A 288,358-nucleotide genomic window follows, 5' to 3' on the forward strand; every position below is an offset into this window, starting at 1 on the left:
ATCTATACAAACGATTCAGGAGCTGGCGTCTTGGGTTGTTTGCAGATGACACTGTCGTTTCTCATCTAGTAAAGTCACCAAAAGATCAAAACAAATTGCATAACGATTTAGAAAAGATATTTGTATGGTGCGAAAATTGACAGTTCACCCTAAATAATGAAAGGTATGAGGTCATTCACATGAGTATTCGAAGGAATCCGTTAAACTTTGGTTACACGATAAATCAGTCAAATCTAAAGGTCGTACGTAGGACGAGGAATACCACCTTACGGAAGAAACCTTTTCACTTTTCGTGGGTAAAACGAAACTGAGGAGGTGTCTTGTGTTAAGGCGGAATTCGTCGTCCTATTTTCTTAGCAAGCACTGACATAAGAAGAACTGCAACACCACAAGACGATTACTAAAGGCCGTAAGTTCAACAAGTACGTATGAATTACAATTACGAACAACTTAAATTTGAAGGAACACATACAATATGTTGTGGGGAAGGCCAACCAAAGACTGTGTTTTATTGGCAGGACACTTAGAAATTGTAACAGATCTACTAAAGAGACTGCGTACACTAAGCTTGGCCGTCCTCTTACCAGATAGGATTGACAGAGTATGTCCAAAAACTTCGAAGAAGGGTAGCATAACGAAATAGGCGAGAGAGTGTCACTGACATGATACAGAATTTGAAGTGGACATAATTAATTTTCATTGCGGCGGATCTTCTCATGAAATTTCAGTTGCCAACTTTTTCCTCCGAATTCGAAAATATTTTGTGGATGCTGACCTACACAGTGAGGAACGATCATCATAATAAAATCAGGTAAATCAGAGCTTGCAGGGAAAGATAGGTGATCGTTTTTTCCGCGTGCTGTACCAGATTGGAATAACAGAGAATTACGGCGAAGTTGGTTCGATGAACTCTCTGCCAGGCACTTAAATGTGAGTTGCAGAGTATCAATGAAGATGTAGATGTAGACGCTGTCTTCTTACAAAGTATATTCCGTAGGCTTGAAGATTGCTAAGGTGATCCCAATCCCCAAAATGCGGAAGCATCTGACGGTTGCTACCTATTGTCGATCTGATCAGTCTTCTTATCGGCTTTGCCAAATCGTCTGAGAGCATTGTACCCGCCCGCCTTTTGGAGCCCATTTGTCGCAGAAGGAAAAATTCGGGCGGAGCAGTATGGGTTCCAATGTAAGCTCCTCGCTTCTACGCTTGTCGGAAATACTAAAGCCATGTTGCACTCTACTTAGATGCCGCTAACGTCTATGACGAAGTTTGGAGGGACCAACTGATCCGCACACTAAATGAGAATGTCAGTCTGTAACCATAAGATTATGATTATTTCTTTCACGGACAGAAAGATGGTTGACACTACAGAGGATGAATCGTCTGACTCACGGAAGTCTAGCGCGGTGCTGCCTCAGGGTTCTGTGTTGTCCCGGATCCCATTTAACATCTACGTTAATGACGTGCCGAATGCTGAAAGGGTCAAAATAGCAAAGTGTGCGGCATGTGCGAGTACTGGCCAGTACCAGACGCCGTCACATGCAACTGTACGACTAACCAGGTGCAACTTAATCCCGCTAAGACGACAGCTATCTGCTTGATTAGGAAACGGTCTTTACTTCCTGCTAATATAGGATTACACTGGCAAAATATCCTTTAGAGTCCGACAGTAAAGTATCAGGGGGTCACCTTGGATAAAGTCTTTTTTCTCCTAGAAGCACTTAGGAATAAAGTGTACGGCATGGCCGAACGTCTCACTTTTTGCGAGTGCTGAACCGAGCACCACGGCGAATCTCCGGCTCTGCGCAGCACGATCCTAGAGGGCGGCCCGGCCCGGGGCTCAGCCAGCGCAACTCAAATCGGTCACCTTCATGTCCTCCAAGACGAGGTTCTCCGGTGAACACTGGGTGCCAGTCAATACATTCGCATCGACGACCTACATGCAGAGCCCCTTGTGGAAACCATTACGGAAGCAGCACGTAAAGGGTCGACGAAATTACACCACAATATTTGCGTCCTCTAAGATTCCGTACATACCATATGAACTCTAGGCCGGATTCTCCCTCTCCTGTGGCACACGTATAAGGTGCCACCTTATATCCACCGTTCGGAAGTATCTTATGGGGCGACATATAGGCCCTGATAAGTTGACCCAAAACGCTTATCTGCATCTTCTCACTTTACTGTTTGAAGTCAGAATCGTATTCGCAATGGAAGTAGTAATCCATCAACCGCGCCTCTCCCAAAAGAACCGTCATCGGACACTGTGGTGTGATTACCTTCTAATCCGTGCCGAGCTAGCGCAGAGACTTTACTTCCTCAGACTTTCGCCATACACCAACTAAGTGGTACATGTGACCTCCCTACGCTGAGACCACATCTACATGTTACCTATGGGCTTGCACCTTTCTGTTACTCACTTTGGCCTTCAGCCACTTGATTACTATTTGCCTCCCTTGTTGGGACGTTACTTGAAACTCCACGGGGAATACTTGTCTTCTTGAATGTTTGACATACTTTTCCTACACTGTTTATCCGGCCTGTGTTTCACTGCACCTCACCCGGCACAGTCCACACCACACACTGGTAAGTAAGAATCTATTTTTATAATTTTGTAAGCCATGTACTGACTACTAGATTAGTGTTTTTGTAAGTCTTTACTTGTTAACAGAGCTAACTGGTAGATCGATAAACTACTCAAGTAAAAATGAAATGAGCGATGTGAGTAAAGAAAAGTAATTGCTATTGCAATCGACTTAGCGAGTCAAAGGAAGATGAGTAATGACGAGAGTTAACTATTCTAAACTGAACATGGCTTTAAGAACTATTAACTATTTGCAAAGACAGTACGAGGGGAAGATGTGTCATAATAAGGTCCAATAATGTTGGGTGTGAAAGGTTTGTATATCATGAGAGGTAGCAGTTTTGAAACGTTCCCTTAGAAAAATTATATACGACTGTGCTTAAACTGACACACAATATTTTTAGCGCAACGCAATCTGACTTTCAAAAATCCCTACAAAAGAATGGCCCTGACTAACATTAACCTATATCTTTCACAAATCACTTACCTCACCAAAAAACTTCGTTACTCGAACTACTGCAATACAGCGAGCGCCACTACTGCCAACTAAATAAAAGATTCAAACTACGGAAGGCACTAACTACTGATAGGCATAGTTAGCAAATGAAAGATTTTAATAGAGAACAAACAATGTATTTACCTTAATATCATCAAAAGTCATAATATATGTAATTTCAAAACTCCGCCATTTCTCTCCCCACATCCACCACTGCTGGCGGCTCACCTCCAACTGCGCAACGCTACGCGCTGGTCACATCCAGCTGCCCAACACTACAATGGCAGACAACAATGCAAACTTGCCACAGACTGCACACAGCACAGCCAGTGATTTTCATACAGAGAGCGCTACGTAACGTTGCCACTAAGAAAACATAAACAGCCTACTTACAGTTTTGTTTGGAATATTTGCCATTCTGACCTTCTTTGGACTCTGCACATATGAGTGATATGTTGGTCTTTGGGTAGCAGAGATTGCGTTAGTAGCAGAGGATGACAGAGAGAGGGAATCTGCTGCAGGAGACTGTGTCGGGTGATCGGTGAGTGAGGGACTTTGATGGCGGACGTGCTGAACAGAGAATGAATTTGAGACGCTCTCTGTTGTGACTGAGGACTGACCGTGGTGTCGGGTGTACCTTCGTCATTGACACCGACCATTTTCGATATCGGCTTGCGGAACATTGTTCAGTATTTACTGCAGAGCTCTTCCCCTCTTATCGCACCACATAGTACATCCAGCGACACAGGCTTTTCACTTGTGTCATATGGTCTGACGCTCATAGTGCCCTTCAGAGCCTCTGTGTACTGTACACCGTCCACCCCTTAGTGCAACTGGTTCAGGGAAGCTTTCACTCGCTCTCTTTTGAGGTGCTACTGTGATGCTTATGTCGGTTTCTGGTCACGTCGGTGTGACGGGAAACGAGGCCGCTGACGCTGCTGCCACGGCTGCTGTCCTCCTACCTCGGCCTTCATTCCCTTAAATGGTCTCTGTGTTGCTGTCTTTCAGCAGGCGGTGTCACTCTGGCGCCACCACTGGTCTTCCCTTCAAGGGGACAAGCTCCGGGGAATCAAAACTCTCCCAGCGGCTTGGCCGACCCCCTCTCGGCCCTCTCGCCGCGAGGAGATGGTTTTAGCTAGGTTCCGTATTGCGCAGCGTCTCTTAAGGGGTTCCGGAACGCCCTATACTTGAAATGTTAAAATAACGCTTATAAATTACACCTTTCCTCACAAAGTATTTGAGGTAGGAAGTTGAACTTTTTACAGATTATTTATTGGAATATGGGCTACAACTTAACACAGGGATTTTACAAAATTTTAGTTCAGTTATTAAAGATGATTTTTTTTTCAATTGTAATGAAAATTCACAACTTTTTTGCAATTTTTTATTTATATATTCAAAAAATATACAGTTTTTTGGAAAATGGCTGTGTTAAATTATGCAGAAGGTACTGTGTAACATTTACTGAAAGTTTGAAACAAATATGTTTGGAAGATCCTTAGAAAACATGTAATTAGTATGAGAAAATAAAAGTTTTGGGAATCGAGCGACAAAGATTGGATTAACTTTTTAGTGCATTCCAGGTCCATAGGATGGATTATCTTCATCCTCTGCAAACTCCTCCTCCAGCTTCCTCTTGTTCCTCCTCCTGTTTACTCTTGCTTGTATTTCTAGACTCTTTACAGCCCTGTCTGCAGCCCGAAGGCGTTCCTTGTCTAAAGCGAGCATCGCTCGTACCATGTTAGAACCTATCTCCATTCCCATATTTCTAAATACCTTGCACCTTACAATGTTGCCATAATTGAAAGTCGCAACAGCATCATACACACCAAAGTGAAGTGTTTCTATTCCAACAAATACGGTCTTGGGGATTCTCGACCATATAACACTATTTACACTTTCATTGGGGTTTTGAGTTTTTCCGTGAATACACTTTTTCAATAGTTCAGGTGCTGCTAAGTCTCTGAAAATAGGTTAGCCACAACACATACTTTATCTCAGATCACTAAAATGTACCCGATGAACACGGACGTTAATAATAACACCATTTGACAGCAGTTTAACAGCGCCACAGTGGGTCACGCCCATGTAGAACACATTTCAAAAAAAATTTAAAAATAGTTGTAGTCTTCGGAATTGAATAAATTATATATCTATTAAAAGGTAATAGTCTGCAAATTCAGAAAACGCAAAAAAGTGAAAATTGATCTTTTCATGATTTTCAGCCTTTCCGGAGCCTTAACTTAAGCCATTGAGCTGGTGCGCTGTTGGCGCCAGTCTCCACAACCGTGTTGTCCAAAAATCCATCGATTCTCATCACGATCGTCTGAGTCGATTTTCGATGCCTGCTTGGCTTCGCATCTTTGGCGGATGTCCTATTCAGCTGCAGCGCGCGCGCCCTCTGGGTCGGCGACAGTCAGGCTTGGCGTTGCGCCTGTGTGCAGCGTGGCGAGTGGCCGAATCGGTTCGACGAAGGGGCGTGGGCCGCTGCCGCGGCGTGTTCAGCGGTTACAACGCGGATCCGCTGCCGGCGGTGACTGGGGTTTCTGGGATATCTGAAGGACAGGTTTCTTTCGTGTGTCTTGCATGTGATTCAAAGTCAATGAACTGGAGTCGTCGAAATGTTCATTGGTAAGTTCTGTTTATGATAATTGAATACCCCTGTGCACTGGAAACAATCTTGGCTGTTTCAGTTACCTCTGATCTTGCTGCCTGATATGCTGACGGCATTTGCGGGAGTGCTTGTGACGCACAACCAATAGACATGAAGCCGTGTTTAATGCATACCGAGTAGTGCGTAAGTTTGTGCCTGGCGTTCAGAAGTGGGCCGAAATATTTTACCTAATTCCTTTTCTATTTTATTATTTTATTCGTTGTTTTAGAGGTTTTCTAATCAAATCTTAAAGCCACTGTCACGTATGTTAAGTCTGATTAAGGTTCATTTGTGGCGCGTAGAATTAAATGTGTGTTGATAACTGGTTGGATTAATATCCTTGTGTATCTGTTGCGTCCGAATGTTGTCTGCCGTTGATGTGTTTATGTTTCAGATAATTGGCGGTGGTCGACACGGGCAAGCTCCGATCGGGGAATCCGGTGGAAGAGTCAAAATTAAGGACCTGGATCGGTGACTTTGGTTACCAAACTTGCCGGTGGAGCGTTGTGGTTTTCCGCAAGCTGACTTGTAGATCAAAGTTGAGTATATTTTTATTTCACCTTCTGGTCCGTGCATCTCCTGTGTCTGTTAGAACCTTTCGGTTTGCTCGCGCCCATCACCAATTTATCGTAAACTTGAGGCGGTCTCAAGTTAAGACAATTTCATATTTTATTATTATACTGAATGTATTATAATCCTGTTAATTTGTCAGCAATTTTATGACCAATTTTGGAAAGATCTGAGCTTATTGGACTTACGTGGATTAATGTTCTTAGCTGGGTCCTGAGTTACATGAAAACCAGTTTCTACGTTAGTTTCAGCATGTATGAGATTTGATTAATTGTGGTTTTACGAATATTGTTTTAATTAATGAAAGTTGACTAAGAAAATTTTGAAAGGTCTATATTTGTTTGACTTAATGCACCCCCTTAGTTGTGGAAGCAGTTTTAGAGTTTTGATGTGAATTATATTAAAAACAGTTTCAATGTAAGTTATGAAGCTTTTGAGGTTGAGGTATGGCAGTTATATTTCATTAATAATGGTTTTGTGAATATTGTTTTATTTAATAAAACTTGGTTAAGCAAATTTTGAAACTTTTTATAATCGTTGCTACTGTTAATTTGATAAGAGCAATATGTTTGCAATAAAGAAGTGTGTGGCAACTACAAACTGGTTATGTGTTTAATTTCGATATGTCGAAAAATTCCCACACTTGAGCCATTACCATTTGTTGACTGATGCTCCCCCACCACTCTGCACTCACTACCGTCAGTTTTTGACGGCTCACCATTTCTTGATGGAATGCTTTTTTTTTTAACCACTTACGTTCTCATTTATGTTTGGTGTCTGAGTTATCGGTTGCTTTAGCGAACGACGCGCAGGCTGTGGGCCGCGATTTATTTCTATCCATCGTAGCAATATCGCAAAGAACGTTTAATCTTTAGCAGGAGCGACTGACGATAACGGTGGTGGAAATCGCCGAAAGCTCAGGAAGTCTGAGAATGCTCTGTACAATGATTCTGAGCTGTTGTCATACAGGGCGTTTTCGTAGAGAGAAGGCACCTTTATGAAAAGTAACATAAACAGAGTTCCAATTTGCAAGTGCTAGCCGTGTAATTATTGTAGTGTAAAGATTCCATTTTGTTCAACAATATCTTCGTTTTGGTATCCAGGCCGAATTAGGTGTGATGTGTTCAGAATTTTAATTACTTTTCGTCGCGAGAAAAGCAAATTTCGTAATTTAAAGTACTACTTGTCTGAATCAGTTTTCATTGTTCATAATAATGCTAAAGAAACAATACAGCCCTCAAGTTAATGTGATGTATTTCTGTGCTATTAAAGAATCGTAATACCATTTCAGTTCACAGCAAACTATTCATTCATTACGTTTACCCTCACGATTAGAATACAAATCATAAAATTACTGCACTGTCACGTCTTGCAGTACTGTGAGAACAGCTAGTTGCATTTTCGGGAAAGATAGAATAAAATCTCAAATTGTACAGCAGCTTAAAGTAAGCGACGAGGCGGTTAGCCGCGCTGTGGTTTATTTCAGGAAGATGCAGTTCAACGAGTCATTATCACTCTGTTTAGCAGAGAGCAGAGTTGAGTAATCTGTTACAGGTAAGAATTAATGGTAGGATCTAGAGAAACTATCTGAGATATGTCAGGGACTGTATTCACTTGCAGGATCTAGAGAAACTATCTGAGATATGTCAGGGGCTGTATTCACTTGCAAAATTTTCGTATAACTCAGTATTTCCATTTTCCAACAGGGCAGAGTTTCAGTACGCGACGAGTAGCCACAGTATTGTTGATTCTTCGATGAGGAAGAGGTTCCATGAACTGGTGATAGCCATTCTTTGTATTTAATTTCATTTACACATAGACAGATTCAGTTTAGAGTAATTGGCACCACGGTCATCGAAAGTAATTTACACAGTTAATATTACTAATCAAAAGTAGGATAGCAAAGGCTATTCTACATCAGAATACAAGGGTGACGTTGTCATCGGAATTTAGAGCACTCGCTTTCACATTTCTGGCAGTACACTGAGAGACTGTATTCTTGTAGAAACAAAAAAATAAAAATTCATACTACTGCTAGAGTGAACAAGCACTGTAGTAATTGTAAAAAAAAAAAAAAAAAAAAAAAAAAAAAAAAAAAAAAAAAAAAAAACTCTGTTAAGAGGTTTTGTCACACATAGTTTCTAACTTTAATTCGATATGAAAGGAATTGATGAGAAGCAATAATTTTGTAATGTGTTACGTTATTCATAATTGGGAGTCAATTACTCGATGCGAGAGGGAAACACATAATAAGTTTCGAAGCAATAGTCTAGATTAACATAAATGTTTGACATTTGGGAGGCATTCACAATGTGGCTAGTATGCATACTGAAAGAGGGAAATATTATTGAAAAGGGTTAATGAGGGTGCAGGGGCAGAAACCATTGAAGCTTTGGAAACCTTCAAACCAGTTATTATATTCGTGTGGAGGCACTGTGGATGCATAAACAATTATTTTGGGGACCATGTGCGTCCAGGTCGAAGTGGCCACGTGGGGGTACAGTTAACCATTTCTGCACTGAGCGAAGAATCAAGCTACAGAGATTCAGAAAATGAAGTTTATATGACACCTTAGTACATTCGGAGAGTGCTCCATACGTCGTTACCCACCGACCATATACATAATTAGTAGTGAAATAGTGAGCTTTGCCTACTAACAAGGGAATCTGCCCATCGCACCCCCCTCAGATTTAGTTATAAGTTGGCACAGTGGATAGGCCTTGAAAAACTGAACAAAGATCAATCGAGAAAACAGGAAGAAGTTGTGTGGAACTATGAAAAAATAAGCAAAATATACAAACAGAGTAGTCCATGTGCATCAAGGGGAACGTAGGCGCAGTAGCGCCGTAGTCCCGCAGTGTGGATGCTGACGGAACGCTGCGGTCACAGTATTTCTCTAGAATACTTTTGAACTGGCTATTTTCCAACTGCACTGAATGGTATGTTCGCTGCAACAATAGCTCGACACAGATAAAGATAAAACTTGTTTTTGTTTGTTGCATTTGGTTTAGTCACAAACGTTTGTTTCAAGTCTGATTCATTTTTTTAAATTTGCCTGATGCTTAATCCCTGCAACATACTGACTTAAGTGCGACCTCTGTTCAGAACATACCTAAAAACAAAATGAAATGAGAAATACTTTGTGGGAAATTTGTGTACGAGATATACTTAAGAAAATTGGCCTACATTAAAGTTTTGGAAACAATATTTTTACATTCTTATGTGTCTGGCCCAAGTTAGGTCGGGAAAAACAGTGGCATCACTGTTCTCTGAGTGGGCGTAGCAAATTAAAGGTTGACAATTTACTTACGTCTTCGTTGCACACATTGCAGTGAATAACTCTCCCGTCTGTAGAGAAAACCAGGAAATTCTTATAACGACTGACGAATCGGAGGTGATTTGGAGCTGGCTACTTTGGGCATGCTTGACTTTCCACAAACACACTGTCGCTGTGAAACATTACGCTATATTCAAGCAGCTCGCTGACCGAGTGAATGCGGACAGCGCAGGTGTTTCAAGCAGGCCGTTCCGACAGGACAGGGCAGGGGGGCTCCGGAGGCAGACCACGAGGCCCCCACACACACCCCGCGCCCTGCCGGCCCATTTGACGGTCCACAGCGAGCGGCGACTCTCTGCGGAGCGGGGCGGGCTGAAACAGCCTGGCGTCTGCTGACGCCGCCTGACCCACGACTGGCGTCTAGGCGCGCAGTCAAACCAGTTACCAGTCAACTACTGTCTCCTAAGTAGCCGGGAAGACCAGAGGAGTAGTTAGTTTTAGTCATACAAATTTTATTTGACTGGATTTTTAAAAATTAGATACAGTCACGTTGTAACATGAAATTAAGTATTTTTAGGATTTTTAAAAATGAGATAGAATCAGGTTCTAACATGAAATTGGGTATTTTAGGTACTACAAATTTACAATTTTCGATAAAATATTTGCGTAGTTCTTAGCTGGGAGAATGTTAGTAATAAATAATTTTATTTAATTGAATTCTTAAAATGTAGGTACAATCAGGTACTAACCTGAAATTAAGCATTTTTAGATACTATAAAATTAGCGTGTGCGGTCATAAATTTTCGTAATTCGTGTATGTGCAAGTTTTATTGCCTTTATTTAATGAGGAACAAAATAGGTTTTTACCTAAAATCCGAGGTGTACTTCGTCATCGATCAGCCCATACCACTAACGATAGAAACTTGAAATTTGGAGAGCGTCTTTATCTTATACTACAGGAGTCGTTTAAGAAGGGATTTTTCGAAATTTTAACCCTAAGGGGCTGAAATAGGGGATGAACATATGTGGCTTTAAGACAATTTTTGAAGCCGGAACTGTAAAACTGGTATTTGGTTTGTAAGCCAGAAATTTTTAAAAAATGTGCTTCAACATTTTTGGAAATTCAAGGACTAAGGGGGCGAAAATAGTGGGTGAAAGTTGTTTTGAAAGGAAATAATTACTAAAATACTACTAAAGCATTTTAAAGCTACATCTATGACCACTAATACTTGATATCTCCGTTAGAAATTAAAATATAGATGTTTCAGTGTTTTTTGTAAATTCAACCCGTAAGGGGGTGAAACAAGGATTAAAATTTTTGTGTTAGAGGGTTAAAGTTTCTATGGAATTATCATCACAAGAACTGAAACAGCAGGGTTAACAAAGACGTCCGGCTCCAGCTAAAAGATTCGCTTTTTTGTCAGAGGTACGTTCCTAAAAGACCATGATTCTATGCCTTAATTAGCGCGAAAAGGTTTGAGAACACCATAAAAAATCGATTACAGAAAAGAAACGAAAAAGATATCTGTGCAGACCGTACAGTCCACGTAAGCGAAGCAGCGAGTGTCAAGCTAGTGCTTGTGTACACACGCAGGATGATTCAGTGGTGATGTCGCAAACTTTCAGCGATCTGCTGCAAGCTCTTCGCTTTCCATATTTTGGGAGGAGGCTGTACGGATCAAGAAATGAAAATATTGTGTGGTAAACATGGGCTACAAAGTGTATACCTTGAAAGCCATGGGCACGTGCTCATCAGAAGTGATGTGTCTCGCAGTAGCAAGTATGAACACCTGTTCACAGCTCTTAATGTATGTACTTTATAGGTCACATGAAATGTTTATTCAGCAGTAACAGATTATTTCATTTAGCTCACCCTGTCTTGTCACGGTCCGCGGCCCCCCCATCGGAGGTTCGAGTCCTCCCTCGGGCATGGATGTGTGTCTCGTCCTTAGCGTAAGTTAGTTTAAGATAGGTTAAGTAGTGTGTAAGCTTAGGGACCGATGACCTCAGCAGTTTGCTCCCATTGGACCATATCACAAATTTCCAACTTTTTTCACCCTGCCATGATTGCTTACTTCATACTAACACATACGATTCAGTATAAAGAAGAAGAGATATTCAGGAAACAGGTGACATTCTTTCACAGTTAACACAAAGAGTTTGGGTTTTGACCACATTCAAAATAAAATATCCGCACATTTTCGTAATCAATATATCTTATGAAAGCAAGTAGTGGTGATGTCGCAAACTTTCAGCGATCTGCTGCAAGCTCTTCGCTTTCCATATTTTGGGAGGAGGCTGTACGGATCAGGAAATGAAAATATTGTGTGGTAAACATGGGCTACCAAGTGTATACCTTGAAAGCCATGGGCACGTGCTCATCAGAAGTGATGTGTCTCGCAGTAGCAAGTATGAACACCTGTTCACAGCTCTTAATGTATGTACTTTATAGGTCACATGAAATGTTTATTCAGCAGTAACAGATTATTTCATTTAGCTCACCCTGTCTTGTCACGGTCCGCGGCTCCCCCATCGGAGGTTCGAGTCCTCCCTCGGGCATGGATGTGTGTCTCGTCCTTAGCGTAAGTTAGTTTAAGATAGGTTAAGTAGTGTGTAAGCTTAGGGACCGATGACCTCAGCAGTTTGCTCCCATTGGACCATATCACAAATTTCCAACTTTTTTCACCCTGCCATGATTGCTTACTTCATACTAACACATACGATTCAGTATAAAGAAGAAGAGATATTCAGGAAACAGGTGACATTCTTTCACAGTTAACACAAAGAGTTTGGGTTTTGACCACATTCAAAATAAAATATCCGCACATTTTCGTAATCAATATATCTTATGAAAGCAAGTGTACAATGTGCCTGCCACCAAAACTCAGAAACGAGACCCGGCATGATCGAGGGGACTATATGGTTTGATAGCCATCCATCCCCCATCCATGGAGGAGGTTACAGTTTTTATCTGATATTAGAGAGAATTCCACAACATTCCACAATGTTCTGTAACGTTACACAACGATCCGGGATGTTCTGGAATGTTCAGGAATAGCATGGAACATTTGGGAAGGTTACAGAAGGTTCGGCAAGATCCCGGAACATCCTAGATTAGTGTGGAAGATTCCAGAACACAGTCGAATATTGTGGAACGTTCTGGAACACTGCGGACCATTCGAAGCCTTTTTGGTATGTTCTGGGATGCGCACTGGGGGGCTGCTCTTTGGTAGGGGTATACAAAGCAAGATCCGTCGTGAGTTCGAACATTAGTTTCTTATCAGTGACGATGGGAGGAACATAATAAATAGTGCACTGAGTGAACAGAAACAAACAGTGAAGTGTGAGTAGTCGAAATGGTATAGTGACTGAATATAAATGGAAAATAAAGCGTGAAAAGAGTGTAGAGTGTGTTAGCGTATTTTAAATAAAAAGTTGATTGGATTTATATTTTAGACAACGCCCCTGCTTAAAAGAGGAGCAGATCTTGCCAGTTCCGCGGAAAACGGCGAAGAAACGAAAGAAAGAGCGCGAAGCACGTTCCCAACGAACAAGAATGAACACTGTGAGAAGCAAAGAAACGGAAGAACAACGAAATAAACGGATCGAAGAATCAAGAATTACGACACAACCGCATAATAAAAGACTGCGAACACAAGCCACCCCTGAAAATGTCGGCTTGCAAGAAGTAAACGGTACAACCTGACAAATGAAGCGTTCCATTACTACTCGAAAAGAATATAACAAACACAAACACATCGTAATCGGAAAAATGGATAACATCTGCTAATTCTGCAAAGCCAAAAAATTAAGTAGAAAAACACCAAGTTCTGATGCATGAATGTAAAATTTCGATTATCACCACTGGAAGCAACTCGCCAGGAATGTTTACGTTACATGAACGGGGGAACTCCAGAATGAAAACACTTCCTTCAAAATATAAAAGCGTACAAGACCTACTTCCAAATGACTTCTAGCGGTGTCGCTTCGATCAACACTAGTCGAGATGAAATCGATTATGTTTTTCCCATTCAAGGACAAATCCATCACAACAAGAAAGCGATACGGAGATGATAGATAAACACCAGTGAAAGACTCTGCAGGTGAGACGCTCAGTAGCTCGGTACAGGCTTTTGTTGAAGTTTCGAGAACATACCTTTACCGAGGAGCCAAAGAGTATATTTCTCCCTCCTACGTATATCTCGCGATGAGGACAAAATCAGAGAGATTAGAGCCTACATAGAGGAATACCGACAAACTGTCTTTCCACGAACTGTACGAGACTGGAATAGAAGGGAGAAATAATAGAGGTACTGAAAGTACCCTCCGCCACGCACCATCAGGTGGCTTGTGGAGTATGGATGTAGCTGCAGATGTAGATGTAGATGTACATATGGTAAAAACGAGGACTGTCTCACTCGCACTATCTCAGATGATTACATGACAGAATTCATGCGACTGATATCGACATAACCACCCAAGCTCAATTCCAAGACTACAAGAAGAACCGGAACTGTACGATAAAGTAGTGAAAAACATGACTGACGGACCATGCAGGCCATTAAACCCCAATTCACCACCTATCATCTATGAGAGATGTAAAAAAAAAAAGAAAAAAAATCCATACTTGGAGTTGACGGCTACCCAAAATACAGAAGACGACCACCCAGAAACGATGGTTTCACAGAAAAAAATATGAATATGAGGCAGCGGCGATGTGAAAACAGATTATCAGTGGGTAGTGCCACATAAAATATTACTTTCCAAAATGTTTCAGGCACATATAAATGTAGAACACTGCAGTTCAGCGAAATCCTTGGAATATGTCTGAAAGTATACAAACAAAGGCAGTGATATGACAGTATTTCAAGTAGCCAAAGACAGAAACGACGAGACTCTCATATATCAAATGAGAAGTTATATTAACAGTAACGAAGCAGCGTGGCGGATTTTCGGTTTTCGAATACGAAACATCTGTGCAATATCTAGCAGTACATTTGGAGATTGGAGACACAGTTTACTTCAGAAAAGACACCACCAGAAAAATCGGAAGCGAACCGCTTCAGAACACAACTGAGTTGTGGATGGCTCATGCTATGCGTTGGATTAAACCTTGGTTGCTCTTCTGTGTTTAGTCTCCCGCAGTTATTGCGACTATGCTGTTATCCTCTCTTTCCGCGGATGGCAGCAGCGGTGTGTATCGATATTCGCACCTTGGAGTATATTTAGCCTGGCACTTATAGTTTCCGGCCGGGCTGTGTGCGGGCAGTTGGGCGGTTGGCGTGGAGCAGCTAAGAAACCTCTGCAGCGCATGGCTTGGCCGGGCCCGCTTGCCGCCTCTACGCGGTGTCAGAGTGTGCGGTGCTGTTCCGATTGCTACGAGGTTGTGGCCGTTAACGTTCCAGTTACCTGTCCTGTCCGTTGACGTGGCGGTGTATTTTCCTCATCGTGTTGTCGTTGTCCAGCACGGTGTGTAGTTTGAGAGCTCAATCTGTAACTGGTTGTGGGCGCCAGTACCTTCTACGTTGTTCCATTGAACTCCCTGTTGTGTGCTGGTTGGCCGAAGTGGAGGTTATCTTGTCGGTGGGTCCGTTGACTGTTTGTCAGTTTGGTTGTTGTTGGGTCGACAACAGTTGGGCCGACTGCCTGTCTCAACTAAGTGAGCATTGGTGTTTGAATTCCAGGTCGACCCTTGGAACTTTTGAGTGCCTTTGGGTGTACTGACTTTTCTTGTTTGTTCTTGTTGTCAGTACTCGTATGGCTTCTAGCCGATTTTTAGATTAAGATTGTTTTGCCCTAAGGCGTCAGATGGTTTGGGCCTTCAGCCTAATTTAAGAACTGTTTTATGTAAAGGCTTTGGCATTTTTAAAATTAATGTTATTGAGTCTAAAGAGTAGGGCCTTCAGCCGATTTGAATTTAAGTTGTTTGCTCTTCAAGCGTCAGATTCTTTGGGCCTTCAGCGTAATTAAGGAACTGTTTTAGATGCTTTGTCTTTTAAATTTCTGATTTTGGTTGAACTTTAAGTAATTGGCTTTCAGCAGTTTTTTAATTAAAGTGGTCTTGCCCTTAAGGCATGAGATTTTACGGCGCATTCAGCCGCTAATTAAGTTCCAAAACTAAAACTGTGTACTTTTTTTTAAATTTTCTTGGCTTTTATCATGTTTGATCAAATACAAGGTTGTATGCTGAAGTGTAACTGACAACCGCTTATTTTGGCCCCTGTCCACAACTTAAACTACCTGTCCTGCGGGCTTAGTAGGGCGTCTCTCTGGTAGCAGAGCGTGGTTGCGCTTGTGCTTCCCATTATAGTTTCACCCTTGTTTCGTTTGTGTTCTGTGGCACCACACTGTTTTGGCTGTTACCTGTTTCAGGTGCTTACTATCGTGGCAATCAGACAGCGTCCGGAGACCGGCCTGCTGAGAAAGAACCACCTTGTTTACGAATTGGCGCCACCCGCTTGAGGGCAGTGTTCCAGAATTGGTAACCCGTTTGCGCGCTGCCGTTCTTCAGCCGGTTGACGTCACGCCGGCGATGGTGGGTGAGACAGAAGCGGCAACTGAATTTTTGTTTAGGGCTGTTAAAGGCTATGAGGACACTATTTATCTTTTGGACGGAACCCAAACTAGTGACAGTCAACTGGATAGGGTGCGGGAACAGTTAATGCATTTAAGTAATCGGATAGCGGATTTAAGCACGTTAGATTTGGAAGATCATCACAAAAAATTAACCGGGTTGAAGATAGGTACTTGCGCTGTCAGGGAGAGAGTGAGAGCCAGCATGTGGGTGGTACTGTTACATCCTCTGTCAAGTTAGATGCTGTGTTTGCCAAGTTGATTAATCCTCTGGCCTGTTTGGTTCAAATGGCTCTGAGCACTATGGGACTTAACATCTGAGGTCATCAGTCCCCTAGAACTTAGAACTACTTAAACCTAACTAACCTGAGGACATCACACACATCCATGCCCGAGGCAGGATTCGAACCTGCGACCGTAGCGGTCGCGCGGTTCCAGACTATAGCGCCTAGAACTGCTCGGCCACTCAGGCTGGCGTTTATAAGCTGGCTAAGGCCCGCTCTATTGCACACCTAATGTAAAACCGATTTATTCAATTTTCTTGCCGGCCGCGGTGGTCTAGCGGTTCTGGCGCTGCAGTCCGGAACCGCGGGACTGCTACGGTCGCAGGTTCGAATCCTGCCTCGGGCATGGATGTGTGTGATGTCCTTAGGTTAGTTAGGTTTAAGTAGTTCTAAGTTCTAGGGGACTTATGACCTAAGATGTTGAGTCCCATGGTGCTCAGAGCCATTTGAACCATTTGAACCATCAATTTTCTTGGGCTGGAAAAAGTGCGCAATGTTTCAATTTTGACCCCGTACTATATGACCGCTACAGTATTTTCATTGTTTCGATGCCAAAAGCCTCGCAAAACACTTGGTCCCTTATCTCCGTCATTAATACAAACATAGATATGACGCTCAGAGAAATAGTATTTTCGCGTGCTGCTTTTTTCTTGCGTTAACCACTGCGCCACTTTCTTTTCCTCTTCTTTTATGTCGGTTCGGAAACAGTGTACGCCACAGTACTATATGGCAGAATGAAACTGACAAAAAAAAAACGCCTCGATCCAGAATCGAACCCTCGACCTGCAGCTTGCTAACGCAAAACGCTATCCACTGCACCACAGTCAGCTTCAGGACATGGTGGGGGGGGGAGGGGCGGGGGTGGGGGTGGGGAGTGAAAGACGTCGAAACCGGAGCCCTGACCACGATGCATGACCCCCCTGCCCCCGCCAGTCACTTTGCTGTTTCCTCACATGGTACTCGGTTGTTTTTTTTATTTCATGATTTTTTATTTTCTTTCTTTATTTTGACTGTTATTTGTTTCATGAAAAGCAAACTTGATAGACATAATTTTGCAATTTCGGGTCTCAAAGAGAAACAATTTTTTTCTGTGGGAATAACACAACAAGAGAAAGCTCAAAAAAGGGAAAAAAGCAAAACTACCCAATTTCTTGATGATTAAAGACAAGGTGCAATTTAATTTGCAAATAAAACACGATAATGTGGAAGCTTTTACCACTTCCAATGAGCACTGACCACACACAGGCGGAAAACAAGAGAGTCGGGATCGTTGTCACAGCCGACTACACACTGGGCGCAGTCTCCGATCGGATTTGTCTTGGTCCGCGGGAAAGCGGGAAAGTCCGGACACAGAAGAAGTCCAGCCGAGTAAGGAGCTTCTGCTGATCGGGAAGGAAAGCCAGCTGTCGACGAATCCAGTGCCAGCGTTCTCGTCTGCAAGAGACAACGGTGTGCACCCAACTGAGTGCAGCCGTTGTCATCGGGCACGATTCATGGTAATCCCCAACGACTTTTGGTGAGTAACCACCGTTGGTCACGGAATGAGACTGTGTTGAAAACACTTCAATGGTAATACGATACATTTCCGCTTATTAATGCGGTCTCCATAGAGAGAACAAAAGGAATCCAGTATGTCCTTCAGCAAGTGTATGTCATCCATATGACGTAGCAATTCCGTAACATTATCCGCGTACGCTCGTACCGAAAAGATATCTTCTATATAATATCTTCCAGACATTTAACTGATCAGCAATACGGTGAAGCAGAGGTTCTAAGGACAAGAAAAAACCCTATCGGATGGTGATCTGGGGAGTAAGTTGTTCATTCACTACGGCAGATGCGTGAATACCAATAAAAGTATTGGATAATACCTGAGGCGCAGAATGATTGACACCTGTCGCCTTGAGCACTTACATCAAGAATCTGTGCCTGACCCTGTCAAATTCATTATTGAAATCAATAAAAAGCAACGCTCCAGAGACACAAGTCGCTGCAACCACCGAGACAACGTTGCGGAATTCGACTACGAAGGTCAGAATCGTGCACACAGGCACAAAGCCCTAGTCGACAGCAACAATTTTCTGTAGCTATATCGACAAAAGGCTATTAACTGCCCGGACAACACTTCTATAATCGAAGAGTAGTGTCATCGGCTGGAATTTATCAATGTTTACACGTCCGGTTGTCTTCGGAATTAGAACGATTTGAACAACCTTGAAAGGGTCAGGAATCAAACCTCCCGGATCACCTCGTTTACCAGTGACGTATTGCTATTACGTATAAGAGGCCAGAAATGTATCACACGGAATACCGTCGAGCCCAGACGATTTTTGCGATGACTAATCAACAATTAGGAGATATATATCATAGCAATAAATCCACACAGAGAGTCATCATTTAACCACTCAACGCAGGAGAGGGGCAAATGCATCAGGGAAAAAACCATCAGTAGCACATACATCATAAACGTCGGTAAAGTAATGGAAATGTCACATTGGGATGTCAATATGTGACCATCGATATGCGTAGAGGATGCGACACATTCTCGTTTGCGACGCGCCCGCAACTGGATAAGGTGATATGGAGGATGGAGCACACCGTGAGTTCTTTCATTTGTTGCTTCTTCAAATGAAGAAGCCTTAACATTGCGGACATCCGTACTCTGTAAAGGAACTTGCCTGGCACCGTCATAAACTTGACACAAGACGAAATAAAAAAAATTCCTGGGACCGATGGAGATCCCTCGCCCTCCCAGATCTGTAACGCATTAATGGGGGATGTAGTGGATTTAGGTCCAAAAAATCGATTTTTCAAAAATATTATTTAGTTGATCTAAACAGTTTAATCTATGTTGTACGCGGATTTTATCGTGACAGCAGCTTTGGAAACGCCTTTAAATTGTTAAGCTGATTAACTCTGCACCGGCGGCCACTCCCACCTTTTCTGACATTTGGGAAACCGCTTGCTTCAGCGGAATTTTTGTCAGTGTGTACGCTACTTTCTTTCCATATCTTTGCCTGACATCTATATCTCTGGCTGACATCTACGTCTTTGCCTGGAAACTTTCTTGGATGTGGTTTACTTACACTTTGACAATACTAACACATATTAATAGGTGGAAGGATGAATTCGCAAACCTTTACTCGTAAGTCAAGATTCATGCATAATGGGTGGTGGAAAAACTGTGTTTAGGAAAAGGAGGTTTCATGGAAATCGTTTTACCAACAAAAAAGAGGAAGTAGCTCGAAATGAAGAACACAATCTCTCACCTTCACCATCGAAACAACTTGGGACAGGAGAATTGTACAGGTGCGTGAATGATGTTGATATGGATTCTACTGGATTCAGACATTGATTTAGAGCTTCTGTATCAGGCTATATAGATATCGACAGTAGAAAAGTTGGAAGGTGTCGGCCACATCCAAAATAGGCTTGGCGGTAGGCTTCGTCGCTTGCTGAAAAAAAAGAAACGTGTAGTACTTGAGGATGAAAAACCACCAGCAGGAAAAGGCAGGCTTAAACTAAAAGAAATTGATTCTCCTCAGTTATTTTATGGAATTGCTGTCATGGAAAACACACACAATTCAGAGGCAATGAGTCGTGCTGTGTGGGCAACTTTTTTCCACAAACTATCCACTGACCAAACACCAATCCGCAATCTGTGACCGAAAGACGATTGGTTCAACAACAGAAATGAGACGTATTTACATAAATACTCATTACTAGAACCTGTTATGAATGCAATTAAGCCCACATTCAGGTTTCTTGCAAACCCTGATTTACTGAGCAAGTGTCTTTACCGAACGACACAAAATGCAAATGAAAGCCTCAATATTTTAATTTGGATTAGATGCTGAAAAAGGATATTCTGTGGACTTGAAGTACTCAAATTAGGTGTCTAGGATGCAGTTTTATGTTACAGTACCGACAATAATGGCAGAATTGAAGTGTTGAAGAGAGTTGATATAGATCCTGGTGTGTTTACAAGAAAAGCATTTTACACCCTGCACGAAAGCAGGGTCAAGAAAGCTAACTTATCTTAACTGCAAATACAGGCCAGGCAGATTCGAAGAGGAGACAAGGGAAACCTGGAGGATAAGGAATATCAGAATGGAGGATTTTAAAATTGAGGTAAGGTTATTATGTTAGAAGTATAAGAAGAAAATCCTTGAATACAATATTAGAAACCTTTTCTCAAAACGTATATGTGCTAATGCTATGAAATTTTCAGGGTCTGTTCTCAACGTATTGCTGTCTCCCTGGAACTAAAGAATACCAGATTCTGCAATTACATTCTGATTTTTAGATGATGGTATGTAGAAAAAGAAGTTAATTTTTGATGTGCAAAATTAAAAACTCGGTTAATGATACAATTTGTACCATAAATTAATAACTGTAGTTCACTGTAGTTCAGCGGTCTTATAACCTTCTCAGGACACTACAATAATATTTTCAGATCAATTGTGTAACTAGAATTTGAGTTATGGCTTTTTATAGAAAAGACAATTCAAATTTCTGGCAGAATATTAAACCTGCATATTTTATTATACTTTTCCGTTAAAACACAGCTCTTCTGCTTTACACACGCAAAATTTTATAGTTGTACATTAATAAATATGGAATTTTCCGTTACATCCCCACTTAACGCTTTTCGGAGCAAAGGTTTGGCATGCCCTGATGACCGCTGCATTTCAGAAGGATAACAGTCCTGCGCACGCAGGCTAAGGGTCGAAACTTCTCGGACAAAAATTTCGAGGTAAGGTTCTTTAAGAGCACCCAGGAGAAGAGATACAAGTTTTACTGGTTGCTGCACATGATTTAGAGATACTGCTACGGCACGGTGATCAGTGCAACAAGCGGGTACCTCGTGTGCTGGCAGCTGTCCACGTAAAGAGTCAGAAAGATGAAAGCGACCGAGGCGGCTGCCGGACGTAGCTGTGAAAACGCGTATACCGACGAGAGTGGGGCACTGACAGATCAAGGCGTGTCTTATCTGCGAAGAGCGCACGAAATCGTTTAGTTCCTTACTGAAACTAAAATTATGGCTCTGATCCACAGGATGCAAAACACAATTAAAATCTCCGACTAACGGAAGTTTCTGTGGAGTTGTACGAAATAAATAAACTACATCCTCTTTGTAAAAACGTGCTCGATCTGTTGAATACACAGATCCTGAAGGGGCATAAACAAGAACTAAAGTAAGCTCACAAAAAATGCAGCCTATTCCTCGGCCGTCATTAAGAACTTGGAAATCTGTCAGTCTTACTCCCTCTCTGTAAAATAACGCAGTACCGGTAGGTAGTTCAGGTGATACGTTAAAGAAAGTAGGAAAGCCGCGAATAGAAAAATGGTCAAATAACACTTTTTGCGAAAATATCAAGTCTGCACTTTCTAACAACCCTACCACAACAAAGGTCAAAAATTTAATAATGATTGTGGTGTTGCTCACGCTGCTAAATACTGCATTTTCGGGCAACAACAAAGTTATTATGTGGCAGGTGTCATTAGAGCACAGTTAATAAAGTCATTTCATGTAATGATGAATAAACTAGGCACTCATCTTTTCGTGTTTCCCACGCTGGTCTCGTTGTAAAATCATGGCTCAATCGTCGAAAATCTAGGTGGTGATGATTCCAAGCTCGGTTGCAAAGAGGCCTAGGTTTTATTCTTCTATATTCAACAGTTTTGTAGATGCACTTCACAAACCATTCTTGAAGATTACACTTTTGCAGGACAATGGTGATGGAAAAAAGTAATCAGCACTCCGAATTTAAGTTACACTTCTTTTTTATTACTTTTGCTGCGATATCACGTAACGCACAAAACATCACTTCACAATACAAAACATACTTGAAAACTTCTTCCTCACTGTTAAAGTTCACATTTTATAAGCTGACTACGTTATGCGTCTTTCCGACATGACGTCCAAGACTTGACTTTCTCAAGGTCCGGCTCTCTAACTAAGTGATTAATAATCGCTTACGCGCCCAAAAATCACAGTTACAAGTACGACAAAGATCATAGTGACAAAAGAAAGAATACACATAAGAATAATGTCATTGCAACATAAACATATCTATGTATCAAAATACCTCTACATTAATGGAATCAAATCCAAATGTTGTCACAGACATATGTTAACTATTCTACAGAAACACAGTAGAATATTGCTGGTATCGAGAGGTTCAGGTGAGCTGCCGTAATGGTTACGTAATTCAAGTACCATTACAACTTGAAGCGCGAATAAATTTTCACTGCGCCGGAAGTCTAAGCTCGGAACTAATTCCGTTCACATTCGAGGTATTAATTACCAAAACTGTGCAGTTGATTACTTGCAAATGACCGTTAACAGTCCACGTTAGAATCAACGGAGGAATCTGAATCTGAATGTAAAGAGGTGGATCCCTATCTTCGATCCTCTTTCTGTTTTCGCGATGATGCGCGCCCAGGTTGAAAACGCTGTTTGTTGCGGCTGTGCGGGAAGGCGTCTGCAGCATGGGGAAACGTGGACGAGGGGGGGGGGGGGTATTATGCGGAAATTCAGTATCAGGTACAGAGGATACAGTGCACTCTTCCACAGGTGGGCGGTGCGGCTCCTGGGAATCAGTGGAAACGAAAACTGAACGTACGTCTCCTACAGTGACCACATGTGCCGCTGGCGCTGGCACTCTTGTGCCGATCCGGTTCTGATCCGCAGCGGCTTGTGGGATGGCTTGCCTATCCGGGGGCGCAGAAGAAGTGTGGGGATCCGTCACAGGTTCAGGGGTGCCTGGGAAGTCCGGAACAGGTCTGTCCCCGTGTGATTCCGAGAAGGCGGCGTCATTGGCAGAGGGAGTGCTGGACGCTTTCGAATCTTGTGTAGCAACCGACATGTTATCGTCCGGTCTAACCTCAGGGAGGGGAGGGCATAGAGCGAAGTGGAATCGTCTGACTCGTTAGCATCTCGCGTTCGTCTACGCTTGTTTAAGTGGAGGTAGTGGCGGCGTGGAAGCTACGGTGACCAAGTCTGTACTCGAGGTTAATGGCGAAAATGTGCTCGGACCGTCACGCAATGGGTCACGTTCCCCTAAGCAACTTAGTTAGGCACAATGGCTGTCACTTGGGGAACCAGATACGCTGAAGTTAGCCTTTCACGTCACCCGTAAGTGGATGTTAACACCGCGACTAGACGCGGGAAGTTTGTACGGAGTTGTCCTCTCACACTACACTTAAAACAGGGCCGGCCGCGGTGGGCAAGCGGTTCTAGGCGCTTCAGTCCGGAACCGCGCGACTGCTACGGTCGCAGGTTAGAATCCTGCCTCGGGCATGGATGTGTGTGGTGTCCTTAGGTTAGTTAGGTTTAATTAGTTCTAAGTTCTAGGGGACTGATGACCTCAGATGTTAAGTCCCATAGTGCTCAGACCCATTTGAACCATTTGAACTTAAAACAGGTCCTATCTTATCCTCTGTAAATTATAAGCACCCGGTATCCACACACCAGTAAATGAGAGGTGATATTCCGTTTAACCATCATATCCACGGATTAAACTATGCCATAAACTTGTAAACGATGTTAGTGGACCAGCGTTCCCCGCTGAATATTCCGTATATCCCCAAACGGAAGCAGGCTGGTCTCGATGAAAATGCCGGCAACTTCGGGCGGGCGGTTGAACACACTGACGTTCGTACATTCCACTGCCGTGATCACGAGAATAGCCGTACTATTAGAGCTATCGTGTTGACGGACTTGTTGTACGTGCCGCAAAGAAGCCTGTCAACTTGACGCAGGTTTACAAACTTGACATAAAACACATACCATTCATAATCAAAGTAAGCAGTGTCGGCCTGTTCTGAAGTGCCCTTCATCTTGTCTATAAGCGAGTAACGAATTTCTAACGAATTTGGCTGCACACGACGCGTACGCCTGTCAAAACTGAAAGTAACGGTACGTGTGCGTGGAATGTTCCTCGCAGCCACGGACATCACGGCGCAAGACTATGCCGCCTCAAAATTGAATCGCAAACGCTAGATGCTGAGAGACAGATAATGATGTGACGCTCACAACGATTCACACGACACTTAGGACAAACAAGGAAGCTGTCGCAGCGCAACGACAGAGGCGGGAAAAGGCAGAACCGTCTCGCCTGGCGTGCGGAGCGGGAATTTTTGAAACACAGCAGTCCACGGACCGACGTACAGCACGCATGCACTCATCTACGGTCAGATCTGACTCCTTCACTTCATCGTGTTTCAATACGTAGTTGATAATGTCATCGAAGAGCGGTTCAACATACATTCACCATAGACTGAGCCTCTTCTAGTGATCCGTATTGCACTGTACAAGCCATGCAGCTTCGCGACACTCGCACACATTAAATATGCACACTGCGTTGGGTCTTCATATGTTAACTTCATCGTTTCACCTCCAAACATGTCGACAGTTGATAAACAGTTTCTGCCAAAGATATTTACGTCTTAAAGGAACGGTTTGTTCTCGCTTGTCATGCGGTCCTCTATGTATTTCAGCTTACTGTACAGTTGACACACTGCGAATCGTTGAAATCGACCTTTGTATCCTGTCGGACATTCTCAATTTCCACTGTAGCTTCGAAGTTTATGTCACGTGCTAAACCAACAGTTTTTCTAGAAAATAAGTACGATGTTCCAAAGTGCTGAGAACGTTAAAATGTCTCAAAGCAAAGGAATTGGAGTCAGGTGGATGACGCCTGCCACGGCAGCTGGGTCAGGGCTCCATCATCACCGCTCTGCAGTTAGTACTGTTTCTTTATTTTCATTGAGAAAATACTTTATTTTATTAAAAAATTGTTCACTGATATAGTAATCTAAGAGTACTTCACTATAGGAAAGAATGACGGACAAATTACTCAGCTTCCGTCTGGTGCTCACTTCAACTTTGTACACAGTATTTGTGGTGACACTACGTTTCTCGCACACTTTTCGCTGTATTTCACGTACAATATCGTCGATCTTTAATTTTTATCCCTCCCTCACGCATAACAAATTACAGAATTTACTGGCACCTGTGCTGGTATCTGGCCAAGAAGGCGTCAATTCCCTCGTGTACCATTTCTAAGCAATACCTATCGTTTAGAACAGTATCTCGACAACAACAGCACGAGTTTTTCGAGAATGGTTGTCTTCTATTGACATATAAGAGGTGTTGAATTTGAAAAGAATGTTCAATTTTTCCAGCCATATCGACAAGTAAGTACTAACAGCAGTTGCCCATTGCCGCGCTGTCATAAAGTCTTGGCTCACGAGTGTCGAAGAATGCTGAGCAGGAACGTTCAGAAAAAGATAAATAACATTACAGCGACGCGCGCATGGAGGTGAGAGAAGCGACAGAATATACGTGGCTGCAGGTGTCGTCGAGATATCCCAGATCATTTTCCGCCACTTTTCACGCAGATGTTTCCTCAGTACGTACCAGTGGAGTTTAGTCATACTGTAGAACTTCGCAAAACTTTCTTTTGTCGAACCGCAAGCGTAGTAGAGATCAGTCACAAAGCTGTCATAAAAAATCCTAGAAAGTCTTCAAAACGGTAAAAGACTGTTGTCAAGAGGAGCAGGTGAACAGGCTCCACTACATTGTGTTTTTGTATAGTATTTGACCACCATAGTTCATTTTTCGTGAAAGTTATATTGGTGGGTCATCATAATAGGAGTTAAACCAGAAATTAAAATAAAAATGAAAAATATTAAAATGACAATTGTGAAAACTTACAACTTTCTAGTCTTGATTTCTGCTTTGAGAAGTTATTATTAGTAACGTAACCCAAGTGCACGCCGCTCCCCCCTCCCACCCCACGCAGTACGAGCCTGGGTCCTGGACGCTGGACTCCAGCCGTGAAGCCCGCCGCTGGCCTGGAGGGCGTGCTGCGGGAGAGGCCAGATACGGCTGCCACCTAGGAAGCGAGATTTCACAGGAAGGTATCACAATTAGTTCGACCGAGGAAGCTCTCTTCAGTAAAAGGTCGTATTATCAGTCAGATACTGGTGTGGAGATGAGCTACCAATGCCCAAGGTGGACGCACGGGACGCAGGACTGGATAGGAAATGGAACGTGGAGAGTCGCAAACGTGGATGAAAATGGACTAGCAGCATGCCGGGCTATCGAAGCATTCAAAATGTTAATTACGAAGTAAAGGAGTAGAAAAGTAGAAGGGTAGAAATAAATCCACGAAAGAACCTTTAGGAGAAGAAGGGACGGCTTTCCGAGACATCTGCTGCGGCACCCAGGATCGCCCACGCTGGCAGTGGTCGGAGCAGTCAGCAGTGGGGAGCCGCAGCAGTGGCAGACAGAGACGAGAATATGCAAAACAGACTGTGGAGTTTGCTGTTAAATGGGTGTGAGACGAATAGCACGAGGCAGAAATGGATGAAGACAGCATAAAACCATTTGAAATACTAAGAACCTAAAAAGAAGAGAAACAATACGGATTGGATCATATCCAGAATTCAAACATATGTGAGTAATGTGTTGTCCTGATTCCAGAATAACACCAATTTTTCAGCAACAGACATTGCATGTATCTGTGTTTATGTCCAGCATCTGCTCCTAAACCACTGGATCGATTTCATCCAAACCAAACAAGCGTGTAGCTCACAGAGAAGTGGAGATATAGGTGAAAAGGATTTTCATCTACACTTTCTGCAGGTTAGGCACGTTGAGAAGGTAGTACGAGAATGTGTTGCAGGGGCTGCAGGGGGGAGAGTAAAATCGACAAGCAGAGATGGGACACGAGGAGATGGACAGCGAGCGAGGAGGAAGAGGAAATGGACAGATAGTTAGGGATAGAGTGGGGTGAGAGGAGAAGATTGGCAGGTGGAGTGGGGAGGAGTAGATTGACACAGAGAGGGGAGGGGATTAGATGGTCAGAGAGAGGGGGAGGAGGCGATGAACAGAAAGATGGGGTACGAGGGGATGAACACAGATGGGAGACGATGAGACGGGCAGAGGTACGTGATGTGGGCCCATAGGGGTGGGCAGGACTACACAGGAAGAGGGACGGTGGACGGACACGTGTTAAATGGACCGAGAATACATATACCTTGTTGGCAAGTACTCACATGTAGAAACGCTTTGGACAGCTTTCAAATGCGAAGCGAAATCCAAAACAAAATTTAAAAAAATAGCATCGACAGAGCATCAGCAACACTGCAGTTCCATAGGAACGGCCACAAATTCGCCTCACATGGTGACGTGAGCCAGGCACACGAGTACGCGGCGCCGTGCACACTCTGTATCTTGCGTGCTGCTATCGTCGACGTCAGTAATGTAGTTGTAGCTACATAATTCTCTGTGCAAATAGTTGGTAATTTCTACACTGCGGTCTCGGCTTCGTGAGAATGACGAATTTTCGATTGGCACTGCAGAGACAATTTATATGATTTCATTAACAGTTACAGACTGGAATAAATAAACATTCTGCATCCCCGCCATAACTACATGGGGGAGGAAGAGGTGGGCATAGGGAGAAGGTAGGAGGAGATGTGTGCAATACACGTATTAAAAATTTACCCAGGCAAAAGCATGGGGAAAAGGCTAGCATATACTGAAAAAAGGTGGGAAAAGGAGATAGATGGAGAAAGATGGGAGGGTTCGGTGGGCAGAGAAAAGGGGAGGAAATTGTCAGAAAGACCCTTTTAAATCTCGATTGGCCTCCAAACTGCCCGACTTGAAATCCATAGAAAATGTGTGGGACTTGCTGGAACAACGAGTAAAACGCCGATATCTACATCCCTGGAATCTGACAGTATTCCGCCATCAAATCCTCAGCGAGTGGTTTAACCTGGGGACATACCAGCATAACCCTGTTGACTCGCTTCCTAACCGAATCCAGGCGGTTATGAAGTCCACGGGCGGAATTACACGATGTTAACTGATCCTTGTAATGATTTTTCTAGGAGTGACTAATTCTTTGTCCGGTGAGCTTACCTTAGAACATCGGCTAATGAAAGGTAGCGTTTGTTTCCAACATTTGTCGATTCAGAAAAAGCTTGTGACATTGTTGACTGAAATACTCCGTTTGAAATTTTGAAAGTAGCAGGGGCAAAATGCAGAAGGAGGAAAGTCTACCTCAACTTGCACAGAAACCAGACTGCAGTACTAAAAGGTCCATGGGTATCAAATGGAAGCAGCTGGTGAGAAGAGATTGTAGCCTCTCCCCTATGTTATTGAATCTGTACATTCAGCAAGCAATAAAGGAAACCGAGATTGGATTTGAAAACGGAAATTAATTTCATAGCGAAAGAAAACACATAACTGTCAACATTTGCTGACGATATTGTTATACCATCAGAGACGACAGAGATCTTGGAAGAGCAGCCGAATGGAATCAATAGCGTCTTCAAAATCGCCCGAAGGTGAACATCAGGAAGGACACATTCTGAGACATCAAGGGATCAAGAATTTGGTACTGAAGGGAAGTGGGGGGGGGGGGGGAGGGAAGGGGGCAAAAACTGTAGAGGGACCATCAAAAGATGGATACAGTAAGCAGATTCAGAAGGATGTAGGTTGCAGTAGTTTTTCGGAGATGAAAAGGCTTGCGCAGCATAGACTAGCGTGCAGAAGACAACAACACTACGATGTAGCGGAAATATGTTACTGTATCTCAAAAGAATATATTTCATCGTTATTTGGATATAATCTATCGTTTATTAGTCTCTAAGTTGACTGTTACTACATTGTTCATCTATCTATTCTCTGCGATTAAATTAACGGATTTTTGTCCACTGGCACATGTGTTTCGCTTCTTTTATTTTTGATGCCTTCTTCACAGTCAGTATTACGTATTTCGCTTCTCATCAATGTATCTATGATAGATACAGAAGATGTATACACATTTCACAAAAAAACAGTATTAGCTGTTTCCCCCTCCCGTATCCTCCCTTTCCCTGTTAGTGAGTCCCAACACGCAGCCACGCAACAAACAGTGGAAAGATGAATTGCACAACAGAGCACAGACAAAAGACGACAGAAGGAAGTGGCACCACTGTTGACAATTGCAGACATAGTAAACACGCACGTGCGCGCACACACACACACACACACACACACACACACATCCTCAGAGAGAGAGAGAGAGAGAGAGAGAGATGTGAAAACGTGAATCTAGAGGTCCAATAGTACAGACGAGGTAAAAGTTCGATGGTATCATAGATTTGAAGAAAGAACCCTCTCGCAGTGACAACTGGAGCCTAAAGTGGTAACATGTTGAGTAACTGGCACGGTAGAAGATTATTTATAAACTAACTATAACCTACAATATACAAATGTGTTTAGAATTGCATTACAAGCGATTGAGCGGGCTTCAGAAGAAAGCGAAGCGAAACGCTTATTGCAAACAGGCGACTTTTTGTTTAATTTTTCAGCTGCAGCGCCATTCAGTGTACAATATATGGGATGTAGTTCTATTCATTTGGCACAGTCGTTATCCACTGTCCAGTCACACTAACGCGACTGCCTGTCTAAAGTTTGAATATGCACCTTTTCTAGCGCGGACCGCTGCCAGAGGTGTAGGAAGACAGTAAATGAGGTCCAGCAAGATACCGACAGGGATGCGGAGCCATACCGACTCCACTGTCGTGGCCAGCTGCTCCGGGTTTCTCGGTCGAGGCGGATCTACAGAGTCTCGATTGATATTACATCCGGGGAGTCTGGCGGCCGAGGGAGTCCGGCAAACTCAGCTCTTCCAGCCTTGCGCGTACACCGCCGACTGTGTCACACGTTCGCCGGCCTCGGTGGCCGAGCGGTTCTAGGCACTTCAGTCCGAAACCGCGCGACTGCTACGGTCGCAGGTTCGAATCCTGCCTCGGGCACGGATGTGTGTGATGTCCTTATGTTAGTCAGGTTTAAGTAGTTCTAAGTTCTAGGGGACTGATGACCTCAGATGTTAAGTCGCATAGTGCTCAGAGCCATTTAAACCAATTTTTGTCACACGTTCCATTGTCCTGGTCGTAAATGCCATCGTGCCAAGGAAAAACAAACTGCTTATAAGTGTACACCTGATCGATGAGGGTAGATGCATACAGTGAATGTCACGAAAACATTTCCCAGACCATAACGCTTGAAACTTCCCCTTTGTGTGTGAAGAATGACAGTGCCGGAAAAACTCTTACGTTATTTGATTTTCAAACAGTTGAGCAAAACTGAACGTACTCGGACAGTTCTCTCTTTACTTATTCTGATCATCACTAAAGTGACACACATTATTTTTGGCGCAACGCAATCTGACTTTCAATAATTCCTACAAAAGAATGGCCCTGACTAACAATAACATATACCTCACAAACATCTTCGTTACTCGAACTACTGCAATACAGCGAGCGCCAATACTCCCAGCTAAATAAATATTCTAACTACTGAAGGCACTAACTGCTGATAGGAATAGTTAACAAATGAAATATTTTGATAGAGAACAAACAATGTATTTACCTTAATAGTGTTTAAAAGTCATTATATATATATATATATATATATATATATATATATATATATATATGTATGTATGTATATATAAGTTCATGACATCCAGTCTCACAAATTTCTTTTTTTCTGACGGACACACGTCCAGATCGTCCGCTCATAGTAACCTCTCAAAACTCTTGCATCTATCTTCCCACATCCACCACTGCTGGCGGCTCACCTCCAACTGCCCAACGTTACGCGCTGTTCAACTGCCCAGCACTACACACGGGAATATTCCAACAATGAGTCCAACCAGTCACAGACTGTACACACCGCAGTCAGCGATTTCCATACAGATCACTACGTGGCGTTACCAACATAAAAACCTAAACAGCCTACTTACACGCTCCCTCCCCCGGACTGGACCGTCACGATGATTGTTGCAGGGCGTCTGCTTGCAGACGTTCCACGTGGTACACGCCACGGGCCACCTGTCCTGTCGCCGCTCAGCTGCAGTACTGGCGTACAGACTCCAGCTGTCGTCGCCGCCGAACGCCGCCAGCACGGGCATACGAACCAGGCGCCGGCTTCTCAGGCCCTACGCGGCAACGGTCTCTGAACAGTCGTTGAGGGCATACTGTTGGTAGCCGCTCGGTTCATCTGGTCGGTCAGTTCCTCAACATATGCACGCCTGTTCGCCATTACACACGTCCGCAACAGTCGTTCACCGCTGTCGTTCACATCGCGACGTACCACAGTTACCTCGGCACCGGTTATGGGCAGCACCATTTTACCTTTCGCAGTCTACGTTCAGCACGGCGGCACGAGGTTTTTGTAGACGCTTTCGGAAATGCTTCAATCCTTGGCCCGAAAGCCAATGATCGTGCCCCTTTTGGGAGCCAGATAAATCCCTTCGTTTCCGCATAACGACGACGACTCTAGTCTTTTCCTCGACCTGCCTATACGCTTAATATACCCTCCACTGCTATTTCTCCCACCTGCCGCCTGTGAGTGTTTACTGCATCTGACATCGAACAAAATCGGTGGTCACCTTACAGTGTCTGGCTTGTGTGTATTAACAGAGGAAATTGCGGGTCTGCGTCTGTTCTAGCTGTTCTACAACTCATCAAAGTCATTTTTCTGTGAAACTCTGGTCGATGTTAAAAGGCTAACGAATGTGAGCACTACGGTAAGACCAATCGCCGAGGAAACAATCGCGTGGGTCAGACGTTTACCAGCCGCAGACTCACAACGGTCGTAAAAGCGGTACTTTTGCCAAAATGTGAAGGTTGGCTTGAAATTATTACGTTAGCACATGCGGTACACTCATAGTTACCCATCTCGAGAAACATGTCGATGCACCGTGATACATTGTTCCCACAGTTATCATCAAACTGTTATTGTTGAGTTTCAATGAACTGATTAAAACACAACGAAACTGAAAACGTGGCAAACGTCTGGATAATTTGACCACTGGGTGGCTTCTGATACTGGACTACAGCAGGGCAGATACGTTTCAAACGATGATGCGGATCCACACGTTGCACCTGCCAGCTGTGCATAATGTTCCTTTGCGCCGTGCTTTAGCTACGTCGTGGAAACCTAATGTCGTCGTGGAAACTGTTAGCAGCATTTTTCGCGCAAGTCCAGACTAAATTTTTAGATAGGGCAAACCGTTCCCACAACCAAAACTCTGTGGGAGATCTTGACCAGATGACCGTGGATAGTCCTGTAACCTTTAAGGAAAGTCGTCCGGTTGGACCGGTGCTCCAGAAAGAGGAACGCCAGCGCCAGCCGTGTGTTGGCCTCTCGTCTCTGCCAGCGCGCTTTCTGCCTGCCTCCCAGGACTCGTTCTGGCAGCTTCTGACAGCATTCCTCGCCAACCTGAAGGCATTTATACGACAATTTCTGAACGAGTAAACAGCACTGTCGAAAGTATCGAAAAACCAAAGCTGTGACTGCCATGTGGAGATGGCGGGGCGTCCTTTGTATTTCAACTACACTGATTTTATTTTCTGAAAACAATTTCTTTCTCGCTCAAACGCAAGATTGTCATCCTCTATTTATAAGTGTTTACAAGAACATTTAAACAAACGCCGATAACGACATCTATTGCATAAATGTTGAATCGGACAGGTTCTTACAACGGAAGCAGCTGTGTGATTAAAAAGAATCAAAAATTATATTACAATACTGGCCGTAAATGCAAACAAAGTCAAACCACATGTGTCAACAGAAAATCAGCACCCTCTCCACGTGATAGCAATGGTACAGTTACAAACGACAGCACTAATAAAGCAGAATTATTTCCGAAACTATGGCACCAAAGAACACGCAATAAATATCACGGAATGGATCTGGGATAACTGCAAACATGAAAAATTTCGGCGTAGGTACCCTAGGCACAACTAAACAACGTGCGCCACTTAACAACGTAAAGTCACTTGTCCAGACTGTATATGAATTACATTCCTTTCGGACTATACTGACGGAATATCTGCAATTTCAGCTCGGTCAGTGGCATATCGGTGCATAAAGACTGGAAAGCTACAGAATGGAAACAGAAGCGGTCCGCAAAATGACAGACAGACTTCCTGACGCTACAGTCGCCGTCGCCCCCGTGCTGGCCGAACTACCTGCTGTTGCAGGACTGCGGGGTCATGGTTTCAATTACGGCCACCGACATTTCATGAATTTGTTAGCTTGAAACGCAGATTCACAGGAGCATGTGGATCTCTATCTGGATGGGAGATAGCCAGAAAAGAAGCGCCTACTAACTTACGTCACTTCGGCGTTATTTGCTCAAATTAATTGAAATTTATTAGTCTTTTGTTAAATTTCACACAGTTTCGAATAGTTTATAGAGTTAGCTTGAGGCTCCAACATAATAATGCCGCCCAGAAGCAGATGTCGGGAAGGATCGCAGAGGTAAGAGAGACCAGGGGCGCCCGCAGGTTTTTGTCTCAGTAGGGGCAAAAAATTTTCACCACACACACACACACACACACACACACACACACACACACACATATATATATATATATATATATATATATATATATATATATATATTCCCATATTTTATGTTTCTGAACCGTATTCTGTCAATAAATTGTTTTCTTACCACTAATAACTGTTTAAGCGCTTAAAAACACTGCTCATGCAGTGAACGCAGTTGGATTTAAATTAAATTAAAAGTCCGGAAAAAAAACGGTTCACTACACTCAACTGCGTAAACCTGGTCAAATTCACTTACATTACTGTGAAAGCTTCTTTTATGCACTTAATAATAGTGTTCTGCAGCTGTGTAGCGTACTAACTAAGAACGATTCTTTCATGCGATACAGCTCTATTTTGGAATAGGCCTACGCATTCTAATATGCTTACTGAATTACTATTGTTCTCTGAAGAGTATTTGTCGTTTCATGGTAAGCCAGATGTTTTCCCCTTATATGCAATGTAGAAATACTGATGCACTTTTAGTATGAGTTATGAACAGAGTTATGAACATAAAAAAACTAACATTATAACTGCAGTAAAATCTGTTTTTACATTAGCAGACTGTACATTTTCCCGCCATTTTCGTTTGATCCTGTCCTAAGCTTTTTCTCTCTGAACTGCTTCTTTTCCTGCTATTAAAAATCGACATTCGGAAGTAACTGAAGGATATCTTGTCATGCTTCCCTTCAAACAACGTTTAGAAAGCTCCATCCTCCCCTCTTCTTAAATTAATTGGATGATGATCCCAAATTATTCGGTTTTTCCTTCTCCTTTCCACTAGTCGCCACAATAACAGTTCTTAGATTTTACTGTCTGTTCATTTCAAACAAAACTGTACGTTTAAAAACAATGAATAATTAACGTAACACATTAAAATTAAATGAATGGGTTTGATAATGAAAGTACACAGCCTTTAACCTGCTGACTCGTGCGGTGGCGAGGTGATTTTACCGCCGTGTGTGTAAACACTGGACTTCTGACAATGGCGACGGTCAATTGTCCTGGCGGAAAATATCCGCTGTGAGTTCAACCGGCCTTAAAGACCCGGTCAGAGAGAGCGCGGCCTGGCGGTCCGACCTGTGGCCCGGAACAGCAACGGCAACGGCAGCGGCAGCGGCAACGGCCAGGCCGCATCGTCGACTCTGGCCGGCTCGCCGCACCGGCTCACGTCGAGTTTCAACCTTCGACCATAAATATAATAGACTGGCCCAGACGTCATTTTCGTGGCTCCAACATCTCTGGGCTGAAGTCACGTGAATGTTGGCAAAACACGGTTGTTTCGTGTTGCGCTTATGGCTGTACTCAGCGTTTTGTCGGGGAAATGGCATTACATTTCACGTGTAAGTGTGTCTAAGATAGTGCAGATGCGTTTATTGAAATCTGCTGAAGTGACTTTTGTATGTTTTTTACACTTGAAATAGAGAATCACGTAAATTAATGTGTTGAAAGTGATGCCTGTAAAGTCAGACTCATATTACATTTTGGAAAGTATCTGTGATAATTCGGTTACAGAAGTAAGTATAATCGTTTCTCGTTCCTACTCATAGGTTCCGTAAGGATGAAAACCGAAGGCAGCTTTGGATACAGGCCCTGAAACGGAAAAACTTTAAGCCGTTTGCACATACGCGCCTTTGCTCGAAGCACTTCGCGGAGAAGTGTTTTGATAGGTTAGTTATTATTTACAATGTATATCTATAATTTTTATTTACAGTGTCTATCATTTTTAAACCTAGGCTCCAAAATTATTTTCTGAAACTGCAAAGTCTCACCTTTCATCTAAAATATCATTTTTTTAAACTGATAGTTAAAACTTTTGTAAAAATAGTGGGAACTGAACCTTTGAAGTGCACCTAAAATTGATACTCTAAAATGGACCTGGTCCTAAAGTAAACAATTTTGACACCTATAGTTGACATAATTCCCATAGCCCATTTTCTTTTATAAGTGACTAAAGCTCGAAACGTGGCGAATACAATGTTTAAAGTTTTGACACGACCCCACTCTTACTGTTTAAAAGAATTTTAACGACCTTTTACTATAATTGATAGTTTATAGTAATTTCGTCCCGCTGCCCACCAGAGTGGCGTTCGATGTATTTGTTAGATTTTATAAATGGTACTTTGAACAAATCCAGGTCAAATGTAGTTCTCGCATAATTTTTCACAAATAAAAAAGTAGTTTTTGTTGGAAGCGTTTGGCAGTCAATTGAGAAATGTGGGGAAAATCCGATACAAACACAGGATGGCAGACCGCTGATTTGAAATCCCACCACGTTTTGCCAACAGTCACGTGGTTTATGTTGGAGCCACACTAGCCCCATAGCTTCTGCACAGCAAGGCCAGTCTACTAGTATCTATGGTCGAAGGTTTCAACACAGACAGATTCGCAGCAGCCCGGAGCGGCTGTTTGCATCTGCTGGCGCATTTGACAGCAACGGCGCGAGGCAGATCTTTGATAGCACGCTACACGTGCAGGCTGCCATGTGATGACCGACGAGGTTCCGGCCGTTTCCACGGAGTGACAGCTGACGCAGCAGCAGGCGCTTCTGCCTGTGCGGCGTTCCTTGCCCCCGCCTGAGCCGCAGACTGCGGCGTTGTGTCTGACCAGGCCTTCAAGACGCTCAAAACCAGTTTTTATCTTTCCTGTACGTTTGGAAACTGGCACATCCGGGATACATTACAGGAACGAAGCCTGGAAACACAGGTGGCCCTTGTGACTCCTAAGGGATTGAGACAGGGCCAGTCATATAGAGGAAAGCCTGCGCGCCCGCACAGTGACGTCACGCACAGAGTCTGGTGCCGGTGCTCGCAGTCCGTCAACAGCAATAGACTGTAAAGGGAACCGGACGACGAAAATTCGTGAAGAACCCCTCCGATACGCAAAACCATGACGACACCAAACTCACACAGGTGTGGTCCATAGAAGCAACTGTGAAACAAAGTAACAGAATAATTCAAAGTAATTCTCGGACTGTGTATTCTGTTGAACTATGAAATACTTAATGGTAGTGCTTTTTATGAGATAGACAGTGTTTTGCTTTTGCATTTCAGCTGCTATTCCCAAGTCGATATATCAGTTCATAACTTACATAAAAGCTGACAATATAAGGAAGCTAATACAGTGCCCAGTTTTGTGCTACCCATTAGGCTAAACATGAGCACACAATTGTTTTCAAGTACTTTAGTTGTGTATCTATAAGACAGCAGTGTAGGCCACTGGCATTTATCTGAAATTGCAAACGCAGAAAGTAAGAATTTGTACAATATACAAGTATTGTTTTATTTTTTTTCATGTTTTCACAGTTTGTCCCTTTGCTTTTTCTGATAGCCTATTGATCCTTTCATGCACTCATTAATTTCTCCTTTCTATGGTTTTAAAGCAAAATATTTATTCGTGCATTATAAAGTCGGAAGCTTACTACAATCTCTAATACTAACATTCCTTGCATTGAACTTCAAATTCCCATCCATAATTTATTAAAAACAAGCGACTGAGACACTGCTTTTACTTAATTTCTATTTTTGGGTATACCACATTCCTTGTTTTTGAACAGGCATCTTCCTGAAGACGTTTACAGCAGAAAAAAGACAGAACTAAATACTAGAACCAGAATACATCGAAACTCGTCTGTATCTTATGTGCATGTACCAACTTTTATTCCTAACAACAAACAGTAAGTATAAAGATATACTGAGATATTTAACTACTTAAGTATGAATCTGCTTAGGCTATACTGCTTGTACCTGCAGAATACAACATTCATACAACCTAAACCAGCTAAACTGTAGAATTGCCAGGACAAGAAAACGAAACACTGTTTTCTTCGGCACTTATGCAGTTAAGATCTTATACATTGGTCAAAATGTCGCTGACCTTCCACACTGCGTAAGTGGCTACTCTTTGTTAGCACGCTTAACCTCTTTCAGCAAATAAACAAAACAAATACTCACTCTTGAACTTTAAGAGGGAGTAAAGTTATCTCTGCGAATATTTGACAACGAGGGTTTCTTCCTCGTTGCTTCATCCTCCGGAAATTTAAACACAGTTACTTTTGGTCCACCGTCGTAATTTCCTCTACAATTCGGCGCACAGCATCGAAACGGCATTTTGCAGGCAACCAAATTTTCACAGTCAGTTTAGTGCACAGAAAGTAAACAACCAAATCACGTACACTTACGCAGGAACACCATTCACTGTAACAGTGAACTGAAGCGAAACGCGCCGCACGACTGTTCACGAGCACTGTCCCATAATACTGTTGAAGACTAGCCAGACTCCATTTGTAGCCATGTTGTGACGTCACGCACTACGTGGACAGGCTTTCTTTTATGGGGGGTGCTGATTGAGACCACTCATTTCTAAGTCATTATCAAACTATCACAAACAAGCCATCGTTGTCTCGTTAATCATCAGCCACTTATTAGTTACCATTTCTCTACAAAATGCCATATGGATCAAATGCCTGCATGGTTAATGGCGTACCCTCGCTTGCAATACTGAAGTAAATGGCAATTGGCAAATGTTTCAAACTTGGTCCCAGTGTGGCGACTCCGCATGGTCGTAGAGAGGAGACAAATAAAGCTGGAAACGCATTTCCGAATAAAATTTGGCAGCTCTGCAAAGTTTAGATTCGTGTGCTGTGCTGTGTTCTCACAGGCAGACGCCCTAGTGTCAGCCACACCGGTTTTAGATGAATTCGCTGTTTCTCACACATTTGCTGTTAAGGTGTCCCATTTTAAGAGTTAATGTTGTGGCAATATTCTGAATTGCTCTCGTAAATGCACATTTTGAGGCACAACGCCACGTCAGTAAGTGCACCACTGCTGAGAGATGTTAATTTGTGCTTAAAATAAATAATAACAATTTCAGATTGTTAAATAGGTAAAAATAAATTATTTTCTCTTTTTAAGTAAGAATAAATCGTTCCTTTTCGCATGCCTTAATACATCTTCTCGGTATTTACACTTTTCTCTGTTAGTCCTCTGAAAAGTGAAAAAAAGGGCTTTACTTTCTATTTTGTAAAGTAAAAACTAAATACACACAATAATTTCCACAACCCATAACACATTCATGTCTTAACAAATTTTGTGAACTTTGGTTGTAAGGATAATGTGACTGTTTTATTGTTACAAACATATTAATGTATTGTTGTAAATTTAATATTAAGAACAAAAGAAGGCATACGATTGTGGAAATCGGTTCTGTTACTAATAATGTACAAAACTTGACTACTCACATACCTGCATTACTTAAACAGAAAGTGAATTCGTCTCGGGTCCTTCCCATATCTATCTACCACTTTTTCGATAAAGGACTCCTCCTCTGATTTTATCTTATCACGATGAACTGACACCATACACAAACAACTGAGTCGATTATCTACCATGGCAGTTCTTAGCCACGTTTTCACGCGCCTGAGAGTGCTGCAAACAAACATGACGTAGCCCTATACTAATTCATACAGTGTAACCTTCTTCAGTTACTCTATTGTGATAATATTTCAAACAAGATTTAAAAATAATTAGAAGAAACGTTTCATCTGACTTAAGAAATTGTTTCAAAGTCTTTCTAATTAAGAAATTACAATCAGAAAAATGTTACTGTGGTAATTATGTACCTGAACGATCTTTCTGCAGAGCAGGAGGTCGCCGGTAAGCTAAGGGCTATTTTCAAGGCTGAAGCTACGGCGGGCAAGAATTTGGCTTTGTCCAGTAGATCAGTCAGGCTTAATTCGGCAATATCTCCTTGAGTTACTTTATCGCGTTTCCACATAATGACCCATGTCCATGCTTCTTCAGTGAAGTTATCTAAAAGATCGCCATAAAATCTTTTGATATTTTCAATTATCCTTTTCATATCTAGGTCGCTTTTGGATTTCATTACCTTTGGGTTCAAGCAGAAAATCTGAAAAGATGCCTTGTTTTCTTCTGAAAACCGTTCTTGCAGGGACTGGACTAGGGAATCCAAATATGGAATAAAGAGAGATTTTCTGTAATACTCAGTGACAGAAACTGATGGATGATTTGAACGATGCCTTTGTCGTGCAACTACTCGCGGTTGTCGAATGCCAGTGACATCTATTCCAAGTGCACTGTAGTTGCTTTCAGCACTTTTCATTATCATTTCAAATTCGGCTTCCGCATTTTCTCTGTCATCCAATAACATTTTTACAATTCCTTGAATGTGTTCTGAAACTTCTAAAAGTTAATGTTTACTGATTGTAGGATATTGGTGACAGGTTCTAGTTTGGCTGAATATTTTGCTATGACTTTTAATGTAACAATAAATGTTGGAGAAGTAAGTGTGCAGTAAAGTTTCCAGGCTTTCTGCCTAGTGTCACGATCTCCTTCTTTATGTTGTCTTGTGACAGCCAGAGCGAGAGCACCAGCAGCAGCGAGTACTGTTTGTATAAAGCGTTTATTTTGCATTTTGTTTACGACCTTCTACTAAGGAAGGGATTCTATTTGTGTTTATCTGCTCTGCATAGTAACTAACAGTTCTTGATAAAACTTTACGTAGTTTTCGTGTTAGATTTCTTAGTGTTTTCTTGATCGTTTAGAACAGAAAGCGCCCTAAAACCGTCTTTGTTTGTTTCGCGGCCGTTAGCCACTAGTCACTTGAATCAGCAGTTGTCTTGTGACAGCCAGAGCGAGAGCACCAGCAGCAGCGAGTACTGTTTGTATAAAGCGTTTTTGTACTTATTTGCTGCGCTTAGCTTTTAAATAGTTTTTCTGGGAAAACCTAGCGTAGTTTTCGCGTCTCGTATTTCAGTGAGTGTTTCTTGATTATCAGAGTAGCTCATCAGAAGATTATCTTGGGAATTTGTCACCGTATAGGGTAGGGTAAACATAGTCATGTGTAGGGACTGTGGTTGTTGTGAGCGGACGCAAGGAGAATTGGCCACTCTTCGGGGGCAGGTGGAGGCTTTGTCTGTTAGGCTCATCGAGCTCGAGGCGCAGGCGTCGGCTCGTAGTGGCGTTGGGGCAACTGTGGTGAGACCTATGCCTACTTCGGTGGCCTTGGAATCGCATGGAACCCCTGATGTCGCTGCGTCTTCCGGCAGTGAGCATCTTACCGGTCAGCCATCACTCCAGGGTGAATGGCGGACAGTGGTGGGCTCGCGCGTGCCTGGCCGAAAGGCGAAGGTGGGATCTGGCCGCGTGGCAGCTGCCTTACCCCTTTCCAACAGGTACGGGGTGCTTCCTAGTGGTGATGACATCGTTTCCGAGCCACCACAGGATGCCTCGCCTGTTGGGCCAGTGGCCGATTCTCCGGCAAGGTCCCGACAGTCACAGAGGGCGGGCCTATTAGTTATAGGGAGCTCCAACGTTAGGCGGGTTATGGAGCCCCTCAGGAAAATAGCGGGTAGGTCGGGGAAGAATGCCAGTGTGCACTCGGTGTGCTTGCCGGGGGGTCTCGTCCGTAATGTGGAGGAGGCCCTTCCGGCAGCTATTGAACGCACTGGGTGTGACCGGCTGCAGATAGTAGCACATGTCGGAACGAATGACGCCTGCCGCTTGGGTTCTGAGGCCATCCTTGGTTCCTTCCGGCGGCTGGCTGATTTGGTGAAGACAACCAGCATCGCACGCGGAGTGCAAGCTGAGCTTAATATCTGCAGCATAGTGCCCAGAGTCGATCGCGGTCCTCTGGTTTGGAGCCGTGTGGAGGGTCTAAACCAGAGGCTCAGACGACTCTGCGACTATAATGGTTGCAAATTCATCGACCTCCGTTATTGGGTGGAGAACTGTAGGGCCCCCCTAGACAGGTCAGGCGTGCACTACACACCGGAAGCAGCTACTAGGGTAGCAGAGTACGTGTGGCGTGCACACGGGGGTTTTTTAGGTTAGAGGGACCCCCCCCCCCTTGGGCGAAACGATAAAATACCTCCTGACGGCTTACCAGAGAGGACATTATCATCGTTGATAAAGAACGTCCGTCCTCAGAGACCAAAAACAGGAAAAGTTAACGTAATATTGGTAAACTGCAGGAGTATCCAGGGCAAGGTTCCTGAATTAGTATCTCTTATTGAAGGAAATAGTGCGCATATAGTATTAGGAACGGAAAGTTGGTTAAAACCGGAAGTGAACAGTAACGAAATCCTAGACACAGAATGGAATATATACCGCAAGGATAGGATAAACGCCAATGGTGGAGGAGTATTTATAGCAGTAAAGAATTCAATAATATCCAGTGAAGTTATTAGCGAATGCGAATGTGAAATAATCTGGGTTAAGCTAAGTATCAAAGGTGGGTCAGATATGATAGTCGGATGCTTCTATAGACCACCTGCATCAGCAACCGTAGTAGTTGAGCGCCTCAGAGAGAACCTGCAGAACGTCGTGAAGAAGTTTCGTGATCATACTATTGTAATAGGGGGAGACTTCAATCTACCAGGTATAGAATGGGATAGTCACACAATCAGAACTGGAGCCAGGGACAGAGACTCTTGTGACATTATCCTGACTGCCTTGTCCGAGAATTACTTCGAGCAGATAGTTAGAGAACCAACTCGTGAAGCTAACGTTTTAGACCTCATAGCAACAAATAGACCGGAACTTTTCGACTCCGTGAATGTAGAAGAGGGTATCAGTGATCATAAGTCAGTGGTTGCATCAATGACTACAAGTGTAATAAGAAATGCCAAGAAAGGAAGGAAAATATATTTGCTTAACAAGAGTGATAGGGCACAAATCGCAGAATATCTGAGTGACCACCATCAAACGTTCATTTCTGAGGAAGAGGATGTGGAACAAAAATGGAAAAAATTCAGAAACATCGTCCAGTGCGCCTTAGATAAGTTCGTACCGACTAAGGTCCAAAGCGAGGGGAAAGATCCACCGTGGTATAACAATCATGTACGAAAGGTACTACGGAAACAAAGAAAGCTTCATCATAGGTTTAAGAGTAGTCGAATCATAGCTGATAAGGAAAAGCTGAACGAAGCGAAAAAGAGCGTAAAGAGAGCAATGAGAGAAGCATTCAACGAATTCGAACATAAAACATTGGCAAACAATCTAAACAAGAACCCTAAAAAGTTTTGGTCATATGTAAAATCGGTAAGCGGATCTAAATCCCCTATTCAGTCACTCGTTGACCACTATGGCACCGAAACAGAGGACGACCGAAGAAAGGCAGAAATACTGAATTCAGTGTTCCGAAACTGTTTCACTGCGGAAAATCGTAACACGGTCCCTGACTTCACCCGTCGCACGGACGCCAAAATGGAAAATATTGAAATAAACGATATCGGAATTGAAAAACAACTGCTTTCACTTAGTAGCGGAAAAGCATCCGGACCAGACGAGATACCCTTAAGATTCTACAGTGATTATGCTAAAGAACTTGCCCCCTTTCTATCAGCAATTTATCGTAGATCGCTGGAAGAACGTAAAGTACCTAGCGACTGAAAGAAAGCGCAGGTCGTTCCCATTTTCAAGAAGGGTCATAAATCAGATGCGAATAATTATAGGCCTATTTCGCTTACGTCAATCTGTTGTAGAATAATGGAACATGTTTTGTGTTCTCGTATTATGACGTTCTTAGATAATACAAATCTCCTTCATCATAACCAACATGGATTCCGCAAACAGAGATCATGTGAAACTCAGCTCGCCCTATTTGCCCAAGAAATTCACAGTGCCGTAGACACTGGCGAGCAGATTGATGCCGTATTCCTGGACTTCAGGAAGGCATTTGATACGGTTCCGCACTTACGTTTAGTGAAAAAAATACGAGCTTACGGAATATCGGACCAGGTTTGTGATTGGATTCAGGATTTCCCAGAAGAAAGAACACAACATGTCATTCTTAACGGTTCAAAATCTGCAGATGTAGAGGTAATTTCGGGAGTACCGCAAGGAAGCGTGATAGGACCTTTATTGTTTACAATATACATAAATGACTTAGTTGACAACATCGGTAGCTCCGTGAGGCTATTTGCAGATGACACGGTTGTCTACAAGAAAGTAGCAACATCAGAAGACTCGTACGTACTCCAGGAAGACCTGCAGAGGATTAATGCATGGTGCGACAGCTGGCAGCTTTCCCTAAACGTAGATAAATGTAATATAATGCGCATACATAGGGGCAGAAATCCATTCCAGTACGATTATGCCATAGGTGGTAAATCATTGGAAGCGGTAACGACCGTAAAATACTTAGGAGTTACTATCCGGAGCGATCTGAAGTGGAATGATCACATAAAACAAATAGTGGGAAAAGCAGGCGCCAGGTTGAGATTCATAGGAAGAATTCTAAGAAAATGTGACTCATCGACGAAAGAAGTAGCTTACAAAACGCTTGTTCGTCCGATTCTTGAGTATTGCTCATCAGTATGGGACCCTTACCAGGTTGGATTAATAGAAGAGATAGACATGATCCAGCGAAAAGCAGCGCGATTCGTCATGGGGACATTTAGTCAGCGCGAGAGCGTTACGGAGATGCTGAACAAGCTCCAGTGGCGGACACTTCAAGAAAGGCGTTACGCAATACGGAGAGGTTTATTATCGAAATTACGAGAGAGCACATTCCGGGAAGAGATGGGCAACATATTACTACCGCCCACATATATCTCGCGTAATGATCACAACGAAAAGATCCGAGAAATTAGAGCAAATACGGAGACTTACAAGCAGTCGTTCTTCCCACGCACAATTCGTGAATGGAACAGGGAGGGGGGATCAGATAGTGGTACAATAAGTACCCTCCGCCACACACCGTAAGGTGGCTCGCGGAGTATAGATGTAGATGAAGATGTATGTAAAATTGGTAATGCTTCAACAATTTCTAAGAACTTATCATTAAATTTCCTTATAGACTTATGCTTCTCAGACCAGCGTGTCTCACACAGTTTTTGAAGGTTCCCAACTAGGACTTTCCTTTGGGTGTTCCCCCGGAAAAAAGAAATTCCTTCATTGGCAGTACCAATGGCATTTCTAACCTCTGGTAAGGTGTTCAAATCATTCACAACTAAATTAAGTCTACGGCTACCACAATGATAGAAGCGAGCCTTGGGATATTTCTCAGCAATTATCTTCTGTACTGCGCCAATTTTACCGGCCATCGTGCTGCACCTGTCATAGCCTTGTCCTGCCATTTTATCTAGATTTAAACCCCAAGCAGATAAAGCAGATATTATTGTGCTGGAGATATGTTTTGCATCTAACCTTGAAACGTCCCCTTAGAACAATTTATACAAGACTGTGCTTAACCTGACACACAATAATTTTAGCGCAACGCAATCTGACTATCAAAAATCCCTGCAAAAGAATGGCCCTGAGTAACATTAAACTATACCTTTCAGAAATCACTTACCTCACAAAAATCTTCGTTGCTCGAACTACTGCAATACAGCGAGTGCCACTACTGCCAGCTAAATAAAAGATACAAACTACGGAAGGCACTAACTACTGATAGTCTTAGCAAATGAAAGATTCTAATAGAGAACAAACAATGTATTTACCTCAAGATTCAGCAGTTCATGACATTTTTCAAAACTCCGCCATCTCTCTCCCCACATCCACCACTGCTATCAGCTCACCTCCAACTGCGCAACGCTACGCGCTGTTCACATCCAGCTATAGCAGTTCATGACAACAATGGCAGACAACAATGCAAACTAGCCACATACTGCACACAGCACAGCCAGTGATTTTCATATAGAGCGCTACGTGGCATTACACATATAAAAATCTAAACAGCCTACTTACATAGCCCCCATGCTCCCCACAAAAAATTTTACAAATGGTGTTGCGTATTAATTTGATTCAGATTTTGTTTCAGTTTCCTAATTTGTTCGCACTCTTCTGTGTCATTAAAGACTACCGGTTTTGTGTCATTTAGATTATCATCTACCTTCGTAGATAAGTTAGTGACCTGATCCGAAAGTTCGGCTACTTTCTCTGATAATGAACTAATTTCCTCCATGTGTCTTTCTGAACCAATTTTCAGAGTATCTACTGTGTCCTTTAAGTTTTCCTGAGTTTTTGCAAGTTGCGTAACCGAATCGGTAGATGCAACTGAGTCCATTTTAGCTTTCAAGGTCTCATGATTTTCATGAACAATAGTTTGCAGTTCTTTTATGGCTGCTTCGTGATTCTGTAATGCATTTTCATGACGCGAAAAAATAGGTTGGAAATGCTCACAAATTTGTGTTTTTACGTCATTACAGACTTTTTGACATGTCGATTCAATGTTATGTAACTCAGTAGTTAAATCTCCACGTGTTTGTTCAAGTGTGGTGTCTAACTTCCGAAGATTTTGTTCCATTGTGTCCAACTGTTGCAGCTTTTGCTGTGTTTGTCTCTGATTTTGTTCCATTGTGTCTAACTTTTTAAGATTTTGTTCCACTGTGTCTAACTTTTTAAGATTTTGTTCCACTGTGTCTAACTTTTTAAGATTTTGTTCCACTGTGTCTAACTGTTGCTGTGTTTGTCTCTGGTATTGTTCCATTGTGTCTAACTTTTGAAGCTTTTGTCCCATTTGTTGCATTAATTGTAATAACATTGCATTAGTGTCTGGAATCTGTTCCTCTACGCTTTTCGGCAGTGCATTTGCACTAGCAACATTCACATTTTGACAAGCAGAAAATGTATCTTGACTTATTTGAGAAAACGGTGAGGACGCAAAACCTGAATCTACAGTATTTGCAATATTGTGTCCTATCATTTCTGATTCCTGAGGCGAGCTGTTGCCGACCGATCGATCGATAATGCTTCCCTGTTCACTACCTGTTTGACTGTCTACACCATTATTTGACGCCCGCTCCATTTCCCTGTGCACAGTTACCAAATTACTACTTTGAACATTAGTAAATTCATTACTCGGCGGCGCTGATAAGCTACGCTCGTCGTCACTATTATTTCTCAATTTAGTTTGGAGCCTAGTGTTACGTTTTTCACACGCCATTATTGTCACAATATTTCACACGATAACACAGAAAAGCACAATTTGAATAGCAAAAATAAGAGAACACATTAACATAGCGCTAAAAATAATATCTAGTTAATTGCAAGCGTAGCTGCGAAATACACTCCTGGAAATGGAGAAAAGAACACATTGACACCGGTGTATCAGACCCACCATACTTGCTCCGGACACTGCGAGAGGTCTGTACAAGCAATGATCACACGCACGGCACAGCGGACACACCAGGAACCGCGGTGTTGGCCGTCGAATGGCGCTAGCTGCGCAGCATTTGTGCACCGCCGCCGTCAGTGTCAGCCAGTTTGCCGTGGCATACGGAGCTCCATCGCAGTCTTTAACACTGGTAGCATGCCGCGACTGCGTGGACGTGAACCGTATGTGCAGTTGACGGACTTTGAGCGAGGGCGTATAGTGGGCATGCGGGAGGCCGGGTGGACGTACCGCCGAATTGCTCAACACGTGGGGCGTGAGGTCTCCACAGTACATCGATGTTGTCGCCAGTGGTCGGCGGAAGGTGCACGTGCCCGTCGACCTGGGACCGGACCGCAGCGACGCACGGATGCACGCCAAGACCATAGGATCCTACGCAGTGCCGTAGGGGACCGCACCGCCACTTCCCAGCAAATTAGGGACACTGTTGCTCCTGGGGTATCGGCGAGGACCATTCGCAACCGTCTCCATGAAGCTGGGCTACGGTCCCGCACACCGTTAGGCCGTCTTCCGCTCACGCGCCAACATCGTGCAGCCCGCCTCCAGTGGTGTCGCGACAGGCGTGAATGGAGGGACGAATGGAGACGTGTCGTCTTCAGCGATGAGAGTCGCTTCTGTCTTGGTGCCAATGATGGTCGTATGGGTGTTTGGCGCCGTGCAGGTGAGCACCACAATCAGGACTGCATACGACCGAGGCACACAGGGCCAACACCCGGCATCATGGTGTGGGGAGCGATCTCCTACACTGGCCGTACACCACTGGTGATCGTCGAGGGGACACTGAATAGTGCACGGTACATCCAAACCGTCATCGAACCCATCGTTCTACCATTCCTAGACAGGCAAGGGAACTTGCTGTTCCAACAGGACAATGCGCGTCCGCATGTATCCCGTGCCACCCAACGTGCTCTAGAAGGTGAAAGTCAACTACCCTGGCCAGCAAGATCTCCGGATCTGTCCCCCATTGAGCATGTTTGGGACTGGATGAAGCGTCGTCTCACGCGGTCTGCATGCCCAGCACGAACGCTGGTCCAACTGAGGCGCCAGGTGGAAATGGCATAGCAAGCCGTTCCACAGGACTACATCCAGCATCTCTACGATCGTCTCCATGGGAGAGTAGCAGCGTGCATTGCTGCGAAAGGTGGATATACACTGTACTAGTGCCGACATTGTGCATGCTCTGTTGCCTGTGTCTATGTGCCTGTGGTTCTGTCAGTGTGATCATGTGATGTATCTGACCCCAGGAATGTGTCAATAAAGTTTCCCCTTCCTGGGACAATGAATTCACGGTGTTCTTATTTCAATTTCCAGGAGTGTACTTGGTGCAAATCTATATGCATGCCACAACTGTTTTACTGTACAACAATGAAAGACTGCAACTACCAAGGAGATTCTCTCTACAATTACGCGCTAAAGCTACACTAAATACACAAACTACAAGAAAAAATCAGAAGATTCCAGTGAGGTATCCTAGGCTAAGGGTCGACATATGAAACGTCCCCTTAGAACAATTTATACAAGACTGTGCTTACCCTGACACACAATAATTTTAGCGCAACGCAATCTGACTATCAAAAATCCCTGCAAAAGAATGGCCCTGAGTAACATTAAACTATACCTTTCAGAAATCACTTACCTCACAAAAATCTTCGTTGCTCGAACTACTGCAATACAGCGAGTGCCACTACTGCCAGCTAAATAAAAGATACAAACTACGGAAGGCACTAACTACTGATAGACTTAGCAAATGAAAGATTCTAATAGAGAACAAACAATGTATTTACCTCAAGATTCAGCAGTTCATGACATTTTTCAAAACTCCGCCATCTCTCTCCCCACATCCACCACTGCTGGCAGCTCACCTCCAACTGCGCAACGCTACGCGCTGTTCACATCCAGCTATAGCAGTTCATGACAACAATGGCAGACAACAATGCAAACTAGCCACATACTGCACACAGCACAGCCAGTGATTTTCATATAGAGCGCTACGTGGCATTACCCATATAAAAATCTAAACAGCCTACTTACAACCTTGCTAATGGTGTAAATCCAAGGAAGTCTTCTCTGAAACATTAGTTGCAAGGTCAAAATAACGTGCAGAAAGATAAAGTTCTTCTGTGCCTGCAATATCCATTGTTTCGTCCACTGAACATGATCGGCGCATACATCAATTAAATCATTTTGGGTTCTATGAGAAACATAGGTAGCATTTTTAGGCGCACCCTCAAAATGTTTCCGCAATGTTTCGTCACCTGACTGTACTGTAAATTGTAACAAATCATCAAATACAGCATTTGAATTTGTTTTTCCTCTTAAAGGTAAGTCATGTAACGCACAAAACAATACACAAGAAACAATTGATTTTAACTTTGCACGATTAGTTTGTACTAATTTCGCAAGATTCTCGTTGGCGAGTTCTTCCACACTTTTAGTTTTGTTTGTCACAACACTAATGAAATTATTTGACTTTTCTATTGCATCTTTATGCCACTCGGAATTCATATACATTTTTGCACATTCATGGAACTTTTTGAAATTTGTGGATGAGCGGCTTATGAATGCGCCATGACGACTACCATGCGTTATGCGTGGGCGGAAAAGCACACAAAACTTGCACCTTTAACTGCTTTAGAATAGACCAGCCACGGATATAATGACAGTCAGCCTGGTCGAAATGTTCTTTTTGTGCTGTCTATGTCATTCTTAAAATTATAACTTTTTTCAGGTTGCCATGGATTCAATAAAATCTTTTACTTTAGGCAATTGTCAATATCCTTTTTTTTTTCAATGTGATTTCAGACATCGGGAATACTGACCAGTACACTACTATCCTTTTCATCAACGCACTCGAAGCCAGCAGAGGCACGTCTATGCAAATCATAATGATGCACTACTGCCCACTTACAACTCGCAAACCCTTAACGCGATGCGCTGCCGAACCGAGCTGAGCGATGACTAAAGGACAGAAGCTGAAATCGTGTCACAGTGGTGGGAGGGAGGGAGGGAGGGAGGGAGGGAGGGGTTTTGGTTCAACTATGAAACAGCGCGGTGTCCATTAGACCGCATGCCAGCGACTTTGAGTTTCGCGCGATCGTTTGGAGCGGTTTCTTGCGATGGATGTGGAAATATTTATGCGATATATTCCTATTAGAACATAGCAAGACTCATCTAGAACGTTCCGGAAATGAAGGTAGCTCACGCCACACCCTGCTAGATAACGTTCGTTGGCGGTAGTTCCAATGACGAATATTGCCTACTTCTATAGACAAGTAGCGATATTAGTGGTCACACAGTACCCTCGAACACTTCTTCAGCAAACGAAAAGGAACATAATACAATACACTAATTTAAATTAGCGTCTGACAATTGTTAACCATTATTTGAAATTTGAAAGAATAGAATTTTGGCGAGTGTGTTTTGTTGTGCAACTGTATTGTGTTGCCAGTTGAGGTTTATGAAGAGGTTTGTACCTAGTGAGGTGGGAACAGAGAGTGTGGCATTTTAGTACCGTATAAGTCAACATTTTCGAGATCGATCTCTCACCATGGGTACCATTCTTAATGGGACCACGTACACACGTCGATCGGCAGATTCGCTTTATTTTATTATAGCTTATTAGTAATGCCCAGAGTTTGTTAACGTGTAAACGGTCTTTCCTTACCAGATATGCATTGTTTACAGTTACTAAAATCTCGAATATTCCTGGTATAGATATCTATCTTTAATTTTGTATTTTTCGTCATATAGATACTGTATCGTAGATTATTTTTCAAGGATGATGTCATATTTTTACGTTTGTGATTCTTTTAATGTGTAAAGGACGAACAATGGGCGCGCCTTCAGTAAAAACGCTTAAATGTTGCTCAAGAATGCATTTGTAAAAGTTAACAATAAACTACTGGTTCATCTGATTATTCCCATTGTTGCCAGACTTGCTGTTGTTAATTTGTACCACGTGTGGGTGTAGAAATAAAAATAAAGATACTTCGTAGGCAATAGCTATAAGACGGATATACGAGGTGCATTCAAGTTCTAAGGCCTCCGATTTTTTTTCTAATTAACTACTCACCCGAAATCGATGAAACTGGCGTTACTTCTCGACGTAATCGCCCTGCAGACGTACACATTTTTCACAACGCTGACGCCATGATTCCATGGCAGCGGCGAAGGCTTCTTTAGGAGTCTGTTTTGACCACTGGAAAATCGCTGAGGCAATAGCAGCACGGCTGGTGAATGTGCGGCCACGGAGAGTGTCTTTCATCGTTGGAAAAAGCCAAAAGTCACTAGGAGACAGGTCAGGTTAGTAGGGAGCATGAGGAATCACTTCAAAGTTGTTATCACGAAGAAACTGTTGCGTAACGTTAGCTCGATGTGCGGGTGCGTTGTCTTGGTGAAACAGCACTCGCGCAGCCCTTCCCGGACGTTTCTGTTGCACTGCAGGAAGGGATTTGTTCTTCAAAACATTTTCGTAGGATGCACCTTTGGAACGCAATGGGTAAGGATTACGCCCTCGCTGTCCCAGAACATGGACACCATCATCATGTTTTCAGCACTGGCGGTTACTCGAAATTTTTTTGGTGGCGGTGAATCTGTGTGCTTCCATTGAGCTGACTGGCGCTTTGTTTCTGGATTGAAAAATGGCATCCACGTCTCATCCATTGTCACAACCGACGAAAAGAAAGTCCCATTCATGCTGTCGTTGCGTGTCAACATTGCTCGGCAACATGCCACACGGGAAGCCGTGTGGTCGTCCGTCAGCATTCGTGGCAGCCACCTGGATGACACTTTTCGCATTTTCAGGTCGTCACGCAGGATTGTGTGCACACAACCCACAGTAATGCCAACTCTGGAGGCCATCTGTTCAACAGTCATTCGGCGATCCCCCAAAACAATTCTCTCCACTTTCTCGATCGTGTCGTCAGACCGGCTTGTGCGAGCCCGAGGTTGTTTCGGTGTGTTGTCACACGATGTTCTGCCTTCATTAAACTGTCGCACCCACGAACGCACTTTCGACACATCCGTAACTCCATCACCACATGTCTCCTTCAACTGTCAATGAATTTCAATTGGTTTCACACCACGCAAATTCAGAAAACGAATGATTGCACGCTGTTCAAGTAAGGAAAACGTCGCCATTTTAAGTATTTAAAACAGTTCTCATTCTCGCCACTGGCGGTAAAATTCCATCTGCCGTACGGTGCTGCCACCTCTGGGACGTTTTTATCTGTTTCCAGTCCGGAGAAAAAAAATCGGAGGCCTTAGAACTTGAATGTACCTCGTATATCAATTTTGCACATCTTCAACGAGCGAGATTTCTTAAAGAAAAACACACAATTTTTAAATTTATTGTCATTTTTTAATTTTAGTTCGATTCTGCTTTAAAGTTTTTCATTGCCCTAGTTCATCCTGTAATTCTGTTTACATATGTTTTATATCACTTTTACGTCATTTTATCTATATTTTCCGGTTATTTTAGTGGTAATCTTACAGGTATTTTAAATCGTACGTAACTGAGCCCTAAAGTTACAGGCATTTTTTTGTATTCGTAAACTGAATGAATTCTCACTAGTGGCAATTGCCCCGACTGCCCCCCCCCCCCCCCCCCCTCCGAGAGAGACTCGGAGAACCGCCACCGGTTCCGCAGCGTCTGGACACCGGCAGTCGGCCACACGGACACGACACGCTGCTGCCGCTGCCGCTCTGGACCGCACGCAGCATCGCCATCCCCCCCCCCCCCCGCCCTCCCGGTCCAGGGACACAGCTCGCGAACGGTCTACATTTAACAAAAATATCTACAAACCATAGTCACTGACCTACTTTACTCGTCCGTATATCAAAATGGGAGTAATTCTGCGCCATTTATGATTATCCTTTGATCTCCTTTCTACACTAATATTAGACTACTATCAATTAATTACACTAAGCGACCACTTACAACAACAATTAAAAATGAAAGAAAGTTTCTTATGTTCAATGAAATGTCCACATCTCTATCTATTAATTTAACTGCTTTCTATAACTATTTAAGTTCATCAGCTGTGTTTCACATTTGCTGGCTAATTAAATACGTGTACATTATCGACTGTCATTTAAGAGCTAACATAATAAGCTACGGTAAAACATTGTTTGGTCTCTTGTCTATTTAAGTACGCCATTTATTAATTTTCAACATTTACCTTATTTCTGTAACGCCGTCCTGCTGTACGTGCATCCTTCACGCTTACACTCGGCTTCCCCTCGGTCGGCCACCGCGCCAGCCACGTGCGGCTGGGGCTCGCAGCGGCAGCGACGTCGCTTCCTGTGCGGGCAGCTACTTGCCCTCCGACAGGGCTTTCCCACCTGTCACCAGCTGCAGACTTGCACAGTCCGTTTGCTCTTCTACGACCATACTTCTCTACCTGTGCCAGACCAGGCAATTAGCCAAGTCAGTTACTTGCTGTCGACAGATCTCCTCTACTTGTCTACCCAGGCAGTTACACGTCGTCTGTTTTTGTCTATCACTTGCCGGTTACCAATCCAATTACTTACTCGCGTCTTGTCAGCTCTTCTCTCGCGCGTCACCAGCCGCTACCCTCCCTGCCAGTCACAGCTTCCCAGTACCCGCCCAGGCAGTAGCTTGCCCTCTCAACTCGTCACTAGGCAGCTACCCACCTGCTCAAGGCTCTCCTCTCAGGTGTCACGAGGCCCACGAGAAAGACAGGCCGCGGCGCCTACGTCACGCTGCGCTTCGCTCGCTCGCTCAAATCGGCAGGCAACTACGTTTCTACACCTGTTAACTCGTGTCTACGCGTGTCCGTACAATGGAAAACTGAATCTTCTAGTGGAATCCGCTATTATGGAATCTCACTGTTATTAGTCCTATAATGATGGGAAGTCCATGGGCCTACTTATAATTTGTTACGGCGGTACAAGCATACAATAAAATAAAGTCATACTAAAATGATTATCAGTGGCATAAGGCACCGCTTCCAGCATGTAATGAGTACTGTTAAGCAGAAGAGACTAAATGCTATAAACAAGCTGTTATACCACTTATATCGAGTATTAATCTTAAATTAAATTTTGCTGTAGTACTGTACTCAGTAAGACTCCATAATAGCAGATACCAGTGGAAGATGCAATTCTCGTTAGTACTTAGGCGCCCGGCTGCGAGTTAACAGGTTTAGAAACGCGTTTTGCCTGCTGAGCTGAGCGCCGCGGCCTGCCTTTCTCGTGGGCCTCGCACCTGCCAGTGGTGCTCCGCTCTCCTCAGTCCGGCAAGTACACCCAGTATGTGACCGATCAACTCACAACTCATCTCATCGAAACTGATTTCCAGTATTATTTTGGAACATTTCAGGAACGTCGCAATACGTGTTACCATATGGAAACTCAACTTCTACTAAAGACGTTGTTGTATGTTGTGTCCCTGACGAAAGTGTGACAGGCTTTTTACCGTTCTTTGTCTACATTATTTAGGGCACAATCTGAGCAGCCACCTCAGATTTTTTTTCATATTACATTGTGGTTCACCATCTAATGATGTCAACTCGGAGGAACTACACAAATTACAAAATGGTTTACGCAATATATCTGAATGGAAGGAAAAGAGACAGTTGACGCTGAACAAAAAAGTAAGAGGTTCCCCACTTGGGCCCTAAAGATATATCTTGGGACTACAGTCACCAACAACTTAGACTCATACAATAGTATAGATAATAATGCAGTGAAGGCGAACTAAATGCAGCGTTTTTTCTCGTAAACTTTACAAGTTGCAGGAAATTCGCCAGAAAAACAGTTTATGGTGTGGGTGTGGGTTCCTGTAGTCATGTCCTAGTTCATGAACCACGGGCAACGTATGAGTGGCCAAGAAAGTAGTCCCGACAGTCGGGATACCAGTTACTTTGGCATAAGGCTGGGCATCTCGGACATATTCTGAGTCGTGGTCACCTTTGTGCTCATACGGCAAAGACTACCAAATCCACCGGTTAGTCCCTCAGCCGTTAGGGGTAAAACCCAATGGGACTCGGGGCAAGTAAGGCTAGCAACCTGCTTCCCTGGTACTTTAAATATGATGCTGGCAACAATCAGAGCAAAATGCCTCGGACCTTTGGAGGTGACGGAGTCCCACCTCTAACTGACAAACCAGGGACTCCTAAGATACGACTTGGCAAACAAATGGTAATGAGATGGGTAGCTATTAATATCAGTGGTGGCTACTCTGGGAAGAAGGTAGAGCTGGCAGAGGCTGCAAGTAAGATGGGGCTGGACGTTTTAGCTGTTGGTGACATTCGGGTAAGGGGTGAAAAAGAAGAGGAAGTGGGAGAGTACAAGATCTACCTGTCAGGAGTCAAAGCAGGAATAGTACAATGGGGTGTAGGGCTTTACATCAGGAAAGAAATGAAACCCATCGTAGTTGCAATAAGGTATGTAAACGAACGACTGATGTGGATAGATTTGACAGTGCCTAGCAAGAAAATTAGGATTGTGTCAGTATATTCGCATTGTGAAGGGACAGACCAAGATAAGATGGATAGTTTTTATGAGGCACTCAGTGATGTAGTTGTTAAAGGACAAGGACAGTGTTCTGCTCATGGGTGATTTTAACGCCAGGATTGGAAATCAAACAGAAGGGTATGAAAAGGTTATGGGTAAATTTGGAGAGGATATGGAGGCCAACAGGAACGGGAAACAACTCTTGGATTTCTGTGCCAGTATGGGCTTAGAAATCACAAATTCCTTTTTTAAACATAAGAACATTCACCGGTATACATAGGAAGGCAGGGGAACCAGATCTGTCATTGACTATATAATAACAGATCAGGAATTCAGGAAGGCTGCGAGGGACACACGTGTATTCAGGGGATTCTTTGATGACACTGATCATTAATTAATCTGCAGTGAAATTGGGATTGTGAGGCCGAAAGTTCAGGAGGTCAGGTCCATATGTAGGAGGATAAGAGTGGAGAAACTTCAGGATAAGGAAATCAGGCACAAGTTCATAACAGCGATCTCAGAAAGGTACCAGTTAGTTGAATGTAGTCAATTACAGTCATTGGAAAAGGAATGGATAAGGTACAGGGACATTTCTAGAAGTGGCTAAAGAATGTCTTGGAACAGTAGGATGAAGCAAACAGCTTGGTGGAATGATACAGTCAAGGCAGCCTGTAAAAGGAAAAAGAAGGCGTATCAAAAATGGCTACATACCAGAACCCAGAACCCAGGTAGACAGAGAAAGTTATGTTGAAGAAAGAAACAAAGCCAAACAGATAATTGCAGCATCCAAGAAGAAATCGTGGGAAGACTTTAGAAACAGGTTGGAGACTATGGGTCAAGCTGCTGGAAAACCATTCTAGAGTGTAATTAGCAGTCTTCGAAAGGGAGGTAAGAAGGAAATGACAAGTATTTTGGACAGGTCAGGAAAACTGCTGGTGAATCCTGTGGATGCCTTGGGCAGATGGAGGGAATATTTTGAAGAGTTGCTCAATGTAGGTGAAAATGCGATAAGTAATGTTTCAGATTTCGAGGCAGAATGGGATAGGAATGATGATGGAAATAGGGTCACATTTGATGAAGTGGAAAAAATTGTCAATAGATTGCAGTGCAATAAAGCGGCTGGGGTGGATGAAATTAAGTCAGAACTCATCAAATACAGTGGAATGTCAGGTCTTAAATGGCTACACAGGATAATTGAAATGGCCTGGGAGTCGGGACAGGTTCCATCAGACTGGACAAAAGCAGTAACCACACCAATCTTTAAACATGGAAACAGAAAAGATTGTAACAACTACAGAGGTATCTCTTTAATCAGCGTTGTGGGTAAAATCTTCTCAGGTATTGTTGAAAGGAAAGTGCGAGTATTAGTTGAGGACCAATTGGATGAAAATCAGTGTGGGTTTAGGCCTCTTAGAGGTTGTCAGGACCAGATCTTTAGCTTACGGCAAATAATGGAGAAGTGTTATGAGTGGAACAGGGAATTGTATCTATGCTTTATAGATCTAGAAAAGGCATATGACCGGGATCCTAGGAGCAAGTTATTGTCTGTTCTACAAGATTATGGAATAGGAGGCAAACTTTTGCAAGCAATTAAAGGTCTTTACATGGATAGTCAGGCAGCAGTTAGAGTTGACGGTAAATTGAGTTCATGGTTCAGAGTAGTTTCAGGGTTAAGACAAGGCTGCAACCTGTCTCCACTGTTGTTCATATTATTTATGGATCATATGTTGAAAACAATAGACTGGCTAGGTGAGATTAAGATATGTGAAAACAAAATAAGCAGTCTTGCATATGCGGATGACTTAGTTGTGATGGCAGATTCGATTGAAAGTTTGCAAAGTAATATTTCAGAGCTAGATCAGAAATGTAAGGACTATGGTATGAAGATTAGCATCTCCAAAACGAAAGTAATGTCAGTGGGAAAGAAATATAAACGGATTGAGTGCCAAATAGGAGGAACAAAGTTAGAACAGGTGGACGGTTTCAAGTACTTAGGATGCATATTCTCACAGGATGGCAACATAGTGAAAGAACTGGAAGCGAGGTGTAGCAAAGCCAATGCAGTGAGCGCTCAGCTACGATCTACTCTCTTCTGCAAGAAGGAAGTCAGTACCAAGACTAAGTTATCGGTGCACCGTTCAATCTTTCGACCAACTTTGTTGTATGGGAGCGAAAGCTGGGTGGATTCAGGTTACCTTATCAACAAGGTTGAGGTTACGGATATGAAAGTAGCTAGGATGATTGCAGGTACTAGTAGATGGGAACAATGGCAGGAGGGTGTCCACAATGAGGAAATCAAAGAAAAACTGGGAATGAACTCTATAGATGTAGCAGTCAGGGCGAACAGGCTTAGATGGTGGGGTCATGTTAGACGCATGGGAGAAGCAAGGTTAGCCAAGAGACTCATGGGTTCAGCAGTAGAGTGTAGGAGGAGTCGGGGCAGACCAAGGAGAAGGTACTTGGATTCGCTTAAGAATGATTTTGAAGTAATAGGTTTAACATCAGAAGAGGCACCAATGTGAGCACTGAATAGGGGATCATGGAGGAATTTTATAAGGGGGGCTATGCTCCTGACTGAACGCTGAAAGGCATAATCAGTCGTAAATGATGATGATGATCTTTTCCTTCATTTTTATAACAACTTGTAAAAAAAATATTGTATAATTCAAGAGTTATAGAAGCAAAAGTGCAAAATTTTAGAGAAAAAAATAAGCATCTGTTTAAAAAAATGTAAAACAAAAACGAAAAATATTTCTTAACATGGCATTATAACTTTGTAGATAAATATTCACTGAACATGTAGTCCAAATTTCAGAGCAAAATGTTTAATGGTTTTAGAAAAATTGTTCCTTTTATTTTCTAAAATGAACGTGGAGGAGACGGATCGTTCCGGCTCCCCTTAATGAAACTGAGTGGTAGAATGGCTGGGAATTTACTGTGATATGACTGCTCCCTCAAAACTACAGATGAACGGATGATGCCACAGAAAAGATGGTAAGATACGAGTACATCGGGAAGACACTTAAGTGTCCAAAAATGTTCAGATGTGTTTGAATTCCTAAGGGACCAAACTGCTGAGGTCATCGGTCCCTAGACTTACACACTACTTAAACTAACTTACAGTAAGGACAACACACACGCATCCATACCCGAGGGAGGACTCAAACCTCCGGCGGGAGGGGCCCGCAACACTTAACCGTTACACGAAGGTGAAAACTGGGCTATTTGAGTGACTGACTGGGAGGTTAGAAGTTGTAAGTTGACCTCCACTGTCAATAACGCAGCAACAATCCAATATGATCGAGGCTCTGGAAAAAGGTGCAAAGCTACATTGTATTTGTCTCATTTCTTTCATCCCAGGTGGATGGCACTAGAGTGGTACGTCGTTGCAACGTGCGTAACACATGCACAACAAATACCAGGAGTTTATTTGCAGACGTATAACAGATTAAACCCCCCATGAGTCATCGACCTTCCCGTCGGTGGGAAGGCTTGCGTGTCACAGCGATAAAAAAAGGTGCAAACTCAACAGAGGGGTGTCTCTTGAGAGGCCAGACAAAGTGTGGTTCCTGAAGAGGGGCAGCATCCTTTTCAGTAGCTGCAGGGTCAACAGTCTGGATGATTGACTGAACTGGCGTTGTGACATAAACCAAACTGGCCTTTCCGTGATGGTACGGCGAATAGCAACGGGAAAAAACAGCCGTATAAGGGGGGCTATGCTCTAGACTGAACGCTGAAAGGCATAATCAGTCTTAAATGATGATGATGATGATGATGATGATGATGATGATGAACAGTTTATATTATGCTTGTCAGTATAGGATTCACACCAAAAAGACAGTAAACAAGTCTAATGAATGGCGGCTCGTTTCCTGCTGTTACGAAATAGGGAAGATAAAACTACGGCAATCGGAAGTGAGCTAGGAAGATAATTGCGCTCGTTGAGAATAAAATGTTTTCCTGATGCATTTCTGAGTGCTTATTTCGGGCAAAGTAGTTACGTTCAAACATATGCAGTTTTGGCACACACTTAGAATTTCTGTGAGGTATCAGAAATGTAGCTATTTAATCGTTATACGACATAACAGAAACAAGTTTAATTGTATATGATCTATCAAGTTTTCTCGGTGCAGTTGGCTATTAGTGAACTTCCGGGTGTCCTGCCGAGTCGTAGTTTCCATTTTCTGCACAATAGTTTGACGAGCGACCCAGCCGTCGTCTTCAGAGCCTCTAGTTTTACTGCTGTGTGTGTGTGTGTGTGTGTGTGTGTATGTACTCCCTGCTGGGACTGTAAACAGAATGTGAAGCAACAACTCCTCAGAACGACCAGAAGCACCCTATTAACCCAATTTTGCAATTTGTAACACAGCTGTCTAGATATTTAGTTGATATTGTAACGTTCAGAATGACATTAGCGTTTTATGTATCGTTTTACACGAAAAGTTTAGCAACGGTTGATAAATCAACTGTTGCTTCCTTTTGTGATTTTCCCGGCTTGAAGAGGTTATATTAATTTCATGACTACTCTTCATAAATCTGTGGCAAATTTAGAATGAAAACGCACCAGCGGACAATCTTAGACTCTGTCGAAAATGTGGATTTTGCGACTTAGGCGTAAAGATTTCACCCCACATCGAGTGTGTCTAAATTCTGAAGAAGGAGTCCTTCTTCGTACTTGGACGAGACACTCGTGCAAAAGACAAGCTCTGACCTAAAAAATCTGGCCAATATGAATGCCAAAGGTTGGAGTGAAAAATGTAATATTCATTTCAAAGGGAGATTGAAAGAAAAATTTCTGTCTCCACTTCACAAAAAACTTGGCATTATGGAACGATTTCATAAAGTCTTACCAAAAGATGGTGACGCTGTCAAAAATGTGGCGACTAAGTTACCGCAGCTGCCATAAGCTAAAGTGGAAGAAAGGAGTTTTCGTCAGCCATGAAATTCGGAAACTAATAAGAGATTAAACTGATAACTTGAATATAACGTATTAATTATTCCGTAATACTATTTCTTTATTTCGTTATGAACAGGCTTTTGGCTTTTTAGGCCAACGTCAGGTAACTTAATGTTGAACAGTTAGCCCACACTACTTCAGCGAGAATTCATAGCAGTTCAAAGAATTCTGTACAGGGATATGTGACATAAATCTATAGAAAACACAAGCATAATGTAATACCTAAGGAGACACTGAACCAATAAATCTTACAGTACAGTATGTTCAAATAGCAAAAGTACGTGAGTGTATAAAATAGAAATGTTTTACAAGTGAGTAACTTTACAGGTTACTACGTCATATGGACAAACTGATGAATGTAACGACTAACCGAATAAAGGGAGCGGAAGAAAGATGTATACGGAATGTGGGTGTGGAGCAGTTACAGCAAGCTTATTAGCTAATGGTGAGAGGAATAACAACTGGCTGCTACTTTAATAAGGGTGAGTAATGAAACTGTGTTTGGTTATTAAGGACCAGGTCATGATTCTTTGGTTGGTGTTTATTCATGGCCAGAATTTCAAGTAATGTTAGTTTTCTCCCTTTAGTTCCTTTATGGACAACATCACATTTCACATCATATGATGGCATTCTTTCAGAGCATGTTCAGCAAAGGTGGAATCTTTCTTTCTCAGTCTCTAACTCCTTTCATGCTGTCAGTTTAGTGGTTAATAAACACCAATCAAAGAATCCTGAGCTGGTACTTAATAACCAAACACAGTTTCATTACTCGCCCTTATTAAAGTAGCAGCCAGTTACTACTCTTCTCACCATTAGCTAATAAGCTTGTTAAAACTGTTCCGCACCCACATTCCATGGTCGTATTTCTTCCCCTCCCTTTATTCGGTCTGTTTGTCGCATTCACCAGTTTGTCCATATGATGTAGTAACCTGTGTCATTACTCAATTTAGAAAATTTCTGTTTTGTAATTCACACAGTTTTGATATTTGAATTTACTGTAATGTGAGATTTATTATTTTAAAGTCCCTTTAGATATTATATCATGCTTGTGTTCTGTATCGATATAGCCATAAAATGTTACATATCTTTGTACAGCATTCTTTGCACTGCTATGAATTCTTGCTGAAGTTGTGTGGACTATCTGTTAAACAATAAGTTATCTGACGATGGCCTAAGAAGTCAAAAACCGGTTCATGACGAACTAATAAATATTATCGTGGAACATTAATACATTGTATTCAAGTTATTAATATGTCCGTATTTCCCCAAGAGCCGACGGAATACTGCATAAATACTATCAAAAGATGAAATATTTGAAGACAAAATTAATGAAACCCCATTTTATGTTAGTTTCCTTTTAGGTACGTTGTCAACAAGTATCTTGGAGAGGACGAGTACGAGATCATAGTAAGAAACATGCTGGTGACTTCCAAGTACTGGATGTTCAGCGAGCTCGAATCTACACTTCCTGGCCTCCCGTGCCACCTGTTATCCAGAGAATCTAGCTGCTGTGAGTGAGGAACAGGGAGAAAGTGTCCATCAGGACATCAAACAAATGAACAGGGCACGAGGAGCGATGGGATGTCAACTTGATATCTGGCTACTGCTGTACTCTGCGATCCGAATGTCCCCAGCCAGTGCACAGAGGGAAAAACGATAGAGATTTCATGGGATAAGTACTTGTACATCTCCATCTCCATCCACACAGATACTCCGCAAGCCACCGGACTGTGCGTGGTGGCTGGTACCTTGTACCACTACTCGCCATTTCGTTTCCTGTTCCACTACCAGATACAGCGAGGGAAAAACGACGGTCTTTGTGCCTCCGTAAGATCCCTAATTTCGTGAATCTCATCTTCGTGGTCCCTACGCGAAATGTATGTTGGCGGCAGTAGAATAGTTCGGCAGTCAGCTTCTCTCAATTTTCGCAATAATACGAAGGATGGAACTTAAATAGTGGCAACTATTTATTCACAGCCGATACAAAAGAGTTACATGTTTGCACCTGTTACTGTCCTTCAAAGCAGTCACCAGCGTTGGGCAGTACCCTTGCCAGCGATGTGTAGTATACCGTTAGGACACTACTAATACAGTAGCTGAACATTACAGGCATGGCCTTCCTACTCATTCGCATTAAGTTACATTTTTCCGTAGTCATCACAGCAACTAGAAATTTTGTCTAAGTCGTTTTGTATCTTCCGACAGTCACTCAACTTGGACGCCTTACCGTACACCACAGCACCACCACCACACAACCGCAGATTACTGCCCACAAAGTCCGCCAAATCATTTAGCAGTCGCGCCACGCGGCGGTACCCCCGGACGACACACTCGTCTCTGACGAATATCCGCCGTCGAGGAGGACATACTGCGTTGTGCACTTCACAAGTCTTTTTCGAGCCACTGACTATCTCTGATCTTATTCCATATGCTCGTATCTTCGTCAACAACCTGCAATGGCGCACTGCGTCAAATGATTTCCAGAAATATACAAATATGGAATCTGCCTGTTGCTCTTCATCCATATTTCGGAGTATATCGAGTAAGAAAACGTCAAGCCGAGTTTCGCACGAGTGATGGTTTCTGATAGCATTTTGATTCTTCTCAGTCTCAAGAGCGTTTATTATATTCGAACGGCTAATATGTTCGAGGACCCTACAGCAAACCGGACTCAGGAAAAACATAATACTTCATTATAATATTAGGAGTGACTTATTTATAATGTTTTTAATAAAATTTTTTGAATGAGCGTGTTTCGTATCAATTTTGTGGATCTTCATCATTACTTTGTGAAAAAAAACCTTGCGTGATAGAGCGAAACTAAGCATTTTTTATTTTCATATATGAAAAAAAAATTAGAATCACCTAAATAATTAAGAAAAATCTTTAGAAAGTATAAAATTATAGACTTGCGTTATTAAAAGAATGCCATATCGATGTCCTAAAAGTCTTATCACGAAATAACAATAATAGTACGGCCAATAATAAAAATTATCCGAGTCCAAAAGGTGAGTAGCAGATCTTTTTTATCAACCATAATTTCTGAAACTGGTGTAAAAAAACTATGAAATGATAGGATTAACAGGGTATTTTGGTGTGAAGCTGGACGTGTTGGTGATGGAGGAGGCGAATATGGACGTACTGAAATAGACGGAGATGAGTACAGCGCACGTGATGAGGTTGAAGAGGATATGACAGTCGATGGTGCAGCGGAAAGAACGTCAAGCTACATCCTCTAAGAACGGCCTCAGACGAGAATGCTTCTACACTAGGGCGCTGCTATCAAGAACCGACGAAGAGACAACAAATATCTGCAAAAAATTAAACCGATTACTAGCAACACACGTACAGGTAAAGTGTGTTTACGTCTTGACTGCAAGTAAGTTACGATATGAAAAATTTTGACTACTCACTGAATTGTTAACCATAATTTCATTGCAATAAAATATGAATTTCAACAACTGGGTAATGATATTAATTATGTCCGTAAGTGGGCTATACAGCTATAGCGGTGACAGGTGGTGGACGTATCCACTGTGTTGCAGGTTCAATGATAGGTTTCATGCACAAAATCGACAATAATATGAGTCAAAGTATTAGAACTCTAAATAATACAGAAACGTCTTTCGACTCATGAGTGCTGTCTATAAAAAGAACTGTTTGAGGCATTATCGCCGTTTCTAGAAACATTTTTCAGGAATATTTTTAAGGTTGTTTGGGAGAGTGGTCATCTTTTTGTTTACCAAATAACGAATACTACACCGACAGGGTTTCCTCTAAGTTACTGACAACAGAGTACACTACTGGCCATTAAATTTGCTACACGACGAAGATGACGTGCTATAGACGCGAAATTTAACCGACAGGAAGAGGGTGCTGTGATGTGCAAATGATTAGCTTTTCAGAGCATTCACACAAGGTTGGCCCCCGTGGCGACACCTACAACGTTCTGACATGAGGAAAGTTTCCAACCGGTTTCTCATGCACAAACAGCAGTTGACCGGCGTTGCCTGGTGAAACGTTGTTGTGATGCCTCATGTAAGGAGGAGAAATACGTACCATCACGTTTCCGACTTCGGTAAAGGTCGGATTGTAGCCTATCGCGAATTCGGTTTATCGTATCGGGACATTGCTGCTCGCGTTGGTCGAGATCCAATGACTGTTAGCGGAATATCGAATCGGTGGGTTGAGGAGGGTAATACGGAACGCCCTGCTGGATCCCAATGCCACCGTATCACTAGCAGTGGAGATGACAGGCATCTTATCCTATGGCTGTAACGGATCGTGCAGCCACGTCTCGCTCCATGAGTCAACAGATGGGGACAACTACCATCTGCACGAACAGTTGGACGACGTTTGCAGCAGCATGGACTTTCAGCTCGGAGATCATGGCTGCGGTTACCCTCGATGCTGCATCACAGACACGAGCGCCTGCGATGGTATACTGAACGACGAACGTGGGTGCACGAATGACAAAACGTCATTTTTTCGGATGAATCCACGTTCTGTTTACAGCATCATGATGGTCGCATCTGTGTTTGACGACATCGCGTTGAACGCACATTGGAAGCGTGTATTCGTCATCGCCATACGGCGTATCACCTGGCGTGATGGTATGGGGTGCCATTGAGTACACGTCTCGGTCAACTCTTGTTCGCATTGACGGCACTTTGAACAGTGGACGTTAAATTTCAGATGTGTTACGACCCGTGGCTCTACCCTTCATTGGATCCCTGCGAAACCCTACATTTCAGCAGGATAATGCACGACCGAATATTGCAGGTCCTGTACTGGTCTTTCTGGATACAGAAAATGTTCGACTGCTGCCCTCGCCAGCACATTCTCCAGACCTCTCACCAATTGAAAACGTGTGGTCAATGGTGGCCGAGCAAGTGGCTCGTCACAACACGCCAGTCACTACACTTGATGAACAGTGGTATCGTGTTGAAGCTGCATGGGCAGCTGTACCTGTACACGCCATCCAAGCTCTGTCTGACTCAATGCCCAGGCATATCGAGGCCGTTATTACGGCCAGAGGTGGTTGTTCTGGGTACTGATTTCTCAGGATCTATGCACCCAAATTGAGTGAAAATGTAATCACATGTCAGTTCTAGTATAATATATTTGTCCAATGAATACCCGTTTATCGTCTGCATTTCTTCTTGGTGTAGCAATTTTAGTGGCCAGTAGTGTAACTCTACGAACGCCCAACTTGAGTACATTCAGTTGTGGTTAACGCTGGGGGCCGAATGGTAAGTACTCCTAGAAATGTGAATACAGGCGTGGCGGACGTTTGCGAGACGCATTTCGATATAAAACGACATCGGGGCTGGACACTTGCGAGGTGCCGGGGCTAGCAGTGTATTTAACACAAAATTTTTCTAGAATCTACATATGTAAATGATGCTCTAAGCCCCCCCCTATTCTAACTCCGACTTTTGCTGTTGCACAATGATAAAAAAAATACGCGAACTGACTCTAATCAACCCTGCCAGTGGAGTAGAAGAGAGTTTGGCACCTGCAATAATTTAATTTGATAAATAAGTTAAATAAACGAAGGTTTCATTAACATAGTGAGGAATGATGGGGTTGCTCTACCGATTAACAGAATGAAAGTTCTGTCCATAATAACAATATTATTTATTAAGACTAAACACAAAATAATAAACAAAAAGACATGAAACATTTACAATACATCAAATTGGCTCAAATTGGATACTCAAACAAACGCTGTGAATGTGAAGTTGTCCGTAAAGTAGATTGTGAGGATTATGACGAAGTGGTATGTGCAGCCAGTTCCTTGCAACTCAAATCTTAGAGAAAACACATAGCCAACCCAACATTAATTGCTGCTACCCAAGACAGAGCAAAGTTCGAAAAAGACGAACAGGCGCGCTCTGCTGAGCTCTGATTATCACCTAGGAAAATCCCTGTCTGCCGGTGCTGCGGACATACCTTACCAATCTGTCTTCTTAACTGCCAGAACACGATCTGGCGTACCGGAGGCGATGGCTGGTTGCTTCAACGTCCTCGACCGAAAGGCGAGAGCCGACTACCTAGAGCACCCGTACAGGCCGAACACACAACATTCCCGCCCCCACGACAGTGGCCGTGGTTAAACGTTCCAATCAGCAACTCGAAAACCGGCGGAAAATTCCCCTCTATTGCCGGAGCACTACCATTCCACCAATGGAGATTCTTGGCGCCAATTTCTGCGCTGATTTTGCTACGTCACGGAGCTATGCCCTGAGCAAGCCAATCACAGTTACTATTTTGCAGAAAGCCACAACTGCCTGGGTACACAAGTCATTCCCACGCCTCGCTGGTAGCCCGCCAGAAAGTGTTTTCGCTAAGTTTCTGCGAAGTAACGGAACCTCTAGCCCAGCCGCTACTTCAGACCCCTCCGGGCGTGTCTTTTGGCAATGTCGGCGTCTGCAAAGCATTCACTCGACTTCCTCACACCCGTCGGCTTAACGCCTGCCAGATCAGCAGAGCCCGCCTGTCACCGGACCACCCGGGTGACGAGAGACGCTGCGTGGGAAGTCCGCGTGTGAAGGAATAGCAACTTTTCACTGCATGCAATTAGAGAGGAAAATCGTAAGATAGAAATATGAGAGGGGGCTCATGCCACCTCTCGCGCTGACGACTGAAGTGAGGAGGGCGTCGTGGAGGCTGGCGGCCGGTGAGGCTCGGTCCGTGCTGCCTGGCCCTGCGATGCTGCTGTGGCCGGCAGCAGCTTCTCCGCCGGCACTGTTCGCTGCCTGTGTGTGGCTCACCTGTGCTCTGTTCAGCGGAATCCTTCTGGCTTATAGCTCAGCACGAGTGACCCTGGAGGTAGACGGGCTGCGCTTGGGATAGAATTGGTTCTTAAGTGACTCTTCGACTCTGTAATTGGGCTCGTTCTTCACCTTTGTGTTCTGTCCTCCTCTAGTTCCGAGATACCGGCAGCTGGCTACCTACTTTATCACAGGAGTTTAGTACGTAGCATTACGGGTGCAGAGATGAGAAATCTATAATAACTGTGAGTGAGTCCTTCTCTACTGTGTCCTGTTTCGAGGGGAGACATTCGAGAAAGGTTCGTGCTCTGGTGCGTGCCAGTCGGTTAGATTTTTTTCAGTGCACGTTCTCGTGTGACCTGATAGTATAACGGTGTGTGACGTGTTACAAAAATCAATTCGTTCGTTTTCTGAACAACTTTCTCGCTGGGCGTTCCTACCGAGACTATCAGAACACAAATTCACGAACGGCGGTAATACAGGGTGATTCAAAAAGAATACCACAACTTTAAAAATGTGTATTTAATGAAAGAAACATAATATAACCTTCTGTTATACATCATTACAAAGAGTATTTACAAAGGTTTTTTTTTCACTCAAAAACAAGTTAAGAGATGTTCAATATGGCCCCCTCCAGACACTCGAGCAATATCAACCCGATACTCCAACTCGTTCCACACTCTCTGTAGCATATCAGGCGTAACAGTTTGGATAGCTGCTGTTATTTCTCGTTTCAAATCATCAATGGTGGCTGGGAGAGGTGGCCGAAACACCATATCCTTAACATACGCCCATAAGAAAAAATCGCAGGGGGTAAGATCAGGGCTTCTTGGAGGCCAGTGATGAAGTGCTTTGTCACGGGCTGCCTGGCGGTCGATCCATCGCCTCGGGTAGTTGACGTTCAGGTAGTTACGGACAGATAAGTGCCAATGTGGTGGCGCTCCATCCATACTTCGTTCGAAATGCACTCTGAACAACTGTCGTCGATTCACTTCTGCCGTACCCAATAACACAAAAAGCTTTCTGTTGAGCGGTCGCCATCTTAACATGAACTGATGCTGACGCCTAGTCAACAGCGCCTCAAGCGAACAAATGTACAACTAAATGAAACTTTATAGCTCCCTTAATTCACCGACAGATAGTGCTTAGCTCTGCCTTTTGTCGTTGCAGAGTTTTAAATTCCTAAAGTTGTGGTATTCTTTTTGAATCACCCTGTATGTTGAAAGGGCTTTAAGTTTTGACTATGAAAGAGACATTCCGTGCATCTGTAAGCCTCGAAATTGTCCGAGAATTAGACACAATATCTTCGATAGTGCTTCTAGTTATTTCTCCACGCACAAGTAGATTTTTATAAGAAAAATTCTTTGTAAGATCCGTTTTACATTGTCGTAAAGATTGTGTAAGAATTTAAGTTTGCAAACTGGTGCTCTCTACACAAAAACAGACTTGTCATTTTTTTTTTTTTATTTTTGAGTTTACTATGCACCTGGTAGGCTGTGAGCGGGCGCAGAGCTGGGCTGGCGGCGGCGCGCCTACCTGACGTCGTGCGGCATGGGCAGCGTGGCGCCGCGGTCCAGCAGGATCTTGATGATCTCGTAGTTGTCGCGGTGCGCCGACAGGATCAGCGGCGTGATGTCCGGCGTGAAGGTGGCCGTGTCCGGCGGCAGCGCCTCCCAGCTCTGCGGACACACCGGCCGGGCGTACCCTCAGTGCGCGTCCACGTGTGCCGTCTGACTTTGTACTGCAGCGACAGCCAGCAGCGGTGCAGCAGGACGTTACGCTACTTTTTTGTGGACAGACGCAGGCCAAAGACGCTTCTAAGTAGACACGAGCGCCCGTACAGTTGCCGCGCGCCCTCACTTCCGTAAAGCATTCTACACAGTTCCGTACTGCAGCCTAACGAACAAAATACGAAAGTACGGAATACCAGACCAACTACGTGATTCTACTGAAGAACTTCTAGCAGACACGGCAAGTCATTCTCAATAGACACAAGTCTCCGGACGTAAAATAGATCCATTACTTTTCACAGTGTATATAAATAGTATGGAGACAACACTGCAAGTTCCGTGACCCTTTTTGCGGATGAAACCCTTTGCACACAAGTCGCAACGCTAGGATATGGTAGTGGAATACGGGACCGCCTAAATGGGATTGACAACTCACTTTCTACGTAAGAAATGCAACTTATCGCGTGAACATGGACAAAAAGACCCCTTATTGTATGATTACACGATTGCAGAACAATCACTTTAAGCAATTATTTCCATATTAAAACTAAACGCAGATGAGGCCTATGTGACAGCCACTGGAAGAATGCACAGGACGTATAGCCCGTAAACAAAACACTCTTTCGACCAATTCTTGAATACTGTTCCACAGTAAGGGATCCATACCAGATAGGACTGAGAGAGAAGATCCAAACAGGAGCGGCCAGCGCGTTTCGTCACTGACTCATTTAGTAATCGCGAAAGCCTCAGAGACACGATCGACGAACTCCAGTGACAAACGCTGTAAGAGAAACGTTCTGCGTCCCGACGTGGTCTCTTGCTACACTTCCTCACTTCGTAGGGCACGCGTTCGCGGAGTGCTCAACAAGTATGTTGTTTCCTCCTACGTATACCTCGCTGAAAGACCACGAAGACAAAACCAGAGAGATAGAAGGCCACACGGGGGCTTCCCGCGAACTATTCGTGACTGGAACACAAAAGATGGGAAGTGACGGTGCGACACGAAGTACCCTCCACCATACACCGCAAGGTGGCTTGTGGAGCGTAGTTGTAAATGAAGATGTGGAAGGCCCCTGGAGTAGACGACATTCCCTCAGAGTTATTGATGTCCTTGCCAGAATCAATCGTGACAAAACTATTCCACCCACTGTGCAAGATATGTCATACAGGAGAAATACTGACTGATTACAAGAAGAATGTAATAATTCATACTCCAAAGCGGACAAGCTCAAACACATGTAAATATTATACAACCGTCATCTTTATAAGCCTTAGTTGCGAAATACCACCACGAATTATTTACAGAAAAAGGGAAAAAATAATATAAACCGAACCTGGGAAATAACGGTTTCGGTACCGGTGAATCGTACAAAGATAGGGCCCTACGACTTACCTTACGACTCACGCTGAAGGCTGCACGTTTACGCTTATGCATTCATAGACTTGCAGAAGGCTGTTAACAATGTAGCCTGGAATACAGTCTATAAGTAAAATACAGGAGAGAAACACTGGCTACGAGATGTACGGAAACTGGGCAGCTGTTATACGTAAGACCCGAAGGTCGTGAAGCGGAAGCAGTAGTAAAGAAGTGAGTTAGACTAGTTTGTAGACTCTCCTCAGTGTTATTCAGTCTGTACATTCAGCAGGCAGTAAAAAAAGGCAGCGAGATATTAGAAAAAGGCATTAAAGTTTAGGGGGAGCAAATAAAAACTTTGAGGTTTAATGCTGTCAGAGATGTCAAATGACTCAGGCGAGCAGTTGAATGTAATGGATAATATCTAATATGGAGGTACTGAACGAGATTGGCGAAAAAGGGAATTTGTGACACAACTTTACTAAAAAAACGGATCGGTTAATGGGTTACATCCCGAGGCATCAATGAGTCGTCAGTTTGACAATGAAAGAAAGTGTGGAGGCGTACAAACAGAGTACAGTAAGCAGGAGCTACGCAGAACTGAAGAGACTCGTACATTTAAGAGTAGCGTGATGAGCCGTATCAGCCCTGCGTTGGGAATGAAGCCCACAGCAACACAAGGCATTGCGCCTGCTGTGTACGGATGCACGGACACTTGGCCACACTTGCCAGGCTCCAGTCTGCTGCCCTAACATGCGACCGCACTCAGGCACCCAACTCATGGCGAACAATGGATGGTTGCGAACCTCTGGGCGGGAGGCAAAAACGGGTACCCCCTTGTGCTTTGAGGTCTTGCCACTGCTGTAAATATACGTGAGTCAGTACCGGAGACCTCGCCTGTTGGGACTGGGGCCCAGCGTTCTGAATGGTCCCAACAAATGCAGAGAGTGGGCTGTTTGGGCACTGGGAGACCCAATGATCGGCAGGTGATGGAGCCTCTTTGGCAATAGCAAGCAAGTCGCGAAGGAAGGCCGATGCATGTCTGCTGGGGAATCGTGTCCGAGATACGGAAAAACTGTCGACTTAGTGCAGCTGCCTACAGACCACGAATGACGCCTGCCGCCTGCGTTCAGGGGTCGTCCTCGGTCGCTACCGGCGGCCAGCTGCTTCGGTGGAAACAAGGGGTGGTCCCACACGCGACCGCTGTCTTCTGCTTTGTGCCGAGTGGAAGCCTTAAACCAGAGGCGGAGACAATTCTGTCACGAACATAGATGCGGATTTCTCCGACTCTGCTATCTGATAGAAAACTTTACGATCTCTCTTCATAGATTAGGTATGCACTACACGCAGGTAGCGCCTACTACGGTAGCAGAGTATGTGTGTCTTCCACATGTTGATTTTTTAGGAAGTAGAAATCCCGCCGTATGTTCATAAATCAATCTAATTTCAGTAAAAAATAATACCAGCTCTTTTAATTACAGAGAGATTGCACATAAATTTGCTGGTCAAGTTATTGTATTAGAAGGGGATTTCAGTGTAACAGCTGTGGATTGAGAGGCTCAAGCGATTAGTACAGGTGGAAGGAAGAGGGAATGCTTTGAAACTGTTCTCAGTGCATTATTCTACAATAACGTGAGCAGTTAATCGAAGAACCGGCTCGACAGGGTAACATTTTAGATCTTCCTGATATAAACCGGATCGTAATTTTCGACTTAATTAGCACAGAGCAGGAAACGAATAATGAAATGCCACTGTTTCATCACAAACTACAGGTGCAAATAGGAATGTAAAGGGAGGTAGGAAGATATTTCTGCTGCCAAGAAGCAGATTTAAGATTATTTGAGCAGTCAACACAAGACTGGACATGTTGAGCACAAACTGTCAACGTTCAAGAGCATCGGACAATATGCATTAGACACACATGAGCTGAGATAGACTGTGAAGGATGGGAAAGAACCCGCCCTGGTTCGACAACCGTGTCAAAAGCCTACTCCAAAAGAATAGCGAAATTCAGCACAGATTTTAAGATGACAAAACCTCGTAGACAGAGAAACAGAACGACGACAAAATTAGCACAAGGAGAGCAATAAGAACGAATTCGATAGCAAAATTCTCTCTACTGATTTGGCAGAAAATCGCAAAAAGTTACAGACACAGCTAAATCAGTAATGGATCAAAGCCATCATTCGAGACTGTCGGTGACCGCTGTCACGTCGCATCAGAGGATAACAGAGAAAAGCTGAATAAATAAATTCCTTTTTCTAAACCAGTTTGAGAAAGATCCTACTGCAGTTTTTCCTTTCAGCCGTCGGATAGCTGTCAAAATGATCGGCCCAGTGGAAAAAAATTAGTGAAATCACTTAGTTGAAGCACGGTGATTGGACCTTACGGGATACCTATACGATTATGCGTACAGCCATCTCTACTTCTATCTGCAGTTTACCGTCGATCGCTGAAGGATGAAAGCGTTTATAGTGACTGGATAAACACACACGTCATTCCCGTTTGCAAGAAGGGTTCTCAGACGGATGTAGAGAGTTTATAGAGAATTAAAACTCTATTCCGTTACACATCCATCGATTGTTTGTACATGTGCGAAGTTAGATTGGCATCTGACAATATCTTCTGGGTGAAATACTTTTTTTGTCAGGTAGTAACTAGATCAAGATATCTGTAACTACCAAAATGTGTATAAATACTTAAGTTAATGGTCAGCAAGAACATTTTAAACTACAACAGTCTCATAACCAATATGACAGGTGTAATTTATGTAAATGGAGAATCAAGACTAATTTAAACCACCATCAGATACGAGTTACTACAATATTATTATGATTAAGGTAACATTAAAAACAAATTAAAAACAATTAAAAACAAACCTCAACGTAAAATGAGTTTTCGAAAAAATAATAAATGTCATACCGCGACAATACAGCAAACTAACAGCTGTTTCAAATGAAGTAGAGCAGAATTTAATATCCTATGAACAGGGTTAGCAAAATTACAAAGATAACTTTATAAGGAACGTCTCTACAGCCAAACCAGTGTATGAAAGGAGATTAGTCAATGAACTGTAAATGTTGCTTTTGTACCGAATGTTTGCAAATTTCATACATGGGAAGCATGTGTTGTAAGTTATAATGCAATTGAAAAAACGATTTAAAAGAAACTTCATATGTACTGCATAATGAATGTCGACTATTCGTGAGTAAATATTGCTAAAAAATTTGTATGCCAACTAGAAAGCACATACAACTTGATGTGTGTAGATAACAATATTTAATTGCAAAAGATTCGTAAAGCTTTATTTATAATCCTACACATTGAATTATATATTATGATAATAGAATGCATTAGAACCGCTGACAAAACAGAGACACTAATTTACTATCTAACAAATTTTTACATGTCTTCATGTACCACTTCCTGTATATTTGAGTGTCACATTATTCGTCAAATAGAATCATTCACGACATTTCAGAAGCTTATTTGAAGAATATTGCAAAGAACGTGTTTCCTATGCTAATGAGAGTATAAGATTGTCTTTGGGATCAAATTAGTTTGATACATTATGTCAAACCATAGAGGCGAAAAGTTAAATATTTCTTGTTCTGTGGCTGGACAAAGGATATGCACTGTCGAGCTATTTTAACAGGTGAACCTAAATCTTACTGCAGTGTAATTTTTCATAAAATCAATGAAATACAAAATCAAGCCACATCTATATCGTGGTTGTTACTACAACAACATTATTACAAGTGCCACCAATTAATAGAGCAAGTTTACTTTCTAATAAGCAGAAGGAGAAGAAACAGAAATTAAAAAGAGAACAACCAAACACATGAGAAAATGAAAACTACACACAAAAATGTTAAAAATTAATTGTAAAACAATTTTAAAAGTGGGAGAACGTACTAAATACTCTTTATACAGACATCAGATGGCACAGTAGAGGGAAAATTGTTCTAGCATTCCAAAATTTCTCAGGCTGTATATACTGTCAGTAATTACATGTGAGGAATATTAAACTGTTGAACATGTAATGAAAGAAAATATTCTTAGAGATGAGGGATTTCAGGAGGGGAAGTCTGTGATACACATGATATTCACCAAGATTATTACCAACAAACAAACAAAAGAAGGGAATTTTAACCAAGCAAAGTAACAACTGGTTTGAAAATCGTTGTAATGCAACATACCGTTTGCCAGTAGTAACTGAAACTATACGAGGCGATGCATGTGGCTGACACTTCATCGTTGACGTATAAAATTTTTAGAAACCTGCACTTGCCTTCGAAAAAAACGAATTGATTGAACCTGTGTTAATACGCTGAAATATAAACAACAATACGTCCATTGTATAGTCCAGTAGTTGTAATTCTTGTGATTTTCAGTCGAAAGATTGATTTGATATGGGTCTCCCGAGTGGTCTGTCTTCATTTTTGCAACAGACTTCCATTTAAATCTGGTTAGTGTATCTGAGCATTGTATCTTCTTAACATTTTTATTCCCAACAGTATCCTACATTACAGGTTGATAAATCCTCAATGTCTCAGCATGTGTCTTATCGACTGCTCATTTCTGTCACATAGGTTTCTTATTTCTGCATTTCAGTTGAGTACCCCATCATTAGTTATTCATTTTACCCACCTAATCTTCAGCATTTTTGTCAGTTCAAATATTCCTATTATTATTCTGTCTCAGTCATTTAGTGTCTACGCTCCACTTTCAGTCTAGGCTGCATTCAGGCCACATATCTTCAGAAAAAAACAATTAACATATTTATATACATTCGACGTTAAAATGTTTCTTTTTCTCAGAAATGCTTTTCTTGCTATGTCAGCATTTTTTTTCCTCCTTACTTCAGCCTTTATCAGTTTCTTACTGCTCAGACGGTTTGCCACTTTATAAACTAATTGCCTCTGGTTCAGTTCGACAACCCTTTTTTTTAATTTTATTGATGTTCATCATATAATTTCTTTCACAGAGGTCACTGCTTCTCTAGGGCCGTTGCCATCTATCACAGAGATACAACGACATCGCCAAACCACAGAGTTTGTATTTCTTCTTCCCTATCTTTAACTTCGTATCCTAATTTCACCTTTGTTTAAAATACAGCTTGCCCATTAAACACACAGGGTAATATCGGGGATAGGATACAATCCTGCCTCACTCCTTTCTCTACCACTGCTTCCCTTTTTCATGTCCTTTGATTTTCATAGCTGTAGTCTGGTTTCTGTACGAGTTGTAGATAACCTTTCACGTTCTGTATTTTCCCCTACCACGATCAGAATTTTAATGGAGCCGGTGCCTACTGAGTGCTGACTCCAGCCAGCCAGCCGGTGGCTACTGAGTGCTGACTCCAGCCAGCCGGTGCCTCCTGAGTGCTGACTCCAGCCAGCCGCTGCCTACTGAGTGCTGACTCCAGCCAGCCGGTGCATACTGACTGCTGACTCCAGCCAGGCGGTGCCTGCCAACGGCGGCGCCTGCGGCTGCTGCCTACCTGCGCAGCCACTGGATCGTAGGGGCTGACGTTGAAGCCGCGTGTGTGCGGCCTCCTGGCTCACCTGTGAGCGTCTGCTCCTGCTCTCCTTTGCAAAGTCTGCTCGACCAATAAATGTCATTACAGTCGAAGCTCGACCTCATGATCACAACGTGGTCCCTGCCCCAGGTAGCTGCTACAGCTGCTTCTATTCTCTCCAAAGGTATCTCTAATTTTCCTATAGATAACACCCACCTAGTCGTGAATGCATAATTTGTTTTGAATTTGTTCTCTATCTGTTTCTACTCAGTTGTTTACAACTTTCTGTCAACCTAACATTTTAGACGTGTTAACTTTTTCCTGTTTCATTTGCTGCATCGTTATATTTCTTCCTTTTTTCAATTAAACTATGATGTAGTGTGTCATCCGAGGATATTAAACTTGGCCACGTCTTTTTATCTACTTGTTCCTCCGCTGCCTTCACCATTCCACCTCTCAACTACTATCCATTTGTCTTTTATTGTATTTCCTTCCCCTATTTTCGTCAATTGTTACCTAATGTTCCCTACGAAACTATGAACAACCTCGAACTGAACCGAGACTAATCTCTCTTCTTTTCTAGTTTCCTCTGCTTCCATATTCAGGTCATAACCAATAAATTCTATCCGGAGTCGACTTATGCCCCTTGAAATGACTAGCAGTTTCAAACCAGATTTCAAAGTGTCTTACCTTTATACATTGAATGCAGCGTCCCGAGTGACTGATTCACTCACTGACTCATCCCGGTCCAGTCCAAACCGCTGACGATACGAACTTGATATTTGGAGAGGGTGTTGATGTTATATTGCAAGAGTCATTTAAGAAGGGATTATTCGAAAATCCACCCTTAAGGGGGTTAACCAGGGGATGACACGTTATTTGGAAAACTTGAACTTTGGACAAGGTGTTGATCTCATATTTTAGGTGTCATTTAAGAAGGGGTTTTCAAAAATGCACGCCTAATGGGGTGAAATAGGAGATGACATGTTTTATGACAATACGCAGCTATTAAGGCTATTTCAAAGCCTCTGCGACGAAGATTGGTATTTGATTTCTCAATCAGAAATAAAAATATAAGAGTTCCAGCATTTGTGGAAATTTAACCCCGATGGGGTGAAATAGTTAGTGAAAATTTGTTTTGAAAACAAATAATTATTAAAGAACTACTAAAGTATTTTTAAGGCCAAAATTATGAAAACTGGTATTTTAATTGTCATTTACAAATAAAAAATACATGTTCGTCTTTTTGGAAATTAAACTAAGAGGGGTGAAATAGGAGATGAGATGTTCTATGAAATGTTACACTATGAACGCATTTTCAGTGCTAAAACTCAGAAAATCTATGCTTGGCTTCACTCTTAAAAATTAAAAATACCTGTTTCACGCACTGAGGATGAACATTATTAAGAAAGTATTTCTTTAAGTTAAAAAGTTTTAAGAGCTAAATCTATGAAAGCTGGTGTTTCACTTCTCGGTTAGATGCACGATTAAAAATAACTTTGGATTTGAGCAACGAGATTCGCTTTTTGTTCCGAAGGAAAACACCATGTTGCTATGCCCTTAATTAGCGTGAAAAGTTTTGAGGGTGTTGCAGCCTGTGAACAACATAATAATTTGATTAAAGAAAAACAAAAAGAAGTCTGTGCAAACCAAAGAGACTACGCGATCGAAGTTCTGGGATCTAAAAAAGTACGTAATATATGTGGATATATGGTTTATGATACAAACATATTTTGTTATGCAGATTAAAATCTGTAACACCTGAACGTTAGGGACACTTTCACAACTTCATAACAGAAAGAAACCATTCGGACAGCTACGTCTACCCAAACATTGAATTTACTTTACCGATTTGTCCATGCAGTCGAGGATATGTGTCTTCGGTTATCATTTTATGCCATTCTTGTAAATCCGTACATCGGACTAGAGGACACTGAGCTGGGTACTACACTGTATGGAGGTAATGAGGGAGTGCATCAGCAGCCACTACCGAGAACTGCGTGACAAATAATCTCTCTTCAACGTGTAAAGTGTTGAAATCAGTTTGAGAACTCACGAGTAAATCTTTAAATTACTGAATAGAAGGTAGTCAAGTCTGGTCGAAAAACGATGGTACTGAGTTACGAGAAATGTTTAATGTCATGAAAACGAAGCTGATTTTTCCATAGGATTAATTCTGTTTTATATCATCAGTTTTGTTAATATAGACTTTCCGGATGTATACAGTTGATGAAAAGCCCTCGAATTTCCAGCCGGGTAGCAGAATTATAAAAGCACGACTATTCAGCGAGTTAAATCCTCGTCATCTTCTGGCGAAGTATCGAGATTCTGCGGATGCGCGCGGTCGGTCCCCTGCCGGGGTGGGTGGAGCAGCGCGCCGCTGTCAGAGCACTGGACAGGGTGGGTGGAGCAGCGCGCCGCTGTCAGAGCACTGGACGGGGTGGGTGGAGCAGCGCGCCGCTGTCAGAGCACTGGACGGGGTGGGTGGAGCAGCGCGCCGCTGTCAGAGCACTGGACGGGGTGGGTGGAGCAGCGCGCCGCTGTCAGAGCACTGGACCGGGTGGGTGGAGCAGCGCGCCGCTGTCAGAGCACTGGACGGGGTGGGTGGAGCAGCGCGCCGCTGTCAGAGCACTGGACGGGGTGGGTGGAGCAGCGCGCCGCTGTCAGAGCACTGGACGGGGTGGGTGGAGCAGCGCGCCGCTGTCAGAGCACTGGACGGGGTGGGTGGAGCAGCGCGCCGCTGTCAGAGCAATGGACGGGGTGGGTGGAGCAGCGCGCCGCTGTCAGAGCACTGGACGGGGTGGGTGGAGCAGCGCGCCGCTGTCAGAGCACTGGACGGGGTGGGTGGAGCAGCGCGCCGCTGTCAGAGCACTGGACGGGGTGGGTGGAGCAGCGCGCCGCTGTCAGAGCACTGGACGGGGTGGGTGGAGCAGCGCGCCGCTGTCAGAGCACTGGACGGGGTGGGTGGAGCAGCGCGCCGCTGTCAGAGCACTGGACGGGGTGGGTGGAGCAGCGCGCCGCTGTCAGAGCACTGGACGGGGTGGGTGGAGCAGCGCGCCGCTGTCAGAGCACTGGACGGGGTGGGTGGAGCAGCGCGCCGCTGTCAGAGCACTGGACCGGGTGGGTGGAGCAGCGCGCCGCTGTCAGAGCACTGGACGGGGTGGGTGGAGCAGCGCGCCGCTCTCAGAGCACTGGACGGGGTGGGTGGAGCAGCGCGCCGCTGTCAGAGCACTGGACGGGGTGAGTGGAGCAGCGCGTCGCTGTCAGAGCACTGGACGGGGTGGGTGGAGCAGCGCGCCGCTGTCAGAGCACTGGACGGGGTGGGTGGAGCAGCGCGCCGCTGTCAGAGCACTGGACGGGGTGGGTGGAGCAGCGCGCCGCTGTCAGAGCACTGGACGGGGTGGGTGGAGCAGCGCGCCGCTGTCAGAGCACTGGACGGGGTGGGTGGAGCAGCGCGCCGCTGTCAGAGCACTGGACGGGGTGTGTGGAGCAGCGCGCCGCTGTCAGAGCACTGGACGGGGTGGGTGGAGCAGCGCGCCGCTGTCAGAGCACTGGACGGGGTGGGTGGAGCAGCGCGCCGCTGTCAGAGCACTGGACGGGGTGGGTGGAGCAGCGCGCCGCTGTCAGAGCACTGGACGGGGTGGGTGGAGCAGCGCGCCACTGTCAGAGCACTGGACGGGGTGGGTGGAGCAGCGCACCGCTGTCAGAGCACTGGACGGGGTGGGTGGAGCAGCGCGCCGCTGTCAGAGCACTGGACGGGGTGGGTGGAGCAGCGCGCCGCTGTCAGAGCACTGGACGGGGTGGGTGGAGCAGCGCGCCGTTGTCAGAGCACTGGACCGGGTGGGTGGAGCAGCGCGCCGCTGTCAGAGCACTGGACCGGGTGGGTGGACCAGCGCGCCGCTGTCAGAGCACTGGACGGGGTGGGTGGAGCAGCGCGCCGCTGTCAGAGCACTGGACGGGGTGGGTGGAGCAGCGCGCCGCTGTCAGAGCACTGGACGGGGTGGGTGGAGCAGCGCGCCGCTGTCAGAGCACTGGACGGGGTGGGTGGAGCAGCGCGCCGCTGTCAGAGCACTGGACGGGGTGGGTGGAGCAGCGCGCCGCTGTCAGAGCACTGGACGGGGTGGGTGGAGAAGTGCGCCGCTGTCAGAGCACTGGACGGGGTGGGTGGAGCAGCGCGCCGCTGTCAGAGCACTGGACGGGGTGGGTGGAGCAGCGCGCCGCTGTCAGAGCACTGGACGGGGTGGGTGGAGCAGCGCGCCGCTGTCAGAGCACTGGACGGGGTGGGTGGAGCAGCGCGCCGCTGTCAGAACACTGGACAGGGTAGGTGGAGCAGCGCGCCGCTGTCAGAGCACTGGACGGGGTGGGTGGAGCAGCGCGCCGCTGTCAGAGCACTGGACGGGGTGGGTGGAGCAGCGCGCCGCTGTCAGAGCACTGGACGGGGTGGGTGGAGCAGCGCGCCGCTGTCAGAGCACTGGACGGGATGGGTGGAGCAGCGCGCCGCTGTCAGAGCACTGGACGGGGTGGGTGGAGCAGCGCGCCGCTGTCAGAGCACTGGACGGGGTGGGTGGAGCAGCGCGCCGCTGTCAGAGCACTGGACGGGGTGGGTGGAGCAGCGCGCCGCTGTCAGAGAACTGGACGGGGTGGGTGGAGCAGCGCGCCGCTGTCAGAGCACTGGACGGGGTGGGTGGAGCAGCGCGCCGCTGTCAGAGCACTGGACGGGGTGGGTGGAGCAGCGCGCCGCTGTCAGAGCACTGGACAGGGTGGGTGGAGCAGCGCGCCGCTGTCAGAGCACTGGACGGGGTGGGTGGAGCAGCGCGCCGCTGTCAGAGCACTGGACGGGGTGGGTGGAGCAGCGCGCCGCTGTCAGAGCACTGGACGGGGTGGGTGGAGCAGCGCGCCGCTGTCAGAGCACTGGACGGGGTGGGTGGAGCAGCGCGCCGCTGTCAGAGCACTGGACGGGGTGGGTGGAGCAGCGCGCCGCTGTCAGAGCACTGGACGGGGTGGGTGGAGCAGCGCGCCGCTGTCAGAGCACTGGACGGGGTGGGTGGAGCAGCGCGCCGCTGTCAGAGCACTGGACGGGGTGGGTGGAGCAGCGCGCCGCTGTCAGAGCACTGGACGGGGTGGGTGGAGCAGCGCGCCACTGTCAGAGCACTGGACAGGGTGGATGGAGCAGCGCGCCGCTGTCAGAGCACTGGACGGGGTGGGTGGAGCAGCGCGCCGCTGTCAGAGCACTGGACGGGGGGGGGCGGCGGCGCTGCCGGCGGGTTGCCGCTGCAGCTGGATTCCGTGCCGCACTCAGCTGCTGCCCTTCGTCTCTGTTTACAAGATTCTCGCGAATTCGAAATTCGATGAACACTTTACTGACTCTGTCCCAACAGCTGGCGGCTCGGCAGAGTAACTCGGTGTTCTTCCTCGATGCCGTGTTCTGCTATCGCCGATTTCTCCGTCTTTCCCAGCCGCACGTGCCTGATATGTTCCTGGCAGCGTTTAGAAATAAATCGCTGCGTTTGTCCAATGTACTGTTGACAGCATTCACAGACGACGATCTGAATTCGTTGTAAGTTGAATGTACAGGGTGTTTCAAAAATGACCGGTATATTTGAAACGGCAATAAAAACTAAACGAGCAGCGATAGAAATACACCGTTTGTTGCAATATGCTTGGGACAACAGTACATTTTCAGGCGGACAAACTTTCGAAATTACAGTAGTTACAATTTTCAACAACAGATGGCGCTGCAAGTGATGTGAAAGATATAGAAGACATCGGAGTCTGTGGGTGCACCATTCTGTACGTCGTCTTTCTGCTGTAAGCGCGTGCTGTTCACAACGTGCAAGTGTGATGTAGACAACATGGTTTATTCCTTAGAACAGAGGATTTTTCTGGTGTTGGAATTCCACCGCCTAGAACACAGTGTTGTTGCAACAAGACGAAGTTTTCAACGGAGGTTTAATGTAACCAAAGGACCGAAAAGCGATACAATAAACGATCTGTTTCAAAAATTTCAACGGACTGGGAACGTGACGGATGAACGTGCTGGAAAGGTAGGGCGACCGCGTACGGCAACCACAGAGGGCAACGCGCAGCTAGTGCAGCAGGTGATCCGACAGCGGCATCGGGTTTCCGTTCGCCGTGTTGCAGCTGCGGTCCAAATGACGCCAACGTCCACGTATCGTCTCGTGCGCCAGAGTTTACACCTCTATCCGTACACAATTCAAACGCGGCAACCCCTCAGCGCCGCTACCATTGCTGCACGAGAGACATTCGCTAACTACACTCCTGGAAATGGAAAAAAGAACACATTGACACCGGTGTGTCAGACCCACCATACTTACTCCGGACACTGCGAGAGGGCTGTACAAGCAATGATCACACGCACGGCACAGCAGACACACCAGGAACCGCGGTGTTGGCCGTCGAATGGCGCTAGCTGCGCAGCATTTGTGCACCGCCGCCGTCAGTGTCAGCCAGTTTGCCGTGGCATACGGAGCTCCATCGCAGTCTTTAACACTGGTAGCATGCCGCGACAGCGTGGACGTGAACCGTATGTGCAGTTGACGGACTTTGAGCGAGGGCGTATAGTGGGCATGCGGGAGGCCGGGTGGACGTACCGCCGAATTGCTCAACGCGTGGGGCGTGAGGTCTCCACAGTACATCGATGTTGTCGCCAGTGGTCGGCGGAAGGTGCACGTGCCCGTCGACCTGGGACCGGACCGCAGCGACGCACGGATGCACGCCAAGACCGTAGGATCCTACGCAGTGCCGTAGGGGACCGCACCGCCACTTCCCAGCAAATTAGGGACACTGTTGCTCCTGGGGTATCGGCGAGGACCATTCGCAACCGTCTCCATGAAGCTGGGCTACGGTCCCGCACACCGTTAGGCCGTCTTCCGCTCACGACCCAACATCGTGCAGCCCGCCTCCAGTGGTGTCGCGACAGGCGTGAATGGAGGGACGAATGGAGACGTGTCGTCTTCAGCGATGAGAGTCGCTTCTGCCTTGGTGCCAATGATGGTCGTATGCGTGTTTGGCGCCGTGCAGGTGAGCGCCACAATCAGGACTGCATACGACCGAGGCACACAGGGCCAACACCCGGCATCATGGTGTGGGGAGCGATCTCCTACACTGGCCGTACACCACTGGTGATCGTCGAGGGGACACTGAATAGTGCACGGTACATCCAAACCGTCATCGAACCCATCGTTCTACCATTCCTAGACCGGCAAGGGAACTTGCTGTTCCAACAGGACAATGCACGTCCGCATGTATCCCGTGCCACCCAACGTGCTCTAGAAGGTGTAAGTCAACTACCCTGGCCAGCAAGATCTCCGGATCTGTCCCCCATTGAGCATGTTTGGGACTGGATGAAGCGTCGTCTCACGCGGTCTGCACGTCCAGCACGAACGCTGGTCCAACTGAGGCGCCAGGTGGAAATGGCATGGCAAGCCGTTCCACAGGACTACATCCAGCATCTCTACGATCGTCTCCATGGGAGAATAGCAGCCTGCATTGCTGCGAAAGGTGGATACACACTGTACTAGTGCCGACATTGTGCATGCTCTGTTGCCTGTGTCTATGTGCCTGTGGTTCTGTCAGTGTGATCATGTGATGTATCTGACCCCAGGAATGTGTCAATAAAGTTTCCCCTTCCTGGGGCAATGAATTCACGGTGTTCTTATTTCAATTTCCAGGAGTGTATATAGTGCACAGGATTGATGACGGCGATATGCATGTGGGCAGCATTTGGTTTACTGACGAAGCTTATTTTTACCTGGACGGCTTCGTCAATAAACAGAACTGGCGCATATGGGGAACCGAAAAGCCCCATGTTGCAGTCCCATCGTCCCTGCATCCTCAAAAAGTACTGGTCTGGGCCGCCATTTCTTCCAAAGGAATCATTGGCCCATTTTTCAGATCCGAAACGATTACTGCATCAGGCTATCTGGACATTCTTCGTGAATTTGTGGCGGTACAAACTGCCTTAGACGACACTGCGAACACCTCGTGGTTTATGCAAGATGGTGCCCGGCCACATCGCACGGCCGACGTCTTTAATTTCTTGAATGAATATTTCGATGATCGTGCGATTGCTTTGGGCTATCCGAAACATACAGGAGGCGGCGTGGATTGGCCTTCCTATTCGCCAGACATGAACCCCTGTGACTTCTTTCTGTGGGGACACTTGAAAGACCAGGTGTACCGCCAGAATCCAGAAACAATTGAACAGCTGAAGCAGTACATCTCATCTGCATGTGAAGCCATTCCGCCAGACACGTTGTCAAAGGTTTCGGGTAATTTCATTCAGAGACTACGCCATATTATTGCTACGCACGGTGGATATGTGGAAAATATCGTACTATAGAGTTTCCCAGACCGCAACGCAATCTGTTCTTGAAAATTGTAACTACTGTAATTTCGAAAGTTTGTCTGCCTGAAAATGTACTGTTGTCCCAAGCATATTGCAACAAACGGTGTATTTCTATCGCTGCTCGTTTAGTTTTTATTGCCGTTTCAAATATAACCGGTCATTTTTGAAACACCCTGTAAGTGAGTTTTTGGCGGTGGTCAGGAGACGGTTTCCTAGTTCGAGACGGACCGGCGTCCGGCGCCGGGGCGCTGGAACCGCACGGCATCCAATGGGACGGGGGGCCTCAGCAGGGCAGAACAGGCTCTAGGTGGAGGGCGGAGGGCGGTGGGCGTGTTGCTGCGACAGGGGCCGTAGCCGCGAACAAGTAGCTCCCGGTGGCGAGTGTCAAAGCGGCGCCCCCCCCCCCCCCCCTCACAGAGAGAGCGTCCCCAGCGAGCAGTATCGACGTGGACCGGCGGCGACCAGGCCCCCGCGCCCACACCGGCCACACCGACGCTGAGTGGCCGGACGAATGCGACCGCGACGAACGTGGCGAAGGCCACACGAGGGGAGGGGCGCGTGTGGCTCCTGGCCGTGAAGCGATTCAGACGAGCTTCGCTCCCCCAAAGGCGTGAAGCAGCGGCTACTCAAAGAGTGGAGAAGCGCGTCGTCCATCGGAGAATGCACAACAAACTTTTTCATTTGCGACCTGAACGTACACATTAGTCATTACGCCTCACCATTTCATCAACCGTGGAACGGCGGAGCCGTATCGTGAAGAATTCCGTGGCGGGAACAAAACAATTGCAAGATGTGAGAAACGAACGGGGCCCATTATCGGAAACTTAGGTACGAGGTAAGGACTCAATAGAAAAAAAAAAATCCCTCAAAATCGTACGAATTGTGATCTCAGCCAATGTCGACACTCATTGGAGAATGTAAGGAAACTATGAAAATCGTCGACAATCGTGAGCCAGTAGGAACTGAACAAGGGACCCGTAAAGACCACACGAATGCGTTCCCACGGCTATCGCTGAACGGGCCACAGGGACAGAGATGCCGTGGGAGGTGCCTGTTCTCGGGCACACCGCTCACAAGCCATACTAAATGGATAATGTAGTCATCAATCCTCGGGCAAAAAACATTTCTCCTAGCTAACACTTTAGTGCGCGAAACTCGCGATGGAGAAGGCGTAGAGGTTCGCGCTTTCGCGTCTCTTGGAGAGAGGTCTTCCTCGGACGAGAGCAAAATACAGACAAAAACAGAGAGGCGGTAGCGTAAGGAAAAGTAGTTGCGCAGGGGGTCCGCGGTGTATCTGGCCAGCCCTGTTCAACAAACCGAACTGTCCGGCAGAGGATCGGGTCGACGACAGTGACAAGTGTATGCGCGAGCTCGTAATTGGAAAATCCTCAACTTGGGCTTGCGTTTCGAGACGGAAGCAAAGCAATTCTTCGTGACCAAAGATCGGATCAGGACCCACAGGAAGGTCAGACAGGGCGTCCGCGTTGGCCTGTTGAGACGTACATTACAAGTTGATTTCGTCTTTGTAGCGAGACAAAAACAGCGCCCAGTGTTGTAGGCGGTGTGCTACCTTGTGAGGGAAGGCAATGTGAAGATTAAACAAGGAAACAGAGGGTTTACAGTGAGTACTAAGGTGAAGCCTGGGCCCATACAAAAAGACGTGTAACGTCTGGAGAGCACAGACTATGGCAGAGCCTCTTTTTCCACCTGTGAGTGACGCCGCCTGTCCAGAGTGAGACATTCAGAGGCGAAAGCAACAGGTCGTTCAGAGTCGTAAGCACGTCGGCGCCGAGGCCGTGCTGTGAGCTGTCATTCGACAAAACTGTGTGCTGGTCCGCAGAGAACGTAGCCGGACGAAGGGCAGAGAGCACGTTCGCAACCCGGACTCGAGCGACTGCTCGGAGCTAGGCCCCCACGTCCAGCGCGACCACAGCCGCCTCCTCGTGCAGGCGATCTGTCGCCCTGGTGGGAACGTCTTCTGACCCTGCTGTCGAGTCGCCCCACCAATTTGGTGACCCGCTACCCTAGAAACTTGGAAAGATCGTGCTATTTGATAAACTTTTGCCAAGGGGGGGGGGGGGTCATGGAGGAAACTCTTCTGTCGCACTTCGTTGTCCGGAACTATACAGAAAACTGCGTGGTGCACGGCGTCATCATGGGCACGCGTAAAGAACTGACACTTACAGCTATGGCCTCGGAGTTTGGCTGCCCAGTCCCAGTATGACTGGTTCGGTTTCTTGTGGTACCTTAAGAATTCAAGTCTCACCGGTATGACTACGTTCGTTTGTTTTGGTAGTAGTTGGACAATAAACTGCACATGTGACCAAAAGTAAGAGCTGGCCGTTCTTGTAAAGGGGCTAGCTGACACAGTAATTGATACACCTTAGGTGGAATCCAACGTTCTCTGCCTCGTGATGACTGGGTGTTGTGTGATGTCCTTAGGTTAGTTAGGTTTAAGTAGTTCTAAGTTCTAGAGGACTGATGACCATTGCTGTTAAGTCCCATAGTGCTCAGAGCCATTTGAACCATTTGGAATCCAACGAAAGCAATAAGGCTTTGTACAAATTCCAGTTTATCACACCGAAGGCCAGAAAATGTTCTCTGAGCCTTGTCTCGCAAGCTTTCCGACTCTCGGCTGGATCGAGATACGGAGTAAAAGTGAGTAGGAAGACCGGTGCAGCGGTACCGTGTCTGTTAATAGAAGCCGCCAAGTGGTTAGTGCCGAGTTAAGCCGTTCAATCAGCGCCGGTAGCACGGCGTCCATAACGACTAAACTTGATGAAACCCCACTTAAAGACTGCACTCGTGGAAACCGTTCCAAACTCGGCGTTAATCATGTAGTAAGCAAGCAATACACGAAACCGCTCCAAGTAACACCAATATGGCTTGTTCGTACATCTCTGAAGAATGACGCAAAAAAGCTTCTCGTGACACTGCAGGTAAGAAGATAAAAGAATCGTACAGAAGCGGTACAGGGAACAACTGACGTGAGCGGTTGTTGTTGTCTCCATGCTACTCTATCCTGTGCAAGCTTCTTCATCTCCCAGTACCTACTGCAACCTACATCCTTCTGAATCTGCTTAGTGTATTCATCTCTTCGTCTCCCTCTACGATTTTTACCCCCAACACTGCCCTCCAGTACTAAATTTGTGATCCCTTGATGCCTCAGAATATGCCCTACCAACCTATCCCTTCTTCTAGTCAAGTTGTGCCACAAATTTCTCTTCTCTCCAATTCTATTCAATACCTCCTCATTAGTTATGTGATCTACCCATCTAATCTTTACCTACTTGATCCTCTGCTTCCTTCTTCCATGTATACAACCTTCTTTCATGATTCTTGAAGCAAGTGTTAGCTATGATTAAGTTATGCTCTGTGCAAAATTCTACCAGGTGGCTTCCTCTTTCATTTCTTAGCCCTGATCCATATTCACCTATTATGTTTCCTTCTCTTCCTACTGTTGAATTTCAGTCACCCATGACTATTAAATTTTCGTCTCCCTTCACTACCTGAATAATTTCTTTTAGCTCATCATACATTTCTTCAATTTCTTCATCATCTGCAAAGCTAGTTGCCATATAAACTTGTACTACTGTAATAGGCGTGGGCTTCGTGTCTATCTTGGCCACAATAATGCGTTCACTATGCTGTTTGTAGTAGCTTACCCGCACTCCTATTTTTTATTCATTATTAAACCTATTCCTGCATTACCCCTATTTGATTTTGTATTTATAACCCTTTATTCACCTGACCAAAAGTCTTGTTCCTCCTGCCACCGAACTTCACTAATTGCCACCTATTCGTTTGCCTTTTTAAAGTTTCTAACCTAGCTGCCCGATTAAGGGATCTGACATTCCACGCTCTGATCCGTAGAATGCCAGTTTTCTTTCTCCTGATAACGACATCCTCTTGAGTAGTCCCCGCCCGGAGATCCGAATGGGGGATTATTTTACCTTCGGAATATTTTACCCAAGAGGACGCCACCATCATTTAACCATACAGTAAAGCTGCATGCCCTTGGGAAAAATTACGGCTATAGTTTGCCCTTGCTTTCAGCCGTTCGCAGTACCAGCACTGCAAGGCCGTTTTGGTAAGTGTTACAAGGCCAGATCAGTCAATCATCCAGACTGTTGCCCCTGCAGCTACTGAAAAGGCTGCTGCCCCTCTTCAGGAACCACACGTTTGTCTGTCCTCTCAACAGATACCCCTCCGTTGTGGTTGCACCTCCGGTACGGCTATCCGTATCGTTGAGGCACGCAAGGCTCCCCACCAACGGGAAGTTCCATGGTTCTCCTAAGGAGAAACACACACACCCGTGCCCGAGGGAGGACTCGAACCTCCGCTGGGACCAGCCGGACAGCCCACGACTGCAGCGTCTCAGACCGCTCGGCTAATCCCGCGCGGCGTTTAAAATTGTACTATAGTCTACCGATTAAGATGTATAATCTAACATTACAGGTTTAACACAACACGTCAAGTATTAAAGATTGGAACTGTAGATGTATCTGTTGAGGCAGCGTAACTTATCGTGTGTAAATTGCACAAACCAGTATCTGCCAGTGAGAGAACTTTACACGATTTCAAAACTACTTCTCGCTCTCGTTCCCCCCAAAATACACGTTCATTTAGTAACACTTCAACGTAAGGCACGAACGTTTTAATGTATTACCTCTTTGCTATAACTGTATTCGCAATATAGGTTCGTTTTCCTGACGACACCCTCGTGACTACCCTCCGCCTGCACATGCGAGTGGCTGGTTACCTCAAGAATACTTTACTCCAGAGGCTACCATCAGCAGGGAGCAGTTTGTCAGCATAGTGGGAAAATTCCAGTTGGAAGAAGAGTAAAGCGTATATTTCAGGTAAACTATCCTCAGAAATCACAAGAAATTTTTCAGATTCCTAAGATTGAAAAATTAAGGACTGGAGTATATGCGAACTACCTTCCTGTCTGTACTACATTTGAAGCGCAGCTATACTGCACCAATGAAATGGAAAACTTAATGCGACAGAATTTTGGAGGTAAGTCTGAAAGCCACTTACAGTAAGGTGAAAATAATATACTAGTATAACAAACTGTACGAACTAACAATGAAGTCTTACTGCAGCTGATGAGTTCGTGGTGACGGCTAAAGAAATAAAAAAAAAAGAATAAAAAGTGCGAGGATTGTACAACAGAGCATTGTTACAACTGACTTTCAAGTGTGTCTGAATCTGAAAGTTTACAGTCTTAGCCGGCCGCTGTGGCCGAGCGGTTCTAGGAGCTTCAGTCTGGAACCGCGTGACCGCTACGGTCGCAGGTTCGAATCCTGCCTCGGACATGGATGTGTATGATGTCCTTAGGTTAGTTAGATTTTAGTACTTCTAAGTTCTAGGGGACTGATGACCTTAGATTTAAGTCCCATAGTGCTCAGAGCCATTTGAACCATTTTTTTTTGTAATCTTCGTGTGCGTTACAGTTTTTGATAATGGTCGTGAGACCATTCAGAAACTAAGACGTAGTCGTCGAGTACTGAGCAATGGAAAGACGTGCGTCGGTGATTTCTGTGAGGGCAGACAGAGCAGCGACAGCCACAGCAGGAAATAGGGGCGCGGGGGCTGGCTGCAGCGAGGCGAGGCAGCAAGGTGGCCGACGGGTCGCTGTGACGTCACGAGCCGTGACACTGTGAGGCACGTGTACACGTGGACACAATCCTGCCGTATTTGCTACGATATACAGACACACAAAAGAATTTTTTAACTGTTCTTATTCTTTCTTCAATTTTTCCAATTTGAACATATTTGTAATATTCTTGTTTCTCTGTACTCTTGCCCTGTCTTTTGTTATGAATCGAGAAATGCAATCTTTAAATTCCTAACCGACACGAAACAGTTTATCTCGAGTAATTGGTGCATCATGTGCGGTCTGACAAGTTGTATATTTAGGGCACACGGAATCCATCACGTGTGTATTCTTTTCGACGTGGAAGCCACATTATTTTTCGAGGCATGCAGTGTCAGTAAATTACTGTCATTTTCAAAGAAACAATTTTATCGAATATCTATGCGTTATCCAGGTATGTGCATAAGGATTTGATTAAAAAGTAGAGACATTTATCACCTTTCCACTCGCTTTGTATAGATCGACGTGCTTTTTCAGAAAAGCCTGTTATTTTATTGAAATTTTAGTTTGCACGGCAGACGATCTGCGGGCTTTCGTCTCTCTCAATTACGAATTTCAAGAACTCGAAAACGTTTTGCATAGACTGGATTTACTACAGACAAAGTTATTTTCTACGGTTACTGACGGCTCATCATTTAACAGCTTAATGTTTGCAACCTTATAATCCCGAACAGTAATGACAGCAAAGTGTTAGGGTTCCCTCGATTCCCTGTTTGTTATGCTTCAAGTCATATTGCGCTATTTGTGCATATGGTATCTTTTTGTACAAGTAAGTGCAGAGCCAATAATCTTTTCTCATTTCTTTTCAGTTTTCTATTATGTTAGTGACTGAGAAAAAAGGACTGATAATATACCTTTTCGACGATGCTGCAGCTTTGTTGTTCGGATTAATATATGAAACGGAAGGTAACCTACGACTTGTACAGTAATTGTACTATATTTCTAACAATAAGAGTCGAACGGCACGACGGGGAGCGTAGACTGAGGAGTGTGTGAGACAGAGTCAGTCTGCTACAGACGGCAGAGCATTTGGAAGATCGCTGGAACAGACTGGATAATGTCTTCTGAAGACATCATCAGTTGATCATTTTTAAAAATAAAAGAATGAATTAAGAGTAGTCGAAATAAATCATGAGGTGATGAGGGAATGGGATTAGAAAATGAAACACTCGCAGTAGTACACTAACTTTACTACTTGAGAAGTAAAATAACTGGCAGCGGTCGAAGGAAGCAGCAGTAGCGAGGAGAGCATTTCTAACAAAGAGAGATTCGTTATTATCGAATATAAGATTAGGTGTGAAAAGTCTTCTCCGAAAGTACATTCCTCTAGTATATGTAGGTGAAACGTCAACGAAAAGTCATGCAGGGAAAAAGAGAATACACTCCTTAAAATACTCCACGATATTGTGCTGTCGTCGAACGAATTCCTTGGAGAAACCCATAGCTCCGCCCGCATCTGCGGAAGGCATACTCGGGAGGGGAAGAGTTTTTATGATTGTCCGGTCCACGGCCCTGTCTCGCTGCTCACTCCAGCGATTGTTCGTTTCCAGGTGCTCCCGCGTCCCGCACAATGGCTCGTCGTAACGCGTTTCCAGCACTGGACAGGTATCCGCCGTCGCCTGCTGCTGCGCTCCGCTGTCACTGTTACTTAACCGCTATCGTGGCAGAGCATTTCTGCACAAGGAGTCACATTCATCCTGAGAACGGCCGTCGTCCGTCCCGCATTGCCGTTCATTGAAAAAGATACGGAGTATCGGAGCAGACCTGCGATTGAATTCAAGACTTCCTTGCAGATAGAACTCAACACGTCGCTCTTAACGGAACAAAATCGACAGATGTAAAGATAATATCCGGAGTACCACAGGGAAGTGTGATAGGACCGTTGCTGTTTACAATGTATACAAATGATCTAGAACAGTGGTTCCCATGCCAGAGGGGTCCGCAAGATGCTATTACAATAAAAAATATATTAAATACCTTTCGTATGGTAACAGATTTTTTGTTTTGGCCGCTTCCTGAATGAGCAGAGCTTTAGCGAACGCTAACTTCTGCGTCTAGCGTCTTCCTAGAGCCAACTGACACTAGCACACTGTAGTGTAAAACTAGAATTAGATAGAGGCAAATAGTTCTGCTGTACGCCGTTAGACTGCGAGCGCTGCCTCTTCGCAGCAGACAACTGACAGTCACTTTACACAGAAACTCGCATTTCACACGACTATCGGCCATTGTTAATTTATTGCCAGTGCTTTCACAGACCGTGTTGTTAAAACTATAGTGTTTGTAATACATTGTTTTTCGTGGAAGCTACAGTTCGCGTAGTTAAAAATGGACAGTTGGTTAAAAAGTGGTTCGTTAAAACGAGAAAGGCCTACAGATGAAGAGGAAGATAATTCATTTGATGTTCAAGCAAGAAAGTCAGTGACTCTCGAACCGAAATTGTCAGTGTCTATTGAACCTAAATCGTCAGCGTCCCTTGAACCTAACCCTTCCGAGACCAGTGTTAAGCTTACTGGAAAAATTAGAAAATATAACTGTGATTACTTGGAAATCGGTTTTACGTTCACTGGACCTGAGCAGCAGCCTAAACCTCAATGTGTAATTTGCTATGAAAGCCTTTCGAATGAATTTATGAAACCGGCAAAACTCCGGCGCCATCTTGAAACAAAGCACCCAGAGGACAAAAGTAAGTCACTAGATTTTTTCAAAAATAAATTAAGAGAGTTGAAAACATCTCGTAAAACAATTACCAAACACTGTGGTGCAAATGTAAATGAAAATGCGACCCTTGCGTCTTACGAGGTGGCTCAGCTTGTTGCTAAATGTGGGAAAAACCACACAATTGCTGAGGAAATTATACCGCCATCAGCAATGATTCTTTACAAGAAAATCTTAGGTGATGCAGCTGTTACGGTGAGAGGAACTGTCCCGCTCTCAAATAATACTGTTCAAAGACCAATTATTGATATGGCAGTTAACATCGAAGAAACATTGCTGGCTAGACTTTGCATGAGTGACATGTATGCTCAACAATTGGACGAAAGCACAGACATATCAAAAAAAGCTATAATGTTGGTTTTTACATTATTATTATGGGAGGACCAAGTGTTCGAACATTTTCTTTTTTCATGCGAACTACTGCATACAACAGGAGACGATATTTTTACTGCATTAAATAATTATCTCAAAGAACACGATGTCACCTGGCTTGTCGACGGATGGAGCAAAGTCAATGGCTGGCAAAAAAACAGGACTTCTAGCTCGTATCAAAGCAGTAGCCTCTGAGGTGAAATGGACTCACTGTCGTATCTATAGTGAAGCCTTAGTAGCCAAAAGGTTGCCTGAACCCTTGCAAAAGATACATAACGAAGTAGTTCAAATCATCAACTACAGGGCTATTACAAATGATTGAAGCGATTTCATAAATTCACTGTAGCTCCATTCATTGACATATGGTCACGACACACTACAGATACGTAGAAAAACTCATGAAGTTTTGTTCGGCTGAAGCCGCACTTCAGGTTTCTGCGCATAGTGATGAGAAAGATTCAGTGTTTAAACCTCCTCTACCAAGAAACGTGCCAGAACTGCGAGCTCGCATCAACAATGCTTTCGAACTCATTGATGGGGACATGCTGCGCTGAGTGTGGGAGGAACTTGATTATCGGCTTGACGTCTGCCGAATCACTAAAGGGGCACATATCGAACATTTGTGAATGCCTAAAAAAACTTTTTGAGTTTTTGTATGTGTGTGCAAAGCATTGTGAAAATATCTCAAATAATAAAGTTATTGTAGAGCTGTGAAATCACTTCAATCATTTGTAATAACCCTGTACATTAAAACTCGACATCTGCAATCCAGATTATTTTCTTTGTTGTGTAAAGAGATCGGCAGTGAGCATGAGCAACTTCTTATTCATACGGAAGTAAGATGGCTTTCTCGAGGTAGGATTTTGTCAAGATCTTTTGAACTTAGAGACGAGATTCGTGTGTTCCTTCTTGACAAAAAGTACGCGGATTTTCTCACTAACTTCTTTTGGCTTTGCTCATTTGCGTACTTAGCTGATGTATTTGATCACTTGAATGTGTTAAACGAGTTTACAAGGAAAAAATGTAAACATGTTCATAAGTTTAGGATAAGATTAGTGCTATGATCAAAAAGTGTCAGATCTGGACGTCAAGGATAGAAAACGAGTCACTAACTTTTCTACCTTAAAACAATTCTTGGAGTCATCAGAGGAGAGTTTGCCTGACCAGATCAAGATCAGTGTAGCCGAGCATCTAAGCAGCCTAGCCACCACTTTCACAGAGTATTTCCCTGAACCTGACCCTGACGATAGATGGATTCGAAATCCTTTCAGCTGTGAAGAAATAGACAAAATCCAAGGCCTCACTGAAGAAGAGCAAGATCAACTTGTGGATCTGTCCAGCTGTGGTACGATGATAAACATTTTCATCAGTGATAAAATTACAGACTTCTGTGCATCAGCACTCAAGGACAACAAAAAGCTTGGAGATAAGGCAATGAAAAAGATCCTTCCATTTGCAACCACATATTGGTATGAGCAAGCATTTTCTTCCATGTGTTTCATGAAAAACCAATATAGGAATCGGCTAGAGATGCGGTCGGATTTCAGAGTGAAAGTTTCAAGTTTTGAACCTAATATTTCAGATTTACTCAAAAGTCAGACTGAACTCATCTCATTAAAAACTGAAAATTAAAACTATACTGATGGAGTACTCTGTTGTAACTGTATTTTTTCAAATAAATAGTACCTTGTATGAAATTAGTGTTTTCTTATTTTTCACACATGTCTACTCAATTCAATCTCAAGTGTAGTACACTTAAAAGACCAATACATTCACTTTTAATTTCTTCCTGTCATTTTCAGTTCATACTCAATTTTTATTTCTTTAAGGAGTTTGTTGTACTAAACACCCAGATATGAAGACAAAGATTTTGAGCAATAATCGAAAATTTAACAATAACAATGATGGCTAAATTGAAAAAGTCTGAAGCTCAATATTTTTTCAATAATGAATATGTCAATGTTTTTTCCAAGTACCAAAAATAGAAAACGTATAAAAAGACTCTTAATGTGGCTTTTTTAGGTACTTGATACTGTGATATAACAAGGTACCAATCATGATCGATGAGTAGTAATCGTCGGATGCTCTTTAAGGCTATTCGCAGATGATGCAGTTGTTTATACCAAAGTAGCAACGCCAGAAGATAGTGAGAATTTGTAGAACGACCTGCAGAGAACTGATGAATGATTTAGACTCTGGCAGTTGACCCTGAACGTCAATAAATGTAACATATTGCGCATATATAGGAAAAGAAATCCGCTACTGCACAGCTATATTGATGACAAACAGCTGGAGACAGCGTCTGCCCTAAAATATCTACGCGTAAATATCGATAGCGACCTGAAGTGGAATGACCATATATAACAGTGGGAAAAGCAGACACCAGACTCAGATTCATCAGAATAATTTTAAGGAAATGTAACTCATCCACGAAAGAAGTGGCTTATAAGGCGCTTGTTCGCCCGATTCTTGAGTATTGTTCATCTATCTGGGATCGCTATCAGGTGGAGGAGACAGAGAGAATCCAACGAAGGGCGGGACCGTTTACCTGGCGAGAGAGAGAGTTACGGAGATGCTAAACAAACTCCACTGGCAGACGTTACAAGAGAGGCGTTGTGCATCACGGAGAGATTTACTATTGAAATTTCTGGACAGCACTTTTCAGAAGGAGTCGGACAACATATTACTTCTCCCCCACATACATCTTGCGCATTGACCACGAGGAGAAAATTCGAGAAATTTGTACAAAGCCAGTAGAGCTTACCGACAATCATTCTTCCCACGCACTATTCATGTAGATGTAGATGTAGAAAGAAGACTGAACAGCGAGTATAAGTTCGTGGCGTCCTCTTGCGCTCGGTACGCGAAACGTCCGCTACAAGCAGACGAATAAGCAATTCCGATCGACACGAGGATGTGGGAGCCAACATAAGCCGCTGCGTTAAACATGTGTAATGTGCGAATACATGTAGCTTGCAGATGTTAAAGTGTCAAAGTGTCACGATGACCTAATAGACAGATGATTCCGTATTAGTCCTCCATTCGGATCTCCGGAAAAGACTGACAAAGGGAGGTCACCGTGAGAATGAGATGAAGATTAACAAACAATCAATGGGTAATACACTACGAGTTGGAGCCTGGACCATCGAAAGTGGCAGAGAATCCAAAAAATAAATAAATAAATACTAAAATGTAGACTTTCACGGCCGGAAATATCATGTCCATTATAATTATCCGGGCTGTTGTGCCGTGGTCGGTTGACGAATTCTGTGTCAATTCCCAACGTTTCGTCTCTGACTGCGGGAGACATCTTCAAGGGGGTCCGTAGCTCGATGGAAGGTCCAACACACCCACCGGCTCGCTACTGACTGCCGCTAAATTCCGTGTCCGCGCGCCCCTGCGCCGCGGCGTGACGTCACGTGTTTTGAAAACGTCAGTGCAATTGGCCGCTGTCCGTCGCCGTCGATCGCCGTTGCCATCACCCAGTAGTGGACGGGTGGTACACATCTTCTTTAACACCGGCATCCATATACTGTTTAATTTGACGCCATCCTCCTTTCGGTTGAAATTATTTGGGTGTTTAGCGATTTCGATTGCCTCCCTGTAGAGCCTTTCGTAATATCCGCTCGTGGCCGCTATACTTGCGTCTCCTCGAAACGAATATTGTGGTTCCATGGCTGGAAAGCATGCTCCGCAACAGCTGATCGTTCCGTTTCTCCTCTTCTACAATTGACCTTGTGCTCTTCCAAACTTTTAGAAACAGTTCTTTTAGTGGTACCCACATAACGTTGGGAATTGACACAGAATTCATCAACCGACCACGGCATAACAGTCCGGATAATTATAATGGACATGATATTTCCGGCCGTGAAAGTCTCTATTTTAGTATCAGACGCCTCTACGGGGAGGAGATGTCAAGAGAAGTGCGACGCCTGGAAGGACTCCAGAAGAAGAGAGTGCAGCTTTTGTGTTCCCTCACATTCCTGTCTCGTTGCAGAGCCGTCGGCGTTATACCGAAGTTTCTGAAGATAAAGCGACTGCTCTATTCGGGAAAGGCACAACGCATTTTCAAACGAACTTAGGAGGTCTTACTACGAGAACGCATTCAGCAGACCCGACGGGACTTGGCAAGCACAAACTGTAAGTTAATGTCTCTCCATATTACTATCAGTAATAAACTGTGCAGCGGTGACTGGGATAAAAATAGACAGACTACTGCATGATACCACGGGGAAGCGTACGCTGACAACGTCTAGCAGACAGAAGTAATCTGATAATTTGCTACCTAATCAGACTGTTCGGCATTTAGACGTTTCCCGGACCGTTATCAGTTTATCCAAACGTTAGTTATCTGACGATGAGACATCTGTGCTTGAGAAGGGAGGAAATTTTGCTGTTAGTCCGCGTTTTGTGCCCACGGAAGAAATTATAGCCAGTGTAGAATCAGGAATCCGCAGTGTGGGTTCTGTAACAGCTAAAGAAATCCATATAGAAACAGTGAGAATATTGGCCAATGCAAAACCGCCGGATATAACTGTGGGTGAGATAAGAGCTTTAAAACTCCTGAATGACGACGATAGTATTTTGATTCTCCCAGCTGACAAAGGAAGCGCAACGGTGGTTATGGATGCGGCCGACTATCAGAGTAAAATTACTGATCTACTGGATCAGCAAGCATATAGGAAGCTGAATAAGCAACCCACTAACAACGTTCTTAGAACTGTGTCGCGGTTAATAAAAAAGTCCTCCATTGAAGAGAGTGTACAGAAAGGTCTCTGCAATTCGGTTGCGCTACCACCGAGGCTTTATGGATTACCCAAAATTCATAAAGAAAATGTGCCGTTAAGACCGATACTAAGTGCCATTGGTTCGCCCACCTACTCGTTAGCCAAGTTTTTGACTACGCTGTTAAAACCACATGTGGGCCGTTCGGGCTCTTATATAAAGAATTCGACACATTTCGTCAGCAGATTGAATGGCATAATGGTCCAGCCGGAGGACATATTGGTCAGCTTCGATGTGGTATCTCTGTTTACCATGGTTCCACTTAATGATGTATTCGAACAGCTGGATCGAATTTTTCCTGCCCGTATTTCAGAACTGTTTAAGTGTTGTTTGACGACCACATACTTGAAGTGGAATGAACTGTTTACGAGCAAACGGATGGCGTGGCTATGAGAAGCCCCCTAAGTCCCGTAATTGCAAACTTATTTATGGAGAAATTCGAAGAACAGGCCTTAGGTACTGCCAGCAGAAAACCAAATGTATGGTTCCGATACGTGGATGACACGTTTGTGCTGTGGAGACATGGCAGGGAGGAACTAAGCCGGTTCCACGAACATCTGAACAGTATAAACCCGGGAATTCAGTTTACAGTGGAGGAGGAGGTAGGCGGCAAATTACATTTCCTCGATGTGCTTGTTTTTAGAAACGAAAATGGTAGTTTGGGCCACTCAGTATACCGCAAACCCACGCACACGGACCGTTATTCGCACCGGGATTCGAACCACCACCGACAACAGAAGGGGGGCGTTATCAAGACGTTAGCGGACAGAGCTAGAAATATTTGTGAACCTGAGTTGCTCGACGCTGATGGAACATCTCCACAATGCACTAATGAAGAACGGATATTCGTTCGCCGAAATAAAACGTGCGTTGAGGCAACCACGCAGAAATCATAGTGACGTACAGGCTACTGCAAAATCTAAGGTTTTCCTGCCGTTTGTTAAAAATATAACGGAAAGAATAGGGAGGATCTTGACGAAGCGGAATATTACCGTAATTTATAAGCCCACCAGGAAGATACAGGAATACCTTAAGCCTGCCAAGGACGCTCGCAAACCATTGGAAAAAGCTGGAGTGTATAGGATCCCATGCAGCTGTGGAGATTTTTATGTGGGTACCACTAAAAGAACTGTTTCTAAAAGTTTGGAAGAGCACAAGGGCAATTGTAGAAGGGGAGAAACGGAACGATCAGCTGTTGCGGAGCATGCTTTCCAGCCAGGTAACCACCACATTCGTTTCGAGGAGACGCAAGTACTAGCGGCCACAAGCGGATGTTACGAAAGGCTCTTCAGGTAGGCAATCGAAAACGCTAAACACCCAAATAATTTCAATCGAAAGGAGTAGGGCGTGAAATTAAACGGTATATGGATGCCGGTGTTAAAAAACATGTGTACCACCCGTCCACTACTGGGTGATGGCAACGGCGATCGACGGCGACGGACAGCGGGCAATTGCACTGACGTTTTCAAAACACGCGACGTCACGCCGCGGCGCGGGGGCGCGCGGACGCGGAATTTAGCGGCAGTCAGTAGCGAGCCAGTGGGTGTGTTGGACCTTCCATCGAGCTACGGACCCCCTTGAAGATGTCTCCCGCAGTCGGAGACGAAACGTTGGGAATTGACACAGAATTCATCAACCGACCACGGCATAACTGCCCGCATAATTATAATGGACGTGAAATAAATAAATAGTCAGTGAAGTGAAATGTTATGGGAGCAGCATTCGTTATGCATAAGAAGGAAGAACAAACGTTGAATTGCTCTGAACAGGTTAGTTACAGGTTTATTCTCTCCAAAGTCGACAGTCGTTATGGGGGTATTAAATGGGTAATTCATTGTATAAAAGAAGATGATTATCTATTAGTCGTGGGGTACTGGAACACAGTAACAGGGGAAGGAATAAACGACCTGATTACGGGAGAATACAGGCTGTAGTGGCAATGAGAAAGCAGAAAACTTCCTTGAACTCTGCAATATATTCCAGCTAGTAATAGGAAAGACTTTGTTCAGGAATCACAAGAGCAGGATGTGTACTTGAAGAAGTTCTGAAGAGTCGTGAAGATAACAGTTCGATCACATTATGGTGAAACAGAGATTCCGAACGCAGATACTGGGTTGTAAAGCGTATCCAGGAATAGACGTAGACTCAAGTAAGAGTGTAGTAACAGTGAAGAGGAGGTTAAAGTTTACGAGAACCGTCAAGAAGATTCAATGTATGAAGAAGTGGTAGAATTTAAGGATGATGGCACGTATTTCATGTTCTCTGAGGCAGTAATGAATAACACAGCAGGCAGCTCAGTTGAAGAACAATGGTGATCACCAAAGGAAGCAATCGCAGGCGTTGTCAGATATAAACATACGAACGAGAGGGGTGACTGCGAAGAAACCTTGGGTAAGAGAATAAATAGTTAAGTTGAGAGACGGAAGAAAGTGGCCAGGAACAGGATAGAATACAGCAATATGAATTACCTAGGACTGAAAGCAGTAACAAGTGCAGAGAAGTAAAAGTGAAATACCTAGAGGAAAAATGTAAGGAAACCGAGAAGGAAAAGATCGTCAGAACGACATATTCCCTGTACTGTAAAGTCAAAAGCATTTCAATGAAAATTAAAAAAAAGGCTTCAACGGAAAGTCTACTGTTAAACAAACATCATAGAGGAGAACAGACATCATAGATGGAAAGAGAGTATGGAGACCCATTACAAGGAAGTCTTGCGATCAAAGAAGTAAGAATGGATAGTTAACAAGTATTTCGCAATTTTTGGAATCGTTAGGAGAAGTGGCAAGTTAACGATTACTCAAGACAACATGTACAACCTACGAGACTACAGCTGAAGCATCGAACTTTAGAAACAATATCGTCTACACAGCGCAGAAGATAACAAGAGCTAGATAAATGCGAGAAACAGTTTAACAGCTCATGCACTTTAGTTGCTGAAATAGTAGTACAGACTGCAAGAAAACTGAAAATGTATTAGATGACAATCAATTTGGATTTATGAAACGCAAAGGCTTCAGCCATGCTTCTCTGACGATAAATGTGACACTGGAAAAAAAACTTTAGGAAAAATAGGATTTGTTAATGTCGAAACAGCACTCGACAACGTTAAACGGTGCAAGATGTTTGAAATTATCAGAAACGTAGGTATTAGGTTTAGGAAAAGACGAGTAATATGGAAAAAAAAAATTAAAAGGTCTTAAGGCAAGGATGCATCGAAGAAGCAACAGAAAGTGTCAGGAATGGAATTAAAATACACTGTGAAATGATATCAACAATAAGATTTGTTGATGACACTGCTGTACTTAGTGAAAGTAAGAATAAGTTACAGGACCTGTTAAATGGAATACACAATGTATTAAGTGCAGAACACATATTGAGAGTAAACCAAAGAAATAGGAAAGTAACTATAAGTAACAGAAGTGAAGTAACGTGACAAATGGGGACCAGTCGCAGACGAGGTGAAGCAATGCTGCCAGCTTGGAAGCAAAATATTGCCCTATGGACGAAGTGAGGAGGACGTGAGAAGCAGACTAGTACAGGCAGAAAGGGCATTCCTATATTAGAATATGAACCTTAATTGGAGAAGTTATTTCTGGGGCGATTCATTGCATGAAAATGGCTCGTGTATTAAGGGGAAATTGGGCAAAAAGAGAACTCCAGCACCCAGATATTTGGTGTCACAGAAGGATTTGGTGAAGACTGCCAGTCTCGCTAGCGGGATGAAAGCAGAGCTCACCATCTGCAGCATCGTCGACAGGACTGACTGCGGACCTTTGGTACAGAGCTGAGAGGCTGAGACGGTTCTGCGACCGTGTGGGCTGCAGATTCCTTGACTTGCGCCATAGGGTGGTGGCGTTTCGGGTTCCACTGGATAGGTCAGGAGTCCACTACACGCAGCAAGTGGCTACACGGGTAGCAGGGGTTGTGTGGCGTGGACTGGACGGTTTTTTTAGGTTAGATGGCCTCGGGCAAGTACAGAAAGGGCAGCAGCCTCAAAGAGTGCGGGGCAAAGTCAGGACATGCGGGGCCCAAGCAACAATCGGTATTGTAATTGTAAACTGTCGAAGCTGCATTGGTAAAGTACCGGAACTTCAAGAGCTGATAGAAAGCACCGAAGCTGAAATCGTTATAGGTACAGAAAGCTAGTTGAAGCCAGAGATAAATTCCGCCGAAATTTTTACGAAGGCACAGACAGTGTTTAGGAACGATAGATTGCATGCAACCGGTGGTGGCGTGTTTGTCGCTGTTAGTAGTAGTTTATCCTGTAGCGAAGTAGAAGTGGATAGTTCCTGTGAATTATTATGGGTGGAGATTACACGCAACAACCGAGCTAGGTTAATAGTTGGCTCCTTTTACCGACCTCCCGACTCAGCAGCATTAGTGGCAGAACAACTGAGAGAAAATTTGGAATACATTTCACATAAATTTTCTCAGCATGTTATAGTCTTAGGTGGAGATTTCAATTTATCAGATACAGACTGGGGCACTCAGATGTTTAGGACGGGTGGTAGGGACAGAGCATCGATTGACATTATACTGAGTGCACTATCCGAAAATTACCTCGAGCAATTAAACAGAGAACCGACTCGTGGAGATAACATCTTGGACCTACTGATAACAAACACACCCGAAATTTTCGACTCTGTAAGTGCAGAACAGGGAATCAGTGATCATAAGGCCGTTGCAGCATCCCTGAATATGGAAGTTAATAGGAATATATGAAAAGGGAGGAAGGTTAATCTGTTTACCTAACAGATCAAAACGAAAATTTCTGTTCCGACACTGACAATGTTGAGTGTTTATAGAAAAAGTTCAAGGCAATCGTAAAATGCGTTTTAGACAGGTACGTGCCGAGTAAAACTGTGAGGGACGGGAAAAACCCAACGTCGGTCAACAACAAAGTTAGGAAACTACTGCGAAAGCAAAGAGAGCTTCACTCTAAGTGTAAACGCAGCCAAAACCTCTCAGGCAAACAGAAGCTAAACGATGTCAAAGTTAGCGTAAGGAGGGCTATGTGCGAAGCGTTCAGTGAATTCGAAAGTAAAATTCTATGTACCGACTTGACAGAAAATCCTAGGAAGTTCTGGGCTTACGTTAAATCAGTAAGTGGCTCGAAACAGCATATCCAGACACTCCGGGATGATGGCATTGAAACAGAGGATGACACGCGTAAAGCTGAGATGCTAAACACCTTTTTCCAAAGCTGTTTCACAGAGGAAGACCGCACTGCAGTTCCTTCTCTAAATCCTCGTACAAACGAAAAAATGACTGACATCGAAATAAGTGTCCAAGGAATAGAAAAGCAACTGGAATCACTCAACAGAGGAAAGTCGACTGGACCTGACGGGATACCAATTCGATTCTACACAGAGTACGCGAAAGAACTTGCCCCATTTCTAACAGCCTTGTACCGCAAGTCTGTAGAGGAACGGAAGGTTCCAAATGATTGGAAAAGAGCACAGGTAGTCCCAGTCTTCAAGAAGGGTCGTCGAGCAGATGCGCAAAACTATAGACCTATATCTCTGACGTCGATCTGTTGTAGAATTTTAGAACATGTTTTTTGCTCGAGTATCATGTCGTTTTTGGAAACCCAGAATCTACTATGTAGGAATCAACATGGATTCCGGAAACAGCGATCGTGTGAGACCCAACTCGCTTTATTTGTTCATGAGACCCAGAAAATATTAGATACAGGCTCCCAGGTAGGTGCTATTTTCCTTGACTTCCGGAAGGCGTTCGATACAGTTCCGCACTGTCGCTTGATAAGCAAAGTAAGAGCCTACGGAATATCAGACCAGCTGTGTGGCTGGATTGAAGAGTTTTTAGCAAAGAGAACACAGCATGTTGTTATCAATGGAGAGACGTCTACAGACGTTAGAGTAGCCTCTGGCGTGCCACAGTGGAGTGTTATGGGACCATTGCTTTTCACAATGTATATAAATGACCTAGTAGACAGTGTCGGAAGTTCCATGCGGCTTTTCGTGGATGATGCTGTAGTATACAGAGAAGTTGCAGCATTAGAAAATTGTAGCGAACTGCAGGAAGATCTGCAGCGGATAGGCACTTGGTGCAGGGAGTGGCAACTGACCCTTAACATAGACAAATGTAATGTATTGCGAATACATAGAAAGCAGGATCCTTTATTGTATGATTATATGATAGCGGAACAAACACTGGTAGCAGTTACTTCTATAAAATATCTGGGAGTATGCGTGCGGAACGATTTGAAGTGGAATGATCACATAAAATTAATTGTTGGTAAGGCGGGTACCAGGTTGAGATTGATTGGGAGAGTCCTTAGAAAATGTAGTCCATCAACAAAGGAGGTGGCTTACAAAACACTCGTTAGACCTATACTTGAGTGTTGCTCATCAGTGTGGGATTCGTACCAGATCGGGTTGACGGAGGAGATAGAGAAGATCCAAAGAAGAGCAGCGCGTTTCGTCACAAGGTTATTTGGTAAGCGTGATAGCGTTACGGAGATGTTTAGCAAACTCAAGTGGCAGACTCTGCAAGAGAGGCGCTCTGCATCGCGGTGTAGTTTGCTGTCCAGGTTTCGAGAGGGTGCGTTTCTGGATGAGGTATCGAATATATTGGTTCCCCCTACTTATACCTCCCGAGGAGATCACGAATGTAAAATTAGAGAGATTCGAGCGCGCACGGAGGCTTTCAGACAGTCGTTCTTCCCGCGAACCATACGCGACTGGAACAGAAAAGGGAGGTAATGACAGTGGAACGTAAAGTGCCCTCCGCCACAAACCGTTGGGTGGCTTGCGGAGTATAAATGTAGATGTAGATGTAGATGATTCAAGACACTTAAATGAGCTGGTGAGGTAAAAAATCAGGAAATTATTTCAAGAATAGGCAATGAAAGAACTGTGTAGGAAATACTGACTACTACGAAGAAAGGTATTCCATGGTACCAACGGGAGCCGAAGAGAGCAAAAGACAGAGACTAGAAAACGTACATGTGACACCGTGCCAGAGGTACAGAATAGTTATGGAAGAGTTCAACATATCTCATATGTTTTCTTGGTGTTATTCCTAGATATTGAAGTTTCGAGAACATACCTTCACCGAAGAGTCAAGCAGTATATTGCTCTCTCCTACGTATATCTCGCGAAGAGACCATGAGGATAAAACCAGAGAGATTAGAGCCCACACAGAGGCATAACGACAATCCTTCTTTCCACGAACAATACGAGACTGGAATAGAAGGGAGAACCGATAGAGGTACGGAAGGTACCCTCCGCCACACACCGTCAGGTGGCTTGCGGAGTATGGATGTAGATGTAGATGTAGATGTAGAACGATGAGAAGTGACTTAGATGATCACCATAACTTCTGAACTGATGATATCGCGTTCTTTTCGTTTGTTGTATATATTATTTTGTAATTATTCGTATTTCACAAGAGCTGTCAATAGTTACACCAACTGGAAAATTTGTTCAAGTCCGTGCTTCGCCGTTGGAGAATTGTAGCTGCAGCCGACCGTATCTGGTGTTCTGTGTGCCTCACGAGCAGAGGAAACACTGGTAATCAACTTTTTTCGAGTTTCATTTGACATATGGTAGTGCCTTCTTGGTAGGACTGTGGCTTAGCCTGAGACGGCATAGTACCGGATGTTTTTCGTAACAGCCACGCTCGGTGCACGCACAGTAGTACTGCTTCTGGGGACGCTACGTCGAGTACCGGTGACAGTGGGTCGCCCAATGAAGCACCCTACGCTCATCAACAGGGTGGCCGGGGGGGGGGGGGGAGCGGTCACGTGGGGCGCGCCGGACGGCTCGGCGTGGGCGCACCTGTTTTGAGGATGCTCTTTTGCCTGCCAGCTCGGTCCGTGAACGGACGTGTCCCCTGGTTCCTTTCAATTAAACTGCGGCAGCCTGCTGTTGCCGTGGCGCGTTTGAGTTTCGTGTACCCCTCAGGTGTAGGCTTATGGAGAAATAAAACGTCCACTGATGACTGGGAATAGTGTTTTGTTTCGAAACTTTTCTCCAAACACTAGCGGCCGCCCTGCTTCCCACTCATTTTCCCATCCTGTCGAAGTCCAGCACGTACAGCTGTTAATCTATACTGGGAGCAGCACGGAGGCCTGTCACTCTTCTTTATAATGCGCCTGTCGTCAGTTTTGTGTCTAAAGTTGGTCGTCACTCTAACATATTGGGTTCCAATAGCTAATTATTGATAGAGAGAATCGGATATCTGTAAAGATACTACGTCAGAATATTTTTTTTTTACTAATCGACGAAAGCCTTTCGGAAATTAGGAAGAGACCCCCGTTCAGCTGCTTCTAGAGTCTGCGAGATACAAAGTAGAGTGCGGTTGCCGGGCGTGAACTCTACGGCGTCGCTGCCCTTCGCAGGGCCGCAACGTGGTTTGTCAGACGAAAGTGGTGACTCCCAGGAGGCTGCGGTTTACAGCGCGGACCATCAGACGAATTGCTTGGAAATTTACTGCATTCAGCTTAATTAGCTGCAAGCTTTCGGAAACGGCACGGGGCGACCCAAAGTGAAAACTCATCGCGTGAAAGCTCTGGCTGGCAGCGAGTGTGAGCTGGAGGTGCGCGACAGAGCTGCTGGCGCTTGGCAGCCGCTGAAGAGGGGCTGTCCTGGTGTGTGGGGCGGGCGGGGGTGGCTCGAAGCCAGGGCGACACGGCCGGCAGCTGGCAGCTGGGTGGGGGAGCTGGCAGCTGGCAGCTGGGGCAGCTGGCAGGTGGCCAGTGGGCGGCGGCGCAGCTCAGCCGGCGAGTCCCGCCGACGACCGACTCCCACCGGAGACGGTCAGTCTTTTGAGATCAGTGCGCCGCTGCGTGGCGGGCACAGCGCAGCAGAGGTGGGCCAAACGGTTATTCTGGAGTAACCGTTATCACAGTTCCAGTTATTCTTTGGTAACCGTTACTTTTAACGGTTATTAATAACTGTCAAGTTATTTTTCGCTAGCGAATACCGATAACTCCGACAGTTAAATAACGACATAGTTGGAATCCATCAGTTTAGTTATCAGTATAACTGCGAGTAGCGTGAAATAGCAGGAATGTCGTATGAATCGTGTCATAACCTTAGCTTATTAACTCCGGGTACATTTTAGTTGATGTTAGAACGATTATTAGTGTCATATTATATGTTTGTAGGTTATCGATCGCTATTAGAAATATCTTCGCAGCTGCGACAGAAAGTACACGGAACTTCGCCGAAGCACTGTTTAAGTAAAATGTTAACAACGTGCGTTTTTAAGTATGAAGTAATATATAAACTGAGTACTGTAGGTTAAATTCGAAGCTTAATTTCTTGTGCTGCTCACATAATAGAATAAAGTGTACAGCCTTGTAATACAACAAAAAATATACGTAATGTCACAGATTCGTTTACTCCTGTGCTGTAAAAGCTAGTCCTATTGGGGAAAGTGTGAGTACGCTAATCAAAGTTTTATGTCAGATTTGGAAACTGCTCTATTTCTCCAGCTACAGCATGTTTATAACATATGAAGACATGCAGATCGAAAAGGTTGACAGTGTTACATTTCTGGGACTACAACTCGATAATAAATTCAGTTGGGAAGGGCATACTACATTTTTTCATTCTATTATTTCATAAGGGAGCATATTCTGTGGTAACTTATCAAACGTAGCAAAAGTTTTTCTCATGTAAAAGCGTGTAATAAAAATCGTTTGTGGTATAAATTCAAGAACATCATGTAGGAACCTGTTCAAGGAACTTTGTATTCTCACCACTGCTTCCTAGTATATTTATTCCTTAATGAAATTTGTTACAAGTATTTCCAACCAATAGCTTAATACATAATATCAGTACTAGAAATTGGAACAGCAATCTACATAAAGACCTAAAATCACTTACTTTGGTCCAAAAGGGGTCCAATATTCAGGAACATGCATTTTCAATAAACTGCCAGCAAGTAAGCAACCATTAAAAACTTGGTTTCAGATAAAGCATGATTTACAGTGTGTTTGAAAGACTATTTGATACAGAAGTGTCTGATTCCACCGGTCATCAATATGCCGGAAATGGCTATTTTAAGTGTGTCTATGACGTCACTACATACATATGGCAACAAACACGAAGATACATATAAATAATACAATAACATTTCCCACCAAAAATACAACCAAACCAACGGGACAACTGCGGGAAGTTGGGGGTTTTAGGGTGAGGACAAGCTAGTAAAAAAAAAAAAACACACCATGATCCCAAAACACAAAATGAAGAACAAAAAGAAAAAAACAAAAATCTGCAGGAATCGGACACTTCCCTTGAACAATATAGGTCAACCATAGGTGACCATACCAAAACACCAATACCCACAACTAAAAGTACGAAAATTGGTATCGGACATTTCCCTTGACCTAAATAGGTCAACCTCAGATGACGATACTAAAACATTAACATCATAGTTGTAACACATACAACTATGAAAATGGCAATCGGTCATTTCCGGTGACCCATATAGGTCCACCACAGCTACTGATGCCAAAAAACCAACAGCTACAACTGCGAAAAATAAAACCAAAATCCCAAAAGTCCACAATTCAATCATACCTACATAAATTAAATCACATTCAATACTTCATAAATACACAAAACATCACAGCTAGAAAAAAAAAAAATTAATTACCACCAGCAAATTCCGGCACTGCAACCAAGATCGACAGCCCCCCCCCCCCCCCCCACACACACACACAAACCAACTCATAAACACCGTGCCGTAATGACATTCTCACACCACAACACCTTTACGTCGAAGCAGACGGGTGGAATCAGACGCTTCCATTGACCCCTCCTACTCTGTAGATGAATATCGTAACAGAGACTGATAGTCCAGCTTAGGTAAAAATTCTGCTATATTTCAGTTTTGACAGCACTTGGTTGCAACAGTCAAGATCGGGTATTCTGTGTATGATAAATTTATTAAAAGTGCGTAACTGTGTTTTAATCTCCTGACAAATGATGAGGATAATAATTATTATATTCCACTGTATTATGTTATACTTTCTGACATGTTATTTGTCATTCGCGATGGCCAGCGGCTATTTCCGAAGAAGTACGTAAATGGTTGTTCGCTGCAGTAACTATCATCTCTGTAATATCACCGGGGTCTAAGACTGGAGTCACTGTATCAGGAACACAGACACACAGTTATTCCGTTACCAACTTCCAGGTTACTTGTAATGGTAGTCCGATAACCGCCAGAGAGCGAGAACTGTGAGCCAAGAACGATAACTGCCAGAGGAAAATACAGATCTCTGACAGTTATTTCCATAGTCGCTCGAATTCCTTATGGTACCTCTCTTTATACAACCTGTCCAAGCTAAACTGACATATGAGGCGGTGGCTTAAGGGAACGAGCGTACTTGTTAATGCCTGTACTACAGCTCCTATCAGCCACCGCTCGGACATTAACATTATTTAATTGTTTGTGCCAAAAGTAACGAAGGCGCACGATATAGTACACAGTTCTTATCAACAGATGGCGCGCAGTCTCACAGTTATTCCCATGGCCTATAGAACGCCTTCCAAATGGTCTACCCTCTCCTTAGTTCCTACCCAGATCTCCGATGAGTTGACGGGAAAGCGTAGTACGATCTTCGGTCAACAGATGGCGCGAGGCACTGTTGACATTAGACGGTTATTGAAATGACTGCCTGTATCAGAGGAACGGTTTTCGCAGTAGCCGTTACTTTTCAGTAACCGGTTATTTCTATCAGTTACGTTATTTTTTGCCACCCCTACAGCGCAGCCGGTCTTACAATTACAGTCGGAATGTATAGGCTCCAGACGACGATCGGTGAAATCCAAATTAGTTTCTATTCCGCGGGTGGACCGGACGATGACCTCACACACGAAATACGGACAGTCAGAAACTGATTAGTTAATTGTAATAAAGAAGAGTTCGTGGCATTCTAAGGACGAAAAATATCATAATCCCAACACAGCGCAGAGTCTGTGGACTGAGTCGCAACTTCATTGGAAACCAAAAGTATGCATAATCTTCACCGGAAAATATCGGCGTAAATAACAAGTTCGAGATACAATTTGTTCGAGTGAGAAAGGTAGCTTCTCTCATACTTAAAGTTACTGTAGTGGACCTTTGGGTTGTTGTAGGTGGGCATTAGCTGTCTACGAATTATTATTACCACTTAATGGCGCTTTTATGCCAGTAGTGTGGCGTTTTTGTTATACGAGATGGTTTAAAAATGCAATGTTCGGTTTTCCACTGCTGAATGCTTTAAGTTTTCAGGCCATTTGATTCTAAAATACATATTTGGCCTTCACACGTACACCACATGGCACTCACCTAACGTATGCATGTTTCGCTGAATGTATATGAATTTGTGCAGAATCGTAAAGCTTGCAGAGTTTTTTGTTTTATGGTTCAAATGGCTCTGTGCACTATGGGACTTTATATCTGAGGTCATCAGTCTCCTAGAACTTAGAACTACTTAAAGCTATCTAACCGAAAGACATCACACACATCCGTGCCTGAGGCAGGATTCGAACTTGCTACCGTAGCGGTCGCGTGGTTCCACACTGTAGCGCCTAGAACCGCTCGGCCACCCCGGCCGGCTTGCAGAACTATTGCAGTAACAGAGAAAAGAGTCTACAGTAGTCACCACGTTCTTTTCGTGACAGGTATAGATCACTCACGTGCACTCGACGTCTGTTTGGTAGCAAAAGCCAAAATGCATCAGTCGTCTCCAAGCATCTACGCACACTGGCATTCATCCCGCCCAAGCAGGTTAGACTAGCTGATTACCGCCTGCATTAAACAGATTCCAAGCTACCTACCCACCTTCAGGCAACGAAAAGCTGACGCAGATATGGACGGACCGTCACCGAGCTGTCGGCGAACCTCAGGCGGCATCGGTGTTGGCGCGACTGCGAACGCAGTCTTGAGCGCGGCCGGAGTGGTCGCGCGGTCTGAGGCGCCATGAGACGGATTGCGCGGCCCCTCCCACCGGAGGTTCGAGTCTTTCCTCCGGCATGGGTGTGTGTGTGTGTGTGTGTGTGTGTGTGTGTGTGTGTGTGTGTCGCTCTTAGCATGTTGTTGTGGTCTTCCGTCCTGAGACTGGTTTGATGCAGCTCTCCATGCTACTCTATCCCGTGCAAGCTTTTTCATCTCTCAGTACTTACTGCAACCTACATCCTTCTGAATCTGCTTAGTGTATTCATCTCTTGGTCTTCCTCTACGATTTTTACCCTCCACGCTGCCCTCCAATGCTAAATTTGTGATCCCTTGATGCCTCAGAACATGTCCTACCAACCGATCTCTTCTTCTTGTCAAGTTGTGCCACAAACTCCTTTTCTCCCCAATCCTGTTCAATACTTCCTCATTAGTTACGTGATCTAACCATCTAATCTTCAGCATTCTTCTGTACCACCACATTTCGAAAGCTTCTATTCTCTTCTTGTCCAAACTATTTACCGTCCATGTTTCACTTCCATACATGGCTACACTCCATACAAACACTTTCAGAAATGACTTCCTGACACTTAAATCTATACTCGATGTTAACAAATTTCTCTTCTTCAGAAACGCATTCCTTGCCATTGCCACTCTACATTTTATATCCTCTCTACTTCGACCATCATCGGTTATTTTACTCCCTAAATAGCAAAACTCCTGTACTACTTTAAGTGTCTCATTTCCTAATCTAATTCCCTCAACATAACCCGACTTAATTCGACTACATTCCATTATCCTCGTTTTGCTTTTGTTGATGTTCATCTTCTATCCTCCCTTCAAGACACCATCCATTCCGTTCAACTGCTCTTCCAAGTCCTTTGCTGTCTCTGACATAATTACAATGTCATCGGCGAACATCAAAGTTTTTATTTCTTCTCCATGGATTTTAATACCTACTCCGTATGTTTCTTTTGTTTCCTTTACTGCTTGCTCAGTATACAGGTTGAATAACATCGGGGAGAGGCTACAACCCTGTCTTACTCCCTTCCCAACCACTGCTTCCCTTTCATGTCCCTCGACTCTTATAAGTTACTTTAATTTTAGTAATGTGGAAGTCTAGAGACCAATGACCTGCGCAGTTTGGTCCCTTGAGAACTGACACACATTTGAACATTTTTTTGTGACGCGCGCGGCGGACACGCTAGCGGGGTGCGCCCGCAGCCCCCCACAGCGCTGGTGAGTTTGCCGCCTGGACCACACCCGGGCAGACCGCACATGTTCAGCAGCGAAGAAGAAACTCGACCACTCCATTATAGTCGAAAAAGGATAACAAACGGGTTTTCCGACCATTCCGAAAACACATACAGGATGTCTGAAAGACGTTTCTCTAGTGAAATACACTCCTGGAAATTGAAATACGAACACCGTGAATTCATTGTCCCAGGAAGGGGAAACTTTATTGACACATTCCTGGGGTCAGATACATCACATGATGACACTGACAGAACCACAGGCACATAGACACAGGCAACAGAGCATGCACAATGTCGGCACTAGTACGGTGTATATCCACCTTTCGCAGCAATGCAGGCTGCTATTCTCCCATGGAGACGATCGTAGAGATGCTGGATGTAGTCCTGTGGAACGGCTTGCCATGCCATTTCCACCTGGCGCCTCAGTTGGACCAGCGTTCGTGCTGGACGTGCAGACCGCGTGAGACGACGCTTCATCCAGTCCCAAACATGCTCAATGGGGGACAGATCCGGAGATCTTGCTGGCCAGGGTAGTTGACTTACACCTTCTAGAGCACGTTGGGTGGCACGGGATACATGCGGACGTGCATTGTCCTGTTTGAACAGCAAGTTCTTGGAATGGTAGAACGATGGGTTCGATGACGGTTTGGATGTACCGTGCACTATTCAGTGTCCCCTCGACGATCACCAGTGGTGTACGGCCAGTGTAGGAGATCGCTCCCCACACCATGATGCCGGGTGTTGGCCCTGTGTGCCTCGGTCGTATGCAGTCCTGATTGTGGCGCTCACCTGCACGGCGCCAAACACGCATACGACCATCATTGGCACCAAGGCAGAAGCGACTCTCATCGCTGAAGACGACACGTCTCCATTCGTCCCTCCATTCACGCCTGTCGCGACACCACTGGAGGCGGGCTGCACGATGTTGGGGCGTGAGCGGAAGACGGCCTAACGGTGTGCGGGACCGTAGCCCAGCTTCATGGGGATGGTTGCGAATGGTCCTCGCCGATACCCCAGGAGCAACAGTGTCCCTAATTTGCTGGGAAGTGGCGGTGCGGTCCCCTACGGCACTGCGTAGGATCCTACGGTCTTGGCGTGGATCCGTGCGTCGCTGCGGTCCGGTCCCAGGTCGACGGGCACGTGCACCTTCCGCCGACCACTGGCGACAACATCGATGTACTGTGGAGACCTCACGCCCCACGTGTTGAGCAATTCGGCGGTACGTCCACCCGGCCTCCCGCATGCCCACTATACGCCCTCGCTCAAAGTCCGTCAACTGCACATACGGTTCACGTTCACGCTGTCGCGGCATGCTACCAGTGTTAAAGACTGCGATGGAGCTCCGTATGCCACGGCAAACTGGCTGACACTGACGGCGGCGGTGCACAAATGCTGCGCAGCTAGCGCCATTCGACGGCCAACACCGCGGTTCCTGGTGTGTCCGCTGTGCCGTGCGTGTGGTCATTGCTTGTACAGCCCTCTCGCAGTGTCCGGAGCAAGGATGGTGGGTCTGACACACCGGTGTCAATGTGTTCTTTTTTCCATTTCCAGGAGTGTATATCATGCAGACACGAGCAACGAACTGCGGCCGAATGAGGTGAAACACCCACTTGCTTCTACGCACTGTGGAACCTGCCAGTCTCTGCCTGTGGTCTGTACGATAAACACACAAAAAATGATACCGCTTCATGTTCGGGATGGCTCAGCGAAATACATCTAATTTTTTTAGATGTGTTGCTAACATTCACAGATGAAGGTAGTGTATTAATAATATCGGATGGAGGTGAATACGAATTCGTCGAGTATTTCATAGGAATAACTCCTGACGAAAGTTGGAACAAGAACAGATTAATTTGCCATAATCAATTCCACTAACAGATGTAAGGTGTAAGGTTCCTTACTACTCCTTGACATATGAGATCTGTTTACAAAACAGCGACGTATAATTAAAAGCTTGTTTTCGAGAGGAATAAAATCAGCAAAATTCTCATCTGGTATATTATCGTAAAAAAACTATTAGTACACAATGCTGTTGCAATCCGTCGAAAACTGATGTTACCACTGAAGGTACTTACATAACATGATTCCTGTTTGTGACGCGATATTCTCCAGGCCTCTGTCCGGAATTAGTGTAACAGGAGATCAAATAAACAATTACTGAGAACCACAACAGCCTTATCCACGATTTATTAAGGAATGTCTTTCCACATGCTTACCTAAAATGCTCTCGGATTTCTTTCCAGATTACCTATTGCAGTCACGATAGACTCGCATGTGTAAAATTTTGTTGGCAGCAGTTTTGCATGTGACGGGTTAGGTAGTTCACTTATCACAAACTCTAAAGTAAAATGTTTCTGATGACAATTGACTTCATCAGATGAAGACGTTTTCTGGCTTCAGCTAGGCTTGATACTCACAAAGCCTCTAAAGTCGTACTTATCAAGTTCACTCCCATTATCGTGCAAAGTGTGTGGCGCGCCGATTGACGGCAGAAAAAGCACAGCGCACTACGCCTCCCGGACATCGCCTCGCAACGCCACTCGTGTCTGCACAAGGGCGAACAAAGGGACTCGCTGCCGCGCGCCTTCTCTTCTGTTTGCGGGTGCGTGGGCGTGGCGGGGGGAGGGGGGACTGGAAACAGCGGCACGTGACCGCTGCGGTTCCGCCACACGTCGGCGCCGCGCCCTCTGCCTCTGCCTCTGCCTCTGCACTGGGCGCACGCCTAAGGAGGGATTTCAGACACGGAGGCAGCGCACCACAGCTGTCTTCTCGTTGGGTGTCCAGCCACCACGGCGTTAATCAGCCTACACATAAGGAAAGCAATGAGAAATTACAGAAGGGAAGGCAATTCAGAAAGATTGTGAGGGTTGCCGTCGACGCGACACCCCCGGGATAACAAGGCCGCCCAGCAGTGTTAGTGACGTCACACTAAGCGGCCCATAGCCGACGCAGCAGTCCACGGACACCTCCGTACAGACGCGCCTGATGCTGACGATCTTCTGTCCGTCATACAGAAAGGAGCCAACTATAATTCCAACCAAAGACCAAATTATATATATTCTTGTATACAGCATAAAGGTTCATAAGGAAATACCGATTACATATACGGGCAGGAATAAGTTTAATCGATTGAGGAACTTTGCCACTATTTTATAATTGTCAGAACACTATTTAGCTTTAAAACTCGCATATAGGTGGTGACAAATGCCAACTGACAGCAGGACTTAACATTTTAAAGCTATTACACTGAAAGTAAATTATCTTAAACACTGTCATACATAGCAAAACACTCACAACTTTCGTTTACAATAAGGTAACAAGAGTTCGCTTTATCTCATAAAACACATGACTATTGTGAATTTACTCATATGTTCATGGTGACAGCTCTTTTCAAGAATTTTTACAAGTGTATCCCCAGTAATAAAGAATGGAAACAAAAGATAGATATGAACACAAGATTCTGTCTTGCACTGTGATACTAAGGGACTGCCCTTTCCTTTAAGAAAAGCCTGACAATTTGAAGTTCACTCTGCTATTGAAGATACACTTCTTGAAACAATATTAAAAATGTTATGAAACGTAAGGAAATGAAAAACAACCAAGTGCATTACATGTAAGAATGTGAGCAAAAGGCTGAGGGTTCAAATGGCTCTGAGCACTATGCGACTTAATTGCTGAGGTCATCAGTCGCCTAGAACTTAGAACTAATTAAACTTAACTAACCTAAGGACATCACACACATCCATGCCCGAGGCAGGATTCGAACCTGCGACCATAGCGGCCACTCGGTTCCAGACTGTAGCGCCTAGAACCGCACGGCCACTCCGGCCGGCAAAAGGCTGAGGCTCTCTTTACTTACCATTTTCAATCTCTCTACAGCTCATTTCCTTTTCCACGTAGAAATCACCAACTGCAAGTCTCATTATTGCTGTCTGTTACTAACAAAGTGCTTTTCTATTTAGAAAACCTGACAATTTGATGTTCATTCTGGTACTGAAGATAAACACTTTTCAGAGGAGTTCTAGAACCTATTCCTGCCCGTATATGCAATCGGTATTTCGTTGTGAACCTTTATGCTGTTTACAAGAATAGATATAATTTGGTCTTTGGTTCGAATTATAGTTCGCTCCTTTCTGTATGACGAACAGCATCAGGCGCGTCTGTATGGAGGTGTCCGTGGACTGCTGCGTAGGCTATGGGCCACTTAGTGTGACGTCACTAACACTGCTGGGCGGCCTTGTTATCCTGGGGGTGTCGCGTCGACCTTATAATTCTGACAGAGACACAAAGCCCTGGGCACAGATTCGAACGGAATAGACACCTTCTTGAGAACAGGTTGTGAGATGAATACGAACAAAAAGTACAAGCGTAACGGAACGTAGTCGAATCGAGTCAGGCGATGCTGAGGAAACTAGATTAGGTAACAGCCCCTCGAATTAGCCAACGAGAGCTGTGTTATTTAGGTAGCTTAATGATGATGGCAGGAGTAGAGATGATGTAAAACGAAGACTGGTAACAGCAAGAAAAGTATTTCTGAAAAATAGAAATTTATAAAAGTCGAATATGAATATAAGTGTGAGAGGTGGTATGAGCCCCCTCTCATATTTCTCTGAGTAATTCGATCTTCCTCTCTAATTGCATGCAGTGAAAAGTCGCTATTCCTTCACATGCGGACTTCCCATGCAGCGTCTCTCGTCACCCGGGTGGTCTGATGACAGGTGGGCAATGCTGATCTTGAGAGGGTTAAGCTGACGGGTGTGAGGGAGTCGAGTGAATGCTTTCCAGACGCCGACATTGTCATAAGAGCGGTGGCGACACGCCCACAGGGGCCTGACGGAGCGGCTGGGCTAGAGATTCCGTTACTTCACAGAAACTTAGTGAAAACCGTTTCTGGTGGGCTACCAGCGAGCTGTGGGAAATATTTGTGTTCCCAGACAGTCTTGGCGGGCAAATTCCCGCGTTTTCTGCAAAATCGTAACTGTGATTGGCTTGCTCAGGGCATAGCTCCGTGACGTCGGCGCAGAAATTGTTATTTTGGACAGAACTTTCATTCTGTTAATCGGTAGAGCAACCCTTTCATTTCTCACTACGTTAATGAAACCTTCCTTAATTTCTATCCAATTAAATTATTGCAGGTGTCAAACTCTTTTCTACTCCACTTGCTGGGTCGATTACAGTCAGTTCGCGTTTCTTCTTAATCCATGTGCAACAGCAAAAGTCGGAGTTCGAAACGGGGGGCCTTAGCGCATCATTTCCATATGAAGATTCGAGAAGAATTTAGTGTTAAATACACTGCTAGCCCCGGCACCTCGCAAGTGTTACAAGATCTTCCCTAGATCTTGCGTGTATCTGTGTACCGACGTCAAACGTGCAGGATAAGCAGTTCGGATACGAATAGTTTTTAAATGTAGTGGTACAGGGGGATGTTGAAGATTAGGTACACAGATCGGATTACTAATCACATGCGACGGAATCGAAATAGAAAGAAGAAAAATTTATGGGGCGACTGGACAAAATGAAGGGATCGTTTGACAGGAAACATTCGGCGGCACCGAGGGAGTGTCATTCCGGTGACGAAAGAAAGTGTAGGGGATAAAATATTATAGAGGTGGAGCAAGACGTTAGCACAGCAGGCAGGTTGCGGCGGATGTAGGTCACAGGAGTTGTGCAGGGCTGGAGATGATTACACGGAACAGACACACTGTTGACCGTGGGGAGCTCGCACGGACGGACACGGCGACAGCACAGAGGCTGCCTGCAGGCCTGCAGCGGTACCTGCGCGGTCGGCGCAGCCACACCGCCCACAGACCTCCCAATGCAAACGATGCCAAAGTTGGACACACAGGCCGAGCTACTGCTGGTTGCCATCGCATTGCGAGAAGTGTGACGACTTGCACACCAGTCAGAAGTGCAAATTTCAAAAAAATGTTCAAATGTGTGTGAAATCTTACGGGACTTAACTGCTAAGGTCGTCAGTCCCTAAGCTTACACACTACTTAACCTAACTTACTCTATGGTCAAACACACTCACCCATGCCCGAGGGAGGACTCGAACCTCCGCCGGGACCAGCTGCACAGTCCCTGACTGCAGCGCCTTAGACCGCTTGGCTAATCCCGCCTACGTGTCCAGGCTGCCACGGACCACATGCTGCATCCTGGAAAGGCTGTAGTGAGTTTCAGAAGACGCTTAAAAAGTATCCACTGTCGACGCCGAACCCTCCCGTCTCAGACACCACAGGAGGCTGCGACCGGAAGACCGGAAGGATGGAACGTGTAGTGGCTGACGTAGCTCACCCACTTACCCACCTCCACGCCTGGGGAAGAGACCAAACATCGGTCTCATCGGGTTAGGAAAGGACGGGGAAGGAAGTCGGCCGCGCCCTTTCAAAGGAACCAACCCGGCATTTGCCTGGGGCGATTTAGGGAAATCACGGAAAACCTAAATCGGGATGGCCGGACGCGGGATTGCAAGGTGTGCTTTTACTTCTACTTTGCCGGCCGGTGTGGCCGAGCGGTTCTAGGCGCTACAGTCAGGAATCGCGCGACCGCTACGGTCGCAGGTTCGAATCCTGTGTGTGATGTCCTTAGGTTAGTTAGGTTTAAGTAGTTCTAAGTTCTAGGGGACTGATGACCTCAGAAGTTAAGTCCCTATAGTGCTCAGAGCCATTTGAACCATTTTGAACTTCTACTTCACGGGACTCACAACGCAACACCCACTGTTCTGGGTCGAGGGCGACGCCAGAAAAAGATGCACACGCTGCACTTACCGAAGTTACAACTGTGTTTCTTAGCAGCCGTAATTTATTGTACAAACTCATTGCCACAGTGAGAAAAATGCAGATGGGAAAGAACGAGCTGTCGAATATAGTCGTCGTCGTCGTTGTTGTTGTTGTTGTTGTGGTTTGATGCAAGCCTCTTCATCTCCGAAAAACTATTGCGGCCTACATCCTCCTGAATCTTTTTACTGTGTTCATCTCTTGGTGTTCCCTCTACAGTTTTGGCTCCCCACACTTCAGTACTAAACAGGTGGTCTCTTGATGTAGCACAATGTGTCCTACCAACCGATCCCGGGTTGTGCCTCAAATTACTTTCCTGCCCAGTTCTAGTCAGTGCCTCCACATTAGTTACATGATGCACCCATATCATCTTCACCCTTCTTTTGTAGCACCACATATCAAAAGTCTCTATTCTCTTCTTGGCTAAACTGTTTATCGTCCCCGTTTCACTTACATTCAAGAGGAAGAGCTTCAGAAAAGACTTGGTAACAAACTGACACTCATCAGTCGAAACATTATGAGCACCGATCTACTATCGATATAAACCCGGCCACGTGATAACAGCTTCACCTGGGGAGGTACGGCTGCTAGTCGGGCACACACACGGTGCACGTAGCGTGCTATCCACGTGTAGAATGGGGAAGGTGTGCTATCTATCGGAGTCTGACGGAGGGCAGATTGTGATGGCCCAGTGGCTCGGCACGGGCATTTCGGCAAAGGTCGAGGAGTGCCCTGGTAGGTTCAACGGGTGTCGAAGCCGAGACGTCCTGGGTTCTGGCGGCCATCCCTCGTTACACATGTCGGACGTCGTAGGCTGGGCAGTTGAAAATAGGACAGGCGACGAACTGTGGCGAAACTAAAGTCAAATTTTAACGATGGGCAGAGTACAAGTGTGTCTGAACACACAGTGCACCAAACATTACAAACGAAGGGCCTCCGCCGACGACCCATACCTGTGCCAACGTTAACACCACGACATCGGCAACTAAGACTGTAACGGGTACGTCACCATCGGCAGTGGACGTTGGCGCCGTGCCAGAACGTTGCAGGGTCTGATGAATTCCGGTTCGCGGAACCGTCTTCGTCATGCCGATGGGAGGGGAGGGCGCGAATCCGTCGTCTTCCATTGGGACGGGTGCTCGACACCTGTACTGTGGGTCGGCTCCATTATGCTCTCGATAACATCCACGTGTGCACCCGTGGGTCCAGTGGAGCTCGTGCTGTGACAGCCAAGGAGTACCGTACACAGGTTGTAGAACACGTACACCCCTTCATGACGATCGCGTTTCCCAAAGGCAGTGGTATTTTTCAGCAAGATAATGCGCCATGCCACTAGGCCACGAGTTTGACGGTGTGGTTCGAGAAACGTAGTGGCTAATTACAATTGATGTGCTGGGCCTCAACTCGCCGCATCTCAACCCTATCTGGGATGTGAATGAAGGTGGCGTCAGAGGTCATTGCCCCCCTTCCCGGAAATTACCGTAATTAGGTGACATGCGTGTGCTGGTGTGGTGCAACACCCCCAGTCACCTACCAAGGCCTCAGTGTTTCCATGCTACTAGGGGTCGCCGCTGTCATTCGTGCCGAAGGTGGACATACAGGCTATTAGGCAGGTGGCCATAAGGTTTTGGCTGATCACTGTATATTCCATGTAAACAAATTTTCTTCTTCAGAAATTCTTTCGTCATCATTGGCAAGCTGCATTTTATATCCTTTCTACTTCTACCATCATCAGTTTCTTTACTGAGCACATAACAGAACTCATTTACTACTTTTAGTGTCTGGTTCCCTAATCTTGTTCCCTTAGCATCGCCTGATTTAATTCGACTAAATTTCGTTATCATTGTTTTGCTTCTGTTGATGTTCATATTGTGTCCTACTTTCAGACTCTTGCCATTCAGTTAAGGGGACATTGTATGTCCTATGCCGCCAGTGTTAAATTATCGAATTTTGTGACCCATTATCTTGGAAGCTTTTTAAGACATCAACTTACAATTTTTCGTAATTATGGAATGCACCTTTCTAGATACACTGAACAAGAATTATTACTAAAATTGTATTGTGGGGCATCTTATCTTTTTTTCAAATACTCAATTTTTTGACAGAATTTTGTAAATAAATTAACATAAAAACAGGATATTTTAATTATTCTAGTTCCATATGTTTTGACTTTCACACTTAGCATGTTGTGAAAATTTCATGTCTCTACCATCAGTACTTTTTTTAGAAAACGGTTCATCTATTGCAAAAAATACAGTTCAGAGATATTGAGGTTAGAATCTTTTTTATTGCAAATTCTTATACAGCCATTTCTGCGTCTTTTATGCTCTAGAATTGTCCTGTCCCATAGTCTGCGTCTTCTTCAGTGTCACAACAGCCCAGCGCTTGCCTCCTCTTTTCTTTCTTTCTTCTTTTGTCATTTGCTGAGTAGCTAACTCTGCTTCACGTACACGAAGCTCATCCAGTTCCCCCAGTCCTTTAGCTGTGTTCTGTCCAAATCTTACACCTAACTTCTCCAGAACCTTAAGTCTTTCACAGTTCCCACCGTTAAAATTTATTGCAGCATCAGATATTGCTAACTTTAGAGTTGTAAGGCCAACAAATATATTTTGGACATACGGCAGCACAAACCATTATTCAAGGACTCATTCACATTCTGGGTCTTGCAATGTGAACACTTCTTTAGCAGCTCAGGATTTCCAAATCTCTGTAAACAGTTTTGATTGCCTCCATTACTGCCAAAGGAAGAGAATGTTTATGTGTAATTTCATGCAGGGTGCCAGAAAATTCAGCTTGCCTGTATTTACACCAAATGTTTGGTGGAAGTGGACACAAAGCATGACATGGCTTTTCTTCGGTTGATATTCGATGAAAGAAAGTGCTTCACATAGCTCTTTTCATCTTCTCTAAATTGTCACAGTCATCTCTAACCGCCTTCTCATAATATTCCTGTAATTAATCAATTACTTTGTCCATTAGTCTTCCAGCACATTTTATTGTCTTACCATCAGACAGTTTTGTGTTACCCAGCTTGGGTTTTAGGTTACGCAGACATGTCCCAATACTTTTCTTGACATATCCTACACACTCAAGTTTTGTATAGGAACATCGTACGGCTTACTCTTTTGTACAGAAACGAAAGTCTTTCTGTATCCATCACCTAAGTAATTCATATATCTGACACCTCTCGTCTTTTGCCAACGCTGGAAAATGTTAACTGCTCCTTTTATCTCCATTCCTCCACTTGTGGCACCATAATTTTTTATACACTGATGCTTATGAAGTAATCTGGTCTTCTGGTTCACTGTACAACAATGGCAGTACTTACTGAGAACTTCAAAATCCAATACTTATTGCAGATGTAAAACCATTTTTAGAACTATACCCACGCTTTTGTCAGGATACATCCACAGAATGCTGATTTTTGTGTCACTCTCATTTTGTTCAACAGCTTCTGATGTAGCAGCAACCATTGAATCTTCAGCCACAGCATTTACAATGTCCCCACTTGCTGTTACATATTTCCTATACCTTGAAGGTGGTTTTGGCAAATTCAACACAGTGCAGAGAACATTACCGGCCCTTGCACCTTTACCAATGCATCTAAGATCATAGAACAGTCTCACATTAGTTTCATACCTGGACACTTTGATGAAGTATGAAATGCATTTTCGTTTTTGCACTTCCGACATTTAATAATTAATTTAGACACAACAACTATTCCCGCTCCAATATCCTCATGAAGTTTAACTTCACCACAACCAAAATACCAAGAGACAGTTTCAGAAAGGACTTGTGTAAGAATTTGCAGATCAATAATGACGTTGTCCATAATATCATTAGTTTTACCACTGTCACCCGTTTCTAAAGTTTCTTTCCTTTTCGATGCACTAGGGGGCGTGGTCACTTCAGAAACATTACCGTGGATTCCTTCACTACTAGCACACGTGTTTTCAAGTACTTCAGAAGAAAATGCAGGTCTCGCATATCTGTTACCTTCAAATTTGCGTTTCTTCGAGTTACTTTTACGTTTAGTCATTTTATTTACGTATAAAAAGCAATAGAGGTTAGCTTACTACAAAAACAGCCGATAATCACAGTACTTTCAACAAAAACTAGTATCAGAGGCAAAGGACTGATTTGTTTATTCGTAATGCCAACTTCTGAGACGTAGTAGTAGGCACAAAACAAAGCAATTCACAGAATATGTAGTTCCCTAGATATGACTGCTCAATTGTGGCACTATATGCGTATCCGTGAAATTTGACAGTTACACGTCAACATTCAAAATATTATTTGAAGGTCTCACAATTGTCTGATTTTAATGCATTACATACCAAAATGTTCAGGAAAGTCCAAAGTACATTATGGTGTAGAAAACAGAAAATGGCAAATTTCAACGAATTTCACGTACAATGTCCCCTTAACCTGCTTTATCAAGTCTTTTGCTGTCTCTGAAAGAATTACGATGTCACCGACAAGCCTCACAAGTTTTAATTTCTTCTGCCTGCTTCAAATTTTTCATTGGTTTTCCTTATTGCTTGCTCGATGTACAGATTTAATAACATCGCGGAGGCTACATTCCTGTCTCACTCCCTTCTCAATCACCGCTTCCCTTTCATACCATTCGACTGTTATAAGTGGCGTCTGGTTTCTGTAAAAGTTGTAAATAGCCTTTCGCTCCCTGCATTTTATCCCTGATATCCTCAGAAGATAGTTATATTGCCCGCAACACCAGCGGAACTAGATGGTTCAGACTAATAACACTGCAGCATGTACAACAGAATTCCGTATTTGTATTCGGAATGCTAACGGTGTGCGAAAAAGGAAACTCGCACTGCAAAATTTTATCACCCGCCAAAAGATCGACGTTTTTGTGCTATCTGATACCCATCTGAAACCTCAGGAAGTTTTAAACTTCTGCTTATGGTGGGATACCGCTATTAGCGAACGTATATATGTGAGGGTGGTACGCCTGTCTGCTAGTACGGTCGTCGACCTGCGTCGCACCTTTCCTCGTCGAGGATCTGTGTGTCGCCACTGCAGGACCTGCAGGCGAGTACCGTTACTGTCCGCACAGAACTAGGCGAGGTGGCATGTGTCGCTGCAGATCGATCTCGATTTACGCGCTCTTCTCGTCTCTCGTGGGAAGACATTCATTGGTGGCGACTGAAAAGCCAAACACCCCACCACCAGGCACTCCCGTATCACCAAACCCAAATGCCTTGAGCTACGTCGTCTAGAACTTTAATTGGATTTGGAAATCTGGGGTCCCGTAGAGCCTACCCATATTCCACACTCCAGTCGCCAACTCCCGGATTTCCTCGATAGTGCCATCGAGCACGAGTTCGGGTTGGAATCTCGGCTCGAGACTGTCGGTGAATTGTCGTCGAATCATCGTCCTGTTCTCGCAGAGCTGTCACGAACGAGATGTTAGTGTTGGCGTGCGTACTGGGAAAAGGAATGGCCTTAATTCCAGCGTTATTTGAACAACAATGTTGCTTCTACTTTGGAAGTCCAGACACCAGTCCAAATCGATTGCGCTGTGGACTGTGTCCCATGTAAAATTCGTAAGGCTGACCAGATACCCTCGTTCAGTATAGTGGAGAACTGCCGGGCCTACGATCCACTGTGTCCTTTGCTTCAAGAACTTCGCTTGCAGAAGAATCGGTCGCGCAAATTTTGGCAACAATCACCGACAGTCACACAGGCTCTAAAGGCGGCTCCGACGTCCGCTTCTGGAATGACGTACGGAGGCGAGAGAAGAGAAGATGTGCTCATTCCTTGTACAGACCAGGTATAAACGGAAGTTGATCAAGAATTTACGCGTTGACCTCACTCGTAAGCGACCGCTCCAGGGCCCCCAAGGGTTTACAGATGACCCTGTCACTACGGTGGAAACGTTTCTCACAGCCCTTGTACAACAGACTACGCTCTTTCGAGATCCACTGCCTGTTGCTCGAAACTGTACCTTCCACCTCGTCGACAGGATTATCACGGCGGGTGACCCTTTTAAATCATAGTTAACGACGCCCGGCGAAAACTGTCTGGGAATAATTCACTCGGTGTGGACAAGGTTGACAAACATACACCTGAAGCTCTTACTTGGAAACCCTTGGTGCTCCACATGAAAATTTATAACGGTTGTCTTCTTACAGAGTATTTTCCGTGTCTGGGACACTGACCGAGGACATCGGATTGGTCTAGAGAGACTTCATCATTCTCGCAGAAGTGGCAGTTATTTTCTATTTCACGACAGAACTGTTTATTTATGTGTTTATCCGTAAAAATATTTCTTATACCATAGCCTCTGCACCGAATTTATGATGTACTGTCCTGGCCACCACTTATGCGCTAAGACCCAAAGTACTTTTATGTTAGTAGTTTTCCGTTAGTACTTACAACTAACTATAACAAATGAAGTTAACATAGTACATGTAACAGACAATTAAACTGATTGAAAATCAAATAAATACTCTTCTGTAGCGTTATCTTGTCGTACAAGATCTGTGGTTCACACAGTTTGGGAATTTCATTCTCCTTTTCAGCACGCGGTACAATTGCGTCACAGTCGCCAGGGAAGTCGTTCGTCGTATCTGCCTCTGAATTGCGCAGACATTTTTCTGTGTCTCACCGCATCTCACTCTTTAGGGCACCGTATTTTCTGGGGCCGCCGGCCGTGGTGGCCGAGCGGTTCTAGGCGCTACAGTCTGGAACCGCGCGACCGCTACGGTCGCAAGTTCGAATCCTGCCTCGGGCATGGGTGTGTGTGATGTCCTTAGGTTTAAGTAGTGCTAAGTTCTAGGGGACTGATGACCTCTGAAGTTAAGTCCCATACTGGTCAGAGCCATTTTTTTCTGGGACAGCGATCATCACCTGCGTGAAGGAGCGCCGGAGGCCCCCTGGAGACGACGCCAAGGCTGCGTGGGACGACACTGGCGAAACTCGTGGAACTCCAGCGTGCCTCGTATACCCAAACCACTACCCATTCAGCATGATCTGGGGAAGAGCTCCCAAGCTCCTCTCGGGTAGGAGAAAGTCATTCCCTCACAACGGAAACAGAAACTTGCAGACAGGTCAAGTCCGGACACGATATGCTACAATGTCACGCATTATGATTTTAAAATCCTTTTCTCATGTGTCTCCGAAAGTGTCTGTTAATGCATCAGTTGGGTTTGTTGTGTTTCTGAATATTGTCTCCTGCATCGCAAATATTTCAATGAAGGTATTGTTGTATCATTTCCTCAGTAACCAGTGTTTCAACACTGTGTAAATATTTTCCTTATATAGTCATTTTATTAGATTTGCTGGATGATATTTTCATGTTATATGCACTTTGTTCAATTTTTCTACATTCCATTAAAAGCTGTCTTCTGAATCCACTATTATCACCTGGTCGGCTCCTAACAAAATGACCGTAATATCACTACAACTGTTGAAGAACGTTCCTTGTGTGTTAATTTCTTGCAATTCTACTGAATTTTGTTTACACGATGAAGCTGACAGGATATCGGCTCGCTCCAGTTCTTGACTTATTGCAAAGAAGACAAAAACCGCAGACAACTGATACGAGTGAGCCCTCGGATTCCACAAAATCTAATCTCTGGTTGGTACTGCCTAACATTAGACTGCCAGAGGGAAGCTGATACCTCAGACAAACCTGCCCGATAATGTACACAGAGTAGCCGATTTCTGTGATTATCTTATCCGTCTTCGATGAGGCCTGTCCCATGTGCCAGGACAGAGACTGCTGTTGCTGACACAGGACGTTCGCAGCTGGCTAGGAACGGCGTAACTTCCCCAGCTACTAACGTGACCTCGCGCCGCCGTACGAACTGTCGCTGGTCCAGAGCGTCGTAAGGGTACGACGAATATTTTGCTTGACTCCAGTAGCAGAGGAATAAGGAGACAGAAACTAACCGACAACATCAAGTACAATGCACCACACACTGCTCCGCAGATGATACAGAAAAACTGAATGGACTGCAGAACGTGTACGTGTACGTGTAGCGAACGGGATCATACATACACCTTTCCAATATAGTAGGGGAGTTCAATAAGAAACGCAATATTTTTTCTTCTGAAAGCAATCTTGCTTCTATTCAGCATCTAATGCACCGCATTTTGCCCCACTCTTCTGGCTTTCAGCATAATCTCCACTCAATGCACCGGCATTACGCCATCTGTACGCCCGTATTGTCCCACTGTACTGGTCGACGTCTTGCTGCATCAACAACCTCTCCGTCATGCACGCACTGCTTCCAACGGAGTGGATGCTTCATAGTGCCAAACGGATGGAAGTCGGAGGTGCAGCTGGATGAGGGAGAACAGTCCAGTAAAGTATTGCAGCTCCTCTCGGGGCCTTGCGTTGTCGTGGAGACGAAGAAGTTCGTTTGTATTTTTGTGGCGACGAAACACGCTGAAGTCACTTCTCCAATTTCCTGAGGGCAGCAGAACACACTTCAGAGCTCATCGCTGCACCGAGAGGCAGAACATGAGAGTTACCCTTGTAGAGTCCCGGAAGATCGCGGAGTTTACCGGTTGAGGTGCTGTTTCCAGCGTTTTCGTCGGAGAAGAGGAGCCACTCCGTGGACTGCTGTTTTGTTTCCGGTTCGAAGTGATGAACCCACGTTCCAGCTCCTGTGACGATGTTGGAGAAAAAATTATTACGATCGGCCTGAGGCGTGGAAGCAGTTCCGCAGAGATGGCCCTCCGTCGCTCTTTATGCGGCGAGGTAGTCAGCGGGCACACACCTTCGAGTCCCCTAACACGTAGTCCGCCCGCTTAGCCGTGCCGTGTAACGCGCTGCTTTCTGGGCGGGAAGGCGTGCCGGTCCCCAGCACGATTCCGCCTGGCGGATTAGTGTCGAGATCCGGTGTGCCGGCCAGTCTGCGGATGGTTTTTAAGGCGGTTTTCCATCTGCCTCGGTGAATGCGGGCTGGTTCCCCTTATTCCGCCTCAGTTACACTACGTCGGCGATTGCTGCGCAAACACTTTCTCCACATACGCGTGGACCATCATTACTCTACCATTTTGGGTTACACTGGTACAATAAACCTGGGTTCGATGTGGGGCGGCAGAGCGGATCAAATGGCTCTGAGCACTATGGGACTTAACTTCTAAGGTCATCAGTCCCCTAAGAACTACTTAAGGGGCTCCGGAACGCCCTATCCTTGCAATGTTAAAATAACGCTTATAAATTACATCTTTCCTCACAAAGTATTTGAGGTAGGAAGTTGAACTTTTTACAGATTACTTATTGGAATATGGGCTACAACTTAACACAGGGATTTTACAAAATTTTAGTTCAGTTGCTGAAGATGATTTTTTCTTCAATTGTAATGAAAATTCACAACATTTTTTTGCAATTTTTTATTTATATATTCAAAAATATACAGTTTTTTGGAAAAAGGCTGTGTTAAATCATGCAGAAGGTACTGTGTAACATTTACTGAAAGTTTGAAACAAATATGTTTGGAAGATCCTTAGAAAACATGTAATTAGTATGAGAACATAAAAGTTTTGGGAATCGAGCGACAAAGATTGGATTAACTTTTTAGTGCATTCCAGGTCCATAGGATGGATTATCTTCATCCTCTGCAAACTCCTCCTCCAGCTTCCTCATGTTCCTCCTCCTGTTTACTCTTGCTTGTATTTCTAGACTCTTTACAGCCCTGTCTGCAGCCCGAAGGCGTTCCTTGTCTAAAGCAACCATCGCTCGTACCATGTTACAATGTTATTATTTACAGTAATAACACATACCTTTGGCTTTCCAACATTTCTCCTTTTCTTAAAAGCGTTCAGAGGATTTCTAATAACTTTACTTTTACTCATTATTATACTTCAACAAAACAGACTCAAGAAACAGAATTAATTACGAATATTTTCGAGATAACGACAGAGTAAATAAACATGAAACAATCGACAATCATACCAGCGATATATATTGAACCATCACAGGTTAGCCACAACACGTACTTTATCTCACATCACTAAAATGTACCTGATGAACACGGACGTTAATAATAACACCATTTGACAGCAGTTTAACAGCGCCACAGTGGGTCACGCCCATGTAGAACACATTAAAAAAAATTTAAAAATAGTTGTAGTCTTCGGAATTGAATAAATTATATATCTATTAAAAGGTAATAAATAGTCTGCAGATGCAGAAAACGCAAAAAAGTAAAAATTGAACTTTTCATGATTTTGAGCCTTTCCGGAGCCCCTTAAACCTAAATAACCTAAGGACGTCACACACATCCATGCCTGAGGCAGGATTCGAACCTGCTACCGTAGCGGTCGCGCGGCCAGACTGTAGCGCCTAGAACCGCTCGGCCACCCCGGCCGGCGGCAGAGCGGTGAGTGGGCTGTTGTAGCCTGTTATGGGATTGTGTGCCACTGAGGCTACGGCGGGGACGAAACCTCTCCGTCGTTTCTAGGTCCCCATTTCCATATAATACAATACATTACGCTAACTAGAGGGCAAGTGAGTCAGCACTATAAACAGAGACGTCCAGTTGAGCAGCGAAGTGTCCGACTCTGGGCCATCGATCATCTGGAATGAGAGTGTCCCCACGTTACAACACTGCACGAGGCACAGCTGCGTGCGGCCGACCAGCACGCGTGAGATGCGACGGGTTCGCGCGACCTGGTCGCGTTAATGACAGATTTTTTCGTTCAGTGGCAGATTTCCATTGACATTCTGCAAGCGTCTGTGTGTATCTGCAATGCTCTGGTTTTCCGCCAAAAGAAACTGAATGAAAGCTCTGTCATCGGGACACACCTTCGTTACAGACGCCATTTTGAAGACTACGTGCAGCGCCTCCACCTATTGGAACATCAAGAAGCTACAGGGGCCGAAGCGGTAATATTCCACGATGGCTCACAGGAAATTCCACATTCTTTCAACGGAAGTTGGCGGAGAAAAAAATGTGTTCCACTACTCGTTGAATACCCCCGTATTACTTTATTTTACAAGCTCACGAAGATATAAAATTTAATGGCAGATTACACCTATTTAGTACACACGAAAATTAAGTTTGCCCTAATGTATCGCATCTGTCTCAGTAATTCAACAAAATGGCACAATGACTGGTAACCTACGTTTTCAGTGCTTCTCCCACATCTTTCTGTGTGTCTTTAAAATTACTGTGTACTTTAGTAGCAGATATAGAAGCTTGCAAAGAGAAATGTTGTGTGAAAATACCGGGTGATCAAAAAGTCAGTATAAATTTGAAAACTGAATAAATCACGGAATAATGTAGATAGAGAGGTACAAATTGACACACGTGCTTGGAATGACATGGGGTTTTATTAGAACCAAAAAAATACAGAAGTTCAAAAAATGACCTACACATGGCGCTTCATCTGATCAGAACAGCAATAATTAGCATAACAAAGATGATGTTCCTTACAGGAAATGCTCACTATGTCCACCATCATTCCTCAACAATAGGTGTAGTCGAGGAATAATGTTGTGAACAGCACTGTAAAGCATGTCCAGAGTTATGGTGAGGCATTGGCGTCGGATGTTGTCTTTCAGCATCCCTAGAGATGTTGGTCGATCACGACACATGCGACTCCAGGTAATCCAAAAGCCAATAATCGCACGGACTGGGGTCTGGGGACCTGGGAGGCCAAGCATGACGAAAGTGGCGGCTGAGCACACGATCATCACCAAACGACGCGCGCAAGAGATCTTTCACGCGTCTAGCAATATGGGGTGGAGCGCCATCCTGCATAAACATCGTACGTTACAACTGGTGTTTATCAGCCAGGCTGGGGATGATGCGATTCTGTAACATATCGGCGTACCTCTCACACGTCACGGTAGCAGTTGCAAAACCAGAATCACGCATTTTCTCGAAGAAAAAAGGCCCGATAACGGTAGATTTGGTAAATCCAACCCATACCGTGACTTTATCGTCGCACAATGGAGTTTCCACGACAGTTCTAGGATTTTCGGTAGCGCAAATTCTGCACTTGAGGGCGTTGACAGTCCCTCAGAGAGTGAAAGGAGCTTCTTCGGTCCACAACACGTTACTCAACCAATCGTCATCATCCGCTATCTTTTGAAACGCACACACCGCAGATGCCCTCCGCTTCACTAAATCGCCAGGTAACAGTTCATGATGCCGATGGATTTTGTACGGATAGCATCGGAGGGTACGCCTCACTGCCAACCAGACAGTAGGGTATGGAATGCCGGTGCGACGTGCGACTGCACGAGCGCTGAGTTCCCCGTGCATAGACGAACCCGCTACAGTCTCCATTTCTTCCTGAACTGTCTAAGCAGCATTACGCCTTGTGCTCGGTCGACCACTACGGGGTCAATCGTCTAAACAACCCGTGGCTTCGAACTTCGAAATCATTCTCGCCACAGCTGCATTTGTCAACGGACCTTTACCCACTCGAATCCCCTTCATATGGCAATAGGGTCGTAACGCTGAACTAGCACATTCCCCATTCTGATAATACAGCTTCACTAAAAGCGCCTTTTCAGGTAACATCAACATGCTGCGACTGCTGGCGCATCTGATTCTCTCTCTCTCTCTTTTTTTTTTCTTTATTGTGATTTCATTGTTCTGCCCCATATGGGCAGGGGAGGGCTGTCAGCGGCACAATCCGCCGCTCTTCAGCCGAGAGACACGACAACTAAAACAAGAATAAAATGATACTTACATAAGGAGATAAAACAGGGGAAGATAAAACAGAGTAAGGGGAGAAAATGGAGGTAAAAAGACATGGACATGTAGACGTTCATGGGGGACAGTTAAAAAAGTCACCAGAAAGTTAAAAAACACAGTTGGTGACTCTTGAAACACAGAGAAGACACTGAATGCGCATACACAGGTTAAAAGTTGGCCACAGTATGAAAAACACTCCGAAACAACAAACTTAAGACCCACTTGGAGCACACACGACGAAGAGTAAAACTACCAGGTGGGACCTTCCGAGGGAACGGTCAGAGAGGATGGAAAAGGAGAGGAGAGCATGGGGCAGCTGAGGAAGCGGCGGGATGAAGAGAGGAGGGGCAACCGTGGGTTCACGAAGAGGCAGGAGACACGTGGGGCGGGAGAGGAAGAGGGAAGGCGGAGCAGGAGGGAGCGCAGAGATACTGAAAGAAGGCACAAGAGAAGGGGGGGGAGTAGGAGGGGAAAGCCGCTCAGAAGGAGGGAGGGGGAGGAGAGGGAGCCCTGAGGAGGAGGCAGGAAGAGGGGGTTAGAGTTGGTAGGAAGGGTAGATGTCAGGGCGAAGCTCATCATCCGGGAGGGGTAGATGGTGGAAGTTCTGTTGGGAAGAGATGGAGGGTGTGGAGATGGAGAGAGGTAGGGACACAACGGTAAAGGCGCGGCAAGTGGTTGGGAGTGGAGAGGAAGGGAGACACCAGGGGGTGAGGGGGATCAAGGCGGCGGACAATATACAGTGTGCGGATGCGTTCAAGGAAAAGGAGAAGGTGGGGGGATTCTCTCTCTCATTACACCTCCTTTTATACACGATTGTCACGCAGTCAGTGACGTTTTGCTGTCCGGCGCCATCTGTCGGACATTTTGTGAACTTTTTTTTTTTTGTTCTAATAAAACCCCATGTCGTTCCAAGCATGTGTGCCACTTTTTACCTCTCTATGTACATAATTGCGTGGTTTATTATGTTTTCAAATTTATACTGACTTTTTGATCACGCGGTATATACGTGGGGAAATGTGTGCAACTCTCTCTGTCTCTCTCTCTCTCTGTGTGTGTGTGTGTGTGGTCAGTGTCATGGCGAGCACGAACAGCCATGCAGCAGCCCAGAACTAAAGACAGAGGGAGGCAGGCGTGGTGGAGCAGCAGGCGGGGCGCTGGGCGGCATACTAACAGGCGGCGGCCGCGGGGAGGGGGCGCTGGCGCTGGCGCTGGCGGGGGCGCTGGCGCTGGCTCTGGCGCTCAGGCTGCGGCTACTGACGTGCGGCTCGCCGGGCCGGTGCAGCGTCTCCTCGTGGTCCAGCAGCACCTCCACCGCCTCCACGAACTCCTCCGAGATGGCGTGCAGCAGCGCGTCCTTGGTCTCCACCTTGTACTCGATCAGCAGCTCCACCATCTCGAGGTTCTCGTTGTCGATGGCCATGAGCAGCGCGCTGCGGCCCAGCGGGTCCACGCAGTTGATGTTGATGTAGGCCGTCTCCTGCGCCCGCTGCAGCATCCTGCGGACACACGGGCGGCACTCGCTACGCGCGTCCACACAGAGCGACACAAAAACGGCCGCGTACACTAGCGATGCCCTTAGTGACTTCTCCGAGTTTTACTATTTTCGTAGGTGCTTTAAACATGTTTGTTTATCACAAAAAGGTTTCATTACTTAAAAGAGACCTCGAGCATCCTTCCACTTTCTGTACTGTGCCAGCAGTGATACGAGGCATTGTCAGGAACACCCTATAAGGAGATCGTATTCAGTCACGTCAGTATCAAAGTGTGACATTTGCCTTAATGACTCAGTGTCGACATGCAATGTTTGGTGTAGAGGGGAGAAGTATAGATACCAGCTATCTGGTACATTTTTCCGGACTCTGGTACCAATGAGTACCACAGCTGTGATACTGCAATCGCATTTTGCCAGGATTAAAAATATCGAAGATGGCGAGTGGCAGGAAATTCAAACACGTTTGTGGGAAGTAGCTGTGTGTATGAAGTGTTAGGAAATTTAGAAACTGGCGGAAAATTTAAAGATCAAAGATGGTACACGGTGGGAAATTTTAAAAAAAAATGGTGGGAAGCTATAAAAGTCAAAGATGACATTGTCAGGAAAAGTAAAAATTGAGGGGAAATTTAAGTACATCCAAGATGGTGGAAGTAGCGAGATTTTGCATTATGCCCCATTTCTCCCTCCCTCTCTGTCTCTCTCTGGCCATCACGGCAAAGTATTAAAATGAAGCATAAAAATGGCAGCAAGTTGTATTAAGTCAGTTCAAAGTCAAAGACAAATACGTACTCGTATATATATCTATCGTAATATTAAAGTGGTGCCGGCCGAAGTGGCCGTGCGGTTCTAAGCGCTGCAGTCTGGAACCGCGAGACCGCTATGGTCGCAGGTTCGAATCCTGCCTCGGGCATGGATGTGTGTGATGTCCTTAAGTTTAAGTAGTTCTAAGTTCTAGGGGACTAATGACCTCAGAAGTTGAGTCCCATAGTGCTCAGAGCCATTTGAACTATTTAAAGTGGTGTATAACATTAAAATGACTCCAAGGTCAAAGAAATGCATTTTGTTTGGCAGTTTACATCAGAATTGGCGATCACGAAATAGACCAAATTAAGGAATTGTGTTACCCAGGCAGCAAAAGAACCCAAGATGGACGAAGCAAGAAGGCCATAAAAAGCAGAATAGCACTGGCAAAAACAGGATTCCGCCCAAGAAAAGTCTTCTAGTATCGGATTTACGCCTTAATTTGACGAAGAACATCTGCAGTTCAGCACTGTGTGGTAGCAAAATATGGTCTGTGAAACGATGCGTCTGACATGTGATGCTCAGCAGAATATTCTACATTTCCTGGGCTCTCTGCAGAATCAGCGAAAAAAGGAATCCCTGAGCAAGACTGCCAAGAAGAAAGGACATCTGTAGAAATATCAGGGAATAACTTACACAGTACTAGAGGGCGCTGTACATGGTAAAAACTGTACATTAAGACAGAAACTGGAATACTTCCAGCAAATATATGAGTGTGTAGGTTGCGATCGCTACTCCAACCGAAACATTGGCAGAGGAGAGTTATTCGTGGTGCACCTCATCAAACCAGTCAGACTGATGACTGGAAAACAAGGGACAGAGAAAGAAAAAGCACTATCAGATTGCCTTAGAGGTGCCCACCATCACAATATTGTAGCACACTTGTAAATAACGGTGGGAAATCCAAGTAGGAGCTTCTGTATAGTCAATTACGTATTCACACACACAGACAAAGGACACGGTTAAATTGTGCTAATATCCCACGCTTGTGCTGCCACCACTGGTGTAGCACTGGGAGAAGAATGACATTTTTATTATGCACAAGCAAAATTGCAGCAGAGTTTCCTGTGTGGTGTTCTAAGCGTACAGTACCGCGACCGCCCTGCACAACGACAGGACACGGCAGGCAGACACACGGTGCGTAAACAAATATCTCGTCTCACCCTGGCCAGCTTGTCGGATGTTGATCAATGGGTGACGTTGTGTCACGCAGAATTAGCAATATGAGTGTCACACCATGAACAGAAAGAAGGGGGTACTCTTCCCAGACTAATCTGACCCCCCTCAATTTCCAGGAGATTCTCGTCATAAACTCGTTTCGGCATAGGATGGGAGCCGAATTAATCGCAAGAATGTCGCAGACAGTTTGGTAGTTGTGGTGGCAGCTGTAGCCTGGTCAGAATTGTACAAGACCCCGAGCCGCACGATGGATATTTAACACCAAGATGAAGGTTGTGAGTTTTATGTGTTTTGACAAATGAGAGTACGATTTAGTACTTAAAACATATAGACAGATCATCATTAAGAGAAAACGCATACGTTCTGTCATTTTCTGTGTTGGTGTGCAGTCATTCCGATGCTCGGGATCATAAGAGTTTTCCCTTTGTCAGAGTCGCATTGCAGCACGTGTCAAAGCTAGAATGGTTCTCCGCAGGTCTGTCTTCTGCTTACATACCGGAAACGTTCCTGTTTGTACGTGGTCTCCGTATTTTCGTACATCTGGTGAAGAACCTTCGTGGGTGTGACTAGAGACGCTGAACACTTAGTGTCAAGCGGTGCACGAAGCAAATGACGCGACTTATTGTTCTCAGACTGTCTGCAAAATGCCTGTTGGCGTACTTGGATAATTCCTTGGCCTGCAGCCTCTTCTCGATCTGCGAGGCAGGATCAGATGTAGTCACTGCCTCCTCCTGTGCGACTACTCCGCGCCCTCAAGCCATCTGACTGCTTTCAAGTGACTCCCCGACCGCTGGATTGAACAACAAAGACGGCAGTCAGTCTGTTTGGCTACATCTTATGAGCCAGGAGGAAATAGCGATGTACCGTCGAAAGGTGAAATGGCAACACAACGAGCCAGCTGCCGACGCTGCCGACACAGTAGAGGTGGCGTCGGTTAGTCCGCTGGCGGGCACACTCCTACAGCTCGTGTCGAGGTATAAGCGTGCAGTACTAGCAGTCTTGTCACCAGAAACTGCCTCGTAACTCTTCTACAGAATAATTTAATGACTGTCACACACTGATGACACCATCACACCAACACTTTCATTTTAAACCAACTATTTCCGATCTCAACCTGTGAAATTACTTGGGTGTGCACATCGCAGTCGCCTATGCGTACCCTTGACGGCGCACTGCAAGCATCTCCGCAACCAAACTGACACACGTAAAGCACTCTCACGTGAAATGTGTTCTGTTTGTAACGACAGGATACAAACATTCTTTATGTAACAGGAAAACTGCCACAGTACCCTAAGAGCATTTACTCTCTTGCTCAGTGACATCATATTCTTACTGATAGGTGCAACTTTTTTTTTTCCAATGTAGGACTTTTGCTCCCTGACCACGGTTGTTCTTTGTCTGAGCACACTCGCGACAAGGTGTCGGTGGAAAATCACGCAGCTTCAGTTAAAGGATTTTTAACAAATGCCGTTCATTCGACAAGTGGAAGGCAGAGTACGGTGGAACCTTCGAAGAGACGGAAGTAACGGCAAACTGAACGGCTCCCAGAACCCAGAAACCGCCGACGGAAGAGCTCGTTCGTCGGCTCTGCGTGACGCGACTGCAGCGAGGAGCAGTGAGACGTCCCGGGGTTGGCAGCACTGCGGCTCGCTGAGGGATGACCGACCACACACTGCACATAATTAGAGCTCTTCATTTGGCGACCATTAAGGTAATTGGTTTTTAACGGCGGGGAGGGAGGACGCGATAGAGGGTGTAAACGGTGGCGCGGCTCTGCAAATCTGCTGCGCCTGTCCATTTTGCAAATGCGGCCGGCGAGCGGGGAGGGGTGGGTGGGTCTCTCTCTCTCTCTCTCTCTCTCTCTCTCTCTCTCTCTCTCTGGTCTCTGCAGCCAGCTGCGGGCGCCGACCCCTTCACCCACTTCACAGTTTCGGTCGGCGAACAAAATTTATGACAGCCAGTTGCGAAACGATGAGTTGCAGGGTGCGGAAAAAAGATTCTTCAGTTTTTAATTAACAGCAACTCATGTGTTACCTAACTTTTACATACTTCCATAGAGGCACGTCGTTGCCCAGGCAGTGCTATTTTAGTACCCATGCAACTCCGGTCTCGTAAGCAGGATGCATTTATTAACAAAACTTTTTTTTTATGATGATTCTTCGCTGCAACTCCACCGACCGAGGTGGTGCAGAGTTCGCCACACAGCACTCGCATCCGGAAGGACGAGGGTTCAAAACCCTCATCCGGCCCATCCACATTTTTATTTTTCGTCATTTTGCTAAATCGCCCAAAGAAAATGTTGGGATGGTTCCTCTGCAAGGCCGCGGCCGATTTCGGTCCCCGACCTCACCACAATCCGACTTGTGGTCCATCTCAAATGGCCTCGATGTTGACGGGACGTTGGTCTTCTGCATCAATTTCACTAGAATCTTCAACTTTGGTCAAGGACGTGTTGCACTATTGCCGATGGTGCAAAACTTAAGAGAAACCGGTCCTCCACTAAACCGACAGTCAGCAGGTGGCCCATTGTCAGTCGGAACAGCAGAAAATACTTGCTGAATGATAGTCATAGCCAGGCATTTCTGATATCGCATTCCTGTGATCGCAGCGTAAGGGGAACACCTGCACCATTAGAACGTGTCCTCCGTTCAGTGAATGATGTCTCAAGATTACTCAAGACCGTAACATTTTTTAGAATGAATGCATGAAATTATGACTAGCGATTTGATTTTCATGCTGCAAATCTCGCCACTGTTTGTCTTTTTGTCTTGACACTCACGTCTAGTGCTGATAGATAAAGACCTGAGACCCCCACATAGATGTCCCTTTTAAGAGTGGCAGTGTGGCGTGAACTTAGGACGTATCTGATCCGGCCATATGCGCAGACAGTCACCACCTGTCCATCAAATTTCCTTCAAAAGTAAACTCGTAAGAGGATTCCTGATCACATCCGAATATGGTTCTAGTCAGATGGGGCAAGAGCTCACACAGTTACGTCTGTCACGAATTCTTTGAGGTTCAAATCCTCTACGTGCCAAATTTTTTGCCACTGCCCACACATTCGCAAGATCTCAACAAATGTGACCTTTTTCAGCGGATACCCTATATCGAGGGATTATGTCAACAATTGACACTTTCTGCTGTGGTCTTCCCTTTAGAGACTGGTTTGATGCAGCTCTCCATGCTACTTTATCCTGTGCAAGTTCCGAATAGTTAATAATTAAATATTGTAAGCTGGACCCTTCCTATGTTCTTCAGTTATTAGGAGAAAAATTGACTTGCAAAAGACATTTTTTTAAAAAATACGCGAAACAGAAAGACTGAATTTGGTTTCACCTTTTGTTTTGAACATTGTGGAAGAACAGTGTACCTAAAGCAAAAATTGCACGTAAGTCAGTAGTTGAGGTAAAAATCAATATTCAGTCCACCACGAATTCCACAGTTTTCAATTTTTTTTTTACATAGAAATCACAATATATTAATTATTTGAGAAAAGTTTCATTTGAATGTCTATTAAAGTTTTTGAGGTACGGAGTTTCAAAATACTAGTGGAAACCACTGGCCACCACGTCTATGTCCCCCTAATCAACAAGAGCGGAGGCGTGACAAGCAACACGCAGACTTCTGCCACGCAGAGTACTGTGGCACATACGAACTTATGCCCGTTAAGAGAAACAGGAATAGCACTGGAGCCGCAATGCAGGGCAAACAGTTACTAAGCCGCGGGCTTAACAAGCGAAACAAACCAGGACAGAAGAGTGAAGCCTGAAGTTTCAATACGCACCTCCTCTCGTACAGTGGGACCGTCCACGCACACTTGTCTTGCAAAACGCAGGCACTAAGCTACAAATTTTTTATTTTCAAATTTTAACTTGACTGTTTTGAGCCCCATAACGATCAAACAGACTCCTAGTGTACCTGATGCAGCCTCCACTTCCCCTCGCATTTCGTTCCTGTAAAATCTTCGGACTCTCAAAAGCGATAGATCACGGAATAGGACCTCAAAACTACGAGAGTCAAAACAGTCTCACAGTACGAAATAGTCTAGTTCCGTGTGTACCGACGCTGTCTGTTATCGCTTTAGCGAGTCTCAGCAAGTCCAAACCAGCAACGAGAAGGTCTTCCCGATACTTGTACAATCTAAAACAATACCGCCACGTCGAAATAAACTGGCTCGGGCTGCATCACTGATAGGTTACCTTGCAGCGGAACTACCATTTCTCACAAAACTGTTCTCACCTGAATGAACCACAAATTATATCAGATTATGAAAATTGCAAATTTGCGAACGATCACTCGCGTTTGTACGCCGTAGCAGGGAGGCTGCGGGCGTGCAGCGCAGTAAGCCGGCGGGCGAGAAACACGTGGCACGCAGGGAAGCGCACACATCCTCGCCCCGACAGTCCGGGATTGCCGTCACGAGTCTAGAGACAGACGTAATTGTCCTAACTGACTCAGTGTACTCAACTGTTATTATATAGTCATTAGTGTAATAACATTAACTCTTTGGAAATGTTTGAAGAAGGGAACAGTTTTGTCTGATTTACAATATAAATGTTACCGATGAAATTACTTATATTTCTACAATAGACTTTTATTTTCGGTGTTTCTGAAGCGTTTACAAAATTCAGAGAAAATTCATAGATGAATTCTTGAATCGTGAAGTTTGATTTAATTTCAGACAAGATATGTAAGTTGCACTGGCTTACGCATCCATATTGCGACAGGAATGAAAACAACTGTATAAAGAAGACGTGTTCCGCAGATTTGATTCGGTTTGTGATTAATTACAACAAAACCGAGAAATTAGGATGGAAAGTATCAAAGACCGGTACATTTCGTGAACTGACTTTGTAATGATGGTGAGTTACATCATTCTTTGGGTTGGAGCCAGCTTTGTTCGAGTGTGAGGAACAGAAGTCGTTCGATAGAGTACCAGGTCAGTCTGTTTGGCTTCCAATGTGTATTGTCCTGCACCGTCGATTTCTTTATCAGAAGAATATAAGAATGTGTAAAAATATTACTTGTATAATTCTCACGACGTAAATCAGAATGTAACAAATAAGAAATTATGAGATACTAGGATGATAAAAAAATTGCACCGACGTTCGCTTCACAGTGTTTGGAATCTAGAATGTGAGGAGAGAGTTGTTGTGGACTGCGGCGTCCAGTTTGATGAAAATATCGGTGCCATTCAAAAAGACTAACAAAAGTTTCCTGGTAGGACAAATGCATGCGTTCTACGGCAGCACATACAGAACGAAAGTAACACATAATACTGAATAGTAAAATACACCACTCAACTTTGCTAGCGTCGGTTACAGCAATTATCGAATACAGGTTTAGCCTATCTGTGCCACAGCAATTTTAGATGGTGGTGGTGGTTAGTGTTTAACGTCCCGGAGCGCAAGCTCGGGTTAGGGAAGGATTGGGAAGGAAATCGGCCGTGCGCTTTCAAAGGAACCATCCCGGCATTTGCCTGAAACGATTTAGGGAAATCACGGAAAACCTAAATCAGGATGGCCGGAGACGGGATTGAACCGTCGTCCTCCCGAATGCGAGTCCAGTGTGCTAACCATTGCGCCACCTCGCTCGGTCACAGCAATTTTAGAATAGAGGTTTAGCGTATCTGCCCTGTGCTGACTACTTTTTCATGTACACAAGGTATATAGTGTTCTCTGAACTAAAGGCAGGAGAAAATTAGTCTTCTATCTCGATGTAGTATTCGAAGGACAGTTCCAGCATGACGGTACTAAGTCTCTAGGCAGGCTTTCGTTGCCCAGACCACGACGAACGGTCTGCAGGAACTCCCTAGCAAGACGCTGACTCACTTAAAAACTTGCACCTCACAACTTCCGCTCGTTCACGGTTACTTAGGCGCGAATCTCTCCTCTTAGGAGTCCGCGGCTCGTGGTCCAATGGCTAGCGATGCTGTCTCTGGATCACGGGGACCCGGGTTCAAAAAAAATTGCTCTGAGCACTATGGGACTTAACTTCTGAGGTCATCAGCCCCTTAGAACTTAGAACTATTTAAACCCATCTAACCTAAGGACATCACACACATCCATGACCGAGGCAGGATTCGAACCTGCGACCGTAGCGGTCGCACGGTTCCAGACTGTAGCGCCTAGCACCACTCGGCCACCCCGGCCGGCGCCCCGGGTTCGATTCCCGGCCGAGTTGGGGATTTTCTCTGCCCTGGGACTGTGTGTTTGTGTTGGCCTCATCATTTCAACACCATCATCATCATTCGTGACAGTGGCTAGATCGGTTTCTGTAAAGAAAGTTGACTGTGTACAGCCTGGGACTTGGTACGGGCGCTGCTGAGCGCGCAGTTGAGCGCCCCACGCACCAGACATCATCGTCAGCTCTTCCTGGCGGCGCCGCCACCCCATCGTGTGCGACTCTCGCGGGCGGCGTGGGCGGCGTGGGCGGTTTGCGCTCAGCGACGTTCCTGCTGCCGACGCACGTCCACAGCACGTGTGCCACCAGCTGCCGCAAACTCTTCTTGTGCGGTTTTGTTTATTAATATCTTACTTGATTTTGTATTAGTTATACGTTTTTCTAATGCTGCACAAAAAAAAAAAGATATCAAATGGATCTAAACAGAGCCCGCCTCCACGTGGCGGGACACGGGCAACGGTGTGAGTGGGGACGGGAGCCGGTGTGGTGTTACTTTCAGTCACTGCGGACCCCGGACCCAGTCACAGCGGCTAAGTGTCAATATACGACCCACCATAAGAAATTAGACGGTGGGTCATAAAATATAAGCAGCTAGTGAAAAAAAAAAGTGTGCGGCATCTCAGTCCACCACGGTTGCTAACACCAACTAGATCTACGTCTATACCCCGCAAACTAGCTAGCGGTACGTGTCAGAGGGTAGTTTGTGTACCTCTATCTGTCTACTTTTCAGTTCCAGTCGCGAGTCGTTTGTGGAAATTTTATCCACGCCGTCTCTTCGCGAAATATACGTTGTATCATATTTGTTGGGTCTTCTGGGGACGTACGCTCTCGGAACTTTTAGTAATAAACCACACTGTGTTTCACAACGCCTCTCGTGCAACGTATGCCGCTGGTGTTGGTTGATCATCTCTGTGACGCTTTCGTGCTTACTTAATTAACCTGTAACGAAATGTGCTGCTCTTCTTTGGGTCTTTTCTATTTCGTCTAGCAAGCAGGAACTACGAGAAGTCTACATTCACTTCAAGGTTGGTACACTTCCTCACATTGTTTCTCTCCACTCTGTCCGTGTGCGTGCGCCGACAAAGTGGCAGCCGCACCCTTGTCTTGCTCAGTACACCGGCTTTCGCCACTCACGTGATCAACTCTTCCCTTCCCACGAGCCACACTTGGTATGGACTGGTCGCAGCCCGTATCAAACACCTCACTAGTATTACTTTTGAATGCATTACGGGAACAGCAGTGATAAATGTCTTGTAAATAATTACTATTAAAAACAGTCTTGATCACGATTTATTTAACAACGTGACCGGTTTCGACCACTACTGTGGTCATCTTCAGACCATTGAGTAGGAACCTCTTTCTGTTGATTCTTCAACAGAAAGAACCTGGGTGCACGAATGGCAATTGAGTAGGAACCTCTTTCTGTTGATTCTTCAACAGAAAGAGGTTCTTACTCAATGGTCTGAAGATGACCACAGTAGTGGTCGAAACCGGTCACGTTGTTAAATAAATCGTGATCAAGACAATCAACAGAAAGAGGTTCCTACTCAATGGTCTGAAGATGACCACAGTAGTGGTCGAAACCGGTCTTGTTAAATAAATCGTGATCAAGACTGTTTTTAATAGTAATTACCTCACTAGTACTTGACTGTTATGAAAGCCGGCTCTTTCACACTCGGACAGCATATGCTAAAACTAAGTAGAGAAGTTTTCGGTACGAAACACTATAAAATTTTGTGACTCTGTTATTATTGACGACGTTTATTGTGGAGCTTGTGTGCTAAGGATTGACATTGTGGTGGGAAACCGTCGTGTAGTTTGAGTCATGTCTTACGCGAGACGGTTGTTCTAGCGGTAAAGACTCAGAAGCACCTATTGAAATTACTTTCCTTGGGTTACCAAGAGACTCCGGCCGGTCCCTAAATGTGAGGACATTTACTGCGCTCTCGTTTTCAGCTACTGGCCGCCACAGAGCAAATTACGCCTCGTTCTCTCGCTATGAAATATGGACGGCAAATACCGTCCCCTGGCGTGCCTCGGCTCCCCGTAATCACTCGCAAATATTTGAGCATCTCGAGGAATTTCATTAACACTCCTAGTAAGACCTGTTCTTTGGAGCGTACACCCCTCGGCTGCCGGCTCAACTGACCAAGTTCTCATCTCTGCCGCTCTGCGCTGCTCTTAATCCTCTTTGAGCGATGGCGACGGAAGTGCGCCGAGCAAATTCTTCGTGCTGCTATTTCGAGCTCCGTTAACAGACCTACACGTACATTCCACAGCATTACTTACTTCGGTTTTCCTCTTTCAAAAAATAGTGTGACGATCTACTTCTCCTTTTCTTTCTTTATCTTACTTTGAAACCACCTCGTAACGGAAGCGTTATTTTTAGGAAATATTCATCTGTTAGGAAATCGCTGAGAAAGGACTTGGAATTAAAAAAAAAAAATGGTTCAAATGGCTCTGAGCACTATGGGACTCAACTGCTGCGGTCATAAGTCCCCTAGAACTTAGAACTACTTAAACCTAACTAACCTAAGGACATGACACACATCCATGCCCGAGGCAGGATTCGAACCTGCGACCGTAGCGGTCGTGCGGTTCCAGACTGTAGCGCCTTTAACCGCTCGGCCACTCCGGCCGGCTTGGAATTAAAAAAACGGAGGATGAGAAGATGAGAAAAACAGAGAAGCTGAAAAATTCTCTCCGAGGATTTCCTTCAAAATAAAAAATTTGTAGCTTAGTGCCTGCGTTTTGCAAGACAAGTGTGCGTGGACGGTCCTACTGTAGGAGAGGAGGGGCGTGTTGAAACTTTAGGCTTCACTCTTCTGTCCTGGTTTGTTTCGCTTGTTAAGCCCGCGGCTTAGTAACTGTTTGCCCTGCATTGCGGCTCCAGTGCTATTCCTGTTTCTCTTAACGGGCATAAGTTCGTATGTGCCACAGTACTCTGCGTGGCAGAAGTCTGCGTGTTGCTTGTCACGCCTCCGCTCTTGTTGATTAGGGGGACTTAGACGTGGTGGCCAGTGGTTTCCACTAGTATTTTGAAACTCCGTAGCTCAAAAACTTTAATAGACATTGAATTGAAACTTTTCTCAAATAGTTAGTATATAGCGCGGAAGGTTTCTCGACTTTTGACTTTTTGATAATGAATGTATTTATTAATTTACTTTTTTCGTTTACCATTATTCTTTGATTTATATTATTACCCTCATCTTTTGTGAGCAAAATATAATTTATGGTAGGTGAACGACGTAATAAAAAAAATTCATTACCATTAATTTTCTAAGTATTTTAATGAAAATACGTGATTTTGACTTGAAAATTGGATTCATCATCATCATCAGTTATCTGCTATATTAGCAGGTCCTTTGCCTCTCCATTTTCTGCGATCCATTGCTTCCTTCTTAAGGCTGCTGTATGTTGTACCGTCCATCATGTCATCCAGTATCTGGAATCTCTTCCTTCCTCGCTTCCTTTTCCCTTCTACATAACCTTCTAAAACTGTTTTTATCAGTCCGTCATTCTTTCTTAATATATGCCCAATCCAATTTCTTTTTCTTTTCTTTATTACATCTAGTAACTGTCTTTTCTCTCCCACTCTTCTCAGTACCTCTTCATTTTTTACTCTGTCCATCCAACTTATTCTTTCCATCTTCCGCCATGTCCAGATCTCAAAAGCCTCCAGCCTTTCTCTGTCTTTTTTCCTCATAGTCCATGTTTCAGCGCCATATAGAAGAACACTCCATACAAGACATTTTATGAGTCTCTTTCTGAGTTCTCTGTCCAGACCGCTGCAGAAGATTCTCCTTTTCTTATAAAACGCCTCTTTTGCCATTGCTATCCTTGTTTTAATTTCTGTGGTGCACTTCCAGTTGGTGTCTATCCTGCTTCCAAGATACTTAAAATTTAGCACTTGTTCTAGTGTTTCTCCATTCAGCACAATTTTTATTTCCTTATTTCCTCCTATTGCCAATACTTTTGTTTTATTTGTGTTAATTTTCATTCCATATTTTTTTCCGTTAGTTGCAATGGTGTCCACCAAATCCTGTAATTCTTTTTCCCCTGTGGCTAGAAGGACCATGTCATCAGCAAATCTCAAGCATCCTACTCTTCTTCCTCCAATTTCTACTCCTTTGTCATCTAATGAGCATTGGTCAATCATATTTTCCAAGTACAGGTTGAAAAGAGTAGGTGATAAACAGCATCCTTGTCTTACTCCTTTCCCTAGTCTGATCCAGTTTGTACTTTCTCCTCTCACTTTAACTGAAACTTTTTGATTAAGGTATAATGAGTTTATAAGTCTTCTGGTTTTCCAGTCCACTCTCTTTTCCCTCATAATAGTCGCCAGCTTGTCCCAAACCACATTGTCAAATGCCTTTTCTAGATCGATGAAGCACATATATAGGTCTCTTCCTTTTTCAATAAACCTTTCTCCCAAGATTCGTAGGAGCCCTATTGGATTACACCAGGATAATTCAGTAGGTTCTTGAACTCCAACGCTACCGATGTGTGAACTGCCAGCAAATGCTCAAAAGCAGTTTTTAATCACAGAGGAATCTGACTCACTTCATTCAAACTAATCGGGAGGAGGGGGGGGGGGGGGGGTAAATCACAGGCTACAACTCGTTACAAGGGTAACGTCCGAGTGAATTCTTTTTAAACGTTTCGCTTCACTATACATTATTTAATAATAATTTTGCTCATAAAACCATGCAGTGCAAGAGAGAGTAATGAATTCAAAGCCATCACTATCGCCAGACATCATCTTTGACTGCGAAGGAATTTTACTGCAACTGTAACTGCTGAGTTTGACCCTTCTTGTAATAATGGTGCCGGTCATCAATGTGTCAATTAATTAACCATTAATATTGCAAGAGCGACAAATAGTATGAAAAAAAATTGGAATATATCTGTAAAGCTTCAGTTATTAGCAGTCTGGAAAGTAAAAACCAACAATGAATAGGTTATGAAATTCTACAAATGCGTAGCTATACCAACATCGACGTGGGGGAGTGACACCTGGACAGTCACGAAACAGAAGAAACAACGTATACGGATGTCTGAAATCCGATTTCTAGGTAGATTTAAAAATATAAAAATACGTAGTCGGCATATAAATACATCCGAAATCCAATTCCTAATAAGAGTTAGGGGTCCAAAATGCAAGACATACAAAGACCTCAGAACACAATTCTATGACGCAATAACGAGTGCCGGAGAAAAATGGTTGGTACATGTGATATGGACTAACAGAGATTACCGTGACAGCACCAAGATGATAAAGGGGTATTCATTGGAAAAATATATTATACTAGGACCGACATGTGACTACATTTACACGCAATTTGGGTGCATAGATCCTGAGAAATCAGTAACCAGAACAACCACCTCTGGCCGTAATAACGGCCTCGATACGCCTGGGCATTGAGTCAAACAGAACTTCGATGGCGTGTACAGGTACAGCTGCCCATGCAGCTTCAACACGATACCACAGTTCACCAAGAGTAGTGACTGGCGTATTGTGACGAGCCAGTTGCTCGGTCACCATTGACCAGACGTTTTCAATTGGTGAGAGATCTGGAGAATGTCCTGGCCAGGGCTGCAGTCGAACATTTTCTGTATCCAGAAAGGCCACTACAGGACCTGCAACATGCGGTCGTGCATTATCCTGCTGAAATGTAGGGTTTCGCAGGGATCGGATGGAGGGTACAGCCACGGTCGTAACACATCTGAAATGTAACGTCCACTGTTCAAAGTGCCGTCAATGCGAACAAGAGGTGACCGAGACGTGTAACCAATGGCACCCCATACCATCACGCCGGGTGACACGCCAGTATGGCGATGACGAATACACGCTTCCAGTGTGAGTTCACCGCGATGTAGCCAAACACGGATGCGACCATCATGATGCTGTAAACAGAACCTGTATTCATCCGAAAAAATGACGTTTTGCCATTCGTGCATCCAGGTTCGTCGTTGAGTATACCATCGCAGGCGCTCCTGTCTGTGATGCAGCGTCAAGGGTAACCGCAGCCATGGTCTCCGAGCTGATAGTCCACGCTGCTGCAAACGTCGTCGAACTGTTCGTGCAGTTGGTCGTTGTCTTGCAAACGTCCCCATCTGTTTACTCAGGGATCGAGACGTGGCTGCACGATCCGTTACACCCATGCGGATAAGATGCCTGTCATCTCGACTGCTAGTGATACGAGGCCGTTGGGATCCAGCACGGCGTTACGTATTACCCTCCTGAACCCACGGATTACATATTCTGCTTACAGTCATTGGATCTCGACCAACGCGAGCAGCAATGTCGCGATACGATAAACCGCAATCGCGGTAGGCTACAATCCGACATTTATCAAAGTCGGAAACTTGATGGTACGCATTTCTCCTCCTTACACGAGGCATCAGAACAACGTTTCACCAGGCAACGCTGGCCAACTACTGTTTGTGTATGAGAAATCGGTCAGCACGTTGTAGGTGTCGCAACCGGCGCCAACCTTGTGTGAATGCTCTGAAAAGCTAATCATATGCATATCACAGCATCTTCTTCCTGTCGGTTAAATTTCGCGTCTGTAGCACGTCATCTTCGTGGTATAGCAATTTTAATGGCCAGTAGTGTAATTTTATTGTCATTTCGTGGATGCAAGCAAGTTGAAAATGCGAGGTTACACACATACAAATACACAAAATTTTGATCAAAAACTGGGAGTAAAAACGGAAAAAGGTATTTACTATAGTATATAGAGACGCGCTACCGCTACGGTCGCAGCTTCGAATCCGGCCTCGGGCACGGATGTTTGTGATGTCCTTAGGTTGAAGTAGTTTTAAGTTCTAGGGAACTGATGACCTCAGATGTTAAGTCCCATAGTGCTCAGAGCCATTTCAACCATTTTTGATCACCACGGTTGTCGGTACTCCAATGAAAATGTGATTCGTCAGCCTCGTCTCGATCTCTTCCTCACATCTTATAATGAATGTAGAATCGCACCATGAGTGAAGAATTCAATCTTGAATTGCACTTTTAATGAGAGCATGAAACATGTGTCGTTATCAGATTCAGTAGGTGCTGTAGTTAGTTTTATCACGATTACAACATTCGTTAACGTGTTTGTAGAACCACTTTGCTGTAGGTAATAAATGTGAGCGGCTTGTGGAGCTGCGTGTGGCTCTCCCGGGAGGCGGGCCTTCGTGACAACGTCGTGGCAGCCGGCCGCTCGCCGAGGAGCGAAGGGTCTGCCGCTCGCCGGAAGCGACAGTGGGACGCGTGGTCGCTGCTTCCGAGCAGGAGCGCACGCCGAGGCGAGCCATCCCCGTTAGCCAGAGCGGAAGAGAAGTGTATGACTGTTGTTCTGAAGAAAAAAATGGTTTAAATGACTCTGAGCACTATGGGACTCACCATCTGAGGTCATCAGTTCCCCAGAACTTAAAACTACTTCAACCTAACTAACCTAAGGACGTCACACACATCCGTGCCCGAGGCAGGATTCGAACCTACGACCGTAGCGCTCGCGCAGTTCCAGACTGAAGCGCCTAGAACCGCTCGTTCACAGAGGCCGGCTGTCCTGAACAACATTGGGACACCACTCGCTACTCCAAATTTTACACTTGTGACAATATCTGTGGGAGTTCCGTGGGAACTGAGGCCCTTAACATTTTTCGTTCCTTTTTCCTGGTATCTTACGAACAGGTCGAACGATCGCCACACAGGGGAATCGGGCCGACTGGCAGCTGCTTCGTGCAGTAGCTGCCGATTGGTTCGTCCACAGATAACACTGTGGTGGCAGGTAAAATTTCGTTCAAAATTTTTGGTAACTTTTCAGGAAGCAGCGATCTTGTAATTATATAAAATCGGTGAGAAAAAAGTCTAGGTCACGATGGTACTTAATTAAAATGACCGGTTTAGGCCCATACTTAATCCATCTTTAGACAGCATCATCAGCTGAAGTTTACGGTGCGCACGACATCCAGTTGACCTCACTCACTGAAGCTGCGCAGTTTCTGGAGGTGGACTAAGCGTAGGGCGAAACCGGTCATGTTAATAAAGTACCATCCCCACCTAGGGTATTTTCTCACTGATTTCAGAAGTTCAGTGTTTGCCGCCGCTGGAAAAGCGTCTCTGGGCTGCCCTACGATTGGTCGCGAGGGAGAGACGTGAGCGCTCCTCCAGCTTTTGATGGGAAGCCAGAGAGGCGACGACTGCTCAGCCCTGTTCTGGTACGGCAAGTGACTTGGCCGTTTGTGTTTCGATTCAGTTTTTCTGCTGAGATGGAGCGCCGTGTCTGCAGGCATCGTCGCCGTAAGGTACTTCCCGCTCCCCCCCCCCCCATCCCCCACCCCCACCCTTCCACCCTTATCGCCATAGGGCAGCACGCGGCCACTGTTAAATATAGTAGGATTACTGGCGGCTTCCTCATGCGCACAGTTGGTTCACCAAGTTGGTTGTTGGTTTCATGGTGCCTTCCTGCAGCATTTGATCTGGTATGCCAGGGAAAGGAACAAGTTACCTTGTCAGCCCTGGAAGCACTTGCAGAGGCTTTGATTTGGTGGAAGAGACCAAACAGCGAGGTCATCGGTCTCATCGGATTATGGAAGGATGGGAAAGGAAGTCGGCCGTGCCCTTTCAAAGGAACCATCTCGGCATTTGCCTGAAGCGATTTAGGGAAATCATGAAAAACCTAAATCAGGATGGCCGGACACGGGATTGAAACGTCGTCCTCCCAAATGCGAGTCCAGTGTGCTAACCACTGCGCCACCTCGCTCGGGTTTAATTCTTGCACTCGTAGAACCGGTGGTTAGTTGCAAAACATCAGCTTTTTACAAAACGTGTAATTATATACAATTATGTTCGCTATACCTGTATTACTAATACTTTAAGCAGAGCAGAGTAAAGCAAACATCAGGATGTCTAATATGTTACTGATAACATGCACAAACATCTCACAACTTTAGCAGAAACATAGATGTCGTTTAAGCTTTCCAGGTGCAAATCAGCTGGATATGGAGGCAGAAATGCAGAAGGGGAAAGACTCCTGGATTTGTGCCAGAGGTATGGAATGAAAATAGCAGACAGATGGTTTATGAAGAGAGAAGGTCATGTTATCACCAGATACAGTTAGGATGGAAGAACCAAGAGTGTAATTGATTATATTCTAGTAGATAGGGAATGTGGAAAGAAAGTAACAAATATGAAGGTACTTCCAAGGGTGAGTGCAGATGGAGAACATAGTTTACTGGTGGGACAATGGAAAATGAATTAGTGTGTGAAAAACAGAAAAAAGAAGAAAGTGATGAGTATACGGGACTGGACACAGAAGGAGAAGGAAAGTGAAAGTGCTGAGAAGTATAGAGAATTAATCACACAAAAATTTCCAAAAGAATGGAGTTTATTCGAAGACACTTTAGTCAAAGTAGGACTAAAAGTATGTGGTAGAATATCTCGAAAGGAAAAAGTAAGGCAGACAAGTTGTTGGGATGATACCACAATCCAAGCAGTTAGAAGAAAAATGGACTATGGAGAAAGTGGTGGAAAACTAAAAATGATGACGACTATCAAATATATGTAGAGGAAAAGAAGAAGTGCAAAGATATAGTGGAGAGAGCAAAGGAAAAGGCATGGGAACAGTTTACAAAAAAACTTGAAGGTGTGAAGGGAAATAAAAATATGTTCTATAAAATTATGAAAAATAAAAGGAAGGCTTATGAAATACCAGTAAAGATGGACACAGAGGATGGTACTGTGATTGAAATTCAGGGAATTTTTTTGAAAGAATTTTACTAAATCGAATAAGTGAAAAGATAGAAAAGGAGCTGAGTAGCGAACAGCAAGGAAGAAGGAGAAATAGTAAAATAACCGACGACTGGAGGAGACATTGCTCCATCTTCTAAAAAGGCTTTGTAAAAACTAGAGAGGAATAACTCTTGTGAGTCATACAGCCAAGATTTTTGCAAGAATTTTACTAAATCGAATAAGTGAAAAGATAGAAAAGGATCTGAGTGGAGAACAGCAAGGAAGAAGGACTATCGATCCATCTGTCAGCTAATGGAAAAAAGTTGGGAGCATAACAAAAGAGTGATAATGGTTTTTATAGGCATAGAAAAGGCATATGACTTAGTTAACAGGGAAAGGAATGAAGAAGATAAGTATAGAAGATCGATACATTAATGTAATAAAGACACTTTACAGAGGACACAACTGTAGAATTAGTACACCACTGGGGAACACTGAATACTTCGAAATAGGACAAGGACTTAAACAAGGAAGTATTTTATCATCTGCACTTCTTAATGTTGTGATGGAGGGAATAAATAGGGCAGTTAAAGATACAGTAAAAGAAAAAGACAAATGGATGATTTTTGCAGATGATGTAGTAATATGGGGCGATAAAGAGATAGATGTACAGTTACAACTTGATGTTTGGAAGAAAGTAATGAAAAGGTATGAATTAAACATAAATAAAGGTAAGAGTGAAGTAATGGTATTCGGAAGAGACAAAGGGATCAACAGGAATATTACTTCGAATGGAGAGTCCCTCAAAGTGGTAGACAGTTTCACTTATTTAGGGAGTAAAATGTCTAGTGATGGAAGAATAACCAACGAAATTAATAGGAGGTTACAAGAGGGAGGCAATTTATATCAAACAATAAAACACCTCATTTGGTATAAGGAAGTTTCAGAAAAAGTAAAACTCCTTATGTATGAGGGTTATTACTTCCCTATTGTCACCTATTTCTGGGGAAGGCCAAAGCACGTTCCCTGCACCAAGTTCCCTATCCCACCAATAGTTCGTAATGTTCGTAGCTTCCTCCCAGAGACCAGCACTGACTGCCCAGTAGTGTTCCGTGGTTTAGTGCTGAGGTACAAGTGGCATGGAGCAGTGAGGAAGTCTCCGTGGCGGGCGTCTGGTCAGGGCCGCTGGCGGCGTCCACCCGCACGCAGTCTGACTACGAGGGGCTGTTCCCATTGCTACGAGGTCTGTGGCTCCCTGATCCCGGACACGAAATTTGAGTCTTTACTTAATCTACCAGCCAGCCCCAACTGTTCACATTGTGTCGTTTGAATTTCGTTGTGGGCTGTTGGGACATTCCCACGAGCAACAACGTGTGTTTTCAAGTAGGTGAAATTCTAACCATCCACCAGTGGAGTTTTATTATTTTTGAGTTGAAGTGCACCAGCGGAATCTTCTGCCTCGTGGCCGTTAACATTGTTGTTACCTGCCCTGGCCATTGATGTAAATCCTGGCAGTGTATTTTCCTCGCCGTGTTGTGGCTGCCCAGCACAGCGAGTAGTTTGACAGCTGAATGTGTAATTCGTTGTGGGTGCAAATACCTTCTGCATTGTTCCATTGAACTCCCTGTTGTATGCTGGTAGGGTGGAGAGGAAGTTATCCTGTCTGTTGGATGGGTTGCCGTCAGATTGAGAATTGTTGGGCCGACTGTCTGTCTCACTTAAGTGAGCGTTAGTGTGTGAATTCCAGGCCAACCCTTGGAAACTTCTGAGCGCTGTTTGGTGTGCTGGCTTTTCTTATTTGTCCTTGTTGTTTGTTTAAGTACGGCTTCTAGCCAATTTTAAATTAAAGTTGTTTTGCCCTTAAGGCGTGAGATTGTTTGGGCCTTCAGCCTGATTTAAAGAAATTTTTTGAAAAGGCCTTCTACTTCCTAAAATTCAAATTCTGTTTAGTTGTTTGAAACATTGATTTCCAACAGGCTTTTGTACAATGCAAAACATTTCGTTTTTCTGCCACGACTTCGAGGTCTGTGCCTGGTTCTAAAGTGTCATTAAGAAGTTCTGATCCATGGCATTTTGCAGGAAACTAGATGTCGGATGGCGTAGATCATGTTCTTACGGCGGATAGCGTAACACGCCACACATCGGTTGATATTAAATAAAAGATAGTTACAACATAAGGGAACCCGAAGATTTCTACAGCATTGGCGTAGGTTTCCAAACTACAGTCTGAAGGTGATTCACGAGCTCTGCCTTTAGACTTGTCTCTCACACCGATAGAATAGCTGATGGCTCTGCGTTCCCTTTCGACTGATTCCTCATATTTCACTCATGTACGTGATCAGTGTTTCGGTGCTATCCACGCCATAAGCTGCTGTCCATTCAGCAAAACTCTTTCAACTCAAACAAGCGATATCAGTCAATCATTATGTGGTAATCAACAGCCTGCCAGTGCACAGATGGTATGGAAAAGACATCATCAATGTAGTCTAATAATGAGCATCGTAGTTGATAGTGCAAACAATTTTAGCAATTTTACAGTGACTTCAACACAGACCAATGATGTGACAGCATGTTTCCCAAATTTCAGTATCATAGCTAAATAACCCCTTCTCCACTCTGCAAGTGTTATTGCGAACATGGATAGATGACCGTGCAGTACGTCCAGTCCGAGTCCTCACTCATCTTGAGATGCACCTATGTCGAGGAGCTTAGCGCCCCTTATTGATGTATAGTAACAGATTTCAAAGTGCTGTGATGTAACAGTAGACAGTTAAGAAGAACATGAATGATTCTTATACACGATGTAGCTCAAAATGGATGGAGTTCGACGCATTTTTAGGTAAATCAACCAAGCTATCAGCTCTAAATTATTGTTCTAGATTCTAGGTTCGGTAACTGGAAGGTATTGGCAAGAGAGAACATAAACACACGCACTCCTAAGGCTACAACGTTCTGCACTTGCGTTTCCGACCTATGCGTTGTTAATAGGACCAGAGGGGAATGTCTCATGCGATTTAGTACAGTCGGATACGATCATTCGCCTATAGTATAGGTGATCAAACTTTAAAGTGGCCTCTGCAGGGCCTTTATATTTAATAGGATCGTAGTGGAAGCAGCAGTTTGAAGTGTAAATTCGGTGAGGGACTGGGACTGGGTGTAGCGTTAGGAATGCTTGGAGGGCTGCACGCTGCGCTATTCTGGGGAAGCATTGCGAAATCTTCCTCTCTGTCCTGGAACTGCACTGCAGCTGTGTCTCATCATGCGAGCAATGGTGCCTCAGTGATTTCTGTACCAGATGAAGTTAGTGGAACTTCTGTAGTTCTTAATTTTTTTCTGTTTGGGTGTAGAAAATAACGACGATAGTATGTTGGGGTGATAGATTTGAATGGACGTGGATCCGTAGTACTTGTATGTAGTTTAGGGATGCACCACAGTGCATGCATTTCCATCGAATGGTCAAAGCATGCTCCTGTCGCACTAGCTCAGGTCGCTCTGTTTCTACACAGGTTGCAGAAGGTGGTGGGTATGGGTGTCTTCGACCTGCTCAGTTCCGATTTAAAATGGAACGATCACATGCGCGAAGCTATAGAAAAGGGCGCAGCTGCAAGATGCGTAGGGACTGGCTAAAACCAGGTTGTAATTTTACTGTAGCAGACAGGTTCGAGGAAAGTGATTCGTTGCGAGACATGAAAGTGCCAGAAATATGATTCGCTTGGGGGTGTGAGCCGGTGCAGGTATGTGCTTGAATGGAAAGACCTGATTCGAAATCATGGACATCATTTCTAGCAGATAGTGTAACACTAGAGATCTGAGAAGCTAGTGTACAATATCCTACGACCTCAATCAGCACATCATCTACTACTACTGTTTGTGTTCCTTCTCAATCAGTTGTTGCCTATAACTCAGTGGATATATCGCAGAAACTCTGATATGCTATTGAGGCAGAAAGCGCTACAAATACTATTACTTAGGCGTCCGAGTAATGAGGCAATTAGTATATTTCATCAAAATATACAAGGTATTAGAGATAAAGTTAGTGAACTGCTTATAGATGTTGACTCTGAAATTATTTGTATCTGAACACTTCTTAAATAAGGAAATAATTCAGAGGCTTCCTTTACCAGGATACAGGTTGGCTGGCAGCTTTTCTAGGAGCTCTTTGCGGTGTGGGGGAGTAGCCATGTATGTGAAAGACGGAATCCCATTTGAGTCAATTGATGTTTCAAAGTACTGCACTGAAAAGGTGTTTGAATGTTGTGCTGGTGTGGTTAAATTTAATGGAGCTAAATTTGTAACTGTTGTTATTTATAGAGCCCCAGATTCCGATTTCACAACATTTTTGCTAAAGGTAGAGGAGGTTCTTGGTTCACTTTATAGGAAATACAAAAGGTTAGTTATATGTGGTGACTTCAACATTAATTGTATAAGTGATTGTGCAAGGAAAAGGATGTTGGTAGACCTCCTTAATTCATACAATCTTATGCAAACCGTATTCTTTCCAACGAGAGTGCAAGGGAACAGTAGAACAACCATAGACAACATTTTTGTTCATTCCTCATTACTAGAAGGGCATTCTGTTAGCAAAAAGGTGAATGGCCTTTCAGATCATGATGCACAAATTTTAACTCTAAAAGATTTTTGTGCTGCAACACATGTTAAATATAGTTATCAACTGTTTAGGAAAGCTGATCCAGTTGCTGTAGAGACCTTTGTAAAACTTATCAAGGAACAAGAGTGGCAAGATGTTTATAGCGCTGATACACTAGATGATAAATATAATGCTTTTCTCAAGACTTTTCTCGTGCTCTTTGAAAGTTGCTTTCCGTTAGAACGTTCAAAACAGGGTACTAGCACAAACAGGCAGCCTGGGTGGCTGACTAGAGGGATAAGAATTTCTTGTAGAACAAAGTGGCAATTATATCAAAACGTTAGATACAGGCAAAATCTAAATGCAGCAGCCCATTACAAACAGTATTGTAAGGTGCTTAAAATGTTATTAGGAAGGCAAAAAGTATGTAGTATGCAGATAGAATAGCTAAGTCTCAGGATAAAATTAAAACCATATGGTCAGTCGTAAAGGAAGTGGCTGGTCTGCAGAGATCTAGGATATAGAATCAGTATGTAGTGGGAATGTACGTGTTACTGATAAGTCGCATATATGTACAGTATTTAATAATCACTTTCTGAATATAGCAGGTGAACTAAATAAGAACCTAGTCCCAACAGGGAATCATATAGCGCTCTTAGAAAAAAGTGTTCCGATACTGTTACCTGAAATGCTCCTCCATGATACTGACAAGAGGGAGATTGAGTTAATAATTAAATCACTAAAGACCAAGAACTCTCATGGATATGACGGGGTATCTAGCAGAATACTGAAGTATTGTTCTATGTATGTTAGCCCAGTACTTAGCCATATCTGTAACATTTCCTTTAGGAGTGGTCGGTTTCCTGACCGATTAAAGCACTCGGTAGTGAAGCCACATTATAAAAAGGGAGACAGGGATTTCGAAAGCTTCTATTCTCTTCTTGTCAAAACTAGTTATCGTCCATGTTTCACTTCCATACATGGCTACACTCCATACAAATACTTTCAGAAATGACTTCCTGACACTTAAATCTATACTCGATGTTAACAAATTTCTCTTCTTGAGAAACGCTTTCCTTGCCATTCCCAGTCTACATTTTATATCCTCTCTACTTCGACCATCATCGGTTATTTTACTCCCTAAATAGAAAACTCCTTTACTACTTTAAGTGTCTCATTTCCTAATCGAATTCCCTCAGCATCACCCGACTTAATTTGACTACATTCCATTATCCTCATTTTGCTTTTGTTGATGTTCATCTTACATCCTCCTTTCAAGACACTATCCATTCCGTTCAACTGCTCTTCCAAGTCCTTTGCTGTCTCTGACAGAATTACAATGTCATCGGCGAACCTTAAAGTTTTTATTTCTTCTCCATGGATTTTAATACCTACTCCAAATTTTTCTTTTGTTTCCTTTACTGCTTGCTCAATATATAGATTGAATAACATCGGGGAGAGGCTACAACCCTGTCTTACTCCTTTCCCAACCACTGCTTCCCTTTCATGCCCCTCGACTCTTATAACTGCCATCTGGTTTCTGTACAAACTGTAAATAGCCTTTCGCTCCCTGTATTTTACCCCTGCCACCTTCAGAATTTGAAAGAGAGTATTCCAGTTAACATTGTCAAAAGCTTTCTCTAAGTCTACAAATGCTAGAAACGTAGGTTTGCCTTTTCTTAATCTTTCTTCTAAGATAAGTCGTAAGGTCAGTATTGCCTCACGTGTTCCAACATTTCTACGGAATCCAAACTGATCTTCCCCGAGGTCGGCTTCTACCAGTTTTTCCATTCGTCTGTAAAGAATTCGCGTTAGTATTTTGCAGCTGTGACTTATTAAACTGATAGTTCGGTAATTTTCACATCTGTCAACACCTGCTTTCTTTGGGATTGGAATTATTATATTCTTCTTGAAGTCTGAGGGTATTTCGCCTGTCTCATACATCGTGCTCACCAGATGGTAGAGTTTTGTCATGACTGGCTCTCCCGAGGCCATCAGTAGTTCAAATGGAATGTTGTCTACTCCCGGGGCCTTGTTTCGACTCAGGTTTTTCAGTGCTCTGTACGGATATAAAAGATAACTGCACTGTTCATGTAAAATGTGTATATATTGTATTGTAATGTTACTGTGGCTTATGTTGTGTAAAATGTGAATATATATTGCACTGTAAAAGTTACTATTCTTTATGTCGTGGCATGACTAGAGAGGGTGACTGTGTGTCCTACCACGAGGGAGTTATAGACTCAGCACATCGATGACCGCGAGAGACTTTTTACTTGGAAAATTATGTGCATCATAGATACTGAGATTCGTTCCAGAAGTACAGTCATCAAGAAGAGACATTACCTGTACATCGATCGGTGTCAAACTGTAGCAGCAATCCTAATATTTAATTGTAGTTACACAGGTAAATATGTTTCTGGCTTCCAATATTCTTGCGAGTCTCGTATGTATTTGATGATCTGTAGGCAACTTTGCGGGTTTAACTATCAATGCAATATAGCGATCTGTGCAAAATACTTTTACCGCTGAAAGTCCCAGAAAGAAAAGGTAGATGGTGCTTCGATACCGGCAGTATCAGTAATTCTGAGGGTAAATTCGATAAGAGCCAATCATAACGCTTGGTTCATTCACATCCTTTGTGCTGGGATATAGGAGCCTCTACATAGCGGAGGGAACGTTTGTGTGTGTTGAAAGCAGGAAGGGTAACACGTGAAGGTCTGGGTACCCCGTTAGGTCCGTGAGCAAGACCGCATTCGACGTTGTTCTGCGCTATTTTCGTAAACAGGTTCTGTTAGGGCAAGAATTTTCGGGCATACAAGCTGAGATATCAAGAAAGCGATTGTTAACTATTTCTGGGACGCTATACAATTTCCACGAGGTCGACTCGGTTCTTGTTTTTTTACATAGCCATGTGGCTTCAGTATAACATTGGGAAGGTTGCTAGATGCACATGCAATGTTATGTAGCTACTCTGTTATCTACAGTGATGACACGTGCTGTCCGGAGTGTCGCATATGAGGGCTGCATGAGTGCAACTTGGAGTTACGTGACGTCAATACAACGGTGACACTGTACTCGAAAATAGAGGCAACTTTCACCTGTGACCTGCTCCTAGGTGCACACGTATTTCGATAGGAATTTGTGAGGTGTCGCTGGCTGAGGTGGCTGAGTGGTTCTAGGCACTACAGTCTGGAACCGCGTGACCGCTATGGTCGCAGGTTCGAATCCTGCCTCAGGGATGGATGTGTGTGATGTCCTCAGGTTAGTTAGGTTTAAGTAGTTCTAAGTTCTGGGGGACTGATGACCTCAGTAGTTAAGTCCCATAGCGCTCAGAGCCATTTTTTTGTGAGGTGTCAACTATGAAAGGGATGTCGCTTACTCACGCTTGAGGGCAGCTGTACGTAGTTTGACAGCTGACGGCTGTGTCACTTCGTGGGGGCTGCCACTAACCCCGGGTGAAGTCCAGTGGTCAGGGGTTGGTGCGCATTGATTGCATTATTTTGCGTGTGGGTCTGTAGGCTGTGCTATGCGTTATTTGGACAGTTTACGGTTTCGTGTCTGCACATTTGTGTACTGCATTATGTACTAACAATTTACAGGTCTTTACTGAAATTATTTTTGTGTCGCAGTTTGCATGTGTGTAGGCTGTGGAATGCACTACTTCAACAGTCTACAATTAGCAGTCGTGTCTGTTATGTTATTTACGAATAGTTTGCATGTCTGCACACTGCATTGTGACCCTAAGCACATCAGGGTTTGTGTTTTGTGTCAGTGTGATAAATATATTCCATCTATAAATAAATTGTTCCAAAATAAATAAAGCACACCGCTTCCTCTCTCCAGCAGCCCAGTGCAGACTGCATCATTTTCCCACCAATCCCAAGAAAGAGGTGGCGGTCAGGTGACTTAGGTTAGTGGAGGTTAGCTTTGTTTCCCGCAATTTTCTTAGGTTGGTAGAGAAACCGCAAGTGACCTCTCTTTACCACCAAAATTCAAACTCAGCGCCAGTTGCTAGGAGGAGGTGGCGGTCGGGTGACTGAGGTTAGTCCAAGTGTCCTTCCTTTCGCGCTATTTTCTTAGCTTAGTAGAGATACGCGAATTGAACTTTCTTTACTGCCAAAATTCAAATGTGGCGCCAGTTCATAGGAAGAAGTGGCGGTCAGGTGACTTAGGTTAGTGGAGGTAGTCCAAGTGCCCTTTCTTTCCTCCATTTTCTTAAGTTTGATGCATTATCCTGTTGGAATTTGAACTTACTGACAGTTTTCTGTGGGAGGAGGGGGGGGGGGGGGTGGCACCTTCCCACCAAAATTCAAACTTACCACCATGGGGGTGTGGCAGAGGGTGTGGCACTTGTGTCATCAGTGACGTCACAGACACCATCGTGGATGACCTACTTTGGGGTGACATCCTTTTCTGGGGGGTGACGTACTATGGGGTGATGTCCTTATGTGGGGTGACCTAGTTCCCACCAAAAATCAAACTTCCCATGAGGGTGGTGTGGCAGAGGATGTGGCACTTGCGTCATCAGTGATGTCATAGACGCCGTATTGGACGACCTACTTTGGGGTGACGTCCTTGCCTGCGGTGACCTACTTTGGGGTGAAGCCGTTGTTGCCCCTCTACTCCCATCATTATAGAGATAGATCGTAAATTAAGCGCTATGCTCGAGGTGTTGGATATATTTAGAGTGCTGTTTGATATCCTTTGATGATGTACGTGTTCAAAGTACTGCACAGTCATCTTTCTACATTCGCAATGACACTCACAAAGTAGAGAGGGGGCAGTTTAGCTATGATACTGAAATTGGGAAATATGCTGTCGCATCATTGGTTGGTGTTGAAATTACCGTAAAATTGATAAAATTGTTCACACTATCAACTGTACATCGGCAGTGTCTTTTCTATCCCATCCATCCTCTGACACACTGTTGGCTACCACATATTGACTGCCTGCTTCTTTGAGTTGGAGAATGAGTTTTATGGAGGGTTGACACCTTCTCGGGATGGCTAGCACCGAAACAGTGATCATACACATGAGTGTAATATGCGGAATCGGTCGAAAAGGAACGCATAGCAATCAGCTATTCCATCACTATGCCAAATGAGTTTAAATGTAGAGGTCGTCAATCACATTTGGACAACAGTTTGGAAACTCTCCACATCGCCGCCAAACTCTTCCAGTTTCATTATTTGGTAATTGTCTTTCATTTAAAATCATCCAGTATGTGTGGCGTGTTATGGTAGCTGCAGTAACAATAACATGATTTACACCATTCGAGGTCTAATTTTCTGTGAGAGGTAATGGATCAGAATGTGTTAATGACAGTTTAGAACCTAACACACAGCCTCGAAGTCGTGACGGAAAAATAAAATGTATGGCAGTGTACCAAACGTGTTAGAGCAGAAAGAAAACAATGTTTCAAACAACGTCTCAGGGCCACAGGGAGCGCCTCTTGCGACTTTCAGTATAGTCTGTGGGATGCGGTCAGCCTCCTACAGTACAGGTGATCAAACTTTTGTCCAGTGGATCAATACCTGTGTATTTAATAGGATCTGCCTGTGAGTGGACATGTGGCCGCTCCTTCGGCAAGGTCCGAGCAGGCACACGGGGGGAGGGTTTCATTAGTGATTGGGAGCTCCAATGATAGAGGGGTGATGGAGCCCCTTAGGAAAACAGCAGAGAGGTCGTGGAAGAAGGTCAGTGTTCACTCTGTCTGCTCGCCGGGGCGTCTCATCCGAGATATGGAGGAGGCTCTGCCAGTGGCGATACAGAGTTCTGGGTGCACCCGACTGCAAATTGTTGCTCATGTCGGCACCAATGACTCCTGCTGTCTGGGTTCAGAGGTCATCCTCAGTTCGTACAGGCGGTTGGCGGAGTCGGTGAAGGCGGCAAGCCTCGCTCGCAGGGTGGAATCGAGCTAACTATTTGTGGTGTCGTTCCCAGAACCGATGACGGTCGTCTGGTTTGGAGCCGGGTGGAAGGCTTAAACCAGAGGCTCAGACGATTCTGCGGAGATCTGGGGTGCAAATTTCTCGACCTCTGCTATCAGGTGGAGAAATGTAGGGTCCCCGTGAATAGGTCAGGCGTGCACTACACGCAGGAAGCGGCTACAAGGGTAGCAGAGTACGTGTGGAGTGCACATGTGGGTTTCTTAGGTTAGAGAATTCCCTCCCTAGGCCCGACAAGACACCTCCTGAGACATGACAAGGTAGCAGTTGGAGAAACGCAACAGGGAATGACAATATTAATGTGGTAACAGCAAACGGCAGGAGCATCTATAGAAAGGTCCCAGAACTACTCGCATTAATAAACGGTCACAATGCCCCCATAGTACCAGGGACGGAAAGTTGCCTGAAACCAGACGCAAACAGTAATGAAATTCTAAACTCAGATTGTAATGTATACAGCAGAGACAGGCTGGAAAGTGAAGGGGAAGGCGTGTTTATAGCGATAAAAAGTGCAGTAGTATAGAAGGAAATTGACGGAGATCCGAAACATGAAATAATTTGGGTGAAGGTCGCAGTTAAACCAGGTTCAAACATGCTAACTGGATGTCTCTATAGGCCTCCTGGCTCAGCAGCTGTTGTGGCAGAGCACCTGAAGGAAAATTTGGAAAATATTTCGAGTAGATTTCCCAACCATGTTTTAGTTTTGGGTGGAGATTTTAATTTGCGAGATAGAGACTGGGAAACTCAAACGTTTATAACGAGTGGCAGGGACAAAGAATCCAGTGAAATTTTTTTAAGTGCATTATCTGAAAACTACCTTCAGCAGTGAAACAGTGAACCGACTCGTGGCGATAACATATTAGACCTTCTGGTGACAAACAGACCCGAACTATTTGAAACAGTTAACCCAGAACAGGGAATCAGCCATCATAAAGCGGTTACAGCATCGGTGATTTCAGCCGTAAATAGAAATATTAAAAAAGTTAGGAAGATTTTTCTGTTTAGCAAAAGTGACAAAAAGCAGATTTCAGAGTACTTGACTTCTCAACACAAAAGTTTTGTCTCAAGTACAGACAGTGTTGAGGATCAGTGGACAAAGTTCAGAATCATCGTACAATATGGGTTAGATGAGTATGTGCCAAGCAAGATCGTAAGAGATGGAAAAGAGCCACTGTGGTACAACAACCCAGTTAGAAAACTGCTACAAAAGCAACGGAACTTCACAGCAAACATAAACATAGCCGAAGCCTTGCGGAGAAAAAAAAAATCACACGTAGCGAAATGTAGTGTAAGGAGGGCTATGAGAGAGGCGTTCAACGAATTCGAAAGTAAAATTCTATGTACTGACTTGGCAGAAAATCCTAAGAAATTTTGGTCTTATGTCAAAGCGGTCGGTGGATCAAAACAAAATGTCTAGACACTCTGTGACCAAAATGGTACTGAAACAGAGGATGACAGACTAAAGGCCGAAATACTAAATGTCTTTTTCCAAAGCTATTTCACAGAGGAAGATTGCACTGTAGTTCCTTCTCTAGAATGTCGCACAGATGACAAAATGGTAGATATCGAAATAGATGGGATAGAAAAACAATTAAAATCGCTCAAAATAGGAAAGGCTCCTGGACCTGATGGGATACTAGTCCGATTTTACACAGAGTACGCGAAGGAACTTGCCCCCTTTTTGCAGCGGTGTACGGTAGGTCTCTAGAAAAGCGTAGCGTTCCAAAAGATTGGAAAACGGTACAAGTCATCCCCGTTTTCAAGAAGGGACGTCGAACAGATGTGCAGCACTATAGACCTATATCTCTAACGTCGATCAGTTGTAGAATTTTGGAACACGTATTATGTTTGAGTATATGCCTTTTCTGGAGACTAGAAATCTACTCTTAGAAATCAGCGTGGGTTTCGAAAAAGACCATCGAGTGAAACCCAGCTCGCGCTCTTCGTCCACGAGACTCGAGGGCCATAGACATGGGTTCCCAGGTAGATGCCGTGTTTCTTGACTTCCGCAAGGCGTTCGATACAGTTCCCCACAGTCGTTTAATAAAGAAAGAAAGAACATATCGACTATCAGACCAACTATGTCAATGGATTGAAGACTTCCTAGATAACAGAACGCATCATATCATTCTCAATGGAAAGAAGTCTTCCGAAGTAAGAGTGATTTCAGGTGTGCCACAGGGGAGTGTCGTAGGGCCGTTGTTATTCACAATATATATATATATATATATAACATCGGAAGTTCACTGAAGCTGTTTGCGGATGATGCTGTAGTATATCGAGGGGTTGTAACAATGGAAAACTGTACTGAAATGCAGGAAGATCTGCAACGAATTGACGTATGGTGCAGGGAATGGCAATTGAATCTCAATGTAGACAAGTGTAATGTGCTGCAATACATAGAAATCATGATCCTTTATCATTTAGCTACAATATAACAGGTCAGCAACTGGAAGCAGTTAGTTCCATAAATTATCTGGGAGTAGGCATTAGGAGTGATTTAAAATGGAATGACCATATAAAATTAATCGTCGGTAAAGCAGATGCCAAACTGAGATTCATTCGAAGAATCCTAAGGAAATGCAGTCCAAAAACAAAGGAAGTAGGTTACAGTACACGTGTTCGCCCACTGGTTGAATACTGCTCACCGGTGTGGGATCTGTACCAGATAGCGTTGATAGAAGAGATAAAGAAGATCCAACAGAGAACAGCGCGCTTCGTTACAGGATCATTTAGTAATCGCGAAAGCGTTACGGGGATGATAGATGAACTCCAGTGGAAGACTCTGCAGGAGAGACGTTCAGTAGCTTGGTACGGGCTTTTGTTGGTGTTTCGAGAACATACCTTCACCCAGGAGTCAAGCAGTATATTGCTCCCTCCTACGTATATCTTGCGAAGAGACCATGAGGATAAAATCAGAGAGATTAGAGTCCACACAGAGGCATACCGACAATCTTTCTTTCCACGAACAATACGAGACAGGAATAGAAGGGAGAACCGACAGAGGTACTCAAACATCCTCCGCCACACACCGTCAGGTAGCTTGCGGAGTATGGATGTAGATGTTGTCATATGTGATCGATGCCGTCTTTCAAGGGGTATTTGTTTTCAATGTATGGGAGGACAGAGATGCGGTAAAAACCTTTTCAAGTACTCTATTGAATGAAGTTAGTGAAGCTTTTATTGTTGGTAATTTTTCTCTGGTGGATGGTATACAATAACAATGGTAGTGTGTTCGAGCGATAGACGTGAATGGGACCCGGTGGGCGTGGATCTGAAGTACCTGCTTGTAGTTTGGATAAGCACCACAATGCAGTAGCAAAATCCATGTCCTTCCCCCAGTTCCCGTACTGTGTTTTATACTACTTTGTGTTTGCAGGAGAAGGCTTCGATTGCGTCGACTTGTCAAAGCTCAGTTAGCAGTTAGGATAGAGAAAGGTGGCTCGTTGCGAGACACAAGAGTGCCAGAAATACACTCCTGGAAATTGAAATAAGAACACCGTGAATTCATTGTCCCAGGAAGGGGAAACTTTATTGACACATTCCTGGGGTCAGATACATCACATGATCACACTGACAGAACCACAGGCACATAGACACAGGCAACAGAGCATGCACAATGTCGGCACTAGTACAGTGTATATCCACCTTTCGCAGCAATGCAGGCTGCTATTCTCCCATGGAGACGATCGTAGAGATGCTGGATGTAGTCCTGTGGAACGGCTTGCCATGCCATTTCCACCTGGCGCCTCAGTTGGACCAGCGTTCGTGCTGGACGTGCAGACCGCGTGAGACGACGCTTCATCCAGTCCCAAACATGCTCGATGGGGGACAGATCCGGAGATCTTGCTGGCCAGGGTAGTTGACTTACACCTTCTAGAGCACGTTGGGTGGCACGGGATACATGCGGACGTGCATTGTCCTGTTGGAACAGCAAGTTCCCTTGCCGGTCTAGGAATGGTAGAACGATGGGTTCGATGACGGTTTGGATGTACCGTGCACTATTCAGTGTCCCCTCGACGATCACCAGTGGTGTACGGCCAGTTTAGGAGATCGCTCCCCACACCATGATGCCGGGTGTTGGCCCTGTGTGCCTCGGTCGTATGCAGTCCTGATTGTGGCGCTCACCTGCACGGCGCCAAACACGCATACGACCATCATTGGCACCAAGGCAGAAGCGACTCTCATCGCTGAAGACGACACGTCTCCATTCGTCCCTCCATTCACGCCTGTCGCGACACCACTGGAGGCGGGCTGCACGATGTTGGGGCGTGAGCGGAAGACGGCCTAACGGTGTGCGGGACCGTAGCCCAGCTTCATGGGGACGGTTGCGAATGGTCCTCGCCGATACCCCAGGAGCAACAGTGTCCCTAATTTGCTGGGAAGTGGCGGTGCGGTCCCCTACGGCACTGCGTAGGATCCTACGGTCTTGGCGTGCATCCGTGCGTCGCTGCGGTCCGGTCCCAGGTCGACGGGCACTTGCACCTTCCGCCGACCACTGGCGACAACATCGATGTACTGTGGAGACCTCACGCCCCACGTGTTGAGCAATTCGGCGGTACGTCCACCCGGCCTCCCGCATGCCCACTATACGCCCTCGCTCAAAGTCCGTCAACTGCACATACGGTTCACGTCCACGCTGTCGCGGCATGCTACCAGTGTTAAAGACTGCGATGGAGCTCCGTATGCCACGGCAAACTGGCTGACACTGACGGCGGCGGTGCACAAATGCTGCGCAGCTAGCGCCATTCGACGGCCAACACCGCGGTTCCTGGTGTGTCCGCTGTGCCGTGCGTGTGATCATTGCTTGTACAGCCCTCTCGCAGTGTCCGGAGCAAGTATGGTGGGTCTGACACACCGGTGTCAATGTGTTCTTTTTTCCATTTCCAGGAGTGTATTATTCTCTAGGACTTCTCCATAGGATATAACCCAGGTGTGTTGTTGAATGGAAAAACTTGATCCCAAATCATAGACATCATTTCTACTGAACGAGTAGCAGCAGAGATCTAAAAAGCTGGTGCACATTTCTTACGACGTCAATCATCACACCATCTACTACTGTTTGTGATCCTTCGCAATAAATCATTGTATGTAACTCAGTGGATATATCGCAGAACCTCTGACATGTTATTGAGACAGAATACGTCACAAATACTGGAGAAATATTTATTGGCGACAGTATGAGGGGGTTGCAAATAGCTGTTTCATACTACGTTCCTTAGCCGAATCACTTTCAAAATTCAGCGATTTTATGACGAGGTTGCATCGTGGGCTACGTGTAATCGGACTGCTGGTCTGATAATATAAACTACTACGATCAGTGACTCGGTATTTGTCTGGAAAAACCACGTGATTCGTAGGTAATGCCACACATGGATTTATAAATCCGGTATAGCTTTTAACATGGGTACTTGGGTGCACATGTAGAACGAAGACCGCTTGTGATAGTATTTCTTTTTAACATATAGAAGTTTGTAAGACGATTACGCCTTCTTTCTAAGACACGGTGGCAGCACTCGCAAGAAAAACTTATGAGACATGTCCACCCATCGTTGATTTTCGTATTATTTCGTATCGCCAGCAATCAAATATTGACGATGCGTTATACTTAGTAGTGGGGGGTGCGAGATAAGTTCGCCTTGAGCATCAGGCATATAAAGTATGTGTGTTCCAAGATGTGCAAAGGAAATTACTATATCCATTCGTAAGGGAGGTATGGATCTGACGTCGAGTACTGTGACAGCAAAGGGAAGAGCATGTCAAGTCATAAGAATGGTACCGATATTTCTGTTTCCAGAGCCACATCCGCGTACAGAGTGTATTTCCGATACTTCACGCACTGTGGAAGTCGTTCAGCTGACACTACAATGGTAACAATTAGTTGTAAGTACAGGGATAAAATATAGATATATGAGGCCGTTTCTTTCTTCTTCCTAGGATGATTCTGTCTATGTGTGGTTCATATGCAGCGATGATGAACTGTGCGGCAATGATTTACGTTTCTCGTTAACAGTAGGAGCTGTGCAAATGGAGAAGTCTTTTGGAGTGTAGAAATGTAGCTGACTCAACTGTGTTGTCCTCTAGACAGCTGAATAGCGAACTAATACTTAGTATCTATTGGGCAGCTTTCGTAATCGTGTGGAAATTTGACAAGATTCAATATGGACTTGTTTTTGCACTGGGCCATTATTCCTGCCCACGTAAATTGTTCGGTTGACTGCTTCTGCACATTTCGCGCCTTTATTTAGTTGAGAGATGATAGATTGTAGTGTGTGCACGTAGCAGCTGGAAGACACATTTCCCGCATCTCTTGACGTGAGAAACACCTTTGCTGACTTTGTAAATTATAGGGACGATTTGGAATCTGCTACATCACCGACATTGTTATTCACGAGTGGAAATATCAGTTTCCTCTAGTTTTTCGAATTTCCACATAAATGTCTTCCCAGACATGACAGATTTCTAGTTAGTCAGTGGTTTAAAGTATGCTCCACCTAGCTTAAGTTTTGGGTTTGTGGAGAAATAATTTCCAGTCTATATCTTCGGACTTATGGTTCGCTAGCGATCAGTAGGATACTGCTGTGTGCTTGATATCGATAAGTACTGCGAAAATGGTATATTATGCCAAACCGTGTGAAAATACAAGTGTTCTTGTAATCCCAGAGCAAGCAGGTCTGGCCCAGAAACAGTAACACGTTTGTGTAGATGGGGAACCAGCCCGAATTTATAGAACAGTTGTGAGAGTGACTTCCGTCTGCTGAGGGCGCCTTGGTTACCTGTCGGGAGTCAATGGCCATTGACCTCTCAGGGGAATATCTAGTGCTGCAGGAGTGCATACGGTACTGTCTGTCTTCGCAGTATATGTATGAATGACGTAAAGGGCTGATTTTGTGTGGTGCAGGATACGAATTGTATGTTTACTACATCGACACAGTATGCAGTGATATATTGCTAGGTTGGAGATCGGTTTTGCGTTCTAATATTCAAGCTCCTGTCCTCAGTGGGAGAGCAGTGTAATTGAGAAAGAGTTTTTCAGTATTTGACGATATGTAGGGGCACTTTGCAAGGTTTAATTGTCAGTGCAATATGACGATCTGTTTAAAATAGCCTCATCTGCAGAAAGCAAAAAGAAAGGTGGATGGTATTTTCACACCAGCAGCATCAGTAATTCGTCAGGTAAATTCGATAAGAGCCAGTCATAATGCCCAATTCATTCACAAGACGTCCTTTGTGCTGGGATGTAGAAGCCTCTACATAGTGGTGCGAATGTTTCTGTATGTTTTTGAAAGCAGGATGCGTATCACGTGACGGGTGAGGTGCCACAATAGGAGCGCTGGGAAGAATGCATTCGACGTTATTCTGCACTATTTTTGTAAACAGGTTCTGTTAGGGCAAGAATTTCCGTTCATACAAGACGTTATATCACGAAAGCTCCTACTAAAGCACACGTTAAGTATTTCTATGACACTATACAATTTCCGAGAGTTCGACTTGGTTCTTATTTTAGATAGCCATGTGACTACAGTATAACATTGAGAATGTTGCTAGATGCGCTTGCGATGGTATGTAGCTATGTGCAGCGATGCGTAAGCCACACATCACGCATGTCCCATTAGAATCACGAGCAGTCGTACAGATTTTATTGCACCATCTATGGCATCGTTATACATGTTACACATGTCCCATTAGCTTCGCAAGGAACAATGCGCCCTGTGGTATTCTGGAACGTATTTCTGCAGCGTCTGTGAGGGTGAGACGCTCAGCAATTAGGTCTTTGCTGGACCGCAGGTAGAGAGAGGGATCACACCAGCAGTGGTGAACACATGCATGTGCGACCCAGTGGATGACTTGGCGCTTATTTAGATAGACATCTGATGGCAGTATAACACTCAAAGCACTTTAACTGTAGAGGTCACTTTGACATGCCATCAGCAGCGGCAGGAGAGTGATGGCTCGCACTAGCTTACGTACAGTGGTGGCTCACAGTGGCATCGACATGCTCACACCCTTTGAGCGTCTGCACTTTGCAAACAGGTCTTCGCTCCTGTCCGGTCGCATCAGATAAGTGCCTAGGTGATCACGTATTTCGAGAGGAATTTCTCATGTGTCAAGTATGAAAGGGATGCCGCCGACTCATGCTCGAGGGACCCGAAAGGGCACCTGTGCATGGCTGCTGACGGCCACGTCACTTCGTATGCCTGCCAGTGCATCCCGACTTCTGCGAGCGTGTGCGGTCAAGTGGACAGGTGGCAGTGGATGGTGCCTGTACACATTGTAGACCTTTTTTCTTATTAGCGATCTTTGGTTTAAAATATGTTCCATCGATTTGACCGACCCATAGGATGCCACGAATTAAAAAGAAAAACTACTCCGTACATGTGAAGAATATTGATTTAATTAATTTGCAGAAATTTTTTATATCAATGTGGTGTAAGCAGTACAATAGTTAACGGGAGGGTGTTCATGAGTGGGTGACATGGAGCAGAACAGCAGGGTATGTGCAGAGCACTAGGTTAATTTGCATAATTTTTATGTAAAACGAAGTTCAATAGTTTAAGCGGTGGGTTACAATGAAGAATGCACGAGAACTGGCGTTCAAAAGCACTCGAAATTCGAAAAGTGTACCAGAAAACGGTGGGAGGACATAAAAAATTATTTAATTTGGTATCAAAGGCGATACAATAGATTAAGGAAATGGGGATGACATGGAAAAGCACTATACGAACAACAGGTTAAGTGCTGACAAAGGTCCAAACATTGGTTAAGACACCCAGAGTACAGTGAAAAAACATTAGGTTATGCAACATGTTTGCTTCATGTAATTACTTCTTACAAGACCTACATGTTTCCAAACAGAGAATGATGAGCAAGAGAAATCCAACCCCCACAAACTGAATTTTTTGTAAATAAACAATATACCCTTGAATTTCCTGTTATGAGATCCTTTCTTTTCACCAATTTTCATATATTCCATAAACTGCCATATATCCTCTAAATAGTTGAAATAAACAATATTCAACAAACAGCAATTGAATCTACACTTACCAGTAATTCCCCATCATGCCACCTCTGGCACTACCGACGGTGCCTGATGCCGCTGCTGATCGTTTCATTTTTAGTACCCAAACTGGTAACAGCCGCACAAGAAAGGAGCAAATTGACGCGCACGAGCGAGAACAAGACGATCGACTTCACACTACGGTGGTTGACAAAGGAATGAGGACGACTGGGGGCAGAATGTTCTTTATATGCCTCGGGGAGCCAATAGGAACGCAGCGTTCTAGCCCACTAGCAGGTGAATGCTCGTCTGAGCGCGATGGACAGGTCGGTGCCAGTCTGACCACGTGTGCCGTTCTGCGAGCACTGTCTGTGTCCAGCTGGTTGTGGAATTTTTGCTATTCGACAAAACCGAACGTAAGATTTGGTAACTTTACGTTCAGCATCCTATGTATCTAGAGCTGCCTCATTTTCTGGCTGACAAACCGGAAAACTTCTCTCAAATAGAAAATCGGGGGAAAGTGGTCTACTTCTTTCAAGCTTAAAATTATTGGAAGAAATGCTGCTTTTTGTTTGACAGTGTCGGGCACTAAGAATTATTTCACAATTGCTGTCGATTTTGTTACATCTAACGCCACTCTTTTTTGCGTCTTCGGAAATATAAAACAGTTTGGAGCTTAGCCTGAAAGTATAGTTCACTGACTGCAAGCGCATTGCTAATTTCGCTGCTGTTACTAACTGCCCCTGTTCGGATGAATTCGAAGCAAAGTAACTGCCCAGTTCTTTATGTGCTATCAGAGTGAATGGATGATTTGGTTATAACTTTCGTATAGCAGCTGGATCCGCTGCGATGGATTTGAGTGGTCAACACACGCTTGTGTCACATTAACTCAGCTCGTGCTGTTTCCCTACAGGCCTGACTCGTATTTGGGTGATGACGTGCTCTCCGAACTCTGTACTGGCCATACTCATATTTGAGTGATCACATAGACTAAGCCACATGGATGGCAGGGGCACAGACTTAGGTGCCGTTACAAGATGCAGAGGGACTGTCTAAAACACAGCGCTGGAGTTTCTGTCGTATGAGATCCTTAGCAGATACGTTCTAAAACAATGACTCATTGAGGTATGAGAGTGCGACGAATGTGATTCACCAGTGGCTGTAATCATTAAAAGATGTCTTTAGAGGATCCAAGTAAGTGGTTGAACAGATGGACTTGATTCCAAATCGCGGACAGCATTTCTACTAGAAAGCTCAACACTATCAGCGGCTCTTGTGTGTGCCTGTAGACTCAAGACCGCTTTTTATGCATTGTGATGATCGTGTTTTTAATAGCATGGTCCTTGCGCAAAATGTTTCTTGTGGGCCTTAGAATCCTTCTGTACTCAGCTTGAGATGTCATTTCTCAATAGTGTTCCCATTTGACCTACCGGGTGAGTGTATTCCGACTAGAGAAAAAACTAAAACGACTCGCCATGCAAAGTGACTCTCATGATCAATTTAATTTCGAAATAATGAGGACATTCCGCGTTGATCGGTAGTTTTTGCATTAAAATAATCGAAGATTTTTTTCCTGATTTTACACAGCATGGGTATGTCTCTGCTGATCATTTGTGATTAGTGGCAGTACATTTCGCTGGACGTCATAAAATAATGATATGCAAGTCCAGTCGAACGTAAAAAACTATACGTATTTTGCTCACAAAATTAAATGAAAATGGAGTTTGTCTATTTTCGTGCAAAGAGGATTTTTATTATCGTCGCGAATGTTTTGTTTTGGAATAGTTGCTTTATAAGAGCCGAGTTGATTTTCAGTGCAGAATGCTGGGCGAGTTCCCTGCGAGAGCGTGGCCTCTGCTGGAGCGTCCTACACGAGGTTAAACGAAGGTGTTTTCCAGCCCTGAACGAGAGGCGTTGGGGACCTGTCTAGTCTGTGACAGCGGCGCCTCCTGGCCATTAGGGGCAGCTGCGTCACTATAGTTTAGAGGGCTAAGATGCATTTGGGAAAGCTTCCCTTTTATCCCCTACCTGCTTTTGTGTTGGCGGAGGGCGATAGTATCAGGGTAGCCGGCGGCCAACACGAGCCGCGAGGCTGTCGGCAGAGTTGCTCCATCCCGTAGGTTGATTTTCCATAGTTTGTGATTGTACATAGAAGAGAACGCATGCTCAACTGCAGTCTTTTAGGATGACGATTTTCCCCAGTAGATGTGATGCATTATGACCCATTCAATACGAGTGCTGGTTTTTTTCGTGACAATTTCGAAGTGTTATTGTTATAACATTTTTTTCCATCAGCTGTCATAGCGTGTAGTGGCTTCGGTTACTTGACTGTAGGGTGATTCTTAGTGGGCGTCTGTATTGAACTCTGACGTCAAACAGTGTATTACCTAACATACTTTTTTTAAAACTCCTCTCTGTCCAACACCAGCATCTAGGCAGTTGAACGTATTTCCCAACAGAAAGTTAAAGATTGCAACTTACACCTCAGCCTTTTCAACCTAGCTTGTAGGTGTAGGGTAGGGTTTGAGTGTTTCTGTGCTGGTTTCGAGTGATATTGCGAGATATTTTGCCCAGGAGGATGACACCAGTTGTATGATATCGTCAGCTTTTGCGGAGTATTGCCGTCGTTGTGCTACACTATTCATGTAGTTGTATAATTAAACACGATCTCTGTGAATAATTACGTAACTGGTATCAATATTTGCGTAAGTTTCTAGTGGTTTTGCAAGATTTTTTCCCAGCAGTATAACACCAGTTGTAGTTAGTTTTTACGATTTTAAGCCATTCTTGTGCAGCGCTATGCATATGATTGTGTAATTAGGACCGATCTGTGTGATTAATTACGTAATTAGGATGGATACTAGCGTCAGTTTCCCGACAAAAATAAATAAAGTACATTAACCTAACCTTTCTCTCCCGCATCTGGACAGTTTCCATGAGTTGGGGCGGGGGGGGGGGGGTTGCATTTAGGCTTTCCATCCCGTAGAATCAGGCTTCGAGTCTCTGATAAGTAGCGTTTTTTATGTGGACTGAGTGTTTGTGCACTGAATTATTTTCGGGCGTTTAAGTGTTGTGGGGATGTTTTCGTGCATTATTTCGGTGATATACGAGTAGTTTGCATGTCGGTGTACTGTGTACTGGATTATTGCAGTAATTTACGAGTTGTTTGCGTCTCTGCACATCAGCGTAATGCATTTCTTACGAGTAGTTTACAGGTCTGTAAACTGTACATTGTGACCAGAAGCACGTCAGGGTGTTTTGCAGCAGCATGATAAATAAACTAGCTGAAATCCGTCCCTAAATAAATGGTTCCAGAAATAAATAAAGTACCCTCCAGGCCCCAGGGGGATGAGGAGGCTGGGTCAGACGTGCAGCTGAGAAAAACGCGTGATGTCATCATGATGCTGTGCTCCTATATACTGAACTGCATGATCACGTGAACTCTTGAACTAGGTCAGTTCTTTTGTCTGGTGGATCGGAGGCAGTTATCTTTTGTGTGTTGGGAGCTTCAACGTAGGTTTTTAGAAATGACAGACAATTCCAGCAGAGACAGATGTTTCCATGCATTGTGTAATGCATCTTGAATACAAAGCATTTATTTGCAGGTCCATGTTCTTTCTCTTCATATGTTCATGCATTAATGCTCGCTTCCATTCTTCATCCAGTGAGCTGTGGATGCACTCCTTGGTTGAATGAGTGCATGTACACTCCTGGAAATGGTGTCAGACCCACCATACTTGCTCCGGACACTGCGAGAGGGCTGTACAAGCAATGATCACACGCACGGCACAGCGGACACACCAGGAACCGCGGTGTTGGCCGTCGAATGGCGCTAGCTGCGCAGCATTTGTGCACCGCCGCCGTCAGTGTCAGCCAGTTTGCCGTGGCATACGGAGCTCCATCGCAGTCTTTAACACTGGTAGCATGCCGCGACAGCGTGGACGTGAACCGTATGTGCAGTTGACGGACTTTGAGCGAGGGCGTATAGTGGGCATGCGGGAGGCCGGGTGGACGTACCGCCGAATTGCTCAACACGTGGGGCGTGAGGTCTCCACAGTACATCGATGTTGTCGCCAGTGGTCGGCGGAAGGTGCACGTGCCCGTCGACCTGGGACCGGACCGCAGCGACGCACCGATGCACGCCAAGACCGTAGGATCCTACGCAGTGCCGTAGGGGACCGCACCGCCACTTCCCAGCAAATTAGGGACACTGTTGCTCCTGGGGTATCGGCGAGGACCATTCGCAACCGTCCCCATGAAGCTGGGCTACGGTCCCGCACACCGTTTGGTCGTCTTCCGCTCACGCCCCAACATCGTGCAGCCCGCCTCCAGTGGTGTCGCGACAGGCGTGAATGGAGGGACGAATGGAGACGTGTCGTCTTCAGCGATGAGAGTCGCTTCTGCCTTGGTGCCAATGATGGTCGTATGCGTGTTTGGCGCCGTGCAGGTGAGCGCCACAATCAGGACTGCATACGACCGAGGCACACAGGGCCAACACCCGGCATCATGGTGTGGGGAGCGATCTCCTACACTGGCCGTACACCACTGGTGATCGTCGAGGGGACACTGAATAGTGCACGGTACATCCAAACCGTCATCGAACCCATCGTTCTACCATTCCTAGACCGGCAAGGGAACTTGCTGTTCCAACAGGACAATGCACGTCCGCATGTATCCCGTGCCACCCAACGTGCTCTAGAAGGTGTAAGTCAACTACCCTGGCCAGCGAGATCTCCGGATCTGTCCCCCATTGAGCATGTTTGGGACTGGATGAAGCGTCGTCTCACGCTGGTCCAACGAACGCTGGTCCAACTGAGGCGCCAGGTGGAAATGGCATGGCAAGCCGTTCCACAGGACTACATCCAGCATCTCTACGATCGTCTCCATGGGAGAATAGCAGCCTGCATTGCTGCGAAAGGTGGATATACACTGTACTAGTGCCGACATTGTGCATGCTCTGTTGCCTGTGTCTATGTGCCTATGGTTGTGTCAGTGTGATCATGTGATGTATCTGACCCCAGGAATGTGTCAATAAAGTTTCCCCTTCCTGGGACAATGAATTCACGGTGTTCTTATTTCAATTTCCAGGAGTGTAATTCAGCTATTAAAACTCCCCATCTCTGGCATCAGCATTTCCTCATGCTCTTCCACGCTGACAACTCAAAAAGCACTGATATCTCAGCCTCTTGTGGCGGTAACACTGAACCAAGCTGCTACTGCTGTAGGTAGGTAATAAATTTCAACAAATTTCAAATTTATACAAATTTAAACAAATTATATTCGTATTCAATGACATCATGAGCAGTCTCAGGGATTTCTCAGGTGTCAAGTATGAAAGAGGTGCTGCCACCTCATCCTTGAGGACGGACACCTATACATGGTTCGGCAGCTGACAGCTGCGTCATCAGTTTGTGGGGGCTGCTGGTGCATCCCGAATCCTGGGAGCGAGTGCGCTAGCCTCCTGTGCGATCCAGTGGACAGGTGACGGCAGGCGGTGCGTGCTTCACGATCGAAAGATTTTTAACTGTGTGTAATTATGTGTGATGTGTGTTTCATGGCGCAATCAGAATAAAAAAAAATGCTGCCGATGTAATTACTTCTCACAACACATGCATCTTTCCAAACAGCAGAGAATGGTGAGCAAGTGAAATCCATACCCCACAAACTGTTTTTTTTTTTCTTTTTATAAAAGAACAATATATCCTTGAATTTCCTTTCATGAAATCCGTCCTCTCCACTGCAGAGTCGCCAATTTCCAGGTAGTTGATTGGGGGGTGGGGGCGGGAAGAGGCGTGGGGGGGGAGGGGGCGGGCATTGGGCGACGGGGCTACTGATCGATTTCCTGCTAAATTCACTGAATAAATAAATAAACTATATTCCATAAACTGCCTTGAATCCCCTAAATTGTTTAAATAAACAATATACCACATATTGTCTAGATTGTTTAAACAATATTCCATACACAGCAATCGTTTTCCAGACAAATTCTTTAACTAAATAAATAAACCATATTCCACGCACTGCCATAAATAACTAAACAATATTCTATACATTGTATAAATTTTTAAACAGTATTACACACACTACAATCGAATTCCCTCCAAATGACCGATCAACTGAGTCTTTTTACGGCCAATTTCCGAGAGGGAGGGTGGCGAGAGGAGTGAGTTTACCAAGGGGAGAGGTTAATTAATTGATCAATTCAATTAAGCATTCAATCAAATTGATAAGAGTGAGAGGGGCTCTTCTAATAACTCAGAACTTAAATTGTACCTATAGCAGCAAGGTTGGGGGGAGGGGGGGGTTGCTGAGGGGTGGGAGGTGGGGGAACAATAGGTTAAGTGCCTGACTATGAAAAGGAAGGATTCTTTTAGCAGGACAATAGGTTAAATACCTGTCAATCAAAGGAGAACAATAGGTTTGGTCCTGAGTGCATACCTGACCCCGATGTAGTCTACCCGCTCTAACAAAACGGGTCATAACGAAGTTTGGCCCACTACTTTCGTGTTTCAATGTTTTTGGAAATTCAGCTCTTTAAGTGGGTGAAGTAGGGGATGAAATGATTTGTCAAACAATTCACAGTGAAAGCATTTTTAAACCGAAATCTACGAAAATTTGTATTTGGCTTCTCAGTTTGAAATATCAAAATTTTTAAGAAAATATTTCGATGTATTAAAAAAAAATTTAAGGCTAAATCTATGAAAATTGGTATTTCACTTCTCGGTTAGGTATAAAGAAATATGAGTTAAGGAATGAAAGTTTCTTCGAAAATATCACTACAAAAATGAGAAGGCACGATTAACAAAAACTTTGGACCCCGCTAACAGATTTGCTTTTCGGCCTGACGTACTTCCTGAAAAGACCGTGCTTCTATGTCCTTAATTAGCGTGAAAAATTTAGACGGTGTTGCAATTTGTGAACAATGTAAAAATTCTATTAAAAAGAAGACAAAAAATCTCTGCAGCATATTGTCTACGCGAGCAAAGCTGTGGGCACTAAACTAGGATTTTCGTAAAAGACATGAGAAGCAAACACAAAAGTATAATTGGATTTGCAAATAAATTTTCCAAGAAAGGACTGTAATTAAAAGGTACAGGTCTTCGCATTCAGTTAGCCTCATTCTGACCTCAGAGGCGCTGTCGGGAGCTCCAGATATGACCGGCCCAGCAGCCGTTGGGGACATCAGTACCTGATTCCTATGCTTGGCTCCGCTGGTACAAGTATTCAGCAAACGGAGGATGGTTATGTGGCAAAGTAAACGAATATCATTTTCACTTCATCAAAATCTGGGAAATTACAACACCATTACACAAAAAATTTTCAGATATATAATGAAGCCCTACGTGCAGAGACCCAACTCGTTCTGTTAATTGATTCGTGGGGAAGGCAAAACAAATCCACCACTATACGACAAGATTTTTCAAGATATAGAAGTAGTGACACTGTGCAGTATTAACGTAATTCCACTCAAGTCGCCAGTGCATTCTTCCGATGTCTACTTTTATTACCAAGTAAAGAATCTGACGAAACAACTTCAAAACTTCTCAAATCGCGTCCCTAGCAGACTGCATCGAAATACATTCCTACTCACTTCCAGCCTACTGAATGGCAAGAGGCAACAGCTTACCATGGTTCAGTGAAATTTCAGAACCGTCCAAATTGCACAGAAGTTTGTTTTCAGTTAATTGGTGACCAGTTTCGGACTGTAGTCCATTATGAAGCCGTCCACATACGTTTGTAGAGTGGCCACAATGCTCTCGTGAGTGCCTGAGTGCAAGTCACCATTTGCATGCGACAGTCCAGTGGTGCGTGCAGCACCAGACAAGCGTGTGCAAATAGTGCCTTGGACACAGCCACTCATAAAAGCCATGCGGCCAGCGCACGAACTAAATGGTGTTATGACAGCACTTAACGTGGATGACTTGATAATGGACTAAAGACCGAAAGTGGCCATTATTTAGATAAAAACAAACTTCTGTGTAACTTGGATGGTTGTGTAATTTCACTGAAAACACCCCGATGCCCCAAAGAAACTGGTAAAGGCGTGCGTATTCAAATACATAGATAGTAAACGGCAGAATACGGCGCTGAGATTGGCAATACCTATGTAAGACCAGTGTCTGGCGCAGTTGTTAGATCGGGTACTGGTGCTACAATGGCAAATTATCAAGATTTAAATGAGTTCTCAGAAATGGATTTAACGGTTACGCAAGAACCTCTTACAAAAAATTAGACTTCTTATTTTACGCTTGATGATTTACTCGTGCTGGGGTGAGGTAAGTAGTGAAGAAGTGTGGATTTTCCGTACCACCATTTCACGAGTGTACCGTGAATAACAGGAATCCGGTAAAACATCAAATCTTCGACATCGATGCAACCGAAAAAAGATCCTGAAAGAACGGGACCAATGACGACTGAAGAGAATCGTTCAACGTGACAAAGTGCAACCCTTCCGCAAATTACTGCAGATTTCAGTTCTAACCCGTCGACAAATATCAGCATGCGAACCATTCGACGAACCGTCATCGATATGGACTTTCGGAGCCGAAGTGCCACTCGTGTACCCTTGACGACTCTACGACACAAAGCTTTACGTCTCACCTGGGCCCGCCAACACCGACATTGGACTTTTGATGACTGGAAACATGTTGTCTGGTCGCACGAGTCTCGTTTCAAGTAGTATCGAGCGGATGGACGTGTACGGGTATGGAGACAACCTAATTAATGTGTGTACGGGTATGGAGACAACCTAATTAATGTATGGACCCTGGATGTCAACAGGGGACTGTTAAAAAACTGGTGGCGGCTCTGTAATGGTGTGGGGCGTGTGAAATAGGAATGATATGGGACCCCTGATACGGCTAGATGCGGCTCTGAGAGGTGACACGAACGTAACCATTCTGTCTGATCACCTGCATCCACTCATGTCCATTATGCATTGCGACGGATTTGGGCAATTCAAGTAGAACAATGCGACATCCCACGTCCAAAATTGCTACAGAGTGGCTCCAAGAGCACTCTTCTGAGTTTAAAAACTTCCGCTGGCCACCAAACTCCACCGACATGAACATTATCGAGCAAATCTGTGGTGCCTTGCAACCTACTGTTCAGAAGAGATCTCCACCTCCTCGTACTCTTACGGATTCACGCACAGGTCAGTTCCCTCCAGCAGTACTTCAAACATTAGTTGATTCTGTCCCACAACGAGTTTCGGCTCTTCTGAGTGCTCGCGGGCGGGGGGTCTCTACACGACATTAGCCACGTGTACGAGTTTCTTTGGCTCTTCAGTGTACATTCTACTGTACACAGCCCGCTGTCCTCGCCAGTTTTCACATGTTGTTGTTGTTGTTGTCTTCAGTCCTGAGACGGGTTTGATGCAGCTCTCCATGCTACTCTATCCTGTGCAAGCTTTTTCATCTCCCAGTACTTACTGCAACCTACATCCTTATGAATCTGCTTAGTGTATTCATATCTTGGTCTCCCTCTACGATTTTTACCCTCCACGCTACCCTCCAATGCTAAATTTGTGATCCCTCGATGCCTCAGAACATGTCCTACCAACCGGTCCCTTCTTCTTGTCAAGTTGTGCCACAAACTCCTCCCCAATTCTATTCAATACCTCCTCATTAGTTATGTCATCTATCTATCTAATCTGCAGCATTCATCTGTAGCACCACATTTCGAAAGCTTCTTTTCTCTTCTTGTCCAAACTACACTCCTGGAAATTGAAATAAGAACACCGTGAATTCATTGTCCCAGGAAGGGGAAACTTTATTGACACATTCCTGGGGTCAGATACATCACATGATCACACTGACAGAACCACAGGCACATAGACACAGGCAACAGAGCATGCACAATGTCGGCACTAGTACAGTGTATATCCACCTTTCGCAGCAATGCAGGCTGCTATTCTCCCATGGAGACGATCGTAGAGATGCTGGATGTAGTCCTGTGGAACGGCTTGCCATGCCATTTCCACCTGGCGCCTCAGTTGGACCAGCGTTCGTGCTGGACGTGCAGACCGCGTGAGACGACGCTTCATCCAGTCCCAAACATGCTCAATGGGGGACAGATCCGGAGATCTTGCTGGCCAGGGTAGTTGACTTACACCTTCTAGAGCACGTTGGGTGGCACGGGATACATGCGGACGTGCATTGTCCTGTTGGAACAGCAAGTTCCCTTGCCGGTCTAGGAATGGTAGAACGATGGGTTCGATGACGGTTTGGATGTACCGTGCACTATTCAGTGTCCCCTCGACGATCACCAGTGGTGTACGGCCAGTTTAGGAGATCGCTCCCCACACCATGATGCCGGGTGTTGGCCCTGTGTGCCTCGGTCGTATGCAGTCCTGATTGTGGCGCTCACCTGCACGGCGCCAAACACGCATACGACCATCATTGGCACCAAGGCAGAAGCGACTCTCATCGCTGAAGACGACACGTCTCCATTCGTCCCTCCATTCACGCCTGTCGCGACACCACTGGAGGCGGGCTGCACGATGTTGGGGCGTGAGCGGAAGACGGCCTAACGGTGTGCGGGACCGTAGCCCAGCTTCATGGAGACGGTTGCGAATGGTCCTGCCGATACCCCAGGAGCAACAGTGTCCCTAATTTGCTGGGAAGTGGCGGTGCGGTCCCCTACGGCACTGCGTAGGATCCTACGGTCTTGGCGTGCATCCGTGCGTCGCTGCGGTCCGGTCCCAGGTCGACGGGCACGTGCACCTTCCGCCGACCACTGGCGACAACATCGATGTACTGTGGAGACCTCACGCCCCACGTGTTGAGCAATTCGGCGGTACGTCCACCCGGCCTCCCGCATGCCCACTATACGCCCTCGCTCAAAGTCCGTCAACTGCACATACGGTTCACGTCCACGCTGTCGCGGCATGCTACCAGTGTTAAAGACTGCGATGGAGCTCCGTATGCCACGGCAAACTGACTGACACTGACGGCGGCGGTGCACAAATGCTACGCAGCTAGCGCCATTCGACGGCGAACACCGCGGTTCCTGGTGTGTCCGCTGTGCCGTGCGTGTGATTATTGCTTGTACAGCCCTCTCGCAGTGTCCGGAGCAAGTATGGTGGGTCTGACACACCGGTGTCAATGTGTTCTTTTTTCCATTTCCAGGAGTGTATTTATCGCCCATGTTTCACTTCCATACATGGCTACACTCCATACAAATACTTTCAGAAACCACTTCCTGACACTTAAATCTATACTCGATGTTAACAAATTCCCCTTCTTCAGAAACGCTTTCCTTGCCATTGCCAGTCTACATTTTATAACCTCCCTACTTCGACCATCATCAGTAATTTTGCTCCCCAAATAGTAGAACTCCTTCACTACTTTAAGTGTCTCATTTCATAATCTAATTCCCTCAGCATCACACGACTTAATTCGACTGCATTCCATTATCCTCGTATTGCTTTTGTTGATGTTCATCTTATATCCTCCTTTCAAGACACTGTCCATTCCGTTCAACTGCTCTTCCAAGTCCTTTGCTGTCTCTGAAAGAATTACAACGTCATCGGCGAACATCAACATTTTTATTTCTTCTCCATGGACTTTAATACCTAATCCGAATTTTTCTTTTGTTTCCTTTGCTGCTTGCTCAATATACAGATTGAATAACATCGGGGACAGGCTACAACCCTGTCTCACTCCCTTCCCAACCGCTGCTTCCCTTTCATGCCCCTCGACTCTTATAACTGCCATCTGGTTTCTGTACAAATTGTAAATAGCCTTTCGCTCCCTGTATTTTACCCCTTCAACCTTTAGAATTTGAAAGAGAGTATTCCAGTCAACATTGTCAAAAGCTTTCTCTAAGTCTACAAATGCAAGAAATGTAGATTTGCCTTTTCCTTAATCTATTTTCTAAGGTAAGTCGTAGGGTCAGTATTGCCTCACGTGTTCCAACATTTCTGCGGAATACAAACTGATCTTCGCCGAAGTCGGCTTCTACCAGTTTTTCCATTCGTCTGTAAAGAATTCGTGTTAGTATCTTGCAGCTGTGACTTATTAAACTGATAGTTCGGTAATTTTCACATCTGTCAACATCTGCTTTCTTTGGGATTGGAATTATTATATTCTTCTTGAAGTCTGTGGGTATTTCGCCTGTCTCATACATCTTGCTCACCAGATGGTAGAGTTTTGTCAGGACTGGCTCTCCCAAGGCCGTCAGTAGTTCCAATGGAATGTTGTGTACTCCCGGGGCCTTGTTTCGATTCAGGTCTTTCAGTGCTCTGTCAAACTCTTCACGCAGTATCGTGTCTCCCATTTCATCTTCATCTACATCCTCTTCCATTTCCATAATATTGCCTCAAGTACATCGCCCTTGTATAGACCCTCTATATACTCCTTCCACCTTTCTGCTTTCCCTTCTTTGCTTAGAACTGGGTTTCCATCTGAGCTCTTGATATTCATACAAGTGGTTCTCTTTTCTCCAAAGGTCTCTTTAATTTTCCTGTAGGCAGTATCTATCTTACCCCTAGTGAGATACGCCTCTACATCCTTACATTTGTCCTCCAGCCATGCCTGCTTAGCCATTTTGCACTTCCTGTCGATCTCATTTTTGAGACGTTTGTACTCCCTTTTGCCCGCTTCATTTACTGAGTTTTTTATATTTTTTGCTTTCATCAATTAAATTCAATATTTCTTCTGTTACCCAAGGATTTCTACTAGCCCTCATCTTTTTATCTACTTGATTCTCTGCTGCCTTCTCTACTTCATCCCTCAGAGCTATCCATTCTTCTTCTACTGTATTTCTTTCCCACATTCCTGTCAATTGTTCCCTTATGCTCTCCCTGAAACTCTGTACAACCTCTGGTTTAGTCAGTTTATCCAGGTCCCATCTCCTTAAATTCCCACCTTTTTGCAGTTTCTTCAGTTTTAATCTACAGTTCATAAGCAATAGATTGTGGTCAGAGTCCACATCTGCCCCTGGAAATGTCTTACAATTTAAAACCTGGTTCGTAAATCTCTGTCTTACCATTAAATAATCTATCTGATACCTTCTAGTATCTCCAGGATTCTTCCATGTATACAACCTTCTTTCATGATTCTTGAACCAAGTGTTAGCTATGATTAAGTTATGCTCTGTGCAAAATTCTACCAGACGGCTTCCTCTTTCATTTCTCCCCCCCAATCCATATTCACCCACTATGTTTCCTTTTTCTCCCTTTTCCTACTCTCGAATTCCAGTCACCCATGACTATTAAATTTTCGTCTCCCTTCACTACCTGAATAATTTCTTTTATCTCATCATACATTTAATCAATTTCTTCATCATCTGCAGAGCTAGTTGGCGTATAAACTTGTACTACTGTAGTAGGCATGGGCTTCGTGTCTATCTTGGCCTCAATAATACCTACTCCAGCATTACCCCTATTTGATTTTGTATTTACAATCCTGTATTCGCCTGACCAAAAGTCTTGTTCCTCCTGCCAGCGGACTTTACTAATTCCCACTATGTCTAACTTCAACCTATCCGTTTCCCTTTTTAAATTTTCTAACCTACCTGTCCGATTAAGGGATCTGACATTCCACACTCCGATTCGTAGAATGCCAGTTTTCTTTCTCCTGATAACGACGTCCTCTTGAGTAGTCCCCACCCGGAGATCCGAATGGCGGACTATTTTAAGTCCGGAATATTTTACCCAAGAGGACGCCATCATCCTTTAACCATACAGTAAAGCTGCATGCCCTCGGGAAAAATTACGGCTGTAGTTTCCACTTGCTTTCAGCCGTTCGCAGTACCAGCACAGCAAGGCCGTTGTGGTTAGTGTTGCAATGCCAGATCAGTCACTCATCCAGACTGTTGCCCCTGCAACTGCTGAAAAGGCTGCTGCCCCTCTGCAGAAACCACACGTTTGTCTGGCCTCTCAACAGATACCCCTCCGTTGTGGTTGCACCTACGGTACGGCCATCTGTATCGCTGAGGCACGCAAGCCTCCCCACCAACGCCAAGGTCCATGGTTCATGGGGGTAGGAGTTTTCACATAAACTTACATTAAAATAACGATGTAATTGTTGAAATGCGGCACTTGTGCAAATGCCAAGAAAATTATTGGTTCCCCGGTTTTACGATAAATATCACCCCAGCACCTGTAAATTATTAACTGTAAAATAAGAAAAGTCTAAATTAATATACGAAGTTCTCGTATAAGCCTTACAATACCTTTCTGCAAAAATATTTACAGTCCCCTGCTTTTTCTTTCCTTAACGTTTATGAGAATGTTAATAAACACAATATATTGCGGATTATTCCTATTTATTTGCTATGTAAGTGTCGTAAAAACTGAAAATAAATAAATAAGTGAGGTTTCCATAGAGACGCTCGAGTCCAGGACCCTCGGATCACGCTTCCGTTCTCTTTCCGCATCGCCCGCGGCTGCCTGGAAAATACGGTTACGTAAATGGCTAATGCCTCGACCGATCCACGTCAAAAATGGTGGTTTTTTTTTCCCCTAATCGCTTGGCCACCTGCGGTTGCCACTTCTGTCACTTTCATTTTCGGCCAAGCCGTGTATGGATCGTCGGTTTGGACGACAACGGCGTGGCCCCCTGAGCGGCCGCCTCGCAGAGTGTGCCCCGCAGGCGCTGCCGGCCGCTGTCTGTCATTTCATTAGACTATCACTGGTTTCGAGCCTGAGCCCACAGTCAGATGGTAGCGTTCACAAAAATAGTAACAAAGCAAAGTTGTTGACCAGAGGTCATATTCTCCACTAACATTGTGCTGTCACCGCCAGACACCACACTTGCTAGGTGGTAGCCTTTAAATCGGCCGCGGTCCGTTAGTACACGTCGGACCCGCGTGTCGCCACTGTCAGTGATTGCAGACCGAGCGCCGCCACACGGCAGGTCTAGAGAGACGTCCTAGCACTCGCCCCAGTTTCCAGCCGACGTTGCGAGCAATGGTTCACTGACAAATTACGCCCTGATTTGCCGAGACGATAGTTAGCATAGCCTTCAGCTACGTCATTTGCTACGACCTAGCAAGGCGCCGTATTCAATTGCTATTTATCTGTGAAGCATGTACAGTCAATAGAGATGTTCAACAATTCTGGATTAAAGTTAAGTATTCTACCAGTTACCTCCTGTTTTGCTAGTCTTATTTCTCTGACCTGTTCCAGACCTCACGCCAGCCTGCGTGAGCTTAAACGCGTGCCTTTCGGCTTCCTACAAACCCCGTGAATTGGCTCCTGCCAATTCACAACAAATATCGATTTGCTTGAGAAACTATATACATACAAACACGTCAAAGTGTGTTTCTTCTTGATCTCTTTTTGCTTATCCCTTAATGAACGTTGGCGAGCACACGATGCATCTTCAATCTAACCCACGCTACGTAGCAGTAGGACTGTAACTGATATTCCTATCCACTGTTTTAAATAATATAATCAAGCACTCTTCTTCGCCATTTTTATCTTCTACTATCAACTGTAGAAGCATATATTTAGTGTTCTATTGTGTATGTCCTCGGTATGTAGTTTCTCTTCTTTCAAACGTTCTTACGATTTGTCGCTGTTTGCGCATCTTTCGCAATAGTTCAGTGTTAGTTACTGTTCCTGTCCACGACATTTTAAGTATTCTCCGGTAAAGCTACATTTCAAAGACCTCGATCTTCCTTGCTGATGTTGCATTTACTGTCCATTCTTCCGAACGGTACAGAAGTGCAGAGCAGATGTAGCGTCTTATGTCTAGGTCTGTTGTTGGGAGAATTTTCGTACATTTTACAGAGGCGTCACGGGCGTGCGACATTTTATCTCCATTTGTGTTCCCCAGTCTTCGTAGTACCTCTTGTTAATTACTTAAACTTCTCTTGTTTTGTTTCTTTGTTTTTGGAGCCACTGAATCGTAAATTTGCATCTGTAAAGGACTTGGGCTGTCGTGTGACAATCATAAAGCTTGTTTTTTAGTGTCAATATTCAGATCTAGACTACTGCTGCAATCTTCTATTAGAGAAGATCTGAGAACTAAATGGTGTCCTTTTAGTCAACGCTTTGGTTTTTAGATTGTCTACGAGAAATAAATATTACGAAGGGACCATATGGCACTCTGATGCATATATATTTGATTCCATGAGGTACCGTTGTGCACAGCGACGGTAGACTATTTGGAAGGAGGGGACACAGCAGTCAGACACAATCCCATTAGCTTTAATTTTCCTTGTAAATCTAGGTTCGGCTATCAATAGACATCTTCAGTGGATTTCGTTATAGTTGAACAGACTTGCGGCAGTTCATGTCACCACATATTCTTACAGGTGTATAAGGAGACGGACCTTGAGCTCAGTTGCCTTGTGCCTATACACCTGTAAGAATATGTGGTGACATGAACTGTCGCAAGTCTGTTCAACTGTAACGAAAATTCATCGAAAATAGCTCTTTATAGCAGAAATCGAGATTTACAAGAATAATAAAAATTAATGGGATTGCGACTGACTGCAGTATGACTCATCTTCCTTATATACACTCGTGGAACGGGAAGTTCAGTGAGCAACATCAGTCGATGCAACTCTCGAAAATTCTTGAGAAATTCGATTTTGAAGGTTTCCGACTGTCTATAGCATGCTAAAGCACGGTACATTGTTCTAGACAGATTGTGTGGCTGTGTGGTTGAATGCTCGCCTACCACATGTGTGGCACGGGTTAGTTTCCAGTCGCTACATAATTTTAAATAAAGGTGCATGTTCCATGAAGCGTAAAATATGTCAGGTTGAAAAAGAATTCAATTTGTAATGTAGTATTACATTTAAATAATGTTTTATAAAGGTGGGCTGTTAAGAATGTATAATTCCAGTGAAATACGTAATGAGAACATGCATTTCTTCATAAAAATAAAAATTAGATGCCTGTTGGTTTTCAAATCTTAAATTTTATATATGTAAATGACACAGGCATTCTAACTGAACTGAAAAAAAAAAAAACCAGAGCAAATAACATCCCAAACGAAGCTCGAAGCAGTTTTTACCAGTGCCGAGCACTACTGTTTTTTTTCTATATTTATGTGTTTTAACCGTTTCGGATCCTATCCGAAGCGGTTAAAACACATAAATATAGAAAAAAAATTTAAAAATTTGCATCAATCAGGAATCGAATCTGAAACCACTACGTGGCAGGCGCGCTTTCGACCACAAAGGCACAGGGTTGTCGAAAAAAATCGATCTTGCTTTGGCGTATTAAAAATGGTAAAAAATATTAAAGTCGTGTACATGGTGGCAGCCAGTCGAGGAATATTTTAGGGAATTGGTTCAAAAATTTTTATTTCAAAGACCCAGTCAAATCTTTACAAGTTTACTCCTAGAGCAACTTACGCTGTGTGTACGTGACACAATTCGCCTGTCTTTCAAAACCGAGGCAGTTGTGTCCAGTTAAAGCTGCTGACAGGAGACGCCCTGAGACCTCTGCTGAAACGGGTAGCGAATTCACGCCATTGGATTCAGCCAATAGCGTGCGGCGGCTACAGGCCACGTGTGTGGACGCTGGAGTGTTCTGTGGTGCGCAACACCGTTGCCTCTCTCTCTCTCTCTCTCTCTCTCTCTCTCTCTCTCTTGTAATCCAGACCTCGAGCAGAACAGACGTCTCTTCGGAAGGCAGAGCCTCTGGCTCTACTTTTCACGACCGGCACCAACGTAAGTTAACACGAACCGCTTCCCCTTCCGTTGTCCATTACAATTAATTGTTCGACCACCTAGACTGGCCTAAACCTGGTAACTTCCGACCCTATGCGCGCCCCTTGTATGCCATACACTGAAATACATTGTCTTTATGGTAGCTAATCTCCTGTTGTGTCATTTAACGGCAGCCCTGGATGCCCACTGTCAGGTGCTGACCGCTCGACCGCCTGCACACTGTCGTCACGGGGCATATGTAACAACCTCCTCCCGCCCGCCCTCCCTCTCTTCCCTGACCATATGCAGTACAGTCGATTTTCTCTGGAATTTTTGATGTTTGCACCGAACTATACTGGGGGTCAATATTTGATTTCTCAGCTCCATGCACCTTAAATACAAAGAAAATTACAAAAATCCGACCGCTGTGTGGTCTCCTTGTTAAACATATTTTCTGGCAATCTCAAAACTGAGGCGATAAAATTAAAAAAAAATCCTTTATCAATTTACTTTGTTATTTAGGCGCAGTGGGCGCTTTTTCTTTGAGCCGATGTCGTCAAACCTAAATCATCATTGATCGCCTTCAGATATTCGGTTTGTCGTATGAAGAGTATCGAGTCCTCAAACAATGAGTCACGAAAACAGAGCAAACAATGAAGTAGAGATTTTCCTCCAAAGGAGTGGGAAGTTGAGGTAACGATGTTTCAGGTGTATAGCGCTGACGCAGCCTTCTCTCCACCTCAGAGGTTCAGCCTAGCGGCAGCAGGCAGGCAGCTGGTGCTCGCGCTCACAGCACCGGTCGCGCACAGCGGACTAGAGATGGGGGATCCGCTCTTGAACTAATTCATAGAGTTGAATCTTTCAAAGGAGTGAACAATCAGTGATTCAGAAAAAAAGAATGGTAGCTCCAAACGTTTCCCACGGCAGAGAGAGAGAGAGAGAGAGAGAGAGATAGAGATGGAGCATATCAGCAGCGCCTCTGCTGGTCGGAGCACAGTGCACGCCACACAACACAGCCAGCGCCGGCCTCTGCCCTACTTCTACGTTGGCTGCCTGCATTGGATTTTGTGTTTCACATATGCTGTGCCGTCTCTGTGCGTCGTCTGCCACGTGCAGTGTCTGGCGAGCTTAACTTCGCATCGCACTCTGTCGGCGATCGTTTCAGTCGCACGTCTTGCCCTCTGGGCAGTTGATGCGAGCAACAGGACAGAGAGCCACCTAGCGGATAACATAGGAACTACTTGCAACAACCTGCTCGCAAGGTAACGGACGATTTGTCTCGGAGCGGGTGACTGGTGGCCGTTCACCACTCCCCCCAACCTCGGAACTCGCCCGCTCTACGCTCAACCCACCGTTCTCGACTCTAGTCAGAGCACTGAGCAAAGCAACTCAGGTGTCACTCTGGTCTCTGCGGTCTTAGCTCGACCTGCTCGACTCAGCGCCTCTGCATCGGAGTTCGTCTCTACTGGATATTGTTCTTCGTAGTAATACCGCTATGTATATTACATTATTATGTTATGTATAAATCATTTGTTTTTATTTTATTTTTATTTGTTTAAACTGATCAGATTAGATTCCTGGCGACTCCTCTTACTATAGGATTTTTATTATGGACACTCGAATTTACGCTTTAATTACGAGCGAACCGATAAACGTATCGCAAAATGTGATACACCAATATTTTCCTTGTTTTATTCTGCGTAAGGCTATATGCAGCACTTTCGTTTTACAGTCAAATTTATATTTTTTTCCTTATTCTGGTGCGGATTTTGCGATTTTATGCGTCTTCGGAAGGAAACGTTCACTTTAAAAATATATGGCTTGCGATGTATTTGTATGAGGTTAATGAAATTTTAATACATTATAGCCAAATATATTATTAATGTAAATCTCAAGTTACAACATTTTGCGATCACCCAAAAAACCGCGATAGTGCAAAATAAATCAATAATCAAAAACTTTGTCATATCGTGGAAATTTCAATAAACAATACAAAATTCTTACTCATTATGTGTGTTACTTCAAAATAGGATCAAATAAGATCAAAATACAGGTATAGTACTGGAATAAACCAAGTTTAAAGGGCAATGTGCCTTCCATTTATTTTCTATTGTAAATGAGTGGTGAGTCATGAAAAAGAGCTAGTTCATTTCAGGGAGTGAACAGTTCTGATCCGATCTCTGAAAAGAACAGTTTTGCCCATCTCTACAGCGGACAGCTGTCCTGTCCTCTCGCCTCACAGCAGCGCCACTGGAGAACGAGCACTCTACCGTGGGGCGGACCTGATCAGCGGAAATGGTCACGTAATCCTTAGCAGGGTAGCTGCGGGACGCACGGTGTACTACGATAGCTTTACGTAAACCGTCACCCAACTCCCGCCGTCTTTCACTCTCGGGGTATGAAGTCGGCCAGAAGTTGGAGAAAGGGCGAAACGAGATACGTCCGACGAAACGACATTTTTCCACTGCTCCAATCGGCCAGGTATTGCGGTTTCGGCACCACGTAGTCTCGTTACGAGCACTGGCGTCACTGACGTGCGCCGCGCCGTGTGATTCCAGCCCACCCCGCAGCCGACCGCTTACGCGGTTGCCTTCGCGTCGTTTTGGTGCTGACGGCTGACGCGACATTGACGTGTGAAGTGACTTTAGCAGCTGTCGTGCTCTTACTTTTCGTGTACTCTTCTTCGACGACTTCCCGTCCCGATCACTCCACACAGACTTCCTCTCTCGCGGTGTGACCTGGCGGACGACTTTTTCCCGCTTTCCGTGTATGCGGTATAAATCTTCCGATACGGTGCCTTTTGAAACAGTTTTCGCACGCTCTCGAATCCACTTAGCTCCGACAGAGTACACTCGCAACCACAGGGGACTCCGTTCTGACAAAGACCGACACTGAGTCAGATACAACAGTGCAACCCCTAGACTCGGCTAGCATTTGCATTTATGTTCGAGCACGCGTTGCACGCGGTGTTTTCGTTGCTGTCCAAGTTCAGCCTAATCGTTTAGAGCAGGGGCGGGCAAACGTTGCACGCGGCTCATGAGCGCACAGCGCTGCACGTGTGCTGCTCGCGTGCAATCGTCGACAGGGGCAGTGGCGACAGCCGGCAGGTTGCGGCAGTGTAGTACCAGGCTAAGCTGCGGAAGTCGATGCGTAGCGACCACTGCGTAGTGAACGTTGTATTGCAAGAACCGGAAAATGCAAAGTGAAACAAGGAAACGGAGAAGCGGAGATTTGCTATCTTTTAAAAAGTAATGGGAGAATCATTTTTTCTTTGTGCAAAAACGTGAAAATTCGAAATGTTTAATATGTGGCAGTATCCTCGCTGGTCAGCGGAAGTTTAGTATTGAAGGCCATTATAACAAATTTCACAAGGACGAGTACAATTTATTGTCGGATTCTGAGCTGATGGGGAAATTGACTGCGCTTAACAAGAGCGATCTGACGATACTAGATGAATCTGTCGTAGTTGCTGTGGTCACGAGAAATGTGCGACCTCCTTTCGTCATGTCTCTCATCTAACTCATTTAACATTTTACGGAGCACTGTTTTCAATTTTTCAGGACGACAACAATAATAGCCCAGCGGTACGTGCAAGTTATAAGATTACGCTTAATATAGCGAGAGCTGGAAAACCATTTGCTGAATTAGTAAGTGTCGGTTAAGAGGAAACATCAGTGATGAAAATTTAAGTAACTGTTTGCGTTTGTCTGTATGTAGAAATTTTGTTCCACTCCACCTGTGATAATTAAATAAAACGTATCTAGGTAATAGGTACTCTTTCAAACCATGATTTCTTTCAAGCACTCCTACTAACCTTATTCATTCACTCAATAAAGCAAGCTAGGAAACAAAACGCATTGCAGGGGAAGGAGCGGACAGAAGGTATGGAGGGGAGGGGAGAGCGGGTGGCCAGCTTGCCTCTGTGTGCACGCAGAACGACTGTTAACTGCACGCGTGCAAGTGCACCGCACACGTGCAGGATTCCTGCCCGCCCCTGGTTTAGATGAAAACTGTTCAGTAGCGCGGGAAGTAACGAGCAAGTATTGCGCGCAATGTGTTTTTGGTGCAGTCGGTTGGGCCGTAGCTGAAGAAAAGGGACTCGACGCTGTTCCGGCACGTGCACGGTGTGTTGCCAGGAGCGAGGGAGGAGAGGCAGCTAAACGGAGGGAAGAGCTGCGCCGGGCGCCAGCCCTCGCGCCAGCCCTGGAGCCGTGCGCCACGTCGTTAAGGCAGATTAATCGCGGCAGCGACTCCCGTGAAAAGTGGCGCCACTTGCTTAGTGGTGTCGCTGCGGGCGCCGGCAGCCGCGCGCCAAATTGCGACGTACGGCTAAAAGCGGCAGCGGGCGACAGTTCCCGGCTCCGCATTAAATGAAACGACGCGGCAGCGTTTCCGGTGACGTCATTCCGTCCCAGAAACTCGCGCTGCCGCAAGGACAGTCGCGAATGCCGGCCGGCTTCGAGACATTTACTGAAGATGCAATTGCCCGCCGAGTTTCTGCAGTTTCTGTTATTTATAGCACAAATTACTGTGCAGAGTAACCGTGCGAATCAACCGGACTCCCTCCAACATCTCTATCTTAATAGTACGCTACATTCAGGTGACAAAAGCCACGGAAATGCGAATATGCACATATACAGATGGCGGTAGTGTGGCATACACGAGATAAAGAAGGACAGTGGCGGAGTTGTCAGCGGTACTCAGGTGATTCGTGTCAAAAGGTCCCCGACGCGATCGTGGCCGCACGACGAGAATTAACAGACCTCGGACGCGGAATGGTAGTTGGAGCTAGACGCACGCGACATTCCCTTTCGGAAATCGTTAGATAATTCAGCATTCCGAGATCCACCGAGTCGACAGGGTGGCGAGAACACGAAATTTCAGGCATTATCTCTCATCACCGAGAACGTAGTGACCGACCGACTTCACCTAACGAGCGAGAGCAGCGGCGTTTGGTTAGAGTTGTCATTGCTAACAGCTGAGTATCGCTGCGTGAAATTACTGCAGAAATGTGTCTGCCGGCCGCGGTGGTCTAGCGGTTCTGGCGCTGCGGTCCGGAACCGCGGGACTGCTACGGTCGCAGGTTCGAATCCTGCCTCGGGCATGGGTGTGTGTGATGTCCTTAGGTTAGTTAGGTTTAAGTAGTTCTAAGTTCTAGGGGACTGATGACCTAAGATGTTGAGTCCCATAGTGCTCAGAGCCATTTGAAATGTGTCTGACGTACGCCGAACATATCCGCCAGGTCAGTGCGGCGAAATCTGGCGTCAAGCTGCTATGGCAGCAGACGACCGACGCTAAACACCACGACATGGCCTGCAGCGCCTCTGCTGGGCTCCTGACCACTTCGGTTCGGCCCTAGGCGACTGGAAGACCGTGGCCTGGTCAGGCGAGTCCCGGTTTCGGTTGGTAGAGGCTGGCGGTAGGGTTCGGGTACGGCGCAGAGCGCACGAAGGCACGGACCCGAGTTGTCAACAAGGCACTGTGCCGGCTGGCGGCGGCTCCCCGACGGTGTGCGCTGTGTTTACATGGCATGGACTGGACTGCGTCCTCTGCTGCAACTGGACCCATCATTGTCTGGAAATGGTGTGTTTGGCTGCCTGCAGACCGTTTTGAGCCATTCGTGGGTTTCATGTTCCCAAACAGCGATGGAATAATCGACGACAATGTACTATGTCATCTAGCCACAGTTGTGGTGCGATTCGACTGAAGTACATTCAGGACATTTCTAATGAGTGGTTTTTCCACTCACATCGCCCGACATGAATCCGATTGACCACTTATGTGACTAATCGAGAGGTCAGTTCGGGCACAACATACTACAGCGGCAGAATCTTCGCAGCTATGGACGGCTATAGATGATTTTTACCGATTGCAGCGCCATTACCCAACGAAGACACTGTTAAAAGACAAATGGTTCAAATGGCTCTGAGCACTATTGGACTTAACTTCTGAGGTCATCAGTCCGCTAGAACTTAGAACTACTTAAACCTAACTAACCTAAGGACATCACACACATCCATGCCCATGGCAGGATTCGAACCTGCGACCGTAGCGGTCGCGCGGTTCCACACAGTAGCCCCTAGAACCGCTAGGCCACACCGGCCGGCATGTTCCCTTCACTTTTTTCATTTCTGAAAGCTATCATTTCGTTTTCTATTGAATTCCTCCACCTCTATTTAAGTCGGCCATTGCTTAATGCTCCTTCTGAAACAATGAACAAACTCTGGTTCCTTCAGTTTCCCAGTTTCCATTGCCTTAACTTCTTACTTCTTCGTGGTTCCTCGGACTCAGTCTGTGCGTCATAGCTGATAAATTGTGGTCCGAGTCCACATCTTCCCCTAAAAAGGTATTACAGTTACTGTTTCAAAAAATCTGTGTCTTACCACTACATAATCAACGTGGAAGCTTCCAGCGTCCCCAGGTCTCTTCCACACGTACAATGAAGTGTCAGTGGCGTTCAGGTTTCGATCTGCCCAAAATTGTAGCAGAAAATTCCTCTTTCATTTGTTTACCACATTCCTCGTTTTCCTCCTATTTCTCCTATTACCATTATCGAATTCCAACGCCCATTGACAGTTGAGTATTCGACTTCTTTAACTGTCTTAATAATTTCCATTACCTCGTTACGTATTATTTTAGTCTCTTCATAATCTGCACAGCTAGCTAGCACATAAGCTAGTATTACTATGGCGGGTGCGAGTTCTGTGTCCATCTTGGTTATGATAATGCTTACACTATGCTGTTGAAAATAGCTTAACACCATTCCTAATTTCTTATTGATTATTACACCCACACCCGTATTATCCCTATTTCAATTTGTATATTTAACCCTGTACTTCCCTAAACAGACGACGTTTCGCTCCTGCCACCGCCCTTTGCTAATTCCTACAGTTTTAACTCGATCCATTTCCCTTTCTAAGTTCTCTACCACACCAGCCTAAGTGATCCAACAGTCCCTGATCCAACCCGAGAATGCCAATTTAGATTTTCCTGTGACGACATCCTTATGCGTAGACGGCGCCCGGAGATCCGAATGGGAGACTCCAGAAAATTTTACCCAAGAATCGCTTATACGCACAGCAGAGCCACACGCGCTGGTGAAAAGTGACAGCTCTAGTGCCCCCTTGCTTTCAGCCGTTCGTAGTACCAGCACAGTGAGGTCACGCTGGCTGAAGGTGAGACCAATCAGTCACCCAGACTGTTGCTGATAAAACTGTTGTGAAGGCTTCTGCCCCTACTGAGGAACCGCAGGTAAGTCTGGCCCCTCCACGGTGGCAGTATCTGCGGTGTCGCTGATAGAGATGGGGGATCCGCTCTTGAACTGATTCATAGAGTTGAATCTTTCAAAGGAGTGAACAATCAGTGATTCAGAAAAAATGAACGGTAGCTCCAAACGTTTCCCACGGCAGAGAGAGAGAGAGAGAGAGAGAGAGAGAGAGACAGGGAGAGAGACGGAGCATATCAGCAGCGCCTCTGCTGGTCACAGCACAGTGCACGCCACACAACACAGCCAGCGCCGGCCTCTGCCCTGCTTCTACCTTGGCTGCCTGCATTGTGCAGTGCCCTATTGGATTTTGTGTTTCACATATGCCGTGCCGTCTCTGTGCGTCCTCTGCCGCGTGCAGTGGCTGGCGCAGCTTAACTTCGCATCCCACTCTGTCGGCGATCGTTTCAGTCGCACGTCCTGCCCTCTGGGCAGTTGATGCGAGCAACAGGACAGAGAGCCACCTAGCGGATAACATAGGAACTACTTGCAACAACCTGCTCGCAAGGGAACGGACGATTTGTCTCGGAGCAGGTGAGTGGTGGCCGTTCACTGCTCCCCCCACCCTCGTAACTCGCCCGCTCAACGCTCACCCCACCGTTCTCGACTCTAGCCAGAGCATTGAGCAAAGCAACTCAGGTGTCACTCTGGTCTCTGCGGTCTTAGCTCACGCAGTAATACAGCTCGTGGCTCGACCTGCTCGACTCAGTGCTTCTGCATCGGAGTTCGTCTCTACTCGATATTGTTCTTCGTAGTAATACCGCTATGTATATTACATTATTATGTTATGTATACATCATTTGTTTTTATTTTATTTTTAATTTGTTTAAACTGATCAGATTAGGTTCCTGACGACTCCTCTTACTATAGGATTTTTATTGTGGACACTCGAATTTACGCTTTAATTACGAGCGAACCGATAAACGTATCGCAAAATGTGATACACCAATATTTTCCTTGTTTTGCGATGTATTTGTATGAGGTTAATGAAATTGTAATACATTATAGCCAAATATATTGTTAATGTAAATTTCAAGTTACAACATTTTCCGATCACCCAAAAAACGACGATAGTGCAAAATAAATAAATAATCAAAAACTTTGTCATATCGTGGAAATTTTAATAAACAATACAAAATTCTTACTCATTATCTGTGTTACTTCAAAATAGGATCAAATAAGATCAAAATACAGGTATAGTACTGGAATAAACCAAGTTTAAAGGGCAATGTGCCTTCCATTTATTTTCTATTGTAAATGAGTGGTGAGTCATGAAAAAGAGCTAATTCATTTCAGGGAGTGAACAGTTCTGATCCGATCTCTGAAAAGAACAGTTTTGCCCATCTCTAGTCGCTGAGGCACGAAAGCCGGCGCACGTCGGCGAAGCCCGTGGTTCGTGGGAGGGCCGCGACGGGCGTGCGGCCGATGTGTGGCACAAAATCGGCGGCGGTAGAGTGTCGCTGTAGGCGTGTGACGTTTTGTATGAGTAACGAAGCCATTTGCTAGCAACGGACTAATGTGAGAACATTTACGCCAGAATAGTGTGTGCTTCACTAATGCAAATTCTGTGAATTGACTATGTAATGGATAGGTAAATTTAAAAGAAAAACGAGCACCGCGATCAGCCCCAGAGCACGCAGGCGACAGCGGCCGACCTCGGCGCCGTCGCGGGCCACGTCGCGTTATCTGGATCCGGCACGGCTCGCACACCTCGTACGCGCTCTTCTCGCTCGAGCAGCTCCGCGCCGGGACTGCCTGCCACCCACTGCAGGTCACCCGCCAGGGAACCCGCGAGCTCCACGTGCATCTCAGGTGCGCTGAACGTCCAGCTCTCTAGACTGCACAGGTACAATTTCTCACTCGTAGTTACGAGCTGCGAACTTCTCAAGTTTGATGAATACACTGTAACGCTGGGTCAGGACTCTATTCCCGATGCTGCATAGCAACATTCTTTTTGTCTGAATTTTAATAATACTGTGCTCAAAACAAATGTAGCATATTTCTTTACTGTCAATACTGAAAATAGTGCGAAGTAAAACTGATTTTGCTGTCTCAGGTGTAGTAACAAGAAAACAGAAACAAAGAGAGATAGACACATTTATACTTAAGGGGCTCCGGAAAGGCTCAAAATCATGAAAAGTTCAATTTTTACTTTTTTGCGTTTTCTGAATCTGCAGACTATTACCTTTTAATAGATATATAATTTATTCAATTCCGAAGACTACAACTATTTTTAAATTTTTTTTTAAATGTGTTCTACATGGGCGTGACCCACTGTGGCGCTCTTAAACTGCTGTCAAATGGTGTTATTATTAACGCCCGTGTTCATCAGGTACATTTTAGTGATGTGAGATAAAGTATGTGTTGTGGCTAACCTGTGATGTTTCAATATATATCGCTGTTGAAAAAGTGTATTCACGGAAAAACTCAAAACCCCAATGAAAGTGTAAGTAGTGTTATATGGTCGAGAATCCCCAAGACTGTATTTGTTGGAATAGAAACACTTCACTTTGGTGTGTACGATGCTGTTGCGACTTTCAATGATGGCAACATTGTAAGGTGCAAGGTATTTAGAAATATGGGAAAGAAGATAGGTTCTAACATGGTACGAGCGATGCTTGCTTTAGACAAGGAACGCCTTCGGGCTGCAGACAGGGCTGTAAAGAGTCTAGAAATACAAGCAAGAGTAAACAGGAGGAGGAACAAGAGGAAGCTGGAGGAGGAGTTTGCAGAGGATGAAGATAATCCATCCTATGGACCTGGAATGCACTAAAAAGTTAATCCAATCTTTGTCGCTCGATTCCCAAAACTTTTATGTTCTCATACTAATTACATGTTTTCTAAGGATCTTCCAAACATATTTGTTTCAAACTTTCAGTAAATGTTACACAGTACCTTCTGCATAATTTAACACAGCCTTTTTCCAAAAAACTGTATATTTTTGAATATATAAATAAAAAATTGCAAAAAGAATGTTGTGAATTTTCATTAAAATTGAAAAAAAATCATCTTTAATAACTGAACTAAAATTTTGTAAAATCCCTGTGTTATGTTGTAGCCCATATTCCAATAAATAATCTGTAAAAAGTTCAACTTCCTACCTCAAATACTTTGTGAGGAAAGATGTAATTTATAAGCGTTATTTTAACATTGCAAGTATAGGGCGTTCCGGAACCCCTTAATAAACAGAAAAACATTATAAAAGGTTCCACTGCAAACACCACAGCTTCTTCTCACTGTCTCTTGCACAAAACACTGTTTATGGAGCAGTTGGTCCTTCTCGTAATTGGAGACACTTTTTAGTGCGGATAAGCAAGCTCCTAACCAAACTGTCCAGGGCAGCCTGTGGAACTTTGTCAGATTCCCCCACAGTGGTCCCTATGATGCCTTTAAGGTAACTCTTGGCACAGGGCGACTGTAAGCCGCCGTTTTAGCACAGCGCATCCGTTCACAAAGCAGCTGTGATGTGGAGAGTACGGACGCCGTTCTATTCCACTGATTCTGTGCTCCACTAGGAAAGCCTCACAACATTGCCGCCCATCAGCGTGTATCTCGCTCCAGCACTATCAGGAAATGGAGCCACAACGTGTGCCAGGGTATCGCGCAGGTACTTCACACTAGTCGCCCTCCCACGTGTCGGCACATACGCCGTCTTGCGGCCGCAACGTGATTCCACCCCAAAACGACTGAACCGCCTCGATAAAGACGGCGGCCTACGATACAGTTCGTGTGTAAACATTGCCCTCGTTGCCTCCACACATGAATATCAGTACTGCCACGGTGGACACTGATATGGGTCTCATCAGAAAAGAGCGTCGTCGGGTCCTCCTTCTACCTAATCCAGAAAGTGTAGCGTTATGCCTGTGGGACAACTGCCCATCTCCGAATCCGAAATTCACTAGAGGATTCTTGAGAGATTTTGTGGCACGTAATTGTTGTCCATTGAGCCTGCTTGTATCGTCTGTGTTGACACATGCACTCCTGCAGCTGTTTGGAACTACCGCCGTAAACATGTAGCATCGTGTTACGGGTTTCTGGTTGCTGTTATACGCAGATTCTTCCACGGTCACTTCTGCGACGATCCTCCGCGGATCGTGTCGGTAGTAAATTGTTCCAGATCCTAGAGACGTCACTCTGACTCACAGTGACATTTGCTGCGACGTCCAACTGTCTCATTCCCTGTTCCACCGGAGTGACTGTACCGTATCGTTATTCGAACTACCCTCAAGGAACACGATGTACTGATATCATAATGTGTTTCTGGATCACAACGGTCAGTATTAAAGTATCGGCAATATGCAACGTTTATTTTGACCACTCTCTTCGTGTAGTACCGTCACACAGGTCTTCCTACCTCAGTATTTGTTTTCGGGAAAAAATGTTCCATTTAGTCTGAAACAAGAGTCCTCGGCTTATCAAGTCTTTTTTTTTAATCGTTAATAGGCCATCAGTGAATACCCGCCAGGGTAGCCGAGAGTGCTAATGCGACGCTTCCTGGATTCGGGTAGGCGTGCCGTCCCCGGATCGACCCGCCCGGCGGATTAACGACGAGGGCTGGCCTGCCGGCCAGCCTGGATGTGGTGTTTAAGGCGGTTTTCCACATCCCGCTAGGTGAATACCGGGTTCACACTATTCCATCGCTTACACTAGACGCAGACTGCTGGGGTGCATTAATTCCGTCCCGGGAGTTCGAGGTGGCGGCAGGAAGGGCATCCGACAACCTTCTGCAACTGTTGTTGTTGTTGTGGTCTTCAGTCCTGACACTGGTTTGATGCAGCTCTCCATGCTACTCTATCCTGTGCAAGCTTCTTCATCTCCCAGTACCTAATGCAACCTACATCCTTCTGAATCTGCTTAGTGTATTCATCTCTTGGTCTCCCCCTACGATTTTTACCCTCCACACTGTCCTCCAATACTAAATTGGTGATCCCTTGATGCCTCAGAACACGTCCTATCAACCGATCCCTTCTTCTGGTCAAGTTGTGCCACAAACTTCTCCCCAATCCTATTCAATACTTCCTCATTAGTTATGTGATCTACCCATCTAATCTTCAGCATTCTTCTGTAGCACCACATTTCGAAAGCTTCTATTCTCTTCTTGTCCAAACTATTTACCGTCCAGGTTACTCTTCCATACATGGCTACACTCCATACAAATACTTTCAGAAATGACTTCCTGACACTTAAATCTATACTCGATGTTAACAAATTTCTCTTCTTCAGAAACGCTTTCCTTGCCATTGCCAGTCTACATTTTATATCCTCTCTACTTCGACCATCATCAGTTATTTCGCTCCCCAAATAGCAAAACTCCTTTACTACTTTAAGTGTCTCATTTCTTAATCTAATACCCTCAACATCACCCGACTTAATTCGACTACATTCCATTATCCTCGTTTTGCTTTTGTTGATGTTCATCTTACATCCTCCCTTCAAGACACTATCCATTTCGTTCAACTGCTCTTCCAAGTCCTTTGCTGTCTCTGACAGAATTACAATGTCATCAGCGAACCTCAAAGTTTTTATTTCTTCTCCATGGATTTTAATACCTACTCCGAATTTTTCTTTTGTTTCCTTTACTGCTTGCTCAATATACAGATTGAATGACATCGGGGAGAGGCTACAACCCTGTCTTACTCCCTTCCCAACCACTGCTTCCCTTTCGTGTCCCTCGACTCTTATAACTGCCATCTGGTTTCTGTACAAATTGTAAATAGCCTTTCGCTCCCTGTATTTTACCCCTGCCACCTTTGGAATTTGAAAGAGAGTATTCCAGTCAACATTGCCAAAAGCTTTCTCTAAGTCTACAAATGCTAGAAACGTAGGTTTTCCTTTCCTTAATCTTTCTTCTAAGATAAGTCGTAAGGTCAGTATTGCCTCACGTGTTCCAGTATTTCTACGGAATCCAAACTGATCTTCCCCGAGGTCGGCTTCTACTAGTTTTTCCATTCGTCTGCAAAGAATTCGTGTTAGTATTTTGCAGCTGTGGCTTATTAAACTGATTGTTCGGTAATATTCACATCTGTCAACTCCTTCTTTCTTTGGGACTGGAATTATTATATTCTTCTTAAAGTCTGAGGGTATTTCGCCTGTTTCATACATCTTGCTCACCAGATGGCAGAGTTTTGTCAGGACTGGCTCTCCCAAGGCCGTCAGTAGTTACAATGGAATGTTGTCTACTCCGGGGGCCTTGTTTCGACTCAGGTCTTTCAGTGCTTCTGCAACTAAGACTGCCAAATCAATAGTAACACAGGCGACTCCGCGTGACGCGGAACAAGGGCCCCAAGAAAGAAAGGAAAGGCCACCAGTGAACGGTTTTTAGGTTACAGAATAAGAGCCAAGACTTGGAAGAGAATTTCCCTTACTTTAAAATTCGGTTTGAAAGTAAAAACAATTCCTTCCGCTAACGAAAATACATTTTCGAAAACATCGACAGAGTACGCGATAAAATTTCATGGGGAACTGTCAAAATAAGCTAAAAGGGTCGGAGAGAGGAAGTGTTGTATTGGGGGTGGGGCTGAAACCCGTGGAAGGATATAAAAGAAGACGTAACCGAGGTCAGGTCACACACGTAGCGGTGGTGGTTGGCAGTAGCGTGCAGGGGACCACTGCCTCCAGGTAATCTTCTGAGGGCACAGGCCGCGTGCTAGCAACCAACTTCACCCTCTCCACTCCCTTTACTCTCTGGAACTCACTCTAGTGCCAGTGACCTCTTAACACACGTCCTACAAGCTGTCATTTCGTAGCAACATATATCAAACGCTTCCGATTCCCTCCGTTTCTCGTTTACCCACAAAATTATATAGAACAAACACTCACCTCAATCAAAGACAAAACACAAATACACACCGGTCACTTCGTAACAGGCAGAGGAAGGCAACGGGAAACCACCGCGGCTAGGACTTTGCGCGACCCCCGTACCTTCCTGTAACGCTCATTTCCCGAGCGTAAGGCTGAGGGTGACGCCACAGCGTGATGTCTTACAGTGTGCGGTATGAAGAAACTTAAAACTGTCTACAGTGCAGCCATAATGGTGTATACGAGCAGCCTACAGCAGAACATGGGGACTTTTATTTAGAAAGAACTACTGACCTTCCCGGGCTTCGGACGCGTAACAGGAAGTACCTACCACCCACCAGTCGGTAATATTGTTTACGAGTCACTGCGGAGTTCCTAATAACGAGATATTATCACTTTCTAACAACTTTAACGATTTAAGGGCCGTATTGTAGCGAAGTCCTCAGGAGGCAAGGATGTTAGCTATTCCGTGTTCGACACCTCCCGGCAACGACGTGAGCTGCGAGCCATCCTGCCGGCGGCGCCAGCTCACCGCTGCTTGCCACTGTAAGCGGACAGATGGCCGTAACTATCTTCCCTGAACCAGTGCATCTATTAGTGAAAACGGCACCAAAATCCATACAGTAGTCTTGCGATTACCTTAATGTACAGACAGAAACTTTGGCGGGAGACTTAAATCTATATAACACGTGTCTCTTCTAAGGGTCTTCGAGCGCATTTTCTCTGGTGTTTAGGCAGATATTTGCAATGTACCTGTGAGGAGGGCAGGTTCCCAAAAGCACCGCTTCCGCTGTAGGAAGGTTTTTACTGATACCGCGGCCGGTCTGGGCGCATACTCAGGTCCGAAAGAACAGACACCGTTTTGATCTAGCAGCCACTACGAATTGAGATAATTTTTCTTTATAGCATGGCGTAGCAAATATCGTTATACGGAGTTGAACACTCCTGTGCATTAGGTACTTACATAAATTACGTCTACAGCATTACTTTGCGCTGTCCTCGAGCCCCTCCCCATCCTTCACGACGTAGAGAAATTAAAACCCGCGAGACGCGTTTGTTAAACTTATAAAACAGGGGTCTCCCTAACACAAAATAAAACGAGCATTTGACAAGAAGAGAGTAAAATAAGTACTACAATCCGGGGGGCAGTGTATATATGCACCAATAAAAACATACAACATTATCAGCTGGAGACGACGCAAGCACGACCGTAAGGAACACTGAACTAGCTAGATTCATTCCGCTGCAAGCAGCCATGAGGAAAACTGCATTGGCAGTATCCGAAAACTCGAGGAGATGGCTCTAGAGGCAGTGTGGTTAGTGCACCGGAAGTCAAATCGGCAAGTCGTATTATAAAATATGAACGACGCATAGACACAAAACTGATACGGTAAATCTCATAAGACGCAGAGTACTAAAATTTGTAACAGATTTTATTCCACACAATTTGAAGACAAGTGGAGAATTTGTGAACTGTAAAAGCTTATAGACGCAGCAAAATACACTGTCGAAAAATAAGAACTTTGGCCTGTCTCGTTTGGCAGTCAAAATTTCGTTAAATAATCCTATGTCTCGAATGTGTCAGGGAGCAAAACGCGAGCTTAGCAGATCTTTGTAAGGCTTATAAAATCGCTATCTGTTCTAAAATGTTAAAGTTGCTGCCCTTACTCTTCAAATATACGATCTGCATATTCTCGCGTATGCCCGTGATCTGACGTCCTGCCACCGCTGCTTGTAAAGGCGGGTGGACCAGTCTAAATTGACGTATTTATGTAACTGTACATGTCGGCAGCTGCGAAAACTCTTGCGAATGCCATTTCAGAAGCAGCCCCCGCACAGACCAACGCGTCCGCCACCCCAACCCCTCCCCACCCCTCCCTCCCGCCGAGAAGGTAGGTCTGACTGTGCACATTTTTGTGTTGTTTGTTGTGGTCTTCAGTCCTGAGACTGGTTTGATGCAGCTCTCCATGCTACTCTATCCTGTCCAAGCTTCTTCATTTCCAAATACGTACTGCAGCCTACATTCTTCTGATCTGCTTAGTGTATTCATCTCTTGGTCTCCCTCTACGATTTTTACCCTCCACGCTGCCCTCCAGTACTAAATTGGTGATCCCTTGATGCCTCAGAACATGTCCTACCAACCGATCTCTTCTTCTTGTCAAGTTGTGCCACAAACTCCTCTTCTCCCCAATCCTATTCAATACTTCCTCATTAGTTACGTGATCTACCCATCTAATCTTCAGCATTCTTCCGTAGCACCACATTTCAAACGCTTCTATTCTCCTCTTGCCCAAATTATTTATCGTACATGTTTCACTTCCACACATGGCTACACTCCATACAAATACTTTCAGAAACGACTTCCTGACATTTAAATCTATACTCGATGTTAACAAATTTCACTTCTTCAGAAACGCTTTCCTTGCCATTGCCAGTCTACATTTTATATCCTCTCTACTTCGCCCATCATCAGTTATTTTGTTCCCCAAATAGCAAAACTCTTTTACGACATTAAGTGTCTCATTTCCCAATACAATTCCTTCAGCATCGCCTGACTTAATTTGACTACATTCCATTATCCCCGTTTTGTTTTTGTTGATGTTCACCTTATATCCTCCTTTCAAGACACTGTCCATTCCGTTCAACTGCTCTTCCAAACGTAGGTTTGCCTTTCCTTAATCTTTCTTCTAAGATAAGTCGTAAGGTCAGTATTGCCTCACGTGTTCCAGTATTTCTACGGAATCCAAACTGATCTTTCCCGAGGTCGGCTTCTACTAGTTTTTCCATTCGTGTTAGTATGTTGCAGCTGTGGCTTATTAAACTGATTGTTCGGTAATATTCACATCTGTCAACTCCTGCTTTCTTTGGGACTGGAATTATTATATTCTTCTTGAAGTCTGTGGGTATTTCGCCTGTCTCATACATCTTGCTCACCAGATGGTAGAGTTTTGTCAGGACTGGCTCTCCCAAGGCCGTCAGTAGTTCCAATGGAATGTTGTGTACTCCCGGGGCCTTGTTTCGACTCAGGTCTTTCAGTGCTCTGTCAAACTCTTCACGCAGTATCGTGTCTCCCATTTCATCTTCATCTACATCCTCTTCCATTTCCATAATATTGCCTCAAGTACATCGCCCTTGTATAGACCCTCTATATACTCCTTCCACCTTTCTACTTTCCCTTCTTTGCTTAGAAGTGGGTTTCCATCTGAGCTCTTGATATTCATACAAGTGGTTCTTTTTTCTCCAAACGTCTCTTTAATTTTCCTGTAGGCAGTATCTATCTTACCCCTAGTGAGATAAGCCTCTACATCCTTACATTTGTCCTCTATCCATCCCTGCTTAGCCATTTTGCACTTCCTGTCGATCTCATTTTTGAGACGTTTGTATTCCCTTTTGCCTCCTTCATTTACTGCGTTTTTATGTTTTTTGCTTTCATCAATTAAATTCAATATTTCTTCTGTTACCCAAGTATTTCTACTAGCCCTCATCTTTTTACCTACTTGATCCTCTGCTGCCTTCTCTACTTCATCCCTCAGAGCTACCCATTCTTCTTCTACTGTATTTCTTTCCCCCATTCCTGTCAATTGTTCCCTTATGCTCTCCCTGAAACTCTGTACAACCTCTGGTTTAGTCAGTTTATCCAGGTCCTATCTTCTTAGATTCCCACCTTTTTGCAGTTTCTTCAGTTTTAATCTACAGCTCATAACCAATAGGTTGTTGTCAGAGTCCACATCTGCCCCTGGAAATGTCTTACAATTTAAAACCTGGTTCTGTCTTACCATTATATAATGTATCTGATACCTTTTAGTATCTCCAGGATTCTTCCATGTATACAACCTTCTTTTATGATTCTTGAACCAAGTGTTAGCTATGATTAAGTTATGTTCTGTGCAAAATTCTACCAGACGGCTTCCTCTTTCATTTATCTACCCCAATCCATATTCATCCACTATGTTTCCTTTTCTCCCTTTACCTACTCTCGAATTCCAGTCACCCATGACTATTAAATTTTCGTCTCCCTTCACTACCTGAATAATTTATTTTATCTCATCATACTTTTAATCAATTTCTTCATCATCTGCAGAGCTAGTTGGCATATAAACTTGTACTACTGTAGTAGGCATGAGCTTCGTGTCTATCTTGACCACAATAATACGTACTCCAGCATTACCCCTATTTGATTTTGTGTTTATATCCCTGTACTAACCTGACCAAAAGTCTTGTTCCTCATGCTACCGAACTTCACTAATTCCCACTATATCTAACTTTAAGCTATCCATTTCCCTTTTTAAATTTTCTAATCCACCTGCCCGGTTAAGGGCAGTCGGGTTTGTGGTCCGGTGTATGGGTTCGATGGCGAACCACTGCCTGTTAACGCGGACCACTACCTACCGTCAGAGCAGCAAGTAGGGTGCGGCAAGCAGCCGCTATCGCTCACACAAGATGAATGGACGGCGCACCTGTCGGACTGTGAATGGAATGTGGACACAATGTTTCGACCTCCTCCGACCTGCCGCCATCGCCTGTAAGAGCTTCTACTGAACTTGATATTCGACAAATGTTGCAAAAAGTATTAGCACTCAGTGTACTATAGATGCCCTCAAGGTTCGATGCAGCAACAAAAACTATCACAACACATAATTGAAATGTACACAAACAGGTAGAAAATTCTATACATGATTTCTCTGTATTACCTTTCCTAAATGTTCAACCACTGGTAGAACATGAGATAGAAAATAACATAAATGGCTTCTATATGCTACCAACTGCCACAGCAGAATTAAAATATCATTGCAATAAGTCTGATTACTTTGAAGATTGTTTTTCCATCTTGCCATTTGCAGACACTGATTTACTCAGTAAAAGTACCAATCTTCGCTTAGTATCTGTAGTCGAGGAAAGTGACGGATTGTCACAAAACACATGTGTCAGTGCTGTCAACTGTGTCACTTTGGCGAAGAAATTTAGAAGCGTAAATATAAAAAATACACTCCTGGAAATTGAAATAAGAACACCGTGAATTCATTGTCCCAGGAAGCGGAAACTTTATTGACACATTCCTGGGGTCAGATACATCACATGATCACACTGACAGAACCACAGGCACATAGACACAGGCAACAGAGCATGCACAATGTCGGCACTAGTACAGTGTATATCCACCTTTCGCAGCAATGCAGGCTGCTATTCTCCCATGGAGACGATCGTAGAGATGCTGGATGTAGTCCTGTGGAACGGCTTGCCATGCCATTTCCACCTGGCGCCTCAGTTGGACCAGCGTTCGTTCCGGACGTGCAGACCGCGTGAGACGACGCTTCATCCAGTCCCAAACATGCTCAATGGGGGACAGATCCGGTGATCTTGCTGGCCAGGGTAGTTGACTTACACCTTCTAGAGCACGTTAGGTGGCACGGGATACATGCGGACGTGCATTGTCCTGTTGGAACAGCAAGTTCCCTTGCCAGTCTAGGAATGGTAGAACGATGTGTTCGATGACGGTTTGGGTGTACCGTGCACTATTCAGTGTCCCCTCGACGATCACCAGTGGTGTACGGCCAGTGTAGGAGATCGCTCCCCACACCATGATGCCGGGTGTTGGCCCTGTGTGCCACGGTCGTATGCAGTCCTGATTGTGGCGCTCACCTGCACGGCGCCAAACACGCATACGACCATCATTGGCACCAAGGCAGAAGCGACTCTCATCGCTGAAGACGACACGTCTCCATTCGTCCCTCCATTCACGCCTGTCGCGACACCACTGGAGGCGGGCTGCACGATGTTGGGGCGTGAGCGGAAGACGGCCTAACGGTGTGCGGGACCGTAGCCCAGCTTCATGGAGACGGTTGCGAATGGTCCTCGCCGATACCCCAGGAGCAACAGTGTCCCTAATTTGCTGGGAAGTGGCGGTGCGGTCCCCTACGGCACTGCGTAGGATCCTACGGTCTTGGCGTGCATCCGTGCGTCGCTGCGGTCCGGTCCCAGGTCGACGGGCACGTGCACCTTGCGCCGACCACTGGCGACAACATCGATGTACTGTGGAGACCTCACGCCCCACGTGTTGAGCAATTCGGCGGTACGTCCACCCGGCCTCCCGCATGCCCACTATACGCCCTCGCTCAAAGTCCGTCAACTGCACATACGGTTCACGTCCACGCTGTCGCGGCATGCTACCAGTGTTAAAGACTGCGATGGAGCTCCGTATGCCACGGCAAACTGGCTGACACTGACGGCGGCGGTGCACAAATGCTGCGCAGCTAGCGCCATTCGACGGCCAACACCGCGGTTCCTGGTGTGTCCGCTGTGCCATGCGTGTGATCATTGCTTGTACAGCCCTCTCGCAGTGTCCGGAGCAAGTATGGTGGGTCGGACACACCGGTGTCAATGTGTTCTTTTTTCCATTTCCAGGAGTGTACACATCACATCATCCGTGAACGCACAGTAACGTCAGTTGAATTTTGCTGCATTTAGTGCAAATCCTCATTTACATAACGCATATCCAAATTTCAGTAATGTTTTACTAAACACGAAAGATTATTTTGAAACGAAGCACTTCAATAATATACTCTACAGAAATATATCTTTTCACAACCCACACGACGATCTACGGGCATTGTTTTTTCTTTTCAAGTACTTTCATGCTTCGATAATGTTGTACACGACATAAAAAAACGTACTAACAAGTATAAGGATCAGGGGGTTCTGAGCGCAACTTTGATATAAAATTGATTTGCAAATTATTTAAACTGATCAATTAATTACACCTCACCCCATCCACCCCCATCCCCGAAAAATGTCATGTGTTTCCCCCATACTGCACGTGAGTCCTCGCCCCCTCCCCTCCCCCCCCACGTCAACACACCTTATTGGCGGGAATTCCAAATTTCGGCGGGAATTCCGAATTTTGGTGGGAATTCCGAATTTTGGTGGGAGTTTTGAATTATGGTTGGAATATCTCTGTCTCAGGTCTGTGCCGACGTCCTAACCCAACCCCACTCGTCAACTGGCGGGAAATTCAAAATGACGGTGCCCTATCTGGGACTCAAACCCTAGTTCTTCTCAATGGAAAACCCAAGTGCACCTCCCCTGCCCCCCTCCCCCACCCCAACACATGGTAAGTGTACAGATGCAAGAGAGGAAGGCTATCTTAGTGTAATATTTCGGCAAGAGACCACTCTATCATTTTCAAGGAAAAATTGCAACAGGAGAGCCCTGTGCATGTTGCAGAAGAGTTCCTGAAACATAACAGCAAGCACGGACGCACACGCACACACACACACACACACACACACACACACACACTGTAAGCTCTAGCGCCACTACACCAACAAAGATGACGTATGCCAGGAATTATCGATAATGGAAGTTACGGAACAACGGGTGAGAAAGGATTAACTCCTCTCCCTCTGTTTTTTGGCAAGGTGGATAACAGGATTTCACGCATAATTTAAGCCAAAATCTCCATTTATGGTTAGAAGTTTACTAGCTAGCTTAATTGCAATTTTTTCCCTAATAACACTTTCCAAGAGCTGGCAGTGCATGCCAGAATCTCCGTGTTATTACATTCCTTAGTATGACCAGTGCCAAGATAATGTTCTGTAATCTATAAGCTTATGTTCTCTACATCCGCCCCCGCGGTCCTGGTACAGGACCAGGTTCAAATGGGCACTATGGGATTTAACTTTTGAGGTCATCAGTCCCCTAAAACTTAGAACTACTTAAACCTAACTAACCTACGGACATCACACACATCCATGCCCGAGGCAGGATTCGAACCTGCGACCGTAGCGGTCGCGCGGTTCCTGACTGTAGCGCCCGGAACCGCTTTGCCATTCCGGCCGGCTACAGGACCAGTACATGACGTGCCACAACTGCAAGCACTACGACAGACACCCGCCTTACAGAAACCAAAATATTCCATAACGGAACATAAAAAAAGCCAAATCTTAGATAGAGATCCTAAAAACATTTCACATGATATTTCCGCAAAATACGACCAGGCTTATTGGTCCATGCGTAAGGCAGAAAGGCCGTAGACCTTGCTGCCAATTCGGTACACGGTTGGTCGATACCGCAACGCACCTCTGATCTGTCTTTCACTGTATCCGTTCTGGTGAAAAGTGACCTCAAGATGGATTAACTCATGTGACAAACTCTCAGGGTCTGAAATAACGTGGATCCTATGACTCACTGCACAAAGTATACATTCACACAGCGGAAATTTTACGTGGAACCCCGCCCTCTCCCTTGTCGAAAAGCCGGCCGAAGTGGCCGTGCGGTTAACGGCGCTGCAGTGTGGAACCGCAAGACCGCTACGGTCGTAGGTTCGAATCCTGCCTCGGGCATGGATGTTTGTGATGTCCTTAGGTTAGTTAGGTTTAACTAGTTCTAAGTTCTAGGGGACTAATGACCTCAGCAGTTGAGTCCCATAGTGCTCAGAGCCATTTGAACCATTTGAACCTTGTCGAAAAACAGTGGGACAAAGTTACTCACCCATTGTTCAGTAATTTTGACTGTAGATTAGTTCTGGCGTCCGTCGTCTCTGGTTGGCGTGGTGGCGGCGTGTTTACACTTTGGGTGTGTGCGTGTATCCGTGCGTGTTGTCTTTTCACAGACCGAGTTTTTAAATATACTTGTACAGCGTTTTCCTGCTGCAGTTTTACCTTGAAAACGACAGGATGGACTCCTGCTGAAATATCGGCGGTTGTCGACCGCGTCACTCGGCTGCATCCCCCAACACCGGGTTGACCAACCTAGCTCTTCTTTCCCACATTAGTTTTATGAGTCATACAGACCAGTTGCATATAGTTCGATTTCATGTTTAATCTTGAATGCACAATATCTTCTTTAGACATCGCGCACTAAATCTAAATGCGGTCTCTTTAAATGTCGTTGGAAATCCTGCCAAAACATTTCCCCAACAAATATACACGGCAACAGCTGTGAAATGTCGTTACGATTTGGTAGGATTGCCAAAAACATTCAAAAGTAAGGCACTTCCGATTCCATAACAACATGATTTTACACCAAAATCGAGTGTACAGAAAACATTTTGCACTCAAGAGTAAATACAACATGTCATTTCTATTTGTTTATAGTTGTCCTGGAAGAATCGTGAAACTGATGGAATGACGCGAAAGGTATACATTGGTCTTGCTGATGCTCGAAAGAAAAGAGACACTGGTAATCTTCTTCTTTTGTTTGTCTGTAGAATAGCCGACATAAACGGGTACTCTAGTCGGACTCCCTGTGACTTTACTTCTTGGTCAAAGAGGCTTGGCCAGCAGAGGTACAGCCCAGAAAATTTGAGATCCTAGCAATGAAAATTTCCTCGGAATATTAGAGCTCCAGAGACGCAGCCCTTGCAAAATACATTAGCAAAGTCAGAAACCGACAAGAATCTGGAAATGTGCAGCATGCAAAAAAGGCCTTTTCTTTGAAACAACTGCAATTTATATACAGCTGCTGCGAAAATGGCCACTACAAGAAACGTGTAATCTGTAAACCGTTTCCAAGTGCGTTATCCATCAACTCTAGTTGTGCCCACCATGTCAACGGTGCCATTTCGGAGCCGAGAGAAAATGGGAAGTATTACTCAATTATTGTTGATACAATTCCTGATTCAGATCATCCTGAAGAAACAACATTCATCTACATCTACATTTATACTCCGCAAGCCACCCAACGGTGTGTGGCGGAGGGCACTTTACGTGCCACTGTCATTACCTCCCTTTCCTGTTCCAGTCGAGTATGGTTCGCGGGAAGAACGACTGTCTGAAGCCTCCGTGCGCGCTCGAATCTCTCTAATTTTACATTCGTGATCTCCTAGGGAGGTATAATTAGGGGGAAGCAATATATTCGATACCTCATCCAGGAACGCACCCTGTCGAAACCTGGCGAGCAAGCTACACCGCGATGCAGAGCGCCTCTCTTGCAGAGTCTGCCACTTGAGTTTGCTAAACACCTCCGTAACGCTATCACGGTTACCAAATAACCAAGTGACGAAACGCGCCGCTCTTCTTTGGATCTTCTCTATCTCCTCCGTCAACTCGATCTGATACGGATCCCACACTGATGAGCAATACTCAAGTATAGGTCGAACGAGTGTTTTGTAAGCCACCTCCTTTGTTGATGGACTACATTTTCTAAGGACTCTCCCAATGAATCTCAACCTGGTACCCGCCTTACCAACAATTAATTTTATATGATCATTCCACTTCAAATCGTTCCGCACGCATACTCCCAGATATTTTACAGAAGTAACTGCTACGAGTGTTTGTTCCGTTATCATATAATCATACAATAAAGGATCCTTCTCTCTATGTGTTCGCAATATATTACATTTGTCTATGTTAAGGGTCAGTTGCCACTCCCTGCACCAAGTGCCTATCCGCTGCAGATCTTCCTGCATTTCGCTGCAATTTTCTAATGCTGCAACTTCTCTGTATACTACAGCATCATCCGCGAAAAGCCGCATGGAACTTCCGACACTACCTACTAGGTCATTTATATATATTGTGAAAAGCAATGGTCCCATAACACTCCCCTGTGGCACGCCAGAGGTTACTTTAACGTCTGTAGACGCCTCTCCATTGATAACAACATGCTTTGTTCTGTTTGCTAAAAGCTCTTCAATCCGTCTTACTTTGTTTGTCAGGCGTCATCCTGCGTTATATTTACATCAAGTAGGAAATTGATAAGGATGGCATAAATGAACTGTTTTTGGAATTCGTACATTGTAATCAGAAAACGAGGGTTAGTGTTACACATTTACTTTAAACAACACTTCTGAAACAGACAACTTTCAGTCAGTGAATGCCGCGGACAATTTTATGACAACCGAAGTGATATCACACGGTCTTGTAAACGAGCTCAGACACATTTTGTTTTGGTCAAATGCGGTTGCAAAATTTTCTCTGTGTGATTGTTATGGCCTTATATGGAGTACATGCAGCCGAGAGTTGTCATGAAGCACATATTTTTTTCGGAATGATTCAACTACTTTGTAAGTTGTTCAGTAGCACTCCAAAACGATGGAGAAATTCTGAATCAGTGTTGGAAGTTCTATTCCATGTCTAATCTCCGTCAGTGTGCTCGAGTTGACGCTGCAATACCAAATGCAGCTTATTTGGATGAGATTGTCAGTGCTGTTCCAACTCTCAGTAGCTTAAATGTGTCAGCTAGGCAAGTTCTGTGACACAGGGTGTTTTGGATTATGTGTTATCATTCAAGTGTTTAACGATGGCATCAATTCCCAGGTGCGTTATCCATGTCAACGGTACCATCTCTGAGCCGAGAGAAAATGGGAAGTATTACTCAATTACTGTTGATACAATTCCTGATTCAGGTCATCCTGAACAAACAACATTCGTCTTGAGTTATATTTACATCAAGTAGGAAATTGATAAGGTTGGCATGGTGGTACGAACTGATTGCACAAGAATGTTACTGTTAGCTCTAAATACTATACTTGATAATTACGTGAGACACTTTGAGAGCTTATTAAATGACTTAAAATATCTTCGTGAAAAGTGGGACGCCATTCTCTCTGATCTAAAGCTGTTGCCTGTGCAATTGATACCGATCCTGTAGTTACGGATGTGCGCTCTAAGAAGAGGAAATCATTTCAAATTGATGTCAGGAATGACGCTGCAGATGTGATTTCAAATGATTTATTCAAGAAATATGTATATTTTGTCGTCACTGATGTATATTATGTCGTTATTGACAATACAGTGTTTCTCTTGAAAACCCGATTTGATACAGTGAAGATTTTAGATGAAACATTTGGTGTTATGGAAATACTTAAAGATGACTGACGATCACGTCCTGAGGCATTCAAGTTATTTATCAGTGAATACTATTATTATGTCACAAGAGATTTAGAAGAAATTAAATATTTGGAAACAACTGGTACTTTAGATTCTGAATACATTACTTTGGAACGATCAGAACTCTTGGATAACATACACAAGCTTCAAATTTTAGGCTTGTTTCAGAATGTATGTGGTATGTATGTGCAACTTTTACACTCTTACAATCACCGCATCCGAAGCAGAAAGGAGTTTCAGCACTCTGTCTCGTGTTAAAAGTTGTGTCAGATCAATTGAGCCTCAGGAAAATCTCACAGATCTGGGAACTTTGGAAACTGAATATAATTTGGCAAGGCAACTACACTTTGATGCTACGGTTCTAACATTTCCGGAACGAAAGGCTCGCAAAGGGCGGTTGCCAGTGTTACAAGCAAGTCGGTTGTAGTGTGCTCCGCGTTGCAGAATTTATGACGGTTTACACGCGAGTGCACTGGGGTCTAGCGAGAGGAACGTGTGGCCACGGAACTCTCCATACCGCAGCGTCACACCTCGCAGTTCAGCAGAATACTTAGCCGTTTGTTTTAAAGGGAAATGATGGTAAATTAAACAAATCCAAAAAATAAAATTAAATGGAGCATACTTACATTTTACAGTAAGTCATTATTGAGTAGCACCTGAAGCCGAACTTGTAAGTTTGTAAGTCACATCAGTTTTCTGCCTTCGTATGTAGATCATACTTAAGCTATCATCCAGTTCCCTAGCTGTGGAGCCCGCATCTCGTGGTCGTGCGGTAGCGTTCGCGCTTCCCACGCCCGGGTTCCCGGGTTCGATTCCCGGCGGGGTCAGGGATTTTCTCTGCCTCGTGATGGCTGAGTGTTGTGTGCTGTCCTTAGGTTAGTTAGGTTTAAGTAGTTCCAAGTTCTAGGGGACTGATGACCATAGCTGTTAAGTCCCATAGTGCTCAGAGCCTAGCTGTGGTGATCTTGGGCTCCTGAGGACCGTTTTCGTCACTACTTTCCAAACCAATTTATTGTTACTCTTTCAGTCACCTGCTCATAGTTCTAGTATTCTTTCTCCATATATTTAACCTTTGCACACTCAATCGCGATTCATTTGATTGGTCTGTTAGTCCTTTGAAAGCTGAGGTGGGAAACTGGAGACTTGGATTACGACTATTTTCGTTTCACTACAGTCCAGATAATTTTGACTGTAGCCGGCCGGGGTGGCCGAGCGGTTCTAGGCGCTTCAGTCTGGAACCGCGCGACCGCTACGGTCGCAGGGTCGAATCCTCCCTCGGGCATCGATGTGTGTGATGCCCTTAGGTTAATTAGGTTTAAATAGTTCTAAGTTCTAGGGGAGTCATGACCTTAGAAGTCCCATAGCGCTCAGTGTCATTTGAACCATTTTTTTTCACTGTAATAGAACAGTGTACAAAGTCGTGGACTTATTGCAGAAACCCGCTAACTACTATCAAGAAGTATAGAGAAATCTGAATTTTTAGTTTCTTTTTCAAACCAAAAATAATTTTGTCATTACAGAGATTGTTCCACTGCAGTAATAAACTAACGATGTTTCGAAGAAAAGCTTAATTCATAACTGGCTAGCTAATGAATTAATTTTTTAATAATTAATATAAACTGCAAATATTGCTACACTTCTTATATGGTTTCGAAGAAAAGCTTAATTCATAACTGGCTAGCTAATGAATTAATTTTTTAATAATTAATATAAACTGCAAATATTGCTACACTTCTTATATGGTTTTGGCAATCATCATTCAAATTATTTATCAACTTGAGCAATGTTATATTAAACACACATCACAAACTTATTGGAATCAGTACAATCAGTTACTTTATTAGATCACTATATGATCATAAAGCGCTGAATCTACGTCACTGCTGTCATTGTGTTGAATACCAGGTTCAGGAGCTGCAAAATTGCCCAGCGATGCCGGCCGGAGTGGCCGAGCGGATCCAGGCATTTCAATCTGGAACCATGCGACCGCTATGGTCGCAGGTTCGAATCCTGCCTCGGGCATGGATATGTGTGATGTCCTTAGGTTAGTTAGGTGTAAGTAGTTCTAAGTTCTAGGGGACTGATGACCTAAGATGTTTAGTCCAATAGTGTGCAGAGCCATTTGAATTCCCCAGCAGTGACTGCCTTTTTGCGTAATTATATTAGGCCCTTGTTTTTCTTTCCGCTTATTGACAGGTATTAAGATTATCAGATTGTAAGTAAATATTTTTCTTATATAAAGGATGCCATTTACCAAATGCGTGCTTTCCCTTATAAACTGATGAGTGTGTCTGTACTCTATCACCCTTGGCTTGCATTTTTGGCAGCGAAAACATTCCAGTTTTAGCAACTTAGCTTTGCTTCCCAGACTGTCAGTACTTCTGCTTTTAATGATAGATGCAGGAAGTTTAGATAAATCCTTGGAGTCTGCATGTTTCAATTGGCGTACCGCATAAGGTGAGCCTTTCTTGTTTCGAACCCGTTTCGATCTTGCTAGTCTGAATATGTTTAGCCAAACCTGGAAGCTATAAACAGGTACAGTCGTGCTCAAAAGTATCCGAACCTACTGAATTGCATTTCACCTGATTCGCATGCACCCCGCATAACGCAGCTCTCAGGTCTTCTAATCGCTTCTCGGTACAGTCGTTTGACTATTGAAAATGGTTCCAACAAGTCACCGCTAGCAAACACTGCTCTGTATCGCAATAACTCAAGATGTAAAGTAATACCACGATACTACCAATATCAGGGAACACCTTATCACAGATAAGACTGTCCTTATGGCTTGTAAGCTCACATTTATTGCAATAAATCACACACCTGAAATGTTACCATTCTCATTATTACGTCAGATAGGTAATGCACGTAGTAAGTTAGTCGTATTCGTGATTTACTCTTCAAAGCAACATACCGTACTTATTATTTAACACAAAATGACATTAAAAATTTAAGTTATTCACGAGCAGCTAGTTGAGAATATGTATGAACTTCAAATGACACGACGAACTGTCTAGTTCTGCATATGTATTCAAACCCAGGTCATCCAGACTAAGCAAAGATTTCGTGACTTTCCGCAGCTCGTGGTCGTGTGGTAGCGTTCTCGCTTCCCGCGTCCGGGTTCCCGGGTTCGATTCCCGGCGGGGTCAGGGATTTTCTCTGCCTCGTGATGACTGGGTTTTGTGTGCTGTCCTTAGGTTAGTTAGGTTTAAGTAGCTCCAAGTTCTAGGGGACTGATGACCATAGATGTTAAGTCCCATAGTGCTCAGAGCCATTTCGTGACTGACGGAAACTAACAGTCATTCCTGACTAGGTAAACAGAGAGTGATATACCTCGATTTTAGACAGTATCAGTTAACAAATATCAACTTTAAATTACATAACGTAAACATTTTTAACGGACGGGAACTCCTACCCAGCATCTATAGTCCCTGTTTATGAACTACGAGAGATGTTAAATATTGCTTCTTCACATGTGACTTACTTGATTGAAATGCCGTGAGGTAAAGCTTTGTGTTGGACAGGGATTCGAACACAGAACCTAATCGGATTGATATCGAAACAAAATCAACTGTGAGATATCGGATTTTCTCGGCAGTAGCTAGATGTTTTAATTGAAATGACAAGACGAAACATTTATTTTTCCCATGTTTGAACTACAAATAATATGACGAAGAGTTCAGTGCTGACTGGGAATCGAACCCCACACATATCGTTGTTGACTACACACAAAGAGACGTCAGCTACCGAATTTTACGCCACCAGTAGCTCGGAATAACATCCTTGAACTTAAAGTGATCTCGCAAATAGTTCTGTGTCGCACTGGGAGTCAAAAAGTCGGATATCGTTAGTACTGACAACTAATGGAAATACCTTAAAAATCAAAATTATTATCCACCAGCAGATAGGTGTTCTCATGCTAGAGCTTGGTAATACATAATGAAAACTTTAATGCTGGGCCAGGATTCGAACCCATTCACATGCAATGTGTGGAGATGTAGAGGAATCTGCAGTTTTGAACAAACAATAAATTGTAGTCGAGCTGTATTGTCACGAAGGGATCAAATTCTGCTTTAAGGGCAGTCTGAGTTGCATTTACAGTTCAGAAATAATTTTATTGACATACAGAAGCTCAAATAAAAGATGGAATAAGTGTCCTGTGACCCTAAATACCGTTTGTTTCGTCACTAGAAATAAGGGTTACTGTTGATAGAGTTTCTACATGTCGTCACTCTTGACTTCATTGTGGTTCAATCTAACGTCTATTTGGTAGAGAAGGAATATCATGTTTAATGTGAATTTCAGACCACAATGCCATTATACGTTCTTCACTTGGCGTAGCCAGAAAATATAATCTGTCTCTCCCTATCAAAAATCATTGGCAGAAGTTGGAATTGAAACCAGACCATAAACATACGAACCTATCATCAATCCAACAGACCACCAAATCCTCTTCTCTGTAACTCATTATTCTATCATAACGCCGTTGCGCCACACTGGATGTGTGAGCTAGTAGCGCAATGGTAAGCGTCGTGTACTGTAGATAAGACGTCGCGAGTTCGTGTATATTCACTGCTACATTTTTTAAAACGCATTTCTGCTGTCTGCTGAAGTTATCAATCTAATGAAACTTCGAACATAATTCCCTTCACTTCGCAACCCAAAATAGTCGCATGTGGAAAAAGGGCTAACTTCTGCGACATTTTGGTCTTTTCAGGTTTAATAGACGGCCAGGCTGCAGATGCATCTCGAAACTTTTGTATTATGTATGGGGGGAGCGCATCGTGTCAAAATACCTCAGAAACGTGTTTTCTACATTAGCTGTCGTGTGGTAGTGGCATTTTATTCTTCTTCAAACCTTGTTTGACAGTTTTAACTCAGAACAAGTTTGCTACATGCATGTAATCAATACACTGCATGTGCATTGTCAGACTGTTATAGATAACATCAGAGAATTCGCATATATCGTTAATGATTAATTTCTCTCTCATGTTTACTATTGTTTTAACAACACTAAAAGAAACCTTACGAAAATTGTGCACTGTATTATAAGAAAAGAAATAAAACTACCCACGATAACCTTACGACGAAAGTCTGTCTTAATAAAACTGAGTATCTGTACACAAGCGTGTCTCTACCGGCACGAATTAGTAAAATACTACTCACTTAGATTTCGATTGGGTCTGTGTTTAATTGGTATGCTGTGTCATACTCAAAAGGTATGCAAATGTGGAATTTCATAAATAAAGTTGTGTATTCCTAGAAACCCAAAATTTGCTTGTCAGCAGCGGAAGGAGTCTTTACCTGTTGTGTAGCACTGTAAGTTTTTCACCATTGCACTATGAGCCGGAAGTATTTTCTTGCGATTTCCTTATCGATGTTTGATTTGACAGCTTTCAGCTTTTTAACAGAAGGGATAAAAACGTTACACTCAGCGAGACTGGAGCTGCGAACCATAACAGACGCTTTCTCACAGATCAGCATTTTACCACAGAGCTAGCGAAGAGTAATACATCGGACAACACGTCAGTGCAGCGAGATTTCGATTGTCTGTTGCGCATGGTGCAAGAAATATTTGTGTTTTGCTTGCGTCCGTGATAGGTTTCACTCCACTGAATGCATCAAGCTCACCAATAGACTGTCAATAATTGGAATTACGCAATAATACACTTAAAACGCGTATTTTTGCATTATGTTGTTGTTGTTGTTGTTGTTGTGGTCTTCAGTCCTGAGACTGGTTTGATGCAGCTCTCCATGCTACCCTATCCTGTGCATATTTCTTCATCTCCCAGTACCTACTGCAACCTACATCCTTCTGAATCTGCTTAGTGTATTCATCTCTTTGTCTCCCTCTACGATTTTTACCCTCGACGCTGCCCTCCTCTGCTATATTTGTGATCCCTTGATGCCTCAGAACATGTCCTACCAACCGGTCCCTTCTTCTCGTCAAGTTGTGCCACAAACTCCTCTTCTCCTCAATTCTATTCAATATCTCCTCATTAGTTATGTATTATGTAAATCGATGAAAAGAACTGTAAATAGATTATATGCCTACTTGCTTATTACTCGCGCTTCTCGATGCTTTCCTCAAACAATAAAAAGAAAAAGAGAGAGAAAATAGAAATTTATTTCAAATATCAGCTTGGTAACGCCTTGTTCGTCTCGTGATGGCTCAAATGGCTCTGAGCACTATGGGACTTATGGGACTGTGAGGTCATCAGTTACCTAGAACTTAGAACTACTTAACCTTAACTAACGTAAGACAATCACACACATCCACGCCCGAGGGAGGATTCGAACCTGCGACCGTAGCAGTCGCGCGGTTCCAGTTGAAGCGCCTAGAACCACTCGGCCACAACGGCCCTGCAGTCTCGTGATGTAAAGCAAGGATAGTTGATAGGTAATATTTCGTTTTACTAGCGATGTGTATGGCTATAGGGTTCTTTCTTTTCTCTCTGCAAACAACCAGAAAAGAATTCAGTAACGAAGTGGTGAGAAAGCTTATGTAGTGCGCCAATTAAACACTCAGCCTTTCTTGATTATTTTGTTAATCGTTAACAATTGTCTGTAATGCAGTGAACATCCTTGATTACTGATTTGTTATTACTACCATTGTTATTCGTCACCTATCACTCATTGCTGCCGATGCATGTAACAAATGGATCAGGATGAATGGAATGTGGGATATTTCGTCACGGAGAATATACACATTTATCTGGGCATCTTGTGTTCAGGGTAATCTGAAAATCTCAGTACGAGAAGACGACAACGGGATGCCGGTGACGCAGGCAATGACATCCAACTATTCCTGTCGACTTAACACCATGACGACAGACAAATCGGTGTCTCAGTGTATTTTGATTATGATTCGTTAGCCTTCTTGCGACCTCGTTCTAATACCTCGTGGGAGCAAGCATAATATTTTTCTTTTTGAACACCGAGCATCAACACACAAAGATACTAGATGGAAGGATACAAAGAGACAATCAGACTCATGAGTGCGGTTCCAGTTTATGATTAGAAGATTAAACAACAGGGAAACATTACGAAAGCAATGAATGCTGTGGTTAGTATACATTATTTGTATAGATCTGAAGATGAAAAGAGGGCAATCTGCACAGTGACCACATCTTTACTTCAGTTTCTGTCTTAATGGGCGTAATTTTTAGTTTCTTCTGAATTTTCAAATGAATTGATTATTACGTGGCACAGAATAATTAGTTATCTGTGTTCCTTACAGCTTCCAGTCGCACCAACATTTTCCTAGATTCTTGTGCAATTCATGAAATTCTACTTGTATGATCACAAAACTGCACATAGACGCAAAAGATTTCGAGGTGCAAAGTATCTAATTTTTTGTGACAGGTGGGCAGAGTTGATTTTCCAAAGACATTTTATTGTACTGAAACAATCTTTTGTCACTAAATAACAAGGTAAGTGTTTTATTCGTATATATTTTGTGGGAAACAGAAACTGTGATGGAAGATTACACACCTGAATATTTGACAAAACTGGTAGGAGAAAACGCTGCATGTTAACAAAACCCCACGCCTCCTCTCCGTATACTCCCATGACACGAGCATGGATTCTCGTTGCATACAGCTACAGAGCTGTTGCTAGCACAGCTGGGAATTGGCAAATTGTCCCGAACATTTGGCAACACTGTGACAGTGCAATCACTTTCGCGTATGGTACTGAATTCACTCGCTAAATTCACTTGATATTACCTTTCCATTTGAATGCCTCATGCTATATAATCATCACATAAACTAAGACAATGCGACAGAAAATTCAATTTTTTGGCTAAAGAAATGCTATTCTTCACATTAGTGACAACTTTTATTATCTTTCACCATGCGTTATGAGGCTGAGCGACCAATACCATGATGAGAATGGCGTGCTGGCAGCAGTGTGTCTGTAGCCCCGTGGTACCGCCCATGTCTTGTGTTTCAACGGCTTAATGAGTCGTCAGTTCTAACTGTGGTAGGGGCCAGCATGTGGGAGCTTTTTTTCTGATTTATTTTATGGAGCTGCGATTATCCAGAAATGATTCTTTAAGGAAATGGGAAGTAAACCTTTACATATCAAGTCCTCTTGGTAGCTCGACTCAGTAAGTTGTGTTAATGGTCATAGATCTCGGCTTTCTAACTGCCAAGCTGCTTCACAATACAAGCGTCTCTGAAGAAATTCGAATCGACCGTCAACGATACGAATTTCAATATTGTTCTTCACTGAAGACTCACATGCCAGGGTGATAAGTATGAAGGAAATGAACCTCTTGGTTACTAAAGGGCCTCTATGCTACATTTCCACAGTAGCAATTAGGAACGCTCTGCAGACATTTGCTAACAGCGGCTCTAGCAACTCACTTTTTCTCTGGGGAGCTTCAAATATGGGCAATTTTGTCGCCTTACATCCAATTGAATATTTTAAATATCACTTTTGAACAGCATTCACTTCTCCATTAATTAATGTATGCAGCCGGCCGCGGTGGTCTAGCGGTTCTAGGCGCTCAGTCCGGAACCGCGGGACTGCTACGGTCGCAGGTTCGAATCCTGCCTCGGGCATGGATGTGTGTGATGTCCTTAGGTTAGTTAGGTTTAAGTAGTTCTAAGTTCTAGGGGACTGATGACAACAGATGTTAAGTCCCATAGTGCTCAGAGCCATTTGAACCATTTTTTAATGTATGGACCTGAAAACAAGCAGTTTGCCTGAGTAGCTAGAGAGCAGGTTCTGAAAGGTATTGACACAATGTTTCGCATTCATTTACCATAGGGTATCAAAGAAAGAAACCAAACACATTACACTGCATTTCCTCTCTGTACCTAGACTAATATGATTCCACGACAAAAATAAATTATTTGAAGAATCTCCTGTGAAAGGTAGAAGAACAGGATGTGATGCTTTAATTATAGCACACTGGATCAGAAACAATGAAATTAATTCTGTGCCACATTGATGTATTGCATACTAGTGTAAAAAATACTCATCAAATAAAAACGGTTTTGTGCCTTGATTGCTATCGAGTGTGAAACACGAATCGTAGACAGATTTTATGGGTCACCAATCAACAACATTAAAGCTTTTACACCGTCGAGAGTGAGGAGTGGAGCAGACGTTGTCGGCAGAAGGCGAGGCAGCGCAGTGCCCCAGCCCCCGCCGGTGGGCAGCGAACGGGTCCCGGAGAACTCGGACGCATGCGGCGTTCAGAGGCAGATGGTCGGCCAACAAATCTCTCGCTAAAATATTGTTGAACCAAACTTTTATTACCAATGTGACAGAAAGCAAAATATATTGTAGATTCGCTTGAATTACACTGGTAGCTTCAGCACCGAGCGGAAAGGGGCGGTCAAAATTTGGTCGACATGTGCTTTCGGTTGCCAGGCGTCTTATTAGCTAGTCCATCTTTTACCTCAAAACCACGGTCGTAGTCAAGAGTGATGTACTCAGACTGTGGTCAAGACTTCTTCCAGGAAGAGCCACAGTCTACAATGTTGCCAGATCGAGCATATTGCCGGACATAGAATTCTGAGGGGAGTAGGACTGTATTGGCCGCCTTACGTGAACGAATCGGCGGTCAATTGTTTTGACTAAGACTGTATCTACAACACAAATTGCACGCTGAAGACCCAGAAGAATTAATGAAACAAAATTAGTTTATGAGAGCAACGTTAACTATAGCATTCGAAGTATTCATAGTATTGTATACGTGTGAGTAAACGCCATTAAATGACCACCCAAGAAAGTCAAGGGTACACAACGTAGCTTCAATATTATAAATACGCCTCAGTTTGTGGATAAACTCAGACTTCCGTTAGTAATCATTTTGAATACTTAGCAGTACTGTACCCATTGGTGTTAAACTCGTTTTCAACCAATGATTCCCACAGCTACAGGAACACCGCTTGTGGTACCTGCTAGACAAAATACTTAAGCAGTGCTAAGATCAGACTGACACAAACTGTGGGAAGTTTGTTTTACAACCTTCATACCTGGATAAAGAGTTTTCCTATTTGAGATATCTGTGAATGTTGCTGCATAAGACGATTTAAGACGAAACTAAATTGCTTCGGCTACGACAATGTTTAAAGAAATCGTCTTAACGGCACTAAATCGTGGTTTGTGAATCGTTTACCGGCCGTAAGCTTACTGACAAATTTCACAGAAAAAAAATGGGGACGAAATGTCTCCCCCTGGGAGGTCATGTTGTTTTATTTAAATGATTACAAAATCGGGGCCTGCCGGGGCGGCCGAGCGGTTCTAGGCGCTACAGTCTGGAACCGAGCGACCGCTACGGTAGCAGGTTCGAATCCTGCCTCGGGCATGGATGTGTGTGATGTCCTTAGGTTAGTTAGGTTTAAGTAGGTCTAAGTTCTAGGCGACTGATGACCTGAAAAGTTAAGTCCCATAGCGCTCAGAGCCATTTGAACCATTTTGAAGCAATCCCGCGCGGCTCCTCTTAGCAGAAGATTAGGTTAAGGACCTGTCCATCAGAAGAGAACAATAGGTTTGCCCCTGAATGTATAATTGCCGCTGATGTAGGTAACTGGCAATGCAAGGTGATGTTCTTTTTGTTCCACAACTTATGAATTGCAGACTAGCAACGACAAGAAAAATTTTCCTGAAAAAAAGAGGTGTTTCCACATCTAACTCAGTTTATGTGTCAGGAAGACTCTTCTGAAAGTATTTGTGAGGACTGTAGCCCTGCACAGAAGTAAACATGGATGATATACAGTGCAATTAACTGCAGAATACCACCTCCTGATTTATGATGCTACAAAAGAATTTTGATGATAACGGGATAGAATACGAGGTATCGACTCAAAATTGAGAGAAAATAAATTTATTCCACAACTTGATTAAAAGAGGGGATCGATTGGTATGGCACATGTCGAGGTATCAGAGAATACTCAGTCTGATTGTGGATGAAGGTAGGCATGGTGAGGCTAAAAGCAGCAGAGGAAGATGGAAGCTTGACTTCAGTAATTGGGTTCCAGTGGATGTAAGTTGCAGCAGCTATGCTCAGAACGAGATTCTTGCAGTGTGTGGACTAGGATGGAAAGCTGTGTCAGTGCGGTCTATAAACTGAAGGCCGCAGCAACAATAAGCATAACAGTTAGTGCGCGGAACAACGGTAGGTCTTGTCTTGAGGCAAAACGCAAGAGAAATTGCGGATAGCAGAAGTGGGGAAGGAGAAATAGGAATGTTCATTTCTGAAGAAAAAGCTTTTAAATTTGTAACGACTGTAACGGTTGATGGAATAGCCTAATGTTAAAAAATATTCTGTAACTGCTGTGAATGACTAATACTGGGGAGTGGTTAATGGACACTTGCACAGAATGCAAAGCAGATTTTGTCGACGTCTGGGGCCCAGAAGCCAGGCGTTCGTTTTAGGAAGTTTTGCTTTCTCTCCTGTCAAATTTCGTGCTTCAGAGCGATTAGGGCGTTAGGCTTTTAAGTGCAGGGAGGCGGCACGAATTTGCAATTGCGTTCCCGTTCGCGGGTGGAGAGTTTTATCGGCAGATGACTTGTCGAAGGAGAAGGATGTAGTTTCACCTGTAGTCCAGCCAACAAAGGAAAATCCTGGGAAAACCGAATAATTGCCACGTTTTGCGCAGCAGTAGGAGAAGTGTAATGAATAGCATTATAAAAATTGTGACTATATGTGGGGGTTCGTGATTTTTAGGTTTGTCTTCAATATCGCAAGAACCCCGGTTTCTAGCGTATATACTTCCCAGTATAAAATTTGAAGTACATTAAATTTACTACAAAAAAGGTCCTATTCTTTTTTCTCTACGACTAATAGATTCCGTGATTTAATGGTATCAGACTGATCTATATTGTTAAATAAAGTGGATGAAGAAGAAATATGAAATGTTTGTACTAGCTCTGAGTATTATGGGATAAATTTCATTCTGGGAGTGTCCACGGTGGAAAGGCGGAGTTGGAGGTTAGAAGCGCGAGGTAACGTAGGTCGCGGATCGTGACCACTTCCCTCCCTGATGGGTCGGCAAAGTGCAGAGCGAGCAGCCGGTTGTCCACTTTGTCTGCCCCGCTACTCTGTCGCTAATGACGAACAACGCCAGCTAGGAATGGGTCGGTATAACTTCGTCAGACACCCTGTAGTCACTTTCTGTGGCGCAGTGCCGTAGAAAGAATGCAGAACTGCCTGCTCGCTCTTCATTCTGGAGACGTATGAAGGAAGTAAGGAAGGAAGCGCGCGACCACATTCCGGCGGCCTGCGCAGCCTCGCGCCCCACCCCTCCACCCAGTCACACCAGCAGTACACAATAATTTGGCCCTTAATACGGCTCCGCTGCACTCAGGTCTAGTACAAACATTTAATGTTTGTTCTTAATCCACATTATTTAACAATATAGATCAATTTGGTACCATCAAAACACAATTGTCTATAATCTGCGATTTTTCCATCCCCTCACCAAGGAACGGTATTAATCCTACAGAAACAAAGGAAGCTACATTAAATGTAGTTTATTTTTCAGTGGGAAACATTCCCGTGGGATGCAGCAGTTTCCGGTACATTCAAGAAAACCCTGAGAAATTGACCTTCGTACGGACCTGCCTCCCCCCCCCCCCCCCCCTCTTCCCCCTCATACTCAACCTTCACACCCATATCCCACCGGTCAGAATTTTTAGTATGTTGTTCATGACACACTCCTTATAACTGTACAAAAATATGCGACTACAGAGATTTTTTCCCCAAAAGAAGCTTTCTTGGTCACCGTTTCTGAGCTATTGGGTACCTGCAATTTATTGGCGAGACTGCGTGGTGTAGGACGGTGGAGGCATTAGGAAAGTGGTCAACATTTTACTGGCTGGCGCGTCCGGACCACTCTGAAGGTGCTCCCCCGCCCTCTCCACGCACGCGCGCACACACACACACACACACACACACACACAAACGCGAGCTGGTCTTGTGCAACCGCTGGTGCTATGAGCACTGGCGAGTGACGCCTCAACACTTCCTCAGTAGCTGCGTGCCGAACCGGCTGTTCCGGCAGTCCCGGCCGAATCCATGAAAACTGTGACCAGTGAAATTTGTACGCAACCAGAAATCTGTGAAATCTGCGCCCAACGCCTGCTGCCTTTGTGACACGGGTTACCCCTGCTCCCAGACCGTGGAATTTACCCTGGACGCTTCCGAACCCCGTCCTGGTAGATCTCTAACCACAGTAAAAATGGTTCAAATGGCTCTGAGCACTATGGGACTTAACTTCTGAGGTCGTCAGTCCCCTAGAACTTAGAAGTACTTAAACCTAACTAACCTAAGGATATCACACACATCCATGCCCGAGGCAGGATTCGAACCTGCGACCGTAGCGGTCGCGCTGTTGCAGACTGTAGCACCTACAACGGCCATCCCGGCCGGCTCCTGGAGAAGCTTTCTCAGCAAGTTGCATAGGAAACTTGACCTCGAGTATAGGTCGTCAGCGTTAGTCTGGACCAGTGTCAGAGATAGAGAAGGACTACAGCGCATTTCGTCTGTGTTTCTATCTGTTTCCCGCAGTACAGCTCAAATTTTATTCCGCAGTTTCGTTGTCGGTCGTGTTAATGGTTTTCACATTACGCTCTATATTCGCAACACTCAAGGTTACAATACATGTGGTGCGTCCATCTTTCACTTTCCCATTATTACTCGTTTTGTCTAGTATCCTAGTACCTTCTCCCACCCACACGATGTACCAGCTAACAGTGTTCGCTGGCCTCCTGTATCAGCCACACCATCTCACTATTTCCTTTTTACCCCTAACGGCCTCAACATCCTCCTAATGCTGGAGCGAAAAATTCAAACTGTAAACAACGAACTTGCAATGAATATTTTTCACGTGACATCGTGTCCGCATCCCGTGTCCAAGGGGCGCTTGCACGGTAGCTCAGCCCGTTCGGTCACAGGGTTCCGTCCCCTCATGGGACGTCGGCCCTGAACAAAGAGAATGAACAATAACGAACAAAATGAGATAAAAAAAGTGGCTAGCGTTGGCTCTGGATCACGCGGTCCGGGTTCGGTACCCGCCCGGGTTGGGGATTTTTCTATGCCTGGGGACTTGGTGTTTCTGTTGCTATCATCATTCGCGACAGTGGTTAGACTGCACTCTGTAAAAATTGGAACTTTGTACGGGAGCTGATGACCGCGCAGTTGAGCGCCCTACAAACCAAACATCACACGGCACAGAGAGCGCTGCATCAACGAACTCGATGGATTTGCTTAAGCACACTCACAAAAAATTATTTTTTCTTTCACAAATCAGCAGCAATCACACTGTGTGTGTGGGGGGGCGGGGGGGGGGGGGGGGAGGGCGAGCGCGGTCGCGTACGTGTACTCCAACATACCTGACAAACACTTAAATGTTCATCAACTACTCTAGTTTTACCACAGATACTGATTCACTGCCTAGTCTACGTTCAAATAATGGTACGCCTTGCTGTCTGTAATATGGAAAAGTGCGTCAAAAGAAAAGAGCTATATTTATAGAAAGAAAAATCCTAATCGTTTTTTCAAAGTTCATTGGGTAATGTGTTTCACAGGAACTTTCCATAAAGAAAACAGCAGTGCAGAGTAATTCAAAGGTATGACAAACATCTCTTTTCCGTCAACGAAAATGTAGCACATGTAGTTGAGATTCACAATCTATTTTGGATACGCTACAAGTTTTTCTATTAAAAGATAATTATGATGAAATAAAGTGAAGAACTAAAGGGAAGGAAACGTAAATAAAAATGTAATTATTGTAAATACTAATTTTAAATGGGTACTGATATTATACATCTCACATTGCGAATACGCAGTGCTTCGATGTTATCGTAGAAGAATCGCTATACGCAACACAGCGAGAGAACTTTAATTCACGTAAAAGGAGACAACTAAATAACGAGGTAATTTATGATGTCCCAGTTTCGTCTGTTGTATCAACACCTCTTGATGACCGGTTCCTAGTAAGTATTTGTCATCGAGTGATATTTGGATTTACTTAGGGACTCGAACTCGGGACCTTTGCCTTTCGCGGGCAAGTGCTCTACCATTTGAGCTACCGAAGCACGACTCGCGCCCGGTACTCACAGCTTTACTTCTGCCAGTATCTCGTCTCCTACCTTCCAAACTTTACAGAAGCTCTTCTGCGAACCTTGCAGAACTAGCACTCCTGAAAGAAAGGATACTGCGGAGACGTGGCTTAGCCACAGCCTGGGGGATGTTTCCAGAATATGATTCTCACTCTGCAGCGGAGTGTGCGCTGATATGAAACTTCTGCCAGGAAGTTTCATATCAGCGCACACTCCGCTGCAGAGTGAGAATCTCATTCTGGAGAGTCAGAGTGTTACTGTCGCGTCGTTAACGAGTAAGCATCACAAGGTTGCTGACGTTAAGAATTGTAATTACTTACTGGAGCAGTTACTGATACCCTTTACGAGGGATAATTACTGTTCGTAATTCAATAGTGGAGAATATGTATTTAAATTGCATTATCGGTAGCGAGTTTGCGCAGCGGCTACGCATTGCAATCTCGTATTACATACTGTAACTGCACACAGCGGATAAGTAGGTCACTTACTTACGGATTAAAATGTTGCATTACTATACTATACAAGTGAATATTCTTACACCCAATCTTCAGTATTCATATGTCAGACGATGGCGTACAAGACTGCGTGTACATATAATATGCAAGAAGTTGGTATTGGTAAGGGAGGAAACACTTGGAAGAGTGAAAGAGCTCACCCTTCGCATTATACACACTCTCTAAATGAGGCCGTCTTAATAGCAGTCAAAATATGTAAGACTGCGTGCAACGGCGGGTGGCGCCTGGCAATCAACAGCGCAGTAGACATGAAGAGGAGGAGGAGGGGGGGGGGGGGTCCTCTTCGTTATACATTCTGTTATTTTCATGTTGTTTAATGTTTGGAGAATTCCTTCTGATATTTTTCCTCTTTCAGTTTTGCAGCAGCACGCCATTCCACTTTTACGGCCGCCTCCCTCTCCATTACCGCACACGGAGCACCCACTCCATCACTCGTAATCTGCTGTGCGTATTGCATCACTGGTTGTCACGGACGATCCCTTCCCGTGATAGCTCCTTCTGCTGTTGTTCCAATGGCGCCACTATTTCTAGAACCTACCACACAGGTTTGTGTCTTCTTGTTTGGATGTTTCCTGAACTCTACACGAGCACCTCTTCATTTGCAGCTGTATCTCCATGTCATCTTCATCATTCACTTGTATCACCAAATCTCCAGGGTTTCTGCAGTCTCTTCTCTTGTTTCCCTACTGTCCAAGTCTCATACCCGTAGACGTCCACGCTCCGAAGGATGCCTTCATTATCCGTTTCCGTAGTAACAGCCTGATGTGGTTCCTCAAAGTAAATCCAATTTTGGCCTTCTGGATTCTGGTCACAAATTCTTTCCGGCTTCTATCATTCCCTGTGATCCTGCTTTTCAAATATGTAAATTCCTCCACCACTTCTAACTCCTCTCTTCTAGAGTTTCACATTCTTCCTCATACTGCTTCCAGAATATCCTATGCTCAGGGTGTTCTCTAGATCACCTTTCGTCTCCACGGCTATGGCAGTATCCCCTGACGGCCGCTGTCAATCTTCTGTCCATTATTTTCGATTTCCATCTGAACTGCTCCACGTGTTTAGCGTTATAGCTTACTGGATGTAAGCATTCGTTATAAGAGGATAGGGAGCACATATTTGCCACACACTTTTTCTGATTTTTGCTTCTTTTTCCTTACGATAATTCCTAATAAAAGACACTTCGTTATTATTGATGCTATCTCCTCCTTGTCACTCTGTTTTAGACACTCTTTAACATCTCTTGCCAGATGACATTATCAAACACCTTTTCCATGTCTACAAAAGCAATAAACGTCGGTTAATTCTTCTGTAATTGCTTTTCGATGAGAAGCCACAGTCTCATAATCGCCTCTCTTGTTCGTAATCCTCTCCTGAATCCAACATGATCTTCACTCAGCATATCCCTCACCTTACCTTTGTGAGAATTTTTTGTGCATCTTACTTTAGGCTACAGGTTCGGTACTGTTCACATTTTGTAGCTGCCAGCTGATCCACTGTGAGACCCATGATGCATTTCTGGAAGAATGATTGGTATCTCTTCCGTGTTATAGATGTACCTAGTCAGTTTGAGCGGAATCATTTGCATGCTGTCGCCAGCATTCTCGATTATCTCTGCTGGAATATCATCAGTACCCGTTGCTTTTGTCTCCCTTAGGTCTTCAAGAACTTTGTCAAATTATTCTTGCAGAATGTCGTGTCCTTTGTCACCTTCCTCTTCTTCCACCGATTTAAAGGATAAAATAATGCGTTTTCTCCACGCATTCCTTCCATCTCTTCACCACGTTTTCATCAAAGAGCATGTTTTCGCATTTGTCTTCTATTGTAGATGAAATTTTTGTGTTGAGTTTACTGAAATTTTTTTGTGATGTACAGTATGTAAGCTATTCTGTCTGGCATACTTTCTTTCATTTGTCTGCACATTACCTCGAGAAAATCTTCCTCTGCGATCTACTGCAAACCATTTGCTTTGGCTTCTAGGTTTCGTTTTGCCAACCCTTTTTTCCGCTGCTTTGTATACACGAGATTTAATTTGTCCCCACTCTTATCTTATTCCACCTTGTTAGAAGTTTTAGCCGTGTTTCTGTTTCCTACGCATGGTGCATTGCTAGTCCCTCAGTTTTCAGTTTTTCAGTTTTCAGTTCTTGTTTTACCGTCTTTTTCTACAAGCACTTGAATATGAACGAACTTTTCCATCTGGATCACGTTGTGCTCACTGTCAGCTGCATTTCATTTAAATGCAGTTGACCTGTTGCGACATTACATCTCCTGCTGCCTTCCAGGTACATCTTCTCCACTTGTGATGTTGGAAAAATGTGTTCGCATGAGGTGATTTGGCACCGACAAGAACTCAATTAATGTGGCTCCTCTTTCACGTTTTCTTTAAAGCCACAAAACTCTCTCTCTTCACCCAGACTCGATTTACAGTCCCACACGGCAATCAGGTTTACATCTCGGTTCATTGTCTTACGACATTACTTACTTTTTGATAGACTTTGTGAAGCGCTATGTGCTTTGTATATTGGCATGTACTCTTGTATCACAGCACGGTGCCCTTTCTTTTAGTTCCGCCTTGGGCTGGTATTTGCCCAGAACCATTATTACATATATCGTTCATACGTGAGTAAGTGCTTGTTTCTTAGATACACTCCAAGTGCTTCCGCTCCCAATACGTCTCGATCAGTTCCCGTGTGAATGATTCTTAACATAGACAAATGTAATATACTGCGAATACACTGAAAGAAGGATCCTTTATTGTATGATTATATGATAGCGGAACAAACACTCGTAGCAGTTTCTTCTGTAAAATATCTGGGTGTATGCGTGCGGAACGATCTGAAGTGGAATGATCATATAGAATTTATTGTCAGTACGGCGGGTACCAGGTAGAGATTGATTGGGAGAGTCCTTAGAAAATGTAGTCCATCAACGAAGGAGGTGACTTACAAAACACTCGTTCGACGTATACTTGAGCATTGCTCATCAGTGTGGGATCCGTACCAGGTCGGGTTGACGGAGGAGATAGAGAAGATCCAAAGAAGAGCAGTGCGTTTCGTCACAGGGTTATTTGGTAAGCGTGTTAGCCTTACGGAGATGTTTAGCAAACTCAAGTGGCAGACTCTGCAAGAGAGGCGCTCTGCATCGCAGTGGAGCTTGCTGTCCAGGTTTCGAGAGGGTGCGTTTCTGGATGAGGTATCGAATATACTGCTTCTCCCTACTTATACATCCCGAGGTGATCACGAATGTAAAATTAGAGAGAATCGAGCGCGCACGGAGGCTTTCCGGCAGTCGTTATTCCCGCGAACCATACGCGACTGGAACAGGAAAGGGAGGTAATGACAGTGGCACGTAAAGTGCTCTCCGCCACACACCGTTGGGTGGCTTGCGGAGTATAAATGTAGATGTAGATTCTGCTTACTGTAGAACGTAAGTCCCCTGACTGGGGCAATATCTGACTCGCCAAGGATATCGATTTCGTGTCGCTGTTTTATGTTTCAGGTTTTATAGTACGTTGCTTCGACATTCCAAGTGGCTACTTCAAAATTGGGATCGTTGTCTGTTTCTTTTGAAGTCCCACGATTCGATGAGGGGTAGCTGTTTATCTGCGGAAGATTTTTCAGAAGGCACTAGTATAATCTTCTGCTGTTGTTTGGAGTATCTAGGGATATTTAACGTGGTGGTTCCCCCTTATTTCAGACATCCTATACCGTCGACCATCAAATGATTTTTCCGACTTCGGGAATAGTTTCTCGTTTCCAGAATACCAGGGAGTCCTGTTCAACAAACAGAGGAGCGATCCTTCGACCGTTTTGAGTAAAGGGGACTTTACAGCAGAAGATATCAAAACCTGATAGTGTTTTACAGGGTGTTTCAAAAATGACCGGTATATTTGAAACGGCAATAAAAACTAAACGAGCAGCGACAGAAATACACCGTTTGTTGCAATATGCTTGGGACAACAGTACATTTTCAGGCAGACAAACTTTCGAAATTACAGTAGTTACAATTTTCAGCAACAGATGGCGCTGCGGTCTGGGAAACTCTATAGTACGATATTTTCCACATATCCACCATGCGTAGCAATAATATGGCGTAGTCTCTGAATGAAATTACCCGAAACCTTTGACAACGTGTCTGGGGGAATGGCTTCACATGCAGATGAGATGTACTGCTTCAGCTGTTCAATTGTTTCTGGATTCTGGCGGTACACCTGGTCTTTCATGTGTCCCCCCGTCATCAATCCTGTGCACTATATCGTTAGCGAATGTCTCTCGTGCAGCAATGGTAGCGGCGCTGAGGGGCTGCCGCGTCTGAATTTTGTATGGATAGAGGTGTAAACTCTGGCGCATGAGACGATACGTGGACGTTGGCGTCATTTGGACTGCAGCTGCAACACGGCGAACGGAAACCCGAGGCCGCTGTCGGATCACCTGCTGCACTAGCTGCGCGTTGCCCTCTGTGGTTGCCGTACGCGGTCGCCCTACCTTTCCAGCACGTTCATCCGTCACGTTCCCAGTCCGTTGAAATTTTTCAAACAGATCCTTTATTGTATCGCTTTTCGGTCCTTTGGCTGCATTAAATCTCCGTTGAAAACTTCGTCTTGTTGCAACAACACTGTGTTCTAGGCGGTGGAATTCGAACACCAGAAAAATCCTCTGTTCTAAGGAATAAACCATGTCGTCCACAGCACACTTGCACGTTGTGAACAGCACACGCTTACAGCAGAAAGACGACGTACAGAATGGCGCACCCACAGACTGCGTTGTCTTCTATATCTTTCACATCACTTGCAGCGCCATCTGTTGTTGAAAATTGTAACTACTGTAATTTCGAAAGTTTGTCCGCCTGAAAATGTACTGTTGTCCCAAGCATATTGCAACAAACGGTGTATTTCTGTCGCTGCTCGTTTAGTTTTTATTGCCATTTCAAATATACCGGTCATTTTTGAAACACCCTGTACTTTTCATAACACCACCTGCGGTATGTAGTTTAAATGTACAAGCCAAAATTTTTCTGCGTTATGAAACATGTCTTTTTTCAGTACTGAATCTGAAGATGATCTGCTCTCTCAGATCGAAACAAGTAATCAAAATAACGAACATTCGTGTAGACTGTGTTTCCTTACGGAGTGCCCACAGAGGTGACATCTTCAGTTACCAGAGACACGGCGCTACCAGCACGCCCCGTCCCTACAGGGAGGAGAAAGACTCGGTCGGTCGGGAGAGCACGGGAGGCGGGCAGGCAGCTAGCTGAGCTTGGCTGGGCTGGGCTGGGCTGGGGCGAAGCCCGGCCACTTTGGCAGGCGGCGCGCTCCACCCCCGCGAATCGATACCGCCGCCGCCTTGCCTTCCATCACGCCGCGGCCAAGCCTCACTCAGACTTTGATCCGCGTGGCCGCCTGCCGCGGCTGCAGTAAAAGCGAGCGGCGGGCGGCCCGTCCCACCCAGCCTCAGGGGAAGGAAGACTGGAGCAGGGGGGGGGGGGGAGGGGGGGAGTGTCTGACCTACCGACCCACGCCTCGCCCCGCTGTTCCGCCGTCCAGTTTACGGCACATCGAGTCGAAACAGTGTAACGAAGTGGTGACACACTGAGACGGGCTGTCTTGTCTACCTTGATGTTATCCGGGGCCATGCGAGTACGGCAGGTGGAATTACTCTTGCCAGTGCCAGAAGTAAAAGCACGACTGCAAACGATCACGCTATTCTCTCCGACTCGATGCTTGTTAGAAAACAAAAGGATTGCCCCGAACAGCTAAAGTACACTGAACATTAATCGAAATAACTAAGACAACGGATGACGCGATGGGGAAACAAATAAAGAAAATGGTTCAAATGGCTCTCAGCACTATGGGACTTAGCATCTATGGTCATCAGTCCCCTAGAACTTAGAACTACTTAAACCTAACTAACCTAAGGACAGCACACAACACCCAGTCATCACGAGGCAGAGAAAATCCCGGACACCGCCGGGAATCGAACCCGGGAACCCAGGCGCGGGAAGCGAGAAAGCTACCGCACGACCACGAGCTGCGGACAAACAAATAAAGACAATAACGTATTGTGAACGACTATACTTCTGTCTGGTGTGACCACTATTCACATATTATTGTAATATAATTACTTATCAAGTCAAACGTGATTACTTTGTTGGGGTAAATCTGGATACGGCTGAATTATCAGCTGCGGCAAGATGAGAAAAATTACGAGCGTCAACAGTGGGCTGAAATTACTTGGTAAAATATGCTATTTATTACAGGGCCCGTGCAAAACTTTCGCTCTTTCATAATTTTAAATAATGACAGTATTTGTAATAAGTGTAAACCGTGCAATAAAGGTAGTTATGCGAAAGAACAGAAAACATCTATGAAAATGAACCGAATGATGTGATATAATAACCACGGATTTATGGTATACCCTTGTATATGCGTCCAAAAATGTGTTTTGCATTCGGAATGTTTGTCCCGGTTTGTACAACCGGCGAAAATCAGGGGCTGTCAGCAAGGCGAAATTACCTAGAACAACTTTAACTCGTCAAACATTTGCAATTGCGGTAAGCACGTTACACCGTAGCAGGAACAGGTAAATCGCAATACAAGGCGACAATTATAAATATGTTTGTCGTTTCGGAAAGTATATTCGTGTACGAAAGTGAGCTTCTGAGATGGGCAGAGGTAATGAATTACCGCAGTTGTCATGGTTATCCAGATAACAAGTACTTTGAAACAATTGAATGGTACTTGTAATAAGATAATACGAATAGGGAGGCTCTCATTCGTCATTAATAACTTCGTAAAATATTGGTATGGAACTGCGCATCGATGGTGCCCTTTTGCCTATGATAGTTAAAAGTCTCTTTCAAGTTCCACGAATTGTAAGTTTTAACGCAAGATCGGTAAGTACTGTCTGAAGGTTGTTTAAAAAAAAAATAAAATAAAATTCTAACGATACCTCACTCATCCCTGCACAATGAGTAGGTGTGTGATGACAGAAAGGGGTGTTGACATAAGAAATAATATGCATGATTAAAGGACACAGCCCACTTCTTGATGGAAAACAACTGAGACGCGAACGGGATGGGTACAGGAGCAGGACGACACGCTGCTACAGGGGGTACGCTCTGCCTTGATGCGTTATATTCACAGACACAGACGCGTGGCTACCCTCTGTAACGAATATGCGCACAAGGTAGGCAGCGAGTCAAATTAGTTTTGGCGGGACGCGTCCTCGTGTAATCTCACACTATGTTGCGGCACCACCAGGAAACCGAGCACACACAAATACACTGGGTAGGGCGGCGTATAAATCACAACTGCATCCTAGTAAAATTTCACACGTACTGCCTAACATGAAAATGTTCAAGAACCATCAGGGCTCACAAAGATCCCTGTCCCCTCACCAGTTCGTAGTGTGTGCAACTTTCTCTCGAAGTTCAGTTTGGCCACATATCGGATTTGTCCGGAAACTTCGTGTCGACTTCCCTGTTTGTTAATTTGTGTAAACGCCAGCGACCCAGCAGCTGAGTGTCAAAATTGCGCGGTGAAGTTAAGCGTTGCAGTTTCTGTTGGTAGCACCGATTCTTGTAATTTCAAGATCAAAGTAGCGTTTTTCTTTCTGAATAAAAATCTTTTCATATTCTTGTTGAGCAGGTACAGTGATGGGAAAATTTGGAAATTTGCCTCGTATAAGCAGGAAGGAAAACGTTATGGTGCGTAAGTTAGTTTAAGTTAGATTAAGTAGCGTGCAAGCCGAGGGACCGATGACCTCAGCATGGGTATAAGTCTCGTGGTAACGTTCATTTTGAGATAAGCTGTTAAAATATATTTTACCATAAATTTGTTTTTCTAAGCTCTGTGCCAACATTTTTATCATAAATTTTAACCGATCTGAATGAAACTGTTGCTGGAAGTTGTCTTGACGTGTTGTGAATTAATGCATTGACATTATCGATCGTGTAATTTCTTTATCATCACATTTATGTACCGATAATGAAAGAAAATTTATTGCTACGTCAGCATTTGTACCCATACGTCTCCGCCCACCGCAACGACCAGTCTCGTCATTCAGGTTTTTGTTCACCATTCTCAGCAAAGGTTTTTGAAGAATGACGACGTGCAGAAATAGCACACTAGTTATAACGAAAATTTAAAATAAACACTGAAAACAAACAAGTATGTCGCATGAAGTTTCCGGACAAATCCGGTATGTGACGAAACTGAACTCTGAAAAGAAATTATTAATATTTCTCACAAAATGAATGTACAGAACCGTTGATCCATGTCTTGTGAATGTACCTACAAAATCTGGCAGGTGAAGACTATGGTTTGCTTACCAAAAGTTGGTTTTCAAGACTGTCATTAAAATGGTATTAAAAATTCAGAACAGCGAGTGCCGATGTGATAAAAAAGAAAGCTTTTAAGCGATATGATTGGAGAAGTATTCACCATATGAGAGCGAGAAACAAACGTCTCAATAAATTTCCCATCATTTTCACTAACGATATAAAAATACACTTTTGTTTTCAGGACAAACAGTCAACAAACGAGTTACAGTTACATCAAATTATCATACTTCTTTCAACTTGCTAATGGTTGCGCAGTTTCACTGATTTTCAGTGTTATGTTGACAGTGTGGAAACTCGGCTACCGCCAGAACTTATACACCTACAGTGTGACGTTCGCGTGATTTGTTTCATAGTAAAATTAGTCTCGTAGACTCAACGTAAATTTTCACAACTTTACGAGTACGAAGTTGCGATCATGTCGATGTTTAGACTTACATGCACATGCTGCTTTTTTACGAAATGAAGAGAAGGCCATTCACTCATAGGTCATTGGCAGATATCAGCTTAAGACCATATTTATAGATATGTGACTATTAACGGCAAATACCTTCGGTCTCTAAATAATTATCTTTCGGGTGGCACTATGTACCACCATCTTTGCAATAAACATGTATACACCACATTCACATTGTCAACAACTGTAAGTAAACCTACATTAAGCAGGATGAAGGACTAAAGTCTAAAAGGTACAAGACGAAATAAAATTCGAAGACAGTGAATCATTGCCACTGACAATACAAAATACGAAATTTAAAAATAGGGGTAAAATACGTATGGGGGGTGTGAGTAAGTGTGTGTGTGTGTGGGGGGGGGGGAGGGGTTACGGGAACGGGTAGATGGTTGTTGCCTGAGGAGGTCTGGGAGAGATGCAGGAATATACGTTGATACACCAAGACTTATAGAATTAAAAAAATTATGATGGTTAATAGCGTAATTAAGAGAGAGAGATTGAACTGGAGTCAAATACCGGGGGGAAGGGGGAGACAATGACAAGGGACAATAGCACGATAGGGAAGTCGGAAAAGTAGTGTGTATATACGGGATGGGGAGGGCGGACTGAATAAAATGAAAGTAGAGAAATGAGTGCAAATTTCATTAAATGTTGAAGCAGGAAATATCAAAATGAGTGTGAAGGGGAGGGAGAAAGTCGAGAAGGTGGAGGGAGCCACGAAACTTCAATGGACCCACCCACAGGCAAGTGGTTCAAGGCTCAAAGTTAAGGGGGGGGGGGGGGTTGACAAGAGATTGTGATATATAAACAAAGCAGTGAGGAAAGAAGGCTAGAAATGCGTGAGATTAGGTTTGTATAGTAATGCTGGCAGGGGGAGGGGGGGGGGGGGTGAAGGCAGGCGATGAGGAATGGTAGAGAGAGCAGAAGGCATGTGGGTTTGAAGGCATGAGTGGGTGGGAGGGGGGGGGGGGATACAAAACATGACACTAAGGTCCAAGTGTAATATTTATGAAACATACGATAAGTAGGAAAATGTGTAGCAATCATAATATGCTTATAAAATTGTAAAAATGGATTTCACTTGTATAAAAGATAGTAGTTGCCCATTAGCAAGAAAAAGCATCGAATGAAAGCCACTTTGGTGTTACATAGCAGAAATAAAGTAGTGTATGTATACAACCTAACTCAATCACAACTTATTTATTACAAGGGCGTTATCGCAGGGAGATGACGGAATTTCGAGGATATTAAGTTAATCTTGACAAAAGAATAATAGTGAGTTCGAGGGGTAGGAAATGTAGTATTAGAATTAGGAATAAGACTAGCGGGCTGAATAGGAGGTTAAAATCTATGGAGAGTAGGAAAGGCCTGGAGCAAACTGTGGTCGAAGGGGGGGGGGGAGGGGTTACGGGAACGGGTAGATGGTTGTTGCCTGAGGAGGTCTGGGAGAGATGCAGGAATATACGTTGATACACCAAGACTTATAGAATTAAGAAAATTATGATGGTTAATAGCGTAATTAAGAGAGAGAGATTGAACTGGAGTCAAATACCGGGGGGAAGGGGGAGACAATGACAAGGGACAATAGCACGATGGGGAAGTGGGAAAAGTAGTGTGTATATACGGGATGGGGAGGGCGGACTGAATAAAATGAAAGTAGAGAAATGAGTGCAAATTTCATTAAATGTTGAAGCAGGAAATATCAAAATGAGTGTGAAGGGGAGGGAGAAAGTCATGGGTGACTGGCATTCGACAGTAGGAAAAGGAAGAGAAGGAAACGAAGTAGGTGAATATGGACTGGGGCTAAGAAATGAAAGAGGAAGCCGCCTGGTAGAATTTTGCACAGAACGTAACTTAATCATAGCTAACAGTTGGTTAAAGAATCATGAAAGAAGGTTGTATACATGGAAGAACCCTGGAGATACTGACAGGTTTGAGATAGATTATATAATGGTAAGACAGAGATTTAGGAACCAGATTTTAAATTGTAACACATTTCCAGGGGCAGATGTGGCCTCTGACCACGATCTATTGGTTATGAATTTTAGATTAAAACTGAAGAAACTGCAAAAAGGTGGGAATTTAACCTCTTGTTCGCACTGACGGCACGTTGAACAGTGGACGTTACATTTCAGATGTGTTACGACGCGTGGCTCTACCCTTCATTCGATCCCTGCGAAACCCTACATTTCAGCAGGATAATGCACGACAGCATGTTGCAGGTCCTCTACGGGCCTTTCTGGATACAGGAAATGTTCTACTGCTGCCCTGGCCAGGACATTCTCCAGATCTCTCACCAATTTAAAAAGTCCGGTCAATGGTGGCCGAGCAACTGGCTCGTCACAATACGCCAGCCACTACTCTTGAAGAACTGTGGTATCGTATTGAAGCTGCATTGGCAGCTGTACCTGTACAGGCCATCCAAGCCCTGTTTGACTCAATGTCCAGGCGTATCAAGGCCGTTATTACGGCCAGAGGTGGTTGTTCTGGGTACTGATTTCTCAGGATCTATGCACCCAAAAAAAAAAAAAAAGTACTCACATGTCAGTTCTAGTATAATATATTTGTCCAATGAATACCCGTTTATCATCCGCATTTCTTCTTGGTGTAGCTACTTTAATGGCCAGTAGAGTATTAGTAGTAATATATGTCATTTTAGTATTCAGTTGTCTTATTACTCATACTCTTTGTTTTCACTATCAATACGTTTTACGGACCGGACATTCTCATCTTTTCTTTAGGAACGTAAGTCTGTTTTTACTACATATGACGTGCTCCCGCAATTATTTACTGAGGTGCTACACTTACAAGATGGTGATTTTACATCTGGCACTTTGCTGGGAGGCAACATTTTTCTTAATATATGGCCATGACAACATGTATCTTGCAAAATATGTTAAGATATAAAATATAAATACATCTTTCGTAGTTATACACGAACTTACATTCATTGTTTAAGACATTTTACATCTTTTGAAATTTTATGTGGTCTTACTGTATGAAAGTTTTGCTTTTAGCAAATACTTGGAAATGGCACGGGAGGTCAGAACCTGGGTTGTACTTAAGTAAGCAATAAAATAGTTAAATGGCGGTGTGTTCTTTTAAAAAACGACACTGGTTGCTCACTGCTGTGGTGAGTGTGCGAGCAAGCTCGCGCGACGAACTGTGTTGAACTGATAGTCTTCTTAGTGTGCGTGTACCTGCGAAAAGCCCGTTAGCCTGGCTCCGTGCAAGTGTGCAAATGTCACTCTGTGCAACCCCATCATGATGAGCAGAGGGGTAGGTAGAGATGGAGGGAGGAGGAGGAAAGCGAGAGGCCTTATGTGGAGTACTACAGGAATGGAGGAGTTGGATTTGAGAAAGGATAAATGTTGGGGTGAATTCGAATATCTGGGATGGCAATAGGTTGAAGATTCGCTGAGTGAGGGTATGGATTGCGTTTGGGTGTGCAGTTGGCGTTGGTGGGATATTTCGGTATAGGTACAGTTGCGCCGGCCGTTGTGGCCGAGCGGCTCTAGGCGCTTTAGTCTGGAACCGCGTGACCGCTACGGTCGCAGGTTCGAATCCTGCCTCGGGTATGGATGTGTGTGATGTCATTAGGTTAGTTAGGTTTAAGTAGTTCTAAGTTCTAGGGGACTGATGACCTCAGATGTTAAGTCCCATATTGCTCAGAGCCATTTGAACCTTTTTTTTTGTGGTACAATTGTGTTCCAGGTTGAGAAATCAGAGGGGAAGTGATTGGGTCGTTGGAGTCGAGTTTGTCGGTAGTGTAAGATTCACGGAGGTGTTGATTATGAGTAAGGGATAGTGAAAATTGTGGACACTGTGGTCACTGGAAAGAATCCATGTTTGGGGGGCGAGGAACGTTGCAAACAGATGTGGAAGGCGAGGTTGGAGTAAACGAGTAAATGAGAACTAAGAATCCAAGGGCAAGAGAGTGACACAAGTTTCATGGATAAATAATTTTTCTGGGTAGTTTACAAGTTTGGAAACTTTTTCCTTTTTGTTCAGTACCCCTCTTTGAAGCGCGACCAGCGCTGCGGATTTGCTAAGCAAAAGATGCCGTGTTAGATCCCTGGCCAGTTTCGAGATTTTTCTAAGAAGAATGGGCGCGGCCTGAAAGCCAATAAATTGGGGGAAAAAAGACAAACGTTGTTGCTACAATGGCGCTCCGCCAAAAAAAAATGATATTCTCAACGATCATCGAACGATATGTTACGATATGCTGCAGCAGCAAAGGCAACAGTGTGTCGACGGGAAGAGCAATAAGTATTTTGCATGACCAATTGGTAATGAAATAATTTTCATCCATTTGGGTGCAACCAGAAGAGTGGTTGCGGAACTTGGAAGATGTGGTTGCAACAATTTAAGTGACCTCACACGTAGTGTGCATGGATTACCCGAAAGTGAAAGGAAAATATGAAACTGAAGTCCTGCCTCAGACAATTAGAGTCCAAATTTTCAGTAATGACGTCGGCGTGAACTTTGGCTTAGAAAAGTGTGCCATAGTGCAATCAAAGCAGGAAAAAATCGTAGAAAGCGAATACGTCTGGATACCAAATGGAGAAAATGTGCTATGCCCGTGCATCGTGGAGCGATTCAATATCGACAGCCGCCTCTGGCTGGCAGCAACACCGGCGTCGGTAGAGTCGGAGCGATTTTCCGTTGCCAGAGCGAAGCGCAGTGAGGATCAGGTCGATTTACGGGCGACATGGGGACGGCTGCTCTCTCAGTGGTTTGTGAGCGCCGGTAAGATCGTTGTCTCACTGCTGCATTTGGAATGTTAGACACAGCGGGTTTCGTGGTGTTCTGTCAGCACGAGGGCGACTGGTAGATACGCTCTGCCGACTGTAGACATTCATCGGGCAGTTGTTGACTTATGTTCCTACTTTCTGGGAATTACGATGAGCATTCAATTACAGCCCCAACCGCTACATTTTATATGTGAAAAGGCTATTCTCTTACTTATCATTCTGGTTATCCGTGGTCGTCTGTAATGCAGTTTTTGTGAAACTTTGATGTTTTACTCTGCATTTTACTACTATTAAATAGGCGGTGTGTAGTGGCTTATATGTTGTGGAATAGCGTTCCGCTAAAAGGGTCTTGAGTAAAGGAAATGGCTAATCTTTAAGTGGTCGTTCTCTCTGTTGACGGTACAAAAGCGAGAGGCTAAAAATTCAGCTGGCCAACGAAGTTGAGTGCTGTTCATAAACAAAAGGAAGTAGTTACTTCGGCCCTACTCAGGCACGTTGTCTGCACGACCAAATCATTGTATTTTATGTAAACTGGTCATCAGCATGTTTAGTTAGAATTCCCTGTTTTTTCTAATTACACGCGACTTGTTTTACCTGTCAGTGGGTGTCGGGTGTTAACAGCCTGTTGGTTATTTCTGTAGGTTCCTACAGCTTGAATGTGGAATGCCACATTTCCGATCTCATTAAACATTTGTGTTAGGGTTTCTATTGAATGTCAATATTTCAGAAAATTTCATTCATTTCTTAAATTTTTTTCTTGCTTCCAAAACAGAAAGTAACCAGCAAATTCTGGTGGAAGCTGTTGAGATTTTCTTGGATTTCTTTGACGTGTAAATAGAGTGGTTCATTTCTAATTAAATTTATTAAAACAATCCTACTAGTCAACATCATCTTCCCGCTGCATTTCAATGCTTGCAGAGCGTGGCTGTAATCGAGTGGCACGGTTCTGATACCATTTTGCGGCAGGAACAGACTATTATTATTATTATTTTTTTTTTAAAGATTGTGTTAGACTTTCTTTATAGGTGTCTGGTTCATAGAAGATGAATCGCCGATCCAAGACCGGTGGTTGGTTATTTTAGTAAAGAGCAACCTAAGTATGAGCTGGCTGCCTGCAAGGGAAAGGAGGCGGGCGCAGTGGCGGACTCCGCACGGCAGGTGCGCAGCGCGCTACGGCGCGGACAGGCTGGGGGTGGTCCGGGGCGCTCGCTCTGTTAGCGCGAAAGCCAGCCACCAACTACTGCAGGGTAATTTTCCCACGCGCGCAAACGTATTTCGCGTTCAGTGCAGCTAAATTATCCGGTTAACCGCGTGAGAGACCTTAGTATCATTAATTCCCATCTTAAACAGAAACCGGTGAGTGAAATGTTAAGGGATAAAGTAATTATGCTTCAACTTGAACGGAGTCTCTCGAATTGGTAAACGGCTGTGGGTAGTGCAGAGGTCTGAATCCTTGAGAAAGTGACGATTCCCACCTGGTTGGTTCGGGGGAGGGCAATAGGTCACGTACTTACCATTTATTTAGTAAACTGCTAGCCCTCTTCTGAGTGCCCTTCAGGGGATCTCTAATCCGGCTATGGAGGCGGATGAGCAGGTTGTTGATTTTCTGTGGTTAACAGTCCGCTTAGAGAATCAGGCAACTGTCTTGCTACTTACAAGTACCGAGATTTTTCAGGTTATATTCGTATACCCTTTGGCTCGGGGCAATCTTGTAGAGTAATTGCGGACGTTATTGCGAAAGCAACGTCACTGAGGGCTTTCGGGCAAAGACTATTACAAAGTAATTCGCTCAGTCGGTTTTGTTACTAGCTCTTTATTCGCACGAAGTAATGGCCGCTATCGACAGGGGATCTCAAGTTGATTCCGTATTTCTAGATTTCCGGAAAGCTTTTGACACCGTTACTCATAAGCGACTTCTAATCGAACTGCGGGCCCATGGGGTATCGTCTCACTTGTGCGACTGGATTCGTGGTTTCCTGTCAGGAAGGTCGCAGTTCGTAGTAATAGACGGCAAATCATCGAGTAAAACTGAAGTGATATCAGGTGTTCCCCAGGGAAGAGTTCTGGGACCTCTGCTGTTCCTGATCTACTGTATATAAACGACCTGGGTGACAATCTGAGCAGTACTCGTAGGTTGTTCACAGATGATGCTGTAATTTACCGTCTAGTAAGGTCATCCGAAGACCAGTATCAGTTGCAAAGCGATTTAGAAAAGACTACTGTATGGTGTGGCAGGTGGCAGTTGACGATAAATAACGAGAAGTGTGAGGTGATCCACATGAGTTCCAAAAGAAATCCGTTGGAATTCGATTACTCGATAAATAGTACAATTCTCAAGGCTGTCAATTCAACTAAGTTCCTGGGTGTTAAAATTACGAACAACTTCAGTTGGAAAGACCACATTGATAATATTGTGGGCAAGGCGAGCCGAAGGTTGTGTTTCATTGGCTGGACACTTAGAAAATGCAACAAGTCCACTAATGAGACAGCTTACACTACACTCGTTCGTCCTCTGTTACAATACTGCTGCGCGGTGTGGGATCCTTACCAGGTGGGATTGACGGAGGACATCGAAACAGTGCAAAAAAGGGCAGCTCGTTGTGTATTATCACGTAATAGGGGAGAGAGTGTGGCAGATATGATACGTCAATTGGGATGGAAGTCATTACCGCAAAGACGTTTTTCGTCGCGGCGAGATCTATTTACGAAATTTCAGTCACCAACTTTCTCTTCGGAATGCGAAAATATTTTGTTGAGCCCAACCTACATAGGTAAGAATCATCATTAAAATAAAATAAGAGAAATCAGAGCTCGAACAGAAAGGTTTAGGTGTTCGTATTTCCCGCGCGCTGCTCGGGAGTGGAATGGTAGAGAGCTAGTATGATTGTGGTTCGATGAACCCTCCGCCAAGCACTTAAATGTGAATTGCATAGTAGTCATGTAGATGTAGACTTGCAAATCGTTACGTCTGTTGCGTCCAAGCATATGAGAAGAGTTTGGCGCCATACATTGAGGATATTTGAACGGCAGTCACTGCGTCGTGTCTCGATGAATCTGAAATGGGCCGGCCAGGGTGGCCGAGTGGTTCTAGGCGCTACAGTCTGGAACCGCGCGACCGCTACGGTCGCTGGTTGAAATCCTGCCTCGGCCATGGATGTGTGTGATGTCCTTAGGTTAGTTAGGTATAAGTAGTTCTAAGTTCTAGGGGACTGATGACCTTAGCAGTTGAGTCCCATAGTGCTCAGGGCCATTTGAACCATTTTTCTGAAATGGAAACTGTGAACAATATCACTGAGGATGCGTCCAGAGGACCGGTCTTTCTTAAGAGGCCACAAAGCTTTCCAGAACTAGATGGATTAATGGCTAATACTGTTCCGTTCTAGCGGTGAGAGGCGTGGCGTTACTAGCAGTAACCCTAGCCTAGTGGTTGAAAGGACTGTAGGTAGCCAGAATCTGTCAGAATGTTGATCAACGGAAGGAGGCGCATCTTTCCGTTGCAAGAAGAGGGGACCCGGCCCGAGAGAAAGGAAAGTAGAGACGACGCCAGAAGCTCGCTGATTATTGTGGAGGTCTGTGTAGATTAATTAAAAGGACTCGACAAGTCGGAGCAGCCACTCAGGTTAATTTGCCTTTCGTGTGTGTCAGGGTGGACATCGTCCCATCTGTGCTCTCGCTGATCAGCGAATCCTGATATCGTAAGTTTGCTCACATTTTCAAATTTCCTAAAGTTCAAAAACTCCAAGTTACGTGCCAGAGTGACAATGGGGGCGTCATTCTAGTGGTATGGCGTACCGGACTCTATTAAATGGTCGACAGTGGTCGTGGCTGATTGAGTTTACTGTGGTACAGGCTGTGATTTCTTTCAGGGCGCTGGCTGTTTATTGAATTATGTTGACAGAGAAATTATGTTCAAATTTTGTCCAGGGAAGACTTATCCTTTGCTTGGTCATAAATGTCACCAGGGGACATGTTGCGTTACAGAAAAGGGGGCTCCGTCTGAGTTCCTACATTTGGAGCCGGAGTAGATCAGTATCTACAAGTGTTAACCGATAGCTGAATGCCGCGCATAGGACTGAGTACGATATTAAGTTGACTGACAGGATTCTGGTGTGACAGCCGCCTTATCGATTATCCCTCCTAAAAGGAAAGAGCTTTTCAAGATAACTGATCGGCAATTTGCTAACAGTGTAATCCCGGCTCAGGCCGGTAGTCAGGAGTGGTTGGCCACCGCCAACTGAATCCCAAAGTGGTTTTTTAGAGTCAGTTCAACTCCCTGCTTTACACGATTGGTCACACGGTTTTCGGGTACTCAGAATGTTTTGGTGCTAGATCTGAATCAGGACTCTCATTAAGTAGCTCTAGCAGAAGAGTCAAAGCCCTTCAAGGCGTTGTGTACGCACTGGAATTTGTTTGTATATAACCGTGTCTCTTTTGTTTTCTTAAATTTTAAGTGCGTGTACAATTATTTGAGTAATATTGTTGTTTGTAGCAAGACCTGTGAAGAATACTTAGGTGACCTAAGTCAGGTCTTGTGCCGACAAAGGCAGGCGGGGTTAACAGTTAAACAGTGAAAGGTTAGACAAACGAAGAAGTTGTTTTGGTCCTGCACGGGCCCGTTGTCTGCACGACCAACTGACTGTATTTTACGTAAGCTTGTCGTCAGCCTATTTACTTGGATTTGGTTGTTTTTCTTATTACACGCGATCTGTTTTACTTGTCATTGGATATCGGGTATTAACTGCCTGTTAACCGTTTCTGTAGGCTCCTAAAGCTTAAAATTTGGATTTTATAGTTAAAAGTGACAGTGTTGACCTTATTAAACATTTCTGTTAAGGCTTGGATTTAATGTCAAAGTTTCAGAAAATTTTAAGATTCTTTACTTAAATTTTTTCTCGGACGTTAGTTTAGAGGTTTTGTAAATTCTACCACCAGTGGTCTTGGTTCCAAAACAGTAAGTCACCTATAAATTCCGGTCGTAATTTTTGAGATTTCTTCAGATCTTTTTGATGTGCCCATAAAGTGATTCGTTTTTAATTAACTTTATTAATAAAATTATGGCGAAGTATCCTGCCTCTCAACACCAACTCCTTAATGCATTTCAAAAACGATTAAGTGCCACCCGCCTACACATACGTAGGCATTTTCTGTGGGACAGCATCAATTATGGGCAAGGAAAAAGAATACTCAGCAAAGATTCCACCCCAAAGGAAGAAATAAAAAAGACTGAACTGTGGCATATCGCGATGGAAGTTAGTTCCTGGACCATATCCTTCGTCAGTTACACAGCAGGTATCGTGAACTGTAGACGGGAAAGGAATGATCTGGACAGGAAAATAAGAGAAAGCGTGACAAATGACCACGCAGCAACGTCGACAGGGTGTGTGGCAGCCGACTGAATGCAAGCGGGGCTGACTGACAGACTGTGTGAAAGTGAGAAAGAGCTGTTTCTGACTGTAAACACCAACAGGAAGCTTCTCAACATACAGAAAACCAAGGTTCGATATCTAAAATCCGCGCTTCAGCGCCCGACTGACACACGTCGCGGTAAAGTGTTGCAAAGCCGTGTTTCGGAGAGGATCGAAGGTAAAGCAGATACGAAAAGGGTCTGGCCTCGGATGAACAAAAGAATACTAAAAAGGGTAACTAAAGTATTGATTTTTTTTCTGCACAGAACCGAGCCATCAGAGCTAACGCCATCGGAGCCCAAATCACCAGAACAATCGCCCACAGCTTCAGATGTTGCAGTTGATTAATTGCACGGAGGCACAATGTTACGGTACAAGGGATCCGCTGGAATATATGCCAAAATTAGCATATGGCTTTGGCGAAGATCTTGTGTGAACGTAAGCCAGAAAAGCAGTCGTAAACGAACGTGCCAAATTACTGCGTGACTCGTGACCTCAGACAGACCGACTGCTGGAATACAATACGTACATTAGATATCAGAACTGTGGAGGAAACGAAAGGGTGGATCATTGATGTTGCCATCTCAAGTTCTAGCAGAATCGATGCGAAACAAGTGGTAAAACTTACCATACACTTGAAAATCCATCACAACGGCTCTGTCGTAAACCACCGACATTGGTCCCAGGTTCTCAAGACACTGTGAGCAGCGTAAAAAGACCTTAGCGGGCACTTTCAAACCATTCCCTTTGGTGAATGCATCTGCCAACTATAAAAAGCAGTTTTCCGTGGCCAGCGCGTGTATTCCGTCGATACGTCAGGCAGTGATGTGCGACTAGTGACAAAATACGAAACTCGGCACGGTGGTCTGAATGACACTGTATTGTAATCACAAGGAATAAAGCGAGCGCCCACTGTTATCTGCTCAATCTTGTCAGGGTAGTCGTACGCCGCTTCGACACAGCATTTCCTGCGGAAGCCTTTATCTCACAGATGCAACATGCGTTCAGGAAATGCCGCCCGTGTGGAACACATTTAGCGAAGGAAGTATAATGTGTTGCCCAATTCTTAGTGGAACATAGTCTCTCGAGTTTTCAACAGGAAACCTTACCGTGCTGCAGGATGCTTCTCTCACAGCGTCTGCCACCGGAGTGTGACGAACAGCTCAGCAACGCCCTCCCACCGAATGAACCACCCCGCGGCGTAAAGCGCAGCTCCTCGATGCACCGTATCTACCTCTTCTACTAATCGTATTTGGTAAGGGAGCCACACGTGTGAATAGTACTCGAGAAATGGTCGGGCGAGTGTTTCGCAAGTCACATCTTTCGTGGACGAATTACATTTCCTTAAAATTCTCGCAATGAATCTCAAACTGACCTGCACTTCTCCTACTATTTACTTTATGTAGTCATTCCTCCTGAGGTCACTCCGTGTGGTAACTTCTACATCTTTTACGGTAATTACAGCTTCCTATGACACGTCGCTAATACTCTGCTCATACAGTAGTGAATCTTTTCGCCTATTTATGCACAACACGGTACATGTATTTACGTTTAGCGTTTAACCCAGTCCCAGCACAAATCGTCGACCATTTTCAGGTCTTCCCTGATTTAACTACTCGTATAGCCGAGCCCTATATACAGTAGCATCCTCCGCGAATTGCCTCACGGAAACTCCATCGTTACCTTTCAGATCATTAACATAACGTGTAAACAATAGGGTCAGTTGTTGTTGATGTTGCTGCTGCTGCAGCATCTAGAAGGGCACTCAACATCGCGATCGTCGGCGCCCGTACGCTGTCTGTGTGAGGGGATTGTGGGTATAGCACAAAAAATGACTATAGCCTAAAATACAACACAAGACCAATTACGTTCCCTTGTACTCTTTTTTACATCAACCCACGCGACTCCTCTGAACGTGGCCGAGCGGTTCTAGGCGCTACAGTCTGGAACCGCGCGACCGCTACGGTCGCAGGATCGAATCCTGCCTCGATGTGTGTGATGTCCTTAGGTTAGTTATGTTTAAGTACTTCTAAGTTCTAGGGGACTGATGACCTCAGAACTTAAGTCCCATAGTGCTCAGAGCCATTTGAACCATTTTCCTGTGAACGGTACAACGGAGCAGACCATTACAGACAATATCTGATCTCAACAGCGACTAACTGCAATTCCAGAATAGAAGATCGGCGGATTATAGAAATAGTAACGGGATGAGCCAGTAGTTCTCTAACACACTAAAAGCGTCCACCTAAGAGCTTGCGTAAACGTGAAGACAAAACACAAAATCGTAAAACACGTGACACATTGAGCTCATTGTCACCTAAATTGAGGGCCGATCTGTCCTGAACCAGCTTGAACACTCTCGTTATTACATAAAAAACACTCGATTAAAATGTAGCGATCCTTAATCAGCACATCACATGCATCAGAAACGGGCGGTTCTTCACGTCTGAGGTGGAAGCCAGGGCCCAGGGCGCTGTGTGTGTTCAGTCCCAAGTCGCTGTATTGTCCGTCACGCCCAGCCACTCTTTCCCCCATAGACGCACGGCAGACCTTGGCAGGGCAGGGGAGTAGAGCAGTCAGTTACGCTCGGAAGGGTGCACGCCTCCTTGGCCGTCGTATCGGCCAACTCATTCGCACGGATATCCACGTGTCCTTTCTTTGTATGTGCAAGTACCGGATAGCGTCGTAGATGTACTGGACAGTTTTATCTGCTTGGTACATAGACTGGATTGTCTGAAACGCACTAAGCGAATCAGAGTATGTGAGGAATTTGTATCCACCCATGTTTCGCCTGATCTACAGCTTCAAAAAATCGCATAGTAACGCACAAGGCAGGAAAAACGACAGAACAACCGACAGTATTCCCCTCTTGGAACCCCTCTGCTAGGGTCCAGGTGCTCATTTAAAATTGTAACAACTTTATCCTGAAAAACGTGGTCTGAACAATTTGTTGCACTCTGTCAAAACTAAAATCATTGTAGGTTTCAGTAACAACGAGGACGGAGCTTTGCGCCAAACTTACTTCTGTATTTTTGGCGGAGACTCTCCCAGGTCCAATAAAAGCTGCTTTGCCCGTATACCGAACGGTTTCGTCCCTCGTGGACGAGTGCGATATAGTCGTTCTAAGGACTCGCAGATATGAACAGCTGCAGGAAAAGCCAGCCAAGTTGGAAACCACAAGCATCCGCCGCCCAGGAGCTAATGGCGGTTCCCGTGCCTGGCACACAAGCACGGCAGAGGGCTCCTTCTGTAGGCTTGTGCGGCCAATCTGATACCCTCGTGGTGTACGGAGTCAAGCATCTTTAAATATGTTGATCGTGCCGAGCCACAGGCCGTGTAACCTGTAACCATAGTCAAGACGCGATCGCACGGAACCTTTACAGAACTGCAGCAAGCAGGGTCTGTCTGCACCCCAGTTCTTGCCATTCAAGCACTTCACGTTATCCAGCGCTTCAATGGCTCGTGTTTTGAGTTCCTCGAGATGTGTCAGCCAAATAAGTTTGCTGCCAAATGAGAGACCCCAAAACCACACCGTCTCCTTAAAATGTAAAACAGTACCCTATGGCTTTAATTCCGGAAGTGTAAAAAGAGAACAATCACGATTAAAATCAATACATACTGTTTTCTCTGGGGGGAAATTGAAACCTGTCCGAGTAGACCATTCTTCCAGTCGCTCAAGTGTCAACTGTGACTGACGAGAGGGAGATATGGTACTAGAAGCGGAACAGAAAATAGAAAAACCATCGACAAATAACGAGCACTACAAAGGACTCCTCACGGTAGACGATATGCCATTGATCGCAATTACGAACAAAGTTGTGCTTAAAACGCACGCCAGTGGGATATCATGAACTTGAGGAAATCCATCGGGAAGAGTATTCCTGACTCTGTACCGAAAATACCGTTCAACAAGATAGGATCGCAGGGAAAACGGGAGGTGGCCCCATTCATGTAGCTGATAAAATATATTGTGTCTCGACGTAGTGTCGTATGCCTTTACAGTGTCAAAAATGATGGATATTAAATGCGGTTTCCGTAGGAATGCCTCCTGTATAGTCGCCTCCAGTAGGTTGAGGTTATAAAAGATGCAACGATATCTTCTAAATTCACACTGGGAACGACTGGGGAGATTTCGAGATCCGAGAGTCCTGACTAGGCGGGAGTTGATCATCGGCTCTAGCGCCGTTCCTACGCTGCTGGCAAGAGCGACACCCGACATATGCCTGTGTGTATGTGCGGTCCTTCCCTGGTTTAAGTATGGGAACCATTACGGACTCCCACCAAGGGGCAGGATATCTCCATATCTTACGAAAGTGAGCAATAGACCTCGTCATTGTTGAAGGTGAAGCGAGATGTCTCCTCTCTGAACTTCGCGACAGGCGTGGAAACCTGGAATTGGACTCATGGACGATGTTACATCGTAAAAGTGCCGCCCCATTGTGTTACCGATATCTGCGGGATTTATTTTCAGGACTCTACGCCAGCTAATGGGCAGGACGTCCTTTTCCCAGATATCTTCCTTACGGATTCCCATACTGCAGTGGCGGAAGCTGACCGATTAATGGACTTGAGAAATTCGTGCCGCGATTGCTTCTTGCTCTCCTTCACTGCCCATCGAGCTTTGGCTCTCGATAACCAAAAAGCTCGAACGTTTTCTGCTATTGGACTATGCCGGAACCTGCACCGCGCTGTCCGCCTGTCCCGTACAGCGCAACGTCACTGGAGGAATAGGTTGTCTTCTGTGACGGCTTGACAACAGGTATACATTCATCAGCGTCAGCGTGAATTACGTCGGTGATGTGACGCACCCGGTCGTGGACGCTGTCCCTGTGGTGAAGCACAGCCAGTTGGCTGCAAAGCGTCCAGTTCGCCTTGGTAAACAGCCACTTGCGTGATCTTCCCTCACGCTCCATTCGTTGTAAAAGGCGGACAGTAATAAGAAAGTGGTCACTGGAGACGAGGTCGTCTGCCATCTCCCATTCGACAGAGTCTGCGAGAGCAAGAGAGCAAACTGTCAAATCACTGGCGGAGAATGTCCCTGTTGCTGTGAAGAAATGTGTCATGGAGTCCGTATTCGTGAGACACATAGTGTCAGATCGTAATACACTTTCAATCACTCGCAGTTGGAGAGACGACCCCACAGAACATGATGGGCATTAAAATCCCAAAAGAGCACAATCGGTGGTGGAAGCCGGTCGATCAGCTCGAAAAGTGCACCGCCGTCCAGTGGCACTGTGGCGGATGGGAGAGGGAGCAGAAGGCTACCTGGAAGGTGACGGCAACTGCCTGTGGTGTGGTGACTAGGGTTACAGGGGAGGAGTAAGGTGTGTCATGGGCGAACACTGCCACTCCTCCATCAGCTCTGTCGCCATGAAGATCATCTTTTCGGTTCAGACGGTAACCTCTAAATACAGGTTATTAGATTCCCTGAAATGTGTTTCCTAAGAAGGGCACACACACACACACACACACACACACACACACACACACACAGGTCTGGTCTGTGTGAGGAACTTGAGTTCATCCAACTGAGCTCTGAAGCCATTTAAATTCCACTGCAGGATGTCCATTCTCTATTGAGAAACTTTCCTTTCCTTTTTGCACCTTGCTGGGGAACGCAAAGTCATTGATGGTGGGCTAATAGGACTAGGTGGGTTGCCGATTGAAACCACACCCACTGCCAAATCATCTATAGCAGCAGCAGCCGGCTTCGCTGACGGCGCTTTAGGGACTGTTCCTCTGGACTCTTACTTGGCCTTTGTGGCGGCTTGCCCTTGTTGAGCGGAAGTACGGGAAGGATCCTCAGTGAGTGTACCGGTCGGCGCCCGTGGGACAGTTGCTGATGAGGGCAATGGCTCCACAGCGTCAGTCTGAGAAATTTGTGTAGCTGAGTTTCTGGCAAGCGCAGAGTTACCAGAGCCTGGCTGTTGGCATGTTCAGCAACAGGAGCACTTCTTGGTAGCGCCAGTCGCCATTTCCGTTTGTGTCGTCGCACCAACATTAACTATGGGTTGTTTTGCAGCTGATGCAAATGACGTAGGGAATGATGGGGGCTGCATCGATTTAAAGAGCTTCTTTCCTTCGGTATATGACACGCGACGTGTAACTTTCAGTTCTTGAATTTTCTTTTCGTCCCTATGGGTGGTGTACTCCCTACTACAACCTGCATGTGTGTGAGTTAAAGGAATTAACACACATCAGTGGAAATGAACATTCCACAGCTGGTTCATGAGCTTCTTGACCACAGTTCCCGCAGGTAGCACGATCATTTTATGACCAAATTATTAACACTTGAAGCATCAAACGGGATTTGGAAAGAAAAGGTGAACCGGTAAGCATAAGTAGCGTGCCTCAATGTGGCTGGGCGGGTCTTGCGTTTTGAAAGTCAGAATGAATGTAGGTGTTGTTCAAGCTGCTCATTCACTCTCTTCTTCACATTTTGAACTTCCTTAACACCGTCGTCCACCCATCTCCTTTGTAAGACGCTGATGTTCTGATGAACGAGGTCTTCACATGTTACCACCCCCACAGCTGGAAATCAAGGTTTTTTGCAGTTCGACGTAATGAGATATTCACCCGATGAAGTTGCTTTCAGAAGTCTTTGTACTTGCCCCAATTCAACAATCAACAATGTACCATTACGAAGCCGTTTATCTGTCTTCAAATCACTCGTAATACCATCTAAACCTTTCTGGATGTAGAATGGGGACACCTTATAGAGAGGTTTCCTCGGCTGTTTTAACTATCACAAAAACATTTTTACGCACCTGTTCCCTGTCACTGTAACTGATTCTGCATTTGTAAGGAGTTTGCTCGGGAGAGGTACCCTCACGACTTCTCCTGTTGGGATGGATAACAGTGCTCAACAGTGGCCCATCCGATCCACTGGGAGCAGCTAGGGAACAGATGTCCAGCCAGGCAGAGCCCCGTTTGCCTGGGTAAGCCTGGTACAGCTGCGGCAGATGCGGCAGGTGTCCTAGAGGTCGCCCACTTACGACTGCTCTGCTGCAGCAGCCAGGCACCACATCGGCGCGCAGCACACCTTAGGACGGAGGGTTCTTTTTATAGAGGCTTTTACCATCCCTGCGATCTGGGCGGTCGGCCGAGATCCCCGTTCCCTACGACACAAGGCGTTCCATCGCCGCGACGAACGGTGGTCGCTGAAGCAGGTACAGAGCTTACGGCGACAGAGGACTGGCGGCGCTTACCAGTTCCCAGCTGAGGAACCCCGGGGTCGCCAAGCCCGTACTCAGCAAACGAATGCGCAGCGTCTAAGGGGGCAGTTCAGTGTCAACACGCCAGACAGTACTGACTCTACCAGGTACCTTAGGCTACATATATGACTGAAATTTTTGTCTGGCTCGATGACTGACTGATGAGCAACAATACAGAGTAGTGGACAGATTATATTCAGCGGAAATAAATCCCGTTTCAAATGTCCTCTGGGCAAGCTTTACATGATATCTGATGTAGCTGCGTCACCCCGAATACTGGTTTGATGCAGCTCTCCATTCCAGCATATCCTGTGCAGTAACCGCCGCAACCTACATCCTGTTGAGCCGGACTACTGTATTCGAGCCTTGTTCCCCCTCTACAGTTTGTAGCCCCTCAATTTCTTCCATTTCCAAACTGACAGTTCTCTGATCTAGACCATAAAACCAATACATCCTTTTACACAAGTTGTGCCATAAATTCCCTTTTTCACCCCAATTCGATTCAGTACATTCTCACTCGTTGTTCTTCAGTATTCTTTCACAGCACCGCGTTTCAGAATATTCTATATTTTTCTTGTTTTTAGTGCGTGTCATCCATAATTCGCTGACATAGAAGGTACCTCGAGACCAGTACCTTCAGTAAAGACTTCCTGACATCTAAATTTACATTCGACTTTAACAAAATTTTTGTTCCCCAGAAACGCGATTCTTGCTATTATCACATCACATGTTATTTCTCCGGTAGGCCTACTTCGACCACCATCAGCTACTTTGCAGCTCAAATAACAGAACTCATTTACTAAATTTAGTGTGTCATATTCTAAACGAATTCCCTCATCATTGCCTCATTTACTTGGACAACACTCCTGAGCCGTTGCGGCTTTCTAGCAATGTATCGACATCATTCCTCACAAAATCTTTGATTAATGTTTGCCGTTGGAGCACACCTCCCTCGTGTGGCGGTTCCGAGCGTGGTGGCCGGTTTGGGGGGATGGGGTGAGGGGGCAGGGGGTATGAGCTGGAAACGAAGCTGTAGCGAGCTTCCGTGGGGTCCCTTCGCCGTGATGTTAAACGTTGGTAGGCGACAAATAATGGGGTGACATTATCTCGTGCAAGTTATCGATTACCGAGATGGCTTGTGACGTGATTCATCACTAGAGCGCCTAGCTGTCAGGGCAGTGTTCACTGTCATTTTGGTCTGTCTTCCTTCTTTTTCTTGGGTATGGATGTCCATGTGTCCTTGGTATTCGAAGTGCAATGTGATTGCAAGATCTGGTAGACATTTTAAACTGATTCATTGGCTTGTATCTCATTCTAAAGTGTTTCGTGTATTAGCATTATGCATTCGTGGTACTTGTGAACCAAGCACCGTGTTCCAGGAGAAAGCATGTTCTGAATGTTGAGGGTGTGCAGTACCTGTTCTTGTCCGCTTTCCCTTAATTCTTCAGATTTTTAAAGTAAATGATTTGTTATGTAATTTCCAGTTGGAGGCACAGTGAAATGTTTATTATTACAAAAATGGTTCAAATGGCTCTAAGCACTATGCGACTTCCGAGGTCATCAGTCTCCTAGACTTAGAACTACGTAAACCTAAATAACCTAAGGACATCACACACATCCATGCCCGAGGCAGGATTCGAACCTGCGACCGTAGCGGTCGCTCGGCTCCAGACTATAGCGCCTAGAACCTCACGGCCACTCCGGCCGCCTTATTATTACCAGTTACCACAGATCATTAACTGTTCGTGTCACAAAGTGTGTCTATTTTGCTGTTTTATTAGCCTAGTTATAATTTGCTTTTGTGTTCTGGTTTCTTTGAAGCTCATGCCAGAGGCCTATGTTGGCTAACAAATTATATAGAGCGTCTGTACTATTTAAGTGGCTCATTTAAATTTTAGTCTGTTCCAGGACCGATCTGTTTTCTCGGATCTGCTATGGAATAATGTGTGTACAGATGAGTTCTGAATGTCATGCATGTGTCCTTGCGTCTGCTTTAATACACTCCTGGAAACTGAAATAAGAACACCGTGAATTCATTGTCCCAGGAAGGGGAAACTTTATTGACACATTCCTGGGGTCAGATAAACCACATGATCACACTGACAGAACCACAGGCACATAGACACAGGCAACAGAGCATGCACAATGTCGGCACTAGTACAGTGTATATCCACCTTTCGCAGCAATGCAGGCTGCTATTCTCCCATGGAGACGATCGTAGAGATGCTGGATGTAGTCCTGTGGAACGGCTTGCCATGCCATTTCCACCTGGCGCCTCAGTTGGACCAGCGTTCGTGCTGGACGTGCAGACCGCGTGAGACGACGCTTCATCCAGTCCCAAACATGCTCAATGGGGGACAGATCCGGAGATCTTGCTGGCCAGGGTAGTTGACTTACACCTTCTAGAGCACGTTGGGTGGCACGGGATACATGCGGACGTGCATTGTCCTGTTGGAACAGCAAGTTCCCTTGCCGGTCTAGGAATGGTAGAACGATGGGTTCGATGACGGTTTGGATGTACCGTGCACTATTCAGTGTCCCCTCGACGATCACCAGTGGTGTACGGCCAGTGTAGGAGATCGCTCCCCACACCATGATGCCGGGTGTTGGCCCTGTGTGCCTCGGTCGTATGCAGTCCTGATTGTGGCGCTCACCTGCACGGCGCCAAACACGCATACGACCATCATTGGCACCAAGGCAGAAGCGACTCTCATCGCTGAAGACGACACGTCTCCATTCGTCCCTCCATTCACGCCTGTCGCGACACCACTGGAGGCCGGCTGCACGATGTTGGGGCGTGAGCGGAAGACGGCCTAACGGTGTGCGGGACCGTAGCCCAGCTTCATGGAGACGGTTGCGAATGGTCCTCGCCGATACCCCAGGAGCAACAGTGTCCCTAATTTGCTGGGAAGTGGCGATGCGGTCCCCTACGGCACTGCGTAGGATCTTACGGTCTTGGCGTGCATCCGTGCGTCGCTGCGGTCCGGTCCCAGGTCGACGGGCAGTGCACCTTCCGCCGACCACTGGCGACAACATCGATGTACTGTGGAGACCTCAAGCCCCACGTGTTGAGCAATTCGGCGGTACGTCCACCCGGCCTCCCGCATGCCCACCATACGCCCTCGCTCAAAGTCCGTCAACTGCACATACGGTTCACGTTCACGCTGTCGCGGCATGCTACCAGTGTTAAAGACTGCGATGGAGCTCCGTATGCCACGGCAAACTGGCTGACACTGACGGCGGCGGTGCACAAATGCTGCGCAGCTAGCGCCATTCGACGGCCAACACCGCGGTTCCTGGTGTGTCCGCTGTGCCGTGCGTGTGATCATTGCTTGTACAGCCCTCTCGCAGTGTCCGGAGCAAGTATGGTGGGTCTGACACACCGGTGTCAATGTGTTCTTTTTTCCATTTCCAGGAGTGTAGTTTCGTAGAAAGGAAAATTTTTGATATTATCATCTTCTTGTTGAAATTATTTTTTTAAAAAAATATTTCGTTGCTGGTTTCTTAAATCCTTTGGTTAGCTTGTTAAATGGCAGTTCCGTTGTCATGGTTTTTGATAAGAGTGCAGATTACTTAATTCTACTCTAAGAGTACTGTATTTATTTGATGCACTGCTGTGCGATGGAATTTTGTATAATTAAAATTCTTTGTGCTGCAGGAAACTGTCGTTAATAATCTCTTGTACTGAAGTGGTCGAGCGGTTCTAGGCGCTTCAGTCCGGAACCACGCTGCTGCTACGGTCGCAGGTTCAACTCCTGCCTCTGGCGTGGATGTGTGATGTCATTAGGTTAGTTAGGTTTAAGTAGTTCTAGGTTGTAGGGGACTGATGACCTGAGATGTTAAGTCCCACAGTGCTCAGAGCCATTTGAACCATTTTGCTGGTACGTGTTACCTAGGATCAGGCCCCACGTATTCACACACCGACGGCTGTGTGACATTTGGAACGCATACACTCGGCACCTCTCGCGCTGTTTCCTCCAACCGCAGCCGCACTACTTAATGTTCCTATTCAAGTTATGTTTATAATAGGAATAATTCTGAATTTGTATCCGTTAGCTTGTGGCCTTCATCTTAAGCAAATTTTTATGTGCGTTAGGATTATATCATTATTATTCTTGTGTTATTGAAAAAGAAGGCGTTGAATCTTCAGTAATGTGTTTTTCTGGGTTCTAATTTATCTTGCCTACGTATTGGTGTTAAATTGTTTTTCATTGTTTTAATTATGGTTTTAGGCTTTTTTCAATCAATAAATTTAAATCGTGTTTTATTCTCACCATTTTATAATTAAGACCGTTCTGGTCTGTTCGGGTACTGTTGTTTAGATTTAAGTCTGCGTTTATTACGCCCTTATGTAGGGCGTGTCTTTGCCTTAAAAATATAAAGTATGTTTAGGGTTAAAGTTAACTTTAAATTTTTCTATAAATTATTTAAACTGGCATAGAATTTTAAATGAGTTTCTCATTGCTTTTAATTAATTAAAACATCTGAATTGGCTGCTGTGCGATTGAAACTGTGTAAAATAAATTTGTGTCCTGCCAGCGAGGGAAGTACGTAATAACCTCATTGGTCCGGCTCTTCCCGGTTCGCCTTCCTGGCTGTATTAAGAGGCCATCATTATCACCATTTGCTTTGTTTTACTTTTATTGATGTTCATCTTGTTATCTCTTTTCAAGACATTATTCCTTTCAACTGCACTTCAAACTCCTTGCGTCTGTGGTGTAATTACTGCGTCACCGGCCAAGCGCAATATTTTTATTTCTTGTCTCTGAAATTCAATTCCTTTTCCTAATTTTTCCTTCGCTTCCTCGACAACTTGCTCAGTGTCCTTGGGCGCTCCCTTGCCAACCGTGGCTTCTCTTCCATGTCGCTTATTCTTATAACTAGTTTCTGCAGAAATTGTAAACAGCCTTTCGCTTCCTGTATTTCATCCCCGCTACCTTCAGAATTTGAACGAGAGTAGTGCGTTCCTCATTGTCAGAAGACGTGGTATTACCGAAAAAGGGACTACGAGGCAGACGCTGCACGCTGGCGACTCTGGCAGAGGACGTGCGCTCACTGCAGCCGTTCCTTGCACTAAGTGACAGCTCAGTGTGTAAATGCAAGGTAATGCACATAAACAGCCGGCATAGGTCTGCAGTGTCCGATTATAAGACACGTGACGAACTAAGAGATGCGTTCAATAAGAAATGCAACAATTTTTTTTCGGCCAGTTTCGGTCAAGAACTGCGGAATTTTTTGTGAAACATGGTGGAGTATTCCCGCTTCAGTCCCCACAGTAAATTTATGAAGCTCCGATAAGTGGAGGGGCGCCACGTAGCTCTCAAAATCGCTTCTGCAAGAGAGGTGCGTTCCAAGCAGACATCAGTCGCTGAATTTGTTTTGGAGAAAAACCGGAGCCTCGCAGATGTTCATAAGCACACGCACAACGGCTACGGAGATCTGACAGTGAACGAAAGCTCGGTGAATCGTTGGGTGGGGCGTCTGTCATCGTCGCAACACTGCCACACAAACCTGTCCGATCTCTCTGGTGCCGGCGAGCCCCACACCCCTGTGACTCCTGCGTGCTCACACTCTCGTCTGAAGTGATACACGGATCAAGATCAAAGACCTTGCTGCACAGCTGGACGTTGTGTCGGTACTGCTGACAAGCTCTTCACCAGTTGGCGTGCTCGTCGATGTGTGCGCCCGCTGGGTTGCACGTCGCCTAACACGAGACCGTAAACAGCAACGAGGGACAATCTGCGGGGAGTTGCTTGCGCGTTACGAGGCTGACCGTGGCAGTATTTTGTCGAACATCGTCACAAGCGATGAAACGTGGGTTCGTCAATTCTAACCGGAAAAAGGGGAAATCTGTGGAGTGCAGCCACACCAACTCTCCTCCGAAGAAACAGTTCAGAGTCCCACCCTTGTAACGCCGGAAATGTATATCCTTCTATTTCCATCTATTGTACTATAAATTTGTTTTCCTTAATTTTGTTACCTGAATATATGACATTTCTGTGTCTTTACGTATTGTAATTGTTTTACTATTTGTGTGTATATATATATATATATATATATATATATATATATATATATATATATATATATATATATATATATATGTGTGTGTGTGTGTGTGTGTGTGTGTGTGTGTGTGTGCGCATTTATGTCGATGTATAATTGGTTTGTTTCGTAAATATTATTTGTATTTTTACGCTGGGTCTTGCCTAGGGAAAACTGCTATCGAACGATTACATCGATAGGTCGTGTGAAGAATCAAAGTGTGTAGGATCTTTGGTAATGTTAACTCTGCCGCGTGGAGCGCGGGCTGAGCAGAGGGAGTCTGGCTGGAGTAGCGAGTGGAGCAGGTGTGTTGTGTGACGCTCCCGCGAGTTGCCGCGCTTTCGGGGTTTGGCAGCATATAGCTGCGCTCGACTGGCGATGATAGTTTCTGACACGATGTCGCGGACGGGAAGCATTAGCTGGCGCACATCAAGAGCCCGTTTCGCCTGGTGACCGTGTCGAGGAGAAGGCGCGCCAACATCCAGCTTATGCAACAGCGACGGCCGACAATGAGTGACTGTCGCCACCTCCTCGATCGACGGCTTCAAACCTTCAATCAACCAACAAGGAAGACTGGAAGCACGTTAAGTTTTAGAACTGTAGGGCAGACCTCAGCTTTTCAAACTGTACCATTTTCGTAACTATAATTACAGCAACTTAGCATGAACATTTGTTGCTCATTGTCCCAATTGCATTACCAAGCAGGGTCCCTTCCTTTTCCGGAATGAACCCGAGTGTCGATGAAATTCAAACGCCAGCATTAAAATAATAATATAGCATTTCATTGCTTTAATTTCAAAGTTCAGTTAAAGTTTTCATAGCTAGCTACAATATTTAGAATACACAAGCACGAATTAAGAGTGCGAGTTTTGTTACCGTATTTTAGCATACCTGTGGCTGCAGCTCAGCTTGGTACGTACTAAATTTTACTATTGTTAATTGTTCAGAATCATTTAATTCAAGTTCAAAGTTAAATCTCTTATTTCTAAATTGCGTAGATTCAAGTAGCTTTTGAAATGATTGTTGAGGTAGTCCAAGACTAACAGTATTTTACTGAATTTCGATGTGCTTCAGAAAGAAAGCTCACTATTAACTTCAGTCACTAAATTAACTTTCGATTTTCCGGTTTTATTAATTCTTTTGCTAAATTAAGTCAGAGTGTAGCGAAATTTATTACTTCTGACAAACTTTCAGTTTTCACACTACACGTGTCAACCTTCAGTTGCCACGCTTCTAGTGCTAATTATATGTGTAATAACCTTTCTTTTTCAGTTACTATAGTAATTGTCCTTAGGACTGGCGACCGTAATTTCCCCCAAATCTCAAATATCTAATTACCGCTAGTTAATTGTTAACGTAACGGCCGCACATTTACTTTCTTTATTAACTTTACCCCTTTTCAAAATTAATTTCCACCTGTTTCATTAGCGTTTTTCCTTTCATTTAGATGTAACCCTTTCCTCCCTCTTTACCGACAGATTAACTTCGGTGATGATTGCTATTCCCAAATTTCCATTAGGTACACGCGGTTTAATTTTTCACTGTCATTAAGGTCGATAAGTGAGGGGGAGGTTACACCCTCCGCCGGTAAAGTGATGACGACGGCTTTCTGGGACTCTGAGAGGCTTATTCAGTTCGACGTCCTCCCTCACGGTGCAACGATAAACTCTGAAGTGCGTTGCGCTACCCTCAGAATATTGAAGAATCGATTTCAGCGTGTCCGTCGCCACAAAAATGCAAACGAGCTTCTGCTTGTCCGCGACATCGCAGAGCCTTATACAAGTCAGCGCACCCAAAAGCAGCTCGCAGAACTTCACTGGACTCTTCTCCCTCATCCACCCCACCGCCCGGACCACACCCCTTCTCGGTAGCATCTGTGTGGCGCAATGAGGGACGCACTTCACGGGAAACAATACGTAGACAATTCGGAGGTTACTGGGGCAGCGAGACCTCCGCTGCGACGGCGACCACTAGAGTGATACCGTGCGGGTATACAGACCACCCCAGTGACGTCACATGAGGCCGTCGCACTGAACGGAGGTTATGTTGAGAAATAAGATTTTGTAGGCAAAAGAGTGGAGAATAATACAGTGTATTCGAATCGTGAATAAAACCAACCCGCTCTCAGACAAAATGTATGCTGCTTTACTCATTGAACACCGTTCGTATTTTTACAAGTGTGCTATAATTGTGCTGATTGCATTGTATATCTCCCTAGAGATCGTGAGAGAAATGTCGGAAGGAGTAGAATGTAAAAAGGAGACAGACATTCATTTTTTCTCGGCAAGCACGCGAATTCATTGGGATAGGGCCTACTTTATGTGCAAGACTGATATGAAGCATTTCCGCCCCCCCTCACTAAACACCGTACAGTGGATCTGGCAACTATGTGCAGGCACGGATGGGGGTGGAGATCGAAAGTCCGCAGCTCGACCAGGTTGCCGACTTTTTCTGTTGAGGAGCTCTCTCCGGGAAAATTGGTATTTACGGACGAGGAAGCAAGTTAGGAATTCATCCGCATCGCTTGTGGGCCAGTGCTTAGTTTGCCTTCGCTTCGCCAACCTGGGAATACTTCTTCGTTGAGACGGCGCCGAGCAGCGCCCCTCCTGTCTTCAAACCGCTGCGGTCGAGGCGGCGAGGGTGGCTCGAGCGTGGGTGGGGGGGTGGGGGCGGGGGCGGCGAACGAGTGCGCTCCGCACCCCTGCAACCCTGCAACGATCGCTTCACAAACGGCTGACTGTTGGCAGCCCCAGAGCCACAGCGGTCCGAATTAACTGCTCCAGAATTCACCCCGGGCGTTAAAAGAATTTTAATAAGATTAACAAAGGTAAAGAAGAGCGTAAGATTCAGATTTTTTTCTTTTGTTTTGGTACTAGGCACAAGGTGGACCCGTTGAAATAAAGGAGGTCGCGTGAGAATCAACTTTTAGTGGTGGATTTAGGTAGAAGGTGCAGTTTGTGGCCGGCCGGAGTGGCCGTGGTTCTAGGCGCTACAGTCTGGAACCGGACGACCGCTACGGTCGCAGGTTCGAATCCTGCCTCGGGCATGGGTGTGTGTGATGTCCTTAGGTTAGTTAGGTTTAATTAGTTCTAAGTTCTAGGCGACTGATGACCTCAGAAGTTAAGTCGCATAGTGCTCAGAGCCATTTTGCAGTTTGTGTGTCCTGGGAATGACGCTAAAACTGCAACCAACCGCGCTAACGCTGCAGGTTCACCTGTGCCTCTAGTGCACTTGTCGCTGTCCACAGTGACTCTGAGACTCTCTCACATTGTCAGCCAGATTAACATTCATATTTTAAGTCGTGACCTTGGTGTTTCCCCGATATGTAGTTTCCGTGTGTGGTTAATGACTTTTTTTCTAAATGAGGAAATTGAGTGCAAAATGTCTTGTAACTGTAGAGAACTCGTACCTGAGGGGCCGTGCTGGAGGCGACCGAGAACAGCGAGAAAGACGAACTGGGGGCTGAAGCTGATCGCATTCACCTGGCCGTGCGAGGGATTCTGGGAAGCAGCGTTCAGGGACTTGTGGCCGAAGCTCTCTCCTCCTCCTGCTTAGGGTCGGGCCAAAACGTGGCCGTGCATACCGCGAGAACCACTCTTCCCTAGTCTAAAGCTTTCTTTTTTGATACAAGAGAGACCTTGCGGCGCTGATTGACTCCTCTCAGCATATGCAAAGGAGGGGCTTGCTGGCTTGCTCCCCAGCGTGGGAACCGTGGTGCTGTGTCGAGAGAGGAGATTCGATGAGTAGAAAAAAGTTTGATTGCTTTGTGTCTTGTCTGTATGGTTTCTTCTTTGTTGCTAATTCAGCTCCCATACTGAGGCCTAATGGAAAGTGGTACTGATTCATCAGGGCTCTTTCATCTTCTGGTCCTCCGTTGTTGGAGAACTTCAAGTCTACCCCTGGTGGTTGACACTTGTGGTCTGTATCTGGTGGACTAAGAGCCCGTGGCAGTTTACAGCTGTACCGACAGTGGGGCTGTATATCAGCTTGGACAAACTGTGTATCACGAGGGTGAACTTATTCGTCCTGAGTTGGCCGACTGATGTTTGACAATTCCAGCATGTACCGTCGTGCCTGCGAGTCCCAGGATTTCGGGGCTCTGATGGGTAGGTTTCCAACGTTTTGTTAATCAGAACGCTAGGCTGCGTAGTTTGAATATTTCCATAGATGCATCAGAAAACTACAGCTGCCGCAGCGCATCGTTCCGAGCCCACAGCTCGCCGTTTTCTGCTCCCGCCTGAGTCAATGTGAAAGAGTGAAGTACTGCTACACCGGCGTAGTGTTGTTAAACGTCCACAGCTCCCTGTTCGCTGGTGACCCATTTGTGGTATACTTGATTGCAGTTCTTTCTATTGGAATAGATTTGGGCCTCAAAGTTATACAAAAAAAATGTGAGAATGCGTTGCAAAAGAGATTAATTCAGGGGAGAATTTGTATAGATTTCACCCCCAATGTACGCTCTGTCTCTCAGACACCATTCCTTAGCTGTTTATGTTTAATACTAAAATGTAAACTTTCACGGCCGGAAATATCATGTCCATTATAATTATCCGGGCTGTTATGCCGTGGTCGGTTGATGAATGCTGTGGTGATTCCCAACGTTTCGTCTCCGACTGCGGGAGACATCTTCAAGGGGGTCCGTAGCTTGGTGGAAGGTCCAACACACACACTGGCTCGCTACTGACTGCCGCTAAATTCCGTGTCCGCGCGCCCCCGCGCTGCGGCGTGACGTCACGTGTTTTGAAAACGTCAGTGCAATTGGCCGCTGTCCGTCGCCGTCGATCGCCGTTGCCATCACCCAGTAGTGGACGAGTGGTACACATCTTCTTTAACACCGGCATCCATATACCGTTTAATTTGACGCCCTCCTCCTTTCGGTTGAAATTATTTGGGTGTTTAGCGATTTCGATCGCCTCCCTGTAGAGCCTTTCGTAATATCCGCTCGTGGCCGCTAGTACTTGCGTCTCCTCGAAACGAATATTGTGGTTCCCTGGCTGGAAAGCATGCTCTGCAACAGCTGATCGTTCCGTTTCTCCTCTTCTACAATTTCCCTTGTGCTCTTCCAAACGTTTAGAAACAGTTCTTTTAGTGGTACCCACATAAACATCACCACAGCTGCATGGGATCCTATACACTCCAGATTTTTCCAATGGTTTGCGAGCGTCCTTGGCAGGCCTAAGGTATTTACAAGCCCACCAGGAAGATACAGGAACCTTGGACCTTCCACCAAGCTACGGACCCCCTTGAAGATGTCTCCCGCAGTCGGAGACGAAACGTTGGGAATCACCACAGCATTCATCAACCGACCACGGCATAACAGCCCGGATAATTATAATGGACTGTTTATGTTTGTTATCTTTTTGTGTAGGATTTATTAGCTGCTTCTCCAGAAAGCTTTAGTTACTAGAGGTTTAATAAAACTTATCATTATTTTGTAAACTTGACTACGCCACTGTTCTCAGGCATATTTCCTCTACTATTCAATGTTTTTATTCTGTTGTGGTCATACGTCAGTACACCACCACTTTAAGGGTCATTATTATTAAATTACTTAATTTCATCGTTAATTTGAATTCTGAAAGTAGTTATATGCATAGGGCAACAAAAGTGCCACGAGTAAACACCCAAGACAATATTTTTCTTAATGTAAAGATATTAATGTTTCGATTCGCTGGGGCATATAAACTTAAGGGCCACAGAATCTGATATACCTGCCTAATTTCGTGTAAGCCCCCGCAAGCACGCAGAAGTGCCACGACACCACGTGGCATGGACTCGACTAATGGCTGTAGTAGTGCTGAACTGACACCATGAATCCTGCAGGGCTGTCCGTAAGAGAACGACGGGCTGGAGGTCTCTTCTGAACAGCACGTTGCAAGGCATCCCAAATGCTTGGTGGTAAAGGATGTTATGTGCCACATTGGCTCGGTTTCAAATAGTACAGTTTATGACGTAGGTTCACGGCTTGTAGAAAAGAAACTAACGCCAAATCACAGTAAGACTAAGTTTTTACTGTTTCTAATACACAATTAAAAAAAAACCGACGTTTTAATTTCACAGAATGGGCATATGATTAGTGAAACTGAACAGTTCAAACTTCTAGGTGATCAGATAGATAGTAAATTGTCTTGGAAGGCCCACGCTCAGGATCGTGTCCAAAGACTTCATGCTGCCATTTTTAATATTCCAACGATATCTGAAGTAAATGGTCGTTCTACACGAAAATAAGTCTACTTTGCTTATTTTCATTTACTTATGTCTTATGGTATTCTACTTTGGGATAACTCTTCCCATTCTAACATCATATTTTTGGTTCAGCAACAGGGGGTTGGGGTAATAAATGCTGTAAGTTGGCGAACCTGTTCTCGACCCCTGTTCACCAGTCTGGGTATTTTGACACTGGTCTCTCAATATGTATGTTCTTTAGAGTCACTTAGCGTCAACAATGTCAGCTTATTCCCAACAATAAGCAGCTTTCACTCAGTTAATACTCGGCAGAAATCAAACCTGCATTTGGATCCGACTTCCTTACCTCTTGTGCAGTAACGTGTGCAGTATACAGCTGCATCCATTTTCAATAAGCTACCACTCGAATTCAAAAGTCTTAGCACTAATCCAGCCGCTTTCAAATAGAAACTGAAGAGTTTCCTCATGGAGCACTCCTTCTATTCTGTCGAGGAGTTCCTCAGAAAATTAACCTAATTCTTGTTGTTTTGTTGACTGCGTTTACTTAAACTTACGGCTTTACTTTTATTGGGGTCATAAATATTTTATTTTTATCTGTTATTACTTTTACGTTGTAATTTCATGTACTGACACGTTCCATGCCCTTGGAGATTTGCCTCCTCAATTTGGTCTTACGGAACTTGACGTATAAATAAATAAATATGCTTGATAATGTTCTTGTTTGGGGAGTTTGGCGGACAGTGGGAGTGTTTAAACTCAGAAGAGAGTTCCTGGAGCCACTCTGCAGCAATTCTGGACGTGTGGGGTGTCGCATTGTGTTGTTGGAATTGCCCAAGCCCGTCAGAATGCACAATGGACATGAATGGATGCAGATGATCAGACGGGATGCTTACGTACGTGTCACCTGTCAGAGTCCTACCTAGACGTACCAGGGCTCCCACATCACTGCAACTGCACGCTCCCCACACCATTACAGAGCCTCCACCAGCTTTAACAGAGCTCTGCTGACATGCACGGTCTACAGCTACGTGATTACTCAGCTATTCACAATTAAATGTCTGACAGAGTGTTCAGTGAACCACCTCCAAGCTCTCTCTCTACTGTTCCACGCTCTAACGGCTCGCAGGGAAAACGATCACTTAAATTTTTCTGTGCGAGCCCTGGTTTCTCTTATTTTATAATCATCATCATTTCTCCCTATGTAGGTGGGTGCCGACAGAATGTTTTCGCAATCGGAGGAGAAAACTGGTGACTGAAATTTCATGAGACGATCCCGTCGCAACGAAAAACGGCTTTGTTTCAATGACTGCCACTCCAATACACGTATCAATTCTGTACCACTATGTCCCCTATTTCGCGTTATTACAAAATGAGCCGTCCTCCTCTGAACTTTTTCGATGTCATCCGTCAGTCCCACCTGATGCGGATTCCAAACCGCACAGCAACACTCCAGAATAGGGCGGACAGGTGTAGTGTAAGCGGTCTGTTTAGTTGATCTGTTGCACCTTCTAAGTGTTCTGCCAATGAATCGCAGTCTTCGCTTTGCTCTACCCACAACATTACCTATGTGATCGTTCCAATTTAGGATATTTGTAATTGTAATCCCTAAGTATTTAGTTGAATTTACAGCCTTCAGATTTTCGTGGATTATTGCGTAATCGAAATTTACCGGCTTTCTTTTAGTACTCATGTGAATAACTTCACACTTTTCCCTATTCAGGGTCAACTGCCACTCTCGCAACATACAGATATGTTATCTAAATAATTTTGCAATTCGTTGTCTCCTACGTCGTTAATATAGATCAGGAACAATAGACGGACTATAACACTTACTTGGGCAACGCCGGGTATTAATTCTCTTTTAGTCGATGTCTGTCCGTCTATTGCTACGAACTGTGACCTTTCTAACAGGAAATCACGAATCCAGTCGCAGAACTGAGGTGGTATTCCATAGGTACACAGTTTGCTCAGAAGACTGTTGTGACGAACGGTGTCGAAAGCCTTCTGGAAATCTAAAAATATGGAATCAATTTGACATCCCCTCTCGATAGCACTCATTACTTCTGAGTATAAAGAGCTAGTTGTGTTCGCAAGAATGATATTTTCTGACTCCGTGGTGACTATGTGTTTTCTTCGAGGTACTCCATAATGTTCGAATATAGTATATGTTCCAAAACCCTTTCGCAAATCGACGTTAGTGATATGGGCCTGTAATTCAGCGGATTACTCCTACTTCCCTTTTGGAAATTGGTGTGACCTGAGCAATTTTCCTGTCTTTAGGTACGGATCTTTATGTGAGCGAGCGGTTGTATATAATTGCTAAATGGTTCAAATGGCTCTGAGCACTATGGGACTTAACTTCTGTGGTCATCAGTCCCCTAGAACTTAAAACTACTTAAGCCTAATTAACCTAAGGACATCACACACATCTATGCCCGAGGCAGGATTCGAACCTGCGACCGTAGCGATCACGCGGTTCCAGACTGAAGCGCCTAGAACCACACGGCCACACCGGCCGGCGTATAATTGCTAAATATGGAGCTATTGTATCAGGATACTCTGAGAGGAACCTGACTGATATGAAATCTGAACTGGAGACCTTGCCTTTATTAAGTGATTTAAGCTGCTTTGCTACACCGCGGATATCTACTTCTATGTTTCTCATCTTGACAGTTGTTCTTTATTGCAATTCAAAAATATTTACCTCGTCTTCCTTCGTGAAGGAGTTTCGTAAAATCGTGTTTAATAAGTCTGCTTTAGTGGCACTGTCGTCAGTGACTACACCGTTGTTATCGCGCAGTGAAAGTATTGTTTGCGTCTTGCCACTGATGTGCTTTATATACGACCAGAATCTCTTTGCGTTTTCTTTCAGATTCCGAGACAGAGTCTCATTGTGGAAATTATTAAATGCCTCTCGCATTGAAGCACGCGCTATATTTCGAATTTCTGGAAAACTTTGCCAATCTTGGGGATTTTGCGTTCTTTTATACACTCCTGGAAATTGAAATAAGAACACCGTGAATTCATTGTCCCAGGAAGGGGAAACTTTATTGACACATTCCTGGGGTCAGATACATCACATGATCACACTGACAGAACCACAGGCACATAGACACAGGCAACAGAGCATGCACAATGTCGGCACTAGTACAGTGTATATCCACCTTTCGCAGCAATGCAGGCTGCTATTCTCCCATGGAGACGATCGTAGAGATGCTGGATGTAGTCCTGTGGAACGGCTTGCCATGCCATTTCCACCTAGCGCCTCAGTTGGACCAGCGTTCGTGCTGGACGTGCAGACCGCGTGAGACGGCGCTTCATCCAGTCCCAAACATGCTCAATGGGGGACAGATCCGGAGATCTTGCTGGCCAGGGTAGTTGACTTACACCTTCTAGAGCACGTTGGGTGGCACGGGATACATGCGGACGTGCATTGTCCTGTTGGAACAGCAAGTTCCCTTGCCGGTCTAGGAATGGTAGAACGATGGGTTCGATGACGGTTTGGATGTACCGTGCACTATTCAGTGTCCCCTCGACGATCACCAGTGGTGTACGGCCAGTGTAGGAGATCGCTCCCCACACCATGATGCCGGGTGTTGGCCCTGTGTGCCTCGGTCGTATGCAGTCCTGATTGTGGCGCTCACCTGCACGGCGCCAAACACGCATACGACCATCATTGGCACCAAGGCGGAAGCGACTCTCATCGCTGAAGACGACACGTCTCCATTCGTCCCTCCATTCACGCCTGTCGCGACACCACTGGAGGCGGGCTGCACGATGTTGGGGTGTGAGCGGAAGACGGCCTAACGGTGTGCGGGACCGTAGCCCAGCTTCATGGAGACGGTTGCGAACCTCGCCGATACCCCAGGAGCAACAGTGTCCCTAATTTGCTGGGAAGTGGCGATGTGGTCCCCTACGGCACTGCGTAGGATCCTACGGTCTTGGCGTGCATCCGTGCGTCGCTGCGGTCCGGTCCCAGGTCGACGGGCACGTGCACCTTCCGCCGACCACTGGCGACAACATCGATGTACTGTGGAGACCTCACGCCCCACGTGTTGAGCAATTCGGCGGTACGTCCACCCGGCCTCCCGCATGCCCACTATACGCCCTCGCTCAAAGTCCGTCAACTGCACATACGGTTCACGTTCACGCTGTCGCGGCATGCTACCAGTGTTAAAGACTGCGATGGAGCTCCGTATGCCACGGCAAACTGGCTGACATTGACGGCGGCGGTGCACAAATGCTGCGCAGCTAGCGCCATTCGACGGCCAACACCGCGGTTCCTGGTGTGTCCGCTGTACCGCGCGTGTGATCATTGCTTGTACAGCCCTCTCGCAGTATCCGGAGCAAGTATGGTGGGTCTGACACACCGGTGTCAATGTGTTCTTTTTTCCATTTCCAGGAGTGTATTTGGCATGCTTTTTTCGTTGTTTCTGCAACAGCGATCTGGTCAGTTTTGTGTACCATTGGGGATCAGTAACATCACTTATTAATATACAGGGTGATTCAAAAAGAATACCACAAATTTAAAAATGTGTATTTAATGAAAGAGACATAATATAACCTTATGTTATCCATCATTACAAAGAGTATTTAAAAAGGTTTTTTTTCACTCAAAAACAAGTTCAGAGATGTTCAATATTCAATATGGCCCCCTCCAGACACTCGAGCAATATCAACCCGATACTCCAACTCGTTCCACACTCTCTGTAGCATATCAGGCGTAACAGTTTGAATAGCTGCTGTTATTTCTCGTTTCAAATCATCAATGGTGGCTGGGAGAGGTGGCCGAAACACCATATCCTTAACATACCCCCATAAGAAAAAATCGCAGGGGGTAAGATCAGGGCTTCTTGGAGGCCAGTGATGAAGTGCTCTGCCACGGGCTGCCTGGCGGCCGATCCATCGCCTCGGGTAGTTGACGTTCAGGTAGTTATGGACAGATAAGTGCCAATGTGGTGGCGCTCCATCCTGCTGAAATATGAATTGTTGTGCTTCTTGTTCGAGCTGAGGGAACAGCCAATTCTCTAACATCTCCAGATACTGTAGTCCAGTTACAGTAGCACCTTCGAAGAAAAAGGGACCAAAAACTTTATTGGCTGAAATGGCACAGAAAACGTTCACCTTAGGCGAGTCACGTTCATACTGAGTTGTTTCCCGCGGATTCTCAGTGCCCCATATACAGACATTGTGACGGTTGACTTTCCCGTTAGTGTGGACAGTTGCTTCATCACTAAACACAATCTTTGAAACGAAAGATTCATCTGTTTCCATTTGAGCACGGATAAAATCACAGAAATCGACTCTTTTAATCTTATCAGCTGCAGACAGTGCTTGAACCAATTTCAAACGATAAGGTTTCATAACTAACCTTTTTCGTAGGACTCTCCATACAGTTGATTGTGGAATTTGCAGCTCTCTGCTAGCTCTGCGAGTCGATTTTCCTGGGCTGCGAACAAATGCTCGCTGGATGCGTGCTACATTTTCATCACTCGTTCTCGGCCGTCCAGAACTTTTCCCTTTGCACAAACACCCATTCTCTGTAAACTGTTTATACCAACGTTTAATACACCACCTATCAGGAGGTTTAACACCATACTTCGTTCGAAATGCACGCTGAACAACTGTCGTCGATTCACTTCTGCCGTACTCAATAACACAAAAAGCTTTCTGTTGAGCGGTCGCTATCTTAGCATCAACTGACGCTGACGCCTAGTCAACAGCGCCTCAAGCGAACAAATGTACAACTAAATGAAACTTTATAGCTCCCTTAATTCGCCGACAGATAGTGCTTAGCTCTGCCTTTTGTCGTTGCAGAGTTTTAAATTCCTAAAGTTGTGGTATTCTTTTTGAATCACCCTGTATATGGTACATATCTCTCAATTGCTGTCGATATTACCTCTTTGAAATCATTCCACATCTTTCCTACGCTTACGTGATCAGATCGGAAGGAGTGGAGACTGTTTCTTAAAAAGGCGTTAAGAGCATTTCTATCAGCTTTTTCAAACAGATGTACTTTGCGTTTCTGTGTGATGGTTGTGGGTGTTACGGTATTCAGCCTAGCAGGAACTGCTCTGCGGTCGCTAATCCGTGTATTCGTCACGATGTTCCCTATTTGTCTAGGATTATATGTTGCTAAGAGGCCAAGTATGCTTTGCCAACCATTTACGCTTCGAGTGAACTCATGAAATACTTGTTCAAAATAATTTTCTGAGAAAGCATTTCGGATGACGTTTTATGCCTGTCGCCGGCTTCAAACGCATAATGTTTTCAGCATATCAAGGGTAGATTGAAGTCGCTACCGACTATAATTCTATGATTGGGTACCTATTTGAAATGAGACTCTAGTTTTCATTCAACTGCTCAGCAACTTTATCTTCTGAGACGCGGGGGTCGGTAAAACGATTATCAAGTATAACCGCTATCCATTCTATTTCGCAGGAACTATCTAATTCAATTTCACTACAAGGAAAAGTACTTCTGACAGCAATAAATACTCCACCACCGACTGTATTTAATCTATCCTTTCTGAATACTGTTAGGTCGGTTAAAAATAATTTCGGCTGAACTTATTTCCGGTCCGTGGATTCATGAGGTTGTCTCCAAATCCGCTCGATACAGTTTGAAACGACAGTCGTTAGACCAGGCAATATGTTTGTCCGACCAGGCAACATGTTTCCGGTCATCAACAGTCAAATGGCGGTGTTGATCGGCCCAGGATAGACGAAAAGCTTTGTGTTCGTGCAGTCATCAAGGGCACACAAATGGACCTTCGGCTCCGAAGGCCATATCGATAATGTTTCGTTGAATGGTTCGCAAGCTGACACTTGTTGATGGCCCAGCACTGAAATCTGCAGCAATTTGCGGAAGGTTGCACTTCTGTCACGGTGAACGATTCTCTGCAGTCGTCGTTGATCGTGTTCTTGCAGGATGTTTTTCCGGCTGCAAGGATGTCGGATTTTTGATGTTATACCGGATTCCTGATATTCACGGTACATTCGTGACATGGTCTTACCAGAAAACGCCCCTTCATTGCTACCTCGGAGATGCTTTGTCCCATCGCTCGTGCGCCGACTGTAACACCACGTTCAAACTCACTTAAATCTTGATAACCTGCCATTGTATCAGCAGTAACCTATCTAACAACTGCGCCAGACCCTTGTTGCGGTCTGTTTACATATCTCTGTATTTGAATACGGATGTCTGTATCAGTTTATTTGGCGCTTCAGTGCATTTGTAATTAAAGTAAGCGAAGTACTGCAATTTGATGTGCTCAGAAGAGTGTGGAGAAAGTCTTTTTCCCATCAAAACACGACACAAAGTACAAGGGACGAGGCAGTATAAAATTTTTCGTTTCGCTTAGGTGTTGCCGCCATGATTTATGACACGAATTTACGAGGGTCGTTCCATATATAATGCAAGACCTTTTTTCTTTGAAAATCGGGATGCTTTTATTGTGGATGTCAATATGCCATGTTATTAACCACTCCTTTTACTACAACAAAATGTCCGATTTGTGTTCAATGGAACGGCTTCAGACCACTTTACTGGGAGGAGCCGTATGCCCGCTTGGCACCACTCTAGTGGTCGACGTCGGAGGCAACGTATCGCTGCATCAGTAACCTCCCCATCATCTGCATACTGCTTCCCGAGGAGTGGGCCAGACAGAAGGGAATCGGAAGGTGCGGGATCCGGTACGTAGGGTGGATGAGGGAGGCCAGTCAAGTGGGGTTCTGTGAGCTCGCAGAGCGCAGACTTGTGTGAGCCCTTGCGGTGTGACAGAGAATGAGAAGTTCGTTTGCATTTTTGTGGCAACGAGCAAGGTGAATTCGTTCCTTCAGTATTCTGAGAGTAGCTCAATACACTTCAGACTTGATCGTTGCACCGTGACGGAGGACATCGAACAGAATAAGCCTCTCAGAGTCCCAGAAAGCAGTCGTCATCACTTTACCGGCACAGGGTGGGGCTCTGAACTTTTTCTTCGGAGGAGAGGTAGTGTGGTGCCACTCCGTAGATTGCTCCTTTTTTCCGGTTTGAAGTGATGAACCCATATTTCATCGCTTGCGACTACGTTCTACAAAAAATTGAAAGCGTCAGCCTCGTAACGCGGATGCAATTTCGCACAGATGGTTCTTCGTTGAAATTTATGGTCTTCTGTTAGGCGGCAAGGAAGACCGCCGGCACTCAATTGGTGGGCGAGTGTGTCGGCAGTAGGTGGTACTAGAACGACGACTCACCGAGCTTTTGTTCAGTGCCAGGTTTCAACAGGAATTTTGCAAACGGCTATCAATATTTGCGATGCTCTCAAACTCAATGACAGCTCTGTTTGGAACGCACCTCCTTACATACGGCATTTTGAAGACTACGTACAGCGCCTCCATCTAACGGAAGTAAACGAAACTGTAGAGGCTCAAGCGGGATTATTCCACTATGTCTCACAACAAATTATACATTTTTTCAACCGAAATTGACCGAGAAAAAGAATGTGTTCCATTACTTATTGGGCGCCCCTCATATATTTCATATGATCACAAGCAAAGGCAAGAAGTTGAAACAACTACCGACAATGTTGCCGGGTGACTTCATACCTTTCGACAGCCGCCGACATTTCGATATACGTAGATGTCGTTATTTTCAACGCAGAAATGCAACGAGGTTTAAATGTTGCACCGATGTCCAAGCGATTGCCCCTTCTTGATTCTGTAATTTCTGCCTAATAGTCTGTGTTTAAACTACCTCTTAATGCTGAGGGGAAGATTCACTACGGTTGTGCGGTATATATAGAGGATTATATTGAAAAGTTGGAGTGTTCACTGGCTGATTCAATGTATCGTAGACAGGGTGCTGACCGAACAAGAGGTTGAGAGGAAGATGTAACTGTCACCTTAAGAAAAGTACCTTGTCGCCAGAGGCTACTGAGAGATTTATAGTGCTGCCTACCCGGATTGTACGGCATTCCGAAGATCCACAAGGGAGGTGATCCACTTAGGTTTATTTTCAGTATCATGGTGTTCCTAGGTACGGAGTAGCAAAAAAAGCTTGCCACCCTGCTAACACTATTAGTAGCACGGCGTGTACACATCAAAAACTCTGTTGATTTTTACGTCGATGAGAGGGATTGGTTTTGAATGACTGTAGTCTCTCTTTTCATTTGCGTTCCTCAGAGTGATCCGTCATATTTAATGCTGGTTAGATTTGATGTTGGATTAAGGAAACTGCTTCGACACGTGGCTATTTCCACTTACTCAGTGACCCCTACTATCAAGACAGGTGGAGTTGCGATGGGCAGCCCATTGTCATCTGTAATTGCCAGTTTGTTAATGGAAGACTTCGAGGAAAGCACGCTTGAGTCTGCGGCACTGAAACCTGCGTGTTGCTCCATATTTGTAGACGATACTTCTGTTGTGAAACTTCCTGGCAAATTAAAACTGTGTGCGGACCGAGACTCGAACTCGGGACCGATTCTTGGTCCGGCACACAGTTCTAATCTGCCAGGAAGTTTCACAACAGCGCACACTCCGCTGCAGAGTGAAAATCTCATTCTGGATACTTCTGTTTTTTGACCTCGTGGCAGTGAGAATTTGAAAGACTGTTTAGAACACCTGAATTTAATCTACCCGAATGTTCGTTTCACAATGGAAGTGGAAAAGGACGGGTCTCTTCTTTGATGTGTTGGTGAAGAGGAAGGTTGATGGTACGCTGGAACATGCTGTTCACAGGCAGCCAATTCTCACTGACTGGTATCTGGAGGCTGGCACTTGTCACAGTCCGGCTCAGCGTGAAGGGATGCTTCGAACCTTGATTCACAGACCGCACGTCGTCCGAGTCCCTGGAAGTTCGTTAGTTTGTCACTCGAGTTAACTCTTTACGAAGTTACCTTGCGTCGTCGGATTGGTTATAGTGAAAAAGACAGATCAGACGTGCGTTACGCTGTCGACCAAGCGTGCATCGGGTTAGTGATGATAATGCCAAGGTGGGAGGAAGTCTACAGACTTTATGACTTATGCAGCTAGTACCTGCAAAAGAGTTGGTATATTTTGCGGAAATATGATGTAATATATGTTTTCGGCGACAGTCTAACCGTAAAGAATGATCTAAATTTTCGTATGGCGGGTGGCTACCACATTCCCTGCAGCTGCGGCGTGTCATGCATTGGTCAGACTATCAGGACCGAGGACAGCTGCACTGAACCCGAGCGTAAGAGACAACTACAACAGCCGAGCAAATTGCCACAGAGCACCATCTGTCCTACTTTACGTTTTGTGAGGCAAAGTAGCGACGGTTGACAGTCGGCAGTGTGATTGCAGGTGTGTGTGTGCTGCAGCTTGCTTCCAACCGTCTCGCTGTTCGCTGACCAGTTGATGCACTCAGTAATAAGCTTACCCTCTTTGAGAAGGATATGACAGTCGAATCGAGTACATTTACGATTAAGAACACACGATGACTTCCAGGAAACAGCAGTGGACAGCTGACCGGATACCCATCTTTGACGTGCAGTCCGCCAGTTCATTTTTCACAACGCCAGAATTAAATTGTTTAGGAAGCCGTCCCTCACATAAATTTCATATACGGTTTTGAGCATACGGAATCTGACCAGACACAGTTCGTGGTCTGAAACGACGACCCTCCGTCTCACTCGTAGTGTTGAGCTCGACTCGTGGCTGCAACACACCGGCACTCACTATCGCTCGTCAGCTGTGTTTTTGTGGTACTCCCCATAGATGTTAATTTTTTTAACGGCCCCAAGGTCCTTGAATTACTATGAAATTACGAAATACATGGGAACAAAATTACACCGTAAGTAATAATACTGATTGTATGCAAAATCATTATAATGCGACATAAGCAACGTTAACACAGAAAAGAAGAACAAAATACATGCAGACTTCGTTAACTTTGTACGGAACGACAACGATCAGTAGTAGTCGATGTACAATGTAATAACATAAGCCCAGCAAGCCCGTTACAAGATGCTAATTATTAAACTTCGGCACTTCCCGACCTTTTACATGATGTGCATTAAATGCAAGAAATAAAGACTTTTAGGTTTTCCGAGGACGCAGTTCTATGAGGGACACAAACAATCTGTATGAGCAGTTGAACGGAAAGCATATTGTTTTGAAAATACATTATATGAACGAGAGTAACAAAGTTAAATTTATTGTAACAGAATGTAGTCGACCTAAATCAGGTAGGGATGGGACACCGAAGGCAATAGAGGAATTAGTAGCATAACAGTGGGAGAGTAGGCCCAAAGCGTGTCCCCCATTAGGTCATCGATGGCGTCATCAGTTAGTCATGCGATATCCCCGCGTCGCTCCCTCCCCTCAAAATATAAAATGGCAAGAAATTTAAATTTTACGGGAAATTAAAAAAAAAGCCCAACTGATCCAGTGTTCACTCCTGAGACGTCCTAGGGCTTTTGTCCTAAGTATAGAAAAGATGACTACCAGAGCGCACGAATGCAGACTTGCGATTCGAGTTCCAGCCTATGACGTTATAGTCCAGCTCGGACCTGTTGGGCTACTTACAACAGTGTACAGTTTTGGTATACTCACCTAGAGCTGGAATACGAGGACAGTCTAGCTATGATGTCACAATCCAGGTCAGACCTGTCGGGCTATTTGTAACAGTGTTGGAATTCCAGAGCTGCAATATGAGGACAGTTGAACTATGACATTAGAATCTTGCCAAGACCTGTTGGGTCGCTTACAACAGTGTGTAGTTCCATCCTGTTTGGTCTTCCATGCTATTCAGAGCTTCACTTCACATCAGTTAGGAAGACAGTGAAACAATATTGAAATCCAAGTCGTCCATCATTTCTCCTGTACTTTATGAATCCAAAGAACGACTTAACTCTAACCACTCAATGGATCGGGAAGTCTCGGTTCTGGGTCCCACGCCAGTCAGTCGTGGGATTTGTATCTGTCTCTCACTTACCATTTATTACGACACTGTTGATGTTTTTTTGTGTACAGGCAAGAATTGTAGCTATAAATCGTGGAGGAGGTTAGTGTTTAACGTCCCGTCGACAACGAGGCCACTAGAAACTAAGCACAAGTTCGGTTTAGGGAAGGCTGGAGAAGGACAGCGGCCGTGTCTTTTCGAAGGAACCATCCCAACATTCGCCTTAAGCGATTTAGGGAAACCAAGGAAAATCTAAATCAGAATGAGCGGACGCAGTTTTGAACAGTCGTCTTCCCAAATGCGAGTACAGTTAACCAACCACTGAGCTACCCGCTCGGTTGTTTTAAATCGGACCCTAATGTCATTTCCTTCTTTAGTCGGGCACTTTATAAAGTCGGTAAGTTCAATGCAGAGACGTAAACAGTCGTGGACGCTGTGTAATCGCGTTCCACACAGTTTAAGTGTAACTTAATCACTACTGCAAACGAATTATTAAATGCAGTTATTCCATCAGTTTTTAAAAACTCAGCACACTGCTTCCCAGCTTCTAGAAGCACAATGTGGTCTTCCTATGACCTAGTGGACACGTGGCGAAAGACATCCACGTGCCGAGGCAACTGAAAACCATTCCGTCTCAAACATAGACCGCAATTTCTGGAATTTCCTCCCTTGCCGCTTTGAAGATACTTAGTATTCACGTTAGTTTATACTTTGACAGTTGGCTGAGACATCTACATCTGCATCTACATTTATACTCCGCAAGCCACCCAACGGTGTGAGGCGGAGGGCACTTTACGTGCCTTTGTCATAACCTCCCTTTCCTGTTCCAGTCGCGTATGGTTCGCGGGAAGAACGACTGTCTGAAAGCCTCCGTGCGCGCTCTAATCTCTCTAATTTTACATTCGTGATCTCCTCGGGAGGTACAAGTAGGGGGAAGCAATATATTCGATACCTCATCCAGAAACGCACCCTCTCGAAACCTGGCGAGCAAGCTCCACCGCGATGCAGAGCGCCTCTCTTGCAGAGTCTGCAGAGTCTGCCACCTCCGTAACGCTATCACGGTTACCAAATAGCCCTGTGACGAAACGCGCCGCTCTTCTTTGGATCTTCTGTATCTCCTCCGTCAACCCGATCTGGTACGGATCCCACACTGATGAGCAATACTCAAGTATAAGTCGAACGAGTGTTTTGCAAGCCACCTCCTTTGTTGATGGACTACATTTTCTAAGGGCTCTCCCAATGAATCTCAACCTGGTACCCGCCTTACCAACAATTAATTTTATATGATCATTCCACTTCAAATCGTTCCGCACGCATACTCCCAGATATTTTACAGAAGTAACTGCTACCAGTGTTTGTTCCGCTATCATATAATCATACAATAAAGGATCCTTCTTTCTATGTATTCGCAATACATTACATTTGTCTATGTTAAGGGTCAGTTGCCACTCCCTGCACCAAGTGCCTGTCCGCTGCAGATGTTCCTGCAGTTCGCTACAATTTTCTAATGCTGCAACTTCTCTGTATATTACAGCATCATCCGCGAAAAGCCGCATGGAACTTCCGACACTATCTACTAGGTCATTTATATATATTGTGAAAAGCAATGGTCCCATAACACTCCCCTGTGGCACGCCAGAGGTTACTTTAACGTCTGTAGACGTCTCTCCATTGATAACAACATGCTGTGTTCTGTTTGCTAAAAACTCTTCAATCCAGCCACACAGCTGGTCTGATATTTCGTAGGCTCTTACTTTGTTTATCAGGCAACAGTGCGGAACTGTATCGAACGCCTTCCGGAAGTCAAGGAAAATAGCACCTACCTGGGAGCCTGTATCTAATATTTTCTGGGTCTCATGAACAAATAAAGCGAGTTGGGTCTCACAGGATCGCTGTTTCCGGAATCCATGTTGATTCCTACATAGTAGATTCTGGGTTTCGAAAAACGACATGATACTTGAGCAAAAAACATGTTCTAAAATTCTATAACAGATCGGGAAACTGGCGGCCCCCCGCCCCCGCGGTTTCTCGGCGGCTCAGAGCTGGGCGCGCTCGCGTCGCGTTCGCTGCCTCCGCTGGCGCGCGGTCCGCCCCCCCCCCCCCCCCCACGGTGTGTTCTACGCGCTCACTTGGACAGCCGCGCGCTGACTTTTAATGAACGTCTATCGAACGGAGGGAGCGGCCGAGGGCCGGAGGCGCCCGCCAGTAATTAAACCCGACGAGAACGATTTTCTTTCGCAAATTAGATCCGCCTCGGTATTAATTGGAATCGGAATTGGTAAGATTCGGCAGGGCGGAGCAGCGGGGGGCGTGCCTTCTGGGAACACAATGGCAGCCGCGGCCTGCGATACGAACTGCAGCTGCAGTTGGGGCTGGAGCTGGAGCTGGAAATGGAACTGGGACGGGGACAGGGACTCGGGCTGAGGCCGACTCCAGTCCACCGGCCCGCTCTCGGCTGCTTCTCCAGCAACGCCAATTCCAGAGTCATTACGAGCTCAAGAGTCCGCGTCGATGCAGATACTTCTTTTGCTCTTCCCAAACTAGCTCTGGCGAATAATCGTGTCTTTTCTTTTATTCTACTACATACGAAACATACAATCGTTACATAGTAGAAAATGTTTATTTTCAAATGTGGTTCTGAATTTGTTGCTTTGCTAACGTTAAGCACCGAACGCCCGAGTTTTTGTATTTGTACAAGACATAACTCGAGTGACGTGCTCTGTGTTTATCGTAGATCAGAATGCGATCTCCAACATGAGCGCTTGTTGTTAATGAACATAATGGGGGAAATAAGGATGTGGTACGAAGGTTGGCGAATCTTAAGAGAGTTGCGTGTGTGTGTCGATTCATATACAGGCCTCTTCTTGCTATGGCGCTGATTTGGAACCATTATTTATGCGTAAGAGCACTGCCATTCAAACTCTTCTCAATGTAAAAGTCTCCGCATCCTGGCGTATACAATTATTGCAACCATCCAACTTTTCCACGTACCTTGTGGAACAGTATTACATTAACTAAAAATTTAGTTTGATGTAAAAATGTGTTACACTACTTTCAAGATTTAATGATTTAATCTCTTTGCCTTTTTCACGATGGCCAATTAGCCTAGTTAGAAATTTTGTCCTAGTTAACCATAAATCGTAACAAACTCAATATTACTGTCAGATGCGAAGTCATTTCGCAGAAGAATATCAAATGACATACACAGGCCGATCGTCTCATGTATTTCCTGACGATGTGTTCCCAGCAAGTTGGAGTGTACCAAACTGCTCACTGAACGAGGTGTAGGTAGGGATGTCGGCACCAGCCGTAACCATACTAATTTTTGTTGCCAGTATCGCAGATTTAAAAGGTTTCTCCTTCTACGGCTGCAATATATGCTGGCAGGGCTCGACAAGTTAAAGCTTACTGTTCTGTGAGAAAGTCGCGATCCTGGGAAGGCGAGGCATGTAAAAGATCCCAATATTCCAGTAATTCAGATAAGCATTCCGATATGAAACCTGTTTTGCAGCCTCTTCACGAAACAAACCATTACTTTAATTCCATATTTTTCTTTATTATCTCATTTACTGGTCCACATATCCTGAATTGAAACTGGCGATACCCATCGCAAAAAAATTCAACGCATCACTTTATCTCATACTCGAATTATCCAACAAAAGGTTCAGAGTATCACACTTAATTTCATTCATTCCTCCGCAAATTAATTAAAGATTTAATGGGACTGTAGCACACAGAGTGTTTTACAATTCCTGTTCAACACTTCTAGAGGTTGTATATGGGACACAGTGGAACAAGTTTTACATGGGAACCCATGTTCGGAAACTTTTCGTTTCCACGTTATAAGAAAAACGAGATGTAAAGATTTCACGCCTATTTACTGTGGTATTACAACAGCTGTTCGATATAACGACTACCAGTTTCGTTGCACACAGCGTGTCGGCGCAGAAAGTTTGCATAAATTTTGTCCAGCACGCGTGGTGTATGGTTAATCACTTCTGCCGAACCCATGGTCCGTGCAACCCGATATTCTTCCGGCTGGACAGGGGTGACGTAAACAAGACTATTCACGTGGCCCCACAAGAAAAAATCTAAGCGGGTTAAATCTGGGGATTCAGCATGTAGTACATCTCGACACAACTACCTATCCCCGCTGACTACGTTCAGATGATTTCAGACGCGAACTGCAAAATCTACCGACGCGCCATCATTCTGGAATCACAATTCGTGCCGAATGCGCAATAGCACATCACCCTAAACTTTACCAGCACTTTTTGCAGGAATGTCGATTACGTGACACCCGTTAGGTGGGGAGGAGGGACGTAGGGCCCAATCACACGACCACTGCAGATATCTGCCCTGACACTGACGCCGAAAACGTGCTGGGATCTTCGCGTAAACATGCATTTGGGGTTTTATATAAGTCTGCAGGCTTTCGTGGCTGTTGTCACCGAAGTTAAAATCTTCTGGGTTATTAGACCGCGTGGGGTTTTGTTGATCCCAAATGTGGCTATTTGGAGCGATGAAAACACATTTCCTGCCGTAATGCGCTTCGTGGGTGATGAAAATTCGTATTGGAAACTCAGGGAATCCACATAAGGATGTAAAAACTAAGTACAGAAATTGACATGTGGTACAAAATCCACTGGGAGCACAACGTGTACCTTGTGAAGGTGATATGGGTGGAGTTGCTTTTCATGCAGAAAACGCCAGACCGACGAGTGAGATACACGAAAGTCACGTGAAGTTGTTCGGGTACTTCAACTTGATGATGCACTCCTTTCAGTACGGCAGTGCGCAGCCTTCTTGGAACACCACAGTTTGTTCTACCGCTTGCTAATCTTCCACTTGCCCACAGCCATTATTCTACTCTGGTAAACATGCGATGAGATTGAGTGACACTATTTGGGAATTTCTCGACCTTGAGCTTCTCTTCGATTAAGGCGAGCTTCACCATTCGTTAACAACATTTCGGTGTACTCCGCGAACATGTACTCAGGCATCCTGTTACTGAAGTGCTAGTTACCATAATGCCATGTGACGCATCACCAGGAGGCTTGCAAACAAGGCACGTGGAAACATAGGACATCACGTGACACTGCGTCATCGTATCATTCATGAATGTGAGTAACCTACCATAACAGACGAACTACGTAACAAACGTCAAGGGAGCGACTAAGTGGCTCTTGTGTTCCTTGTAACATGGAAACGAACCGTTTCGGGACATCCGTTCCTATGTAACACTTGATCTGCCAAGTCCCATCTACAGCCTCCTTTCACATCAACTCAGTGGAAACAGTTGCTGTATGTGCTCGCCGTGCAGTGCAAATACCGAATGAGCTAGTTCACAATCCCACCACCAGACGACATACCACCCCTGTCCCTTACCCCCTCTCTCCCCACCCCTCCCAGAAAAAAATTAGCGGGAAAGAGCTCACTCTGTGCTGCAGAAAAGGATCCCAAGACATAAGATTCAAATCAATTCCAATAATATATTGACGCATATTCTTTCTTTAATCAGTTTGCATGAGACAGAGCTCCACCATTGGGACAGAGCTCACGTCTGCATCCTTCTCCTCCATTTCCCATGATGCAGTAGGTGCAATCATTGGGCAACGTAATGAAGTGTAGTATAGTAGCCATTGTTTGGCGTCTCTCGCACGTGTGTCTGTCATCTGGGTGCCGCCACAGAGGTCAAACCACCCAATATACTAATTAATAGTTCATGACACTAAAACCGTCAACCATGGAACAGATGAATAAAACGTTGTCGGTTTTCCAGCCGCGTCAATTCCAATAAAATCCTCGAGCTTTCGATGGCCATCTCCGCCATCGTCGTCAGGAGTTCACTGACTGCTGGGGCTGTTTTTTTTTTTTTTTTTTACTTTATTGATTTTCAACTCCCCCCGAAGGGGGCGGGCCGGCAGCAGCTTACTACGCTGCTCTACAGCCTACAGACTTTTTTTAAATAAAGGAAGGAGAAAGAAACAAGAAAAAACAGGCAATAAAATGGCGATTTAAAGTGAAAAATGGTGTAAAATTGCGGAAAGTTAAAACAGAAAGCAAAGGGGGTTGTCAATGTAGATAAAAGACACACGAATCAGACAAGTAACACAGTAGACACACAATTGAAAAACATGGCGACAGTCTGGTTTCTGTTCGCAAGTAATAAAAGCACACCCAGCCACAGTATGATGGCTGTTCGCTACACGTCCCAAAAGACACAACACGGAGCACGCACTGGAAAACACACTGTAAAACACTGCACGAAAAATGCGGCACAAAGATGGCACTCCCGACCCAAGGCAGATGGGGGGGAGGGGACCTGGAGTAGGGGGAAAAACAAGGAGGGAGGAGAGGAAAAACCGAAAAGGGGGGGGGGAAACCAAGGAGGGAGAGGACTAATAAAGGGGGGAGAAGGGCAGACGCGAGAGGGAATGAGAGGAGGCAGAGGAGGGAAATGTAAAAGGACGCGGGGGAGAGAAGCCGGGGCTGCTACGGTCTCTCGCTTATGTAGCCATGATGACATCGTCAGCAACCAATCAGATCGATCCAATGTGGCGCGCGCGCGTAAGTCGACCCGGGCAGCTAGCGGAGCTTTTGCCCGTGGCAGCACCGGTGACGTCAGGTGGCGCCAGGGGCAGGCGACACGTTTGAAACTGCCGCTGCCGCGTGGCGCATATCTCTCTGCCTTCCTTCGATGTCCAACGCCCGTTCCCATGCCCTGCTGAGTGTGTATCCCTGGTCTCTGTTGAAATTGTTTAAGAGAATCGGCCGCTTCCTTTATAACGGAGTCCCAATATGTAGACGTATGAGCCAACACTTTTGTATTTTCGAGCTGTATATGACCGTTTTCTAGGCAATGCTCCGCAATGGCCGACTTGTCAAGCTCCCTTTGTTTTATACGGCGCTTGTGCTCAGTACAACGCTCCGCAACCGTGCGAATTGTCTGTCCAATGTACATGCTGCCACATTCACAGGGTATGCACCATACACACCGGACACTCGAAGAGCAATGTCGTCTTTAATAGGGCGCAACATATCTCGTATCTTGGGGGGAGGGCCGGAACACTGGTCTTAGCCCAGGTTTCTGCAGCAAACGTCCTAACTTACTGCTAGTTGTTCCACAGTATGGCAGGAATACAGTGCGTTTGGCCTCTTCTCCTGATTCACCTGGCCTACACCATTTTGTAGGAAGTCCGTTGCATTGGAGGTAACTGAGAATTTCAAATTTCAGCTTAGTTGCATGCTATGTTCTTACAGAATCTGCAGAGGAGTTGGACAGAAGTGTGTACTCGCAGTACTACTATTGGAAACAATAAATTAACCAATCGGGAATTTGAAGTCTTGATTGGAAGTGGTGCTGTATAAAATGATAGTTGAAATATCAATTTTCGGCGTGATTTTACAGCATCACAGTTCTGGAATTCCCGTCCACTACTGGCCTGCTTAGTATATGTTATAAAGCACTATAGAATGACTAAGTCTGTTCTCTCAGCTACATCAGAACGAAGAAGCAGGAGGAAAGGGTCTACAGTATGATAGGATAGTAACAACAACAAATACCACTAAAAGACAGAGTGCATTGCAATGTATTGAGAAGCACTAAATCACAATATTAGTTGGTGTCACACCTGAGATCACTGAAAGCTCTTGTACTTGTAGCCAAATCACTTCTCAGATGGCCGCACACAGCATGCCCGTCCCACCTCATACACCACCAGTCCCAATGCTCAGAGGCTGGAAAGACTCCCACCATGACCAAAACCACAGTTGCGGATGCACATGTCTGCCAGAGTGCACCATCCCGCCATGGAGGTGATCCGAGGATGATTGGAGAGGTAGGGATTCGGATGTTATACATACACCCAGCGCCAACAAATGGCAGTGACTGATACTGAATGGCTATTTTTCCATGGAGAAGACCTGCAACACACATGATCACGGAGACAGCCCAACGCACACTTCACTATTCAGCTACCCAGAGGGAGCGGTGAAGGCCCCTGCTAGGACTTGTCCCCACAGCTGTGGGTAAGAACCGACCAACTGGCCAGCTGGAACTTTTCTTTGTACCCACTGCTCGCGACAACCTTAAGCCAGAAATGACCACTCATTCCAGTCACCAGCTACATCCACTTCGCATCCAGATAGCCAGCAGAGTCATCCTAGGAGTCCAGCGACATATTTATCACAGTTTTACAATTAAATATTATCATCTTACGATTGCAGCCCCAATCTGGTAACATTCAACAACCAGCTGTGGCTCTGGGATGAAGTTCACGTTGAAATATCAATATCTATATTCTCCTTATGACTAAACCTAATTTTCCACATAAATTCTTTCATATCTCTTATGGCTATCAATGGTCAGAAATTAGTTTTCATTATCAAATCCATACCTCCCTTATGATTGGACATGGTCATTTTCTTTGCACATATTGGTACACTGACCATAATAAATGAAGTTGCACCCCAAAAAATACCTTATAAGCTTGATAATTTCTGCAAATCTATCACACATCCCCAACTAAGTATAATACTTCACTAAAACTGAATGCTGATGGCACCAATCAATATTGAGCGAAAACCCACAATGATTGGACACAGTCCATTTGTTTTTCTTGTCAGTGGTACCAGTGTATTTTACGAAGAGAGACATAATCTTCTTATAAGCGACCATGTATGAAAAACACAATAGCAACAACAATTTTG

General features: G+C 44.8%; 1 protein-coding gene across 1 annotated transcript; it reads right to left on the reverse strand.

Annotated features, from left to right (window-relative positions):
• Nucleotides 1-68,724: 68,724 nt before the first annotated feature.
• On the reverse strand, nt 68,725-196,941 carry LOC126176675 (transient receptor potential-gamma protein-like). Its single transcript, XM_049923835.1, has 3 exons — nt 196,790-196,941; nt 132,597-132,858; nt 68,725-68,871 (listed from the first exon to the last, which is right to left on the reverse strand). Exons 1-3 carry the CDS (start codon nt 196,939-196,941, stop codon nt 68,725-68,727), a joined length of 561 nt encoding a protein of 186 aa, XP_049779792.1.
• Nucleotides 196,942-288,358: the final 91,417 nt, after the last annotated feature.

This window comes from Schistocerca cancellata, chromosome 3 (assembly GCF_023864275.1).
Source record: "Schistocerca cancellata isolate TAMUIC-IGC-003103 chromosome 3, iqSchCanc2.1, whole genome shotgun sequence".
Taxonomy (NCBI): Eukaryota; Metazoa; Arthropoda; class Insecta; order Orthoptera; family Acrididae; genus Schistocerca; species Schistocerca cancellata.

Excerpts from the sequence above, each read along its gene's own strand:
- LOC126176675 (XM_049923835.1), bottom strand. The coding sequence starts at position 196,941 with ATGCACGTGGAGCTCGCGGGTTCCCTGGCGGGTGACCTGCAGTGGGTG. Across the intron at positions 132,859-196,789 it reads TGGCCCGCGACGGCGCCGAG|CGAGTGCCGCCCGTGTGTCC; the intron begins GTCGGCCGCTGT and ends GGACGCGCGTAG. Across the intron at positions 68,872-132,596 it reads ACCGGCCCGGCGAGCCGCAC|AGCTGGGAGGCGCTGCCGCC; the intron begins GTCAGTAGCCGC and ends GTGTGTCCGCAG.